General features: G+C 42.1%; 17 protein-coding genes and 1 pseudogene across 28 annotated transcripts; 10 read left to right on the forward strand and 8 right to left on the reverse strand.

The window, feature by feature from the left end:
- The first annotated feature begins 35,637 nt into the window (after positions 1-35,637).
- uqcc1 (ubiquinol-cytochrome c reductase complex assembly factor 1) lies at positions 35,638-44,214 on the forward strand. The gene is made up of 9 exons (XM_008408250.2): positions 35,638-35,861; positions 37,377-37,475; positions 38,215-38,322; positions 39,216-39,288; positions 39,369-39,426; positions 40,136-40,244; positions 41,950-42,027; positions 42,165-42,278; positions 43,653-44,214. Exons 1-9 carry the CDS (start codon positions 35,787-35,789, stop codon positions 43,785-43,787), a joined length of 849 nt encoding a protein of 282 aa, XP_008406472.1. The 5' UTR covers positions 35,638-35,786; the 3' UTR covers positions 43,788-44,214.
- A 14,091-nt stretch (positions 44,215-58,305) lies between these two features.
- On the forward strand, positions 58,306-72,576 carry fam83c (family with sequence similarity 83 member C). The gene is made up of 5 exons (XM_008408262.3): positions 58,306-59,199; positions 63,880-64,047; positions 64,568-64,692; positions 69,759-69,992; positions 71,460-72,576. Exons 1-5 carry the CDS (start codon positions 58,702-58,704, stop codon positions 72,238-72,240), a joined length of 1,806 nt encoding a protein of 601 aa, XP_008406484.2. The 5' UTR covers positions 58,306-58,701; the 3' UTR covers positions 72,241-72,576.
- Positions 72,577-82,549: 9,973 nt separating this feature from the next.
- On the forward strand, positions 82,550-115,133 carry mmp24 (matrix metallopeptidase 24). Of its 3 annotated transcripts, none has more exons than XM_017304793.2 (10): positions 82,550-82,967; positions 94,008-94,156; positions 95,077-95,193; positions 99,465-99,564; positions 99,643-99,847; positions 103,483-103,644; positions 104,663-104,877; positions 107,963-108,101; positions 108,884-109,150; positions 112,956-113,485. In XM_017304793.2, the coding sequence occupies exons 1-10, from the start codon at positions 82,818-82,820 to the stop codon at positions 112,967-112,969; spliced, it is 1,518 nt and encodes a 505-aa protein (XP_017160282.1). In that variant the 5' UTR covers positions 82,550-82,817; the 3' UTR covers positions 112,970-113,485. The 3 variants fall into 3 exon arrangements, with proteins under 3 accessions (XP_017160282.1, XP_017160283.1, XP_008406486.1); XM_017304794.2 differs by lacking the exon at positions 112,956-113,485 and adding an exon at positions 111,194-111,304; XM_008408264.3 differs by lacking the exon at positions 112,956-113,485 and adding an exon at positions 114,597-115,133 and having other exon boundaries at positions 82,552-82,967.
- On the forward strand, positions 111,195-112,949 carry LOC103464276 (E3 ubiquitin-protein ligase TRIM35-like). Its single transcript, XM_008408263.3, has 2 exons — positions 111,195-111,309; positions 111,401-112,949. The coding sequence occupies exon 2, from the start codon at positions 111,418-111,420 to the stop codon at positions 112,798-112,800; it is 1,383 nt and encodes a 460-aa protein (XP_008406485.1). The 5' UTR covers positions 111,195-111,309; positions 111,401-111,417; the 3' UTR covers positions 112,801-112,949.
- A 6,431-nt stretch (positions 115,134-121,564) lies between the features above and the next one.
- On the forward strand, positions 121,565-124,774 carry LOC103464359 (nuclear factor 7, brain-like). The gene has a single exon (XM_008408399.2). The coding sequence runs from the start codon at positions 122,167-122,169 to the stop codon at positions 123,550-123,552; it is 1,386 nt and encodes a 461-aa protein (XP_008406621.2). The 5' UTR covers positions 121,565-122,166; the 3' UTR covers positions 123,553-124,774.
- A 620-nt stretch (positions 124,775-125,394) lies between these two features.
- map1lc3a (microtubule-associated protein 1 light chain 3 alpha) lies at positions 125,395-142,639 on the reverse strand. The gene is made up of 7 exons (XM_008408267.2): positions 142,339-142,639; positions 140,471-140,526; positions 138,706-138,812; positions 133,371-135,785; positions 128,237-128,362; positions 125,624-125,729; positions 125,395-125,554 (listed from the first exon to the last, which is right to left on the reverse strand). Exons 1-4 carry the CDS (start codon positions 142,376-142,378, stop codon positions 135,623-135,625), a joined length of 366 nt encoding a protein of 121 aa, XP_008406489.1. The 5' UTR covers positions 142,379-142,639; the 3' UTR covers positions 125,395-125,554; positions 125,624-125,729; positions 128,237-128,362; positions 133,371-135,622.
- Positions 129,537-134,301, forward strand: eif6 (eukaryotic translation initiation factor 6). 2 transcript variants are annotated; one of them, XM_008408265.2, is made up of 7 exons: positions 129,537-129,601; positions 129,718-129,894; positions 131,098-131,183; positions 131,266-131,441; positions 131,900-132,076; positions 132,153-132,337; positions 133,958-134,301. In XM_008408265.2, the coding sequence occupies exons 2-7, from the start codon at positions 129,788-129,790 to the stop codon at positions 133,965-133,967; spliced, it is 741 nt and encodes a 246-aa protein (XP_008406487.1). In that variant the 5' UTR covers positions 129,537-129,601; positions 129,718-129,787; the 3' UTR covers positions 133,968-134,301. The 2 variants fall into 2 exon arrangements, with proteins under 2 accessions (XP_008406487.1, XP_008406488.1); XM_008408266.2 differs by having other exon boundaries at positions 129,576-129,642.
- A 1,487-nt stretch (positions 142,640-144,126) lies between the features above and the next one.
- LOC103464281 (dynein light chain roadblock-type 1-like) lies at positions 144,127-146,055 on the reverse strand. Its single transcript, XM_008408269.3, has 4 exons — positions 145,899-146,055; positions 145,610-145,685; positions 144,417-144,587; positions 144,127-144,330 (listed from the first exon to the last, which is right to left on the reverse strand). Exons 1-4 carry the CDS (start codon positions 145,899-145,901, stop codon positions 144,287-144,289), a joined length of 294 nt encoding a protein of 97 aa, XP_008406491.1. The 5' UTR covers positions 145,902-146,055; the 3' UTR covers positions 144,127-144,286.
- Positions 146,056-146,980: 925 nt separating this feature from the next.
- Positions 146,981-149,044, reverse strand: LOC103464282 (dynein light chain roadblock-type 1). The gene is made up of 4 exons (XM_008408270.2): positions 148,915-149,044; positions 148,280-148,355; positions 147,828-147,995; positions 146,981-147,480 (listed from the first exon to the last, which is right to left on the reverse strand). Exons 1-4 carry the CDS (start codon positions 148,915-148,917, stop codon positions 147,437-147,439), a joined length of 291 nt encoding a protein of 96 aa, XP_008406492.1. The 5' UTR covers positions 148,918-149,044; the 3' UTR covers positions 146,981-147,436.
- Positions 149,045-150,183: 1,139 nt separating this feature from the next.
- Positions 150,184-170,874, forward strand: ippk (inositol 1,3,4,5,6-pentakisphosphate 2-kinase). The gene is made up of 14 exons (XM_008408271.3): positions 150,184-150,446; positions 156,577-156,636; positions 157,778-157,873; positions 158,560-158,626; positions 159,265-159,383; positions 160,003-160,092; positions 160,725-160,783; positions 160,893-160,965; positions 161,121-161,273; positions 161,352-161,472; positions 163,545-163,680; positions 163,766-163,868; positions 166,888-166,979; positions 168,445-170,874. Exons 1-14 carry the CDS (start codon positions 150,366-150,368, stop codon positions 168,683-168,685), a joined length of 1,491 nt encoding a protein of 496 aa, XP_008406493.1. The 5' UTR covers positions 150,184-150,365; the 3' UTR covers positions 168,686-170,874.
- Positions 164,698-166,565, reverse strand: LOC145551607 (E3 ubiquitin-protein ligase TRIM35-like; annotated as a pseudogene).
- Positions 170,875-173,316: 2,442 nt separating the features above from the next.
- On the reverse strand, positions 173,317-180,785 carry LOC145551608 (E3 ubiquitin-protein ligase TRIM39-like). The gene is made up of 2 exons (XM_081606772.1): positions 180,387-180,785; positions 173,317-174,754 (listed from the first exon to the last, which is right to left on the reverse strand). The coding sequence occupies exons 1-2, from the start codon at positions 180,581-180,583 to the stop codon at positions 173,551-173,553; spliced, it is 1,401 nt and encodes a 466-aa protein (XP_081462898.1). The 5' UTR covers positions 180,584-180,785; the 3' UTR covers positions 173,317-173,550.
- A 2,994-nt stretch (positions 180,786-183,779) lies between these two features.
- LOC145551609 (E3 ubiquitin-protein ligase TRIM39-like) lies at positions 183,780-188,008 on the reverse strand. Its single transcript, XM_081606773.1, has 2 exons — positions 185,520-188,008; positions 183,780-185,428 (listed from the first exon to the last, which is right to left on the reverse strand). The coding sequence occupies exon 2, from the start codon at positions 185,409-185,411 to the stop codon at positions 184,038-184,040; it is 1,374 nt and encodes a 457-aa protein (XP_081462899.1). The 5' UTR covers positions 185,412-185,428; positions 185,520-188,008; the 3' UTR covers positions 183,780-184,037.
- Positions 188,009-189,522: 1,514 nt separating this feature from the next.
- On the forward strand, positions 189,523-197,701 carry LOC103464284 (monoacylglycerol lipase abhd6-B-like). 3 transcript variants are annotated; one of them, XM_008408272.2, is made up of 9 exons: positions 189,523-189,644; positions 190,935-191,068; positions 192,512-192,671; positions 194,445-194,558; positions 195,111-195,243; positions 195,923-196,089; positions 196,175-196,229; positions 196,994-197,094; positions 197,225-197,701. In XM_008408272.2, exons 2-9 carry the CDS (start codon positions 190,950-190,952, stop codon positions 197,381-197,383), a joined length of 1,008 nt encoding a protein of 335 aa, XP_008406494.1. In that variant the 5' UTR covers positions 189,523-189,644; positions 190,935-190,949; the 3' UTR covers positions 197,384-197,701. The 3 variants fall into 3 exon arrangements, with proteins under 3 accessions (XP_008406494.1, XP_081462900.1, XP_017160203.1); XM_081606774.1 differs by lacking the exon at positions 189,523-189,644 and adding an exon at positions 189,671-189,694; XM_017304714.2 differs by lacking the exon at positions 189,523-189,644 and adding an exon at positions 189,701-189,957.
- Positions 197,702-198,088: 387 nt separating this feature from the next.
- Positions 198,089-201,976, forward strand: rpp14 (ribonuclease P/MRP 14 subunit). 3 transcript variants are annotated; one of them, XM_008408279.3, is made up of 6 exons: positions 198,089-198,264; positions 198,993-199,103; positions 199,700-199,784; positions 199,861-199,937; positions 200,019-200,097; positions 201,854-201,976. In XM_008408279.3, the coding sequence occupies exons 2-6, from the start codon at positions 199,012-199,014 to the stop codon at positions 201,908-201,910; spliced, it is 390 nt and encodes a 129-aa protein (XP_008406501.1). In that variant the 5' UTR covers positions 198,089-198,264; positions 198,993-199,011; the 3' UTR covers positions 201,911-201,976. The 3 variants fall into 3 exon arrangements, with proteins under 3 accessions (XP_008406501.1, XP_081462903.1, XP_008406502.1); XM_081606777.1 differs by having other exon boundaries at positions 198,262-198,384; XM_008408280.3 differs by lacking the exon at positions 198,089-198,264 and adding an exon at positions 198,396-198,555.
- Positions 201,917-203,058, forward strand: LOC103464287 (ribonuclease P/MRP 14 subunit). Its single transcript, XM_081606775.1, has one exon. It carries the CDS (start codon positions 201,917-201,919, stop codon positions 202,391-202,393), a length of 477 nt encoding a protein of 158 aa, XP_081462901.1. The 3' UTR covers positions 202,394-203,058.
- Positions 203,059-203,989: 931 nt separating this feature from the next.
- On the reverse strand, positions 203,990-206,237 carry LOC145551611 (E3 ubiquitin-protein ligase TRIM35-like). Its single transcript, XM_081606778.1, has 2 exons — positions 205,746-206,237; positions 203,990-205,654 (listed from the first exon to the last, which is right to left on the reverse strand). The coding sequence occupies exon 2, from the start codon at positions 205,635-205,637 to the stop codon at positions 204,684-204,686; it is 954 nt and encodes a 317-aa protein (XP_081462904.1). The 5' UTR covers positions 205,638-205,654; positions 205,746-206,237; the 3' UTR covers positions 203,990-204,683.
- A 4,261-nt stretch (positions 206,238-210,498) lies between these two features.
- On the reverse strand, positions 210,499-275,001 carry LOC103464285 (plasma membrane calcium-transporting ATPase 1-like). 5 transcript variants are annotated; one of them, XM_017304710.2, is made up of 22 exons: positions 274,612-275,001; positions 274,314-274,542; positions 248,520-248,933; positions 240,808-241,005; positions 240,254-240,511; positions 239,825-239,950; positions 239,610-239,735; positions 236,024-236,059; positions 231,556-231,729; positions 228,753-229,210; positions 228,441-228,682; positions 227,881-228,118; positions 226,652-226,831; positions 226,441-226,528; positions 226,203-226,309; positions 224,322-224,513; positions 221,954-222,167; positions 221,670-221,881; positions 221,025-221,132; positions 219,795-219,977; positions 216,175-216,382; positions 213,313-213,430 (listed from the first exon to the last, which is right to left on the reverse strand). In XM_017304710.2, the coding sequence occupies exons 3-22, from the start codon at positions 248,725-248,727 to the stop codon at positions 213,426-213,428; spliced, it is 3,561 nt and encodes a 1,186-aa protein (XP_017160199.1). In that variant the 5' UTR covers positions 248,728-248,933; positions 274,314-274,542; positions 274,612-275,001; the 3' UTR covers positions 213,313-213,425. The 5 variants fall into 5 exon arrangements, with proteins under 5 accessions (XP_017160201.1, XP_017160202.1, XP_017160199.1 ...); XM_008408277.3 differs by having other exon boundaries at positions 274,314-275,001; XM_017304712.2 differs by lacking the exon at positions 216,175-216,382 and having other exon boundaries at positions 210,499-213,430; positions 274,314-275,001.
- Between the last annotated feature and the right edge of the window lie 10,360 nt (positions 275,002-285,361).

Here is a 285,361-nt window from a genome sequence, read left to right on the forward strand (position 1 = left end):
TCCCAGGTTTCCGGGCAGTTTGTTGCCGATCTGAGGAGAAACTAAACCTGCCTCGCCATGTTCGGTTCTGGTTCTGGGAACGGTGGCTCAGCGTGGTCCATGGATCAGAAACCCGTTCGTGTAAAACAGAACGGTGACCCATATTGGAATTAAAAAACCTGGAAATGTTTGTATTTGATTTGTTGGTGTGTTCTCGTGTTTCCGCCTGTGACAGACTCGTGTTAGAGCGTCTATTTTAGGTTTTTCTTTGGCTTTTGATGTGCAGCAGCTCAGGTTTCTATTTGTCCCTCTGTGTGTCTCAGTCTGGAGGTTTTTCTTCATCCATCTGTGTGAAGGAACACGTCATTGAAGCCGCGTTTTTCTGAACATGAGTTCAGAAAAACGCGGCTCATGTAACCAACACCTGCAGGAGCAGACGGCCACAGCTCAGTGACTGCAGGTCCAGGAAAAGTTTGATTTGACCCAAAATACAAACTATGAGGAGTAGCTTTGACACATGAACTCCTTTGTTCTGTTGTTTTATTGATGAGCTCACTCAGATAACAAAGACTTTGGTTTTATTACAGCAGATCATTGTCAGGCACAGACTCTTCAGGCCAAAAGAGTCTTTTCAAGATGTTTGGCTTTGGAGAACTGAGAACTTCCTCAGGACAGGGTTTAAGACATTTTTTCTTGATTCTGCAATAATCTAATGGATTTTTGTTACAATTAATCCTTTTATTTCAAAGGAACTCCTAAATCTCCTGTCTGATTTACCCTACTCGTCATTTGATCAATAAATATTTATTAATGACCTAAATTCTGTTTTATTCTCCCTGTAGTTTTGAACCAGAACATGTTTTATGTATTTTTTATCTGCACATATTTTGGATGGATAAAAAATTTGAACGTTAAAAGCAGAGACGGATCATAAGAGCGCCATCTAATTCTTTTCTCAGAAATTCAGCCAATGTCAGGTTTTCTTTAAGATCTGAATCAAACAGTCGGATTCTGACCGTCTGAGGAAGAAGTTTGGAAAACAAAGACGTCCACATTCAGAAAATAGAGTAAAATCTGTTGGAACTAAGTCATGACTTTCCCCTAAACGCCGCATACGAAGCCGCTCCCGAGTAGGCGGGGCTTGTTGCTCCAGCGCCTGACTAAGACCCAACGTCTCATCTGATTGGCTGGTAGACGATGAGCGCCAACACTAAATAATGAAAATATCCCATGTAACTGTTTTATCACTGCCATGATTTTTTATGATTTATTGTGTGAACAATTTTATACACACATGATTTTAATTGAAATTCTTACTTAATGGAAACACTAATCACAAAAAAACGTCAGCAGAATATAGACAAATATTTGCACACATTTGTAATGGAGGCACAGCTACTGCATCCAAACAGTTCAGTCTTTGTAAGACATTTCTCCAGAAGACGTGGCTTTTTCATGTGGGCAGCTGCTAATTTAAGTTCAGTTTCATTTTAGAGCAAAGTTTTGTTCTGGTTGTCATCTGTTGAGTTTTAAAAACTTTGTTTAAGGAGACATAAGTCGTTTGATTTCTCTCTGGAAATTTATTTGGAAAATCAGGACCAGTTCCAGGCTGGAAAAGGTCCAGATCTTAATTTTATACCTTAGAATGACGTCAAATGAGACAAAAATGGTTGGTTAGTTCTATAATTGTTTCCTGCCAAAATAGATTCATCACTTGTACATAACCAATAACATGACATAAATATCCTGGACTCTGAGGGTTCTCTCTTCTTTCTGTGCCTGCTGTTTGTGGGCAGAAACAGAAAATCTGACTCTGCTGGTTGTATTTATCTAAACCTCTGAGTCACAGGTCGGCCTGTCGCAATAACTAATACATCAATAAATCACATGATGCATTCAAACAAGCTCAGTAATTTGTTCTTGCATTATTTTGCCATTACCATTATAATACTTGAAAAGGGTTTCAAAACAACAATATTATCTTTTATCGCAATAACTTCTGGGACAATTTATTGTCCGGCAACGTTGGTTATTATGCCAGGCCAATTACAGCTGATTCTCAAAATATTCCAGTAAGAAAAGTATTCATATCCTTCTGAATTGTAATTTTTCTTCCTCACCACACCCTCCCAGTACACGCTGGTGTAAAACTGCCTCTGTGCTGGACGGTGTGTCTGTGAGAGCTGTCCAACCTCCAGCATGGACACCTCTGAAGCAGAACCTCCTCACCAAAGGCGCTTCCAGAAATGGAGACAGTTCACGCCCACGCAGCGTTAGCTTTGGCCCGAACGTCCAGCCTGTCTCCCATTCTTACCCCGTTCATAAACAGTGGTACTCGGACATGAAACCGCCGGGAGCGGCCGCGCCGGGATGCACGCAGTAAAAAAGCTCATAAATAAACGCTCTACATAAATATCACCACAGGGTGGCCTGCAAATATTACGAGAGATTGGTTTCCACTGAAGTAGGACAAGAGGGATATATATATATCTGATATATACTGCTCAAAAAAATAAAGGGAACACTTAAACAACACAATATAACTCCAAGTAAATCAAACTTCTGTGAAATCAAACTGTCCACTTAGGAAGCAACACTGATTGACCCGACGAGGGTCCCCGTTGTCAATCAGTGTTGCTTCCTAAGTGGACAGTTTGATTTCACAGAAGTTTGATTTACTTGGAGTTATATTGTGTTGTTTAAGAGTTCCCTTTATTTTTTTGAGCAGTACGTATAGTTACAGCATATGTGTGTGTGTTTATATGTGCTTGTTTATGTTGTCTATTGAGGACCTTTTCTGTTAAAGTAACCAATCACCTGAGGACAGTTAGGGTAATGGGGACCAAAGTCCTTTTCCAAGGTGATGGAACCTTTTTGTCACATAGGGATTAGATTTCAGTCAAGGTTGAGTTAGACATAAACACAGTTACTAAAAGGGGCAGAAATACGAACCTGTGTGTGTTAAGTCAGGTGTGTATTTCTATGGATTTTTTTGACAACAATCTGCTGAATCCCAGATTTCAGATTATTAATTTTTTTATGATCTCTGTTTTCTGCAGCAGGTGAATGGAGGCAGATCTACTGCAAACATCCACTTTTGCTTTTCAACATCAGCTATAAAATTACTTTAGCTTCTACTGTAATTCGCTAATAGCAGTGCTAATGTTTTATACTTAGTGCACTTAGCTTATCTTAAATTAAGTTTTCTGGATAAATTCTAAACTTTCTATTGAATGTGTCGAAGTTTTTTATTCATACTTTTATTTTGAAGTGGGTGAAAACAGTTTACACAGGAGTTCTGTTTCCTTTACTCATGTTATATTTTTTCTCCCAATAACTTTATTTCAAAGAAGAAACATAGAGCAGCAAAATAAAATACAGGCAGACAGTAGACAACAGGTTGCTAGAAACTTAAATACATGTCTATTAAAGGACTTGTCAGTTATTTCATAATTAAATTGGTATTTCAGGGTTGTAGTCTACTTTCAATGGTTTTAGCATATTTTAAGAATTTTTTGTATGTATTAATAGAGGATATTGAAATCTGGAAATTAGGTTTTGTTGCAGATGTTTAGAGAATATATTTATAAAATATATGTATTTATTTGAATACATTTTCTGTAAATGTTTAAAAAGCTAAAAACATGTAAAAGCTCTGTATTTTTAAGGTCACATGTATAACTAAGTAATTTCCTAATTTTTTTTGCCCAAAAAAATGTTGTGATATCCTTTCACAATATTCTTTTATAACAGAAATCCTAAAATAGATTCTCCTAATGTTCTCCACCCGTGATGCGGTGCAGCAAATGACATTTATTCTCCGCTCAGAATGCATTGTAGTAGAACGACAGACGTACTTAGAGTCATTATGCCATCGAGATGCGTATTAAATCCATTTGAAGGTCATGGAAAAGATGATGCCAGGCACAGAGACTACTATTTATCTGCATGGTTTTGGTTGTCAGGAAATCCACAGTAAACCTGCTAGAGAGGATGTAATAAAGGTTTTATTTTAACCACCTGAATCCAGCTAAGAAAAGCCCAAAATGTTAAAAATGCCTTTTAGCAGACAGAAAAAGTGAGACGCAGCTCAGATCGCTGACGTCGGTGACACGGCCCATAACCTGCTGAGTCACAGGGACGCTCCTGATCAACGTCCTATTTAAAGGACGAGCGTCTCTCCTGTAATTTTCACCTCAATATTCAGGCCCATCTGGAGCGGGGGCAGGCTGTTTATTTCTTCCTCCTTCTCCCTGTTTATGCAGAGCACTGAGGTGTGCAGTCGGACCAAAAGGCCGTGTCCATCATCCAGAGGAGAGGCCGCCGCCATGGAAACACATTAAAAGTGCTCACAGCTACAATACTGCAAACCTGAGGGCATTCAGAGACTCGTGTTTAACAAACTGGATCATGTTCACTCCAAACAAACAGTTCAGTTTGATCTCATCTGAACAGTTCTCACTGTAGTTCCCTGAGTTTTCCACATCTTTTGTACTACTCAGGTTTTTCCTTCAGCAGTGGAGTCTTGTGCATAGATGTAATTGTGGTTGAATTCATTAACTGTAAACCCAAATTTTATTTTATTTTATTTTGCAGTAGGTGGGGCCATTACTGAACAAAATGTCCTTCTGTTATAAATCCTATGAAGTTCCTTCATGGTGAATTCCTGTCGTTTTGTCGCCATTGGCATTCAGCTCGAACCACTAATTTTAAAAAGAAACAGGGAGACTTTTTGTGAAGTTTTCTTTGCTTTTGCAGCCTTGGTCTATCATTTGATTATGTGAAACCTTTTATAGACCATCAGTTTAAAGTTAAAGCAGCTGGTATTGATTTGCACAGAGCAGCAGGGATTTCTCCTAAAAACTGATAGATTTCTGCTGGTTTCTCACATCCTTTTTATTCACATTGTTAATGCTTATTACTCATGTTTTTCCAGTTGTTTACCCTTTATTTACGAACTGTATTTGAGTGTGTGTGGGTGTGTATGTTTTGGATTTACCGTGTTTTCGCACTATAAGGCGCACCTAAAAACCTTCGATTTCCTCAAAAGTCGACAGTGCGCCTTATAACCCATCCATCCATCCATCCATTTTCTTCCGCTTATCCGGGGTCGGGTCGCGGGGGCAGCAGCTTCAGAAGGGAGGCCCAGACTTCCCTCTCCCCAGCCACTTCTTCCAGCTCCTCCGGGGGAATCCCAAGACGTTCCCAGGCCAGCCGAGAGACGTAATCCCTCCAGCGTGTCCTGGGTCTTCCCCGAGGCCTCCTCCCGGTGGGACGTGCCCGGAACACCTCACCAGGGAGGCATCCAGGAGGCATCCTTACCAGATGCCCGAGCCTCAACTGGCTCCTCTCGACGTGGAGGAGCAGCGGCTCTACTCTGAGTCCCTCCCGGATGACCGAGCTTCTCACCCTATCTCTAAGGGAGAGCCCAGCCACCCTGCGGAGGAAACTCATTTCGGCCGCTTGTACCCGTGATCTCGTTCTTTCGGTCATGACCCAAAGCTCATGACCATAGATGAGGGTGGGAACGTAGATCGACCGGTAAATCGAGAGCTTCGCTTTTTGGCTCAGCTCTCTCTTCACCACGACGGACCGGTACAGCGCCCGCTTCACAGTAGACGCTGCCCCAATCCGCCTGTCGATCTCCCGTTCCCTTCTTCCCTCATTCGTGAACAAGATCCCCAGATACTTAAACTCCTCCACTTGAGGCAGGACGACCCCCTTGACCCGGAGAAGGCACTCTACCCTTTTCCGGCTCAAGACCATGGCCTCGGATTTGGAGGCACTGAGCCTCATCCCGGCCGCTTCACACTCGGCTGCGAACCGCTCCAGTGAGAGCTGCAGATCACGTTCCGATGAAGCCAACAGGACCACATCATCCGCAAAAAGCAGAGATGCGATCCTAAGGCCACCAAAACGGATCCCCTCAACACCTCGGCTGCGCCTAGAAATTCTGTCCATAAAAGTAATGAACAGAATCGGTGACAAAGGGCAGCCTTGGCGGAGTCCAACTCTCACCGGAAACGAGCCCGACTTACTGCCGGCAATGCGGACCAGACTCTGACACCGGTCATACAGGGACCTGACAGCCCGTATCAAAGGGCCCGGTACCCCATACTCCCGGAGTACCCCCCACAGGGCCCCCGAGGGACACGGTCGAACGCCTTCTCCAAGTCCACAAAACACATGTAGACTGGTTGGGCGAACTCCCATGCACCCTCCAGGACCCCGCTGAGGGTGTAGAGCTGGTCCAGTGTTCCACGACCAGGACGAAAACCACACTGCTCTTCCTGAATCCGAGGTTCGACTATCCGACGGACCCTCCTCTCCAGGACCCCTGAATAGACCTTACCAGGGAGGCTAAAGAGTGTGATCCCCCTGTAATTGGAGCACACCCTCCGGTCCCCCTTTTTAAACAGGGGGACCACCACCCCAGTCTGCCAGTCCAGGGGAACTGCCCCCGATGTCCATGCGATATTGCAGAGTCGCGTTAGCCAACACAACCCCGCAACATCCAGAGCCTAAAGGAACTCCGGGCGGATCTCATCCACCCCCGGATATAACCCGATGCGCCTTATATATGGACCAATATTGAGTCAGAACAGGTCTAGCAACTACGGTAAGCATCGACATAATATAAGGATAGATGCGTCATGGACCGCTCTCGCCTATTGTCACTGACGAGATTTAGGGCGGCCATCTTGGAACAGTCCACCACTCCACTCAGCATTATGTGTTTAGCAGCACAATGAAGTATCAGCGCATTTAATCGATCATAACACGCTTTTTTGTTATGATGGAAACCATATTCAGACATCTTTCAAAGCTACATTTATAAACAATTGTATTTTTTAAGTATGTTTTTAATACTATGTCTATGGCGGTGGCAGCGTGTCGGTTGGTCTGTGTTACCAGAAAGCAGTTGGGCACAATATCACAACACCAACACCATGAGTGAAACAACGACTGGGGCAGGCTACTATATAAAGTACTGGGGGACCATTTCTTTATTATTACACATCCACATTTGTAGAGAAAGGAACAAATCACATATCGGATCATTACGGGACAGGTGGAAACCGTAACTGTAGCGTCTATTCTATGCGCCTTATATATGAAAAAAGTTTTAAAATAGGCCATTCATTGAAGGTGTGCCTTATAGTGCAGAAAATACGGTACTTATTTCGAGTTATCTTATTGTTGTGTATTTTAAGTTTTCGATGCTACATTTCCTCAAAATTAATAAATAAATTTGCTGAAATTTGTTTTTATTTGTGGTTTTATTTTGGTTGTTGCAAACTTTTGGTGTGATTTAATTTCAGTTCCTCTGTTATGTATTGATGATTGTCTCCAATCTGTCTAAATGCTGCTGATAGTTTTGCATCCATTCCTGACCTTTGACCTTCTAGATAACCATATTTTTAAAATCTTTTTCAGCCAGTGACTTAATTTCCTTGATATTACATTTGTTGTGACTTGGCGCTGAATAAACAAACTGATTAAATAATATTTTATTCCAGGTTAATCATTCTGACTGTAACTGTTGGTCGGTGCGAACACAACGGGCCTGACGTCTGAAGCTGAATGAAAAGTTGCTTTATTGAAGCATTAGTTTCAGGGTGTACATGCTTTATTTACTTTTTACAAACAGATTTATTCGTTTTTTCAGTTTCTGAGCGTTTTTCTGTCTCCGACCCCCAACAGGAAGGTGGAGTGTGTTCTGGGTTGATCAGAACAACACACAGGGAAATTAGCCATGGTTAGTTAGCCGTGTGGTGCTGCCCGTAACGAGTGAAGGTGACGTGTGCGTGCTGACGCTCGGCTTCACCCCCACCCACTGAGGCTGACCCCCGACCTCAAAGTGCTGACGTCCACGCCGCGTGTTGGCGCCCCCTTCTGTTTGTCCCTATGTGTCCCTCCATCTGTCCCAGTGGCTTTACATCCAGACTCCTTCTCTGTGCTGGTTGTGTAACCGGACCCTGAATAAAAGGAAAGCCAGTGTTCTGGTTCTGGTTCCTCCCACATGCGCTCTCTGTTAGCTGACCTTTAACCTCATTAAGGGATTCTTTCTGCGCTTTGTGGCGATAATGCGCCGCAGCTCTTTTGTCTCCCTCTGCAGAGATGTATCGTTCTCCTGCTAATATCATTTGATAATAATGTTTCCCAGCTTTTTGCTGCATGTATCCTGTTCCCTCGTTTTTATAACCCTTAATCCTCCAAACCGCCAGAGACGATACAGGACGCATCAAAGGACCAACTTTAATCTGCAGCTTCATACGGACTCACTTATGTCCCGTCTGAGGAACCCTTCTTGTTCATCTCTGCTGCTAGCAGACAGACAGACACAGCTGAAGGGAAGCAGATCCATCCTTTAGAGTGTCAGAAAACAGCTGATCAAGGCGCAGCTTGAAGGGAAAGTTTAGCTTCACCGCATTCTGGGCTGTTCACCAAAAATGTCTTAAAAGTTTAGCTCAATACGACATCTCTATTGTCTAAACCACAATACCAATCGATTGCAAAGGCAGTGTGGGGAGATTGCACGACGTCAAAAAAAATGGACGCCAGTCTCATTTATCCCGTCACTTGACTGAAGTACAGGGCGACCTCACCAGTTGGGGGCGCTAATGTTTCGTTTAATGTTTCGCAATTATAGCCAGAGTTTGGTGGTAACTAGTTACATCTACTCAATTACATCTACTTGAGCAAATCTTTTGGAAAAAAAAAACACATTTTAGGAGTGTTTTGACGGCGCTGTGCTTTTTACTTTTACTTCAGCAATTTTATTATGAAGTGTCTCTACTCTTACTTGAATACATTTTTTGGATTTTCTACCCACTGAACGAAAAACAAACATGTCTTAAAAATCCACCAGACACAGACACACACCTGCAGTCTTTGTTAAAGTTTCATAAGTGTTTTTTTTAAAGACACTCATTTGGAAAAAAAAAAGAAAAACAATTTTTGCCTGATTTTATTGTTTTGATACCTGTAAGAATTATTGTCATTTTTGTCCTTAAAATATCTAAATTTCCACTCATCCAAACCGTGGATGAGTGGATGTGTGTGGGCCGGAGGAGGGAATGCAACGTTGCTCATTTCTGCGACTTGTTTAGCAACTTTCAGGTCCTTTGGAGTCTTTTTGTCAAACAGAGACTGGTTTCAAATCGAGTGACTTTTTTCTGTTATTGGAGACTTTCATGTCAACAGGTGAGGCAGCAATCGCTCCACAGCAGCTGAACAAGCCGTCACACTGCTAAACCTGAAAATCTTTTTGGTCTATTCTAACGGAAATATCTTAGTACAGTTAAAATAAGACAAAAGTAGCTTTTATTGATGAAAAATTACAGATCATTTCACTTATAACGAAACATTTTTCCCATGTTAAAAGTGTAATTATCTTCCACAAACAGTAAAACAAAAAATCATAGACAGGTAAGTGGAGACGATGATGCAGCTGTAAATACTCAGTTGATTCAGAGTTTGATGCTAAATGTGATGGATGGATGAATAAATTTTTAAGATTAAAGAAAATGTTTTAAAAAATTGGATTCTATTGATTTCTACGTCATATTCAATCTGTAAACGATAAAATCATGAGTTCAGATCCTGGTTGGCTGTAATTCATGGGGGTTTTCAGTCCGTCTTACACAGTTTAGAAATGTTCAATATACTGAACCCCTGCAGTTTTTCTAACATTTATTTCTAATGTTTATTCTAAAACAAATAAACAGAAGCACATACATCATTTTTATGGGTCTAAATCTCACTTTGCCTGTGTTACACGTCACGAGGGATCACCATTAGTGCCAGGACAGGCAGAAATGTTAAACATTAGACCACTGAGGCACCATTACAATAACTTCCTGTGTTTCCAGCCAGGAGTGAAAAGCAGCTAAACCCGAAGCGAGCGGCTACCTCTCGGAGCGTCTGCGGCCGTATCGCCTGTCGGCTGACCTCGGGTGTCGCTCATGCTGGGACTACAACGGAGCGCCAATGTTTTGTTGGGTTTTATTGTGTGAAACCTGAGCCAGGTGGTTAAATACAGAGCGGTGCCATTTTCAACAATGCACTGCCATTATGGGACGAATTACTGCCCAGAAGTCCAAGGACCAGAGTTATATCACTTCCTGAATAAAATGTGCCTGCGTGCCCTTGAGCCTCAGAGTTCAGCTCCGCCAGCGAGGTTTTGATGGATGTTCGTCTTGGAGAGCCGGAGCAGGTCTGGTTCTGGTGGATTGAGGGAAACTCTGGGTGTAAAGGAGCTGGAGGTGAAGAGTTCAGCTGGAGGAGGCAAACCGACGACATGGAGACTGAGTTACTGTAACGGCCGTAACTCAGGCCCAACCGAGTGAACCCAGAAACACAAGCAGGAAGAGCTGCTCCTCATCCAGGCCCGGCCCAAGCCTTTTTGGGGCCCTAAGCATATTTCCAATTGGGGCCCCTCTCATACCAACGTGTCAATAGGCATGTCGCAGTAAGCAATAAGTTAATAAATTAATTAATTGCATGATAAAATAGAGCTCAATTATTTCCATTTGCATGACTTATTGTTTTTCTCTTTCTACCAAGAACTGGATGATAAAAAGTCTGGTGTCTTGGTTTCAAACAGCTTTTGTAAGAACAATTTTGTTTACAGAGATTTAGTTATTGATTTTATTGCTTGTTTTATTTATATAGGATATTTAAAATGTCTTCCAGTTCTAGTGTTAAATGTCCATTGAAATTTAAAGTTCATTGATCTTTCAGAATGTGTTCTTGCCTTACAATACCATGAAAACGGTCTCAAAACAACAATATTATCGTTTATCGCAATAACATCTGGAACAATTTATCGTCCAGTGAAATGAATCGTGACGGCCTACGTGTCAACACCATCTGCTTCATCAAGTCTGAGCTGCTCTACCAGCACGTAGCATACTGGCTATCTGTAGCGTCTTATGATTAGTCTACATCGCACCGATGTTTTCATGGCTGTTGAATTTAACTTCACAGAAGTAGAAAACCAAAAAACAATCATTTGGATTTTGAAATGCAGAGCGGTATTTAAAGTGTGTCATATTATTTTGGCTTTGAAAAATGAACCCCTATATTTTTTCAGGTTAAACAAACAAAATTACTGCTGTTAATTTTTTGCATTACAAACAACGCCCCATAGTTTACCGGCTGTGTTTGAACTCTGAAGCCTTCAGAGTTCAAACACAGCAGAAAAGTGGCGGCTGCAGCGCACACACCAGGGGAGGGAGGTGGTGAAAGTGCAGGAAAACTGTATTTTTTATCTGCACATCTGAGCCGCTGCTACTCGAGGTTTAATCCCAACAAAGGCGACCTTATCCGCTCCTGTCGACAACCCTTCCTCTCCGCTGGCCCCACCGCTGCTGCATAATGTCACATTGTTCAGGCCAGACCTCCAACATCTTACTCAGCTTTTCAGGAACTTGGAGAAAACGTGAATTCAGAGTTGCACCTGCTCCCACTCAGCACTTCTGCATTTTGATATTTAGAGATATTATTATCCTCAAGTTGTTCCATGTGTTTTTCTGACAAAGACCACTTTGTCCTCTGAGCAACCTTTTTTCTTCCTCTGTGGTTTCACTTTGTTTTCAGGCTCAAAGAGTCTAAACTTGGGACTTTTTGTAGCAAGACACATTTTCCAATGTGCAGAAAGACCTGGTCCTGAGTTATTTCCAGAACTTTATCTTCCCATTTGGGTCAGTGGTCCGGATCTGATTGTCCTGACAGATCTGGTTTCCCCTCTCTGTTCCCGTCTCTTCCAGCCGACATGACCCTGAAACTATTTAACAAAAATGCCGTTTTGTGAACAGCAGAAAATGTTCCTGATGTTGATGTGACAAGCCACATGGAGCTGCAGACTTTCCCACAGCAGCCGGTCCCGACCCGGATGTGTCCGCAGCGCAGCAGTGTCTGGTACTGGTAAACAACTGTAATATCTAAGTTCAGAAGAATGCTCATAATAGGGCATTTTACCTGATTGTTGCTGAGCTACTCTGCCAAACACACAGTCATGGCTGCCACTCTGCCAAGCAGCATAAACACGCCGCATACAGATGTTCACGTCTCCGAGGAATTCCCAGGAGACTCCGTGAGGCCTTGCACCTGCTCAGGACAGCGCTCCACATCCTGGACATTAATCATGGCCAGCCTCGCTTCGCTGCTGCCACGGCAACAGAGAAGCCCCAAATAAAACTAAAACAAAGACAGCATGGCAAAAAAATAAACAACAACACAGTTAGAGTAACTCTGAAGCAAAGTAGAGCGAGACAAAAAAACACATGAAGGAAAGAAAATGTAAGAAGCCAGAAAAAAAACTGAAATCTGCTGGTTCAGTCTGAGCTGACAGCTGATAAAAAGGCTCTTAATGTCAAAGTTTATATATAAAAAAAACGTCTCATGATGGGTGAAAGGAAAACCTCTCTCTAGACCTTCATACCTAAAATATGCTGATGACATTGGAGCCGACATATTCCTAACCCTCCAGAGAGAAGACATTCACTAATGGTGCGTCTGGTCAAACTTTATTTTTGTTGTTTGGTGCCGTTTGCTTTCATATTCTGCTTTTTGCCAGCGGACTATAATTTATAATCAAAACCACGCAGGTGATGATCAATACTCTGAACGGGACAAAAAACAAACTAAACATGGAAACAATTTACTGCTGCAAGAAATCCGTCTATGTGCCATCATCGGTGGCTATGCTAACTAGCCTTAGCATTCTCAACACGCTATGCTAGCGACAGCGTAGCAGTGAGAGGGGGGGGGGGGAGATGATCGGCACTAAGACCCGCCTCCTGGCTCTGATTGGTTGTTTCAAGTTTGTTGGTTTGTTTTTCACAGATTGTCTTTCTGACACCAAACTGTCATGGCGACATGAAAGATTGAGCAAATGTTTTTTGTAAAAGTTACATACCGTAAAAGCAGAGCAGAGACTTCAGGTTTGAAAGCTTTGTTCTGGTTTTGGTTTTCTAAATGTTCGGATCTTGAGGCTCTATATTCTCGTCTGTAACACAAAGTTTTTATTAGATGTATTATTTAGTTTGTTTCAAACTAAACTTCATGTTTTGTGTTTCACTGAACTGAATCAACTATGATAAAAATAAGTTGTAGCTATAATATAATAAGATTAATGAAGCACAATATTCTAAATGTCATTTATTTTCTTTATTATTTGCAACTGAAGATTTAAAGCCAAACTGTTTCAGTTTCATTCATTAGTAGATCTGGAATAATGGACATTAATATCAAGAAGAAAAAACTAAGAGATTTGATCCAGCAATATCTTCATATTTTGTATTTTGCCTCATAATGTGTAAAGGCCCAGGATAGTCTGATATAAGATGGATCATCTAATGCATCTTTTAGACATTTTCTGTGGGATTTTCTACGAATTTTGGAAGTTCTTCCCACTTTTCCTGCTCTGAACTTTTGCTTCCAAACGGGGTTTTTGTGGCGGAAAAGATTTCTGTGTTTTGTCGGTAGTTCCTCCTCTGAACCTTCTGAACATCCTGTGTTTTCGTTTCATTTGACTCTGATGGTTTTTGGCATCGGCAGCATCGTGAAACTGGAATGACTGGTTTGGCATTTTGAGGCAAAACTTGGTTCAAACTGCAGCAAATCAGAACCATGACTAATCCTGAGTGAACGGTTCTGTTTGGGTCAGAAACAACTTCTTAAATTTGGAGAAAAAAAACCTCTAAACTGTAGTCTGACGTTGAGTCATGACTTCATGTGACTTTTTACTCAGCAGCTTTTTTCCCTCCATGCCTCAGAGGCTGCAGGTCAGAACAGGGATTTCACCAAACGCGTTTTTCTCAGCAGAGACGTTCCCGTCTTTTGTTTGGCATTTTGGAGAACAGTTGCAGGAACGAGATCCTGTAAACAATCAGCAGAGATTTTAAAATTCTCTGCTGATTTTCAACACCTGAGTGAACCGACACATGACGAAAACAAATCTGAGCTTCAACAGGTTTGGTCGTACGCAGAGGTGGGCAGGAAACCCTAAAAAAGGTCTCAAGTAAGAGTAGAACTACTTAAATATATTTTTACAAAAAGTAAAAGTAAAAATAACTCGAGTAAAAAGTGTTTGCTAAGAGTTTACTCAAGTACTGAGTAATTGTGCATCGATCATGTAATCTTTAAAAATTACATAATCAAACGGACTAAATAAAAAGTTTAGAGAAATTTGAGATATTTTAAAGACCAAAATGAAAATAATTAATGAAAATAACATGAATACAAAATTAGGAAAAAGGAAAAAACATCCAAATAATTTTCATTCAATATAAAATTTTAACAAAAACTGCAGGTGTGTGTCAGTGTTTTTGGTTCAAACGTGTTTTTCACTCAGTGGATAGAAAATCCAGACATTTTACTCACCTAATAGAAATACTTCATAATAAAATTACTAAAGTAAAAGTAAAAAGTACAGTGTACTAAAAATACTTCTACAGTATTTTTTTTTTCAGAAAAGTTACTCAAGTGTAATTGAGTAAATGTAACTAGTTACTTTCCGACTCCACATATAAACCAGTTTGACTCTCCAACACTCAGATGGCAGAAGGAAAATCTCATTAAATCTCTCAGAACCAAACATGAGTTCAGAACAAAAACAAACATGGCCGACTGTTGGGAGAAGCAGCGGTCAAAGTTTGTTGATGTAGCGAACCAGAAAGTCCACTTTTATTTGGTTTTCTGTATTTTGGATTTCCTTTCACATTTCTGTCACTTCCCTTTCTGATCGGTCAAGACCACACTTTTATTTTGGTGGTTCATTTCTGGTTAGCTGCAAGTGAATTTGCATGTTACCTAATTATTTAGCTTGCTATCTAAATGAATGAATAACATCATGAAAATATGTTTCCTTCTCTTAGTCTCAGACTAAATAACCCAAATTAAAGTTTTGAAGGTTTGGTCAAAAAAACTCTAATAATTATCTTTCCATGTGAGCCAGGCATGACTTCCTGTAGCAAATATGTCCGCCGTAGAGATAAGCAGAAGACCTCCATTCAAAAGAGCCCAGTTAGGTGGTTCTGATATCTGCTGATGCTTTTATTTTAAGCTTTTCCAAGAATGTTTTACTGGGAGAAAATCCAGATCTTTGAGGAGGAACAGCCCTGAGGAACGCCTCGGTGTCACCGCGGATAAGTGGAAGACAATAGATGTTGGGACGGATGGTGTCCTCAGCTTTCATCTGATTTAACTGCAGCTTGAAGCTGGAACCACAGTTCTCTCCATCCTGTTTGTGTCTCGCTGTTCTGGGATCAGAAACACTCGCAGCTGTTCCAGCAGTCGACTGGGGCAGATGCGGTTGAGACGTCTTTGATGAATCAGAACCAGAACCAGAACCAGAATCTGATTTCAAAAGGAATCCTCAGTTTCAGTGGAGAGTGAAAACACGCTGAAGGCACGTTTGATCTTCTGCTCCAAACAGATCTGCTTCACCTGGGAGCAGCTGTTTGTTTGAGCAAGTGGAAAACATTCTGATGTTTCTGTTTGTTTTTGTTAACAAGACGCAGAGATGTCTGTTATGATGCGTAGAAGTTAAGTTCATGAGTGTAAGAGTTTCCTGTCTGACTTTATCAGTCTGTCATTGTTGACCCTGAGGTTTCTACAGACTGAAATTTAGCATTACAGTCGTCTGAAGATCTGAACTTTGACTGGACCATTGCACCACTTTGTTTAGTTCCTTTTTCAGCCGTTCTGATGTAAATCTGCTGCTTTGTTTGGGTCATGGTTCTGTTAGAACCCGGCTTCAGCTTGGTCTAAAGCTGGGCTCTGGAAAACGTCTGTCTCCAGAGAAGCTCAGGGTTTACTCTATGTGCTTAAGGCGCTCGGAGACCATCATCCCTCTACCACCGTGCTTGACTCCTGGTGTTTGTGCTGATCTATTGTACTTGGTTCTGTCCAACATGTCAACTCTGCTCCCAGAGAACATTGTCCCAGAAATCTTCCAGTGCATGCAGATGCAGCTTTGCTAAAGTTTGGCTGTTTTTATACCTGGTGATCCGGCAGACTCGGTTCGTCCAAAATGGCAACATTTCTTCCATTTTCAGCTGGTGCGGTTCTCTTTTGCGCTTCACTAATTCAAACTCCTGGCCTGTCGGGGCGCTGCACCAAGAACCACTGAATGAAACAACACACAAACCTCTGAAGACACCGAGCACAACTTCCTTCTTCACCAGATGGAGACAAAAATGAAGTGGCATCAGATTTCAGAGGATTTCTCTTTTGGTCTTCGGTAAAAGACGAACCATTTCTCTCGCTAGATAGAATTTTGAATTTGTTTAGTTGTATTTACCCAGAATGCCCTGAGCTGTAGTCCACTTCCTGCTTTTGAGAGGACTCTAGTCCGCATGGTGTTCACATATTCCTGCAATCTGCACCAGAGTTCACTTCAACCAAACTGAGACGTTGGTTTTTAAGCAAACCAGAGTTTGTTTTTTGGGTTCGTATCAGAGTTCGATTGCGCATTCACACCTCCCCAACTGAACCGGACTTTCAAGACAAATGGACCAGCGTTTGATTAAAGTGGACTAAACGTGGCTGATGTTGCTGCTCTGTGAACATTGATAATGTCCTCCAACTCTGGTCCATCACACCCAAACCGATTAAACTCCTCGTTTTTACAAAGCATCGATGTATTTAACCAGAAGTGCAGCTGCTACTTTACTGACAGTAAGATGCATTTTAGTAAAATCTGAGCCAGAGTTTCCACAGTCGCTGACTGATTATGTTTGAATCAGCAGTGATTCACTGCAGGCTGTGCTCAAAAATCCACCTTCAGGATGATTTCACCGTCGGACATCAGAGTCCTGCTGGAGCGCATCGTTCAGGGAAACAGCTGAATCTAAAACCGAGAGCATCTTCTCCAGATGAGCAGGTGACGTGTCCAGCTTGGGCAGAACCAGAAAGCAGGCCGCCAGCGGCCCGCAGGATGACAGTAAATAAACTGTGTACATGTGTTTGTGTGTGTTCCAGCGTTCGGATCAGGCGTCAGGTTGCGTTAGCACGGAGCCGCGGAGAGAGACGGCAGCTCTGGAGTCTGTCAGATCCATTCAAACCACGACACCAAGATGTAAACTTTCCCTGGGATGTTTGTATCTCAGCTTCGTTTAGGATGAAGAAAGAAGAAGAAAACCTTTGCCGTAATTGTTTCAAGAACTTTCTCGCACATCAGACTCTTGTTTCAGTGAAGATTTCCCCCTGTTGATGTATTTCCATTCCTTCGCTGAACATTTAGGAGAAACTTAAGGCTGCTTTTTGCTCCAGACCAGAATCTAAGAGATGGTTCTTCTGAATGAGCTCCTGCAAAAGTAAAGATTCCTCATTCAGTGCTTTCTTTCTTCTCTCAAACATTTGACCATCTCTGGAAAATATCTGACAGCTAATAAAAACAAAGAAACAGAATAAACTCCTCGGCTGCCTCTGGACACAGTTCTAGCCTGTTGCAGTAAATCTGTTGCAGTAAAACGCCGTGCAAACATGTTCCTTTGGCGGCCATAAATTAACTTTGAGGAAAAACACAGCGTGACTTCTGGAAATCACCAGTGAATATCATAAAATATCTCTGTGTTTGCCTCAGCGGCGTTAGCGTTCCCTGACCGGTGGCTCCCATCACTCCGCTGTCAAATAAAGTCCTAAAGAATCTCCTGAAACGAGTAAACGGCAGTCGCAGCGAGGAGCTCTCTCCTGTGGAAACAGCCTTCGTCATCCCGGTTTCCCACGTCTCTCGGTATTCCCAGGTCTCTCGGGACCGCCGCCCGGAAGCGTCACCGCGTTTGCGTCGGAAGCCTCTGGGAAGCCGAGGCCGTTCATTCGAGCCGAGTGCTGACAGTTTGAGAGGCTCGTTAAGAACCGCTGAGCCGCCATAAAAAGCTCACGTCTCTGTGGTTCAGTCGGGATGTCTTTAATTAATCAGCTATTTTTCTTCCTCTTTTATGTCTGGTTTAATAGAACCAGAAACCTTAATCTGGACCTGAAACGCTCTGGAGAACATTTACTAAATATCTACCAGCCAAATCTTCCGGATTAGGAGGAATAATGTTGTTATTGTGGGAATGATCTCTGGATTCATCTCCAAAACAGAAAGCAGGTTCAATATGTTCAGTGACTGGTTTTAATGGTTTCCATGTTTACTTGCTCCACCAAGAACATGTCGTCAGAAGTGACAGTGGCTCAATTAAATGTTTTAATGGAGATGATTTCAGGGTCTGAAATTAACTAACTGTATTTTAATAAACACTATGCATCAACAAAATAAGCAAGATTATCAATTCCAAAACCCTTTTTTGTGCTAAATTATTGAATAAATAGACATATGAGCTCAACAACAAATATATTAAATTTTTAATATGTTCAACCATCAGATTGGAGCAAAGTGTTAAGTGTTTCAGGAAGTCCTGATCATTCATGGAGCTTCTTTAGAAACGTGGATTGTGGACGCTAACATTAGCATTAGCTGCTGCATGTTTAGCATTGAGATGGTACTTTAGGCTCCGCTAATAGGCTAGCTCCTTTTACAACTTTAACACAACAATAGTATTTTTTAGCGTCCTAATAGGTCGGATTAGAAACAGAAATTAACGCCAAATGGGGCCACAGAAGCAGCGTTTTCATCCATCGCTGTTGTTAGCAGACGATACTTGTGCGTCACATTTAGAGGTGTATCGGAAACACGTGAATACAGAAGACTAAAGTTCCGCCTCAGGAACTTTGTATGTAAAAAAACAACAACAACTTTTTTAACGCATTAAAATCTATGTGATAAATTGAATAGAAACTGAGATTCAGAAAGAGTCCTTAAAGAGACAGAGGTCTAATTTCAAGGTGTTAAATCAGGAAGTAAAATTTTATTTATATTTGACATACATGGCATTTTTAGAACAACCGAATGAAACATAGTTACTTGAATGGAAAACACATAATAATAATAATAATAATAATAATAATAATAATAATAATAATAATAATAATAATAATAATAATAATAATAATAACATAATAGCTTCTTCACTTCACTTCTACTGATTTAAATGCAACAATTTGAAACCTGGATGCAGTGAAGCAATAACTCCGATGACAGAGGTCAGAAGGTCAGAGGTCAATGGGTATGAGGTGGGGTCCATCCTGGAGGTATTACCTCATGTAGAGAGACCAGTTAGCCCAATATTCAGGTTTCCAGACTGGGATTTGAACCCAGCACCTTCAGCAGCGCTACCAGCTAAACATCCAGTTTTACCTTCAGCTCATTTTTATCACGTTTTAATCAACAGGTTGATTCTCACACTAATTAAAACATGAGCGTCCTCCTTCCTGTCTCCTCTTCCTTCTCCTCAGGGCCGGTCCAAGTTCACCTAACTAATCAGTCGCTTAGGGCCCCGGGGCTTGTAAGGGGGCCCCCTATGAGGAGCTGATTTTAATTTTTTTTAGCAATGATTTCTATGTCATTATAATAACAAAAACACACAATTTCATCATAATGTTGTGATTTGTTTTTACAATTATATTATGGACAAAAATAAAGCGGCTGCACAGTGGCGCAGTTGGTAGAGCTGTTGCCTTGCAGCAAGGAGGTTCTGGGTTCGATTCCCGGCCCTGGTCATTCTGCATGGAGTCTCCATGTTCTCCCTGTGCATGGTGGGTTTTCTCCAGGTACTCCGGTTTCCTCCCACACAACAAAAACATGACTGTCAGGTTAATTGGTCTGTCCAAATTGCCCCTAGGTGTGAGTGTGTGTGCATGGTTGTTTGTCCTGTGTGTCTCTGTGTTGCCCTGCGACAGACTGGCGACCTGTCCAGGGTGACCCCGCCTCTCGCCCGGTACGCCAGCTGGAGATGGGCACCAGCAACCCTCCCGACCCCACTAAGGGACAAGGCTGCAGGAAAATGGATGGATGGATGCATAAATTGCTCTTGGGGGCCCCCTGGTGGCCGCGGTAAGTCACACTTCACCGGCAACATCAGCTGCCAGGCACAGACCAGGGGGGAAGATACGTTAGCAAAACAATGTCACAAAAAAGATTTATCTTTCAGGGACAGAGAGAAGAAAGAGGAGGGATAGAAAAAGCTGAGATAAAAGTTTAATGTCTCTTGGTAATGTAATGTTTATCAGATAGATTAGTGGAGCTGCTGAGAGAAACTTAGCTTGATGATGCGACCTTGAACGGTTCAGTTCGACAGCCAGAGTCTTTGTCTCTGTGTGAAACTCAGTTTTAACTTTACATGAGTTGATTCTCCTGTTGGCCTTAAATGGTTCTGTGGGTTTTTAGTTTTAAAACGGCGTGCTTGATAACATTTGATAACAATAATTAAAACTTCTCAGTGTTTGACGTTGTCTACCAAAATGTTTTTACATCAGGCTACATGGCTGCTGCATTCATATATCAATGGCCAAACATTGCTTTGGGCCCCATGGAGGCTGGGGCCGGCCCTGCTCCTCCTCTTCCTCTCTGCTGCTCCTCCTCCGTCATGATGAAGGTAAACTTTCACTCAGGGAAAGAAAAACAGCGGAAAAGCAGCTCCGCCGCAGCTGTCATGATCTCACTGGGTCCTGCTTTCAGGTTAACTTATCTGCAGCCTCTTTATGACTCTCTGCTGTGTGTGTGTGTGTGTGTGTGTGTGTGTGTGTGTGTGTGTGTGTGTGTGTGTGTGTGTGTGTGTGTGTGATTCCATGTGTGTGTGCGTGTGTGCGTGCGTGTGTGTGTGCTTACCCAGCCTAATAAATCCTGACAGGCTCTCGATGGTAACTTGGATGAAGTTTCTCTCACTCTGCTCCTCTCACCGGCTGCCTCACCTTTGACCTCCGCTGAAACCTTCAGAAGCCCAGGAGTCACATGACCCTAACTTGAGATGTATTCATTTGGTTCCAGCAGAAGAAGAGCTGTTTAGTGTGGCCAGCAGCTCTCAGAGGAACAGTGACATCAGTAACGTGTTACTTTTTCCAACTGAGTATTCAGATTACAGCTACTTAATATTTTACTGTGCGCTATTATTTTTGTAATTTTCTGCTCTTCTCCACGTGAACGTCCCCTAGTGGAGGAAGGAGTCACTGCCAGTCGATCCCAGAACAGGTTTACTAGCTGATTGCTGATGTAAACATTAATGCAACGTGAAAAATAATAACTTTTTAACTATTTTCTGACTGGATTTGGATTGATTTTAGGTTTATGACAGCTAATGTGAATTAATATTTATTGCAAACCTTTTTTTTACTTTAAAAATAAACATATAATTCTAGTTCTGCACTGCAGAATAATAATAATAATAATAATAATAATAATAATAATAATAATAATACTCTTCCAACCTCTCAAAATATCCAGCTTCAGAAATACTACATCAATATTTATAAAAGTATTTTGTCATTTTGTGGAGATTTGAAGAAGCTGGTCAGACATGAGCAGGGATGAATGTGACTAATAAAGTAATAATCTAACGTAGTAACTTTAATGTCAAGTAACTGAACTACTTGTTCAAGGAGTAATAATCAGTCATGAGAAATCAAGCAGCTTTTCTGTGGTAGCTGCTGAAGAACCCTGAGCCGATACTTTATTTGTCTCCAGAGTAAAACCAAGTGTTTGTTTCTCCTGTTTGGAGTTGAAAAACCAGATTCTCTTCAGTCAGTTGACTTAATATTCCCTCCAGGTTTCCTCAAATGTTCCTGAACCTTTATGTTAATCTTCTTCTTTGTTCTGGATTCCAGGAACTTTCCAACCAAAGTCCATTCCTCCTTCAGGAAACGCTGTGGAGAACCTGGTGGCTCCCAGGTTTGGACTGGGCCAGACTTCATTTGGTTTCCTACCTTGTAAACTAAAGTATGCAGGACAGAGCAGCTCTGGAGGAACATTTTAATAGATTCCTTTAAGAGCGAGAAGACAAACCAAACATTTTCCTCCCAGAAATCCCGGATCAGCTTGTTTGGGTCTGGAGGACTCTTAAGTTTTAAGCCCAGGTTCATCAGCGCCGCCCGTCATTAAAGCAGGTTTCTTCAACTTTCTGCTCCTTCTAGGTTTCTCTTTCCCACAAACGAGCTGCCGTCCTGCACACAGTGAGCAATGAAGTCATTATCAGCTCCAATAGGTGGCGCCGCGCCCATTTCCACAGCACTGCAGGGAAATGACATGACAGCAAAACAAACGACACCATTAGTCATACTTAACACCACCTGTAAATCAGCCCCCTGTGTGTGTGTGTGTGTGTGTGTGTGTGTGTGTGTGTGTGTGTGTGTGTGTGTGTGCGCGTGTGTGTGTGTGTGTGTGTGTGTTGGGCACTGCTTTAACAGGTTATTTAGCTCCTCCACTCTGAGCTGTGGAAAATCTGAAGCCACAGATGAATGACAACGTTCAGTGAGTGATTATTCAGATAATTCACACGCTGCAGCGGCTTCACATTTTCCACTACAGTTTGAAAGGATCCTGGATGAAGTTCAGACGCACAGAGCAGCTGATTCCTGCTGTCTTTATCTGGATCTGACTTCACTAAGATGATCTCTGGATCAGGGTTATGTTTTCTCCCATCTGTTAACCGTTTAACAACGTTTTAACCAACGCTGCTCTGAGAAGTGGCTCATATAACGAGCTCAGCAGGTGTTGCTAATTGCTGCTGGCTAGTCTGAAGGAGCTTTTAGACTTAACTTGCGTCTAAAAGGCGGGGCTAGGTCCAATCAGGCATTTTGCACAGCTTGTGGTTGCCATGGAGATTAAAGGATTTTAAGAAACAATCAAGGAACACTCCAGATTCGTTTTAGATGAGGGAATAACATTACAACATAAAGTAAAGCTGAAAAAATGTACATTTTACATCATACTGCCCCTTTAAATGATTTTATTGCTGGATCTGGATCGAACGCATCCTGTCTTATGAACCAGCCTGGTTTACACAAAGGCAGAATTCAAGAGAATCCAGTAAATATGGAAGATTTTATTTTATTGTCTTTTCTTCACATGAATCAACTCGTCTTAATGATCTGCACCATTTTTCTGAATGCATCAAACTCACATCAACAAAAGTTAAACCGGTTGAGGTTTGGCTGGATGGGCGGCTTTGATGCTGACCCTCAGCAGCCGCCGGACCTGCAGGAGATCCAACATGGAGCTGCTGAGGCGTAAAGGGTCTGATGGGACTGCCTATGAAAACCAGGCTGTAAAACCGAACCGAACAAGGAGCCTGTGAGCGCAGCAGCAACCGCCTGCAGGTCCACACGCTGCTGGAAAACAGCACCATTGTTTCTGTGTGTGTGTGTGTGTGTGTGTGTGTGTGTGTGTGTGTGTGGGGGGGGGTGTGTGTGTGTGTGCGTGTGTGTGTGTGTGTGTGTGCAGACTGCAGAGTTAACAATGGAGAACCCTGAAGATAATTTGTGCCTGCAGATAAAGCCCAGGCAGTCTGACAGCTGAATAACCAGAGAAGAAGAAGAATGTGTGGGAGCAGGAAGGAAGTGAAGAAACAGCGCCCCTCGCTGTTCTCCCGCCGTCGTTCCTCACAACTTACAGTAAAATCCACCAAATCCGGTTACATTCAGGGTTAAAATAGTTTTGTGGTTTTATTTGTCTAAGTCAGTTAGTTTTGATTAATTTGAGTGTGTGGTTGCTAGATTTTATTAATTGTTATTAAATATTGTTTAGTACTATCTTAGTTTTTATCATTTATTGCAGTTTTAGTTTTACACACTTTGGTTAATTTTTAGGTGCAGAATTTAAACCATCAAATTGTTGCATTGCTTTTCAAAAATGTATTAAATTATCGCCGAACAACAGACTGACTGTTTTCTCCCAATAGGAGGAATAAGATCATAAAAGTTCAGTTCATTCAACTTTAATCCGTTACATCAGTTCCATAAACATCCCTGCATCGTTTTCTGCATGTCTGTTTTTCTCTTGATTCACAAAGCAAATAGCAGAAAATGTTACAAATAAAAGATGAAAGTTCAGCAGGAAAAATTTGCTCCGTTTTTCCACCAAGTTGCAAACATATCAGATCTGTGCAAAAGATTAAAGTTTTAAATGATTCACACAAAAACAAAATGTTATGGTTACAATTTAAAATCATGTCAAAGTGGATGTGGAATAAAGTTTTGACAAATATAATTTTTTTTTAATAAAGAAAACATCTGTGATTCCCTGCATCCCAAAAAAATTCATAATGTGTAAAAAACAAAACTAAAATTTTTCTTTAACTGAAAATGTAATTCTGTTTTGGTTTGCATCAGACTCACCGTCTGCTGTGTTACTTACGTAATTCTTACTCTTTTTAATAATTACATTTATTAATTTCTTTATGCATAGCGCCATCTATTGGAAGATCAATGTCAAACCAAATTAAATTATTGAGAATTTTAACATTTTATGCACATATCCCTGAGGGAGAGGAAGATATTGATCTTCTTTCAGTAAAACCAGTGAATTTAATGGATGTTCATCTGCAGTTTTTACCAAAGTGGATCAGAGCCTCAGGTTCCTAATCGGGTCAGCTACATGTTTCTAATATTTTAGCAATAAATGCAGTTCAAAATCCTTTTACCTGATAAAAACATCCTGCAGTCAACAACTGAGAAACCAGCGACAAACATAATTATCAATACCCATCAATATGTTGGTCAATGTTCCATTTATTATGGTTCAAAAGCAACTCTGAACATTGGACTTTTAAATTAAAAAAATAGTATTGGTTCGCAAACGATAACATTTCTACATGTTTATATTTATAAACCAATGAAGACAACGCCACATCTCTAAAAGAAAAAAAATCACAGCCAGCTTAATTTCAGCCTAATTAACATATTTATGTGCAGAAGTAAAGAAGCTCCTCCCTGTTTCTGGACACGGTGAGTTACAGTCAGGATCCTTTCTGCTGAAAACTGATTACAGCTTCAGTTTAATGCAGCTGGATGTTAATATTCATAGGAACCTTTCTGATTTATGGAGGATCATCCAGAACATCTGTTTTCTTGAGGTTTTCTCTTTCCAACAGCGTCGTCGTCCTGATCAAACAGAAGTAAATATTTTCTCCACAAACGTCCTGATTTCTGTGAGAACCCGAGAGGCGGACGCTCTGGTTAGCTTAGTGGTCTGAGGCTGTTCTCATATTAATGTGTGCATATTTCTGAGCTCTGGGAGTCTATAAAACGGTCTGTGGCGGTTCAGTGGGTGATTATATGTTCACACAAACTTTACATGAGTGAGCTCAGCGCTGCTGTGAGCGACGGAGGCCAACATCAACACGGAGCTGGCTGAACTGATCAACCCTCTGGCTCCTCAGCCGATCCGCCATCAACCCGCCGCTCCGCCCGGCTGAACGCACCGAAAACCCAACGCTCACTTCTCCTCCTCACCTTCAAAAGGTTACTCAAGTACATTTATTTACTTATCTTTATTCTAACAAAAAAACTCACAGGGAGCCAGAGTTAGACAAAAACAAGAATCCAGAACAGAAATCCAGCAGGAAACCTGGGGATGAGAGAGGTGATTAAAGATGAGTGTCATGCTGGTGTTTACACTACAAACCCACATGCAGAACACAACTCAGGATGCAAAGATTAGTTAAAGGGATTCATTGACAAAAAACAAGTTTTCCAGGTAGGTTCTCAAACATCGAAGTGGGACGTTCGGGGAGGAGAAAACAACGGCGCTGCCAGGAGTGGGGCCGCTGGGAATCTGGGCTGGAGGTGGAGGTCGTACTGCGGTGGAGGGCGGACAGGTGGTGGATCTTGACGTTGCGGAGAGAGCGAGCGGACTTCCAGCTTGGATTTCCAGACACTGAGGAGTCTTTTCGTTTCAACGGAGGAAAAGTGAGTGGTGGTCTTGGGCACCAATGGGTAATATATCCACGGCGTCACAAGGGAAACTCAGGACTACAGCCAGACTTGTAGTCACAGGAACAGGTGAAAGAATCCAGACAACAGGTGGCGTTAGATCAATTTCAACAGGAAGCACAACTAGATGGGCTCAGGGTTACCATAACTGGCTAACACTCAAGCGTTGGTATGCCTGCAGTCGCCGTCTTTTGAAGTCCCGCTGACGAGTGGATTGGGAACCGGCGTGGTGGTGACGTCAGCACTCCAGTCCTCCTGTCCTAGCCTCCACGGTGCCATCTGGTGGTGATGGCAAAACAACAACCCCAAACAACCCAGATCCCAACGATGAGAGGTGACTAAAGATGAGGGAGTTGATTAAATATCGGCAGTGTGAACACGAGCAATACGGGGATAAAAATAAAAATTTGTTTTATTGTGAATTAGTTTTGTTTTATGCAATTAGCAACACATTGACAAGTATTGTCAGTATTCCTGGACGCCTCCCTGGTGAGGTGTTCCGGACACGTCCCACCAGGAGGAGGCCTCGGGGAAGACCCAGGACACGCTGGAGGGATTACGTCTCTCGGCTGGCCTGGGAACGCCTTGGGATTCCCCCGGAGGAGCTGGAAGAAGTGGCTGGGGAGAGGGAAGTCTGGGCCTCCCTTCTGAAGCTGCTGCCCCCGCGACCCGACCCCGGATAAGCGGAAGAAAATGGATGGATGGATGGATGACAAGTATTTTAATTCAAAATTGTTCGATTTCCCTGCAATAGAAATGAGAACTGTCTTTGAAAAACCTGAACTGTATTAAACACATTTTAATGATTTGATGGGATTAAGTTTAATTCTGTTTTTGGAGATTTGTGGTTCTGCTTAAAATCAAAGCAAAATAAATAAAAACAAACAAATAAAAAACAAAAACACAGAAAATATTCTACTTAAGATTAAAATTTGTCATTAAAAACCTCTAAATTATAGACATAAACCCTTTGTTTCTGTGTTCATGAGTCTCTTTCAAACTGATGTAAAACTGATTTTTTTCTCCCACACAATCAGTTCATCTCAGTTGTCAGCAAATTGCAGCGTTTCACAATCCTGATGAAATTTAATCTGCAAAACGGCGACGGAAAAAGTTGGGACCAAACGCCAGTTGATGTTTTGAATTCTCCACCTAAAAATTACGCATGAAAAAACTAAAACTATACTATCACTATTAAAAACTAAACTAATGAGGACTAATAAAATCCAGGCAGTCAGTCTGAAGCATTGGTCCAACAAAAGTTACAACTAAATAAAACTTAACTATAATAAAAAAGACAAAAACTCTGATTATGGATAGGTTTCATCTTGTTTTGGACCCGGTTCTCTGAGTTCTGTTAGATCAATTGTGTGGCTGATTTTGACCCGTTTTCAGCTTCTAGTTTACGAACCTTTTCTCCTTCCTGTTTGCTAAAGATCACATCACTGAGCTCAAAGTTTTTCCTTTATGAATAAAGCAGAAGTTTCATGGATGAAATGATGAAATGAATCCTTCAGGCAGATGCTCTGCTTCAAGGTTTACAGGGTCAGGATTGCATTTGGGTTTTTGAACAGAACCAGAAGTGGTTTCAGGTGATGACAAGTTGTTGATGACTTCAGTCCAGCAGGAAGTCCAAACCCGGCGCTCTGCTTCCACCTTCTCTGGTATTTCTCTGTAATCAACCGCTGGCATCGTCTCTCCTTCATATGAAACTCTTTAGCAAAGCAGAAGCCAAGATAAACCAATTCTGATGCTAAAAACCTGATCCTGCTTCTCTCCATTCCTGCATCTTCCTGTGAGCTGCGTTCAGAATATCAAATCAAGCCAAACTGCATTTTTGTTGAAAAATGTTTAAACATTTTAATGCAGGGGTGTCAAACTCCAGTCTTAAAGTCCTGCAGTTTTTAGATGAGCCACAGGTACAAAACCCTGGAATGAAAAGGCTTAATTACCTCCTTCTTGTGTAGAGTCCTGCTAATGAGCTAATTATTGTATCCAGGTGGTGCAGCAGAGGCACATCTTAAAGCTGCAGGGCAGCTTTAGTGGCCGCAGTTTGACACCTGTGTTTTAATGTGCAACTTTAGATGTTGTTCTGTTGTTTGTGTGGAAAATGCTTGCATGCTTTTTGGTGTTGAATCCTGACACATTCGTGGCATTGTTGCTATGGCAACAGGTCTGTGTGTAGCACAGCCAGCACAGAGAGCGAGAAAAAGAAAAGCACCAGTGGCTTCGAGTTATTTTTGGAGGGTTTTTCTGCATCATTTCCTGTGGCGCTCTGCACCAGATTAACAATCTCTACATCTCCTGGTTTCATTCTGTTAACGTAACTGTTCTACTGCGGGACTCTGGCTATGAAGCGTTGTGAGCATGAACAGAACGTGTAAACAATAACATGCAGCGTGTCTACATCATTTATTCAGTACTTTAAGAAACACGTTCCATCAGTATTCTTTCGCTTTGCGAAATACTTTGTTATAAAAGTATTGATCTTTTTCCTGATTTGTCGTCAGAAGCTCTGGTTGTAGTAAATTGAAACGGCAGCAACATAAAGAAGAGAAAAGCTCTTCAGTTGTAGAGCTGTTGTGATTGGCTGAAATCCTCCCAAAAAACAAAACAACAAGCAGCTCTGGTCCCCGGGTGACGGTCGCTGTTTCCGTCCTACGGAGAAAGAACCATCCCTCTGACCTTTTGCTCTAAGTACTTATAGTTTCTTGTATTTGGAAGATAAAACATTCGTATAGGAGGAAATGTTGTCCTCTGACAGTTGCAGTGAGGTTAGACTCTCTGCTCTGCCAAGAAACACTTTAGTGAAACTTCAGCACCGTTTTCACTCCTCCGGCGTTCCTTCAGCTCAAGGCCGCAGCGCTCCCCGTGTGTCTCTCTCATCATACAGATGGAAGCGTTTCCAAGCCGTGCTGTCGACAGATTACCGTCTCTACCTGCTCAAAACCTTCTACTGTTTTCCCAGGCTGGTGTTTTTCTTAGTCAGTTCTCACAAAAGATGAAAACTCAGAGCGGCTGCAGCTGCAGGGCTTATAACCTCGGTGACATAAAGAGTTGATTATGTTGCAGAAGGTGTTGGTGCTTTTTCAAAGCTATGGCTGAGTTTAGAAACGTTTCTGGTACGGCGTAGCAGAGGTACCAGAAACATTAGCTTAATTACTATAGTTTACAGAAGACCAGGAATTTATTTTTAATGAAGTTCAGACTTTAACACGTTCATTTCAGTTAATTGCATCAAAATAATGTGCTAAAAACATATTTATGCACACTTTTCTCAGCTCCCTCATTTCTGTCACACAGATCCTCAAACTTCAGGCTTGAAAGCATCAGAAATGCACAGAAGTTTAAACTTAACAGAACCTTTTGACCTTCAGAACCGCAGGTTTAAACTCTCAGCACAGAAAAGCAGAAACGCAGATGCACATCCCAAATACTTCCATGAAACAAATCCAGTGTTTTGTTCCTCTGGTAGAAAACAAATGATTGAAATGCTAAAAGAGTAGCAGAGAGTGAGGCATGACTACAATCAATCTAGAAAGGGTTTAGATTGTCCACACAAAGTCATCAACTTTATCATCAACATCAGCCTCAGAAAGCTGCTAAAATTGATTTTTCTGTCTGGATCTGAAATCATTCATAGAAACCTGACTGCATTTCCTTCACCGTCTCTGTGACTTTGTCCTTATTAACGAGTAAAAACAAGACCAGAGTGAAATCGACAGCAAAATCTCCCAGCTGTGATCAATGTGGAGATTTTCATCGACCATCAGGTCGTATCAGCGGCAAATGTGTGGAAAATCACCCAATTATCAAACTTAACTAAAAACATCCGCCTGCATGGATGAACGTGGTCAGACTTTTACCAGAGGAGTTAAACCCTTCGGCTGTGGTCAGTGTGGGAAACGCTGCAATGGCTTTGCGGTACGGAAGAGGATCTGTGATGCTGTGGGTTTGTTTTTGCTCTAAAGTTCCTAAAATGAAATCTTCAAACACTCTTAAAATCTGACGACTTCAGGCAGAAATATGAAAATATGTCAATATTCAAACTTCCATCAGAGTCAAATGAAAACGGAAACGTTCATTTAATGTGAGTAATGGTTCCTCATCAGCCGTCGCCTGATGTATTTACTGTTTGTTCCAATCCGAATGTTGATAAACGAACCTAAAGTCGTCTCAAAGTTTGCACTGTTTCCAGATTTAGTGGTTCTGACCTTCAGTTGTGACTTTTCTAGTGAAAAACAGAAACAGACTTCATGAGACCAGAGTCAGTTTAAAGCTTCATGTTCTGTCCTGCATGCTGAACGTCACCGCCTCACTCATTAGCAGGAGGGTATTAAGTTTCATTAAAACAGAAACACACACACACACACACACACACACACACACACACACACACACACACACACACGGTGAGCTGGAGTAAAGCTACAGCTGGAGCAGCTGCAGAAGTTAGATCATCAGTTTGTTCAGCAGGCTGGTACCCCGTCCTGCGTCAGGAGGTGTTAGTAGTAACATTAGTGGGGGGGGGAGAGGGGGGCGGGACGAGCCAGCGGCTGAACGCGAGCGGGGCGTCACCGAGACCCAGAGCTCCAACATGTCACTGGCGCTGTTGATTTAGCCCCACCATGAAAACGCTGAGGAAATCAGGCCGTCTCTGCAGGAGAGTTGCACAGACCTTCCTATCCTCACTTCTTCTCCGGCGTCTCTCACACCTCCTAATATACGACCAACAAGCAGGAGTTTAATGAGCCCAGAGCTTCCCTCAACAGCCGGGGCACGAATCCCAGCACATAAGCAACTAAAAGTTATAGATGGGTTAAAACCATAAATCACTTGGCAAAAAACAGAAAAAGAAATACAAACATGTTTGGACAGATTTTTGGCTTTTTACTGCATCTCATCTGTTTAGTGGTTTAATTTTTTATGCATTTGTTTTCGCTTATTTTTGTTCATGTTTTGTTGTTGGGTTTAAAGTTTATTTTAAGTCCTGTTGATGTCTTTATGCCAGTTTTGGGGAACATCTGCTATCCCTTTTTGTCAGTTTATTTATTGTTCAAGAAACCAAAGTTTAGAAGAGATGATTTGGAACAGGTGAGAGGATTTCAGCCTCAGATGTTCAGAACAACAACCAGTCAGATAAAACATGATTAAACCACAGAAAGAGTCTTCCAGGCCTGAGCTGGACAGTCGTTGTCTGGTCAGTTTAGTTTTGCAGCATTTCAAAAACACGGCGCAGTAAAAGCCACGTCACAGTTGGAACCTGAGCAGCCGAAACACCGAGTTCCTATAAATGAAGCCTGAACCCGCCTGCTCAGCTGAGATGTTTGAATAAAGCTGCCTCCACCAAGCATGGCATCTGATGCAGCTTTCTTACGTTTAAAAACCGTAAGTACCAAAAATGTCATTTTGCAACATTGTTTATTAATGTGTATTTAGATATTTCCTGAACAGTGGGATCATCTTTCAGTATAATACTTTATACTGTTACTCTTTTTTTTACATCGATCTGTTAATCCCCATTCTTTACGCTCCAACATTTTTCTCTTGCTTGTTCCACGTTGCCGAAGTGAAAAAGGAAAGAAGCTGTCAGTGTGATGCTCCTTCAGCCTGGAATCGGCTCCAGTCTGAACTCAAGATGTCAGAACTGGTTTCACTGGACGCATTTCGAGCGATTCTTAAAAACAGGCAACGAGATTCTTTTAAACAGTGTCACTGTTTTTAAATTGTTTTATACTTGTGTATATGTTTAAATCAATCTTGTTTTGTAACCAGGTTGCTGTGCACAGCAGACTTCTGCCCAGGTCCCCCTTGAAAATGAGATCTGGATCTCAATGGGGTTTAACTGGTTAAATAAAGGAAATCCATCCATCCATCCATCCATCCATCCATCCATCCATCCATCCATCCATCCATCCATCCATCCATCCATCCATCCATCCATCCATCCATCCATCCATCCATCCATCCATCCATCCATCCATCCATCCATCCATCCATCCATCCATCCATCCATCCATTTTCTTCCTCTTATCCGGGGTCGGGTCGCGGGGGCAGCATCTTCAGAAGGGAGGCCCAGACTTCCCTCTCCAGCCTCTTCCAGGTCCTCCAGGATTCCCAAGGCGTTCCCAGGCCATAGAGAGACATCGTCCCTCCAGCGTGTCCTGGGTCTCCCCTCCTCCCGGTGGGACCTGAACTCCTCACCAGGGAGGCGTCCAGGAGGCATCCTGACCAGATGCCCGAGCCTCAACTGGCTCCTCTCGACGTGGAGGAGCAGCGGCTCTACTCTGAGTCCCTCCCGGATGACCGAGCTTCTCACCCTATCTCTAAATAAAGGAAATAAAAAAAACAATAATAATAATCATAATGTGGAACAGAAATTCGTCTGCTACAAACCAAGCTAACAGTTTAAACAAGAAGAAACAAAATGGTACCTTTAACTAAAATGATTCAAAATCCTCACCGTGTTTCATTCTTCTGACGTCATTCAAACAGCTCCGTCTTCTTGTCTCACCTGACCCTGTTCTTTCCCTCCCAGTTCTCCCAGTTCATGGGGATGGAGAACCGGTTTTCCTGTGGGCAGAACCGCTGATGCTTCCAGCAGTTTCCACCCTCCATGGTTTCCAGGTTGCACCTGAACGATTTAGCAGTTTCCTTTCTGCTGAGGGTTCATTGGCTCTCCTTCCCTCATCAAACTGCGGAGGAATCGGATGATCTGGAAGCAGCAGTGGTTCAGAAACGGCTCCAAAACTCTTGAATGTCCTTCAGGTTCAGGTGAAAGTTGCAGGTACAACCAGAACATCCGGAGCACAGAAGAAAAACTGAAGACAAAAAGTTCAGCTTGTCATTTTTCCACGTGCCGTAAACCAGCAGGAGCTAAAGATGTGATTTCTGGTGACAGCACTGGGTTTATTTGATGATAGTTGGGTAATAACTAGCTGCATTTACTCAGTTATATTTTCTTCAGTAACTGTTTTTCTACCCACTGGATGAAAAACAAACATGTTTTAACTTAAAATTCACCAGGTTTTAACATAAACCTGCAATTTTTGTTAGTTTTTTATTGAAAGAAACTGATTCAGAAAAATTTTCTCTGTCTTCTGTTTGCTTCTTATATGAATTATTGTTATTTTCATCCTTAAATACCAAAATTTCCACTGAATTTTATACTTTGGTCAATCTGATTGTGTAATTTTTAAAGATTAAACTCTTGATTATTTGATCATTTACTCAGTAATTGACTGACTTTTTACCAAATACTTTTTTACTCTTGAGTAATTTCGTGGACGTTTTACTTTTACTTGAGTTAAAATTTGCTGACGTAGTGCTGCTCTTAAAATGTTTGAGTTCTCTGCATCTGCATGTATTTGATCTGTAAACGTGTTTGTCCTCCGCTTGGCGCCGATGGTTCTGTGAGATCTATGAAAGCTGTGACTGAACCTCTGGCACGTTCCAGGTCCGCTGGGTTTGTTCTCACTTCCTGGGAGGGTTCTTCAATGTCGCACCAAGGTCACCGATGAGGAATGGTGCGTTGAGGGCGAGGTCGCTGCGGGATGAACAACATCTGACTGACTGGCTGCAGAGGAAACGGCAGCCCCGCTCAGTCGCGTCTCATAACTCACAGCCCAGGTCCAACTTCGATCCGACGCCGCTGATCTCATTTCCTCCAGCATGAATGTTCAGACTTTTGGTCCAGAAAGCTCCACTTGACCTTCCAGTTTTCCTTTTCATGCCAGTTTCCTTCCCTGATGACTTTGTGTTTTCTGAGGAATCCTGTCATTCCAAACTGAATGTTCCTCTAAACATGCTGTGTTGATCCTGCTGAGCAGTGACGTTCTGACCTTCCTGACTCTGACATGCTGCCTCCTACACGCAGATGCTTCCAGATGAGAAAAATAAAACCACAAAGTGATGAAGGAGAAGCTTAAACCTTCAGAAAACCTCTGGCTGCTCCTCATCTTCGCTCTGGTTGTGGCAGCAGTGGAGCCGACGGTTGGCCTCCATGTAAAACCTCTGATCAAGTCAATCAATCATTTTTATTGGCCCATTTCAGCCACAGTTAAAAGTGCTTAACATAAACCATCCTGCAGTTAACAGCTGTGAAGCCGGAAACAGGCGTTACATTCAAGTATCATTGTTAAAATCATTAATACACATCAAATATGTTGGACAATATTCCATTTGTTATGGTTCAAAAGCAAACAGGTGGGTTTTAGTCTTTGTTTACAGAAACTCTGAGCTTCAGTTGCTTTACAGCTGAAACACAGTTAGGAAAACGTGTGAAGGTCAGAAACTTTTATTTTTTCTGCATCATTTCCAGTTTAACGGGTCCAGAATGACATAGATGTCCCTGAGTCTACTGGTGTCTTCTTCAGAGGAAAGAACTGCTATATGGAGCTAAATTAGGGCCATAAAGTCTGTTCAAAAGAAAAAAATAAAACACTCTGCTCAGCTTCTTCACCTCTAGGAAATGAAGTCTGGATCAATCTGCTTACCTTCAAACATCCAAGAGAAACTTGTTCTTATTTTGGATGTTTGCTGTTTTAGAAGGTCCATTAAGAGCCTTTCCAACCAGTAACAACATTATAGATCTGTGAAGTGAAGCTAGAACTGGAGTTATAGATGTTCCCGATTTCTAGTTCCTGTTAAAAACATGAGCAGCATGTTGTATGAACTTGAAGCAGTGAAGTGATAATTGATCTCAACCCAGATAATGAGAAATACAATAAATAAAGGTGAGATGATGTAAAAATTTGGATATTTTTAAAAATCTTGTAGAAGAAAACAAAGCTTTAGCAGGAAGTCAAATGTTCATCTTGACAAGTGATTTGTGAGTTTAAAGAATCTGCCAAGACGACAGAAAGAACTCAAAAATGATCTGATCTCCCAAATATTGTAGTTGAGGTGGAAAAAGTTTGAGTTTTTCCAGACAAGACAGTCCAATAATAACTTAAAACTGTTGTGTTTCATGAATGGGCAGATAGATTTGAATTTCATCAGACAAGCAGCAGAAGGAGACATTATATTTCCCAAAAATAGACCCTGGGGACAACATGTATATTTAAAAATAAGACTGGGCCAAGGAAAATCCTTGAGGAACTCCACAAGCGAGAGGTGCTGAATCTCATCTCATTTTTTGAAAATCAACTTTAGATTTCAGTATGAAGCAGATATTTGGTATTATAGTTTGTTGTTGACAGCGAAAGAGCAATTTAAGAGACAGAAAAAAACAACAAACTAAAAAAATGATGAGATGATAATAAGGGTGCTAAAATATTTAGTATGTTTACAACATTCTAGGAAGAATAACATAATAAATCATCGTATTCCGTTTTTATTTATATTTTCCACAACATCAAGTCATTTTTGGAATGGGTGCTCCGCGTTATTTCCAGTGAGTCATGTTCCTCCTTCCAGCTTGATGCAGCTGTAGAAAGTGCTCTAACTCAATGCAACACATTTGTAAATCAAAATGAGCATGCCAATAAATGTTTAACATTTTAGTTGTGAATCATCAGAACTTGTGAGTCATGTATGGAGAGAAGACGCCAAAAGACCCAGAACCCAGGACCGTATTGTTGCATTTGTGTCTCCAGGTGCTCAAAGTGCAGCCCCGTAAATCTGGAATTATTCATAAAAAGTAATTGTGGCACTTTGAGTTTTCCATATTAACTTTCTAAGCAGCAGCTGTGCTGTCTAAATAGTTCACCAGATGTATAAAATTATACAGGAAGTTTAATCCTCACTGAAAGTGGATTATAAATTTATTAGCACAAATAAACTACAAATTACGCCACACCCTCTGCTGTTATTAAACCAAGCGGACCTTTCGTTCGTTCCGCGGCGTTTCAGTCGGACAGTATTCGCTGCCGGATAGATTCCGTTGACATTGCTGGGACAGGTGTTACCCAACCAGAGGGTGTGCTCGCAGGTAGCCGCAGAGAAGCAGCCGGTCCTCCTCGGCCCTCACACCGGTACCTGCTGCAGTCATGTACCGGCGGCCGCTGCAGGTCGCCGCCAGGTGCGCCGTGAGAGCGGCGGCGTCCAGAGGCGCCTGCGCGAAGGTAGGAGCTAAAAGTTAGCTTGTTGCTAACTCCGGAACCAGCTTAAAATGTGGATCATTTAAATCCAGAGAGGCAGAATCTGAGGGGTTCGGTTGGTTCTGATGAGACGAAACAGCAGAGAGGAACGGATGTGTGAGGTTTACAGGATTAAATACCTGATAGGATCATTTATTCTGACTCACCTGCTGATAGATTCAAGTATTCAGTTTATTTTTCTGGTTATTGAAGGTAAACATGAGACAGAAATGTTTCTTCTGGAAATTATTTCTCCTCTAGAGTCTGAAAATGAAAATAACAGGAAGTAAATAAATAGCAGAATTTTTTGTTTTACATTTAAATGTTTTAGTTTTTAAAACTTTTTATTGTTATGTTTGTTGGGGTTTTTGATCCTTTTTATTTTAATTTCCATACAAGTCAGAATATAAAGATATAACATATATAATTTCCATAAGAACAAAAAAAGCATTTTATCAGAAAACTGATGCAAACTTACTTTCTGTGTAAATTGCATTGAAAACGCCCACAATCACAATAATAAGATATTTTTATTAATTTAAGGCATTCATAAATTATATTTTCTTTATAGAAAAGCAAAGTATAATTGTTAAAGGTAATTGTAAGCCTCCATATTTACATGTGAATCAAATAATTTTTTAAGTTTTAAGTTGGTAAATAAACGGTTTTTATGCACATTTTGTACTTTTTTAAATGATCAGTATTTTCTCATGCTGTAAATTTTTCCCTACTTATAATGAAACCTCACTTTTACACCGAGTTCACACTGAAAGATTTAAAATTTTAATGGTCAACATGCTGAGAAATGTGTTATTATTTGGTATGAATCTGGTTTTTAAGCAGCTTCATGACTCAAACTATTTTTCTGATCCAAGTGAGTTTCAGGAACAAATGGCTTCCAGAAGCTTTAGGTTAAAACTAAATTAAATATTTCTGACAAACATTTTGTGAATTTCTAGGTTTTATTGATGTCACCATGACGTTTTCAGTTAAAGTTATTTTAAAAATATTTTTTCTCACTGCTGGTTTGGATGAATTTGGTATTTTTAATTAATTATGGGTTTATTGTTCTGGAAAATGCTGCAGTATTTGAGAGATCCAAACGTGGTGCTGATCGGTGAACATGTAAGCCAGAACACTGTGACCTCTGACCTTCAGAGAAACCTGGTTTTGGGACAACGTAAACATTTCTATAATAAATTGAACTCTGGATATTTATTTTCTGTCATTAATGTTTATTCTCAAAGTTGTAATAACTAATAATAAACTCCTGAATTAAACGGGCATCAATAAAAACACTGAGTTGGGCGGATAAAAAATATATTTTTTAACATTTTTTGCCTTCTTGTCATTCTGCAGAACCATAATAGCTGAATTTTCCGCAGATATTGAACAGCAGCTCTGAAGTTCATCACTAAACAAATGCAGCATATTAACTTTTATGCTGCACATGTATCTGAATTTTAGGAGAAATGGCAAATCTAATTTTTTTCCTCCCAGCTGCTGGAGCAGGATTGGTGTGCGAGAGCTTCGGCCGCCGGCCAGCTGAGCAGATCCAGCTGTTTGACGCAGAGTCGGGTTCTGCACATCAGCACTGAGGTAATGAAGCAACAACGCGCTCATCCAGGCGTCCCTGCAGCGTGCAGGTCGGGTAGCGGATGCAGGTTCACGCTGAGCCACAGTACAGTTTATCTCAGCTTCCTCTGACGCTAACGCAGCTCATGATGATCCAGATGAAGAGGAAATAAAATATTTTGACGATTGTCATCAAGAGATGTTTTTCTAATCGTTAAACTTGCAGAAGCCTTAAAAAAAACATAATTTTATTTACATGAGAAAAGAACAAAATGTTAATATTAATTCTTAAGAAATTAACTCAAACTATGCATCTTATTTTTTAATTAATCACATTTACTTTGTATTTCTGCTGAGTTTGTGAATCAAAACGTTGATCAGTCTTTGCTATAGAAAATCAAATCTTTCCTGGATGTTAGTTTTTTCCTGACATCTTGACCAGCAGAGGTGGGAAAAGTAAGAGCAGAACGACTTCAACTTATTTTTACTCAAGTAAACGTAAAAAGTCCAAGAAATTACTTGAGCGTAAAAAAGTCGACTCAAGTTCTGAGTAACTGATGGAATGATCAACCAATCAATATTTAAAAATTACATAATTTTTTAACATAACATTTTTAAAATGACCTCAAGCTTCTTTCCAAGCCGGAAACACATGAATATTTGCTGAGGTCATTCTCTGTTTTGGTGGACCATATATGGTGAAATGAAATGTTTTCCTTGGAGTCAAACACTTTGATCAGAAGTAATCGATGTGGGTTTGCAGCTCTGCAGCGTGAAGGAGACGCCTCAGCACTCCCAGGAGGAAGTCGGCGCCTTCACCAAACTCATCGAGGCCATGGGCTTCACCGCCCCGCTCAAGTACAACAAATGGGTGAGTTGGAGGGTTTGGATGGTGAAAACGTGTTTATATGTCCTGATCCGTGTCCTTCAGGGTGAGACGTGATGTTGGACCAAAACCGTTTCCTGGTTTAAACTGAAACTACAGAAACTGAAATGTTTGAAATCACTTCAGAACACAAATTCTTACCAAAACTTTTCTCGTGCAAATGTTTTAAAACTCCTAAAAAATACAAAACTAACTTTTCATTAAGATACGGGAGCCTGTTTTAAGTAGAGATGCACCAATCTGCTCTTCTCACGTCGGATATCTGAGGTTTATTAACGGTTAGAACCGAAGCAAACCTGAAAAACAGATTAATTTATGTAAAACATTTCTTGTACAGTACAGTACAGCTCAGTACAGCTCTGACATACACCAGAAACTTCACAAGTTTGGTCAAACATATAAAAACAACGTACATTTTTTCAGTCAGTGCAGTTAGGAGTAAAACAGCAAATGGAAAATAAATGAGAAAGAAACTGAAAGATGTAAAAAATAAACTTTCTTCCAAATGGTTCAGAAAGTGCAATTAGGAGTTCTAAATATAATGTAAATAAATAATAAAGTATGGGAAGCTCAGGGCACAAAGCATAGAATTAGACTGAATAGATGCGCCTGTATGGCTGCAGCACATTCTAGATACAGATCTAGAATGTTTTCAATATTGGATCAGAAACGGATGTTAATTTCAGGTCGTATCGAGTTTTAAGTCAGTTTTTCAGTATTGATTAAAAGGTTCTGGTTCCAGATGTTTCTCTCTTGTAGGGAAAATTGTCTTGTTTTCTACATTTTCTAACTTGTTCTTAGGATTAAATTTTTTGCAGCGAATTAAAACTTTAAGTTTTAGCGTCTCTTTAAAGTTTTGGACTTTTTTGCCTTGACAGAAAATCAAGATCGCCGCGCTGCGCATGTACACGTGTTGCGTGGAGAGAATAAACTACGACGAGTTCTTTGACAGTAAGTCTGAGTCCTACATTTCCCACAATGCAGCAGAAGGATCCAGCTGTTGTAGTAAATCGTGGTTCTGTTTGGTCCAGAATGCTCCCTGCCGGACACTCTGAACTCCTGGTTCCTGGTGGCTCAGCTGCATGTCTGGTGAGTCTGGTCCTGTACGTGTTATTCATTCGTTCAAACAGTTATTTGCTGCGTCGCATCGCAGACGGAGGATGTGAGGAGAGGAAATGGAACTGCTGTGTAAACAATCTTTACCCTTTCAAAATAAGAGCATGAATAAAAAGATCTAAAACCAAAACTTCAACACAGATGATGAACTTTATTCAACTAAAACAGAACTAACAACCAGTAACGTTAAGAATCTATCCAGAAAAATTAACTTGGGGGGTTTTTAAGTGCGCTAAGCATTTTCAAAGTTAGCTAAATTGCTAAGCTAAAAGTTAGCTCTGCTGTTAGCAGAGGTTTCCCACCATTTTATTTTAAAGCTGAACATCAGCTTAGATTGATTTTGGAAGTGATTAGATTTACAGATTTTGTTGTAATGGATGCGGTTTGGACTTTTCCCGCCCTCCAACAGAACCAGTCACAATATCTGTAATAAAAGTTGGAAGTTTTTTTATGGTAATTTGTAATTTAGATGATCTGAATCTAAAACAGTTCAACTGAGCTGCAAGAAGTAGACAGAGGGAGGAACGAGGGAAGGATAACGGCGGTGAGGTGGTTCAGTGCTGCTGGGTTTAAATCCAACTCCTGACTGAAGGTTCATACAAACCATCTAAATCCTCCTGATTGGACCAATTTATTAAAAAAACCGACTTCCTGTCCGTGCTCCCTGCTTGTCGTCTGGCAGGATGTGTTTGGTGCGGATGCGTCAGGAGGGCAGAGAGGGGAAGTTCATGTGCCGTTACATCGTCCACTCCATGTGGGAAGACGTGGAGCAGAGGAGCAAGATCATGGGGGTGAGTCGGGTTTGGTGCCGGTCAGAGGGACGGTGGTCGTTTACATCGATTGGGTAATGAATGCTCAACAGATTACATTTTTAAAAACTTTATTTGGTTATTGTTGAACCGACTCAAGAGTTTTCTTCCAACTTTTGCTGTCGGCATTTTGCGTTTTTATTTTTTCCGGTTAAATATTTTCTCAGTTTGAGTTTTTGTTATTTTGTTTTGGTCACCTATGATGACCTCGGTCGGAAGAAGGTTTTAAAGGAACTCACTGATGTTTGGCAGTTTTCTTTTGATCGGCTCTGCAACTTTAAGCATCCGTGAAGAATCAAAGATCCAAACAAGAGTTGTGTTCTGGAATAAACGTCCCTTATTTTAGTGCCTTGGCTGCAAGCCGTGCCGCTGCATCCTGCAGAGCGACGCAGGTTGTTCATCAGCATAACTTAGCCAACAGACAGGAAGTGCAGCCAGGTCCCAGGAGAGCGCGGCCGGCTGCGGCCGGCTGCGGTCGCCATGGCCACAGAGTCGCTCCTCTATTCTCCGTCAGTGGAGCAGCTCCAGGAAACGTCGCTGGTTGGCATGGAGCGCTGGACTCTGGCTCACAGAGAGACTCCTGCAAGGCCGATTACTGCACAGCAGAAATTACAGGTTTCACTCTGAAAAAGTCAACTCTGTTCAGGAGTCACAACAAAGAATGTTAATGTGGGTCTGCAGGATGTTTCAGGGTCACTTTAGGAAAAACAACTGCAGCTCTGAAAGCCTCAACAAGCGTGAAAAGCTGTTCTAACCGGTGGCTCCACGCTGCTCAAGCAGACCTGGGCCTGACCTGCGTCCAGAAATCTGTCCGCTCCAGTCAAACATCAGCGCCGCTTCCCTGGGGGAGTTGCTGGGTTGGAAGAGACGGGCCGCCTTGGGAGAAAACATTTTACTTGACTGCAATCTGTGGGAATTAATTTCAGCCAGAAACGTTTTTACCTGCATTGATTCCCCAACAGCAGCTCAGTGAGCTAAAGCAACTCAAATATATATTTTTCTTCCTTTTTTGCCCAAATGTGACCCATTTCTGATATTTTTACTCTTCAGAAAACTTGTTCCATCGAAAATTGCAATTCCTACTCCTGGCAATTCTGAATTGATTAAAAACACTCAAAAAGTGATTTTAGACGACTCAATTTATTTGTAAAATTATATTTTGAATAATTTTTAACATTCTTTAGAAATCCTCCAACCGCTAAAATCTGACGTTTCCATCTGGTGAAGAAGGAAGTTGCTCTCAGTGTCTTCAGAGGTTTTTGTGTCGTTTCCTTCAGTGGATCTTGGTGCAGCGCCCCCACAGGCCAGGAGGGGAACAGGTTTTTGAATTAATTTGACTGCAGTGAGAAAGAAAACCGCAACAGCTGGAGATATAAAACTGTTGGAATTCTGGTCCTCAGTCGAGTCCAGATCATCATGAGGTGTGAAAACACCTGATACCTGAACGGCTCCAAGCCGGGCTGGTTGTCGCACTGAAAAGCTTCGGATCAATTAGTCTGAATCCTCTCCTGGGTCCACATGTCTGAACTCAATCCATCCTTTAGTTTTTGCCCTGTTTACCCCTACAGGTTGGCATTTATCATGAATTATGATTATTTATTGTGAAAATGTCCTTATAAGAGTTTTAATGGACCCAGCTCGGTGTTTGTCTGTGCAGAACTGACCTGTGGTTCTGGTTGTGCTGCAGATCGATGCCATCCACCGGAAGGAGGCCATGAAAGCCATGACTGAAACCTTCTACGCTGCCATATTTGGATACGATGAGGTCAGAAGAAAGCAGGAGCTTTTTTTTGGAAAACATGAAACCAGTCCCAGATCTTCGGGTTTTTAGCGCCTGGACAGCGTCCAGACGTTGGTCCTGGTTTGAGGCGAAGACCTGAGAGTGTTTCTGTGTTTCTGCAGGGGATCCTGTCTGATGACTGCGTCCTGGCTGCAGCTCTGTGGAGGAACCTGTTCAACTGTCAGTGTGACGACCCCCAGCAGCTGGAGCTCATGGTGGAGTACGTTCGCAAACAGGTGTGTTGGTTACTCAGAGTCGCACTTCCTGCCACGAATGATCTCAATGTGACGATATCACAGATGATGTTCCACATTTTACTGAATTTTACTTTCACTGTGAAAAAAGTCAACAGAGTAAAAAAGATATTCATTTATGAATTTGTAGAAAATCACACCATACATTTAGTGGATCAGAGAAAATCTAAAATAAATCAGCAAAACTGCACATGAAAATCTGCTGTGGTTCAATAGAACATTAGTTTTAAAAGATGTTAAAAAGTGTTTCTCCCTCCTGTTGTGTCCAGAACTAGAAATCCTGTCCAAGTTCCCCATGACGGCGGTCGTTGGTGCCGTTCTAGTTAGTCTGTGAATTCATGGCAGGTTCTGCTGTTGGTGTAGCTGTTGCACCAAAACCAAACTCTGCTGGTGTCTCATCATCTGGGTTTGGTTCGACAGCTACAACAACCAAAGTTCCTCAAACCACCTGGGGTCCGTCAGCTTTTGGGTCTTTTCCAGTTGTCTTGATGACCTTTGACCAGAGGTCAGGGAAGCTAGATTAGCAGCAGAGGTCCTAAAAAAGGCTCATCTTCTCTGCATCAGTAACGAGCATGACTGTCGTTGGCCTCTAAAACTTTCTCCGTGTTCAGATCTAACTCCAGCTGGCTGAACTGGGGCAGAACTGGTCCGGTTCTACCCAGTTTGCAGCGTCTCCGTTAGAGTCGTTCACACTCTGTTAGCAGCGACGCAGAGCTGCATCGTTTCTCGCTTCATTTCATTCCCGTTCTTCAGATAAATGTGCTGCTGCAGAGTCACGGTCACTCCGCTCCAAAGGTCATTCAGGTGGACATGGCGGTACTGCAGACGCTATGTCCACCTGTCCACTTGTCCGCTGCAGAGGTTTGAGGAGTTGGCCAGGTGTGGCCCTCGCTCGCATAGTGATGTAAATTACTCCATGGTGCAACACGTGGCTTGTTTTACCTGTGAAGTGTGGAGGAGATGCAGAGAGTCTGCTGATGGAGATGAATCTGGCTGGGCGGCTGCAGCAGGACCATTACAGACATGTCTGTTTTTCTGGTCTCTGAGGAAGGTCACTGTAGTGAAACCGGAAGGAAATGACTCGCCTGAAGAACCAACTGGACCTCATGTGGAGGGAAATGAGGTCCAGTGAGATGACTGTAAGGTTGTAGTCGACCATGTTGGGTCATTTTATCTCTGCTTTTCATTTCCAAATCAGTGGTTTCACAGATAAAAAGTGCCTCCTCGTTCCAGTGTGTATTAATGTGATGTAAAACCATTAATCTCTCTGCTGACTCTCCAAGTCATGGGAATTATAGAACAATCATCAAAATGCGTTTTGCTGCTCTGAGGGTAAATGTTCCTCCTGCTCCTCAGATGCAGTTCATCGAAGCTCTGGACGGAGAGGACCTGCTGCTCACAGGAGAGGTGAAGTGGCGCCCCCTGGTGGAGGAGAATGCTCAGAGCATCCTGAAGGTGGTCAGTCCCACGTACAACGACGCGGGGCTGTGACACGAACGCCTCTCCTCTCTGAAACCATGAAACACTTCCTGCTTCTCCTCAGATCAGACTTTAAGCCTCTCCTCCGTCGCTGTAGCTCCTCTTTCTTGCTCCAGGTTTTCTGTAATAATGAAGTTTGTGTGGAGGTTCAGTAAAGCAGCAGAGACAATCGTGGAATAGGATTCAGACACATGCAGGTGTGTCCGTCGTCCTGTCGGGTCTGAGAGCAGCTTCTGTATGCAAACTCACTCTGTTTATATTTCTACTGAATGCGGCTCTGTATTTATAAAGTATTTTTGAATATCTGTGTTTCCTCTGTGTTTAAATAACCTGCTTGTTCCCTCGATGCTCTCAGACCTGAACAGGATGCAAAGCTCAGACTTAAACATCAACAGTAGTTTTAAACAAAAGATGGTTAATACAGTTTTTTCTTCCTCTTGTTCTGATCTTGTTTGCTGTTCACTGGAAGCACCAATCTTTATACATTTATACATCCAGCAGAATAAAACCCAGCTTCTACATCCAGCTCTCCTTTGCAGAACTGACTGGACTGTAAGGAAGCTACTCTGGTTATTATTACCACTGTATCTGGTTTAGGACCAGCTTTAGTATTTGTGTATTTGACTGAAGCGACCTTGTTATGTTGGGCCGAGGCGTTTTCCTTAAGCCGGGTTCTACAGGAGGAAATGTTGGCCCATTTATTTGCTACGTAACTCGGAAGATAAAATCAGGTCAAATCAAAAAGCCAAACTATAATCTGCTTTTTCAGAAACAGTTTCTCAGTGGAAAAACATTTGAAAAACTGAGGACAAACAAATGAAAGACAATCATCCTTATTTCAGAACTTTTAATAGTGATTTAGAAAAGTTTGAGTGTCGCAGTGAAAACATTCTGGTGCAACAGATTCATAACTAAAAACGGATCATACTCTACAGTGTTTGCAACACAAATTGTTTCCAGACTCAAATAATCAAATCATAAAACGGATATAAAGCCCCAGATGATCAGTCAGATCATCTTCAGTTTCAATCTGATCAATACGGTTTATTTGTAGTTTGTGTTCTTCAAACATCAGAGCTCTGAGATTTTCATTGGCAGGATTTTTATTTTGTCCTCAGTGGTGAAGAGAGGAAACATCCTGTCAGCGAAGGTGTGTGTGAGGGTGTGAATGTGTGTGTTAGTGTCCAGATCGAAGAACGACAGCTTTCCTCCGTCATTGTCCAGATTCACTCTGATCCTCTGGATCTTTTTCTGGACCGAGAGAACTGAAAGGAGCTGGTGGGCAAACTGCTGAGTATCAGAGAAGGCGACACCCAACCATCCATCCTTTAGGAATTTCTTCCGCTGGACAGACTCTGCCAACATGCCAAGGATCCAGTCTTCACTGTCTACAACATCCCAGCTGTGGATCCCTGAGTTAAAACCCTCAGAACTGAACCGACAAACAATCAAACCTCTCTGGGTTATCAGGAAGCTGCTGTTCCTCTCCAAACGTCCCACCGGTCAGATCTTCAGACAGGAAGAGTTTTGACCCAGCCGTGTTTGGGTCCAGAACCAGAGGAGCCTGAAGACTGCAGACATACGTCCTCTCCTCTCAACAGACTCTGTTAACTCACCACGCACTTACGACTCCTGCTTTCGCGCCGAACTATCGGCTCTAAGTAATTCTCACACATGATCCTCAGAGCAAAGTTCATGGGTGGATATTCCTTTGATGATTTCCTTCTACAAACTGGACACTCTCTTGCTGGGTTCTGTCTCCACAAGTTCCTCAGACATTCCCGACAGAAGTTGTGGCCACACGACAGACGAACCGGATCCGTAAAGACCCTTCGACAGACTGGACAGTGGACATCCATTTTGTCTCTGAGTGAAGCTGAAAACACAGAAGGTCCAGTCAGTCTCGGCTCCCTCCCTCCTCTACTAACTTCCCTCAAAGTGACTCTGAGTGTTTTGGTCCAACTCACCTTCAGTGTGAGCAGCTTGAAGCAGCAGAGTTGGAGGTTTCCACTTTTCCCTCCTGCAGCTGGACTCAGTCAGTGGAAGCTGCTGGTTTGGCCTGAAGGTGAATCTGATCGACTCTCTGCAGGAACCAACGATCAGAAACTGATTCCTGCTTTGGTTCACTTCTGATTGAGGTTGTGTTTCATTCCAAAGTCCAGAATTCAACCTTTGAGCTGCTATTATAAAACTCACTGATTAACAGGTTTCATTTTTCTCAGATCAGAACAGAACCTGTAATAAAGACAGTAGATGAAACTGTTCTCAGTGCTGCCGTTGTTAAATTCTTGCTTTTTTATTCCAGAACAGTTGGACTCCTCTTCCTCCAAACATGGATTCTTTGTCCCTCAGTTACTTCAACACCATCCTTCATATTTACAAGCAAGAACCACAAGACTACTTGTTGTTTATTGATTTAATCATTTAAAGATTAAACATTTACAGTTTGAAGCTTGATATTAATCTTTAAAGCTTCTGTCAAAGCAGGAAGTTTTCCTCACCACCTTGCATTCTGGTTTATTCCTGTTTGACATGTTGTTCAGAAAACAATCAGTTTCAGCAACAAGCAGATAAATTTAAGTTCCAAACAGTAAATTATCAACCAGACATTAAATTACTTTCTGCTTAAGATTGGATCCAGAAACTGTTTTCATGTGTTTTAAATTCACTTTCTGCTTTGACATGAGTGGAAACACAGACTGTGATTTATTCTGTTTTAGAAGTAAATCTGAGATATTTGGGTTTCTGACCACAGGACAGAAACATGTGGTGAAAACTTCAGTTTCCTAACATTTTCATTTTCAGGTGGAGAGACTCTCCTCTAACGTGAAAAACTGTTCCATCTTTATCCAGCAGGGGGCGCCACAACCCACTGAAAGGATGGTTTGAAGTAATTTAGATTTAAAGCACTTTTAATCTGGAAATAAAATGACACTAATTTGATTTTAGAGCAGAAACTTTCAGAAAATAAAATCCCAATCCTCCAGCGGTGAGGCTCTGCAGATGCTCCAGAGTTTTTTTTTATTATTTGACCCTTTTAAAGCACAGAGACGAGGTTAATGTGTCTCTTTGTTTGACCTCAACACTTAGAAAACTCGCCTTCATCTAATGAAGAAATAATAAAATATGGATGTTATCATTTTTACCATTTGAGATTCAATTAAACCATTTTGCTGCTTCTTGATTGCAACTTTTCCTTCTTTTCCCCTCAGAAGACGACCGGGTCTGTACAGAACCATGTCGTCTGTACGACCCGGTTCTGTACAACAGGAACTTTGTGTTTTTAAGCTCAGTTCCTACCTGATGCTTTCACTTTGTAGAAAAGCTTCATCGGATCTAAATGTGCTCCGGGACCAGAACTGGGTCATAACCAGGCCTGATGAGCAGGATCCCCGGTGACGCTGTGGCTTCTGGGTCACCAAGAGGTCAAACCGTCAGGAGGCTCAGCGGGTCAGAACCTTAAAAGACTCAAATAAAATTAATAAAATGTGTCGCATTGTGACCAATAAATAAATTAAATGATTGTTTTTGTCAAAATGGTTGTTCCTAAAACAGAATATAATAAAAAATACCTTAAAGGATCCAGTTTGTTTAAAATTAGAGATGCTAAATGTAAATTTTAAAGCTAATTTTAATTATAATCAGTAAGAATTACTCAAAAAAATGTGTTTCCTGCTTTTAGCTTTTAAATTGCAGATTATAAAATATATAGTAACCTGACATCTTCAGTTATTTATACCAGGGAATTTTAAAAATGTATTTTTACTGGAATATATGATTATAAAATAACTTTTACAAAATGTTATACCATAAATAATGCCCACTTTGTACCAACGTCAAAATCACAGTGAACATTTCTCCTTTATGATTTAATTATTTAAACATGGATCTTCATCCACTCTATGAAATCTGTGTTTTCATAAATAATGTAACAGAAACTATCTTTGAAGAAATTCAATAATAATTCAATAATAATTATCTGAGATAAAAATCTCAGAGAAAATAAAATGTTTTTGTATCATAAATATAAATTAAGTAAAATTAAACATTAACAGAGAACTATAATTATATTCTGATTTAGTGTGACAAACTAACAAAGTGAAATATAATTATGACGTGGAGGAAAAATTATCAATGGGGATACAAATTTGTAAAGAAAATCTGAAAAGTGTGGTGTGCATTTGTTACTGCTGTTGGAAGATTCTGACATAAAGTTCTGGTTCGGTTCACTTTTCTTTCTCCATTTTGGCTGCATGAGGAAAACCTTCATGTTTCCAAACACTAGAGTTCAGTGATCACTGGGAGTCCTCTCGATTTGGTTCTCGTGTCACTTTTTAAAGTTTCCCTATAGAACGTTGTTTGCTGCTTTAGTTCCTCACAACATTCTGCATTAGTTCCCATGTAAAAAAACTTTATTTGTACAGAACTGACAGTCCTGGACCTGATATTTCAGGTAAAAATACACAAAAACAGTCCGTATATATAACATATTGATGTTTCTGTCATGGAACCATTGAGGCATGAAGGGATTTTCACCTGACATCCATCAGATCAGGATATTTTTACACCTGATGGTCCGGTCGACCCGGTTCTACTGGAACCAGAACTCCATCATCTGCTCCACCTCCAGCTGCTGTGCTTCTCTTTCTCTCTCATCTGAGTCAAACCAGCCTGTTGCCCTCCTGGCCTGTGGGGGCGCTGCACCAAGAACCACTGAAGGAAACGACACAAAAACCTCTGAAGACACTGAGAGCAACTTCCTTCTTCACCAGATTGGAAATAAGATGGAGGATTTTAGCGGTTGGAGGATTTCTCTTTAGGCTAAAGACCAGGAGCCATTTCTGCTGCTAGCGCTAGGCTACCATGTTAGCTTTGGTTGGAATTACCCAGAATGCCCTGTGCCCTGTACACTTCCTGCTATTGGAGCGGTCTCTGGTTCGCTTGGCGTTCACATTCAAACCAAGCCCAGACGGAGATTTGGAGAACCAGAGGTCAGAGGTCGATTAGCGTTCACACCTAACAGACCAGACTTATCTTTTAGATTAAAGCCGACTGAACAGGCCTGGGGGAATCCGGCCTAAATGTTCAGGAGAAAATCTGCTTCCATTTCAGTCTCCTGTCCTCTCTGAACCAAGTCAGTCTGGTTCTGGTTCTGGTTCTGGTTCTATTAAAGTAAGTCATTCCTCTCCACCGTCACCAGATTCTTGCCAGGGAGGAATCACTGCTGCAGAGCGAACGACTCGATTCAAAGAGCTGGGATTCGTTTTTACTGAGGTGACTGGACAGTTCTGGTACTGGTACTGCTGGGAACGGACTGGACCTGTTTGCTTTCTACTCTTCATTCATGAATTAGGGTATATAAATAAAATAGTGACATAGAGGTTGAGACGTATGGAGGTTATTAGTAAATATAACTTATTTGAGTTGGTTCTGTTCCTTCACCGGTCCAAACTGCAGTTCTGTTTCTGGTCTCTATCGTTCAGTCCATCTTTATGGAGCAGCAGAATAATAAAAACTGCAGTTGCTGACATTTCCTGTGAGATTCTGATGCAAACTGAGTCAATCTGTTGAGCTTCAGAACATCAACAAAGGTCTCATTGAGGCGCTGAAGGTCCGTTTTCCAGACCGAAGGTTCTGACACTGGACGGGTTGTAGTGATTATTTTAATTTCAGCCTTTTGGTGAGTCCTGTTCTTGTGTGAGGCGGAACAATGGTGCGGTTTCTCTCTCTCCGTCATGAGCTGGGACCTTTATCTGCCAGCCGGCTTCACACCATCAATGCCGTTCTGTCCGAGTGTTGAAACTGTGGGTGGACAAACCCTGTGAAAGTCTGTCTGCTGCTGCCGTCCTCAGAGACACACAAACCCGTCTCAACACAAATTCACAACATTTTGTGGGAAAATCTCACATCTTCTTTCCTGTTCAGGATCAGATTATTTGTCTTTTTTTACGTTTGTCTTCTGGATCCTTAATAACCAGGCAGCTTGACAGAAAGACTCACAGCTGAAGCTCTAATGGTTTATCAGACCGTATGAGTCAAAGTCTGTCTGTGTGGAAAAAATAAATATCACATTGTTTCTATTTCAGCAGCAGTGGAAGGTCTTTCAGTTCATTTAGGTTCTGTTTTCTCTCTAAACAACGTTTTGGTTTTTATTCAGCCTTTATTTAAAACTCCTGAAGATCACAGTACTTTAAATAAAACTCATTTTCCTGAAGCAAACTGAACCATATTTTGTTTTGGTGAATTATTTCTATCAGGTTGAGGTTTGGACTTTGACTAGACAGTTGCAGCAGATCTGTGTTTGGGATTTTTGACCCGGTTTGGACTCAGATGGACTGAAAGAGGCCATAGTTCATTAAACAAAAGCCCAAATCACCATACCTCCACCACCGTGTTTAGTAGATGTTTGTCCCAGAATTTCATCCAGATGAGCTGCCGCCATTTTGTTTCTAGAAACAAGAGACTTTCTCCTTCCATCCTTCCATACTAGTTCAGAGTCATGACCTTTAACCTTTAATCCACTTTATGCCCTGACGTTGGACTGAATCTGCAGAAAAATCCTTTGTGCTCCTCAGAAACACATTATTTTACTGTTGTAGACAGAAAAAAAAAGAATTTTATATGCAGTTATTCACTACTAAGGCAACAATTTACTGAAAAACATGAAAAACTATCGAAAAAATTAAAAAAGTGAAAATGAAAACTGACTCCGTGTTCTGCCGTTTACATCTGACCTGCTTTGGAAAGGATTCATTCTGATGTGGAGGATTTTTACCAGGTAAAAAACTCAAGATTCACATTTTTCTAAATCTTGAACATTTTCAGCTGAAGGTCTGAATCATGTGTGCAGCTTGAGCCTGATGTGTCAACATGTCAAAATTCATAAATGAAGATGAAAAATAATTTGTAATCTCAGTGAAACCTGGTAATAAAGGCTATTGTAAGGGTAAAGTTTGGTGGAGGGACGACCATTTTGCTTGTGGTTTGTCAGGAGTTCCAGTAAAATTGACTTTTAAATCCTGTAGAAACCCAAGACATTTTGAGAGAATGGCCACGTAGACAGACTTCATGAGTTTTTCTACAATAATAAATATTACAGATTCAAAATATGACACCAGGAACACGAGCAAAGACTTTCTGCAACATCAGCACAAAACAGCAAAACATTCACTAACAGTAGCGTAGGATTAGGCTCTCAAATATTTTCATAATAAAAGTTTTACAGTCTATAATTGTTTTTAGGAATAAAATATTATATAATTCCTAAGATCTGTCTTCCTAATGTTGACCTGCTGCAGATCAGCTGATGTTTGTGCTGTTCCACATCCAACACAACATCTGTCTTCACCTTCATGACTTCACGCATGGTGACGGGTTGTTTACTGAAGGCGTATGCAGGTCACACACACACACACACACACACACACACACACACACACACACACACACACACACACACACACACACACACACACACACACACACACACACACACACAGCCGATTAAATGGTCTGTTTCATTTTTAAACAGAAGCCCAGGTCAAACAGCAACAACTCTTCCTCAGGATGAAGAGTAATATCTGCTGAAGTGAATTATTAATGTGGAGGTGAAAACTTTGACCTTGATTCAGACTCGGGGTCAGAGGTGAAGGTTTAAACAGAGAGGACAGCATGAGCATGTGCAGAGCTTATTATTTTATTATTTACTTTTTAATACTGCAGTATGTCATTTTTACTTAAAAAATGTTTTTTTACATATTTGTTAAAACTGTCACCTCATTTGACAGAAACTGATGATCTATGAACAAACTGATCTTCATCACCTTCTCCCTGAGCTACTATTGTCATCTGAAGAAATACACCAAAATTAACCAATCACAGCTGGGGGGAGGGACTTAATGCTGTCAATCACCCTCATGTTTGCTGCTAAATATACTAATGGCTGAGAAACAACTCATAATTACAGGAAAACTGTTTTATCTGCCATCATCGATGGCTATGCTAACTATGTACTGTAGCACAGAGAAAAGGGAGCGGAACGGGAATGAGTGATTGACGGCGCTAAGACCCGCCTCCTGGCTCTGATTGGTTGTTTCTAGTTAGCACTGGGAGAAGGTAGAGAAGCTTGAATTTATTCAGATGATCTGCCTCATAACAAACTCACAACATGGTGACACTTTTTCAACATTTTCTTTAATTTAATTCAATTAAAATATTTTATTGATCTCAAAGGGAAATTAAATGTAACTCGTATTAATTCAAATTCTTCAAAGAGTTATTCTAGATGTTGAAGACTTTAGCAGGAAAGCTCTCAGGGCTTTGGCATTATTTCAGCTTTCCCAATGTTAATCAGCGCCTTGTTGTAACCTCCCCGTTGCTATGGTTACGCGCCACAGCAAGATAGCAAAGCATGAAAGATATAACCAAGAATCAGTCCAACTGCACAGTGTCCCAAACAATCAGCAACAGTGGACCAAAAATAAAGGAATTGTTTCCCCCACAGAAAACATTTTCTGTTCTGTTTTGACATTTCAGGCATTCCGTACAGAGAAGATGGAGGGGCGGCGGGGGCTGTGTTGAGTGTAAAATGTCTGTGGTTTCTGCACAGATGCACAAATCAAATAATTTCTCTCTGGTTCTCAGCTGAACGTCTCTCCTGTTCCGGCCTCGTTTGCCTGCAGCTGTTTCTGCAGAGTGAAAACATGCTGACGCAGGAAAATCCTGCAGTTTTGATTTCTAGATGAAGTGACAGGAGAATAAAGGAGAATAAAGGAGAATAAAGGAGAATAAGGAAGAATAAAGGAGAATAAGGAAAAGCAGTTCAGAAGCATCACAAACTGACTGAATCACAGACATGAAATGTGGATGTTAAGGTTTGTTTTCTAAAACCATCATCAACCATCTTCAACAACTAATTTAAATTCATGACTGCAACGTTTTCCAGGTCCAGGAAAAGCTTGGAGTAACTCTGGAAGGTCGGGATAAAGTATAAACTTATTAACTTTTTAATACATGGAATAATATCAAAATCAAAACTGTCCATTTGTTCCTATATTTTTCTATAACAAACCTCCAAGGAGACAAACTCATAAAAGAAAGTAAACAATCATTATCAAGCTTTATTGTATTAGTTTAGCAATTGATTTTTATCATTTAGTTTTTATTTACAGAGTGAAAAACACAGTTTCAATATTCCACACATGAATCCCTCTAATTGCAGAGCAGTTGTTAAGATTTGACCTTTAGTTTTATTAAACAAACTGTTTTTTCTTATTTCGTTTGTTTCTTTAAGTTTATGTTAGAAGCAGTTAAATCAATGTAATGTAATAAATATTTAACTCTTGGGATGAAAATAATCGGATGCAGTTATGAGTCACATCGTTTCCCTCTGATGCACATAAACAGGTTTTATGTTGGTTTTATAAGAGTTTCTCTGTCATAACTTGCGTGTTCAGAACAATTACTGTCTCTGATTGGCTTTAATTATCATATATTAGCTGAACTTATTCATAATAAATCATCTTCATCATAGATCAAACGCTCAGATTTGAACTGAATGTTTTTGTTTCTGGCTGGTGAATTTCCTGGTAACTTCTGGTTACATAAATAAACGTGGATCAATTTGAACTAATGACTGAAAAGTGATGTGTCAGCGTTTCCTCAGCCAGCGGGTCGGACCGGTTCTGCTGGGCGCGGCCGCTTCTCACAAAGCTCTGAGGATCATCAACACGTCCATCATCGAGTTTATTAATGCAGCTCAAGTTCTGCTGCCTGAAATACCCGGGCTGCTGGATGAAAGGCGGAAAAACGCGGCTGCTGCTTCAGGTTGCTCTTCTTATTATGCAAATCCAAACACGGTACAAACAAGTAAAGATTAGGGATGCATTAGATGCAATTTCTGAGGTTTGTTATCGGCAGATTCGATAAAAACAGATGAATTTATTTAAAACGTTTCTGTTAAACACAGATAAATGTGCTGAATTATGAACTTATTTGTATTATAACTCTGCACCAGTACAGCTCACTTAAAAACAAGAATATCTTCAGCAGCTCAGTCAAACGTTTAAAAACGACTTTTATTTTTTAAGCCAATGTAAAATAAACTAAAACAATAGGTCGACTTGGTCAAACGTGTAAACATAAACTGTAACAACCTTCTTTCAAATGATCAACGTGCAATTAGGAATTATAAACATAATGCAAAAATAAATAATAAAGCATAGAAATAGACTGAATAGATCTGCCTTTATGAATCTTAACTGAATTATTCCCAATAAAAATATTAATATTGAACTGGAGCATCTCCAGTAAAGACGAGGTGAAAGTCTTCAGGTATTTTTAACTTTATTTCAGTAAAATCTCATAGTCTTTTAGTTTAACACCATTTATTCACAAAGAATCTAAATTTGAGGAATAAATGTTTTCAACTAAACTTCTCTAATTTTGTGTCTGTAACCATGACGATTGAATAAACGTTGCTAAAACATTTTAATCTCTTTTTCGGAGCCGATCACATTCAACTTTAACTGAATAATCCTGGAAATTGTAAAAACTAAAATCAGATTTGCTGTTTTAATGAGGCAGAAAGAAGGAAATGGACAAACGTTAACATGTGGAGTTAAATTCACCGGGTTCAGCTGGATGAAATGAAAACCATCTGCTGGTTGGTTATACAGAGAGGATGACTATATCCATATCTATAATCTATAATCATAAAAGATCAATATGGAGATAAGCAACTGATGCCTAATATTAAGAATGATGGATGTTTTTCTACATGTTTTCCATCTGAACTTGAAGCTAATCTGAAGCTAATCTGAAGCTAACCTGAAGCTAATCTCTGCCTTTGTGCCTCTCAGCCAGGCAGTCAGCTGGATTTAATCCTCATCTCTGTTTCGGTGACTGGGATCCAGTTCATCCAGTCCACCTCTGCTGGGTCCGGAGCAGAAACCAGGCGTTTCCCATCATGCCGTTGTGGTTCTCTTACTGGTTCCATCAGAACATTAAGACCTGTGACCCGTTTCCATCGTCATGGCGACCGACTCTCCTCTAGCATGTGACCAAGATGAACAGGGAGGAAGTCCTGGGTGGTTCCAATCCCAGGTCCGCCATCTTGGATTTTACAGACTGGATGGAGATGAAAGCTGTGACAATCCTCACTGGTTCCAGGAATAACAACATTCTCTTCAATACGGCTCAGGCAATTAGTCAGATTAACATGATTAACCTGATTACTGAAATAATCATCAACTAATTTAGTAATCTAACTGGACAGACCCTGAATTAACGTTTATTTCATTCAAAAGAGGAAATGAATTGTTTATTTGTAGGGTTTTGTTAACATGAAGCCAAAATGGAACGACACATACTGCTGCCCAACCACCTGTGAAGGGAGACAGACAGAACCATGACAGACAGAACCATGACGGACAGAACCATGAGGAACAGAACCATGATGGACAGAACCATGACGGACAGAACCAAGAGGAACAGAACCATGATGGACAGAACCATGACGGACAGAACCAAGAGGAACAGAACCATGATGCACAGAACCAAGAGGAACAGAACCATGATGCACAGAACCAAGACGAACAGAACCAAGATGGACAGAACCAAGAGGAACAGAACCATGATGGACAGAACCAAGAGGAACAGAACCATGATGGACAGAACCAAGAGGAACAGAACCATGATGGACAGAACCAAGAGGAACAGAACCAAGAGGAACAGAACCATGATGGACAGAACCAAGAGGAACAGAACCATGATGGACAGAACCATGATGGACAGAACCAAGATGGACAGAACCATGATGGACAGAACCATGATGGACAGAACCATGATGGACAGAACCAAGATGGACAGAACCATGATGGACAGAACCAAGAGGAACAGAACCATGATGGACAGAACCAAGATGGACAGAACCATGATGGACAGAACCAAGAGGAACAGAACCAAGAGGAACAGAACCATGATGGACAGAACCAAGAGGAACAGAACCATGATGGACAGAACCAAGAGGAACAGAACCAAGAGGAACAGAACCAAGAGGAACAGAACCATGATGGACAGAACCAAGAGGAACAGAACCATGATGGACAGAACCAAGAGGAACAGAACCAAGAGGAACAGAACCAAGAGGAACAGAACCAAGAGGAACAGAACCATGATGGACAGAACCAAGAGGAACAGAACCATGATGGACAGAACCAAGAGGAACAGAACCAAGAGGAACAGAACCATGATGGACAGAACCAAGAGGAACAGAACCATGATGGACAGAACCAAGAGGAACAGAACCATGATGGACAGAACCATGACGGACAGAACCAAGAGGAACAGAACCATGATGCACAGAACCAAGAGGAACAGAACCATGATGGACAGAACCAAGAGGAACAGAACCAAGAGGAACAGAACCATGATGCACAGAACCAAGAGGAACAGAACCATGATGGACAGAACCATCACATAAGCATTAATGAGTGGAGGTGGAGACAAAGACAAGAATGAGTTAAAGCAAAGGTCTAGTCAAAGTCCAAACCTCAACCTGATTGTGGAAGGACCTTCAGGTGAGCTGAAACAAAAGTCTGCAACATTGAAAAGAAGACTGGATCAAAATGGCCGCTGATGTTTATGATCGTTCAATTGGTTAAAATATAAACAATAAAGTTTATTCATTAAGATGTTTAGAAAAACACATTTTACATCTCAATAAGAGCAGATCCTGAATAATCCTGAGTACAGTTGATGTTTGGTGTGAGGAGTCAGAGAAGGAAACTCAAATTGATTGAATGAGGATCCATGATGGTTCCAGTATAACCAGCTTCTGACTGGCCCAGTTTCCCAGCCGGACCTCACAGCTAACGTCAGCTGACCCGCCCGGCCGTTCTGACTCGTGACCCGGACGCTGCATGGAAATCACACTCTGCTTTACCTATTCAAACAGAGCAGGGAGGATGATGTCAGGGAGAGGTGTTTGATTCGGTCACCTGCACCTCCCTGCTGGTAAACACACCGTCACACCTGACCCGATCCCGGATGTTCAGGCCCGATTACGGACACTGTAACCTCGGGGGGGTTCTGCTGCCAAGAGGAAGAAGATGAACATTTCTTCATCAATGGCTGACGCATCTACGGAAATTTCTGCAGAAGGACAAAGGAATGCCATCCTTCATTCCAGGGATGGGTTGAGTCTTCTGGCATCGCTTCCAATTAAAAAGGAAGAATTTGGTTCCGGCCCAGTTCTGGTGTCGGATGACAACTGAAAAGCATCACTGTGATTATTTAGCTACACAACATATTAATATCTGTGCCATAGTTATAGTAGAAACACAAAGTAACTTCCCAAACAGATCTATTTGTGGTTTTCTACTAAGATGTGCAACAGGTAGTCAGAGGATTTCCACACAAAACCCCAAAACAAAAAGATGACACCACAAAAGGTTTGAGTCATACATCACTAGCTCTGCTTTCTGCAGCACAAACTGATGGTTGAATACATTAAAAGACTAAACAAAGTGACATGAAGAGAAAAACGTAACACAAAATTACACGATTCACTACAAAGTTATGTTAAATAACTAATAAAGCACCAACTATTCCGTCTGGATGATGACAAAATAGGAATAAAAACCTGCAAAACCAGAAACAGGCTGATGAAAATGTGTGAAATTAACTGAAATATGACATAAAACAACAAAATAACATCGAATAAAAATGCTCTCCCCGAGGTGTAACTTGTTACATTTACTCTGTTACACATACTTGAGTAATTATTTTGGAATTAAGGACAGCAGTTTAACTACACCATACTTTTGACTTTTGTTGAATAATATTTGTTTATCCACTGATAGCAGCTTCACAGAATAAAGAATCAACATGTTTTTACCATAAAACCACCAGGAACAGACCAACAGTTAAAATCAGAGTGAGACATCTTGTTTCAACAGCAGCTTTGTTGTTCTGATTAATTATTTCCTGATGAGCCGTTTGGGGATCAAGATAATACAGAAAACTATATGAATTAATCACAGGAAGTACTTTACCCTGTTTTATCACCTGCTGTATACTAATTACCTGCTGTGGGATTAATTTAAAAATGTATATGTTGAAAAAAATATTTAGAAAATTACTTCTTGTGAATATGTTTTTATTTGTATTGTTTTTATTAGTTAAATACCAGAATTCAAACTTAATTTTAATTTTTTTCAGTCTGATTACGTAATTTTTAAATATTAAGTCAGATGTTAATTGAGTAATTTCTTGGACGACTTCTTTTGACTTTTAATTGATTAAATATGTCAAACTCTTTAGATTACCTCGGATTTATTTGAACATTTAAATTCAAATAAACTGGGAATGACGAGAAATAAAAACACTCTGACAGTTTACATGAAGTAAAATTAGTATTTTCTTCGATATTTGCTTCATTTTCACCCATTATGGCTTTTAGTTTTTGTTTATTTTTATTTTTTTAATCACCAGCAGCTTTATTTTGAAATCTCTGACCAGACGTGGGCTACTTGTTGTGAGCTGGTTGGCTTGGTAACGGTCGGAGGGGGAGGAGCCTGATGGCGGAGCAGCCAATGAGAGGACAGACTGCAACAGGTGAGCAGAAGACACACACCTGACCCCCGGCTGCTGCAACACAACACCGCGCAGAAGAAGCGGCCGCGGCTCGGAGAGGCGACATCCTGACGGACAGGGCCGGGAACCAGAGAAGCCGGGACCATTTCAGCGCCCCGAACAGAACCAAACTGTCTTTTACTCTCTTTAATCTGGAGGCAGGTCGGTGCGGATTATTGATCAGATTTAATCCGCTTTCTGCTTTAAAAATAGCGGCGATGCTTCAGGACTCCCAGCGCAGCAGCGACTAGTTCCAGGTTCCAGGTCGATAGTCTCCCAGTCCGGCAGCACCATGATCAGCTCCGAGGGCCTGCGGCCGGCCCCCGGCGGCAGGAAGCCGCTGGGGAAGCTCGCTTCCCGGCTGGAGGAGGTGAAGAACCCGTGGAGGGAGGGCTCCAAGCTGGAGCTGAGCCACAACGAGGCGGCGCGGCTGGCCACGGACGCGCTGCTGGAGCACGGGGAGAAGGAGTACCGGCGGGTCCTGGCCGAGGAGCGGGAGCTCAACTTCCTGTCGCCGCTGGAGATCCGCTACATCAGCCAGCATGCCGCCAGCAAGACCTCCGACTCCGACAGCGGCGACCGGGACGACGGGGACGCGGACGCCGTGTCCGAGCTGACCTCCGGGACTTACTTCCCCATGATGTCCGACGACGAGCCGCCGATGCTGGAGCTGGGCTGGCCCGAGACCCCGGTGCGGTTCGGACCGTCGGAGACCCAGATCTACTTCCAGAGGGACAAAACTCACAACATCAAGGACCTGATCCGGTCCATGATCAACAAGGCCAAGAAGGTGAGGAGATCCGGCTTAACTATTTACATTTACTCAATGAAATTTACTCGAGTAACTTTTTGTAAGAAATGTTCCTTTATCAGTATTTTTACTACTTTTTACTTGAGTCACCAGACACTCCTGCAGTTTTTATTAAACTTTCATAAGTTTTAAGCCTAATATTGTTATTTTCTGTTATTTACATGAATTATTGTCATTTTGTCCTTAAAATACCAAATTTTACACTAAACTTCATATATTGGTCCATCTGATAATGTTATTTTTAAATGATTGATAATTTGATCTGTTACTCAGTACTTGAGTACTTTTTACCAAATACTTTTTTTTACTCTTACTGGAGTTATTTATTGGATGCTACTGTTTACTTTAACCTGAGTAAAAATATGTAGAAGTAGTTCTGCTGATATTTGAGTAAAGTTTTGGTTTCCATCTGTGGATCGAACCCTATTGAGATCCTTTATCCCTAAAACAGTTAGTTACAAAAACACAGCATAGTATCAATAACAGCATTAAATAAATCCATTTTTTTTATTTTTTCAATTTCAAACAGGTTTTTAAAAACAATAAGTCATCAGTATGACAGAGAAAATACGTTCACGCATAACCAAGAACAGAATAATAAGCTTAAAACTACGTCTCTGTTTGAAAAGCAATAGGAGCGAAAACCCGTTTAATCCTGTCCATAACTTAAACACTGGCATACAGATATAGCCTATAGATAAATGCAGAAATGTATGTAGTTTGTATTTTCTTTTCATCAAAATGTTTTCATCAAGAAATGCTTGCATATTTTCTGTGTTTTCCTTAAACATGCGTTTTAAGGAAAATGAAAAACAAAGCACCCGTATTTCTGCTTTAATCTTTAATTATGTCAGTATTGTTCCTCCATATATGCTGTGACATAAAAGTGGATCAATAATTTAATCAGCTGCAGATCTGAGAGATTATCTCTGATTAATGATCCGTAGTTTAATCTAATCCGATGATGGATTCGGCTTCAGGTGGGCAGATTTCCTGACCCAGGTTAGAACCAGAACCAGAACCAGAACCAGTCTGCACTCTTCCAGTGAAAACAGACTCTCTTCATTTCCAATTCAAATGTTCCCCCCCCCCCTCTCTCTCTCTCTCTCTCTCTCTGAGGCTGTTGCTCAGCCCAAAATGCTGTGTTTGCGCTGCGTTGTGTTTGCAGACCAGTGGGTCACAGATGGTTTCAGTTCTGTTGCGTCCAGAGTCTCTGACGGCCGCAGAGCTGCAAATATAGAGTCTATGTAGAGCGGCGCTTCTAGATAAGCTCTCCGGTCTGATGACGTCGCGGCGCAGGTAGACATGCTGCCAGAGGAAACTCTGTTTCCTCCAGCTGGCTGCGTTAATTCGTCTCCAGAGCCGACAGGCCCGGGCCGGCCGGCCCTGCCCCCACCTGTTGCCATGTTGGTTCAGCTCTTATTGGGTCCTGAACCAGAGGCCAGCAGCTGAGCCCGGATCAATGACCTCAGTCCAAACTGACCTGGAGAAACACTCAGGAGGTTGAACTTGATGTTGGTTTCTGTCTGAAAAAGCTTTTGTTTATTTTAGATCTTTTCAGTTTTCTTGCGTTTTTGAAGTTTTTTTTTTTAGTTTTAATCAATAAAGTTTATTTGTGTCTCACATTTCAGCAACAAGGAAATTGATTCAAAGTGCTTTTTGTTGTAAAAACACAAAAATAAAAACGCAGTCACCAATTTAAAAACAAACTTTACATTTCGTCAAATACCATCAAAAAATCATCAATGCTCATAAAAAATGTTGTTCAATTTTCCATTGATTGATTATGAATCAAAAGCAGCACCAGCTGGTCTTCAGTCCAGATTTAAAGGTGTTTCAGCTTGTTTGCAGTTTTATAGAAGTTTGTTCCAGATCTGTGATGCATAGAAGCTGAATGCTGCCTCTCCGTGTTTGGTCGGAGAGTTCTGGAAGGTTGATACCTTCCAGCAGATGTTTAACGAGTTTTGTGTTTTATAAACTACCTGAAGGATTTTAAGGCTAATTTGTGCTTTGAAATCCATCTTTGTTGTTTTCCTGCGTCTGAAGTTCCTTCTGCAGGTCAAAGGTCACGTTCCTGAAGCTAGCTTCTCCGTTTGCAGCCGCCTTGCGTGTCTGGATCTCCCAGCAGCTGGTTTTACGGGTTGAACTTGCAGGTTAAAGCTGTGTTAGTAAACCCAGAACCTGAGTCAGACGCCGGTGACTCGGTGGTGTTCAGGTCGTGTTTCTGTGTGACCTTTAACCTCCCTGACTGGTCTCTGTCTGGAGTTGTGAGCTGGTCCCAGATCAGCCTGGTCAGCTGCTCCGCTCGCAGACGCTGTGTTAGTCACTTCCTCTTCCTGCATCCGTAAGCAAAGGAGGTTCATGTGCAGAAATCCTTCAAACTGAGTATCTTCGCTGCTTTTTCAGACAATAAATGAACTTTGACCTCTTCTGAGACGTTCAGCTGCAGTAGGAAGCTGGCTTCAGGTCGGTCTCAGGTCATGATGTTTATTTCAACGACTGTAGAAGAGTTTAAACACTAAACCAGGATTGGTTTGACGCTTTCCTGACGCCTTTTAAAACATAACAATGTTTCCCTGTTAAAGCTTAAAGCAGAAAAGATTTTAAAGGTTTTCACCTCCTTTATGCTTGAAATCGTGTTGCGTTCACTGCTGCTCGGAAATAAAGATTTGTTTCCACGACACATTTTTCTTCTGCAATTCACTGAACAAAATGAGTTGATAAATCTCATAAATTGTTTTTTTTGAAGCTCAGATTAACCTCTTTAAATGAAACACAAACTTTGGAGACGTCACTTTTTGTTTTTATGTTAAATGCAGCAGAAACTTCAGTTGTTTTTAAAGAATCAACTCATAAAACAAACCAGTTTTTATTAATATGGTGAAGTTTATGTAATTTATGAGGTTTATCCACTAATATTAATATTTATCTTCCATTTTAACATCATAAAAATGTCTCTGCTTCAGTGAAACATCCCACAATCCTTTGCTGCATCCCTGTCATGTGACCAGCCCCATGATGAAAGTCGATTGTTTTACTTATGAGACCAATCACTAATAATCAGTGGGGGAAAACTGGGTAAAATAAAATATTACTGAGTTAAAAATGAAACTATTAGTGCTTTTCATGAGGTTTTGTCTCTGAAAATGTGAGAATATTTACCAAAAGGTTTAAAGCTGTAGATTAACGGTGGATGTTTGTTGAATCTTTTTGTTTTTGTTGGTTCCTGTCGGCTCTCTGGCCGCTTCAGGCCGTTTCCTCTCTCTTTGTTTTCTGGGTCTGAAGGAAATAACAAAGCAGAGGTGGGAGTGGGAGTGGGGGGTGGGGGTGTGGGAGGGGGAGGGGGGGGGTAAAGGAGGAAAATCCTCCAGGAAGTGAAATATTCAGCCTGCTGGTTCTGATGGAAGGGAGAATAAATCTTCTGCCTCCAGGTGATCAGAAACGATCGATAATCTCCTGGTTGGTCGTTTCTCAGAGGAACTGATTGTGGTTCTGGTTGACTGGTTGCTGACTGGTTGACTGATTGTTGACTGGTGGTTGACTGGTTGTTGACTGGTGGTTGACTGGTTGTTGACTGGTGGTTGACTGGTTGTTGACTTGTTGACTGGTTGTTGACTGGTTATTGACGCTGTCATCCGAGCTGTTCTCCATGGAAACTGTTGACTGGTTGACTGGTTGCTGACTGGTTGTTGACGCTGTCATCTGAGCTGTGCTCCATGGAAACTGTTGACTGGTTAACTGGTTGCTGACTGGTGGTTGACTGGTTGCTGACTGGTGGTTGACTGGTTGCTGACTGGTGGTTGACTGGTTGCTGACTGGTGGTTGACTGGTTGCTGACTGGTGGTTGACTGGTTGCTGACTGGTGACTGGTTGCTGACGCTGTCATCCGAGCTGTGCTCCATGGAAACTGTTGACTGGTTGACTGGTTGCTGACTGGTGGTTGACTGGTTGCTGACGCTGTCATCCGAGCTGTGCTCCATGGAAACTGTTTTCCCCACAGCGGAGCGGTTTGGCCCCTGGGGGCCCAGAAACCGGCTCATCAGGTTATAACGACATGTTCCTTCATAATATCCAAATATATTTCCCTTGAATTTAGGAGCTCAGAAACGATAAACAGGTTCTAATGAAACACTGGCTGCAGCTTCATTTGCAGATTGTTTTATAAACGCTCTGCTGATATTTAGTTTGGTGAGTAATAAAGTTGGAAACCTGGTGATTCAGATTCTCGTCTCTTTACAGAATAAAACGGGTTTTTTTATCTGAGGGAAGATTTGTTGTAAAAGTTGGAATAATTTGGGTCATGAAAGCAGGAAGTTGAATATTTACCCAGTTTGGACCAAGATTCATCTGTCAGAGCAGATCCAGATCATCAACCCTCCACCACCGTGCTTTACAGTAAATAAGATGGATTTCTGCAAACATTGTGCTGATATTATTATTATTGTTATTATTATTGTAAATATTGTAGTGATAAGAGCGATGATACTCCAGCTCAACGTTAAAACTTTCCTCTGCTCAGTTTTTTGTCTGAAACTGAGTAAAAACGATCTGAAGTTGAAAGTTAATCTCTCTCTGGAGTTTTCTGTGAAGGAAACCTCTGAGGTCCGGATCAGGACCGGCACCATCCGAAACCACGGCTGACTCCCGCTGTCTCTACAGGTCATCGCCGTGGTGATGGACATCTTCACCGACGTGGACCTGATGTGTGACCTGATGGAGGCGTCCAACAAGCGGCGAGTCCCCGTCTACATCCTGCTGGACGAGAAGAACCTGAGCTACTTCACGGACATGTGTGCGGCGCTGGACATTCAGAACTCTCACCTGAATGTGAGTGAAACGGGTCGGCACCTGGTGGTTGCGACCGCTCTCCTGAACCCAGATTGGTCAAACGCAGCTGCGTTCAGGAAGTGATTCTTTTGGAGCCGGCCTTTCACTCATGGTCTCCGTTTTGGGTTTTGCTAACTTGGTTGCTAACGGCCAAGTAAATTGGTGCTTTAGATTATATCTGGGATAAATAAATAAATTAGTGGAAGCTAAGTGTCGTCAAAGTTGGCAAAAACACTAAAGCGCTAAATGAAAAATTTGCTGGAGAAAAGCGGAAGATTTCCCAACACAACTTTTCAGTTATTCTGGTTCTGTTTATTCTGAAAAAACTAATGATGGCCACAAATCATCCACACCCCTGATCCCAGTGCGCTGCACTATTCCGGTGAAGTTTTGTGCTTTTCATTCCAGTTCTCTGCTTCTTTCTTTCCAAACTCCATAAACGCTGCCTCTCTGGTTGATCTTGTTGTCCTGTTTTTACGCTGAGAGCCATTATTTTACGTCCGTGTGTTGGTTTGTGCAGAACATGCGGGTTCGCAGCGTCTGCGGCGACACGTACTGCACCAGAGGCGGGAAGAAGTTCACCGGTCAGGTCCTGGAGAAGTTCATGATCATCGACTGCGAGGAGGTCATCGCCGGCTCCTACAGGTCAGCTGCTCTGTTTACACCCAGAACTTTTTCCAGTTGCCTTTAGTCTCTATGGCAACAAATAAACATGAGATTTAGGAACAATCACACCGGTTATCAGTCAGCCCTCCATTTTTAGCAGGAAAACAGGAAAGTTTGTCTGGAGCTGCTCCGTCCTGCAGCCTGACGTCTGCTTTGCATCTCGCTGATGAGCCGCACTGACACACAGGAAGCCTCAGATGAGTTTGCAAATTCTTGTGGCGAGGCTGATAAAGCCGACGTTGTGCAGCAGAGCCGTTCTCCTGAAGCTGCTGGTGGTTGAAACGGTTCCAGAAATATCCCGGTATCACCTGTAATTACAGCTGGAGATAAGAGAGAGCAACGGTCATCCAGTTTGAGCTCACGGTTTTCCCCTCCTGATCGTCTCTGAGTGAAACTCTGAGGGTTGAAATGCTTCTGCTTTAAATGAAGCAAACGGATGAAATGAACTGAAACAACCTTCAGTGTCGTCGTTGTGACCTGGTAAAGCTGCAGCCATCTTGTCCCGGTCCAGACTTAACAAGAACCCACTCAGAGTTCAGTTACTAAAACTGAATTGGTTCATGTTCATAGTTCCATACCTAAATATCCTGAACCAAGTTCAGGATATTGAACAAGTTCATTTTATGACAGCCTTAAAATAAAACATGTCAGCTAGCATTAGCAACCAGCTGACATCCTCTTCTGTTGCTCACGATCAGACATTTTCAGGTTTTAGTTGTTAGAAAGTTGAGCTAAAGGTTTCGAACCAAGTCGATAATTTTAGCTGGTTGAAGCGTAACGAGGTCGTGTTCCTCTCCTCTAAAATCCAGTTTGTTTAAACACGTTAGCTGACAAAGTCTGCGCTGATAGTTCAGCTAAAATTACCTCCAGAGCAGCGTTGGACGTGACAGAATGTGCTGAACTGTGACTTAATTCGTCTGGCAGTCCCTGCCTGCAGCAGGCTCTGCACCGTAAGCGCTGAAACTTTTTCCCTTTCCGACGGTCTGGATACAAACCTTCAGTTTAAATTATGTTAAAAACAAAGAGGGAGAAGTCGTAGTCCAGATTCTCACAGACGCTGATATGTGACGCAACTCAGATCTTACAGGTTTTCCACAAAATAAGCTAATGTTTGTGGGAAACGTTTCTCGGTTTGGATTTTTCGTTTTCAGTCGGAGCTTCTTTCACGTTAAGCTCATTAAGCATAAAACACCATAAAGCTCTCTGAAGACGCTCATAATCCTGGACGGTGGCGTATTTTTGGTTCAGATGAAGTTTCTGCGTGAAGTTGTGGTTCTAAAAGGAGCCGTTGTGAATGTTCCCAGGCAGAAACGTGGTGTCGGCTCTGCTGTCAGTTACTCATCATCCTCAGCTCAGACTGAGCTCCATTGTCTCCAGGCGTCCGTCCAAACTGTGTTATTGTCTCTTTTGTTGTGTGCAGAGACTTTCCTGCTCACATCGTGAGGACTTGACTTCCTGTCATGGACAAACTGTGCGACCCGGTGAGGAAACGGGTTCGGTTTTAGAGTGCAATCCGGGCTCGGTGCGTAGCGACGTCCCCTGAAGCGATGCCGAGGGCGTCTGAGTGTAAAATAGCCGTGAAGCTGAGACTTTGTTTTTACCAAGCTGTTGTCACAGATCAGCTCAGAGGAAGTGTTGATCATTACTGCTTGTACTTGATGGTGTAATTATAACTCCTGCCACAGCTTGTAAAACCCCAGGCTGTCACTATGAGGGAGCAGAAAGTTTGCTTGGAGTTTGAAGGCGACGGATCTGTGGTGCTGCAGGTCGAGACAGGAACCGATGAGAGTTTATTGGTTCTTTATCGATTCTCATTGAGTTAGGAAATTAACTTTTTAATTCAAAATATGCGCCATGTTGTTTTGATTCTAACTAAATAAAAACTTGCTTAATCAATAAGAATCCCTCTGCATACATTTTAACATGAAATGCAACTTTCTGCACATCCACAGTTTTTGTGTTTTTAGCGTAATAAGCGAACCTGGTCAGAAAATATATTCAGATTTATTGAATATGATTGTAACTGTTAGCGTGAGATGTGGATCATTCATGCAGAATGGCTCTAACATTAATGCAGTAACCAGGATGCCTGTGCTCTAAGCTCCACCCCCTTGAGATTCACCACCACTGCTAAGCAACGGATCAAACTCACTCGTTCAAATCGGTTGCATGCTGAGCGGTTTGAGGATGTTGGAGGCATTTCCTCCTTTTATTGCAATTCACTGAACAAAATGAGTTGATAAATCTCATAAATTGTTTTTTTGAAGCTCAGATTAACCTCTTTAAATGAAACAAACTTTGGAGACGTCACTTTTTGTTTTTATGTTAAATGCAGCAGAAACTTCAGTTGTTTTTAAAGAATCAACTCATAAAACAAACCAGTTTTTATTAAGATGGTGAAGTTTATGTAATTTATGAGGTTTATCCACTAATATTAATATTTATCTTCCATTTTAACATCATAAAAATGTCTCTGCTTCAGTGAAACATCCCACAATCCTTTGCTGCATCCCTGTCACATGACCAGCCCCATGATGAAAATTGATTGTTTTACTAATGAGACCAATCACTAATAATCAGTGGGGGAAAAATGAGTAAAATTACTGAGTTAAAAATGAAACTATTAGTGCTTTTCATGAGGTTTTGTCTCTGAAAATGTGTGAGAATATTTACCAAAAGGTTTAAAGCTGTAGATTAACGGTGGATGTTTGTTGAATCTTTTTGTTTTTGTTGGTTCCTGTCGGTAGTTTTATTGCTATAAAAGGAGGAAATGTGTGAAATATAAACATTTCGTGCAGCGTTCCTGCCGTGACGCCATTTTGGATATTTTCTAAAGCAAAACACGGAGCGCGGAAACCTCACACGTTACGGGAACCGTTAACGATTCGGAACTACTCAGAACCGTTTCTGTTCAGGAACCGGTTCACTGGCTGCAGGTGTGGGTCGGGTCGGGTCGGGTCGGATCAGCTGCTCTGCTGACTCTGGAATGAAGACAACAAACTGTTGAAAACATTTCAGTCAGGTCTCATCTGCACCACACCTTCCTCCAGCTGAGCTTCCTGCAACCCGCAGCTCATCAAATTAGACATCAACTTGCATCAGTTCTAAATGTTTAATAATAAATAGATTAATAAAAACAAAAACAAAGGTTATTTTATCTATATTTTCAGTATGTTTTAGTTAGTTTTATAAATGCACAATGTAGTAGTTCCCCCCATTAATTACAGTTTTTATTTCACAAAATGCTTTGTTATTTTGTTTGTAAACTACAGTAACATCAGTTTCGACTACATGCCAATTTTTCTGCTGCTATTGACTTTAAGGACTTAACATTAACTTCCTGCTCATCTGTCGAAGCCAGGACAGCTGCCATGTTAACGAGAAAATGGTGGTCGTAATGTTTTGCCTGATTGATGTTTATCTGCTGCATGTTTTTTTTTCCTGGGTAAAGATGCAGATTATGATCCCAAGGCGAACAAAAGCAGAATAAAAGGAAAATCCTGAGATTCGTCATTAGTAATTCATCAACATGTTTATTAGCCAATCTGCTAACTGGAAACTTATATAAAATGTTCCAGGAAGTCTTATCATAACTATGCCAAACTTGTTTTATAAGTTTATGGCTCTGTTGATAAAGCAGCAGAGTGAAGCGATGTAAGAGTTTTATGGTCGCGGCGGTTCCTTCTGAGGAACCGTCATGGCGGACGGCGAGTCGCTGCTCAGCAGGTTCCTCAACTTCTCTGTTTATTTTCCTGCCCAGCAAGTTCAGCAACTTTCACATTCACATCTGAGGAAAAAATGATTTCTGCTGTTTCCTATGACTAACAATAATAAAGAAGATAAAGCTTCTGAAACCAGCTGAAGGGTTGGTTTAACAGATGAGAGGGATGCTGCCGACTGAGAGGGAAAACTGCCTGGAAAAGGTTTTATAGACATAAAAAACTCCCCAAATATGATGTTTTACATCATCATTTATTTATTTAATCAGCTGTAAGCGGGACATAATTCTCCGAATACAGAGAGAAATGGCTACATGGCTAAGAAGCTGTCTGGCTAGCTAGCTAGCTCCTGCTGTTAGCCATATAGCTAGCTTCTGCAGTTAGCTATATAGCTAACTATCCCTACTTCTTTTTTAATCTGATTTATTTTAGAGATTTTGATTGCTCTCTTTAAAAACTTGAAGTACATATAATTCAGTATTTTTTTATTCAAATAGAAATGAACTGATTCTATTTTTTTTAAACTGTATTCTTTGGAGAAAAATGCCCTTTTTGCATTTTATTTTATTAAAGATTCAACGTAAATCAAAAGCTAATCATTTCAAAATTCTTAAAATATGTATTCTTGTTTTCTGTTCTAATTTATTATAATTATATAATTTTTATTCTGGTTTAAAACCTAAAGTTTTTCCTGTAATTCAAGCAAATGAACAATTTGAAAAGATAAAAGTAATAAATTTTTTTGGAATTCTCCAATATATTTTACCAATAACCAGTATTCAGTTTACAATTGTTCATATCTACCAGGGATGATGTGGTTTTAATAGTTACATAATCACTTTTCCATTAATCACCTTTATGCTTTCAGGCTGAATTATAATGACATCAGATCCAAAATCTTGATTAATTCTGATGCAACAGAACCGAATTTCCAGATCGAAGGTTTTAAATCTGAGTGTTGAGTGAATGTGTCTGGATGTAATCGGCTGTCGTTGCTCCAGCCAGATGAAGGTCGGCTGGACGCCGAACGAACCGATGAATCACAGCCGTGACTCATCGTCTGCCAGGAAACGGTTAACTCTGGTTATCAGCTGGAGGTGGAGGGAGATCATTTACACCTGATGGATGCTCAGTGCGTTTTATCATTCCTGCACGTATAATTTTATAGTCCTGATGGAACCGACCCGAGTTAATGGCTTCACGCCGGAACCCAACCCTGATTTGTTACCAAAGCAGTCAGACGCTCCTACCTGAGGTCATCTGAGGAAAACGTTTTCATCTTGTAGGTGATGAAACATCCTGACTTCCTGTCGTCTCTCCCTGCAGCTTCACCTGGCTGTCGGCGCAGGTGCACAGCAACATGGTGATGCATTTCTCAGGTTTCATCACCGACAGCTTCGATCGGGAGTTTCGCTGCCTGTACGCCGACTCGCAGATCATCGACAGGTTCAACCCAGAAGACGAAGAGATGCCTTATTATCCGTCGTACCAGACCTACCAGGCCCCTGTGATAGGCCTGGGGCTCGGCGGGCCCCTGGGTCTGGATCTGCACTCCGACAGGTAGGAACCACGTGTCCAACACCATCAAATACATCAAGGAGAATCGTTTTATTAATACATGTTTCCAGAGGTCATGAAAGGTCAACCAGCCTCCAGAATCGGTGTCAGCTGACTTGACTCTGATTGTGCAGCAAAAATATCTGTTTGTGCTGCTTTTGTTTTGAAGATATTAATGAAAGTTTAAAGGTCAGCCAGCCCCCCCACATCACCCAAATCTAATTACATTTTTATTAACATATTTAAAATGATAGCAGCACAAAGAAAAGGTTTTTGCTGCACAAACATTTGACACCAATTTCATTAGATCTGAAGAAGGAGCCAGGGGAACCAGGTCTTGTTGTTCATCTGCAGGGATCTGCTTTTTTATTCTGTTTAATTATTCCAACCACAATCTGAAGCGGAAAAATGTACAGATGATTCACACCGAGCGGGAAGGAAACCTTAAACAGAACAACTTCCTGCTTCATCTCAGTATAAGCTGCATCTTTACCACCTTATTCACAACAGTTTCGTTTTCTGCTCTTCTGTTTGCTCACATAAACTATATTTTAATGTCATCAAACTCTCATGTTTTAGTTGCCAGAAGGCAGAATGAGAATTTCATGAGAGAAATGAAGGATCCATTTGGTCTAAATGTTTAATTACAGAGTTAGGAGTGTAAACGAGCACTAAGCTGTGACTTCGTTCCTCCATTTTCTCTGCACACTGCCACTCCCTGCCTGCAGCAGGTTCTGCAGAGTAGCAACAGGAACGAGAATCTGTTCTCAGGGTTATAGCTGGACTTTCTTAATGGTACCAGAGAGGAGTTGAAACATTAACATGTCAGGAGGACCGGGTCCATAAGACCGAGCTGAAATGTTGGTGATCCGTTTACAGCTGTTGTTCCCAGACTGAGTTTAATGACGGCACGTTTTGCTCAGTTCAGGTTTGTCATGTAAAAACCAGGTCATTCGGTTCAAAGTTCTCCAAAAAGTCAACAAACTAATTCATCTGAGTTTATTTGTGCACGAGGCTGTCGCTTTACGCCAGTCTAACTGACCAAGTTTGAGCTTTTCCACCAAAGTGGGCGGAGCTAAACCTGTTTTATGATTTATCGTTTTTCTCTCTTTCTACCATAAACTGGATGGTAAAGTTTTCAGCCTGGAGTTTTGGTCTCAGTTAAACCTTTTTTTATAACTCATGTTATTTATTTCTGTTGTTTTGTTTATTTATTTTGGATATTTAAGTTGTCTTCCAGTTCCAGTTTTTAAAATTTAAAGTTTGCTGATCTTTGAGAATGTGTTCTTGCACTATATGCATTTAAAATGGTCTCAAAACAACAATATTGTCGTTTTTCACAATAACGTCTGGGCAAAATGAGTTATTGTGACGGGTCTGGTAGTGTATCCGTTTTTAAAGAACCGGGTCGGTACCGGTACCGTCTCTGTTTCTGTTCCTTGTTGATCCCGACTGTCTTTCCTCCTGCAGGCAACGGGACCGGAGTTGCTCTGAAAACTCCAGCAGCCAATCAAGTAACAGCGTTTCCAGCGTTAAGGTTGCTCCGGGAATGACCTCCAACAACGTCTACAAGGTCACTCAGGGTCATGACAAGAAGGAACCCGCCGGCTCGTCTCTGCAAAGCCCAGAGAGGAGAGTCGGTGGGCTGAGGGTGGGAGGCCCGGGAGTCCGTGGTTCTCCCAACGGCGGAACCGGTCACAACCTGATCACCGACCGCCAACTGCCGATCTACGGCCAGCCAACGGGCATCGAGTGGAACAAACCCAGCTCAGCCGAACTCTTGCGGGCAAACATTGGTGGCACTTCCACCAAATTTCAGGGGTTGGGTTTGTACGACCACAAGCCCACCTTGTTTCAAAGTTCTCCAAACACAAACCTGAACCTTAAGATCCAGACGCCGTCGCCCGTCAACGAGCCCAAACTGCCCCCGAAGCAGAGGACGCCCAGCGGCCAGTTCCTCAACATGATGTCCGACAAGCTGCTCTTCTCCTCCAAAGACAAGGAAACCTTCAACTTCCGGCGGTCTCCGTCCCCGCTGAACTCCTCGCCCTGGGGCGGGCCAGAACTCTCCCAGCCAGAGCCGGAGAGCCAGCAGAGCCCGCCGCCGCCGATGTCTCCGCCGGGCCACATGAGCCGCCAGGACCAGAAGCGGATGACGCTGGGCCACAGCAAGCTGGACCTGGTCAACCACTACAACAAGCTGAAGACGAAGCAGGTTTACAGCCGCTTTGAGCTGAAGAGCAAAAACTGAAGGACCGTCTGCGTCCTGCCGCACCGTTCAGACTCAGAGGAGTTTTCTGAACCTTTCTGTTAACGTTTTACTTCTTTATTATCTTCCACAGCAGGAAAACTCACTGAGTCGGCCGTTTTGGCTCTGAGATACTGTTCAGTTTCCCTCCTGAACCGTTTCGCCTCTTCATGGAAATAAGGACCAACTGTTGGTTTCAACAGGGTGTTCAAAGTGCGGCCCAGGGGCCATTTGCAGCCCTCTGAGTGATTTTGTGGCCCCCAACCTCAATCCAAGCATGGACACTTTTTCATCTTGTAGAGCAAGTTTTTAACAAGTTTTTTTTTTTTTTTTTTTTTACAGATACATAACATAAAAATATGAGGTACAAAAAATAGATTCTCTTATATTATCAAGCTTTTTGCATTTGTTTTACCTTTGCAGTAACTAGAAACACAAACATTGATCCACTTTTACCCAAATGCGAAGCATTCGGCCCAAATAGGAAAACAATCAGACTTTAAAAGTCTGAAACTGTCTTATGATGATGCAATAAAGCAAAACCTTCCATGTTTTGTCTCTAAATTATTAATGAACAGATGCGTTTAAAAAAGGCTCCAGAAGTTTGTTTTGAAATACTTTTGCAGCCTCCAAGTGTTGGAAAATGTTTGGACACCAGAGGTTGAAGGAGATTTTTCTGTATTTGGATTATTTTATATGTTTATTCTCTAGAAAAATAATCTGTTAATCATAATTTACTGTTAACTCAGCTCTGGAAACAGGAGGGCGTAGCAACGAGCTAACACTGGATTAACGCTCCAGGAACGCTTTTCTCTAGATGTTGTAAATAAATCTTATGATGATTTCACTGTATAAAGATTTTATTTTAAAACTTATTTTAACTGCCCCTCCTCCAAATGTTACCAGCAACCTGAATTCAAGATATTTTAAAGTCTTGAAATCTTCCAGAAGTCAGGTCATTTAAATGAGTTTGGTTGAAATCGTTACTTATTATGTTTTATTAAAGCAGGATGCACTGTAAAACATTCCACGGTTGAAACCGGCACAAAGAATTATTCTGAGAATAAAGTCATAATATTAGGATTAAGCCATAAATCCCTAAGTTATAACAACACAAAAAACTTTGTAATACAATAATAAAGTTGACAGAATTAAATTTTATAAAAACTCCTAAATGAAAAATAATTAACATTTAAAATGAAAAATGTTGAACATGTTGAGAAGTTACGTTTGGTATCGGTTTTACAAATTAGAAAATAATCTTTTATCACATCAGCATCAAGTTATTGGTGTTTGGAAAGAACCAGCTGGACCTGCTGAGCTGCTTCCATCACATCCTGATAACTTTATCACTTTTTTCTCATAATTTCTCATCTTCATTCTGCTGATTTCATGACTTTATTCCCATAATTAAAAATCCCCAAAGCTCCTCTTCAGTTTGAGGCTGGAAGCTAAGAGGCACAAAGATTCCCAAGTTTATTTTTTATTTTTCTCAAATTATATTTTATTAAATTTCAGCAGCAGCCAATTATCCGTTCCAGCATAAATCTTACTAATTTAACAGGAAGCAAAAACAAATCTAGTAGGTTGCAGCATCAGCGTGTCGCCCTGACACAGAAATAGAAAAATGATTTAAAAAGAAAAAAATATTTACCACAATTAGCAATTGTACCAATTAACTTCATCACCGCACTAGAAGTTGAGAGGTTTTCAAATTGAAGTGTCTGGAGGAGGTTTTTATCGCTCAGCGTCTGTATCCCATAATTCCTTGCTTCTGTCTGTAACACCTGAGGTCGTTCACCTGTAGCGTCTCCATGTTTCCTCCTCCTTTACACAGAAGGAAGCAGGAAGGAAATGAGGAGCTTTCAGTGTCTGAAACAAATCGCTTCTTCAGCTGCATGAAGCTTTCCAGCATCTTCTTTTCCCAACTTACAGAAAAACCCTGTTGGGGCCTCGGAGCGTCGGGATAAGAACCGTTCACTGGCTTCTGAACGAATCCCACTCAGTTTGCTGATTGATCTGGTTATTTTTATTATCATTAACTGTTTTATTTTTATGTGCGCGATGTGGAACCAGAAATCAAACTTATTCTGCAGTTTTCTCGGTTGTGATCATAGTTTCCTGGTAACTTGTGCCTTGATCATCCTGCCTTAAGGTTTACAGCCACGGTTCTGACCAGCTCTGTCTCTGACCGCCCGGTCGGGTCCAGACTCGAGGTTTCCTCCTGGAACCAGCCACCTTTCTGACCAGCTCTGTCTCTGACCGCCCGGTCGGGTCCAGACTCGAGGTTTCCTCCTGGAACCAGCCACGGTTCTGACCAGCTCTGTCTCTGACCGCCCGGTCGGGTCCAGACTCGAGGTTTCCTCCTGGAACCAGCCACCTTTCTGACCAGCTCTGTCTCTGACCGCCCGGTCGGGTCCAGACTCGAGGTTTCCTCCTGGACCCAGCCACGGTTCTGACCAGCTCTGTCTCTGACCGCCCGGTCGGGTCCAGACTCGGCGCAGCAGCACCAGCGGAATGGACCTGACGGTTTCAGGACCTTCTCTCTCCCAGCAGCTCTGCTGTGATGTTGTATAAAACGCTGGTTTCACTGCGTCGCTCCTCAAATCTCCTTTTATATCCAGATTTGTATAAAACTTGTTGAACTGTTTCTACCTGGAAGGATTGAAACATCGTCAGCCGGAACATCAGGGCTTTAACCTCGGCGTCGAGCAATAAGGAATGATGTTGATCATGTTTTGTGTTTGTTTACGACCTTTTTTTTTGTAATTATTGTTTTTTTCTTCCTTTATCAGTTGAAATGTGTCAGAATGTGCAGCCGTCAGTTTACCTGCAGTTTGTCCTGTTTGGCTGAATAATCTGTTTATTGTACATATAGAAAGATTTCTGATTATTTTGTGTTGAACAATTATTATTAATGGAAAAATGTGAACTTTTAGCTTTTGTTAAAGTTGGTTTTCTTTTTTAAGATGAATAAATTTGAATAAAAACAAAAAGCTGATGAGTGTTGGGCTCATTTTTTGCGTCTTTGGACTCCAGTTCTTTGTTCTTCTAGCTTTTGGAGCCACTTCCTGCTCAAACTGACATATTCGGGGTTTTTTATGCAGATCTGCCATGAAACCTGCAGGTTCTGCTGCTGACGGGTTCCAGGTTTTACATTTGGACCCGTCTTTGTCGGTTCTGGTCTCAGTATTCCTCCCCGAACCTCAGAATGTATGTTTTCCTGTCAGGAAGATCAGATCAGGAACAATGAGCAGCGAGTCCCAAAGCTGACGGAACAATGAAACGGGCCGAAACGGGTCAAAGGTTATTACAGCTCTGGGTTTTTTATTTTAGGTTAGTTTTATTTAGTTCTGGCCAGTTTAGTTAGTTTTTAGAGTGTCTGCCAGTTTTTATTAGTTAAATGTTTAGTTATAGTTCAGTTTTTATTAGTTGTTTTCAGAGTTGGATGGCAGTTCGTTACATTTACTTGAGTAACGTTTTGGGGAAAGTTTATTTTTAGGAGTATTTTTACTATGATTTATTTATTTTTTGCCTTATTTTGTTTTGTTATTTTGTCAGTACTATTTGCATTAATTATTTGCATTTTGGTCTTTAAAATACCATCATTTACACATAACATATTTTTGTAATTTTTAAATATTGATTTTAGGATGTTTTGATCAGTTACTTGGGACTAAAGTAGACATTTTACCAAATATTTTCTTACTTTTGAGTAAAATTATGTTGAAGTTGTTCTTTTCTTAATTCCTTCATACCGACGGCTTAACGCCAGAACCCGACCTGAGCTTCAGAACCACAGAGTCCAGATGGAGACTCATGTCTAAATCCAAAGAACTCTGATCAAACGATAAATACATAAAATAATCAAAGATTAAGTAATTTTATTATGAAGTATTTTTATTCTTACTTCAGTAAAACTTCTGTATTTTCTACCCACTGAATAAAACACAAATGTGTTTTAACCAAAAGCTCACCAGACCTGCAGTTTTCATAAACTTTATTTTGAAAAAATAAAAAAAGATTCAGGATTTTTTTTTTTTTTTGCCTTATTTTGTTTTGTTATTTTGTCAGTACTATTAGCATTAATTATTTGCATTTTGGTCTTTAAAATACCATCATTTACACATAGCTTTATATTTTTGTAATTTTTAAATATTGATTTTAGGATGTTTTGATCAGTTACTCGGGACTAAAGTAGACATTTTACCAAATATTTTCTTACTTTGAGCAAAATTATGTTGAAGTTGTTCTTTTCTTAATTGAGTACAATATTCTGATACTTTGTCCACCTCTGGTTATGATAGTTTTTAATAATTTGGTTAATATTTAGGTGCAGAACTCAACAAATATTGAATTGTGATCATTTATAAATCAATTGGGTAATGAATACTTAACAGAAGATGCCACTTACAAAATATATGTTACATTTTTGTTGAACAACCAACTGACTGGGGTTTTCTCTCAGCTTTTTATTATTTATTAAACATTTTGAACAATTGATTCAAAATGATAAGTTCAGTTTTTTTAGACATCAGGAGCTGTCCACGGTGTTTGATTTTCATCAATTTGAAGGTTTTTCTCCCAACATTTGCTGTTGGCATTTGGTGTAACTTTTACCAGTTAAACCAGTTACCAGTTAAATTGCAGTTAGGGCAAATAACTGCAATTTGCCGTTATTTGCCGTAATTTGCCGTGATTTGCCGTTATTTGCCGTAATTTGCCGTGATTTGCCGTAATTTGCCGTGATTTGCCGTAATTTGCCGTTATTTGCCGTAATTTGCCGTGATTTGCCGACAGCTGACGTAAACTGCCTGTGTGGAGACGGGGGGAATTATTTCACATCAGTTTGAAAAGCTAATAAATAAATTCAAAAACACAAAAAAGGATATTGTAACTATAATTCAAGTTAATTTTATGAATGAACAACATAGTTCTGGTTATTATAGTTTTTCCAAACTAATTAAGGTTTTTATTTATTTCTGTGGGTCATTTCTCAGATGGGAAATGTTTGAGTGACAGAAGCAGAAGAGACGCCATCAGCTGAGGTCAGCAGAGTCCTGGTTGCCCCTAGCAACCACAGTCCGGCGCCAACCCAACCAGTTCTGGACAAAGGTAAACCCAGTGGGCGTGTCCCCCTACCTGGGAACCCTCCAGAACCAGAACCAGTAAACACCAGTTTAGATGCTCCGGCAGCATTTCCTCTCGTGCAGCTGGCCGTTATCTGCAGGATGCAGCAGCTTTCCGGCCTCCCGCCTGTTTCTGCTGCGACTTGCAGCCTCTTTGTTCTTCCAGGGATTTGCTGGCCGTTTGTCTCGGAGTGAATGGGTCGACTCCCGGGTCGACTCCCGGGTCGATGCTTGAGTCACCTCATTGTGTTGCCTTGAGTCGAGTGCACAGGTGCAGGCCTGACCTTGTCCAGATTTAGGTTCTGATATTTAAATAATCTGATGATTCAGGAAAGTTGGACTCAAGGATTCTGGGATTTGTTCGAATGGAAGGTCGACTGTGGCTAAAAGCTGATTTTGACTCATTTAAAGGGCCAGTATTATGTTTTCCAGGCACATTTTATAGCATCATCAAGTAGCAATGTTACCTTCAGTTGTTACCCAAATGCTTTAAATATCAAGTATGACATAAAAGAAATGTGAGTTGAAATTGGGCCTCTGTCTCTTTAAGAAGCTCCTGCTCTTTCTGAAGCTCCGCCTTCAGGAAGTCATCCCAACATGGCTCCTCTGTTAACACTTTAACAACGTTACTCTGAGAAGTAGCTCCTATAACGAGCCCAGCAGCTCCACCAGGTGTTTGCTAATCCTGTTTGCTAGTCTGAAGGAGCTGAGTGGGGGAGGAGCTGCACCTTGAAGGCGGGGCTAAGCCCACCCAGGTGTTTTACACAGCTGAATGGTTGCTATTGAGATTAAAGGATTTTAATCTCAGCAGAACCGCCCCTTTAAGAAATCCTGTTAGCAGAGGTTGATATTTATCTGTTGCTTTAGTTTGTATGTTGGACAAACTAAAAACCTTTTTTTGAAATTTGTATTTTTTGTTGCCTATTCATCACCTAATCTGTGTTTAAATAATCGGTTTGTAATACTTTGACCTTTCTGAATTCTGCAACCAAAAACAAAAAGTAAACAATATTAAACTAATGACTAATACAAACAGACAAACTAAAAACAAACAAACATTCATGAAGAACCTCAACTGTTCTTTAAATTTGTGGAACCTGAAAACAGAAAACCTGCAGCTGAAACTGAAACCGGGTTCTGATGGTTTCTGGTACCGGGATCAGTTCTGATTCCAGTTTCAGCCACAAGAGGAGTCATGCCGGTTTCATCCTGCAGTTTCCGTGTTTCCAAACACATTCCTGGTTTTCCGGGATGATTCCTCGGCTTTGTTTGTTGCTCAACGGCTTTTGATCAGAGGGAATTCCTTCATACCGACGGCTTAACGCCAGAACCCGACCTGAGCTTCAGAACCACAGAGTCCAGATGGAGACTCATGTCTAAATCCAAAGAACTCTGATCAAACAATAAATACATGAAATAATCAAAGATTAAACAGATTAAACCAGGAGTTTAAGGGCTGAGAAACTACATCAAACAGACATTTTACTGTTCATTCAGTACAAATAATAAACATTTATAGTTTATATTTTAAACCCAAGTTTTAATATAGTTTTAATATGATTCAATACGTTTGATGTGAACAAACCGTTTAGTGTAAAATGCAATATTTTATGTCTTCTATTAGCCACTTATTACTTATTTAACAATGATATAAGCAAATAAGAAAAACATCTAATGAATCAGAAATATCACGGAAAACATGATTTATTCTTTACTTATCCTCATTTTAATATTAAATTATGAATATCTGTGATTTTATTCCATGTTTGTGGTCTTTTGATCTGTTTTCATTTTCTATGTTGTGGTTAATTAGTTTCTATTTTATTAAATCTATTTTAATTTCACATTAAATACTTTATATTTATTCTGATTTTAGTTTTTATGCTTGTTGTGCCTCTTCATCATCATCTTCCTCAGTTTGTTTCCTTCTGGTTTTTTCTGCAGCAGAAAACTTGGTGCTGAGTGAACAGAATCGGACCGGCGGTCGAGTTGGGACAGAAATAGAAAGCCGGGTTCCCCGCAGGGTGCGGTCCAGCAGGATTGGACCATCTGTGGTTTGGACCTTTGTTGCAGTGGAATAAAGAGATTTAATAAAGGGATCAAAGCTAATCTGGATCAGCTTCAGGCTCAAAACAGAGACGAGTCACCAGGAGAAACAGGACAGAAGGAATAAAAGGTGTGAAATTAATTATTAATCTCCAAAAAGCGACAAAAGAGAAAATCTATTTAAGTTAAAACTCTAACTAAAAACTAAGCTAAAATCCCTCCTCAAATAAAGTTTAATCCTGAATAAATTAAAGAATCCAGTCGATTTTTATTGTGTTTAAAATAAAATCTGACTCAAAAACATCTGAAAAACTTTTCAGATCTGATTTCTCCTGTTTTCTCTTAAAATGAGTCTCTTTAGACTTGATCTGCTTTTTCTTTCCGTTGCATCTCTAAACATGACGCTCAGTGAAAATGGACCGACCCGGTTCTGGTTATCTGGGCTGAGGTTCTGCTGATCTGTCTCTGTAGTTCTGCTGCTTTAGGACAAGCTGGTGACTTCTCCCCACTTCCTTCTCCTACTACTCTCCATTTAGCATTTGTTGCTGTCATTTCATATGTTAGTTTTTTGTTTTCTTTGGTGTTTTTCTCTCCATAGAAGCTACACCTGGTCAGGCATGATGCTGCCATCACCCAATCGTTCTCCCTCTCCTAATACTTTACTTTTTATTAACCCAGACAGTTCTCCTGGATCAGTTTGTCGGCTCCTCTAGTCGGTCGTAGCTGATGGCCGCTCAGACTGAGCTGGGTTCTGGTTCTGGTTCTGTTGGAGGTTTCTTCCTGTTAAAGGAGAGTTTTTCTTCTCTACTGTCGCCACATGCATGCTACGTTTGAGGAAATGTATGGAGCTAAATTGAGGCCATAAAGTTTGTTCAAAAGAAAAATAGAAATTGAAACTTAAAACCTAAGAAAATTTTCTTTTTTTTCAGTTTCAAACTTTTCCAGTTTCACAATAATTTTGCAGTTTCAATCTTTTCTTGAGTTAAATTTTTATTTATTTATCCATTTATTTATTTTTTAACATTTTGGCCCCAGCTTAGCTCCATAGAATGCTGTAAAGTCAATTTACAAGCTTAATCAATACAATCATTTGGACCAGATGGATTTTTTTCATTGAAATGACTTTGTTTTTTTTAGATTGTTGTGAATTGGCGTTATGACCTGAACTGAACTGATGGATGAGTCTGTCCTGGAACAATCTGTGCCAAATGTCAAGCAGAATCTGAGGTTGGGTGTTTTGAAACTCAAAGCTTCAGTAAAGCTCGCCTCATTAATCTTTGGTGCAGAAAACAAAGCAGCAGCGCGTCACACAGCAGCAGAACTTCCTGCCCTGCTCTTTGTGTCCGCAGCTGCTGTCCAGCCTGGATTCCTCACATCCCAGCTGCATGAATCACATCACAGCAGGTCACACCTGAGACAGGTGACCCGTCACCTAGTGAGTCAGTCCACCGGTCCGCAGCAGAGCGGGAAGACTCCACCTGCGTCAGACTGCCGCCATCTGCTGGCTTAGACCTGTAATTACACCCAGATTCTTCTGAGAGGGGAAAGAAACTCCGGACTCAGACAGGAGAATCGTTCAGACAGAACGTTCACTTTACTGATCAATAAGAGAAGATAGAAAAACTTTAATGCAGAAGAAAATCACCTGTGTGGTTCTGATCACCGTTTGGGCCGCCTGGTCGATGTTTAGTTAGATAAAAATCAATCTGAACACCAGAAAGAGTTTTAAAAATGCTCCAAAAAGTTCCTGAATAAAACTTTTAAACAATAAAGAAGCGCAGCAAGAACCCAAACCGCCAGAACCAGAACCAGCTCTGATCGGTTTGCTCTGCTGGATCAGAACAAGGCTGAACTCAGTGGAGCCGACCTGCTCGTTTCACCACAGAGACTCTTAACCCGCCTTATGTATCACCATTTCTGGTTTATAAAAAAAAATACAATAAATAAAATAACAGTGTTTAGCCTGGTGACCCGCCAGGCTTAAAATGCACAAATCAGCTGGAAAACCAACAGCAATCATCACCTGGAGGAGGAATGAAACTCAGAGCAGCTGCCTGTCCTGTCATTTAGCTCCTGTCTTTTTATGGAGGTTTGACCTGTAAGGGTCAGTAATGTGATAAATCCTTCAGAACCTGAACAGTTTGGACCTTTTTCTGGATGATGACATTAAGAGCAGAGCGGCCGCTGAGGCAGGAAATGGAGCCAATGACGGAGCGGTGGACCAGATTCTGACCGATAATCAAATCTGTGTTTCAGACGAGTCTAATGGAGCCACAGCCCACGTCACTGCAGACCGTTTCCCGTCACCTGCCTCTTCCACGGAGGAGATACGGTGCTGCATAATGGATCCGTCCCAGATGACCACTGACTGACCAGAAGGGACAGAAGGGGGCAAAAGAGACGAACTGGAGCAACCGGAGTTTCTGTTACAAAGATCCGGTTCAGAACTGGTTCAGTAAGGTGAATGTTCTGTCTGAACGATTCTCCTGACTGAGTCAGCAGCCAATCAGGCAAAAATAAAAAATAAAATAAAACCTCCATGTTAAAGCAGCCGACGTCCAGAGAGACATTTAGGAATCTGTTCAAAATCACAAATCAGTTCAGAGAATTGAATCTGTTTGGTGTCCAGAACCTTTTTAGAACAGGAATCTGTTCAGTCGGGAATCTGTTCAGTTGGGAATCTGTTCAGTCGGGAATCTGTTCAGTCAGGAATCTGTTCAGTCGGGAATCTGTTCAGTCGGGGATCTGTTCAGTCGGGAATCTGTTCAGTTGGGAATCTGTTCAGTCAGGAATCTGTTCAGTCGGGAATCTGTTCAGTCGGGAATCTGTTCAGTCGGGAATCTGTTCAGTCGGGAATCTGTTCAGTCGGGAATCTGTTCAGTCGGGAATCTGTTCAGTCGGGAATCTGTTCAGTCGGGAATCTGTTCAGAGGGCGGAAACGAGCAGAAAACCTGAACTGAAACTGAAAAACTCCATCAGAAACCAAAAAAACTTTCTGATCCAGAAAACTTGAAACTATCAGGTAATTCCGAGTCTTAATTAATTTAGACTCCTAATCAGCCAATCTGGGTGAAATGACTCTCCAGCCTCTGCAGCGCCCCCTCTGCCGAAGAGGCGCTCCTGCAACAACATCCATCACCTTCCTCCTCCTCCTCCTCCACCTCCTCCTCCTCACTGGTACCCAGAGCGACAAACCTCAGTGCATCAGTGTTTGATTGTAGCCCGAGTCGTGCAGCTGTTCCGCTGCTCCTGAACTGGTGAACCGAACCGAACCGAACCGGGCCAACGCGCCGGGATGGACCCCGAGCTGGAGCCGCGTTTCCTGCTGTGAGGAGCGGAGCAGGAGCCTGGAAAGCCCCGGAGCGAAGCGGAGGAGGTGGCGGGGGGGATCCGGGGGACAGAGCCATGGCGACTGGCGGCGGCGGAGGCGGCGGCGGCGGGGCGGCGCGCAGGCGGAGAGCCGGGATCCCCGGGCTCTGCTGGAAGACCTGCTGCTTCCCGCTCCTGCTCTGCGTGGTGTCGGTGTGCGGGGAGGAGAAGACCTTCATAGTGGAGGTAAGAGGAGGTTTTCTGAAAGCAGAGAACAACAACTGAACTGATCCGGACTCAGAATCGGTTCAGTGCTTTGTTTTCTGACGCTCCAGCGTCAGTAACACCGTCACTAACTAACAGCTTAATTGCTCATTAAGCCTGATTGTTTCCGCCTGTTTGGCAGCTTTAATAAGTCCTTCAGAACCTCTGCTCCCCCCTCCCCCGCCTGCTGCTGCTGCTGCTGCTCTACATTCAGACACATGTTGACCAGGAACAGGCAGGTTAAAGTGAAGCTCCAGTCCAAATATAGCCTCTCCTCCATAATTCATGGATCTGCTCTGAGTCGGGGTGAATGGGGGAAACTGATGGAGATGTTGGTGATCTGGATCGCTGCTGCTGCTGCTGCTGTTTTCCTGTTTTGTTGCTGGAGATGCTTTGATTGAGACAAAGAGAGCGCCCGTGGCAGCGTGGAGTGGAACAAAGGAGGAGATGTTTTCTCCACAGCAGTGTGAGACCAGAGGAGGCGGACAGACTCAGCTCCACCGTGAAAACATCACAAAGTTAGAGAGGCAGCAAACTGTGGAGGGAAAAACTCCTGAGGGATGCTGGAGCAGAAAATCCAAGTCCATCCTGTGCGTGTGTGTGTGTGTGTGTGTGTGTGTGTGTGTGTGTGTGTGTGTGTGTGTGTGTGTGTGTGTGTGTGTGTGTGTGTGGAGGGGTCCCATAAGGGTCTCATCTGGGCTGGAGAGTGGGCCCAGTTATATGGAGGGAATTAAATAGAGACTCTGCTCTCCAATGGGTCAGACTGTTTTCCGGTAGACTCGGTTCAAAACTGCATCATTTGTTCCATTTTCAGCTGCCGTGGCTCAGTTTCTCACTGCTGTGAGTCAAACGACACCATTAAATAAATGTTCCCCTGACCTGTGGGGGCGCTGCACCAAGAAACACTGAAGGAAACAACTGAACACCGAGCGCAACTTCTTTCACCAAATGGAGACAAAAATGTAGCGTCAGAAAGAGGATGCACCGATTTATCGGTGGGGATTTTGTTAATTTAAGTAGATCGGTTGATACGTAGGTGAAGCCGATCTTTTCCCCGATCTTATTTACGTTACGTCTTCTGCTCTCCCATTAGAGGTTTGACTGACAGACTCACCCACCAGGTCATGTCTGCACTTTAGCAGTTATCAGTAGTTACGCCACTGTTACCAGCTCAGCCACTTTCTTGCTATATTTAGCAACATTTCAGACAAAAAAAAAAAATTGGAATCGTAAGGTCAGGCTTTTTAAAGATCAGTAATTGGCGATCTGACAGGAAACAACAATCAGCTTAGCGGTTGGAGGATTTCTCTTTAGTTTTTGGATGAAGACCACGAGTCACTTTCCCAGTTAGCACTAGGCTAACATGTTGGTTTCACTTCCTGCTTTTGGAGCGGTCTCCGGTCCGCTTGGTGTTCACATTCAAATCGAACCAGAGTTCACTTGAACTGAACCCAGACCGAGGTCTGGGCGAACGGAGTTTATTTTCTGGTTCAGCTTCGCATTCACAGCTCCCCAAACAAACTGGACTTTCTAGGCAAACACATTAAAACGGACTGAACAGGGAAACCAACCTTAAATCAGCACCACGTTCCACTGACTGGCATTTTAAAGCTCTTCCCTTTGTGTCCTGTTGCAGCTGCAGGAACGATGCAGAAACGAAACGCTCCTGGGTTCCAGCTCTTTAACTCATCCGGTCATATTTTCAATGTTTGTTTTTCTGTTTGCACAACCTTTCCAAATATTCCTCTCTGGGTTTCGTTAGTCAAAGTCCTACGTACTGCAGTGGAGGCTGTTTACTCATAATATAGATCTATTTAAACCAGATTCTGAGTTTGCACTGATCTCCATTCCTGTCCTAATTTTAGCCTCTTTCTGGGAACTGTGAGGTTTTAATTTATTTCAGACTCAAACACTTAATTCTGCCTGACTATAAACTTTACTAATCTTATTTGAGTTTTATTTGTTCTATTTTATCTCAACTTCATCTAGTTTAATCCATCCATCCATTTTCTTACACCCTAGTGAGGGGTGCTGGTGCAAACATTTCAGGTGAGAGGTCACCTGGACAGGTGACCAGTCTGTCACAGGGCAACACAGAGACAGACAGGACACACAACCATGCACACACACTCACACTCACACACACACACACACACACACTCACACTCACACACACACACACACACACACACACACACACACACACACACACCTAGGGAGAATTTAGAGAAACCAGTTAACCTGACAGTCATGTTTTTGGACTGTGGGAGGAAACCGGAGTACCTGGGGAAAACCCACCATGCACAGGGAGAACATGGAGACTCCATGCAGAAAGACCGAGGCCGGGAATCGAACCCAGGACCTTCTTGCTGCAAGGCAACAGCTCTACCAACTGCGCCACTGTGCAGCCCCATCTAGTTTAATATTTATCGTATATTAATTTATTATTGCATAGCTTGATTTTACTCCATTTGTTTTAGCTTTTTTTTTTTTTTTAGCTTTCCTTAGTTGATCTTTGCTCAGTTTAACTGAGTTTAGTTTAGTCTGTTACTTGGCTGCTTGCACTAATTTAGCTTAGATTGTTATTTAGGCTTAACTTATTTGAACCTTATTTATTTCAGCTCAGTTTAGATCAGATTTACTGATCTTAGCTTCTCTAAGTTTGCAGCAGCTTCACTTAATTTAAGGCTTAGCGTAGCTTCATTTCAATCAATCAATCAAATGTTATTTGTATAGCACATTCCAGCAGCAAGGCATTTCAAAGTGCTTTACATAATTAAAATTAAAACAGCATGTGACGGTGAATAAACAGTCATTTGGGGTTTCTTTGCTCAGATTAGCTTTTCTTGTTTAACTTGGGCCTGTATGATCTTAGTTTAGCTTCTCTTCTCTTAGCTTAGCTTAGCTTAGCTTAGCTTAGCACAGTGCAGGTTCCTGTTCCTTCGGGTCGTCGTTCCTCAAGGCCCGGTATCCTGTACGTTCTGGTTCTCTCCAGTAACAACCTCCTCAGCATGTCAATGTTCTGCTTGGGCCTCTAATGAGCCATCATTTGATGCAGGTGTGTAAAACCAGGGAGAGACTAAAACATGCAGGATGCCGGGCCTCCAGAACCGACTTTGGACTTCCCTGATCTGGAGGATTTTATTAATGACTGCTGCAGGGCTAACATGCTACGGGAAACATCCTGTCCCGTGTTTCTGTGAGGGTGACGTGGCAATAGAAAACGATGCCCAGCTGCAGATTTCTGCTCCATAATGGAGGTAATGGGCTGAAAGTGTGTCTGAGCCCTACGAGCCGGTGTCAGGCGGGTTTCCTCCCTCCCAGGAGGGGAGGCTTCTGGGAAAGATGATGGTTGTAAACACAGCATTAGAGCTGAGAATGGGTTGGAAGTGGGCTGCTGCTGCTGCTGCTGCTGCTGCTGCTGCTGCTTGGTGGGTGGGTGGGTGTGAATTCACGGCCACTTCCAGTCAGCTCTGTCCTGATTAGTCATTGTTGGAGATAAATACACACATTTGTAACGTTTTCAGATTGACAGCCTTGTTGTCGCTCTTCCTCTCTCCAGCCATTGTCTTCGTCACGCCCACACTTGCTTCGCTTTGCTGCTCGCTCGGTGAAGCCGCAGCTGGAACTAACAGGAGCTGTCACTGCGGGTTTGATGATGGTTTTGTTCTGTCTGAAACCAGCCGAACCCGGACCGAGGAGACGGTTGCTATGGAAACATGAGTAAGCGTCTGTAGAGCCATTAAAACGTCACATCCGATGTTTTCAACTAACGATTCAGTTCCCAGCAGCAGAGTTTGTGTAGCGGTCCACAAAACCAGCTTTTATATTCCATTCCCCCTTATAGGCAAGCTAAATATGTAGCTATGAGTTAAACATTAACCTAAATATTTAGTTAGCAAGATAAATATTGACCTAGTTTACTAAATATTTAGGGCTGAGCTAAATGCTTGGTTTGGAAAATAAATATTTAATTTCAAAATTAAATGTTTAGTTGAGTATATAACTAAACATTTGGTGTGTCATTATTTACATTAACAGGATTTTCATCAACGAGATTTTGATTTGCTACACCTCCGTCTTAGCTTGCAGATAAAAGCGATGCTAGCTAAGCTAATGTTGCTAGTAAAGATCACTGATGTTTTTCTATGTATTATACAGAGGTGGGTAGAGAACTCAAACACTGTAACTGAGTAATAGTTGTAATGTACTTATGTTGTTTATCAGTTAGATTGGAACGAAGTGAGAGCTAGTTTTAAGTTTGTGGCTTGTTTCTTGTTGACATAGCAACTGCCTACCAAGATGGCTGTCTGTTTAAGACACATCGTTCTCATGTGTCGTCACATGAGAACGATGTATTGAGCTGAAAAGGAAATCAAATGTTGAGGTAAATGCTAATCCGAACTCTTCAAAGAGTTATTGTAGATGGTGACGGCTGTTGGCAGGAAAGATCTCCTGTAGCAGTTGTTATTTAAATTGTTTGAGTCAATTTAAATCAGACTCAAACAAATGGATGGTCAGAGTTGTCCATAGTTTTCTTGATTTTATGTAAAATAGAGGTTCCACAGAACAGAACCAGGCTTCATTACCAGTTTGTTGAGCCTTTTTAGGTTCCAGGACAGCTGGCTAGGACTTTTCTTCACCGCTAGCGCTAGCTAGCTCAGGTTTACAACCCGGAGAGGGAGGGGCGTGCTGATTGATGGGAGATCTCCAGACTCATCGAGTCTGAGAGCAGCAACCGCATGTTGGATTCCTGCATTTGATTTTGGGCTGAAATTATAATTTTATTCTTCACAGAACCTCAAATTAGACTCAAACACACACACACACACACACACACACACACACACACACACACACACACACACACACACACACACACACACACACACACACACACACACACACACACACACGGTTCTGACCTGCCGCCAAAACACACAGATACATTACTAGCAGCAGATACTCTGCACACAATCTGCAACTGTTATCAATTAATTAGATTTCTGCGATCAGTGTTCTTAGTCCTGAAGCTGCAGAGACGTAGCCAGAGAGGGAAGCATGATGATTCAGGAGGAATCCTGAAGGACAACAGGACAACAACAGGACAGGAGGACAACAGGACAGGAGGACAACAACAGGACAGGAGGACAACAACAGGACAGCAGGAAAAGAACAGGACAGCAGGACAACAGGACAGAGGGACAACAACAGGACAGCAGGACAACAGGACAGGGGGACAACAGGACAGCAGGAAAAGAACAGGACAGCAGGACAACAGGACAGAGGGACAACAACAGGACAGCAGGACAACAACAGGACAGCAGGACAACAGGACAGGGGGACAACAACAGGACAGGAGGACAACAACAGGACAGGGGTACAACAACAGGACAGCAGGACAACAACAGGACAGGAGGACAACAACAGGACAGCAGGACAACAGGACAGGGGGACAACAACAGGACAGCAGGACAACAACAGGACAGCAGGACAACAGGACAGGGGGACAACAACAGGACAGGAGGACAACAACAGGACAGGGGACAACAACAGGACAGCAGGACAACAACAGGACAGGAGGACAACAACAGGACAGCAGGACAACAGGACAGGGGGACAACAACAGGACAGCAGGACAACAACAGGACAGGGGGACAACAACAGGACAGCAGGACAACAACAGGACAGGAGGACAACAACAGGACAGCAGGACAACAGGACAGGGGGACAACAACAGGACAGGAGGACAACAACAGGACAGGAGGACAACAACAGGACAGGGGGACAACAACAGGACAGGAGGACAACAACAGGACAGGGGGACAACAACAGGACAGGAGGACAACAACAGGACAGCAGGACAACAGGACAGGGGGACAACAACAGGACAGGAGGACAACAACAGGACAGGGGGACAACAACAGGACAGGAGGACAACAACAGGACAGCAGGACAACAACAGGACAGGAGGACAACAACAGGTCAGGAGGACAACAACAGGACAGGAGGACAACAACAGGACAGGAGGACAACAACAGGTCAGGAGGACAACAACAGGTCAGGAGGACAACAACAGGACAGGAGGACAACAACAGGACAGCAGGACAACAGGACAGCAGGACAACAACAGGACAGGGGGACAACAACGGGACAGGAGGACAACAACAGGACAGGAGGACAACAACAGGACAGGGGGACAACAACAGGTCAGGAGGACAACAACAGGACAGGAGGACAACAACAGGACAGGAGGACAACAACAGGTCAGGAGGACAACAACAGGACAGGAGGACAACAACAGGACAGGAGGACAACAACAGGACAGCAGGACAACAGGACAGCAGGACAACAACAGGACAGGGGGACAACAACGGGACAGGAGGACAACAGGACAGGGGGACGACAGGAGGACAACAACAGGACAGGAGGACAACAACAGGTCAGGAGGACAACATCAGGGCAGGAGGACAACAACAGGACAGGTGGACAACAGGACAGGAGGACAACAACAGGTTTCAGGACAAACTCTTTAACGACTCGGAGTGAAAATGTCACTTTTCAAAAAGCGACTCTTGTAAACATCAGAAACATTAGCACTAACATGCTAACTACAAAGAAAATACTAGAGAAATGGACGCATCAGTCCTCAGAGAAGACGGCCAGGTTTCACATCAGAACTGGACCGGGACGAGTCTGCTGGACCCAGAGGGGCAGAGAACCAAAAACTGAAGTTAGAGATTTATTTAGGTTATTCAGGAAAAATGTCAGGAAAAATAAATGGTGATAAGTTTCATCTTGTTTTTCATACATTCACAAAAATCACAATTCAAACTAAATATTTGATTCACAAGCTAAATATCTAGTCAACTAGACATTTAGCTTGTGAATTAAATATTTAGTTCCAAAGTTAACATTTAATTTCCAAACTAAATATTTATTTTCCAAATTAAATATTAAGCCTGGTAGCTAAATGTTTAGCTAGCATCCTACACCCCATCTAAATATCTAAATATTTAGGTTGTAACAATAAAATCACACTAAATATTTAGTTAGGAGCTAAATATTTAGCTTTCTAATTTAATATTTTTAAGGTTTTCCCTTTACTGTAAACCACATTATTTTTTTTTAGATTTTATTTTCTATTTTTGTGTGAATTTACTTGCTTTTATTGCTGCTGTGCGGCAATAAAGGAACTTCTATTTCTGAAAACAAATACAGTAAAATATCTGTTGTCCTATTTTATTTTATTTTGATGGATATATGTTTTACATGTAGGAAAAAAATATTTATTAAAAATAATACATTTTTGCTCATAATACAAATGTTTCAAGCGCATTTGCAGGAAATGTGTTCATATTTAGCTTTATTTTAATTAGTTTCAGCTTTAAATGGCTGTTGTTCACATTAATCTGACCTGGACACTGAAAGGTCGTTTTGAGGTGGATCCACTAGAGGAAAGGTTTTAATGCGGCGCCGCTGCATGTGCAGCAGATAACATTTATCTCCGCGGCGGCGTGGAGCGGAGTGCAGATCTGAGCACAGCTCTAATTATAAACGAACGGCAGGCGGAGGAGCAGCGAGCTCCTGAGAGCAGCGCAGGAGGATTAGGTCTGATCGGAGCGGCTGCAGGAACCAGGAACCATTTCACACCAACATGGACATTTAATCATGAAGCTGCTGCGGATCCTCCGGCTGTTTGTCTCACATCTTATCCAAACTACTAATTAAAACAGAAAAATACAAAACAAACACTTTTCCGTTGTTGGGTTCAGCAGCAGGATGTGGTGAGATCTAACTTCCTGTTCACAGAGAAGCCAAAATAAAGAACCATGAAGGGAAAGATGAATGCTGGCCGTTGGCCCCAGTGAGTCCAGTTTAGACGTCACTGGATGTTGAACTGGTTTAAATTGTCTGCCAGGAATAATCTGAAGATGCTCTGATGCAGACCTGAGGTTGGCTTCAACGCTCTGCTCCTGCTCTGATGTTCTGATTCATGGCCGTTTAAAGGAAACATCCCAGAAACACTTGGATGATGGAAACGTTCAGATGTTCCTGATGAGTTCTGGATGAAACGGATGATCCTGATTTCTCTGCAGCTGAGCTGAGAATGAGGCCTGGATGATCAACTGAAGCTTGATGTAGCGGATTCTCACTTTACAAACATCCTGAGAAACTCTGGTTCGCTCCTGATTTAGATTAATCATTTATTAATCATTTATTAATCATTTATTAATCTTTATTAATCATTTATTAATCTTTATTAATCATTTATTAATCTAAATCAGACTCAAACACTTAATTCTGCCGAACTTTAAGGTTCGGATTAATTTAGCTTCATTTGTTAATCCTATATTATTTGAGTTTTATTTTTCAGACATCTTGACCTAATTTAACATTTTAGTGTATATTAATTTATTATTGCTTAGTTTAGCCTGAGCTTTAGGTTTCCTTTGGTGACTTAGCTTAGCTTAGTTTATATTATTTTAGTTTATTTGAACCTTATTTGTTTTGTCTGGATAAGATTTGCTGATCTAAGTTTAGCTTAGCGTCGCGTATATCTGATCTTAGATTAGCATAATTGAGCTTGTCTGATGTTAGCTTATCTGAATGTATAGATCTAGTAAATCAATATTCATCATCATCATCAGGTGTGTTGGTCCAGAACAGCAGCATCCAGATGTGAGCCAGCTGTGCTCCTTATTAAAGCCATGCAATAAACACGTCATATGATCCAGTTTAACAAAATGTAAAGTTTGTTCTCATGATGCCTTTATGACCTTTTATTTTTGTGTTTTTATGATATGAAGCACTTTGAACTGCCTTGTTGCTGAAATAACAAATAAACTGATTGACTGAAAGGAGGAAGATCCACTTCAGAGCTCCTGCTCTGATTTGCTCATCGGTTCTGGTTCTGCCTGGTTCTGAAGGGATTCTGTGTCTCTGATTAATAAAGTGGGCAAACTGTTTGCCATAAAGGCCTGAGAGAGCCGGTTCTGGAGGTTCTCATTGAGACGGTGAGCTGATCGTGTCCTCCGTGACCCGGTCCGTCTGACTGGGAGAACTCTGCTTCATCCAGACTGATTAATCGGATCTCGTCTGATCCCTGGAAGACAAAGTGCAGAAGTCCTGACAGGAAGTGTTGTCGGCGGCGGCCCGAGGATCAGCCCTGGGGGGGGAAACCTGGGCAGCAGGCCGGCGCGGCAGCAGATCAGCTCCATTAATCAGCCGCCACTCGGCTGTTTTCTGTCCTGATTGCTGCGATCGGATCGGGTTTTCCAGCTCGTCGCTCTGCTCTCCTGCTGCCTCATTCAGAAACAGAAAATCATTTCCCACATTTTAAGACCTGGTCTCATCCAGAACCAGGCCGAAACGATAACAAAGGTTGCCGGACGATAAATCGCCCCAGAAGTTATCGGGATAAACGATAATAGTTTGAGACGGTGACGGCACCTAACACTTTCTCACAGACCAATAAACTTTACATTCTGATTAACATTTAACACTGGAAGACATTTTTAATGTCCAAAAGAAATAAAACAGCAGAAACAGCAAATAAAATGAATTATGAAGCCTCTGTAAAAATAAACTTTTATCTGAAACTTTTATCATCCAGTTTAAGAGAAATCCAATAAATTCTGCAAATGGACATTACTAAGCTTGTTTTAATTTATCCTGCAGCATTACCATTCTTTGAAAACCATTAAATCTGATTTAATTCCACATCTGGAAGTGAAACAGACCAGAGTTGTTTTGTGATCTTTTGGTGAAAATATCAGAATCAGCTGTTAAAAAGTGCCGTTTGTGTCGCAACCAGCTGCTGTTGGATCCATCAGATTAAAGTGATTTAGGTTTTTTTCTCAGTTATTTGTGGGTTTAATCAGGTCAGAGACATAAATGTGATTAAAGCAAAGTTTAAAATCTGTTCATTAAAGCTCGTTTGCTGCTGCGCTAATGTGAGCCACAGATTTATTTCATCTGCGCGCTGCTGAATGTTTTCTTTCATTAAACGTTCCTATAAACATGATTATAGCAGCAGAGATGCTGAAGATAAAAAAAAAACCTGATGAAACATTAATAACACGAGTTTCATCAGGGAGAAATTAATGATAAAAACTTTTGAAAATGCTGACAGTTTGTCTCAACAATGAGTTATGTAGAAATACTTGCATGTTTTTGACTTCTACTAAAATTACCACAAAATGTAAGTAAAATATTTAGATGTTTTCTCTCTTTGCAGTTTTTATTTATACAGATTATTCCCATATTTTTAGCTGCAGGATGTTTACATCTATATTTGCAGAGTTACGACCCCATCATAAACTTTTTCTGTTTAAAGTAAAACTGTTAGGTTTTTTTTAGCTGTGATAATAAACGTCGGGCTCGCCTCGTGTTGCTCGGTGCTGGAAACCTGAGGATGTTACTGGTTGGAAGTGAGGAAGAAAACAGGAAGACGCTCCATAACTGGAGCTATCTGTGGATTTAGGATCGATTTGTGGATCCATGAGAATCAGATTTACTCAGAAGGAAAAACTCTTCAGTCGGTTTCTGATCCGAGTTTCTGCAGCAGGAAGAAGATTTTATTGAGGTTTATGGAGATCATAAGATATTAGTTTCTGTGTTCAATTAGAAACATTTTGATAAACCTGCTTGTTTCTCTTCAGACCAGGAAAGTTTAGACTGCTTGTTTCTGTCTCCGTCTGCATGGAGCTCATCATTAAAGGGGCATTTTGTGTTTTCCAGCCACATAGTGACATTTTTTATCCACATCAAGTACAAATGTTACCTTCACTTGTTATAAAAATGCTGCATATATAAAATATGACTTTGAAATGTGACTTTGTATTTACCGCCGTTTGGGCCTCTGTCTCTTTAAAAACGTGTTTGGGTTTTTCCAAACATGTTTCTGTCCATCATGGTCCAACTTGTCTGCTTGCTGGACGTCCCTTCACGTCTCTGGCTTTCTGATGGTTCGTAGTTGACCTTTGAACCCTTTCCCCTCCTTCCTGTCGTGTCTCCCAGACGTGGCTGAAGAACTACGGCTACCTGCTGCCTCATGACGTCAGGACGTCGGACCTGCGGCAGGAGAAGGCCATGCAGTCCGCCGTGGCGGCCATGCAGCGTTTCTACGGGATCCCGGTGACGGGAGTCCTGGACGAAACGACCGTAGAGTGAGTCACGCTGCGTTTCCATGACAAATGGGATCAAATCTCTGTCTATATTCCGCTAATGTAAAAGAATAAAATAAAATTCGCAATTGCGTTTTTTCCATTAAATAAGAAATTAGATAAAAGTGATGCGTGAATGAGAGAATTAATTAAAAATCATGGCAGAGACGGCTGTAAATGTGAAATATATTCATAATTCAACCAATCAGATTCAACTTTTTATGAACTGTGATGCTCAGCGGGCTCTGGTGGAGCCAAATAAAATAAAAATAAAAAAAGCTACAAACCACGAAGAAGACTACTTCCTGTCCTCTTCTTCGTGATTTGTAGCTTTTTTTTTTTTGCACAATGTGCAGCTGGCTCTACGGAGCCCCTAAGGGGTCATGGAGAAAAAAAAAAGGAAATAAATCCCGACTTATTATCTCGAGATCCCGACTTTCGAGATAATAACTCGGGATTTCTTTCCTTTTTTTCTCTCTCTCCATGTCCCCTTAGGGGCTCCGTAGATCCAGCTGCACATTGTGCAAAATAAAATTAAAATAAAATAAAAGCTACAAATCACGAAGAAGAGGACAGGAAGTAGTCTTCTTCGTGGTTTCCGCCAGTAGCAACATGCTGATGTTGATCATGTGACTCGTGACGCCTGAAGATGTATCTTATCCCTGTGCAAAAAACTTTTTATTGAAAATCTTTTTTTGTTGTTTTTGTTTTGTTTTAATTGGCGTGTTTCCATTAAGTGAATTTATTTTTGTAATTTAAGTTTGCGCAGTTCTGTGGTTCCTGAAAGCAGCTACTGATTGTTGCCAGATTTTACTGAAATATTCCTGAAAGCAGCTGCTGATTGTTGCCAGATTTGACTGAAATATTCCGTCCTGTCGTCATTTCCCGTCCCGCGCTGAGCCAAAGCTGCTCCTTGTGTCCAGGTGGATGCGGCGGCCTCGCTGCGGCGTCCCCGACCATCCTCACACCAGCCGGCGCCAGAGGAACAAGCGCTACGCGCTGACGGGGCAGAAATGGAGGGAGAAGAGGATCACCTACAGGTGGCGCAATAAGCAATCAATCAATTCATCCATGATCCATTAAAACGAGTTCAATCATTGAAAAATGTAAAAACTGGAAGACAAAAGTCTTCAGTCTGGTGCTTTGGCCTCAACTAAACATTTTATTGAAAAACAATCTTGTTTACAGAGACTTCATAATTCATTTAATTTGTTGTTTTATTTATTTAAAATGTCTTCCAGCTCCAGTATTAAAAGTTCATTTGAATTTAAGAGAATGTTTTAATAATTTATGGTCTCAAAACAACATTGTTTATCACGATTTATCGTCCAGCAAAATTAGTTATTGTGACAACAACAGTAACAATTCATTATTGTTATTGTGCTGTTAACCAGAGTGTCCCACGGTACCCTGAATGCACCATTCTCTCTGCTGCTGGTTCTCTTCAGAGGCCCTAAAGCAGATTAGGAAACTCCCAGGAGACACTGAACACATCCTGCTCCTCCAGAACCAACATGGCTCCACCAAACTTTAGTAGAAATCTAACCAAAAACAACCTGCAGCTGTTTCCCTGCAGCTTCTCCTTCTAGTTTCGTTACTTAAACGGCATCAACTGGTGAATAAAGCGACCGATGAGTTAAATCCTCTGTGGTGATTTAGCAGAGAGGCAGTGTGCTGGGGAACGAAGCCCGGCCCAGTGGGACCGGCACCGGGCTTTTAGGCAGAACCCATAAATACTCCCATCCACAAAACTCAGAGCCAGAGATGGTTTATGTTAAATAAGCAGTAAACCAGGCTGTACCGCAGAAAGGAAACTGTTAAGACAGATGAATTAATAATTTGCTGCTAGTGCTACGTTTCAAAAGGAAATAATAATAATAGTAATAGTAATAATAATAATAATAGTAATAATAATAATAGTAATAATAATAATAACAATAATAATAGTAATAATAATAGTAATAATAACAATAATAATAATAATAATGATAATAATGATAATAATAATAATAATAATAATAATTATAATAACAATAATAATCATAATAATAATTATAATAATAATAATAGTAATAATAATTATAATAATAATAATAATAATAATAATAATAATAATAATAGTGGTGGGACTTAAATAAAGAGTTTAATCGAGTTAATTACAGCATAATTAATCAAAAAACAAAATATTGGCAAAATAAGCTACATTTTCTGTTAAACAACCTTTTTGCTGCTAAATGAATGAATGAGCATAAGAAATGCATTTTTACTTTTTTATTTTATTTTGCATTATGCATTTTATTTGCATCAAGATGACATTTATTTTGGAAGTTTGTAGGTAGGAACTAATATCAGGGATGTTGGTTCCAGTGGTGCAACTGAGAGAGACGCACCTTCTGGTGACACATGTGGAGGTTGGCGCTTGAAAAAGTAAAGTTAAAATAGTTTAATAATTGCTGAAAAAATGACCTTTTCTGGATAACCGTCCCTTCTTGTTTTGGACTCTGCGTAGTCGGACACCTTTTCGGCAATATTTTTCATACTTTGCTATTTTAGTGGTGATAAGTAACCATAGCAACAGGTTGGTTTACAACAGGGAACAACTGATTAACAAGGCAAAAGCTGAATATAATTTAATTCCCATTAGGGTGAATAAAGTATTTTTTTTTTATTTGAATTCAGCTGTTATCTAAATGTATAAATCTCAAACATGACTTTCAATAAATTTGAATTTTACACCTTGAAGTTGGGCCTCTGTCTCTTTAAGAAGCTCCTGCTTTTTCTGAAGCTCCGCCTTCAGGAAGTCGTCCCAACATGGCTCCTTTATTAACCCTTTAACGACGTTTTCACCAGCGTCGCTCTGAGCAGCAGCTCCTAGAACGAGCTCAGCAGCTCCACCAGCTGTTTGCTAATTCCTGCTGGCTAGTCTGAAGGAGCTGAGTGGAACTGCGTTTTGAAGGCGGAGCTAGGTCCAGCCAGGCATTTTGAGCAGCTGAATGGTTGCCATGGAGATTAAAGGATTTCTCAAACATGCATGAAATAATCAAAGCAACACTCCAGGTCTGTTTTTGATGAGAAAATCAAATTATAACATGATCAAAAAATGCCAAGCTTGATACTGCCCCTTTAAGTTTATTGTTGCCAAGGGGAAATTCCACTCAGATTTTTGCGTAACTAAAACTCTCCAAGGCAACATGATCTGTTATTGGACCGCATCAATCCCACTCCGCCTCGCCCGCACCGTCCCACTCAGAGCTCCATCGGGTTAATGTAAATTACCGCCTCCCCGCGGGACACTGAAGGCATCCCGGCGGCGCTGCCTCCCACTCTGCAGAGTCAGCTCCGGTTACTCTGGGTCTCCTCCTCCTGTTTCGCCTCCCGTCAGTCCAAACGGGCCTGCAGGCTCCGATCATTTCAAATCTGATTGCTCGTCTTCTGAGGCGCCGAAGCCCCGTCTCTTTAAACGACGCTCTGTATGAGGCGTGTGGTGACAGTTTGGCTGCATCGGATCGTTTAGCATACATGAAGTATTTATTCCCACCTGCTGAGTTTTGTTCCAGTTTCTCCTTCCTCCGCCGACTCCCGTGGGAGTGTTTCGGTGCTTGTTCGTCTTGGCGGAGCTGCAGCTGTGCGTTCACCCAGCGACGTTCCCGTAAATCCCTCTTCATGTTCTGGGAAGTCTGAGCGCAGAAAGCAAAACACACAAACGGAGACGAAACGACAGAAAACGTTTCCAGTTGACAACAGAGGCTGAGCGTATGGAGGACCAAAACTGTCAAGGTTTAAAATAAAAGCAGGAATATATATAATTAGTTTTTCCTTTTCTTTATACTTGCGTTTTTGTCAAAAAAAAAAGTGTATATAGAAATATAAAAAGTTGAATGGACATCAAGAGTATATGAGCCAACGTTTAATTATTTGGTGTGAACATGCGAGAAAAAATGTATCCGTAGCATTTTGTAGCTTATTTGTGGTTTTACAGGTGATTTATTTTATTTAATTGTTTTATTTTTATGTTTTTTATGAGCATAAACACTGACTGCTGAACTGCTTGCAAAAGAAAATGTTTTTTCTGTATTTTAGTGCTGAAGTGGAGTAAAAATTCATTTATTTATGTTTCTCTGCATTGATAAAAATCAGGTCTGAAGGGGTTAATTAGATTTACGTGGTTCTGATTGTTTAGTTTGGGTTTTCATCTAAAACATCAGAAATCTGCTGAGCTTCTTCGCCGGACCTTTTCCTGCAGCGTCCTTCCTCTTCCTCTCTTCCTTTCTCTGCCCTCCATCCCTCCATCCGTCTCCTCCTCCAGCCGTTTTGCGCTGAGTTTCTCCAGATCTGCCGGTGAGACGAGCGATAAAAGCCAATAAAAATGGACGGCACGTTTCCTCTCCTGCAATTACTCTGTAACGACCTTTCTGCCTCGTTTATCTGCAGCTGCACATTAACCGAGCTGCAGCTTCAGATGGAAACATCAGCAGATCAGAGAGAAATGATTCAACTCAAAAAACACAGATTGGGATCATAATTGTACCGTCTGCACAGCGGTGGAGCCGAAGCGCTTCAGTTATCTGGTCTGCAGAGTTCTGGCCTGTTTGTATCAGTTTTATAAAACTTTATCTTTTTTCCAAGAGTTTAAAAAAATCATTCATGGTGTGCTGTGGTGGCGCAGGGCTTAAGCACAGTCCACATATGGAGGCCTCAGTCCTCAACGTGGCTGTCGCAGGTTCGATTCCCGGCCTGGCGACCTTTGCCGCATGTCTTCCCCCTCTCTCATTACCCATTTTCCTCTTAACTAACTACCAAATAAAGACACTAGTTTTATTGGCCACTAGAGCCAATAAAACCTTTAAAAAATAATAATAATAAAAATATCATTCATTTAAACTGGTTACAAATTAGAGGTTTGCAGTTTTGGGGGGGAAATAAAAACGGACAAGTTTATCCTTTTATTTTATTTAATCATTTTTTCCTGTTTTAACTCTATTTTTTCCTAAGTGAAAATAGATAATAAGTAGATAGATAAACATTTTATTCACACGTTGGTGTTTTTTATTTTTTTTAGTATTTGTGGGATTTGCTATATTTTTCTGTCTGATACATTTCAATTTAATGTGATATTTTAATGTAATTTAATTTTATTTAAATGTTTAATTTTTGTTTCATTTTAAGTTATCATTTTTTACTTATTTTCTTATTTTGCCAACTAAACTTTGAGCTGATAACTCCGTTAATTTGAGCTTCCTGTCCTCTGATTGGTCCGTTTCCAGGCTGAAGTGTAAGAAAAATACTAAAAATGATTCCCTCTGCCCCCCAGGATATCAAACTACACCCCCAAGGTGGGGGAGAAGGACACGCACCGAGCGATCCGCCAAGCCTTCAACGTGTGGCAGGCTGTCACTCCGCTCTCCTTCCAGGTCGGAAACCGGCAGCTTCTCCTCATCTCCGTTATAAAAATCATTTTTTTTTAATTTTCCTCCCTCTCATCCAATCAGGAGGTCCCAAACTCAGACGTGGAGAGCGACGGGAAAGACGCCGACATCATCATCTTCTTTGCCTCTGGTTTCCATGGCGACAGCTCTCCGTTTGACGGCGAGGGGGGATTCCTGGCCCACGCCTACTTCCCGGGCGCCGGCATCGGAGGAGACACCCACTTCGACTCGGACGAGCCGTGGACGCTGGGAAACGCCAACCATGACGGTGAGCGCCGCCGCCGCCGCCGTCGCCGCCGCCGCCCGGGGTCACAGAGGTCAAACCGGCAGTCAGAATCTATTGCCTGGTTTTTAATTGTTTATTTGAACTGTTTTACATCTTGGAGTCATTTAATGTTTAATTTAAATCAATTTTTAATTTTTATTCTATTTTTATTAAAATGTTCAGTTTGATTTTTGTTTTGTTTTCATATTTTATTTATTTTAATTTAAATGCTTAATTTCTTTTTTGTTTTATTTTAATTATTTATAAATTTTTATGTAAATGTTTCATTTTATTTTATTTTAATTGTCTATTTACTTATTGAAACGGTTCTGAACGGTACTTATTATTGGTTCTGATCAGTTTATTAATGGATCACCTGATTGATTTTTTCCCCTCTGTGGAAGCAGCAAAGTGTTTCGTTTTTCCACCGTGGTCGTGTCTTTTGAACGTTTGAGGTTAGAATTTCATTATTTTTAATCCACTTCTTCTTCAGGTTTCAGAGAAAAACTTAACGGAAACAAAGTTTACAGTTCAAGGTGGCAGCAAACGAAAAACTTTCTCCGAGTTTCCTTCCTCCTGAAGTGTTTGAGACACATTTAAACGTGTTTCTGCTTTCCCTAAAAGCTCTTCAACCTGCAGTGCTCTGTCTGTCTCTATCAAACACACACACACACACACACACACACACACACACACACACACACACGGTGTAATTGAAAGATTAGCGAGCAGATAGCGCAGCGTGATTCATGCTATCCGCTTCAGAAGGACAAACGGGACACATTGTTCACTTAGGATTAAAACTTCATGTTCCCACCTGAGTCTGGTGACGGTTCGTTATTAACCTGCAGGACAAAACTGAGGGCAAAGCAACCCACAGGAACCAGAACCGCAGCAACCAGAACCGCTCTCTTCATGGAGGGACTCACCCCTCCTCTGGTTTGTAGAAACAAATAGAGATTCATTAAGAGGTGCTTACTTTATGCAACCATCAACGAAGACGGTTTAAATTTATTTATTTAATTTAATTGATTTGGTAGATATATTTCACATTTACTGAAAACGTGCCAGAATTAACCAAAAAACTGTTTTTCATCTGTTGTCACTTGACGATGCTCAGTTTATCCTGTTAAAACAAAATAAAGGTTATATAAATAAGGTTAAAATGATTTCACTACACAAATTGTGTCAACAGGTGCAAAAGTTAAATCAATTCAAAACAAAATCAGGAAACTACAACACAATTATAGTTAAATTAAACACAATTTAATAGAAAATGAAAACTAAATAATGTTCAGTCAATAATGTAATTTGATCAGCATGTCCAGACATTTAAGAAAATGACACAAAATCTTGTTTTATTCCATCAAATTAATGGACAGAAAACAATAAAATAAAAATGTTCATGAATTAAAAAACGTTTAAAGTTGCTTCCTTTTTTTTTTATTTGTTCATTAAAGTATTTACAAAATCTGAAAATTAAATCTGTGCAAGCAGCAGAAACATTATTCAAGACGAGGAAAAGTGTGAACACCTTTTCATTTTGTTAGTTTAATCTCCATGGCAACCATTCAGCAGTGCAAAACACCTGGGTGGACTTAGCCCCGCCTACGAGGCTCAGCTCCTCCTTGAACAGGCAAACAGCATTTTTACGTTTGTTTATCGTGAATAAAATTATTATTAAATCTGATTTGACAGTTTCAACAGAAATTATTTTTAAAATTCCGCATTGTTAGTAAAATCGCAAGTTTATTTTGTAAAACCACAATCTTCACTTTTAGATCGTTGTGTTGCCGTGGTGACGACCTGACGCTCCGGTTTGATCGTGAATGTAAACTGGCGCCATGCAAGTAAAACCGAATAGAACTGAAAGTGAAAATGCAGGCTTCAGCAACAGGAAGTGATGCGTTCAAAGGCCTGAGCAGAGCAGAAAGTCGGCGTCCAGGGAGCTGGAGGAGGCTGTAATCTTCAAACGCATCGAGAAGAGCAGAGAATTATGGGCTGTAATTAGGTTCAGGCAGAGTCGAACCAATTAGAGAGCTCATGAAGTGTTTGAGTCTCAGCTCCTCCGTCAGGCGGCTGGAAGTTATTAATTATCTGACAGCAGCTCAGAGTCCAGATTATCGAATCCCACGTGGGTTCAGAACGGGCCGGGCCTCCGGTCTCCTTCAGAACCAGCAGGGCGGGAAGGAAAGAGGCTTCAGATGGAAAATTATCCACCTCTTTACTGTAGTAACTCACACACCAGGATTAAATGCAGCATTTTCTCCGATGTAAAAACCTGCAGTGATGCAGGAGAAGGAGGATTAATTCAATTATATCGGCTCCATCTTTAAAAAATAAAACAATATGGGATATTTCTGGGGGAAACAATCACAGCTCAACAATCATTAACTGTTTATATCAAGTGTGTCAAGTAGTGGGCGGAGCTTAAACCTGTTAAACTTTTGAGTTTAATCTGATTAACAGATTATGTTCTCTGCTCAGATCAGAACATTTTTATTAATGTTTCTCTAATTGAAGAATAATGTCTAAAGTAGAAAAAGGTCAAGTTTGTACTTCTGGTTATGGAAATATGCATCAAGGTGTTTGAATGTTTAGCTAAACTAGATGGAGCGCCGTTTCTAAAGCTGCAAAGTCAAAAATTAACAGAAAGAATTTGGTTTATTTGTCATAATAAGATTTCATCCTTTAAAGTCATATTTCACCACGTTACTCAGTCATTTATGAAAGTCACAGTTTTAAACTAAATATTTAATTAGCAGTGGAAATGGCTCCAATTTAGCTCCGAGCTAAGACAGTAAGTAAATATTCACTCAGCGTAAACTATGTATTTAAACTAAACATTTAGCTAGTTCAGATCTAACTTTTAACTAATATGTAAATTCACTAGTGTGGAAGTGCACTATCAAAATAAAAGAGACTGAATCCTTCAACGCTGATGCGTCTCTGTTTCTGTTTCATTGATGAACATCTGGATTCGGCTCATTCTTTGTTTTCTGTTGAAATGTTGGGCAAGAAAAGAAACAATGATGAAGAGGTGACAGGAAGAAATTCAAAATCAGGAGTTTATAAAGAGGTTTGGAAAACCCAGCTTTTATTTTGGAAGTCCATTTCCTGTTATCAGCAGGTGAATTTAGCATAACTTTTAATCTTTAGCTCATCACCCTCCATTAGCAATGAGCTAAAGGAGGGTGATGTGGGACACCTTACAGATTGTTATTATTATTATTATTATTATTATTATTATTATTATTATTATTATTATTATTATTATTATTATTATTATTATTATTATTATTGTTGTTGTTGTTGTTGTTATTATTGTTATTATTAGTGGAAAATGTGTTAAACTTCCTGTTCAGAGCGCTAACTGCTGCTCAGCAGGATTTTTACATCAAATATAAAGATATTTCTCTTCTCCAGATCCAACATGTTTGGTGTTTCATGAGATCTAAATAATTTATTTTCTCTCAGATTATATATTTAAAGACTCAGTGTGTTCGTTTGGGACTGGTATTACTTCGAAGAGGAGAGTGATAGAAACAGATTTTACTGTGAATTTAACAAACCACCTGCAGATCAGTGGTTCAGTGTGTTGGACGCCATCTTTGATTTTCTGCCGTCTGTCTGTCCAGGTAATGACTTGTTCCTGGTGGCGGTGCATGAACTAGGCCACGCTTTGGGTTTGGAGCACTCCAACGACCCCAGCGCCATCATGGCTCCCTTCTACCAGTACATGGACACGCACAACTTCAAGCTGCCGATGGACGACCTGCAGGGCATCCAGAAAATCTACGGTGAGGAAACACGACACAAGTAGAGAAAGAAAAACTGAACTGGCAGGTCGAAGCAGGATTCTTTGAGGTGTTCATGAACACAACATTTCACTCTGAATCTAAAAGCAAAAACGTGCAAAAGTCAAAACAGCAAACTGTTTGTGTGAATTATTAATGCCGGAGCCCAGAGAGCAGCTGAATTATGGAGAATATTCAGCAGCTGGGCTTCGTTTGAAGGATGAAAACGGATCTGAACCAGCAGCTTCTGCCTGGAAAACGTGTTTACGCCAGAGACACAAAGATGGCCGCCGTCTTCATCAGCTCTGACTCTGATTTCTGTCTGCAAACGAGGAATAATCGCCATGGCGCTGGTGGAAATGTGGGGAAAAACGTATTTATTTAGACACAAAGAGGAGGAAGAGAAAGTGTCTGTAGGGTCAGATTTCCTCTTATTCACTTTAATGATCAGAGCCTGAAAAAAAACTGATTATCACCTTAAAGGTCATGATGCACGGCTGACATTTCAGGGAAACATTGACAGGAAGCGTGAGATCAGCAGCATCTTTTCTCTGCAGCTCAGTGTTTGGTGCCGATACCTGACTGAGTTCCTCTGGTTGTTTCCACCTTTCAGGGAAAAAACACGGCCGGGTTTTTATTCCTCTGTGAAGATGCAGGAGTCAAAGAGCCGTTTGTAGATCAGACGGACTTTATTCAGGCCAGAAACGGCGTTCAGATAATCTGAACAAAGACGTTTCTGCTCAGCACAACCACACAGAAAAAAGAGAGGAAATACATAGACTGAAGGCTGAAACATTAAAGGAACAGCTAGAAAAAATGACTAAAAGGACAGATGGATGGATGGATGGATGGATGGATGGATGGATGGATGGATGGATGGATGGATGGATGGATGGATGGATGGATGGATGGATGGATGGATGGATGGATGGATGGATGGATGGATGGATGGATGGATGGATCCTCTGTGTCAGTAAAGTAACCCCTCGGTCCCTCTCTGTGTTTTTCCTGTCCCACTCAGGGATCCCCACCCCCATGTTGGAACCCACCCGGCCGTTGCCCACGCTTCCCTCCCGACGGACTCACTCCACCTCGGAATACCATCCGGACCGGGTCGCCCGGCCGGGTCGACCGCCCGGCGACCGGCCCGCTCTGCCCGGCAGCGGAAAGCCCAACATCTGCGACGGGAACTTCAACACCGTGGCGTTCTTCAGAAACGAACTGTTCGTTTTCAAAGTGAGCCGAACCGAGAACAGAACGGGCCGGCCCGGTCCTGCTCCCGACCCAGAGAGATAATGATCCAGAACATTAATTATCGGGCCGAGTCACAGGATGAAAGAGATGAAAGGTTAATTAGAGGGAGAGATGGAGGAATGTGGACGCTGACATTTCCACTAATTACACAAAACTAATAGAACTGATAGAACTGATCTGTTAGGAGGGGCTGCGTAGTGGTGGTGGGGCGGCAGAGAGGTCTGCGGTTTGAATCCCAGCCTCACGCCTTCCTGAAGGAGTTTACTCAGCCGCAGAGAGGAGCTGCTGAGCTAAAGCTCTGCTAGTTAAAACTATTCTAATCTAAGCTATACGAGCTGCTGAGGTGAAGCTCTGATAGCTTCTGAACTTTAGTTTGCTAACTGCTAAGCTAAGTTATGCTAGCTCCTGAGCTAATGCTCTGCTAACTGCTCTAAAGCTGCTAGCTCCTGAGCATATGCTCTGCTAGTTCCTGAGCTAATGCTCTGCTAGCTTCTGAGCTAATGCTCTGCTAGTTCCTGAGCTAATACTCTGCTAGCTTCTGAGTTTATGCTCTGCTAGCTTCTGAGCTAATGCTCTGCTAGCTGCTCTAAAGCTGCTAGCTCCTGAGCTTATGCTCTGCTAGTTCCTGAGCTAATGCTCTGCTAGTTTCTGAGCTAATGCTCTGCTAGTTCCAGAGCTAATGCTCTGTTAGCTGCTTTAAAGTTGCTAGCTACTCAGCTAAAGATCTGCTAGCTTCCCAGAGCTAACTATCTGCTAGCTGCTGATATGAAGCTCTGTTCGCTGCTGATGTGGTTGAAACTAAATGACCTACTTTTCATTTTCTCTGAAACATTGATGAGATCCTCCAACATCTCGGCAGCTGACTGTGTCTCACCACATGAGCAATGCAGCAGCTGGTTTACATCAAAACCACAGTTAAAGACTTTTATATTAAGTCTAATGATTATTAATTTATTGTTTTTAATTTCTAATAAGAGAAATATTTTTGCATTCTCTTTGTCTTTCACTGCTCTGCATGTGAGGCAGAGAAATTAAGCTTCAACGTTAAGCTATTCTGTTCTGACTTTTCATTCTTTCTTTTTAAAAGTAGGTCAGAATAGTTCAAGAGTAGTCAGGTGATCATTGTGTCCATCAGAGAGAGACAAAAATATTCTATCTAAGGAAACCTAGCAAAGCATCAAGTCATAAACCTGCAGCACTCTCTCTTCTGGGCCAATAGGGGGCGACAGTGGAGAGGAAATCCTTCTGTTTTCCAGCCACATATTGACAATTTATAGCATTTTATACCTTCAATTGTTATAAAAATGCTACACATCAAATATGAAAGAAATTTCAATTCCAAATTTAATGCCTTGAAATTGGGCTTCTGTTACTTTAAAAACTCCAACTTCTTCAGGAAATCTACCCAACATGGCTCCTCTATTAACCCTTTAACTACATCTTTACCAGCAATTCACTGACAAGTAGCAGTAATGAACTCAGCAGTTCATTTGCTAATTGCTGCTGGCTAGTCTGAAGGAGCTGAGTGCGGGAGGAGCTGCGCCTTGAAGGCGGAGCTACGTCCCCCGAGACATTTTAGCTGAGTAGTTGCCATGGGATTTAAAGGATTTCTCAAACATGTATGAAAGAATGAAGGCGAAACTCCAGGTTTGTTTTTGATAATATTATGTTTGAGAAGAAACAGAAGAACTGAACCAGGATTACTTTCTATGTTATTGGAACGTTAAAGTTAATAGCAGTTAATAGAAATAAACAGTCTGTTTAAATCTACAGATAAACGCTGAAGCATCAGTGAGTAAACAGAGAAATTACAGAGAAATTGCAGAAAATGCATTATTGCAACTGATAGTGTTTAACTCTTGGTGACGGATGGAAGAATAAAAATCCATTCACGTCTCTGATTTTTAAGCTGAATTGTAGAAAAGGTCACAGACTGATCTAGCTCCCCGTCTACCTTCAGGATCACCTGTCACTGAGAGTATTCATCTCCTCTGGCAGCTCACCTGTCCACACCTGTCCTCCATCTGTCAACAACAGGAAGAGACAGGCTGATGCTTCGGCGTGACTTTATTCAAGATAGGAACAGATTAAGGATGAATGTTACATCAGATGTTATAGGAAAACATAGGAATGTGTTCTGACACTCATCTGGTCATGAATTCAACCTCACCAGGAACAAAACATAACTTATAACCTGATTTATTTATCTTCTAAAGAAATTTGTGTTTGAGCATCCAGACATGTGATAACACAATGCCAATCTGGGAAGGGTTCAAAGGTCAGCACCAACATATCTGAAGTTTTCTGCTGAGACAAAGATTATTTCCCAGGTGGAAACATTTTAGTGTGTTCAAACCTCAGGGAAATTACAAAGGAACCCACAGCTCTGCTAACAGTTAGCATGTTAAACGTGCTAACAGTTAGCATGTTAAACGTGCTAACAGTTAGCATGTTAAACGTGCTAACTGGACGCTGCACCAAGAACCACTGAAGAAAACAACTCAAAAACCTTTGAAGACACCGAGCACAACTTCCTTTTACCAAATGGAAACAAAATGGAGGCGTCAGATTTTAGGGGTTGTAGGATTCCTTTTTCACTGTTGGCTAAAGTCCATGAGCCATTTCTCCTGCTAGCACTAGGCTGCTGCGTTTGTTTTGGTTGAATTTACCCAGAATGCCCTTCACTGTTGTCCACTTCCTTTTCATGGAGCAGTCTCTGGTCCACTTGGTGTTCACATATGCATTCAGACCAAACCAGAGTTCACTTCAACCAAACCCAGACCGAGGTTTGGAGGACCAGAGTTAGATTTTTTTGGTTCGATTCACACCAACTGAACCGGACTTTAGATAAACAGACTGGATGTCAATTAAAGCGGACTGAACTGTGCTGGTGTGAAAGAAGCCAGGAAATCCTTCTCTTCTGGGTCCTTCAAAGTGACACAGTTCTGGTTTAATTGAAGATATTTGGTCCGGTTTGTTTGCCGAGCAGCAAACAACTCTCCAGCTACTGTGCTGCTGCAGCTCAGACTGGTGAATGAAGGCTGATGTTTCTGCTTGTTGTCTCCAGGATCGCTGGTTGTGGCGTCTGAAGAACAACAAGGTCCTGGAGGGTTATCCCATAGAGATCGACCAGTTCTGGAAGGGCCTGCCTCCTCGCATCGACGCTGCCTACGAGAGGTCCGACGGAAAGTTCGTCTTCTTCAAAGGTAGGAGAAATTAAACAGGAACCAGGAGATCACTGATGAGCCTGACAAACACTTCCAGTGGTTTTAGTTGCTATGAATTCAGGACATAAAAAGAACCAGAAATATAATGACTTTGATATCCAACATGTTTCAAGTTGTTTAGTAGCTCAATGTTCTTCTTTATTACTTAAATCAATGGATAATTCGGGATTTCCTTTGTCCAATTTTTCAGATCTTTCTTGTTTCTAAAATTATGCTACTTTATCTTTGGAGGATTTGCATGAGATGCCATCTCCCCCTGTACTGTTGACATCATTTCATTTATAATTTAGTTGGTAATTTCACTTATCGCCAGACATTTCCCCATGCTACAGAAACTGGAAAACCCACTTGTTTAGCTTCTGAACCATAATAAATGGAATATTGACCAACATATTCGACGTGGTGATGATTTTGATGATGGTAATGTTCATTTCTGGTTTCTCACTTTTTATGATGTTTAATTTTTGTGTTTTTATGATGTAAAGCATTTTGATTTGCCTTGATTTTGAAATGTGCTATGCAAATAAACGTATACATCAGTATTAAGGAATTATTGACTTAAAATAAGCTCTTATACCTTGCTGAAAACTTATTTGTAAATTAGTTTTGTCTTATTGCAAGTGAACTAAGATGTTTGCACTAGAAACTAGACCAAAAATACTTGGTAAGATTTTGTGTTTGAGTACAGATGCTAGACATTAACATTTAAAAGATTCAATCAAGATAAAAAACGTTGATTTGCCCCTTTGTTTTTATTTCAGGTGATAAGTTCTGGGTGTTTAAGGAGGTGAAGGCCGAGCCGGGTTACCCTCAGAGCCTCATGGAGCTGGGCAGCTTCCTCCCCAAAGACGGCATCGATGCCGCCGTCCGCTGGGAGGTCTTTGGGAAAACCTACTTCTTCAAAGGAAACCAGTACTGGCGCTACAATGAGGAGAAGCGGACGGTGGACCCGGGATACCCGAAGTCCATCAGTGTGTGGGACGGAGTCCCCGACTCTCCCCAGGGAGCCTTCACCACCAGAAAGGGATGTGAGTACCAGCATGATGCCGCTTTTCAATACGTCTAAATGAAACCCGTCAGCTCAGCCATGATGAAGCGTTCTGCAGGACGGAGCCCTGGGTCGGGTTCTGTATCCAAACTAAACCCTAAAGCCAGTTCAACTGAGGCGGTGCGAAGAACATCAAGCATCAGAAAAATAGAGCATCTCCGTCAGCAGAGGGTTGTTGTTTGAGGTAACACAATCAAAGTTTTAATTTAGAAATAAAACGACAAAGCGACAGACTGTTAAAAGATAACGTTCTAAAGTTCTCTCAGAAATGCTTAACAAGGATGCAGTACACACACAGGTTGCAAGAGATTTAATGCAGAAACTTTTTTTAGAAAGTTGTCTTACCGCAGCTATTGTGGGACCACTGTGGCCAACATCATGGAACGGTGGTGGCAGCGGTTCCCGTAATGCCGGTTTGATACCCGCTGCATCCGGCTTTGTCATTGTGACCTTGGATAAAACGCTTCACCTGCCTTGCCTGGTCAGAGGTCACGGTGCGGCCAGTGCAGGACAGTCTGTCCTCTGCCCCAGGGAAGCTGTGGCTACTGCCAGCAGTTTGCTGTGAATGGGTGAATGACTGAATGTGGTGTGAAGCTCTTCATGGTTCTCTGGTCTTGATAAAGCCCCATTTATCATTTCCCTCACTGAGGGATAGGTGAACCGTACCCTTTGTTTTCTGTTGGATGGAGAAAGGACAGTTAAAACCTTCTAAGTGTAGCCTGGGGAACTCATTCATCCATACATGGCCCTGCCCTGCCCTGCCCTGTCCAGCGACCTCTGCTGAGGTTTATGGCTTTTAACAAAAAACATCCAGCTGTTTCATCCATCCGTCCATCATCCCGTATCCCTTTAGGGGTCACCAGGGGTGCTGGTGCCTGGCGGGGGACACCCATCAGGTTCAGCTATGGGGCATTTCTCTTGCCCTGGTCTCAAGACATCATATTGGATCTAAGTGAGCACGATCATCTCACAAGTCGGAAATATAACTTGGTTTAAGGTCTGTCTGAGGTGGAAAAGGTTTGATAAGATGATTTAGTCGTCTCTTTATACGTTTCTGTTATGCTGTGATTGAAGCGATTTGTGTCAAGAGCAGAGTTTGAAGTCAAGATGTCCATTCATATCTGTACCCTGTCTTCTTTTTTATCTTTTCTTCCTTTCAATCAATCAAATTTTATTTGCAAAGCACCTTTTAGCAACAAGGTCTTTCAAAGTGGTGGGCGGGTCTGAATCTGGACACTTTCCTGAGACTATGGAGGAATTCAAAGGTGCTAAACTCATGAATTAAGAGACGATACACAAAACTCCATTCTCTCCGGCTCACCGACAACCAGGAAGACATTTAATGCACATCTGCGGAATCACATATTACATTTTCATCATCTCATTTTCATCGTCTCAGAATCCAAAATGTCTCGTCTTCTGCTTCTGGCTTCGAGCATTTATACCATTTTCAGTCTGCTGTTGTGTATTGGAAACCGTCTGACCAATGGCATTCTGAATCTTGCTTCTGGCTCTGTTTTACATTGAGTGTGTGTTGTAAGTTCCGAGAATTCTGGGCCGACCTCGTGGAAGTTAAATCTGCTCCTTCAGAGGACCATTAGTCAGATTGCTAGTTCTTATCTGTCCAAACAGAGACTCTGGCTGAGTCCCTTGCCTGCCAGGAATGTCTCGTACAACACCTTATTTGGTGTTGAACCAGCACAACATAACACATTCCTTTTCAGTAAAACATATCTTAATGTGAATTAACACAACTTTTAACTATTAACATAATTATATTCCTCAACAAGACCTTCTGTAGATTTTAATTCCTTCCTTCACAAGATTCTCCGAAGTTCTGTTCTCTTTTAAGCAAACAAATATAAAACCTGTTAATTAGTGAGTTTTATAGCAGCTTAAAGTTTAAGATATGAACTTTGTTAGGAAACACGCCTCTGCTAAGGGTGAGGCAGCAGGTTTAAGGTCCATCACCGACACACCTGAACCAAAGCAGGAATCAGTTTCTGATCGTTGGTTCCTGCAGAGAGTCGATCAGATTCACCTTCAGACCAAACTAGCAGCTTCCTCTGACTGAGTCCAGCTGCAGGAGGGAAAAGTGGAAACCTCCAACTCTGCTGCTTCAAGCTGCTCACACTGAAGGTGAGTTGGACCAAAACACTCAGAGTCACTTTGAGGGAAGTTAGTAGAGGAGGGAGGGAGCCGAGACTGACTGGACCTTCTGTGTTTTCAGCTTCACTCAGAGACAAAATGGCTTCCAGGTCAGAGGAGGATCTCTGCTGTCCGGTCTGTAAGGACGTCTTTACGGATCCGGTGGTTCTGTCATGTAGCCACAGCTTCTGTAGGGAGTGTCTGAAGAACTGGTGGAGAGAGGACCTGAAGCAACAGTGTCCAGTTTGTAAGACCACATCATTCACCAAAGATCCTCCTTCTAACCTGGTTCTGAAGAACCTGTGTGAATCATTCCTACAGCAGAGAGACCAGAGAATCCCAAAGGATCTCTGCTCTCTGCACTCTGAGAAACTCAAACTCTTCTGTCTGAACCATCAGCAGCCAGTTTGTCTCGTCTGCAGAGATTCAGAAAAACACTCCAAGCACAGATTCAGACCCATTGATGAAGCTGCTCAGCAACAGAAGAAGAAACTTCAGGAAACTCTGGAGCCTTTAAAGAAGAAGCTGGAGCTGAAGAAGGAAGTTAAAGAGGAGTTTGATCAGACAGCAGAACACATGAAGGTCCAGGCCCGACACACAGAGAGGCAGATTGTTGAGCAGTTTAAGAAGCTTCATCAGTTTCTGGCAGAGGAAGAGGAGGCCAGGCTGGCTGCACTGAGGGAGGAAGAGGAGCAGAAGAGAGGGATGATGAAGGAGAAGATGGAGGCTCTGAGCAGAGAGATAGCAGCTCTTTCAGACACAGTCAGAGCCACAGAGGAGGAGCTGAGAGCTGCAGACGTCTCATTCCTGCACAACTACAAGGCTGCAGTGGAAAGAGTCCAGCGCTGCCCCCTGCTGGAGGATCCACAGCTGCCCTCAGGAGCTCTGATAGACCAGGTCAAACATCTGGGCAACCTGGCCTTCAACATCTGGAGCAACATGAAGGACATGGTGACCTACACTCCTCTGGTTCTGGACCCAAACACGGCTGGGTCAAGACTCTTCCTGTCTGATGATCTGACCAGTGTGACTTCAGGAGATGAACAGCAGCTTCTTGATAATCCAGAGAGGTTTATGTCACGGTCTGTCCTGAGCTCTGAGGGTTTTAACTCAGGAAACCACAGCTGGGATGTTGAGGTTGGAGACAATGAAGACTGGAGACTTGGTGTGTTTGCAGAGTCGGTCCAGAGGAAGGGGAAAATACAGTCTGGATGGCTGGCTATTAGATTCTGTAAAGGTAAATATTCAGCAGATTCTCCACCAGCAGCTCCTAAAGTTATCTTAATGAAAAAGAAACTCCAGAGGATCAGAGTGAATCTGGACTGGGAAAGAGGAAAGCTGACGTTCTCCGATCTGGACACCAACACTCCTGTTCATACCTTCAAGCGCAACTTCACTGACAAGATGTTTCCATACATCGCTACTGCAGATAGGGTACAAATCTTACCGATGAAGATCTCAGCTGTGATGTCCTTAGCATGAAGAGTGAAACCTTTGTAATCAGATTCCAACTCTGTGTTTTTAAACCGGAAAATGGATATAATCTACTCTCACTGATCATCTGGTTGTTTTCAGCTCAGCTTCAGAATCTGTCCAGATGCTACAAACTAAACTCGCCTCTTCTTAACCAAACCCAGATACCCACCAGTAATCCAGCGATGCAGTGGATGAGCACACAGCATGCAGCTACTCAGCCTCCAGAAAAACCCTGATTGGATACCAACACCCCTCCTCTTCACCTGTTTCGCAGGAACAAGAGAATCAACAAGATAAAACTGATGGTTGGATTCCCTCTGCTTTCAACAGCGCTGTTACTGTGACTGTGACTTAGGAACAATTCAGCAGATTAAACCTCGTAAAGCTGAAATGTTATTTCAGATTTACTTTTCTACTTATGTCATTTTGCTAAGAGTTTGTGGGGGGTATTTCTGTGCTTCTGCAGTCAAAGGTTCATGTGTTGAGTTGTTGTTGGGATTGGGTCTGTGTTGGGTTCTGGTACCTGTTGTCTTATCAACACCACATTTGGACCAAAATGTTGATAGCTTGAATAAATTCAAAGATCTGGAGCTGAAGTGATTTTTTTTTTTTTGCTCTGTTACTTTTAAGATTACATGCGAAATTATGTGTATTTTCTTTTAATAATTAAAAAGTTAACAATTGGAAAACATTTTTGGGTATCCTGCCTCTTTAATCACAAGCTGATTATTATCCTTTTGTTGAAGCTGGTATTTGAAGGTACTTTCAGTTGGGAAATGTCAAAATGTAGAAATCCTGCATTGGGTTTTAATGTACTTATCATGCTGAGCAGAGCTTCTCTACACCTGCAGGGAAACGGCTTCCTAACAGCCCCTCAAATATCACAGAAACTGAAATGAAGGCACTAAAATGACATAAAGCCTCAGATCATCTGAATGCAGCAAAATGTTTCAAACTGAAGTTATTCAAACAGATAAGACAAGTTCATGTTCAGAAGATATTTGAGTTTTGGCTTGTTACTTTAACTTGATTCATGTTCTCTAAACCAATGCTGCTCGTCTTTATACCTCTGTTGGTCTGTCGAGTTAAAAAGTCACAAAGATGTTGGGATTTGGGGTCATAGTTCAGGAACACTTGAACTATGTGTTCTTGAACTTGTAAAAACTGAGAGTTTTTACAACTCCCAGTTGTAAAAATCATTCCTTGTTGCCTTGGTTACGAATTTTTGTTTTCACAACCGTGTGAAAACAAAACGCCTCAATGTCCATGAGGGAATAATCATCAAACCAAAGAAATGAAGTCAAAGCAGGTTTATTTATGTTGCACGTTTTAGCAACTGGTCAGTTCAAAGTGCTTCACATGGTTAAAAACATAACACAAAATGGAAACATTACATCACAATGATGGCATAAAGACAAAAGTTGCAATCCAGACCAGAGATAATGAGTCTTCCAGTTGTTAATCATAGGCAGCTAGAGGTTTTTAACCTCGAGTCAGATGAACAAACTGTTCCCTCAAGGACTTCCCAATAACTTTCTGCAAAATTTTGTTAAAATACAATGATTCCTTCATTGTCAGTTTGATCAAATCCGCTGAAACTTTGTAGCTAAATGATCCAGTTTTCACAATTGTCTGGGCTAAATCAGAGCAATGGCTGGCTGAACTGAAACTGACACATCAGACTTGTTCATGTTTACGTCTCAATAGCTTCAATAAATAAGACCTAACCCTGAATTTACCTTCTCTCCGTTTGTGTCATCCATCACCCTCTACCATCCACACCATTATCCCACCTTCCTCAGATCACACCTTCTTCTACAGGGGGAAGGAGTACTGGAAGTTCGACAACCAGAAGCTGACGGTGGAGCCTGGATATCCAAAGTCTATTCTACAAGACTGGATGGGCTGCTACCAGTCCGAGATGGAGCGCTCCGGCAGCAACCGCGGAGACCGGCAGCTGCCTCTTGACGACGTGGACGTCATCGTGACCATCAACGACGTCCCCACCACCGTCAACGCCATCGCCGTGGTGATACCCTGCATCCTGTCGCTCTGCATCCTGGTGCTGATCTACACCATTTTCCAGTTTAAGAGCAAAGGAGCGCAGCAGAACACGATGATGCAGCATTATTACAAATACCCGGTGCAGGAGTGGGTATGACAGGGGACCAGAACCCCAAAGCCGTTGTCACTTTCAGCCAACAGAACTGCACCGAAAGGCGCTGCTAGCTGGAGAGAGAAGATCTGAACTTTGAGACAAAGAGTTTAAAAGAAATTTTCATATTTGGGGTTAAAACCAAACGGGGTTGACAGTAAAATAAAGTCCAGAGTGATGTGGAGCGAATGTCTTCATCTCTTTTTGGACGCTGGAAGTCCTTGCTGGACCAACAACAAACTTGTTTCCTCTCAGTGAAAATAAGAGGCAGAAAACATTTCCCATTTGGAAACTACCTTTGGACTTTACATGAGAACTGCTTCAGTTATAAAGTTAGGTCAAAGTTAAATAAGAAAAAAAAAACATTTAAAACTAAACTTGAAAATAAAAGATAGGTAGAAAGGCCATAACAAAAAATAAACCAACGAGCTCTCTGTGGATCACAGAACTCTGTTTTCAGTTATACTGGGATGGAAAACTGTTTTTATCTCTTTTTTTACTAAACAATATAATACCAACTCACCACAGCTCATATTGTTAACACAAAACTCTTTTTATTTAGTCACACAGTAACAGAATCACTGATTTCTGTAGATGGATTGTTACAGAAGTAGAGAACTGAGTCGTCTGCATATTGAGATACTTCTGTCTGTATAAAGCTGAAGGAAGCTGAGGTTTATAATTATCAGTCTGACAAAAGATACAAGTCTACAATGTTAACAAACTGCTTTTTAGGATTTAATGAAACCTAAAGGTTCCCAAACATCTCCTCTCTGCTGCCATTATTTTACTTATTTACAGTGGGTTTTAATTAAATTTCTTATTTAATGGAAGCACCACAATTACAAAATTGTGATTTTTCAACATTAGCAGAACATGGACAAAGATTTGCGCACATTGGAAAATGTAGCTACTGTGAGTTCTTTCACTCATTCTAAGAGTGAAAGAACAAACGATGCCACAGAGAATTAAAACTTTGTCTTCCCACACATCCAACACAACAGCGTCTGGTCACCAGATAAGGCTGCTGAAGATTGATTGTTAACAGATTCATCACCTTCAGATGCTCCACTTCTCCAAAATCAGCACAACTGCAACTCAACCACTGCAGCAGTAGCAACATCACTTAATCTCACGCTGTGCTATGTTGATGCTTCACTCACATCAGCATGCTGAATTCTTGAAAATAAAAGATTGAAAAGGAATAAAGTAGCCTGCACCTTATAACATAAAATAATGGGACAAACCACAAAAATCATTTTTATTTATTTATTTATTTACTTTTTTATTTATTAAATGTATGTTTCATTTATATATAACACTTTTCTGCATGAGTTTATTTATAAAGCACATTTACAGCAACCTCTGCTGACCAAAATGCTTCACAAAAATTACAACTTTACAGATACACAAACGAAAAAACAAGAAATAAAATTAAGATTGATCAAAATATTAATAAATAATAAAATTGGCAGCATAATACCAAGAAAATAATAATGCAATAATAGAAATAAAAACCAAGACATACTTAATTCCAATTGCAGCAATTTCCCAAAAACTCAAATCAATTAATTATTCATTTTCCCTGTTTTTTTCTACACATCTTCCTGTTTGGTTTTTGGACAGTTTGTTCTCAGTTTCATCTTTACTGGGTTTATTTGGTTTTAAATTTATAAGAGTTGCTGAAGGTTTTTTAAGTGCCAATGCAGGAGTTTGTTATTGATGCATCATTTATTCACACACTGTTGATTTATTCATTCTCCACTGTTTGCTATATGGTTCCTAAAGCTGCAGCTTAATATTAACCTGCCTTTAACCATTAACCATATGGTTTTGGACAAAACCTGCATTTTTGGACAAAAAAGTTAGGGTTGTTTGTCCAAACCTGCGTTTAATTTGTCTTGGGAAACAATAACAATAGTTCCAGATCTGAACTAAAAGAATCATTCCTGCATGTTAAAACCTCAACCAAATCATCAATCATGACACGAAGTTGTTTTCCAGTTTTAACTCACTTCCGATAAAAAAGAAAACTTACTGGCAGGCTTTAATTGATAATACACACATTAGCATCTCTAAAAAAATAAATCATTGCCAGCTAAACAATATGGTAGCTTTCACATTTTTTGTTTTATGTTTTGTGCTTTTTTAGTGATAAATAAGATTACGAATACTTGATGGCATTTGTGCCATTCTGCGTCTGCAAACTTCAGGAGTAATTTGATGACTGAAGCTGATGTGAAGGGAAGCAGCAGTTTTTATGGATCCTGCTGCTGTTTGAACAGGAAGTGAAGGTGCTAGTGTGTTAGCATGTTAGCATGCAAGCGTCATCTCAATGAGAATAATTTTAATTCAAACTTTTGATGCTTTTTTGTGGTTTTCATTTAAAATGTTTGTCAATTTACGTCAGCAGCAGGTGCTTTTTTACATTTAAAATAATTCATTTTGACCGTTTTGATGCTCCAGTTGCAGCTGAGTTTCAGTTTTCAGTTTTGTGTCTTTCTTTCCTGAAATCAGACACTCCCAGGGTGCTCTGGTGTTTTCTAACTCAGCTGGTGTTGCAGAGGCAGCGAATTTCAGAAAAGTAGATTTAAGGCGTTATGTAACGCCGCAGCATCACTGCAGTTTGAACTATAAGGCATGCTTTATTTAAACGCCCAAGCTGTTGATGTAAATGGTGTTACCTCTCTGAGGTGACTCACACTGAGGATAATTGGTCTCCCAGAGAGATTTTAGGAGTTCACTGCTTTCCATTTCTGGTTAAAAATCTCTGCTAAGTAAGTCGCAGTCCAGAACTTTGCTGTTTTCTTTGAGTCATAAAGAGTTTTTACCCCAGAAAATGATCTGGTTCATCCTCCTTCATGAGAGGCTGTTAATCCCTGATCTGTTCCTCTTTCACCAACATCGCCGCTCTGCGGGGATTTCATGTATTCCAGCTTTTCTCAGCCTCTTTCGCTTCAGATCTGCTTAGAGTTCTGCAGAATTGTTTGGACCAAACTAAGAAAAATCTGTTTTTTATTGGAAAAAAATATGCAAGTTTTAGCTTTTGTTTGCTCTCTGGTGGGTTCATATCAAAAATAAATCCAATATTCTAGTGTTGATCATCATTATTGATCCTTTTCAACTCCAAACCCAAAAAGTTACACAGAAGGCAAAATCAAAATGATGAACTATTAAGGAAAATTCAAAATAATTTTATGATAGCACAAGATGAATTACATATTCAAGATGATTTATTGCAGGGATTAAAGTTCCTCACTATAAAATGTATTTATAACACATGATTTAGAATAAATACTTCTATCTTTATTATAACTACTCGGTGTCTTAATTCAATTATTTGTTTTTATTCTGAATATTATATGATTCAGTTTGCCGTAAAAATACTAGAATCATCTTTATTTTGCATTAATTTAGCCAAACTTATTACTACTTATGTGTTGCTTACTGTTATTTTTCTTTTCTATCATCAGACTCAGCTCTTAGCCTGCAGCCGTCAGTCTAACGAATCCCAGCTAGCCTCATTAGCTCTTAGCTTGCTAGAGTTTCCAGTTAATGTTTATAACCTCCAAGGTTTCCAAAGACATTTTTGCCAAAATTAAACAAAACTTGTCCTAAAAATGAAAATGTGTGCAGATATTTACATCAAACTTCAGACATCTGATTTTTTTAGGCAGTTTAAATATTTGCAAGAAAGAAAAAAATCATAATGTCTGGATTATGAACGTATTCTCCAAACTTTGTACAAGCTGCACAAATAGAAACTTACAAAATATTCATACCCCTTGAACTTTTTTCCCACTTTGTTGCATTATGACAGCCACCAACTTTGATTTATTTTGAGGCCCAGACCAACACAAAATGCTCTATAACAGTATACATTAATTCATAGATAAAAATTTGAAAAGTGCGGCTTGCATCTGTTTTCAGTTAATCCTTTGTTGGCAGCAGGTCCAGCTGTACAAGAAAAAAGTCAGACTCTGGTCCCGATTCTTGATCTGGTAGTTTTCCAGTATTCGCCTTACGACGCCTGACGCCTTGAGGGAGCTTCGCTTCTGTTTCTGGTTGTGCAGAAAACTTTTTGCAGGTTTAAACTAAATAATGTGCAGCTTAAATTACAGTGACCTTTAGAGTTGTGAGAGTTAAGATGACACTTTCCATAATGGCTAATAATAATAATAATAAACCTCGTCGAGATTTACAATCTATTTTTAAAGATGGACATGGCAAAATAGCATCACCGGGTTTTTTTTTTTTTTTTTTTTGGGGGGGGGGGGGTAAATAATTGGCTGAAAAAAATATCCATTCATCTGATTCACGTTTTTTTATCTTTAGGCAGAAAATGAAAATATTGGAGTTTGTACATATTTACTGAGATTTACAGAAAAGCAGATTACTGTGTATTTCAGCAAATGTCTGTTTGTGGAAAATAAAGAAAAGTACTTGAAGAAAATGTTCTGTAGTGATTGCATTGTTCATGTAATGGACATAGAGAAAATATGTATAAATGAGATTTTTGTAAGTAGTAGGTGAGCTGTGTGGGTTTTTCAGGAAGAATTGGGCCAAACTGCTGGTTCTGGATGTTTGTACTGGGCAGATAACAGACAGTCCCATGTGACCAGAGTCCAGTCATTTGGACCTCAGTCTCCCGATGTTCTGCAAAGTTCAGCTCTCAAAGCTGAAAGCAAATAGTTCAACACAACAGCAAGCAACTGAAACACTCATTATTTTCTAGATTTTACTCAGTTCATTCAGAGAAAAATATTATTTAATGCAATAAAAGCAAACATGGAAAGACATGAATTTAAAAAAAGGCAGCACAGATGTTGCATGATTTAATTTTAATGAGTTTTAATGGCCTGCCAGGTTGGGCGAGGAACCCGTTATAACTGCTTGCAGGTCTAATTTACTTGAATTTCTTTTCTTTTTGGAAATTGGAGAGTTAAGCTTCGTTTTAATTTTTAGTTTACATGAAATGAAAAAGTTTAATATTTTCAAACAGAATGAGGACAAAATGTAAAAAAGAAAGATGCAAAAAAAGATTTACTTAAAAAACAGATGTTCAAACTGAAAAGAGAATCAATCAATCATTAGTTGAATTATTTTTGAAAACTCCTCCAGAGTCAATTTTCCTGATGAATCCAAGCGAATCTGCCGGAAAACCCAGAGTTGGTTTTTAACTTACCTGTTGTTGCCTTTACTTTTTATTCCTGTCTTTAATTATTGGGACGCAGAAAAACATTTCAGATGTTCAGACTTTTTACTGCTGACTCATCTGAAAGATTTAGAAAAATTCTGTTCTTAACAGAAAAAATATTTTTCTGTAAATAATGTTTGACTTTTGTTTGTTCTTTAATAATGGGTTGATTATAAAATAAAAATTAGCAGAAAAAAAATCAGATCTTGATTTTTGACTCCAAATACTGAAGCATTTTTGAAATTCAGTTTCATCTCAAGTTCTGTAAATACAAAAAATATGTTTTTAAAAATCTTAGTATTATTTCTGTCATTTGCAGCATTTTTCAGATGAACAACCATGTTTCTGTTTCCAGTTTATGGTTTATTTCTGAAGGATTTTATTCTGAAAATTGAAAACGGTTTCTCTCTCCCTTTGAGTTTGTTTGGCACCGGTTCTGTACCAACACCACCATGTTCTAAGAAATGCCAATAAAAGACTTCATCACTTAAAATGAGGGTTTACTGTCTCCTGTGGCTTTGGGTGGCTGGATTTAGCTCCTAAATATGAAATAGTTTTACTTTTTTACCTTAACTGCTGAACTTTAACATATTGTTTCTATATATCTAATCAGTAGGACCACTGTAGTCTTGACTTATTGTAATTAGAAAGAGCAGTTATTGTTATTAAATTCTGACATACACAACGCAAAAGCTACAGCCAACTAAAAACTTTAAAGTTCTATTTAATGTCTTTAAAGGTGATTAAAAGGAAACGATACATTAAAAAAAGTTAAGAAACTTGCGAAAATTCTGATAAAATCATAAAGTAAACGTGTAGTCAAATAAGAAGCAGCGCTGTTTCAGGGTTAGAGGTGACTGTATGTTTTGGTTTTACATCTTGTCTCCACCAGAGGGCGCAGTTGACCCAGTAGCTAGAGATGTGGGGGTGGAGCCAGCAGGTGTGTTCACCTGTAAGCGGTCAGCTGCCGGTCCTTCCATTCGTCGGTGCTGAACCTTGTTCCAAGCCTCTGTGATCCCTCGTGGTTTCCCTCTTCGCTCCCTGGCAGAACCATCGTCCCTCCAGCGTGTCCTGGTCTTCCTGAGTCTCCTCCTGGAGGCGTTCATCCTAACCACATGTTGATCCACCTTAAACTGGCTACTTTCTGTGTGGAAGCAGCAGCTCTAGTCTCTCCTGGATGACCAAGCTTCAATCTGTAAGGGAGAGTCCATCCACCCTGCAGAGGGAACTGCGTTCCCAAACTGTGGCTGGGAACGCATAGAAATAAAGAGCTTTACCTTTCAGCTCAGCTCTCTATTCACCACAACACTCCAGGAAGACGCCGTCTTTTCCCCAGACTAAAAAAATGAAAGTATTTTCTGTATATGAAACTATTATTAGTGGTGTTTTCCACAAATCAAAATTCCTTGAACTATATTGTTTTTTTGGTAACTGAATGGTGGGAACAACTTCTCAGAGGTTCTAAAAGAGTTTATATGTATCAATTTCTGTAGCTTTTTGTTTTATTTTAAATTGTATTGTTTTCATTTACAGGTCAAGCCAACCAGCTCTGGAATGAGACGTCACAAAAAGTAAAAGAAATAGAATGAATGAGAATCAAGTTGACATGGTTCAATCACTTTATACCTCCATCTTTATTACAGATATATTCTGATCAGTGCAAAGAAAAATAAAACCTGTTAATCAGTGAGTTTTATGGCAGCTCAAAGGTTGAATTCTGGACTTTGCATTGAAACACAACTTCAATCAGAAGTGAACCAAAGCAGGAATCAGTTTCTGATCGTTGGTTCCTGCAGAGAGTCGATCAGATTCACCTTCAGACCAAACTAGCAGCTTCCTCTGACTGAGTCCAGCTGCAGAAGGGAAAAGTGTAAACCTCCAACTCTGCTGCTTCAAGCTGCTCACACTGAAGGTGAGTTGGACCAAAACACTCAGAGTCACTTTGAGGGAAGTTAGTAGAGGAGGGAGGGAGCCGAGACTGACTGGACCTTCTGTGTTTTCAGCTTCACTCAGAGACAAAATGGCTTCCAGGACAGAGGAGGATCTCTGCTGTCCGGTCTGTACGGACGTCTTAACGGATCCGGTTGTTCTGTCATGTAGCCACAGCTTCTGTAGGGAGTGTCTGAAGAGCTGGTGGAGAGAGAAACCAGCAAGTGTGTGTCCAGTTTGTAAGAGGAGATCTTCAAGGATGGAACCACCCTGTAATCTGGTTCTGGAGAACCGGTGTCAATCAGTCCTACAGCAGAAAATACAAAAGGTTTCAGAGAGTCACTGTAGTCTGCACTCTGAGAAACTCAAACTCTTCTGTCTGAACCATCAGGAGCCAGTTTGTCTCGTCTGCAGAGATTCAGAAAAACACTCCAACCACAGATTCAGACCCATTGATGAAGCTGCTCAGCAACACAGGGAGAAACTGAAAATTTCTCTGGAGCCTTTAGTGAAGAAGCTGGAGCTGAAGAAGGAAGTTAAAGAGGAGTTTGATCAGACAGCAGAACACATGAAGGTCCAGGCCCGACACACAGAGAGGCAGATTGTTGAGCAGTTTAAGAAGCTTCATCAGTTTCTGGCAAAGGAAGAGGAGGCCAGGCTGGCTGCACTGAGGGAGGAAGAGGAGCAGAAGAGAGGGATGATGAAGGAGAAGATGGAGGCTCTGAGCAGAGAGATAGCAGCTCTTTCAGACACAGTCAGAGCCACAGAGGAGGAGCTGAGAGCTGCAGACGTCTCATTCCTGCACAACTACAAGGCTGCAGTGGAAAGAGTCCAGCGCTGCCCCCTGCTGGAGGATCCACAGCTGCCCTCAGGAGCTCTGATAGACCAGGCCAAACATCTGGGCAACCTGGCCTTCAACATCTGGAGCAACATGAAGGACATGGTGACCTACACTCCTCTGGTTCTGGACCCAAACACAGCAAATCCAAGAATAATCTTGTCTGATGATCTGACTGGTGTGACTGTAGGAGAGGAACAGCAGCTTCCTGATAATCCAGAGAGATTTGATATCTGGTGGTCCGTCCTGGGCTCTGAGGGTTTTAACTCAGGGACCCACAGCTGGGATGTTGATGTTGGAGATGGTAGAGCCTGGATGCTTGGTGTGTTACCACAGTCAGTCCAGAGGAAAGGAGAGATACTGTCTGGACGGTTGGTTATACAGCTCTATAAAGGTAAATACATAGCACGTTCTCCAGCAGCTCCTCTCATAGATCTATCTGTCCAGAAAAGACTCCAGAGGATCAGAGTGCATCTGGACTATGACAGAGGAAAGCTGTTGTTCACTGATTTGGATACTAACACACACATACACATCTTCACACACACCTTCACTGACAGGATGTTTCCATACATCATCACTGCAGGTAAAGTAAAAATTCTGCCGATGAAGATCTCAGTGGTCAAATACAAACTATGATGTTCTCAGCATGAAGAACACAACGTCAAATGAAACCTGATTGGTCAGATTGAAACTCTGACAGCATGCAGGTGTGCTGATCCTGAACAGGTGAGGACAGTGGAGATTTCTGCTGATGGAAACAAACTGAGATCCAAACATCCAGACTGATGGATGAAGTTTTGTTTTCTTAAAACAAGAACTCTGTTTCCGCTCAGCTCTCTAGGTCCCAACTCTGGACTTTGATTAGGCCATTACAACACCTTAATTCTTATCCATCAGAAAAACACTATATTGCCAAAAAGTGACTCACATATAAGCTTCAGTGACATCCCATTCCTGATCCATAGGGTTCAATAAGACGTTGGTCCACCATTTGCAGCTAGAACAGCTTCAGCTCTTCTGGTAAGGTTGTCCACAAGGTTTAGGAGTTTTTATAGGGATTTTTGATCATTCTCTCATTTGTGAGGTCACTTACTGATGTTGGACGAGAAGGCCTGGATCTCAGTCTCCGCGCTAATTCATTCCAAAGGTGTTCTATCGAGTTGAGGTCAGGACTCTTCGAAATTATCACAATACATTTCTGTGATAATTTTCATATTTTTTATTCTTTACCTAAAAATTTAAAGCATTAAAAAAACTGTTACTATAACTATTAAAAACTAGCAAACACACTCTAAAAACTAATTAAAGCCAACTGAAATAGACAAGCAAAAAGTCACAACGAAATAAAACTAAACTACAATGAAGAATCCCAAACTATTATACTACTATAACCCGATTCCCAACAAAGCTTTTCAGTCAGGTTGTGCTCTGTACTTTGACTAGGTCATTGCAACATCTTGATTCTTCTGCCACAGAGATACATTGAACCTGGTGAACCTACATCCCAGTCTCACATTTTCTGCCTCTGACAGATTTTCCTCCAGGATTTAGCTTCATCCATCTTACTACAGCATGATGCTGCCGCTACCATGTTTCACCTTGGGAGTAGTGAGTTCACAGTGATGTTTAATTCTGCATGTAAATCAAACACGATAAATGTAAAAATGAAATGACATCTGGAGAAAATCAGATTTTCCTTGACTAACTTAGAAAGTGTATTTTATATTTGTCAACCAGTACTTACTTTGATGGGTACATTTAAATAATATGCACTCTGCATGTATTTTATGCACATGCATTGCCACTTGTTACATTATGTTTTCTCACATTTGTGTGTTTTTCATGTTGGAAATCTATAAAATCAATAAAAATATTTACAAAAAAGGTTTTCAATTATTTTATTTGTATTTTTATTCATAGTTTTTCCTAATGCAAATAATGTATTGATCCAATGTGAAACCCTCTAAAAACCCCTCAGAAATCCATTATTATCTTTTCATTTCAATCTTTATCATCAGAGCCTCAGTTTAAATCCAGATGAATCAGCTCCACGTCACCAGCTGTTGCATCTTTTCTGCTGAAGCTGCGGAGAAACTGAAGCATTTCAGTGGAAGCAGGGATGAAAAACTCTGCCTTGACCAAAACTTCTCCTTATCATTGATTAAAAAAAAAAGAAAATTTAGCAGCAGCCGTGTTTCTACCTTCAGCCATTAGAGCACCGCAGCAAATGTATAAATTCTGGTTTCAGCTTTTGCAGGATCAAGCCTGATGCAGCGATGAAGGTAATCAGATTAATTTTAGATAAATAACAAGAAGGTGACTCCATGAATCCTCCTCTGTCCAACAGAACCTCAAGTTCTGACCTCATCATGCAACCTCTCTGTTCTTCCTGCAGTAAACTAACATAAACGTAGTATAACATAAACAACGCCTGGATGGTTTTTCAACAGATTTATGATTAAACCTGGGAACTGAAGACCAAATTTCCTCAAGATTTATTTCTTGAATGTTTCATCCATCTTCTTCCAGTAGTCCCAGTCAGCACCAGTTCAATACCAGTTGGTGCACGAGATCATGAAGCACATGTTGTCCACCATCCTGTTTCCCATCCTGCACTGGGGCAGCTCACCTGACGACTCTGAGGAGAAGAACAGCATTAATTCATCAGAAATAAGAGTCTGAATTGTTCACATTTCTGTGTTTTTACCTTCAGAAGATTCAGCTTCCTCAGGCTTCTTATGTTCTTCAGCTCCTCCTCGCTCCTCATCCTCTTTCTCATGACTCTGACCTCCTTCCATCGTCAATTTTAAGACCTGAGCAGAAAACCAGTTAATGCTTGGACTTTTATTATGAAAATCCAGCAGATTGCTACCCCCTACTGGAGCTACTAGTCACACAGGTGTCACAACAAAGTCAAGAGTTTACTTCCTGTTTCCACCAACAGTTTGGTTTCAACTGTCATCCATCCCATAATAAGCTCAATGTAGCTGCCAACACCAATTTTACATAAATTCAAACTGCTTTATTCTGACTGAGAAACAGATTAGAACCTCTATGTAGAATATTTCATTGAAGTTGACTGCTCCGTGTGTGTGTGTGTGTGTGTGTGTGTGTGTGTGTGTGTGTGTGTGTGTGTGTGTGTGTGTGTGTGTGTGTGTGTGTGTGTGTGTGTGTCTGATCTTCATAAGTTACATATACTGGAAAATATTGTGTGTATCTCTGGGTCTCACAATTCACTTTAACATGAAATAAAGGTTAGAGAGATTATAGCCCTCATAAGTCACATAAACCAGACAACGTCCCCATAAATCACATAAAAATCCGATTTGATCAAAATATAATTCTAGCTAAAATCTCAATGGATGAATGTTTTGCTGGGAGAATAGATATAAAATCATTTGATTCTCGGGCCTCTAGAACATTTGGAAAGGCACGTCCCCATTAGTCCTATTTTTGTCATACGTCTTTATGTTTCATGAAAACGCGTATGTGTGTGTGTTTAGGTGTGTGAACCGAGATGGACGGTGGTGATAGACAGGAAGTGGACAAGACGTCCTCTCCTCTCCTGGTTATCAGGTCGTCTCTGATCAGATCGGAGGAAGCAGATGTTCAGGTCACCTTCCTCTTCTCAACACTGTCTCACAGTGGGAGGAAATGCATGCTGGGAAATTAAAATCAGCCCCCCCGAACAGGATTTTTATGCTCTGCTGTTAGCTGTATTTATATTTATGTTAAAGTAGAAAAATCCAGAGAAGGTCACTAATCATTATTTCCAAGTCAAGTCTCTAAATAATCAACATTTTGTCATCAAATCTCCAACATCCAGGTCACCTCTGACCTTTAACCTTCGCTGCAGAATATTCTCTCCTCCTATCACGACGGATTAAACTGAACATCTTTTCTAACTTCAGAATTGCTTCAGTCATGACCTTCATCATCGTCCAGTCTCCTCCTCCTCATTGTCTGATTAGATCAGATCGGTCTAAAAATAACTCTATCCTCTCAGGTCCTGTTGTTGTCTGTCTGTCCTCATCCATCCAGAACCGCAGTATGTCTGAGACCCAGATTCAGCGGCAGGTTGATTCTGCAAAACCACAGATGGCTGCCAGGTTTTGCTAAATGGGCAGTATCATGTAAAATCGACATTTTTAGCTTTAAATTATGTCATAATGTTATCCCTCATCAAAAACATACCCGGAGTGTTGCCTTGATTATTTCATACCCTTAAATCTCCTTTTCAACCATTCAACTGGGCAAAATGCCCAGGTGGACCTAGCCTCGCCTTCGAGGCACAACTCCTCCCACACTCAGCTCCTTCAGACTAGCCAGCAGCAATTAGCAAACACCGAGTGGAAACTAGCATTTGCTGAGCCCATTGTAGGAGCTACTTCTCAGAGCAATGCTGGTGAAAACGTTAAACAAGGAGCCATGTTGTGACAACTTCCTGAAGGTGGAGTTTCAGAAAGAGCAGGAGTTTTTAAAGAGAACCAATTTCAAGGCGTTAAATCACAAAGTCTAATTTCTTTTAAGTCATATTGAGTATATGTATAACAACTGCAGCTAACACAGTAACTTGATTGTGCTATAAAATGGCACTGTGTGGCTGGAAAACACATATACTGAACCTTTAAATATGCGCAGAGGGAAGAGATGAACAAGAAGAACCAGAAACCCCAACAGAAAAACAGGCGAGAGATGAAACAGACCCAAGCCAAGTTGTTCTGATCCGAAAACAAAGTCAGAGTGAGTTTTAGTTTATGAAACAGAGGCATAATTCAGATTAATCATCTGTGAGCAGTAATAATAATATTGATCTGGTGTCAGCAGTGTGCGACAGACTGGCGACCTGTCCAGGGTGACCCCGCCTCTCGCCCGAAACATTCGCTGGAGAGGCACCAGCACCCCTCCTGACCCCACTAGGGACAAGGGTGTGCAGAAAATGGATGAATGGATGGATGGTGACAGCAGTAAATGAACCCCATCCTGTTTGGACCTCCGTATCTCAGCTATCCTTCCATCAGAGCCATCATTCAGAGTCAACCCGGGTCACAGAAACCTGGATTTTACCCAATCCAGTTACTATTCCAATCCAGTTTTTCCACAATCCCAGCGGATTTTTCCAGATTTTCTCCTGAATATGAGCGATGATGGTTCTGACCCGTCAGAAAATCTGGGACGGTTTGCCGGTTGGAATGACCTCTGGACTGCTTTATTCTGAGAAAGTTTATCTGTTCTCTAGTGCGGGTTGTCTCCGCTGCTGCCCCCTACAGGACAGCCGGATGTGGGATATGATCTGGAACAGAAATTAACGTCTTCCCACCTAATCGGCCCTTGGGGGTCCGGGGAGGACCGTGTCTCTGTCTGACGGCGGTTCCGATCAGTTTCCGATGTTTCCAGGCAGACAATCTGCTCCGACGTGTCGGCTGAGAGGACGGCTGCAGAGATCCTAGAGAGTGAAAAGAGGCATTACTCCGAGGCGTATAGATGGTACTAACATCTCTAGGAGTCTGAGCTGTGTTCAGAACCAGATGGACGATTAAGTTATTGCGATAAAGTAATGTTGTTTTGAGACCATTTTCAAGTAATATAATGACATTGTCATAATAAACTTTAAATCCTAGTGATCATTTAACACTGGAACTGGGAGACATTTTAAATATCCAAAATAAATAAACAACAAAAACAAGGAATAAACAAAATTACCCTTAAAACGAAAAGAACAATAAAGTAATCTATTGATTAAATGATTATTACACATCTGTCCCCCCGGTCAGCATTACTAGTCAGAGTGATGCTCTCACGCTCTTCTACTGGTCTTTGTTGCACAGCAGTGACGAACAACAGGGCACCTTACGTCAGTAGAAGAACCCTCTGTGATTGGCTGAGAGCGAGCAGCGTGAAGCTGGTTGCTATGCAGCTTATTAAACAAGAGGAGCCGCTCTGATTGGATTTATGGATTCACTCACTGATTGTTTAGATTAAATTCAGTCTGGAAATGTGAGAGCAACACCTGCTGGAGACAAACACGAGGATAGGAACCAATAAAATAATTTTAAAGTGTGAATCAGTCAGGAACTGCAAAACCAACTGGACAAACAATGACACTTAGCAGCTAAGCATCTGGAAAGTCTGATCTGGGTGTAGTTTGGTTTCCATGGAGACCAATGATGGAGGGATGCATTAGAAGTGTGCAATCTGCATGTTTTGTTATCAACCTGATACAAAGTAAATTAAAAATCAATACATATAGAGTAGTTTTTAACATGACAAACATGCTGACAATGACTTGGTATCGATGTTATTGCTGAAAATGTATATAAAAAATAAATAAAAGTGAAAAATAATATAAGGAATAATTAGAACAATATACATGTTTAAAATAGAATAATTAAAATTACATTACATTTGTAAGTGAAATTAATATATACAAATGAAAAGAAAATATACAAAACACAAGGATTCTTCAGAAACAAATGGGCAAAAATTACTCGCAAAAATAAAAACTAATTAAAAAAGGAGACAAATATAAAAATCTGAACTTTTAAAGAATAAAATAAAGAAGATCTCTGTGTTTTATAACGAGCATACCAAATGTTTGACTCATAGCAAATAAATAGTTCGACGCACCATACGCGCTACGTCACTACGGGAACCCCGAAGCGGAAGTCAACACGTGGGGTTGAAGGTAGGAGCCGTAGAGCTAGTAGCTGGTAGAGCTAGCTAAAGGTTCATGTTAGTTCCCAGAGTGCGTGAGGCTGCTGGATCACCTGATAATAACTTTAATTTCTGTTCCTGTTCAAGAAAAGAACGGTTTTGTTTCTCCCGGAGCTGAACTTTCTCCTCCTCCTTCGTCCTCCTCCGCCTCTTCATCATGGCTGTCAGAGCCTCCTTCGAGAAGAACAACGAGATCGGCTGCTTCGCCAAACTCACCAACACCTACTGCCTCGTGGCCATCGGAGGCTCCGAAAACTTCTACAGGTGGGTCCCCACCTGCCGCGCACGCGCCTCGGTTCTGACAGCAGTCAAACATCTGGGCGAAGCGGGTAATCCCGGAGTTCTGACTGGGAGGCAACAACCGACTTTACCCCACTAGCACCAACCAGCAGCGGTACCAGGTGATCCAGCTGGGCTGAACCAGAGCAAAACCCAGCTCTTCGAGCTGCTGGGTCAGAACCAGACCGGATCAGAACTCCTGCTAACATCCAGAACCTTTGGCCCCGTCCAACACCATGATGACATGCTAGTTAGCCTCATTCATTCAGTTTGTTTACATAGCGTCAATTCATAATAAATGTCATCTCGATGCACTTGAGAGATAGAAGTTAGCATGCATGTGGCGACAGTGGAGAGGAAAAACGGGAAGAAATCTCCAGCAGAACCAGAAAAGTGAACAAGAAGTAGTGAAATGTTAACAGTCCTCCAGGAAGGAATCACAGGCATATCAGAAAAATAACTGAGAGGAAGCAAAGGGTGAACAGTAAATTATGGACATTGGAAAGTAGTAGAAGAAGAAAATGAGAAGCGGTCAGTTTGTCCTCCAGCAGATAAACCATGCAGATGGATCGGGAGAATTGTTTTTCTGGACTGGATCTAAAATTAATCAATTAATTTCACAATAAAATTTAAAAACAATAGTGACAAACTTCTTTAAGTGAAACGGACATATGACTCTTCAAAAACATCCAAACATGAGTTTCAGGCATCTGGTTTTATAAAAAAAGTCTGATTTTTATTGCTAAACTGCAAACAGAAGCTGCATTTAATCATAATTCCTAAGTTTTATTAATATTTATTGATCATCTATTGGAGAAAACGGTAAAAGTAACAATCTTGTTACTTGATTGGACGACACAGAAGCTCCTATTGGCCCAAAGAGCAGCCAATCAGAACATCAGAGATAGCTAGTCATTCAACAATAATTAATGTTTTTGAAAATGTTTTTTTCCATTGAGTATTCACTACTGAATCGGTGTATAATCACAGTAATATACTTTTTGAGTTCTGCACCTAAAAATTAGCCCGAGTATAAAAGAATTAAAACTACTACTATAACTAATAAAAACTAGCAAACACTCTTAAAAACTAATTATAAGTAATTGAATTAGACAGAAAGTCAGAATGAAATGAAACTAAACTACAATGAAAACGCAGAGCTGTTGTAACCCTGGTTTGTGTTTCCAGCGTGTTTGAAGGCGAGCTGTCAGAAACCATCCCCGTGGTTCACGCCTCCATCGCCGGATGCCGGATCATCGGCAGGATGTGTGTCGGTGAGTTGAGCCTCTTCTTCTTCCTCGTTACGGTTCCCTGGTCTGCTAACGAGCCTCTCCTCTTCCTCCTTGTCTTCATCAGGGAACCGCCATGGCCTGCTGGTGCCCAACAACACGACGGACCAGGAGCTGCAGCACATCAGGAACTCCCTGCCGGACGCCGTGCGGATCCAGCGGGTCGAGGAGCGGCTGTCTGCGCTGGGCAACGTGGTGGCCTGCAACGACTACGTGGCGCTGGTCCACCCGGACCTGGACCGGGTGAGAGCCCGTCCTCAGGAGTAGGGCTTGACGATATGACCACAAAACACATCATGATATAAGCCTTTCTTATCAGTTAGGATCAATAATTATTGATTAATTTTGGTTTTAAATATCTGAAATGCTGCCAAAGTGGTGACGTGATCTTTCCTGTTCCACGGTTTTCACTCCACACTGTTGGTTTTTATTTTTAAGCAGTTATGAGGCAAAACATGAAACTGTTGCTGCGCAAGTTACTCAACAGGTTGTTGCTAAGTAATGTTAGTTACGGTTACCTACCAAGATGGTTGTCAGCTACAAAGTTTCCAGTAGTACCATGTCACATGAGAACTATGTATTGAATAATATATCGGACGTATTATCTATCGATGTTGATCATGTTTCTATGGCGATGTATTGATTTTTTTGCCCAGCCCTACTGATGAGTTGCTCCTCCATGTCGTTCTCCTCTGCCTCAGGAAACGGAGGAGATCCTGGCCGACACGCTGAAGGTGGAGGTGTTCCGTCAGACGGTGGCGGAGCAGGTTCTGGTCGGGTCCTACTGTGCCTTCAGCAACCAGGGCGGCCTGGTCCACCCCAAGACGTCCATCGAGGACCAGGATGAGCTGTCGTCCCTGCTGCAGGTCCCCCTGGTGGTGAGTCCCGGTCCGCTGGCCCGGTTCTGGGCTCAGTGGAACCTCAGCTGGTAGTAACAGTGGGTTTGATGTGCAGGCCGGCACAGTGAACCGGGGCAGCGAGGTGATCGCGGCGGGGATGGTGGTCAACGACTGGTGCGCGTTCTGCGGCCTGGACACCACGAGCACGGAGGTGTCCGTCATCGAGAGCGTGTTCCGGCTCAGCGAGGCGGCGCAGGCGTCCGCCATCGCCACCAGCATGAGGGACTCGCTCATCGACAGGTCAGGCCATCCACACTTATCAGATTCTTGTTTTTAATATAGATCAGCTTCGTGTTTCTTTTGTTGCAATAAATCTCAATAAAAACATTGAAGATTATAAAATGTTTAAAATTTTAATCCATTAAAATTTTATATGGAATTCTTAGCATTTTATATTTTCAGTCAACAATACAAAGTTACAACTTCAAAAAGTAGAAATATCCTGTCTTTTTTTATTTTTTATTTTACATACACCAATTATTTGGGTATTATTTGGGATTGAGGATAAAATAAAACACTGGTGTAGTATTTAGACTGGAGTGTCCAGACTTTTTACAACAAGGGTCACAACTCTGACACTAAAAGTAGCTGTTGGCCGCAAATATAAATTAATTTATTTTGATATAAAAAATGCAAAAACAATTCTATTGTTACAAAATATATTTTAAAACCCACTGATCTATAGATAATTTTTATATTCTAGGCTATAAGAATGCAAAACAAATTCCTCTTTCTTTTAAAAACCTTTTATTTGGCTAAGTGTGGCCCAATTCTACTTTTGACTAAATATGTACCATCAAAGTAAAATGAAAGCAAAAATGTGGTTTATAAAACATGAATAGTTTGTGTTGTTGCAGTTTTTCATTTTAGGATTATTCCAATTTATCTGCATTTCTTCAGTTTAATTTGTTTTAAGCATGTCACCATCAGTCTGGTGAAATAAAGCTGTGTTACTCTTGAATTATGGACAAGAATAGCAACGCTATTCTTGAATTAGCTGTGCTATTTCAAAATATCCCTGTCCCTATTTGCTCTTAACTGACCTTTTATAATTAGATTTTGGTAGCTGATGTATAACAGAAGGTAAAAATAAATAAATAAAAATACATTACTTGCTAATACACTAATGTTAATGCTACACTCAAAACAGAAATGTTGATAATTAGCTGACGATCATTTTAATGTTGCACTCAAAAATTATGCTCACTTCTCTACATTTTATCAAACCAAAGAAAAAGCAACACGTCTAACTTACAAATACATAAATACTTACAATTAAGAATATCTTCCCAGGTATGACGTCCGTTTGGAGCAGTTTTCTCCGATTCTTGGTTCCCATGGTTACCAGAGAAGTTTACACCAAAGCTAGTTTGCTGCTAAGAGCTCTCACTCTGTCATTTTTTGTTGCAAAAACAATATGACAGAGTTTGTAACACAGATGTAACACTGTTATTCAATTTCAAATCCAAACTTTACCCATTCTTAGCATAAATTTAGTCATATAACTATGAACTTATATTTTTACTATAAGCCAATTTACATTGGACCAAATGGCAACACAGATAGAATAACACTTTGCACCAATCTGATGGCTGGAGAACTGATTAAAATTTGTTCTCATGTCTATTTAATCAATAATTGAGCGGCAAAGTTTTTGAATTGAAATGCTGCTTATTTTGTTGATTAAAATGCGACCTCCACATGCTGAAACTCTGACCTGCTCCACCTACATCCCAAACAGTCTGGCTAAAGCTGAGAATCTCCTGTTTCCAGACTCAAACAGCCATGTTTTCTACTATAACCAGCTGGATTATGCTGGTTTATTCATATTTAACTCATTGATTTCCTGTTTCCCCTCAGCATGGCGTAAGAAGCTGCCGCCTCAGTTTGCCCCCTTCATGAAGCTCCGCCCCCTAAAGCAGCTGGACCTCATTCAGAAACATCTCTGCCTTTTTTCCAACTTCATTAACCAGATCAGAGACGTTGGAGCCTTCAGTCAGGTGGAGGCCATCTTGATGAGCCATGACTCATTCAGATGAATCGGTCTGCAGGTTTCTGAGCTGCTAATTGAACATGGATTCACTTCCTCATTCTGTCAGCTCTGCAGGAGGAACCAGGAAGTGCAGAAAGATGTGTTTCTGTGAGGAGACAAACTCAATATGTTGGATGTTTTATGTGTAAAATAAAACTGACTGCTCCCTTTTCATCTGACTCCCTTTTATTGCATTTTAATCAAATGTTTTCACTATAAGCTGGTTTGCTCAGATTTTTGGGCTATAAAGTTATTTGGTTTCCTTGCGTGAAGCAAATTTAATTTGAATAAAATTTTCTTTGGAAATTCAAGCAAAAACAGATTCCCGTACTTAATTTTGCGCTAAAATTTAAATTTGCAAATTTCCAGCAAAAATTTGTCTTCATACTAACTCCCACCTGTAGGTGGCAGTATTTCTCTGCTCTTAATCTCCAAGACGGGTCAAATTTGGTGGCTTTTGGCGCCTTCTGCTGACCAAAAGCAGGATCTGTAGCTTTGTGTAAAAATTAAACCTCCAAACATTTCAAAGCTTTGTTTTTATTTACTGGCAAACGCTCTGAGTCAACTCGCAGCAATGCATCTATGTACACCAGCGGAAAACAGCGACACCTGGTGGAAGCCTAAAGAAAAACATGGTGATACAGCTTGATTATATGACGCACACTTTGCTTTACACACATAGGTTAATGTTTTTGGTTTGAAAAAAAAAAAAACATCTAAAAAAAGTCTTTAGTAGTGAAAAGAAAACCATTTATGGCATAAAATCAGTTAACATTTCTATAAAAAAGTGAAAACATGCAGGGTTTGTAGTGCAGAACCAAAGGTTTTCTATAAATTCCTGCTAAAGAAGGCAGAGTGGGAGCAAGTACAAAAAAAGATGATTATTAGAAATAACCTAAAAGAAACGAGCCTCATTTTACTGTTTGATTCATGTGCAAAACAAAAAGCTCATTCAGTTCCTACATTAAACAGGTTTCTCTGTTGAACGTTGTAGTGTTTCTACTGACCAGCAGGAGGCGCCGCCCTCCTCACCTCTAACAGTGGCTCCTCCTCCTCCCTGAAGCTGCAGCGTCACTCTGCTCTGAACACTAAGAACTACGACCGGCCCTGAACTCAGCGCGAGGCTTTCGCTGCTCCTGGGAATCTACGGCACTAAAAGCTGGGATGTTGTGCTTACGGCTGAGTGAGGGCAGAAATATTGCACATCGGGGTCAAAGGTTAAGCTCCATGTTGGCTGTAAATAAAACTAAGAGTTCAATTAAAAGGGGTTGAAATGAGCCGGAGATGCATGTTTAGTGTTTGAGACGACGTCTTTACATTCTCTAACGTGATTGGTCAGTTTGTGTTCTTTCAAAATAAAGAGCTCTCTGCCTGTGTGTGGAGAAACAGCAGAGCGCCCTCTGCTGGCGTCTGCAGCTTGTGTTGAATGAACTGAATAAACTAAAGAGTCTGAAGGTGGAGAGGACATCCCATTCTCCTGTTCCTCTTCCTCCCTAGCAGCCGAAGGTCTCCTGCGAGGCGTACACCATGTAGAGGAAGCCGTCCTCGTCCCGCTCCTGCTCGTAGATCTCAGAGATGGGGGTGGACACGGACACCATGCTGTGCTGGTTGACCAGCAGGAAGAAGGCCTGGGTGGGGTTCAGCTGCAGCCGACGCCTGGCGGGGGGGGGGAGAGGAGGAGGTTGAGCTTCATCACTTTATAACGACGCTAACTTCCTGCAGCTTCACAGCAAACAACCAAACTGAATCAAAACTTTCATTATTTAATGATAAAGCGATTTAGAGGAAGAAGACGCTGAAAATACTGAGCAGGGAGTTGAAAAGTAACTTCATCTGTGACTCGGTAGCAACGTTTCCAACCATCATACAAGTTTTAAAGGGGCAGTATTCTGTGCTTTCCACAGTGGTGGAGAAAGTACTCAAAACATGTACTTAAGTAAAAGTATCACATTAACATTTTACTTAAGTAAAAGTAAAAAAGTACTGGCTTTTAAAAATACTTAAGTATTAAAAGTAAAAGTACTTGCTGAATGCATTACCTAATCGCTAATATCATTAAGTGTGCCGATCGTATTTAATTTTAATACATCAGAAATGTGCCATTTTAATAAACAATACCACAGATTAAATATGTTCTTATTGTGTTTATTCTCTGTAACAGTTTAGACTTTGATATGTGATTCTATGAATCATAATTTCAGGGATGGAAACATTTTGTCTCCTGTCCTAACATAGCATGAACTTCATTAGTGACATTTATATAAAAAGAAATCCAACTGAAAGGGAATGGAAAAAAGGTGTGTGGGGGGAGGGGGGACATGCAACCAAGGAGCCACGTAGCAGAGTTGTAGTCAAGACCACCGAACCCGAGACCTGGTCTTGGTCTCGGGTTCGGCGTTAAATGACAATAAAATTAAGTGTACCTATCAAAATTGGCTCTTAGATTAATCTGGAAGATCCACATTCTCATAAAAACACCTAGATATTAAATACTTAGAGCTGACCAGTATCAATTAAAACTCATTTCATTCTGTTTTGCTGCTGATTGTTGTGCTACAATCCGCAGCAAACTAAGAAACATGGCATTTTTGTTGTGCTACAATCCGCAGAGGTCTCCTGCTATCCCTAGAAAAATAACGCCCTGGGCGGTTGCCCATAATGCTCATGTCAGAAACCACAACTGTCTGCACCATTAAACCATGAAACATAGCAATTAACGGTAAACAACGTTCAACTATGAACACTGTCCAATGGCTCAACAAGCAAGAAGTAACCAAGCAGAAGGAGGTGACTGTTCTCACCCTCCCTCCTGCTGCAATGTTTGCCACCATGACAGGAGACAAAATCAATCACTGAGCATGCTCTGCGTTCATACATTCAACTTTTACTTATTCCGCCATTAAATAAATGTGTGTATGTATATAAACACACATGTATATATATTTTTAGCTACTGCAGTGTACACAAGAACAAAGAACGGCTCTAAGTGAGGCTTCAGTCCTTTAGGACTTAGTAAAGATCCGTCCAGAAGAATCCGATCGTTCCTGAATGTCAAATCACTATATTGCAGACTTTGATCACAGCGTTGTCCCATATATGCGACACCTCAGTCAACACACGATAATTCAGCGCATTAGTGACAACTTTTCTTCATCGCGGATGCAACATATGTATCTCAGTACAGCTAGCTTTGCTAGCATTACGTCCACGGAGCTTATCTTTCTTTAAGCTTTCCTGCAAGTGATGCTAAAAGATGGACCAAGTCCCACCGTCTGTGAAAGTGAAGCGCTGCTGATTTTACATGTCGCCATATTTATGATTTATGCAGCGCTATTATATTACTGACGATTAGACAGACACCTTCTGCCGCTCAGAGGAAACCACTGCGCATGTCTGGGAGATTCGCGTGTGAGTAAAGGTGGAGCCGATGGGTGACAACAGACACTAAGTCACGTTATTGCTTGGATTTTACGGCGCCACCTTAAATCCCTGAATTTCACATTTTAACGGAAAAAAAGCTCAATGCGACTTGGATGCAACGAGTAACGCGAGACTTTTGTAGAAATGTAGTGAAGTAGAAAGTACAGATACTTATTGTAAAATGTAGTGGAGTAAAAGTAGAAAGTATCCATTATTAAATCTACTTAAGTAAAGTACAGATACACGAAAATTGTACTTAAGTACAGTAACAAAGTACTTGTACTTCATTACTTCCCACCACTGGCTTTCCAGGTATCTTATAGAACAATAAAGTAACTATGTTACCTAAAAATGCTGAATACAACAGAAATATTAATAAATATTCTTGATTTAACACCATGAAATTAGACATCTGTCACATATAGAGATGCAACAAATTTGAATTGTTTGACGTTAAACAGATCACAGTTTGAACTTTCAAACAGCTCTAACATGGTAAAAAAAAAAAAAAAAAAACCCATAAAAAGTCAGGTTAGGTTGGTGAGGTGTGAATGCTAAGCTAACTCTGGACCTCCAAACCTCGATCTGGGTTCGGTTGAAGTGAACTCCAACTGCTAAATTCTGACACCTCCATTTTAGTTTCCATTTGAAGAAGGAAGTTGCTCTCAATGTCTCCAGAGGTTTTTGTGTCGTTTCCTTCAATGGTTACTGATGCAGCGCCCCCACAGGCCAAGAGCGGAACAGCTTCTTAGTTTGAAATGTTTGACGGTGCTGTGTGAAAGCAAAAATGTAGCAAATGTTACAATTTTGTCCCCACTCAACTGAGTCAACCGGTCTATCAAGTGTGAAAACCTGCACCATCCATAGAGGGCTTTTAAATCCGTCCGTTGGGTGCCGATTTGTTGGGTCTCCTGACGTCCTCGGTGGCCTAATAAAGCTACATCCTTATTGAGTTTAAGTTGAGTGTCAGACTTTGTTATTGGCGTTTCCTCTAGTTTCCGCTTTGCCATGCCGGAGTTCAGTGTTTTCATCATCAATCTTTAATTTCATTCAGATAAATGAATCCACGTCTGACTAAAACGGTTTCTGTGCATCAGGACAGTGAAAACCAGTTGAGTTTTAATCTCAGCGTTTTGGAGCGGCAGACAATGTTTACCTGATGATCTTCACCAGCTCACTCATGTTGACGTGATCAGGAACCAGGAACTTGGTCTTGTCCAGAACAGGAAGCTGTTTCTCCCCCTTGTACCGCTCGATGATCACCTGCAGGGGGCGAACAGGAGCAGGAAAGATCCTGACAGTTAATCAATCCAGGCAAATATTCACAGCAACTTTAAATAACATACATGATAATAAAAGCTTCTAGTCCGAATTATAGAAGCTGTTTGTGGATTATTAAATCTGTAAATAAGGAAAATGAATAAATAAGGCAAAAAAGAAAAAAGTTTTTGCCAACATGTTTTCACCTTTAAATTGATAGATTTAATCAAATTTATTCTGCGTAATTAACTGAAAACCAAATATGAGGATGACACTTTTTTTCAAATTACTCCTGAACCAAAAGAAGAGACTGGATCGACGGATTTACTTTTTATTCCTCTCCACTGTCACCACATGCACGCTCAGTCAGAGGCACGGCTGTGCAGTCAACGACTCAGTACTCTTATGGGTTCCAGAAGATAGGAACATTTTAATTGTAAAATTAATTAGACTTATAAATAGAATAAATTGGAATTAATGTGCGATTAAATTGCATTTTTTTTCACCTCAAGACATTAGTTATGAATCACCGTTTAAGAAATATACAAATACATTTCTTTTAAAATAAATAATCTAAAACATCCATTAAGATGTGAAAGGCTCTGGCATTTCTGCTGGACTGAACATCAGTACAGTGTAGGACTAATTAAGCAATTAATAATTGGATGGAAAAAAGTCCTTAATAGGACATTTATTCACAGAAAGTGAACCAGATGAAGCTAAACCTGCAACTAGAGGAGTTCTGGATAGAACAGATTTACAGATAATGCCATTTTATCACATAATCAAGTATCTATGTTACCTTCAGTTGTTATAAAAATACCATGTATAATATAAAAAATATGATTTAAAAGAAATTTGATTTCGTAATTTAATACCATGAAATTGGGACTCTGTCTCTTTAAGAAGCTCCTGCTCTTTCAGGAAGTCATCCCAACATGGCTCATTTGTTAACCCTTTAAAGTTTTTACCAGCATTGCTCTGAGCAGCAGCTCCTACAACGAGCTCAGCAGTTTCAACAGCTAAAATGGTTTAAAAAAAAAAAAAGTCAGGTTGGGTTGGTGAGGTGTGAATGCTAAGACAGCATTTACTGTCTCCTAATTGATCCTGGCTAGTCTGAAGGAGCTGCGCCTCAAAGGAGGGGCTAGGTCCAACAGAGCGCTTTGCACAGCTGAATGGTTGCCATGGCGATTAAAGGAGTTCTCAAACATACATGAAAGACTCAAAGCAACGCTCCAGGTTTGTTTTTGGTAAGAAAACAACATAACATGATGTAAAGCTAAAAAAGTTGATTTTACATGACACTGGCCGTTTAAATGCTGAATGTTTTTATTTTTGTGGAGTTTTAGCTTCATTATTGCTCTGATTGTTTTGTTCTTTCAGTAAATGGACTTTTTATAGTCTGTTTGTTTATGCCACTTAACGATTTATTGATTACCAATTTAATTTCAGCTCTACTTATGCTGAAACTAAATTTCAGCATAAGTAAGCTAGGCATTTTCAGCCTAGCTTAAATGTTCAGCGAAAGAGGCGTCTGATTCAGCAGCGTTACTCCCTGCTGCTGAATCAGACGGATGCAAACGGACACTTCAAGGTTCTGTTCTGATTCCGATCAGACGGCCCGATTCAGGATCAATGAGAGAGGTGAGACGGGGACTTACGGGAATCTTGTTGGGATGCTGCTCCCGGATCTGCTGCACCTCTTTGCACCGATCAGCTGTGGATGGAAAAGCAGGAGGGGTCAAACCAAGGTTCTGATCCCAATAAAACCATTAGAAACGTTTCAGTCAGATGAACCAGAACCAGCTGCAGACCCGTCCATGCTGCGTCCTCCTCAGAACTCTTTGAACCAGTCACATAATACTCAATGCCCCATAAACACATCAGGCTTGGATCAAAGTTCAGGAAAACTCTGGAATCTGAATGGGCTCTTTGTTCTGGTTCCACTGCAGCAGATTCAGGGGGGTCGGATCAGAACCATCTGATTAATATCCATCCATCCATCCATTTTCTGCCGCTTATCCGGGGGGTCGGGTCGCGGGGGCAGCATCTTCAGAAGGGAGGCCCAGACTTCCCTCTTCCAGCTCCTCCAAGAACCCTAAGGCGTTCCCAGGCCATAGAGAGACATCGTCCCTCCAGCGTGTCCTGGGTCGTCCCCTCCTCCCAGTGGGACCTGAACACCTCACCAGGGAGGCGTCCAGGAGGCATCCTGACCAGATGCCCGAGCCTCAACTGGCTCCTCTCGACGTGGAGGAGCAGCGGCTCTACTCTGAGTCCCTCCCGGATGACCGAGCTTCTCTCTCTAAGGGAGAGCCCAGCCACCCTGCGGAGGAGGAAACCCATTTCGGCCGCTTGTATCCGGGATTTGGTCGATCATGACCCAAAGCTCATGACCATAGATGAGGGTGGGAACGTAGATCGACCGGTAAATCGAGAGCTTCGCTTTTTGACTCAGCTCTCTCTTCACCATGACGGACCGGTACAACGCAAAGCATTCTGGGAGATGTAGGCAGAGGAACCCTTCCCATTGCTTGATGGGATAAAATCAGGATAAAGTCTGAGTTTATTTTCTAAATGATTAAAACCAGGATGAAAAATAACAAAAACTGGAAAAATAAACCAGGAATTAAACTTAGAAATATTTTTTTTAATTGTTTAAATAAAACTAATAAAACCTGAATTAAGCAAAGAACAAAAAATCTGAATAGAATTGGCATTAAACTAGTTAAACCGTAAATAAAGCGAACACATACATTAAACCGAGCCGTTCTGACCCGACCCGGTCTGTGGACGCTGCCAGGTCCAGTTTTAAACCCAGATAGGATCATTTAATTGTATCCCAGCAGGTAAACAAATCGCCTGGACTCTGGACCGGAACCTGGATCAGCTGTCCGGCCTTCATGTTCCTGTCAGCTGTTAAAAATAACAGATTACCATCCTAAACACAGAAACTGAGGCGGTTCTGCTGGGTTCCCGTTCAAGTCCAACATGATCCTGCAGCTAAAACCAGAGTCTAGCTGACCTTTAAACCCCTGCAATTCCTCCGGTTCTGCTGTTTTCCTCTGGATCAGGCCCATTATGCAATTATAAGAGTCTGGGCTCCTCCCAGTCCAAACTGGGCCCCTCCACCAGAATCAGATTACAACTGAACCACAGAACACGCGTGACGGGATCAAGTGTCAGCACATGTTGTTTTTCCCCTCCCCAGTAAACACTGAGCGGAACCAGTAGTCCAGTTGTTTTAGCCTTGCTGGTTCTGATGGTACCGCTGGGTCCGGGCCTGATGTCACACTGACCCAGATGGCCGTTAGCCTTCAAACCGAACCTTAAAGCACCAGAACCCACATATATCCCCCTGCTTTACGCTTAAAACGCTTCTGGTGGTTCATTTGGACCTCCGGGGGGGCTTTACGCTGCGTCCCCTCTTAGCCTGGAGCCTCCAACGGCCACAGCAACGCATCCCCCCCGGCCTACAGGCACCCACCGCCGGGCTCGGGCCCGCCGGCCGGGCTCCGGGCCGCCGTCTTACCAAAGGTCCTCCGCTGCTTGAAGGGTCTGTCGGACGGCATGGCTGCTGCAGATGGGTCCGAAAGAGGGGGCTGTAGCTCGGTGTCCGCTGCTCTCCGAGGTCCGTCTGCGGATCAGCGGCTGCTCCGGACAAACAAAGCCTGGAAAGCTGTGAGGTCATCAGTGGCTCTTAAAGGGGACGCGCACCTTTTATTCCTGGAGGATGAAGAGAGGTCCAGCTGCTGGCCAAGCCTCTCCTCATCCTCCATAAAGGATGGCTATGCTTTGTGCTATAGCAGATTTTCACGCGGGGCCCTCAACCCAAAACACAGTTCTCATGTGAAGTCGCACGTATGTGAACTTTGTAATTGACAGTTGCTATGACAACAGCCACAAGCTTAGAATTAGCTTTAGCCTCGTGTCTGTCTAACTTATAAACCATACAAGTATACTATAGCTATTACTCAATTACAGTTTTTGAGTACTCTACCCTCCTCTGTGTAATACTAAGATAAATGTCAGTGATATTTACTGTAGTACTTTCTGAACTAGCAAAATTATCTTAGCTAATGTAGCTTTTATCTGCAAGCTAAGACAGATATGTAGCTTATATTCACTTGTTCTGCCAGTCGGCAGAACCTCGGAATCCAGAGTGTGTGAATCCTTTTCAAATACTTTTAAACAGATTGTATAGATTTCAGGCTGCGAAGCTCACTATTTGTGTTCACTAAGTGAACTATGTCGTAGTAGGAAATCGGAGGCAGCTTGACATATTTATCCCTCACATGGGTCGATCGCAGTAGCAGCCATTTTGTTCATGTATCTTTTACTCGCAGATTGGTTAAGTGTCCACATTTTTTCTTTTTGTTGTCTGGAAGCCATGGGTCCGCTATGCTTTGTGCTCTAGCAGAGCACGGAGCTATAATTAGCTATAGCTTAGCTTTAATTCTAACAATCGGTTCAGACTATTTGGAATTACATATAAGATACGTTACATTTTGTTGTTTACATCCGGAAACTTTGTGGATGTGCACAACAGAGGATTCTTTTACTTGCTCTCCATAGATGCACGGCCACTGTAGAACAATCCCATTAACAAAATAAAACCTGGAGATTATTTAGTGCAGCGCGCCACAGCAAAGAGAAAAATAACGCAAAAAAACCTTTGAAGACTGACTGAAAACCACTCTAAATAACAGAAATGCTAGACTGGACTTGTTGCTCCACCATCTCATAGGCTCTTCAACCGACTTACATGTTTATGGCTCCAATTTCTTCCAAAATCTCCAAGTTATGCAGTAAAATATGAGACAGTTTGTGGTGCATATTATAAAACTATTGTCAGATTAATGATATCAATGGCTGTTGAAATATGTCCAGTGATGCATAAATGTATAATGTCCAATTTAATGGATGACCAGTTATCTTTTCTCTATATTTAAAATTGATATTTATAAAATATATGACTAGATGTATTCTTGAGTTGTTACTTGATGTTCCAATATTTATTTTACCCAGAGTTCTTCTACTCCAGAAGTACTGACTGGATACTCCTGAGATGCTCAGCAATCCTTTTTTGTCTGTCTGCCATCTTGGATTTGAGAAACGGATGTTGGCAGTTTATTACAAAAAACCCAATATAAGAGGATTAGAGTCTGAAAAGTTGGTAAATAGAGCAATGTGGATAATGGGCAGCAGTGCTTTTTTATCTTGACCACGCCCCTCACTGTATCTTGGCTCCACCCACTTTGTAGAAATTGTTCTAAATTTGTCTGGTGGCGGGACTTAATTACACTTAAAAAAACAGATCCTCTGGGAGCAAAATTTATTAATCGCTGCAAAGCAAACTAGAACAAGAACCTGGGACAAACAAGATCTACCATCTTTAAAGAAACGTTGAATATTGTTGGTGTAGATGATAAAATACAAACTTTCAATAAAGATTAAAGATTGAGAAAGAAGAAGCAACTTCAGGGTGCAGGCTTCTGGATCGCAACCATGAAATATTCCTTATCTGTGGAGAGAAAAGCCAGAACACGGAGGTTAATTCCACAGATCCGGACCCGGTTCTGATGGCTCAGAATAGCGTCTGGACCTCACCAGCAGTGATGATGATCTCGTTCTTCTCGGTGCGGACCCGCAGGTAGGTGAAGTCGTCCGAGGGATCCATTTCCTGAAGCATCTTCTTGGCCTTCACCAGCAGAGGTTGGATCAGCGCCACGTACTGGACCGTGTTGCGCTGGTCCTCCAGAGTGGACCTGATGGCGATTCCTGGACAGATCAAACACTCAGGTAATCAGATTACACACCATGAAATAACATGGCAACAAAGACCACTACTTATAACATTTTAAATGTAAAAATTGTAACTTTTTTTTGTCAATGTTTTTTAAGAATTTTGAAATTTTTCTGAGAATTCTGGATGTTCTTCTCAGAATTCCAAATTTTGACTCTTTCACCCTGAAGTATAATTCCTCAAAACAAAAAAACAAAAAAAATATATAGATTTTTTAAGGATTCTTATTTTAATCTCAGAATCTTGACTTTTTTTCAGAATTCTAACATTTTTCAGAGTTTAATCTTTTATTTAAAAAAGAAGAAAGAAAGAAAAATTCTGCCTTTTTTTAGAATTCCGACAGATTTCTGCTTTTATTTCTGGATTATTAACTGTTAACTGTTTTTATGTTACATTTTTCTACAAATTCTGGCTTTTTCCCAGAATTCCAACTTTTTCAAAAAGTTGGATTTTTTCTTAAATGGTTTCCCCATTTTTTCCTCAGAATTTTTACTTTGAAAAAGGTTGGAATTCTTCAAAAATCTTATTTCTGCTTTTTCCCCCCACAAGATTTTGACATCACTCAGAATTGCGACTTTTTTTTTCTTTTTTGTCAAACAATTTTTTTTCAGTGAATCATCTTCTGTACCTTTGAACATTCAAAAAGTTTTAGATTTCTGGGTATTAGGTCAGTGTTTTTCAAGTGGGGTGGGGGACTACATATATATTTTTAAACAAAATCCAATCAACTTTGATTTTTTTTCTACAGAATTTTGACTTTAATATCAGAATACTGACATTTTTCAGAGTATTCAGAATTTAAAGGTCTTTTTCAGTGGCCCCAACTATCTTACGTTATAAAGCATTTCAGATTTCTGACTTGAGAAAGTCAGAAATCTGCCTTTTAAATCATTAAATGCAGACCCTTTAATAAAGCATTGAACTAGAAATCTCAAATCACAAGTGATCATGAACTCAGCAGATATAAATAATCATTAATTAAAACCATGAGTTTTACCCTCAGAATTGGCGATGATGACTCCCTCCACTCCTTTTTGAGCCTGGAGCCTCTTCACTATTTCATCAACTTCGGCCTTAAAAATGAGGAACAGGTGGCTTCGTTTAACTCAGAAACCAAAGCAACCCAAACACCGCTGCTCATTAAACTGTTAACCAGCTGCTAGCTTCTCTCTGCTAGCCGCAGTTAGCATCCCACTAACCCCAGAAAATAAAGCATCACATTCAAACGGGAGGCGATAAAACCCTGAATTTTACAAAAAAGAACACAGTGCGGTGTTCTGTCTTACCATTTTAACGTTTAGCTGTAGAAATCGGGAACACAACCGAATCTTCTGACCTTTAACGGAACCGTTACTGACAGGAAACTGTAAGGTTCGATCCCAACGGCTACTTTGGTGCGTTCACAGTCCTGGATGCGAATCAGGAATTATTAACTTCCGTTTGCGATACTGTCAGAAAACTCAATTGATAAACATACGAAAATAGGAGTGGGCATTTATGGTACTGTCTATCATTATTATGGTTATCACGATAATAATTTAAATTTATTTTCAGAATAAATTCCATGATTGTCAACAACTGCCCGCCCCCAAAAAACTGCCCGTACTGTCATGATTGTTAGTTTTATTATTTTCTTCAATGTTTGTTCAGTGAGACCATCCATCCATCTTCTTTACACCCTTGTCCCTTGTGGGGTTGGAGGGTTGCCTATCTCCAGCTAACGTTCCGGGCGAGAGGTGGGGTCACCTGGACAGGTCGCCAGTCTGTCTCAGGGCAACACAGAGACACACAGGACACACAACCATGCACACACACACACACTCACAGCTAGGGAGAATTTGGAGAGGCCAATTAACCTGACAGTCATGTTTTTGGGCTGTGGGAGGAAACCGGAGTACCTGGAGAAAACCCACCATGCACAGGGAAAACATGGAGACTCCATGCAGAAAGACCCCAGTTGCTGCAAGGCAACAGCTCTACCAACTGTGCCACATTAATTAATGTTTAATAAATGTTAAACCTTAATTAATTATAATAGAACTTTCCGTTCACCATAAGCAAGAAACGTTAAAAAAAATCTTTTAGAAAACCACAAGTTATATAAAATAAATTTGTAAAATGTCTGAAATAATTCACAAACGTATCGGTTCATCGATGATCACTTAATTATTTTCATCCTGTTGAACTTTAAGCTCTTAAATCATTGATAAGTCAAATGTTTTCTGGATAAAAGTTTTATTTTCAGATGAGACAAAATGCTTGGGAGGAGTCAAGGTGAAGTACATAGTACCAACTGTCACACATGGTAATGGTAACATTATTCTGTGGGCTGTTTTAGAAATTATTACAAATAATTTGAACCAATAAATTATCATTGCATTTCTCTATTCTTTATTCTGTTGAAAACAACGAACAGAGAAGTGAATGTAGTGCAGCTCACATGTTTAATACTTCAACATGTTTCTGGGACAGAACAATAAATAACCCAAAGTTTGCATCAAACTGAACCTCTGGAGTTCTAGACGTTCTGGTCCAAACTTATGTTTCCTACTTTGTGCACGTCTTCATCAGTGAAATCAACACAAAGACAACAGCAGAGAATCAGGAAAGCTAAGAGACGAGCGATCTGGAATGATCGAAAAAGGAAGTAGAGATCTGGACCATCTCACGTCAGACCGATCCCCAATCGGTTCAATTTCATCCTCCATCAGTTCCTGTCCTTGTAGAACCAACACTAGGGTCTTCTCTTTCAGCAAGCAAACAGAAAACAGTTTGGCCGTTTAAATTCAGACAGGAGATGAAGAGAAGAGGATCAGTAGCAGCTTCAGGCTGAAGGGTTCTGGATGACGATCAGGAAATAGTCTTTATCTGAGGAGAAACAAGACAGGATCAGCGCTCAGAACCGGATCGCCGCGGTGAGGCTGGGAATCTATGGAGGACCAAAACTGCCATGAAAATGTGTATGATAAAGAGTATTATGTATATTTTTGTTTTTCCTTTTGCTTACACTTGATTTTTTATCAAGAAATGTATGTAACAATATATACATTTCTTGTCAAACGCATGTGTAAGGAAAAACAAAAAAAAATCTATATAATCCGGCTTTTATTTTTAAATATGTCAGTTTTGGTCCTCCATACGAATCATCAGATACAGATGTCCAATCATGATTTTCTCCTGAAATCAAAGCACATCTGGAGGAAGGTCTGGCTCACCTGGAGCGATCATAATCTCGTTCTTCTTGGAGCGAACCCGCAGGAAGGTGAGGTCGTTCTGCGGGTCGATGTCTCTCAGGGTGCTCCTGGCCTTCATCACCAGCTGGTGGATCAAGGCCGAGTACTGCACCGTGCTCTGGTTGTCCAGGGTAGACTTGACAGGAATTCCTGGAAGGAACATTTGCAAATCAAACATGTAATTAGATTACAGAGTTGTGCATCCAGTGCAGCATTTTAATAAGTCCAAGTTTGACTGAAATCTTATTCTGAGATCATTTTAACCAGAAAACACAACACCTCAATCAATATGTCAGAGATGTTCACAAAGCATTTCAAAACTGTTATTTAAACTGATTTAAACCATTTGGAAACCTGATAAAGTTTAATATTTATCTCTCTTAAATGTGTAATGTTCTACATTTGTTCTGCATTCTACCTTTAAAGAGTTTTACCTTCAGAGTTAACAATGATGATTCCCTGAACTCCCTTCTGACTCTGGATCCTCTTCAGAGTTTCTTCAACTTCAGCCTGAAAATCAAAAACAGCAGGTGGCTTCATTTAACCCAGAAACCAAAGCAAGTCAAACCCCCTTCTTTCTTCTAAGGGACATCAATAAACACATTGCTGTAATTATACAACAATAACACATATACAATGTATGTTTCTAATTAAAATTAGTAATTAAGCACGTGTGTGTGTGTGTGTGTGTGTGTGTGTGTGTGTGTGTGTGTGTAGAAGAAAAAAAACAAGGAACGGGTAATAAACAAAACTAAAACAATGAAAAAAACAATACAGCTACAAATAACCCTTTCTGATAACATTGCTACTATATATAGAATATAAATATAAACAATAATACTAAGAATAAAACATTCTCAATCATAAACCAAAGTCACTAAGCAGTAAAAACAGTTAAATAATAAGAAATCAACATTTTCTGAATTCAGGCAACGCCCGGCTAGCTTTTATATGCTAGCCATAGTTAGCATCCTGTCAAACCTGCAAATATAAATCAATACATCTCCACAGGTGGCGATAAAACTTGCTGATATTCATATAAGTACTAAATCCGGGTGTTCTATCTTACCATTTCAACGCGTATAGGGGGAAAATTGTGACAGAAACGGATCCTCTTTCAGAACAAAAGCTAACTGGAATTAGCGGAAGTTGTCAGTAACTAGGATAAAACAACTTCCGGTCAACCGTTAAGATTTTTTTTTTCTTTTCTATTTATTCTGTTTTTTTTATGATTATCATCTATTTAAAACATTTAGGGTATACAAACATTGAGCTTTTATGCTTTATTGAGAATGTGTTTGGATGTGACGAAATTAAATAATTCGGGGTTTTTCTTCCAGACAAATCTTAACACAATTGAAAATATTTTGAGAAACCAGTACTCTTCTGAAAATATGTGTAACAGAGAAAAAAGGTTGTGCAGAACACGAAATCCATTTAACACAAAAATGTACAATAAAGTTAGAAAAAAACTATAGAACACATATCTAAAACAAAATAAACAGTTGTTAATATTGATACTCTTATACTCTTAAGTTAAATTATTACCATCTGTGAATTACCATATATGTGAAAATCAAAAAGGAATATAGAGAGAGAGAGACAACGAGAGAGAAGGAAAAACAAAAATATATACATATTTCTTGACGTTTTCTTTTTCTTTTTTATTTTCGCGAATATATAATAATAAATACAAATTATTTATTATTATATATACGCGAAATATATGCATCTGTAAGGAAAAGGATAAACTAAATATATATTTCTGATTTTATTTTTAATTATGTCAGTTGGATCCATTAAATTAAGAAGGTCGCGCGAGAACAGCACGTCGGAAAATGGCAAGAACAGTGGGATAGAAGAGAGAAAGCGAGGTTTTATTATAATGTCCAAAAAATTGGGGAATGTAGAAAAGATAACAGAAGTAAAAGTGAACAAGATGTTATTTCTAGAATTAGGTTTAAAGGATTAAATAGTACTCTTAAGTTAATTAATAAACATAATACAGGTTGTTGTAATTATTGTGGAGAATTAGAAACAGTACAACATATTTTCTTAGAATGCAACAAATATGTATGGGAAATAGAGTTACTACTTAGAGAGTTAAGTAGAAATAAAAATAAGTTATATATTAGAGAGTTGTTTCAGAGATCGTCAGGGGATATAGTTTTTGATAGTATTTTTTATTTTCTTAGAAGAACGGGTATGATGAGGAGGCTATGAGCTTCTGATCCATACTCCAACCTGAAGGTGGCGGTAATGCGCCTTAAAGCTGTTTGCCAACCGCCATTAAAAAATAAAAATAAAAAAAAAAACAGAGGAGGAAGAAGAAGAAGAAGAACAGCACGTCAGAGGCGTGTTCGAAAGGGGGGCCGGGGGTTCTGAGAGGGACGGACTTTGACAGAACACCGGGTGTCAGCCTGTCGGTCCGCCGCTAGCAGCCAGCAGGGTCCGGGCTTTGCACCGTCCTGATTCCTTGTGTGGTGTGTGTCGGGAGTTTGGTCGGCTCTCCGCGGTGTGATGGAACTGGACAGAATGGATGAAAATGACTGGAAATACCACGGAGAAGGAAACAAGAGCCTGGTGGTCTCCCATGTTCAGGTAAATAGGCTAACGATGCTGAAGTTAGCGTCTGATTCGAAGCTGTTTTTAAAGGGCTAGTTCACTATTTAGAGAACCCGAGGCATCCGGTCTACAACCAAATCCAAAGCAACTAGTTTGACCAAAGCTGAGAAAAATACTTTGCATTGATTATAGTTTTATCTAAGCAAAGTTTACTCTCTTAAACTTAATTTTGATTGTTGAAATTTCTATAAATAGTGATTTCAGGGACTTCAGAACTGCCTTAGATCAAACCTAGAACCTCCAAACGTAGACTTGAGTACATCTGGTCTGGGAATAAATATTGTTTATCATTTTTCTACACTGCTTGAGAAGTATGAAATTGCTTTAAATTTGTTTGAGTCTCGAAAAAGAGAATAGTTTTAGATAATTAAATATCTAGGTTTAATTCACCTGACATGAAAAGAAAAATTCAGAATTACTTTAAGTAAATACTCAGTTATTTTCTATATTTCAAACATGAGTTCAGTTATAGTTTAAGTTAACATTGCAGAAGTTTTAATAAACTTGACATTTTCGTCCTTCTGTATGTGCAGCTTTTTCTTTGTTATTATACAAAACTCAGTATTACTAAACTTCATGTTGCATTGACAGACATAAACCCTCCAATTAAAACTTTAATATTCTTGGAAAACTGTATTAAATAGTTGCTTTTGCCTTTTCAGACCCAACACCTGTGGTTCCATCTTGAAAACGCATCCGTGTTGATTCTGGACTCATGTTTCATGAAAACAAACATACTTAAACTTGTCCTTTTATCATATTTCACAAGTAGATCATATGTATTAAAAATGAGATTTTTTTTGACAGATCATCAGTTCTTATGTTTATGTAGGAATGTGCATTAACTGCAGGTTAATTCAGTTCAGGTATTAGCTGTTAAAGTATGCACCAAAAAAGTGTAACGATCTACATACCAAAAACATACATACCTAAATGGGATGAAAATAAAACTTATAATGTTTTATTTTGGTCCTCCAAATAATCTCAAAAGGAAATTCAATCCTGGTTTGATTTTTCTTCAGTATTTCAGATTTTTGAAAGTTTAGGGTCTTTAGAAACTGTGGACTAGCCCTTTAGGGAAGCTTCGAATCGAAAGCTAACTTCACCCTCGTCCGCTGCAACGGTTGAAGCTAGTTAAGTCATATTAACAGCTCCATATAACGAAGTAACAGCACTTTTATGTATTTTATTACATCACAATCTTGTTTAAATGTGTCATCGGGCAGATTTACTTAGAGTTTGACATATTTTAGATTAAAAAACCAAAGTATCGGGGCTGTTGGGAAGCTAACGGACTTAGCATCAGTGTTTACATCAGCTGCTGATGGAAATGATTTAATAGGCCTTCTCTTACTTTTATCTGACATTAAAACCGACATTTATTTCTCAATAGAGTGTTTTTTTATGGTCTGGCTCTTGTGTGTCTGAGCAGTCGAAACCGTCCAGAGACTAACCATGTTGTTGAGCAATAAGTGCAGAAGACTATGAGTCACTTCAGAACTGGACCTGAATCACTGGGAACCGGTTTGGTCCGTCTTCTGTTGTTCAGATGAAGCACCTTATGATGTATTAACGGTCAGAAGGGTTTTAAAGTTACAGACATGTTCTGGGATTAACTGACAGTTCAAGGTGTCTACATTGAAATAAAAATAAAGAAGTGCAGATCCACTGCCTGCTGGTTCTGGCCCGTCTGGTATGGAAGGCGAAGTGTGCCGTTCAGATCCCTCTGTTCCTGTTTTTTTGAACAATGTTTTGCATTCATACACGTTATGTTTAATAACCCATTAAACTCTGTAGTAAAATTGGGCTCGGCAGGAATAATGGTGTTCTTTTTACATTTTTCACATCTTTTGTTTCTGAAGTTCAAACAGGTTGAACCGGATCATCTTTAATCCTGCTCTGGAGTTGATTGATGTCCAACGCTGGTTTCAAACAGACACTGTGGTCCTGCTTCTGTTTTTACTGACAGGAAATATGTTCCTGCTGAAAACCTCTAACCACTGTTGGCTCAAAGAAATGTTAGGGACACGCTCCTGAAAACGTGTTCCTAACCTTCGATATGTTCCCTGTCAAACGCACGTCTGAGGAAAAAAGAAAAACAAAACGTATATATTTCTGCTTTATTTTTAATTATGTCAGCTTTGATCCTGTGACAACAGGATCAAAGCTCCTGACAAAACCTGGAAATTTGAAAGAGTCGCTGTGCTTCCCTCAAGTTTTTGACTTTATAGTTTTCAGACAAACATAACAAAAAAGAATAGACTACAATTATATAAATCTCCTTACCAGTGTAATATCTTAATGGAGCGTTTGGCGTTTATTGTGATACATTTCTTATTATGATAAAAATTTTAATTGTCATAAAATTCAGTTAATTCAGTTAATTTTACTATTTTTTTCACAGTTTATCAATACATTTGAAAATATGATTAATTGCAGTAAATGTGATCAGTTTAGTGTCATACAAAATTATTAAAATTAAATTCATAATATTATTTATGTTCATAAAAATCCATAAATATCACTGCAACTCATATGGGCCACTGAGTTTCATATAACAATGTTGGCAAAATATATATTTGTTAAAAAAAATTAAAATAAAATTCTTTTGCTCTCCTGAACATATTGGCGCCCTGCTGATGTAATCCCTTTCTACCCTGAGGCCCAACTGGACCCAGTGGTCGTCGGGGGAAACGGTCCTGTGTGCTCTGGATGTTTCTCTGCTGCAGCTCGCGCCAGAAAACATCTGAAACATGCAAAGAGTTGTGCCTGAGGACCCGATGGGGGAACGCTGCTCCAACACGATCTGCGTTTCTCACGCTGCTTTGAAACCAGGCGGCCATTTCCGAAACACCGCCGTCGATTGTAGCCACAGACGGACCGCCGGCTGCTTTCGATGAACTCAGACCTGAGGAACCTGACAAATAATATTCTCTGTTTCTGGCCTTAAAAGTCCAGAAATGTCCAAATTAGACCTTAATTTGCATTTAGTTAGCTGTTACATTCATATATATGGAGGATCAAAACTGACATAAGTAAAAATAAAAGCAGAAATATATTTTGTTTCCATATATATACGTTTTCATCACAAAATAAGTATTTTGTTGGTCCTTTTTCTTAAACATGCATTTGTCAAGAAATGTATATAATTTATACATTTCTTGAATGTAAAATATACATTTTATATATATTTCTTGACAAAAACACATTTATTTTATTTTTTTTTGGCATTTATTTTTAATTATGTCAATTTTGGTCCTCCTTTAACCTGGACATTGTTAGAAGTTAATAAAAACACATTAATAAATTAATAATTATAATAAATGCATAAACAGAATTGAAGTTGAAGAGTTAAAAATATGTAGCAAAACATAACAGTAAATGAAAACAATCAATTGAAGAAGTGAAGTTGCAAAGTTTAAAAATATATGTAGCAAAGGATAATAACAAAAATTAGTAAATGAAAACAATAACACTAAAAAAAGAAATAAAGTTATTAAAGTAAAAAAACTGAAATAAAATAAAAACATAAATGAGTACATTAGTTAAAAAAGGGAAAAAAATACATATAACAAAATAAAATGATAATAAAAGGTGAAATAAAAGAAGAAGTGGAGTCGTGAAAGTGGGATGTGAGTCCGTTAGGCCCAGTTCTGAAGTCACCACTAGTTCCTGAGAAAGGAAGTTGGAGCCGGTGGCTTGGTGTGAAACTACGATGATTTTAGCTTCACGTTGGAGAGTTTTTCTGTTTGTTTGTTTTTTACGCCAGGTGAATCTCACCTGGAGTCAGGTTTCTTTAGGCTGCGTTGCTGGTGATTGATGTGAGAACAAAGAGTTCAGGAAGAGAAAGTTTGCGTTCATCTGAATTTACCTGGCTGTCTCTAAACTGACTGTGTTGCTTACTGGTTTCCAGCAGGGTTAAACTGGGATGTTTGTACTGGGAACATTTTCCCAGCAGGTTTCTGGTGGTGTTGAATCCTCATCCACCCCCAAACTGCAGCTCCAGGTTTTCCCATGACACTCGCAGGCGTTGTGAAATCGAGTCTTTGTGTGTAAAAACGGGAGTCCATGTCAAAACCTGCCTGAGGAACAGGCTCTATATGATCCATCACGGCGCTCCGGATGGGATTATATCAGACATTCCTCCTGTTGCTGGTGTTTTTCCACTATGTTTATCTCCAACATTTCACCTTTATAGACCTGACATGATAAACAAATACCAGACCTTTCATCTGCACGGTTACCTTCTGTCATCTTAACAAACTCTGAATAGAAGACAAATACTCTGAATAAACCTAGCCAGCTCTGTGATACTCATGGTTTTTGGTTTCAGAACAGAAGAGATCAACTAGGTAACTCAATTCAAGCTAGCTCTGAGCTAAGCATGAGCGCGAGTATAGAATCATCAATGGGAGGCAAATCCGCCATGGCAACGGGAGAAAAAGAAAAACTTGAAACTGCATATTTTTCAACAATGAAATTTAGTCCTGGACGATTAGTCAGCAACAAGAAATACGGCAATAGAAACATGATCAGCATCCTGGGAGATGTAGGCAGAGACTTTATCCGCTCATCCTCTCTCAGTCAACCAACTCTTTGGTTACCTAGCAACAACTTGTTGAGTAACTTGCGCAGCATCAGTTTCATGTTTATGATTTAGCCTTAAAAAGAAGAGCTGTTTTAAATAAAATAAATGTGTTTTTATGAAGTATTAGTACCAACTTGTTGACTTGGCATCGGTATCAGCGAGTACCTAAACCGAAGCTCTGTTCACATCTGGTTGGTGTTTTCTAAGACTGATGAGGAAGTCAAAGCTGTGATGAAAAGGAACGACATAACTGAGCTGCTAACCTGTCAGTCAAGAATTAGGGCGTTATTGTGTGTTGAGACTTAATTATGTTTTTAAGTCACGCAGGACGCTGTTACCCAGAGGGCAGTTTCTGTTGGAAAAATGCCTAAAACTCTCTGGCTGGGCTGATTCCCTTATGTTTGAAATAAAATATTATAATGGGATTTAAAAAATTGTTCAAATGGTGACAAAGAGCAATAGTAACTTATCGTCTACAGCGGACACCGTCAGTCGACCAGAGTAACTAAACACTGTGGGAGGCTGCTGGACAGTCAGGATCTCGCTGTTAAACTTTATGATTTATTAAGAATAAGTATCTTTATTGTCCACAAATGCTTGTGGAAATTTGCCTTTGGCTTCGCATGGTGGTGAAAAATATTGCAAAATAAAAAGTATCACAAACCAGCAATGGGCACAACGTCACGGTTAACAACTCAGAAACATTATTGCATTTAGGACGAATGAGTTGTTATACATGTTCGTGGTTGCTCTGTTTTGTTTTATAACCCCAAATAGGGGATCATTCAGCCACTCAAAATTGCTGAGCCTTTTTTTTAATATCATTTTGTTGCGTTTTTCAGTAACTGTTAAGTTTCTAATGCTGGTCACAGACAACAAATAAGGGGCAGACATGACTCCTGATAGTCCGGTAGATTCGGTTTGATTTGGGACCAAAGCTGCATCATCTGCTCCAGCTGCTGCGGTTCTCTTTCTCTCTGCTCTGAGTCAAATCAACCGAACGCTTTGAGCAACCTGTTCCCCTCCTTGCAGAGTGGCGTCAGATTTTAGCGGTTGGAGGATTTTTTTTTACCACGACTCATTTCTCCTGCTAGCGCTAGGCTAGCACATTTGTCTTGGTTGTCTTCTCACCCAGAATGCCCTGCACTGTAGTCCACTTCCTGCTTTTGGAGTGGTCTCTGGTCTGCTTGGCCCTATGACCTTGGCCCTATGACCTTTGCCCCCTGACCTTTGTCCCCCTCTCCCAATCCGCTTTCCTATCTGACAGCTGTCAAATAAAGGCCACGAGGGCCGACGGAACCTGAATCAGCCCGGCTCAACATCCAGAAAAAAGACCCAAGCAGAACCAGATCAGGATGGGCTTCTTTCTGCTTCAGGAAGGCTGAAAGATTCTCTGTAGGAACATAAATCTGGTTCAGTGGGTTTAGAAGAACGGTTCTGCTGCTTCAGGACGGTTCTGCTGATGAAAGTCGGACTCTTATGTTTGAATCCTAACTGGACTTCTCTCTGTTCCTGCAGCACTGCAGAGTTTTACGTCTCCTCAAGTATCCAGCAGAAGACTCAGAGAACCCTCCTCAGGTAAAGATGCTGTTTGCTCTTCTGATCAGCAAAAGAACCACTTTGTTCTGGGAGGTTCTGATTTGTTCATGTTGTTCCAAAATGCTAGATCTGTCTCTGTTGTGCAGAATCAGAACAAACTTCTCTGGTTTCCTGTCAGAATCAACAAAATATTTTCGTTAGCTAAAAGTCTCAATCATCAGAGAAAATGTCATTATTTTAATCTGAAGTTTACATACAGAATGATTACTGTTTCTTTAACCAATGAGGGAAAGCCCAGATGATGATGTCACAGCTTTGGAAGCTTCTGATAGGTTAATTGAGACATGTAAGTTATTGGAGACTCACCTCTAGTTTCTAGATGCTTGAAGGAGCCTCATTCTTCTGTTCAAACTATTATTGCAAAGAAAGACATAATGTGAATGTCCAACCATCATACGGGTCCGAAAGAGACGGGTTCTGGTCCAAAATGGGCCACTCGGTGAGTAAGAAGCCATTACTCCAAAAGAAAAAAAAGTCTGCAAATGACCTCCTCTCATGCAAAATTGACCATTTTAATGCAACTTTGCATTTAAATTGTCATTATTTACCAAAAAACACTTCTTGACTAAATTAATAGACATTCATAGTCTTTCATGTTAATAAGATCTTTTATTTGTCATTATGTTTCAGGAACTTAATGAAACTGGAGATGACTTGTTATGCCACTCTTCTGCACATCCCTTGAAATAAAATGACAAAAAGTTTTTACGACAAATAAACGATATGATGAATGCCCTTCCCTGGCTCCCTGGTTCTGACTGTGTTCTGACCCGCGGAACCAGAACATTCAGTTGAAACGGAAACAGTTTTCAGTTCCAGTTTCTCTGCAGCTGCAGTTCAGCGTTTCTTCTTCTTCTCTTGTATTTGCATGAAGCCCGGCGCTGATTTTACTTTCATCAGACCTAATTTCCCTTCATTATCCTTCTCACGTTCTGCCGGGCCCGCCTGGTGTCGGCTGGAGCTCCGTTTGCATGGGCGGCAAACGGATGAGTGAGGTCCCTGGTGGACGGGTGGCTCCGCCCCCTGGTGGACGGGTGGCTCCGCCCCCTGGTGGACGGGTGGCTCCGCCCCCTGGTGGACGGTTTGACGCCAGCGCTGACAGCAGGATGTTGTGTTGCAGACGGCGGAGCAGGCCTTCAGGCAGATCCAGAACATCGTGGACTTCACCTCCAACGTCATGAGCTGCCTGCTGGGGGAAAAGTTCGTCCACAGTGGGGTAATACGCACAATTTTTACAAATCATCAATCATATTTTTTTTAAAAAGACAAAAATCCCTCTAATTTCACAGTGAAAACTGATTTAACTGTCATTATTTTGGAAGAGTCTGACCCAAAAGTTTTCTGTTTGGAGAGACAGAGCAGATCATCTGGCTGGTTATGGTTCAGATCTAGGGGTGTGATCAAGTTGGGGCACAGGGGCCATTTGTGGTCCGTGGGCTGATTTTCTGCGGCCCCTTGTAAGCAGTTAAAGACTGTTTGTGCATATTTGACTCTCCTGAGCCAGGAGGGTCAAATATGCACTATCCATTGTTTTTAGTCTGGTAATATAATACTTTATCCTCCTAATATTACTGTTTCTTCTCCTAAAATTACAACTTTATTATCTTAGATTTATGACTTTATTCTCCTAAAATTATAATTTTATTCTTAAAGTTACGACTTTTCTGGCAATATTATGATTTTACTCTGTTATTTTAAAGATATCTCCTAGTCTTGCCCTAATACTCTGTTGTATTTTTGACCGTTGAGGACTTTCAGCCTGAGTCATTTTGGCTCATATGGTGAAAAGTTTGTACACCCTGATTAGCATCAAGCTGCTCAGTGATGCTGCACATCAGACTTATGATTTGAAGTTCAGTTTGATGTTGTACTTGAAGTGTTATGTCTTCCTTTGGTCGGCAGGAAGTGGTCAGACTGCCGCTGGAGTTCGTTCGACAGTTATCCATCAAGATTCAGCATCAGAGACCAGGTGAGACCAAGGGCGTAGATCCCATCTCATTATTGGGGAGGGGCCATAAACAGGGACATTTTTTAAGAGCAATTTTGGTTGGGTCGGCAAAGTTAAGGTAAAATGTGGTTTAAGTTTTTTGTTCTAGTAAGTAGCAATGAATAACAAAAGTGTTTTTCTCAGTGAACAACCTGCTGAGACCCGTAGAAGTCAAACTAAGATTCAAATGCTGCTTAGATCTGAGTTTGGTTCAGAGTCTCTGATCTAATCTCTGCTACACCTTTACAAAAACTTAAGGCTCTAAATAAAAAGTTTTCATAAGTAACTCCACTTAATAAAATTTCTCGTAAATATTGATTTATTGCAGTGGTTCTCAATACAAGTCATGTGTTATTTAAATTATAACTTAAGTTGCTTTAAACTTTTCTCTTTTTTTTCCATGTTAAAACCTATAAATATGTAGGAATTGAATATTTGGGAAGTATCATAATTTAAACTTAAGGCTCAGCACCAAAGTTTTCTATAAAAATATCCAGTTTTTATTTTGTGGTTTTAAACTCTCCCTGAGTTTACACCTATGGGTGAGACCTCAGAACCCGACGGAGGCCCGTTTGGACCCTTATCAGGACCTGAACCCACACTCTGTGTTTCTGTTCCAGCCTGGCGCTGTGATAAAGTCATGGACATCTACAGCGGCTGCGCTCTGTGTCTGCCCAACCTGACGTCTCCGACCCTTCACCAGCCCACGCCGACCCCGCCCCTCTGCATCGAGATCAAGGTACGACTCGTCGCCATGCTTCCCTCAGAGTGACGCTCTGAGGGAGCGTAAAGAGGAAATATTTAGAGTCAACTAAAGTTACTACAGCTGGAAACCAGCAATCAGCTGACCTCTGACCTGAACCTTCAAACCTAAAGATGGTTCCAAAGTCGGCCTTCTATCGCCTGAAGAGCGTTTCCAGGATCAGAGGACTAAGGTCTCAGCATTAGAGAAACTCATCCATGTGTTTCTCTTGATTACTGCAGCAGGTCTGACCTCCAGCTGCAGCTGATCCAGAAAGATGCAGATTTGTGCTCTATGTTCCTGACTAAAACCAGGAACATAGAGCACATCACCCAGTTCTAAAGTCCTTCCATTGACAGACTTTAAAATACTGCTGGTAGTTTAATAACTGCTGAATGGCTTTAATATCTGCTGCTGTTGGATCAGCCTTCCAGACCTCTCAGGTCTTCTGTTTCTGGTTCTGCTCCATTTGATGTGCACTGCTGATACTTGACTAAATTTAATGTATGTTCTTTTTATGGCTTTGTATTTTTGTGTTTTTGTGATGTAAAGCACTTTGAACTGCCTTGCTGATGAAATGTGCCCTGCAAATAAATTTTATTGATTCTGTTTTCAGCCTAAATGCGGCTTCCTGCCGTCCCCCAAACACGTCAGCAAGGACATCAAGACCAGAGTGTGTCGCTACTGCATGCACCAGCACTACAAGGTAGAGCCTGCAGGACTCACACACACACACACACACACACACACACACACACACACACACACACACACACACTCTGATGTTTGATCCGCCCTGGTCTGTGGTGAATCAACGCCTCTGTTCTGAGACATGCAGAATGCAAAGCTGTATCACTCTGATCTAAAAACAAAAGCTGCTCTGTTTGTTTCTGAGCTGGTTCCTCTGAGGAAAGCTGCAGAAGAAAGTAAACATGTTCCTCCTGTCGGCTGGAGAACATCCTCAGATTGTCTCTCTTTCTGCTCTGATGGACAGGAAATCCTCCTGACTGAAGTCAGACAGGTTTTACTGCGTCTTCCTCATTAAACCACAAGAGCTGTGCTGAAGGAAAGCTGACATCTAGTGGTGAAGATGCAAATAACAACCAGCCGAGCATCAGAACATTTTAAAGGTTTATTAGAGTTAAAAACAAAAGAAGAAGTAATTATCCACTTATCAGAGTTCTGAATAAATGAAAAACTAAAAGATGTCCAGGAACCCTGGAGAGATGTTTCAGCTAAAGAGCGGAGCAGAACCAGGTCTCTGGACCACTTGGACCAGTTAGAGTTCTGTTCTGGTTTCTCACCAGCAGCTCTGCTGATTCTGTCTCACCTGCGCAGGTGGCCAACGGGAAGTGGAAGAGACACAGCCTGTACTGTCCCCTGGACCTGTTCTCAGGGTGAGTTCACTGACGATGCATTCGCTGTCCCATGGGTTGTCAGAGAACCGTCCCGTCTTTTTGTTCTGCATTCTGTCGCAGTCTGATTTCTTCTTCTTCTTCTGTGCAGAAACAGACAGAGAATGCACTTCGCCATCAGACACCTGATAGAAGAACCTCAGAATAACCTCAAAGTATTTAAGGTATGAAGCCAAACTTTGGTTCTCTGATGTTCCTGGTCCTTCGTGTTTTAATAAATGATGTTTTTAAACTGTTTTCTTCTCTTGTTGCCAGCTAACTTTGCTGATTGTGTTTTGTTTGTATTCCAACCGGACTAACAGCTGGTTCTGGGTTTCAGGGTGGTCAGTGTATCTACAGCAGTAAGGAGGGCAGCGACGAGTCGCCCGACACAAATTCTCTGCTGCACCACCTCAGACCTTACTTCCTGCGTGGAAACAACCGCGTCAACGGTCACATGACCACCAAAGCCGTCCTGAACGACTTCATACAGGTGAAGCAGCGGTCCAGTACGGCTCTGCCTGAAGCTGCTGGTGTCAGTCAGCGCTAACGGCTGGTTTTGTGTCTGAAGGTCCTGGGGAACGCCCTGCTGAGCGCTGCAGGAGGAGACGGAGGTCAGGTGACCGACAGGACAGGAGAGGGGCGGAGCTTCTGCGAGGCCAGTCTGTTTAACAGGGAGCGGATTCGCCACGGTCAGTTTGTTCTCAAACATCATCAGAACTTAAAGCTGCAGAATGTAACATTTATATTTGTTTTTTTTTACGTATTTGTTAAATTTATCTCCTTCACCTCCCTACTTACCATCTGAACAAATGCACTAAAAACAACCAATCAGAGCCGAGAGGCGGGACTTAGCGTTGTCAATCATCCTCAAGAAACAATTTACTGGTACAGGAAAATTGTTTATCCACCGTCATCGGTGGCTATGCTAACTAGTCCTTAGCATTCACAACAGGCTATGCTAGCTGCAGAGAATGAGCAGCGCTACACAAGATTGTGATTGACAGCCTAAGACTGTCAGTCAGAGTCTCCAGGCTCTGATTGGTTGTTTCTAGTAGCACTGGGAGAACTGGGATTAGGCAGTGGAGCTTTATCACAGATTATCCAGATTATCTGTTTCATACCAAAATGTCACAATAAATTAGTAAAAAAATTTTTTTTTTATAAAAGTTACAGACTTTAGACATAATCAATATGATCACAAGATAAAATCAACATTGATCAAACCAACAGTTAACATTGGTTGATGCATACATTTCAGAAATGCCTTATGGGTCAGCGTTGCTATGGCAATATGTGGAGGCACCTGTTATTCTTCACCTCTGGTCTTCTGTCAGATTATTGCAGAGCAAACCTCAGCATTACCCCAAACGATCTGCAAGACATGCAGCTCAGACTGGAGATGTGTGTGTTTACATCGACTGGCATTTTGAGTTACCATGGTGACGTAAACAGCCAAAATGAATGAATTTAGCCTGGCAACGAGGCAATCATCAGGGCTTTGCTGTGTCATCTTGCTTTCACCTAGAAACAAAGTTTAACTTTTTATTTGTAGAGAAATCTGTGATCTGTTCAAAGGTGAAGGTGAATTTTCTTCACCTGCTGTGGTTTTTTCCAAATTTAACATTAAAGCAACACAAACGTACCTGTTAGAATGGAAACAACAGAGTGGAAGAAGACCACTGGGGAACCCAGATTTTTAACACACAGTAATAGTTATGTTAAGTAATTTATTATTAATGAAATAATTCATGGAGTTAGTTTCTTTAGTTAATTGGGGCACCATCAGAGTACCTGGAATCATTAGGTAAACATGCTAGTCTCTCATGAAGGAATAAATGTGACTCTTCTGGACGAACCTCCTCACAGAAACCACAATAAACCATTCACTGAGAGTTTATTAGCTAAATAACTCAACTTTACACCAATAATGCAATTTAACTACTAAGAAAAATACAAATATTGAATAAGTGGAGGATCAAAACAAATGAATGAACAACATATGAGGAAACAAAATGGAATACTGGAAAACAGCTTCAAGACTGAGAAACCAAAAACGCAGAAAATCAGGACTTTTGAAATAAGACCTAAACATACTCAACAAAAGTATTTATGTTTAACAAGCACATTATTGTCGAATTAGGACATAAAGTTCTGCTGGAACTGAGTGATGGAAGTTAGTCTTTTTAACATTTTTAAAATAAAAACCTCAACATTTGGTAGTTACTATTGGAAGGTCAGCATCTGTTCAGTTTCCCCAGATGAGAATCAACAGGAACACAGGTAGATGGTGACTTTGTGTTGATTTCTGTCATGTAAACATCTTATTATTAATAAGTTATTAATAAAATTTACAAATAAACACAGACAAACATTCATATGCCGGTGACCTTTGACCCACACCAGATGGTGTAACAGACAGAAGGATTTAATTAAAAGGCTGCATGACACAAAACTAACTATTTGGTCGTTTTTATGGAACAGAAACTCATAACCTAAGTGTTACTGGAAGCTCTTAAATAATTTTAAGTTCAAACCTGATCCACATTGGGACTAGCTCAGCTACAAAACCTTTGGTTCCGGTCCGAGACGTTTGAAACAGGAGTTTAGTTCAGGTTTTAGTTTTGGTTCTGCAGCATCTTCCAGGTCCTGATGTTACAGATAAAACAGAGGAGCAGAATTCCTGATGAAGTTCTCTGGAACCGGACCTGAAACCAGAACCATTTCCAGGTTGATTTAACGAACCCGTCTCTCTGTGATGCAGGATCTCAAGGTTTACCCACCAACAACATTTTGTCCAGAATCCTTCAGACTCAGATGTTGGACTCGTTGGACATCGAAGGACTTTATCCTCTGTACTGCCGAGTGGAGCAACACCTGCAGGACTTCCCCAAGGACAGGTAGAACCCGGCCAACCAGAACCAGAAGGAAAACCTGTCCCTGCAGGTAGACCTGGACTCTGACGTCTCTGTCTGTCTGCATCAGGACCGGCCTCCAGATAGACGGACCGTACGACCAGAACTTCTTGGAGAAAGTGCAGAAATGTTCGATGGAGGACGACGGCTCTGTGGAGTACGCTGCTGCCAAGGTCACATGGTTTCCAGTTCTCCCAGTAACACAGACACACTGGAACAGTTTATTCTTTATTTTCACTCTTGAAAATTCCAGTTTTGCTCTTTAAACAAAAATAAACAACAGTGTCATTTAACAGAAACTAAACCCAGGACGTTTCCATGGTGATGGGCAGCAGGGATGACGTCAGACAGAAACGCTTTGATGCTGAACAGATTTTAAGTGTCAAACACTCCAGCACTAACAGTTTTATCGTCCAGATCAATCATTTCTATAGACTTTCTCCAAACCAGGAGAAACTAAAGATCTACTGAGATGATGGAATGAAAACCTCTGAGTTTCCTCTGCAGTGTTTATTGATCAATAAGGTTTTATTAAGCTCAGCGCAGTGAAGGAATATTGTAATCATAGTGTTTATTATGATCAAAGTCAAATAAACTGGGCTTTTTTTTAGGCCTTAACATAATTGAAAACTCACCAAACATGACGGTCGCATCAGGCCTGTGCGAAATAAAAACTGCTCAACAGCGCCACATGGCAACATTCAAAACACCGTGGGCATTGACCTTACTTTATTGTAGAGGCATGAACATCGCAGCACTTCTACAATTACATACAGAGAAGTCTCCGACAGCCATGATTTACACCCAACAGAGAGAAAATACTGCAGATTATCCTGTTTCACCTGTTTGTGATCTAAGATTGAAACTATATTCACTAACTGCTGATAACCAAACATAATGTCTGCCTCCAGGAAGTTTTCGCCAATGCTTCGACCTTCAAGACCCGACCCGTCTTGAAGGTTGGGTTTCAGCCAAACTTTTAAGACGTGCTGCTGGACTCGCATTGAGTCTATTTGTACGATTTGTCAAATGCGCCCCCTGGTGGACGGGAGCGGGAGAGCGTTTATGATGAGGCTGCTGGCAGCTTTAATTTGAACTTTTGTTCTTCATACTGAGAACATCAGAGCTGCTGTTTCATCACTGAGATATTCACTGTCAGGATTTTTACTATATTATCAGTGGCGATGAATGGAAACATCTCATCAGTGAAGGTGTGTATGTGTGTGTTGGTGTCCAGATCAGAGGACGACAGCTTTCCTCCATCCCAGTCCAGATTCACTCTGACCCTGTGGAGTCTTTTCTGGACACAAAGGAATATGAGAGGAGCTGGTGGAGAACATGCTGAGTATTTACTTTCATATAATCCGATACCCATCCAGCCAGACGCTCTGTCTCCCTTTCTTTGGACAGACTCTGCTGACACACCGAGTTCCCAGTATTCACTGTCTCCAACCTCAACATCCCAGCTGTGGTTCCCTGAGTTAAAACCCTCAGAGCTCAGGACGGACCACCACAAGTCATTAAATCTCTCTGGATTTTCAGGAAGCTGCTGTTCCTCTCCATAAATCAAACCGGTCAGATCCTCAGACAGATGGAGTTCTGGACCAGTCATGTTTGGGTCCAGAACCAGAGGAGTGTAGGTCACCATGTCCTTCATGTTGCTCCAGATGTTTAAAGGCCAGGTTGCCCAGATGTTTGGCCTGGTCTATCAGAGCTCCTGAGGGCAGCTGTGGATCCTCCAGCAGGGGGCAGCGCTGGACTCTTTCCACTGCAGCCTTGTAGTTGTGCAGGAATGAGACGTCTGCAGCTCTCAGCTCCTCCTCTGTGGCTCTGACTGTGTCTGAAAGAGCTGCTATCTCTCTGCTCAGAGCCTCCATCTTCTCCTTCATCATCCCTCTCTTCTGCTCCTCTTCCTCCCTCAGTGCAGCCAGCCTGGCCTCCTCTTCCTCTGCCAGAAACTGATGAAGCTTCTTAAACTGCTCAACAATCTGCCTCTCTGTGTGTCGGGCCTGGACCTTCATGTGTTCTGCTGTCTGATCAAACTCCTCTTTAACTTCCTTCTTCAGCTCCAGCTTCTTCTTTAAAGGCTCCAGAGTTTCCTGAAGTTTCTTCTTCTGTTGCTGAGCAGCTTCATCAGTGGGTCTGAATCTGTGCTTGGAGTGTTTTTCTGAATCTCTGCAGACGAGACAAACTGGCTGCTGATGGTCCAGACAGAAGAGTTTGAGTTTCTCAGAGTGCAGAGAGCAGAGATCCTCTGGAGCATTTTGGATTTTCTGCTGTAGGAATGATTCACACAGGTTCTTCAGAGCTGGATTTAAAGTCAGTTCCTCTCTTGAAGATCTCCTCTTACAAACTGGACACTCTCTTGCTGGTTCCTTTCTCCACCAGTTCTTCAGACACTCCCTACAGAAGCTGTGGCTACATGACAGAACCACCGGATCCGTAAAGACGTCCTTACAGACCGGACAGCAGAGATCCTCCTCTGACCTGGAAGCCATTTTGTCTCTGAGTGAAGCTGAAAACACAGAAGGTCCAGTCAGTCTCGGCTCCCTCCCTCCTCTACTAACTTCCCTCAAAGTGACTCTGAGTGTTTTGGTCCAACTCACCTTCAGTGTGAGCAGCTTGAAGCAGCAGAGTCTCTCTGCAGGAACCAAAAGTCACAAACTGCTTCTTGCTTTGGTTCAGGTGTGTCTGGTAGGCGGAGCTTAAACCTGATGAATTTGCTGTTTCTTGCGTTTGAGTCGTGCTTCACTCCAGAGTCCAGAATTCAGCCTTTGATCAGAACAGAACCTGTAATAAAGATGGTAGAATAAACTGATTTAACTTTGTCATCTTGATTCTCATTCAGGAAGAATCAGCTGACCTCGGCAAAGTTCACATCTAAAGTAAAAAAAACATTTCCTGCTTAAGGTTCTGTTTAGCTTTTGGATCGGTGGCCGGTTTTAGTTTCTGATGAATAACTGATGACACCATCAACCTGCTGTTCAGTCTTGTAATAATTAGTAAGAACCAATTAGTTTTATGTCCTAGTTGATAAAATAACTTCGTCCCGTTTGTAAGTCATCAGTGCTGAGATCTGCTCTCTCTGCTCCTGAAGTAAAACTGGATACAGTTAAAGTTATTCTCAGATTTTCTGTTGCTTTTCAGTCAATTTTAGTTTAGTTCTGTTTTTGTTTTTTTCTCTCTGTGCAGGTCCATCAGTACCGGATCGCCATGACAGCTAAGGACTGCTCCATCATGGTTACGCTGGTTCCCAGTGGTGAGGAAGAGGACGATGATGAAGAGTAAGACCTTAGTCTGTCCGTTAAATCAGAGCCGAGGCCTTTAGTCTGCAGCCTGGATGTTCGCTGATTTATCCGTTCTAATGATGGAGATTGACCTGAATGATGATTTTCATTCAGGGAATGAACAGGAACTTCTGTCCAACCCAGCTGGTCTTTTGCTGCTGGTCTATCAATAGTTTGGTTGATCAACAATACACAAAATTCACGGTTCTGTTCAGTGCTTTAGTGTCACGATTCAATTTTTTTTTTTTTCAACGTACAATTTATTGAAATTAATTAAACATTTATTTAACCCCAGAAGTGCAGTTTGTAAATTAAATGTTGGTGAAACGGCAAATAAGTCTCTGATTCTACTTTTGTCTTGTTATGTAAGGTAGGAACTCGCAGCATGTTTTATGCAACAGAAAAGGTTTTCACGGAGCGATCACCCGGTCCATTTCTTTTCCCCTCTCTGAATCGTGCACTGATGTCTGTCTAAATGACTGGGATCAAGTCTGCTTGTCGTTAATCTTTGTCTGGTTCTACTTGTTTTCACACCTGGTGATGTCGGCTTAAATGTACAGTCATATTCTTTGTGTTCCTACCGATGTAGTCAAGCGTTGTGCTTTTGTCCACAGCTTGGCATGAAAGCTAAAGTTATTCCAAACAGCAGATCTGAATGATGATGTTGGAGGAGCTTCGATATCGAGTATAGTAGAGGCAGTAGCCGTGTTGCGGCTAGCTAGCCTGTCACTAGTCTGAATGCTCAGTGGATCTGCGCTCGATAATGCAGCCTTGGTGGAGAAGTCGAACGCAGAGCGCGTCTTCTTGATCAAATAATTTTAAAAAATCTGCATAGTGCTTACCGAACCAAGAGCGTTGCACTGAACGGTTCATAACAGATATTGTTGCACCCCAAGTTAACACATTTATATTTATTTTTATATAGACCCGTTGCAGAACCGGGTCTATATAATAACAAGGGAGATGGAAGTCAGTTATGCTAGCTTGACTCTGACCACCTTAACGTATGAATGTGCTGTGAATTCAGCGTGTTTCGGTCGAGTTAAACAAAACAAAAAAAACACACACTCAGACCGATCATCAGTAGAGCAGGTGTTTAAATGAGCTAATCAACCACCGCTGTGATAGTTTAGCCACCACAGAGATCTCTTATTAACAATCGCAAAATAAACATCGAGCCTGGATGGAAACATAAAACTGCAACGGACTTTGTTTGGGTGGTTTTGGGGTTGTTTTCAGTTACTATGACAACGTGTGTTTTTGTACCGTAGCAGAAAAAGAAAAATGCTAATTATTTTGAGTTCTTCTTCAGGGCTTTTCTGCGTTACTTTTCCCTTGCTGTGGCGCGCTGCACTAAATTATTAATTTCTGCATTTCCAGGTTTCATTTAGTTAACACCGCGTTGTGGTAGCTATGGACGGCATGTTAAAGCATCGTCATTAACCCTCCTCTTCCTCCACAGCCTCTCCTCCCAGAAGCGTCTCAGGGACTTCAGACCTCAGGCCTTCTCCTCCTCCGTCTCCGTCCTGGACCTGGACCCCAAGCCGCTGGACAGCGTCCCCCGCCAGCTGCGCCTGGACCAGAAGATCGTCTCCTGTTACCTGAGGACAGGCGGTACCTTGCCCAACGGCTCCCTGCCGCCGCTGCCCAGCATCCTGGCGGCGGAGAGGGAGGAGCGGGCGCTTCTCTTCCAGGCCGTATGAACGGACCGGTTCTGAGGTCAAGAGGTCACCGCCCATATAGCAGTCCGAACAGAACCCAGCGCCGGTTCTGTTTTACTTCACCACAAACTCGCAGCTTCACTCTGACCTCTCCTGAAGCTGTTGTCATAGCAACGGGCTCTGATGCTCTGAGGTCATCATCATCAAACACTGTCAGCAGGCGTCTGCTGAAACGCTTTAAAAGGTCAAATTAAAGGGTCGGTTGACCCCGACCAGAAGCAGCAGAACCTCCTGGATCAGTTGGTTCTGGTCTCTGTATCCGGGCTAAAACAGAGCTGGGACAGAACCTCTGATGTTTCCACTGATAGCAGGAAGTGATTTACTGTCAGGCAGCAACCGGACAGCCTTTTATTGGGTCCAGCTTCGGGTTGAGCCAGAACCTCCCAGCGTCTGAGGAGAAGGGCTTTGGTTCTGTTTGTGCCATACCGGACTGGACAGCTCACTGGGGTCAGAACAGATTTCAGTGTGGATGTTAAACAGCAGCATTCAAAGATTCTGATCCGGTCCCGGTTCTTTCCTCTGATCCGGTTCCTTCCTCTCTCTGTTCTGGTTCTGCAGTTCTTCCTGCAGGTCTTCCAGATGGTTCTTTTGGACTTTGGCTGATATTCAGTTCAACAGAGAAACAGAACCTGGAGGATCTTAGGGAGGTTCTGGAGAACCGCTGATCCAAACAGAGAAGAAGTAGTGAGGAAATGAGGACTGGTCCGATTTCTGGACTGAAAGCTGCTCCAGAGTCCAACCGGACCCCTTCAGAATCGTTCTAGAACTCAGAGCGTTCGGCTGACCTGAACTCTGCTACGAAGGTCCGATCTGACCTCTGACCTGCTGCTTTCTGTGCCAAACATGGCTGGTGCTGGTTCTGGAGGACGATGATGGTGCGTTTGTTGAGGAAGCTAACTCTGTTACAGGCTGCGTTCCCCTGCAGCCCGACCCGTTCAGCAGGTCTGGACCGATTCTGCTGGACCGGCCGGCAGCGGTTTCTCTGAAACCGCTGACCTTTGACCTCGGTTCCTGTCGAAGGCACTCTCCTTTGGCCAATCAGTAGCAGCATGTGCTCACTGGAACCGCTCAGTGACTTGTCTGAACGCCGCCGCAGACTGGAAACGTTCCAGTTCAACTGGGAGGATTTTCAGCTTACCAGTAAAATGTTGATGAAGTCGATTTGTTTGATGATGAAACTGAGACGCTTCAAAGGTTTTCAAACTCCTGTGAACGTATGCACTTCCTGTGAGGCGAAAGCCGACTTTATTCACCTTTAATGTGACGTTTATCCTGAAAAATTCACCTGGAAAAACAAACTTAGTGGGGAAAACAAAAGCAATAAATCTGTAGTAACCCGGTCAGGTTTCTGGTCCAGTTCAGGTGAATCTGATGAACCTGAAATAAAGTTAAGCTGGGATCTTCCTCACATCTGCTCATGTTCCTCAGGATCAGATGGTTTAAAGGTATCAGTCAGGAGAAGGGCACATTACACTGATCTGCTAGAAAGCTGAAGGATTTTATTTTCCATCGTCTCTGAGAGACCAAACATCCAGTCAGAACGTTTGATTAACGATTTCATGGGAGGAAAACTGTTAGATTGAGGTGTGAAGACTTATCCGTGCAGGTTCTTGTTTTTTCAGGATAAATGTTGCGTTAAATGTTTTCAGAACTTTCGCCGCTCACAGGGGTGTGAAAACTTTACAGCTCTGCTTATAGAAAAGATGATTATTTCTGAAAACTAACAAACGACAGCAAAGGGAACATTCAGGTTGCTTAAAATAAATGTTCAAAATAAATGACTTATGAACAGTTTTAGTGAGATTTGTATGTTAAGAAATTAAAAAATATTTTTAACTTCCAGAAAAGGAGATAAAAATGTGAAATCAGAGGATTTTTAGTTACACTTAGCTTCAGTTTTCTGTTTAAATTGTTAAAGATCTGAGCTGGAACCTGATTGGCCGGCTGCCTGAGCGCCTCCATTCGCTGAGGGTCATAGGTCATCAGCTCTGTGATTCCTGCAGACTGGAAATCAAAGCAACAGAAACTCTGGGGATGTAAAGGCCAAACAGCTGTCTGGTGTTTTCTACTGAAATCGTTTTATTTTTGTAGATTTGGACCAACAAGCTCCGCTGGTTCTGCAGTCACAGTCACGCTCTTTGTATCAGAATAAACATTTGTACCGAACCGAACCGAACCCTGGTCTGTCTGTTCCCTGTGTGTTTGTCTGGTTCACGATCAGCACCGCCCCCTGCAGGCCGACTGGGGAACTGCTTCACTAATGTCAAATATTCAGATTTCTACTTAAAATTATTTATTTAAGATGAGCTGAAAAACATTAAATTTCTTTAAATTCCCCAACTGGGGGCAGCCAACAGCAGGAAGAGGTAAAAAATGGCTACCAACTCTAAAAATAATATAAAAAATTTGATGTCGTTTGTACAGAACCACCTTTTTATTCCTAGTTTTACGTTGAGACAAAAACTTAAAAAGTTAGCAAAATATTAAAACAGACACAGTTTGCAATCTCATGAGAAGAAAAATAGATCTGAGAACATTAATACTTTTGATCTCATTCTGATTTGGAAGTCTAATAAATGGAAGAAAAAAAATTGTCTATATTTAAAAAATATTTGTGATTTCTTCATAAGTTTTAGCCAAAGTTGTTTCAGAGCCTTTATTGGAGGCAGGTTCGTGGAATCTGATTGGTTTCCTGAGGACAGGTGTCTTTTCTCCAGGTGATTAGTTGAAACCAGTGCAATTAATCCAGGAGGGCTTCTAATAGACAGTCAATGAAACCCAGAATTGAGCTGTTTTCCCTCCCGGTCGACCCGGTTCTGCTGGAACCAGAACATCTGCTCCAACTCCAGCTGGTGTGGCTCTGAGTCAAACCAACCTGTTCCCCTCCTGGCCTGTGGGGGCGCTGCACCAAGAACCACTGAAGGAAACGACACAAAAACCTCAGAAGACACTGAGAGCAACTTCCTTCTTCACCAGATGGAAACAAGATGGAGGATTTTAGCGGCTGGAGGATTTCTCTTTAGGCTAAAGACCAGGAGCCATTTCTGCTGCTAGCGCTAGGCTAACATGTTAGCTTTGGTTGGATTTACCCAGAATGCCCTGCAGTGTAGTCAATATGTAGGTATGTCATCAAGGGGTATTATAGTGATATTTACTAAGCTGAATCTCTTCTTCTAAACTAGTTACCAAATCCTTGGCGGCCATTTTTCTTTCAGATCATAACTTTCAACCATGAACTTCAGATTCCAACATTCTAGTAATACCTGAACCTTTAAAGCATGAAAACAAACAACTGCTTCAATTAGCACAAAAAACCCAAAGACAAAAAGATTTACAGCAGCAGGATCCTTCTCAGTTACATAAATTGTCTATGATAAACAACTTATAAAAGTTTTCATCTCATCTTTCCAGTCAGCAAACAGAAACTTGTTTAACAAATTGAAGGTCACGTACCAAACAAAAACTCCCAGATGCAAGGCTTTGTGATTATAAAACAAAGAAATAAATGATTTATTAAAACTAAAAACAAGCAACAGGTCCAGATCTAACAATGCAAGAATGCTTAAAGCCCCCAAACCTCTAAAAATCTGCAAACATCACTCAAAAAACTCTTGATGTTAGTGGTCTAAGCGTTTATAAATGTGATTAACATTTATAAATATACCTTATACAGTATAAGGAGGGATTACAGGGAAATACAAGAAAATGAGTTTCAGAGCAGAGGGAGTGGTTTGCTTGAAGTTTTGAATTTTGCATCTAAAAATTAAGTAAGGAAAAACTAAAACTTCTACTATAACCAATAAAAACTACATATTTATCTCATAAAAACTACACTAAATATTTAGTTAATAAAAACCAGCAAACTCTTTCTAAAAACTAAATAAAATTGACTGAATTAAACAAAAAGTCAGAACAAAATAAAACCCCAAATTACTAGAACCCTGCAAAATGTTGATGCTTCGTTCTGCTTGCAGTTTCTCTCCGTTGTCTCTCACTTCCAAACGTCTTTTGGATGCTTGTTGTGGAAATCTCCTGCATCCCAAATGTTCATTCTCTCTATGGCCTCTACTTGTTGCGACCTGAAGCAGATGTATCCAGACAGGCTGAAGACCAGCGTGAAGTTGGCCCCCCCACCTTCTTCAAATCAGACAAAATGGGTGTCAATCAACTCGGCTACGTTTATGCTGGTTTGTGCAGCATAAACGCAGCACAAATGAAAAAAATTTCATTTGTGCTACTTTGGCTTTGAAGATATTAATGAAAGTGTAAAGGTCAAAAGGTCAACCAGCCCTCCCAGTTTTATGAAATAAAACAAAATTGGTGTAAAATGTTTGTGCTACGTTTGTGTAGCAAAAATTTTCGTTTGTGCCGCTATCATTTTAAAGACGGAAAGAAAAATGTTTCTTTATATCTTTAAAAATGTTCTTCAGGCATCATCAGAGGTCAACCACTCCCCTGGCCCTGCTCACATTTAAATGATGGCGACACAAACAAAAAATGTTGCTGCACAAACCAGCACAAACGTAGCACAAACATCTGATACCAATTTTGTCTGATTTGAAGAAGGTGGGGGGGGGGGGGGGCACCACCTTCTTCAAGGTGGTGCCTTGGGCACCCTCCCTAATAAGGGAGGCTGAAGGACACCTCCAGCCTCCAGCAATAAGGGAAAGACGGTTGACCTTTGACCCTTCACCTTCCTTCAGCAACAAAGCTGGTAGTGGCCTGCTGCTTCTACATTTCCACACCTTGGATTCATAACACAGATGAAGTCAGTTTAGATTAGTTTTCAGGTTGTTCTCTTACTTCCTCTTGTTTGGAAATTCACCAGGCTCTGTCAACGTTTCTCATCAGAGCTGCTGTTTGGTCACTGAGATCTTCATCAGTAGAATTTTAAATTGACTCCAAGTGAAGAAGAATGGAAACATCTTGTCAGTGAAGGTGTGTGTGAAGGTGTGTATGTGTGTGTTGGTGTCCAGATCAGTGAACATCAGCTTTCCTCCATCCCAGTCCAGATTCACTCGAATCCTCTGGAGTTTCTTCTGGACTGATAGATCTGTTGGATGAGCTGGTGGAGAACTTGCTGAGTATTTACTACCAAAGAACTGTATAGCTAGTCGACCAGATTCTATGTTGCCCTTCCTCTGGACAGACTCTGCTAACACACCAAGGGCCCACCCTCTACTGTCTCCAACATCAACATCCCAGCTGTGGTTCCCTGAGTTAAAACCCTCAGAGCTCAGGATGGACCACAGTGATCTGAATCTCTCTGGATTTTCAGGAAACTTCTGTCTGTCTCCTAAAGTCACGCTAGTCAGATCGTCAGACAGGATTATTCTTGGATGAGCCGTGTTTGGGTCCAGAACCAGAGGAGTGTAGGTCACCATGTCCTTCATGTTGCTCCAGATGTTGAAGGCCAGGTTGCCCAGATGTTTGGCCTGGTCTATCAGAGCTCCTGAGGGCAGCTGTGGATCCTCCAGCAGGGGGCAGCGCTGGACTCTTTCCACTGCAGCCTTGTAGTTGTGCAGGAATGAGACGTCTGCAGCTCTCAGCTCCTCCTCTGTGGCTCTGACTGTGTCTGAAAGAGCTGCTATCTCTCTGCTCAGAGCCTCCATCTTCTCCTTCATCATCCCTCTCTTCTGCTCCTCTTCCTCCCTCAGTGCAGCCAGCCTGGCCTCCTCTTCCTCTGCCAGAAACTGATGAAGCTTCTTAAACTGCTCAACAATCTGCCTCTCTGTGTGTCGGGCCTGGACCTTCATGTGTTCTGCTGTCTGATCAAACTCCTCTTTAACTTCCTTCTTCAGCTCCAGCTTCTTCTTTAAAGGCTCCAGAGTTTCCTGAAGTTTCTTCTTCTGTTGCTGAGCAGCTTCATCAGTGGGTCTGAATCTGTGCTTGGAGTGTTTTTCTGAATCTCTGCAGACGAGACAAACTGGCTGCTGATGGTCCAGACAGAAGAGTTTGAGTTTCTCAGAGTGCAGAGAGCAGAGACCCTCTGGAGCATTTTGGATTTTCTGCTGTAGGAATGATTCACACAGGTTCTTCAGAACCAGGTTACTGTCATAATGTGAAGTACCAGGACTCGAAGGCAAGCAACAACTACAGACACCAAACTCAGTTTAACAGATTTATTGTATAATGGGGGGGAAGGATGGAGAGGTGTGGACCAGCGGCAGCAGGGGGGAACCAGACCAGAGGAGGAACTGAGGAATGGGTGAGTGGTTAGACAGAGGAATAATGACAGGAGTGAAGGCGTGACCTGGTGAAGGCTTACGGTTAGAGGGTTCAGATGAGCGGAGGAGGGTACAGCAGTTGGGGCAGTGAGGGGGTTTCCAGGTGGAGGAGTTCCAGCAGGTAACTCAGGGTGGACAGGCAGCAGGGTGGTGGTTGTGGAGGAATCCAGGAGCTAGGCCGAGCAAAACAGCGAGGATCAGGTGGTCCAGGTGGATCAGACTCTCAGAGAGAGGTCAGAGCTGGTTCTAGGAGGAAGGAAGAGATGGAAGAGGCGTCAGGAACAAGTAAAACACTTGAGACACAGCACTAAGAGCTAGAGTGTACCACTGTAGAAGCGGAACCATCTGGCATCTTCTTCTGGGAAGCCACTCCTATTTAAGGCCCTTGCTGATTGGAGATGATGAGCACCAGCTGGATCCCATCAGCCTGCCACCCTGAGAAAGTAGAGAAAACACTCCCCTGCAGAACCCAACAGTACCCCCCCCTCAACGGACGCCTCCTGGCGGCCGACCTGAAGAAGACGCAGCGGAATGTTCAAAAGAAGATATAAGGGATCGGTCCAGTATAAAGGACCGTGGGACCCAGGACCGCTCCTCTGGGCCATATCCCTCCCAGTCAACCAGATATTGCCTACCCCGCCCACGAGGACGCACATCCACAATGCGACGGACGGAGTAGGCCGGGTGACCATCAATGACCCGGGCGGGTGGAGGGGGCTTGGAAGGAGGGCACAAAGGACTTGAGAGGTAGGGCTTGATCTGGGACACATGAAACACTGGATGGACACGGAGATGAGAAGGCAACTTAAGACGGACTGCAGATGGGCTAATGATGGATTCAACAATGAATGGACCCAGAAACCTGGGAGATAACTTGCGGGAACATGATTTTAGTGGAAAATTTTTAGATGATAGCCAAACTCTTTGGCCAGGTGAGAAAATGGGGGCAGGAACTCTTTTCCTATCTGCGAGACGCTTATTTTGGGCAGACGTTCTTTGAAGTGCAGACTTAGTCTGGTTCCAAATACGCTGACAGTTCTGTATGTGATGCCTGACTGACGGGATGACCATGTCTGGGAAGGACTCAGGTAGAAGGGATGGCTGAAACCCTTGCGAGGCCTCAAATGGTGATAAACCAGATGCGGAAGAGATGTGCGCGTTATGGGCGTACTCCACCCATGGTAAATAGACACTCCATGAGGTGGGATTGGAAGCACATAAACAGCGCAGGGTGTTCTCTAGTTCTTGGTTAAGGCGCTCGCACTGTCCATTGGTTTGTGGATGGAACCCTGAAGACAAGCAAGGCCGAGCACCGAGCACAGAACAGAAGTCCCGCCAGACCTGAGAAGTAAATTGGGGCCCCCTATCAGAGACAATCTCTGTGGGAATGCCATGAAGGCGAAAAACATGGCGAAAAAGAAGTTTGGCGGTCTCGGCGGCTGATGGGAGTTTGGTGAGGGCAACCAGATGACAAGCCTTAGAAAAACGATCGATAATAGTGAGGATGACACTCTTCTGTTTGGATGTGGGGAGACCAGTGACAAAATCTAGAGAAATGTGGGACCAGGGACGGCTAGGAATGGACAGTGGTTGTAGGAGACCAGAAGGTGGGCGGTGTGAGGTCTTGTTTCTAGCACAAGTGGAGCAGGCAGACACATATTCAATGACATCTTTATTAAGGGAAGGCCACCAAAAGTATCGACGAAGAAAGCCGATAGTACGGCTTATACCAGGATGGCCAGAGAAACCTGATGAGTGTGCCCACTGGATGGCACGAGCTCGGATGGGGGTCGGGACATACTGGCGGTTAGGGGGACCCTTACCTGGGTCTGGATCACTGGTTAAGGCCTCCTGGATGGCCCTTTCCAAATCCCAGGTGAGAGACCCAATGGTGCAGGTGGCTGGGAGGATGGCTCCAGAGGCCTCGGAAGGGTCATCTGGGGAGTGGAGTCTGGAGAGGGAATCTGGCTTAGTGTTCTTAGAACCAGGGCGGTAGGTGATGTTGAAGTTGAAGCGGGAGAAAAAGAGGGACCAACGATACTGCCGTGGGTTCAGGCGTTTAGCAGACTGCAGATACAACAGATTCTTATGGTCCGTCCAGATGATGACCGGGAGCTCTGTACCCTCAAGCCAGTGTCTCCACTCCTCAAGGGCCAGCTTTATGGCCAGAAGCTCTCGGTCACCAATGTCATACCTGCTCTCTGTGGTGGTAAACTTCTTTGAGAAAAAGGCACACGGATGGAGCTTGCCGTCTCTGGAGGAACGCTGGGACAGAATGGCCCCCACACCAGTCTCAGATGCATCAACTTCAACTGTGAATTGAGCAGAAGGGTCAGGGTGAATAAGGATTGGAGCATCCACAAACCTTCTTTTTAGCTCATCAAAAGCCAGATTAGCCTCCGGGGTCCATCTGAAAAGTTGCTTGGTGGAGGTCAGAGTAGTGAGAGGAGTTGCGATGACACTGAAGTTCCGGATAAAACGGCGGTAAAAGTTAGCAAACCCTAGAAAGCGCTGAAGTTGCTTTCTGGAGTTCGGAACAGGCCACTCCTCTATCGCTTTGATCTTAGCCGGGTCCGTCTTCACCTGTCCACCCTCAAATACATAGCCGAGGAAGGTTATGGATGGAACGTGGAATTGACACTTCTCAGCCTTGATGAAGAGCCGGTTCTCCAACAACCTTTGGAGGACCAACCTGACATGCTTGCGGTGTTCATCCAGGCTGTTGGAAAAGATGAGAATATCGTCAAGGTAGACAAAAACAAAAACATTGAGAAAGTCCCGAAGAACATCATTAACCAGGTTCTGGAAAGTGGCGGGGGCGTTGCAAAGACCAAAGGGCATGACTAAGTATTCGAAGTGACCAATATGGGTCTTGAATGCAGTTTTCCATTCGTCGCCCTCTCGAATGCGAATGAGGTGGTAGGCATTGCGCAGGTCGAGCTTAGAGAAGATGGAGGCTTGGTGAACTGGTTCAAAAACTGAGGACAAGAGAGGGAGAGAATATTTATTCTTTACAGTGATTTGGTTGAGTCCTCTATAGTCGATACATGGCCGGAGAGTCTTATCTTTTTTAGACACAAAAAAGAATCCTGCACCGAGGGGGGAAGAGGAGTGACGAATGAGACCTGCTTTAAGTGAGTCATTTATGTACTGTTCCATAGTCAGTCTCTCCTGCTTGGAGATATTAAACAAACGGCTGGAAGGAAGTGGGGCTCCAGGAAGAAGGTCTATACAGCAGTCATAGGGGCGATGAGGCGGTAGAGATTGGGCGAGATCTTTACTGAATACCCGGTGGAGGTCATGGTATTCTTTAGGGACCTGAGTTAGATCAGGTTTGCACATAGGCTGGGGTAGTTCTGAAGGTGGAGATGGCTTAGCAGACTGCAGGCAATGGTTGAGACAAAAAGGACTCCATGAGTCAATGCGAGCATCGGCCCAGTTAATGTGGGGGTTGTGTTTGCAGAGCCAGGGAAACCCAAGGACCAAAGGAGTACCCTTAGTGGGAAACACAAAGCATTGAATGAGCTCTTGGTGATTGCCAGAGACAAGGAGAGAAACTGGGTCGGTTTGGTGGGTAATATTGGCCATAGGACTACCATCCAAGGCAGCCACCTGGAGAGGAGAGGGTAATGCATGGACAGGAATCTGATATTGGGCAACTAGATCAGGGTGTATGAGATTTTGCTCAGATCCTGAGTCAACCAAGGCTTGGAATGGGTAGGAATCATGCTGGGTAGTGAGAACAGCAGGAAGACTTAGCCGGAGGTAATCATTCTCTTTAAATCTGCCCGCCAGGACCCCCAGACCTACTGGCGGGCCAGGGCTTTTGGGCGAACCGGACAGGAGGAGATGAAATGTTGAGGGGAGCCGCAGTAAAGACAACAACCTGAGGATAAACGGCGCTGCCGTTCCTCTGAACTTAGCCGGGCTCGGCCTAACTGCATGGGTTCTGGCGAGTTCTGGATTGGAGGACTGGGCGAGTCAGGACTGGGAGAACCCCTCCTAATAGGCGGCAGAGATGGCCGGGTATTTGAGGACCGGGATCTATCTCTAATTCTGTTATCAATCTTGATGGCCAGGTTAATTAGCTCGTCAAGAGAGTCAGGTTCATCTCGGCATGCCAGCTCATCCTTCAATTTGTCATTCAGGGCATGTTGGAAAGCTCCTTTAAGAGCTGGTTCATTCCAACCTGATTCAGCTCCAAGAGTGCGAAAATCAATGGCAAAATCAGCCACTGATCTATTTCCTTGTCTTAAATTCCATATTCTTTTTGAGGCAGCTTCCTCACCAAGCTTGGGACAAAATGTTTGTTTGAAGAGCTCGATAAATTCCTCATAGGAATAATATACGAGGTTCTCTTCATCTACTACTGTCTCGGCCCATCTAAGTGCTCGATCTCTTAGTAACCCAACAATAAAAGAAATCTTGCTGGCGTCATCGGGAAATGAGCGTGGGGACCGGCGAAAAGCTAATGCACATTGAAGCAGAAAACCCTTGCTTTTCTCTAGCTCACCTGAGTAGTGTTCAGGAGTGGGCGTGTTGACTTCACGGCACAGGGGTGGTGCAGAAGCAGCTGACGTAGTGGATGGAGTGGGGACTGGAACGGGAGCCGGAGCAGGAGCTGGAGCGGGGGTGGCTGAAGGAGACCTGTTCTGTAAAGTCTGGATCTGATTAGCCATTTGATGAAGATACTGAAGTATGGAGTTCTGCTGATGCATCACAACATTAATTGTAGCATCGTGCCTGCCCAAAAGGACCCCCTGTTCGGAAAGTGCGGTCCGTAGTTGTGCTGCAGAGTCCGAATGGCCAGATGGTTCTGTCATAATGTGAAGTACCAGGACTCGAAGGCAAGCAACAACTACAGACACCAAACTCAGTTTAACAGATTTATTGTATAATGGGGGGGAAGGATGGAGAGGTGTGGACCAGCGGCAGCAGGGGGGAACCAGACCAGAGGAGGAACTGAGGAATGGGTGAGTGGTTAGACAGAGGAATAATGACAGGAGTGAAGGCGTGACCTGGTGAAGGCTTACGGTTAGAGGGTTCAGATGAGCGGAGGAGGGTACAGCAGTTGGGGCAGTGAGGGGGTTTCCAGGTGGAGGAGTTCCAGCAGGTAACTCAGGGTGGACAGGCAGCAGGGTGGTGGTTGTGGAGGAATCCAGGAGCTAGGCCGAGCAAAACAGCGAGGATCAGGTGGTCCAGGTGGATCAGACTCTCAGAGAGAGGTCAGAGCTGGTTCTAGGAGGAAGGAAGAGATGGAAGAGGCGTCAGGAACAAGTAAAACACTTGAGACACAGCACTAAGAGCTAGAGTGTACCACTGTAGAAGCGGAACCATCTGGCATCTTCTTCTGGGAAGCCACTCCTATTTAAGGCCCTTGCTGATTGGAGATGATGAGCACCAGCTGGATCCCATCAGCCTGCCACCCTGAGAAAGTAGAGAAAACACTCCCCTGCAGAACCCAACAGTTACAGGGTGGTTCCATCTTTGAAGATCTCCTCTTACAAACTGGACACTCTCTTGCTGGTTTCTTTCTCCACCAGTTCTTCAGACACTCCCTACAGAAGCTGTGGCTACATAACAGAACCACCGGATCCGTAAAGATGTCGGTACAGACCGGACAGCAGAGATCCTCCTCTGACCTGGAAGCCATTTTGTCTCTGAGTGAAGCTGAAAACACAGAAGGTCCAGTCAGTCTCGGCTCCCTCCCTCCTCTACTAACTTCCCTCAAAGTGACTCTGAGTGTTTTGGTCCAACTCACCTTCAGTGTGAGCAGCTTGAAGCAGCAGAGTTGGAGGTTTCCACTTTTCCCTCCTGCAGCTGGACTCAGTCAGAGGAAGCTGCTAGTTTGGTCTGAAGGTGAATCTGATCGACTCTGTTTGAACCTACCGTTGCAAACTGCTTCCTGTTTTATTTCAGCTGTCAGGTGGTGAGCAGAGCTTAAACTGGTTATTCATGTTTTACCTGTAAAGTACGTTTGTTTCATTTGATAACACTGGAGCCACAGTGGGACTTTCAACCTTCCTCTTGTGTTGGCTTCCAATGGTCTCATCACAGTTAAGACTAACAACAAATGACATTGTAATGTGATACACATTTAAAATTTTGATCATTACTGTCATGACATATTTGTGACCGATGATTTTGTAAATGTCAAGTTGTCATAACAGACTTTGTCTGGGCTAATGTCACATAACAGACATTCTGAATAATGTCACGTTTACATTAAAAGTGTCATTTACCTAATGGCGCTTGAAGACAACAGTCAAATATTCATGAAGTCTTATTCTGTTTATGACAGTGTCATGTCAATCTTATGCACAGCCCCTCAAATAAAGTGTAACTGATAGAATTTCTAGGCTCATAACTTTCTCCATGAAAGTTATCAGAATCAGTGACAAAAGGCACCGATTCAGCTAATCGGTGCCTTCATATGTTCTAAGGGCTGCTCCATCATGGTTACACTGGTTCCCAGTGGTGAGGAAGAGGACAATGATGATTAATTAGACCTTGATCTGTTTGTTAAAACAGAGCTGAGGCCTTTAGTCTGTAGGTTGTTCACTCATTTATTAATTATAATGATGGAGATTGACCTGAATAAAATGTTGTGCTACAACAGTGTTTCTCCACCCTGGTCCTCACTGCCCCCCTGCTCTGCATGTTTTAGATGAGCCTCTATTCCAGAACAGCTGATTCAAATGATTGCATGACCATCAAGTCCTGCAGAAGCCTTTTAATCACCCAGAGATACAGTTCGGTGTTTGGCAGAAAGGAAACACCTAAAACATGCGGGACAGGGGGCCGTGAGGACCAGGGTGGAGAAACACTGTGCTACAAAAAAAGAATAAAAATGAGCGACTGCTGAGGGAAAATATAAATAAAAACAGTAATTTAGATCAAAATCACCAAGTCTGGGCCCCACCTGATTATCATGAAAAGAATATCCAAACAGTTCAGTCTCAGTAATTGTCTGGTAAGGTTTATGTTACAAAATTATAGATGAAGGTTTAAGTCCAACACGGATGTTCCTTGAACAGCCAGAAACTAAACATGTTTGGACTAAACACAAACAACTTCTGTCCAGCTTCTGTAGCCGAGGATCAGACCGCCAAGTTCTTACAGTTCTTGTATTTCCTTTAACTGCCACATGAGGTCAGTATCTCTTCAGATTCCCCAGATGAAGATCAACAGTTAGGAACGCAGACTGATGACAGGGCCGTGCAGAGGCCACTAAGGGGCTCAACAACAAAAAGGCCCATCTAACCGTATTTTAGGACAGAATATTAACAGCCTCTCAGCTTTCAGAGTTTAATAAACAATCATAAATTACAAAAATGTGACATATACAATCAAAGCTAAGGAACATCTCCATATAGAGCACAACATTATGCCTATGCAAGATATTTTATTAGTCATTTCTTTCTGCAGGTCTATTTTGTTATAGGAAAGTTTTACAATATTCAAACCCGCAATTTAGCAAGATATGTAAATCAGAGCTGGACCACCAGACATATTTAGTCTTTACATAATTACACTATTAAAAATATAAACAAGGGCTCAATGCAACCTTTTAGTGACTGTAATCTATAAAACACAGATCTGCCTGTTTGCTGCAGTGGAGATGAAGACGGTCAGGACAGCAGAGCTGCAGCAAACTTTAACTGGAACTGCAGAAAAAAACAAAAATTTAATTGTTAATGTCACCATGAGAAAAGCTACTGAGTTCTGCTTTAAAAAAAACTTAAAAAAAATTTTAAATCCAACATTTTTGACTCATGAAGTGAATTTTCTTTTTAGCAAAACAAACTTATTTGCGCTTGTCATGAATCTTTTCTTGTTGTTCTAAGTTTTTGTTTGTGACTCAAAGTTTTGCTTGTGATTCTCACATGACGTCGTGAGCAGAGACTAAAACCACAACAACAGATTTATGATGTGTGCAAATAAATGTTTATGTTTGGTAAAAATTAGTTAATTAAAAAAAAAGTATTTTAAACAAAACTTTTTTTTAAAGGAATCATTCCAAAAGTTTTGATTACAATTTTCTTTTACTTAACTGAAGTTAGTTTTTTTTTTCCATTGAATAATTTGGAAACAAATTTAACTTCACACTCTGCGAACCAGAAACTAAACTTAAAGTCTGGGTTGAGTTTTTCCCTTCATTAATGTCACTTTTATTACATTCATTATATCCATCATGGTAATTCAGGGTGAGTTATTTTAATTCTAAATTAATATCCTTGTTGGATCTAAGCCTTCAAGATACATTGACCTAAGAGAGAGCTCTCTTTTTACAGTTCTCGTCAAATGTGATAAAAAAATATTGGATCCCTGACGGCATGTTCTGCCTCCCACCTGGGCTCCGTGTTGGTCCAGGCCAATGGCCTGTTGCAACCTCTACCCTAACTCTAGCTTCCTTCCCTGATGTGACGTCACAAATATGTGACAATTGTGGGAGGAACTGTCTGATTTCTAAATCAACACCAGACTGAGTTACTGTTGGTGTTAATTTAGAAATCAACACTGGACTGGATTGCTTTTTATTTAACTCTTTGGAACTCTTTAGGGAAACTAACACTCATGTTGTTGAATTAACACTGTATTTTTAACATACAACACTTGCACTGAAAATCTAACACTTTTGAATTTGCTGTGTAGACTCTGACGTCTCTGTCTGCATCAGGACCGGCCTCCAGATAGACGGAGCGTACGACCAGAACTTCCTGGAGAAAGTGCAGAAATGTTCGATGGAGGACGACGGCTCTGCTCTGTGGAGGACGCTGCTGCTGGTTTCCATTTCTCCCAGTAACACAGACACACTGGAACAGTTTACTCTTTATTTTCACTCTTGAAGCCAAATTCCAGCTTTGGCTTTTTAAACAAAAATAAAACAACAGTGTCATTTAACAGGAACTAAATATCACCATTGATGCTTCCATGAACAGAGACACAGTTATCGATGCTGATCAGAAACAGAAAGGTTTCATCCAAATAAAGATCTGCTGAGATGTCCTCAACTAAACATAAAAACCTCTCAGTTTTCATTCATCAGACTGATTGGCTCAATAAGGTTCATTTGGATTTTGTGCTCTTCATGCTGAGAATATCAGTCACTGTGTGATCACTGAGATTTTCTTTAGCAGGATTTTACCTGCACTGGTGAAGAATGGAAACATCTTTCCAGTGAAGGTGTTTGTGAAGGTGTGTATGTGTGTGTTAGTGTCCAGATCAGTGAATGACAGTGTTCCTCTGCTACAGTCCAGATTCACTCGGATCCTCTGGAGTTTCTTCTGGACTGACAGGTATATTAAAGGAGCTGGTGGGAAATCTGCTGTGTATTTATGATCATACAACTGTAAAAACAACCATCCAGACTGTACGTTTCCTTTCCTGTGGACTGACGGTGTAGAAACACCAATTCTCCAGAAAGAACGATCTTCAACCTCAACATCCCAGCTGTGGTTTCCTGAGTCAAAACCCTGAGAGCTTAAGACAGAACCCCAGTAATTAAACCGCTCTGGGTTATCAGGAAGCTGCTGTAGTTGTCTAAAAGTAAAACTGGACAGATCTTCAGAGAAATGGAGGTGTGGATGAGCTGTGTTTGGGTCCAGAACCAGAGGAGTGTAGGTCACCATGTCCTTCATGTTGCTCCAGATGTTGAAGGCCAGGTTGCCCAGATGTTTGGCCTGGTCTATCAGAGCTCCTGAGGGCAGCTGTGGATCCTCCAGCAGGGGGCAGCGCTGGACTCTTTCCACTGCAGCCTTGTAGTTGTGCAGGAATGAGACGTCTGCAGCTCTCAGCTCCTCCTCTGTGGCTCTGACTGTGTCTGAAAGAGCTGCTATCTCTCTGCTCAGAGCCTCCATCTTCTCCTTCATCATCCCTCTCTTCTGCTCCTCTTCCTCCCTCAGTGCAGCCAGCCTGGCCTCCTCTTCCTCTGCCAGAAACTGATGAAGCTTCTTAAACTGCTCAACAATCTGCCTCTCTGTGTGTCGGGCCTGGACCTTCATGTGTTCTGCTGTCTGATCAAACTCCTCTTTAACTTCCTTCTTCAGCTCCAGCTTCTTCTTTAAAGGCTCCAGAGTTTCCTGAAGTTTCTTCTTCTGTTGCTGAGCAGCTTCATCAGTGGGTCTGAATCTGTGCTTGGAGTGTTTTTCTGAATCTCTGCAGACGAGACAAACTGGCTGCTGATGGTCCAGACAGAAGAGTTTGAGTTTCTCAGAGTGCAGAGAGCAGAGACCCTCTGGAGCATTTTGGATTTTCTGCTGTAGGAATGATTCACACAGGTTCTTCAGAACCAGACTTAAAGGTGGTTCATCTCTTGAAGATCTCCTCTTACAAACTGGACACTCTCTTGCTGGTTTCTCTCTCCACCAGCTCTTCAGACACTCCCTACAGAAGCTGTGGCTACATGACAGAACCACCGGATCCGTAAAGACGTTCGTACAGACCGGACAGCAGAGATCCTCCTCTGACCTGGAAGCCATTTTGTCTCTGAGCGAAGCTGAAAACACAGAAGGTCCAGTCAGTCTCGGCTCCCTCCCTCCTCTACTAACTTCCCCCAAAGTGACTCTGAGTGTTTTGGTCCAACTCACCTTCAGTGTGAGCAGCTTGAAGCAGCAGAGTTGGAGGTTTCCACTTTTCCCTCCTGCAGCTGGACTCAGTCAGAGGAAGCTGCTGGTTTGGTCTGAAGGTGAATCTGATCGACTCTGAAAGGACGAAGAATCAAACTGCTTCCTGTTTTATTTCAGCTCCAACTGAGGTGTGTTTTCATTCCAAAGTCCAAATTTAACCTCTGGGCTGCTATAAAACTCACTGATTAACAGGTTTTATTTTTCTCTGCTCAGATCAGAACCTGTAATAAAGATGACAGAATAAACCTCAGTCCTCAGTGCTGCCATCTTCTTCCTCTGTTCTCTTCCTACAGACTGCTGTTCTTCATCCTTTGTAAGCTTTAATATCAACCCAAATATTTAGAAGCAAGAATCGCAAGACAATCCTTGTAGTTTACTGGTTTATTCAGAGCTAAAGATTATATACCTACAGTTTAGATTAACCTACATTAAAACTGGTAAAGATCAGCGTGGTGGTGGGTTTTATGAAGATCTGCCTGTTGACAGAAGTGTGTTGAGACCCAGGACAAACAGTGGAGCTTCACCGTCACAGACCAGAGCAACAATTTTTTGAACTAAGCTCCTAACTCCATACTCTGAGAGACCAGAACTTGCTCAGCTCTCCATCCAGCAGGTGCTGAGATTCCTAAACATGCTGAGTTTGACCCTGATCAGGATCTATTGGCTATTAGCTGAAGGAAGACTCAACTTGTTTCTAACATCTGAGTGCCTCACCTCACGTCCTCAGCTTTGTACCATTCTTGGCCCTTTGTTACGTCTTTACTAACCCAACTTTCATTAGTCTGCAGTCCAGCTGGTTTGGCCTTTGACTTAACGAGCAATAATTCTTCCTTTTCTTGTTTATTTCATTAAAATATTTTACTGTGATGAGCTTGTTCAAGCCTTTTATTCATATAATACCTAAATGTCATCTCTTATGATCCCAATGACAACCTGAATCTTCAGGTGTCGAGTGTCTCTGGGTCTACAGGTCATGGACACCTCTGTTTCGGTGTCTAGTTGGATTCTTCTTCCACCTTTGTGTAGATCTTGTCCCCCTCCCAGCAGGCATTTCTACCTAAAAATGCCTGCTGGAGTCGTTTCGTCATCATCTGACATGAGAACCTCTCTCTCTCCGACAGTTAGACACAAAGGTGAAAGCCTTGGATGGCCTTCTTCTTTAGGCCACCCTTTCCTTCTGTGGGCCTGGAAAAGGGCCCACGGAGGCTCTGACATCCTCTGGAGTTGCAGGCGGATTTGCCAAATCCAGTAAATTTGGAGATCCAGTAGGTGACAAACGCCCCCATTTCTGACACCTACCAGGGACAACACATGCTGCTACAAACAGAGCATTCAGAGCGAGGTGTTTTTACAACATAAGGGTCTAGGAGACTCTCAGTTCACCTTAGTTTCATTTGAACATAAAGCTTCATCTGAGCTCCGTCTCAGATCCTATGGTTGGATGGCTAAATGCTTTAAATTTAAATGATATATCTCACAGTTTTTTCTCTGCTTATTGGAGATTATTTCTGAGACTTGTTTCTAGTCAAATTCTGCATAGATAATATTGTGGCAAAGCTAAGAGCGCTCACACTGTCCTTTTTCTTTGTTGCCACTAATCACTCACTAGATTCATTCCACATATTCCCATTTGACATGTTCTATTAATTTTCATCGATAAACAGACTAACTTGGGTTCCAAACTTTAAATCATCATCCAGATTTAAGTTTCTTTCTGTTTAAGAGTCGCTCCAAAGACTCTTTTTATTCCAGAAAAACATGTTTTACATTTCTTTTCTGGTTTGACAGCAGTGGAAGGACAGACTGATTCATCCATCCATCCATGCTTTTACGCCCTTATCCCATTGGGGTGGGGAGGGATGCTGGTGCCCATCCAGGTGTCAACAGGTGAGAGGCGGGGTCACCCTGGACAGATCGCCAGTGCATCCTGCAGACTGATTCATTTTAAACCTTTGAGATATTTGGGTTTCTGACCTCAGAACCTGATCATATTTGTTCTGCAGGTTAGAGAGGCTTTCCTCTAACATCCCATCATCTCTAGTAGTCTTGTGGGTCCCTTGATAGTATTTCTGATTTGTGACACCGAGTTTGGCAGCGCCCCCTGCTGTACGGGCATACAAGTACTACCCACAAGACACTAAACTGCGCTGCAGTGTGGCTTTAAGAAAAGGTTTTGTGACTCGCGTCAGTCGTATCGTATTAACTTGCGTCTGTGCTAATGAAAAATATTTAAAAATGTGTTTGTGTGAAGATGTTGACCAGTGTTTTAATTAGTTTTTCTCACTGGACTGAGGAATCTGTGAAGGCGAGGCATTATTTTCTTTTGAAAATCTGATATATCGTCATCTTTAAGGAGTTTCACTCTTAGCGTTTATTTGTATTTCTTTCGTTTATTTACTTCAGTGCAGCTCAAAGTTTTTGACAAATTCTGTAACTTTCTGAGTTCTTCTAAATCTGCTCCTTAGTTGCATTTTTTCGGGCTTGCTGCTGCCTCTAGTGGCGTGGGGGTGGTAACACAACATCACTAAATAAGAATACCATATAGTCTTCATTATTTATTATTAATTTTTCATTTTCGTAAGGAGGTGGAGCTAATTAAATGACCTAAACAAGACCTGAAAGTGGCTCCGGTTTCACTCGTTGGCCAACCTGTTGAAACTGTCAAATTTTAAATACTTTTGGTCATTCCTGGTCAGTCAGCTCAGCTTTGCTCAAAACACTGGCTATATTTTTAAGAAATGTTTTCAGAAACTCTATTTTTTAAGTGATATAGAAGTTGCCAACTAGAGGTTGTGTCCAAGATAATGTTGAGTGTTTTAAGTTTTCATCTCCTCGGCTTTGGACTAACAGAGAAACTTTTAAGAATATTTTCAATTGTGGGTGAAATAGCAGGTAAATAGCAGGTGAAACCAAAAACTGTTTGCTGACAGAACATCAGAGACAGCAAGGAATATTTTAGCAGAGAGCTTCCATCTTCTTTAGTCATCAGTGTGAAACTCTGAGCTCATGAAGTGTAGAAAAGTCATTTACTGACGGTGCAATAATTATTCTTAACCAAACTAAATAACATTTACCCATAGCATGCTAAGTGTATTACTATTGTGATTCTATGAATGTGTTTTATTTTATCTTTTTAGAGTTGAAGGAAAATGTCCACCTTGGTATATTAAATAATTTAATCTTATTTTTTCCTATATATAAAACTCTATCAACAAAAAGTCCCAGAATAATATATGGTACCGTAAAAGCAAAAATGTGAATCTTTACTTAAATCTGTTTAACAATCCTGGTTGTAACATTATTCTTCTGTGAATCTAATTCATTTGTTCGTTATTGACTTTCGCTCAATTAAGTTTCTTACATTGTTTCTGACATAGTTGATCATGTTGCCTTTCATGTCTCCTTATTTCTTTTATTCCTCCTATAATTGATGGAGACATTTATAAGGTCTTGTTTATGTCATTTAATTAACTCTACATCCTTAAGAAAATGATAAAATATAGTGTTTTATAAAATAACTTATTTTTTACGGTGACATTAATGCCGGAATTAATAAGTAATACAGACTTTGTGCTACTGTCATTTAGTGATGTATTTATTTTAGTTGTGTTTAAATCGTATATTTTTAAGACTAAAATGACACATAGAGAGAAAAGATATATAAAAAAACCCTTCTTGGAAGTATTTCTATTATGCGCAGCACAAATTAGCTGATGGTTCGATCGTGCAGTGACGCTTATGAACATGAATACGGTGACACCTGTCACTCCATGTCCATGTTGCAAATAAATCACACATTTGTAAAAGCGAGTAATCGATCAGTACTCACGCAGTTACGATAACCCATTTAGACAGTTTGGCAGGGTGCTTAGTTTGCTTATGCCTTGGGCCGGCCCGGGGTGGAAGTAACTTCCTGAGAAAATCTCTGTTTTTATCTCAAACGGAGTCCCGCTACATTTCCCACGGTCCGTGAACGCACCACGGTCGTTTCTCTTTAAGTGCGGATGAAAGGCTGAGCAACGATTGTGTAATTTGGGTGAAAGAGAAGAGAGGAGCGGGAGGAGTGAAGCAGGAGGCGCTGGACAGGTTCGGTTCGGTTCGGTTCTGTCTCTTCTTCTGCTGGTGTTTCTGTTCAGGTGTTATTCGGACGGGTTCGCAGGTTTTCCGTCCTGGTTTTATGTAACCGACGTTGTTCACCGGTTTTCCTCTTCGGTAGAAAATTATTAATGAGTCTGGAAGTTGTTAAAATCAGAGGGACGTTTTCTTATATGCTGCTGATGATAATCTGTCCGCTGTAATAATCCAGAATATCCTCCATCTTCACTGCAAACTTTCACAGCCGGGTTTTTTTTTTTAGTATTTCGGTTTTATCCCCGCCCACTTTGATCTACTGGTTGAGGTAAGCTGCTCAGAAGTTCACATACGCCGGCAGCATTTCTCTTACTTCCGTTCTGATGGATATTTTTCCTGGATCTTTTCTTTCATTGGTGGTTTTTGGTTGGGTGATAATATTGATTTTCTGACAAATCATAACAGAAACAAACCAGCTGATCCTGATCAGAACCTGGTTTCTGATTGTCCGTCCAGAACCTCCACTAGTTCCTGTTGAGTCCATCTTGGGTTCTGGATCATTATTTTCAAATGTTGAATTTTGTCCCATGTTCTGGTCCCACACCATCATCGCTCCACCTCCGTGTTTCAGGGGAGAAGTGGTGACCTTACCGACCCTCTAGTTGGTTAATGTGGGCCACTAGTTTGTGAATTAGTTTGTTAATTCACCCCCAGTCGGCTGCTTTTAACATTTATCATGATTATAGTAGCTTCAGTTTCTGAATGCTTCACAGGATGATGAAAAGTAAAAACCATTGAATAAGAAAAACAGTTTAGAAACGGCATTATGACAACAACACCAGCAGAAAGCACTAAAATAACATGAAATATGTGAACAAAACATGTTCTAAAATATTGGTAACCTCAATAAAGAGGCACAAAAAGTAATCAAAGAAAAATATCCCAACATTTCTTTTTTTGTTCACTTTACAAAGAAACCCTTTAGTAAACTGTTTCTGTCACAATAATCAATAAATTAATTAATCACATGATAGATTAAAACAAGCTCAATAATTTTTATTTGCATAATTTATTTTTTCTTTCTTTCTACCAAAAACTGGATGATAAAGTCTTCAGCATAATGTTTTGGTCTCAATTAACCTTTTTTTAAGGACATAATTATCGTTTCTCATGCTAACGTCTGGACAGTTTATTGTCCAGCGACATTTTTTACTGCGACAGGCCGAACTGCAGCTGGAGTTCAGTTTTCACTGATAAAATCCGGGAGGAAAAAAGGATCTGATCAGATGTTTGGTTGTTTTCAAGGCGTCTGCAGCAGTGATGGAGCTAACGTGGGCTAAAACCTTAGCGCTAACAGGAGGAGTTCTGCTTGTTCCTGTTTTCGCCGTCGTTGCGTCCTTCTTGTTCTGGCCCGGCCTGCTGCTGAAGGCCTACAACTGGTAAACACACACACAACGCGCCGCCTCCATTAATGGCTGATGAGTCACTGAATGACCTTTCACCTCAACATGTTGGTCCTGTACAGTCAGCACTTCTTCATACGTTCTGGTTTAAAACTCATTTTCATTCTGGGCCGTATCAAGATAGTGAATGTATTGATGAAACCCATTAACAAATTACAAACATGTAAATAAATACCTGTCTCTGCATTATACTTATAAAAGTTAAATAGTATCGAATATCTTTTTACATTGATATAATCTGGCACAATGCAGAAAAATCTGCATTTCTTTCATTGCTAAGATGGTATCAATCAAAGAGTCAGGAGGGCCGCAGAATGAGCTGTGACGGGCCAGATTTGGCCCCAGGGCCTTTAGTTTGACTCGTGTTCTCAGAACCGTTGATGGAAATTTCTGCTATAAACCGTTTACTGCCATGAAGCGATGAGTGTCGTAACCTTCATGCTGGGTTTTGGTTTCTAACTGCGTCATTCTTCTCTTTTTACAAAGACACTTTCTGATCCAGGAATATTCAGCTGCTTGATTGTTTTTGCAATGAATTATGAAAGCAGACTGTTTACTGATAAACAGCTCGTCTCCATGGCTGCAGGATCCTCACCAACGACCAGATCAGGGCCGGTCCAAGTCTTTTTGGGGCCCAGAGCAGATTTTCATTTGGGCCGCCTGCCCCCACACCAGCATGTCAACACCAGATGCTTTAGCTAAGCTACCAACCCTCGTTAGCATCATTTCAGGGCTCTTCTGTAAAATAAATCTTTGATCTGAATGAGTCTTATCCTGGTTAAATAAAAGTTGAAGAAGAATTGGCTTAAAATGTACCAACGTTAATATGACTGTTCATTTTCACCTTATTGGAGCAGCAAAAAAAAGAATACATTTTGAAATGCGGAGTGGTATTTAAGTGCGCCATATTACTTTAATTATTATTATAAATAATGTAAATAATTAGTTATTTAAATTATTTAAGTAAAATGAGCTGAAAAACATCAAATTTCTATCAATTCCCCACCGGGGGGCAGCCAAGAGCAGGAAGAGATGAAAAAATGGCTATAAAAATAATATAAAAAATATTTTTTCTGTTTTAATAGCATGTTTTTTAAATACATTTATTTTATCATGTTAGCTTTTTGCTCTTGAGGGCAAAAATTCAATTAAATTCCCAATTCAATGCGAGTTAAGCTTGGGGCCTCAACACCACCCCCTGGTGGCCAGTTTAACTCACATTGAATTGGGACGGCTTGGTCCAGACGGTGGCACCATGTTCTGGTCCCGAACAAAACGACAGCTAACATCCAAAAACAAAACATTCTGGACTGGAAAACTGTGGATCAGAACCAGATTAGAGCAAAGCCTGACGCTCTGGATCCAGAGGTCAGAGGTCGGTTCTGGGTTGCTGGTTCTAACCCGCTGCTCTCCTGTCAGGTACAATCGCCGCTCGCAGGGCATGGTGGTCCGTTACTCCCACAGCGGAACTTACCGCTTCTGTTATAGCGCCCGCGGGACACCAGGGGGCGCCACGCCGTCGCTGCTGCTGCTGCACGGGTTCACCGCCTCCAAGGACATGTGGCTGCCTGTCGTCATGGTAACACACACACACACACACACACACACACTACTTCACATCGTTAAGGTCCCAACTAAGCATTTCAGTCAAGTTGAGATCTGAACTTTGACTAAGCCACTTTTCCAGTCATGTTGTTGTTGATGAACTGCTGTGTTTCGGTTCTTGTCATGTTCCCGACCCGGTTCTCCAGAACCAGCAGGTTCTGTTGCTGCAGAACAAGCTCAAACAGAAAGGATAAGAAGGAATATTGGAACAGATTTTTTCAGGTTTTCCTGCTTCTAACGAACGACGACGCCTGTAACTTTAGTCATGAGACCTCAACTCACCTCAACTGACCTCAACTGACCTCAACTCACCTCAACTGACCTCAACTCACCTCGACTGACCTCAACTCACCTCGACTGACCTCAACTCACCTCAACTCACCTCAACTGACCTCAACTGACCTCAACTCACCTCAACTCACCTCAACTGACCTCAACTCACCTCGACTGACCTCGACTCACCTCGACTCACCTCGACTGACCTCAGCTGACCTCAGCTGACCTCAACTGACCTCACCTCAACTCACCTCAACTCACCTCGACTGACCTCAGCTGACCTCAACTGACCTCAGCTCAGCTCAGCTCAGCTCCACGACACGGAATCTAAAAAGCAAGAAAATCCCCATTGAATTGATTAATTAGCATTTTATTGCATTAGACTCGTGTTTGATTCAACAGAAAACTGTAACTCTGATCTTTGGTCCAGAGCCTCTGAGGTTTCCGTACTTCTGGACCAGGTTCACTCTGGATCCAGTTGGGACGGCCATGTTTGTGGGTCCAGTTCATCGTTGAGAGCGGCGAACGTTGCGTCGTCTTTCTGGAAGGAAATTTGATGTTGTTTGTACAGAACCACCTTTTTATTCCTAGTTTTACGTAAAGAAAGAGACAAAAACTTAAAAAGTTTTCAAAATATTAAAACAGACAGTTTGCCATCTCATGAGAAGAAAAATAGATCTGAAAACATTATTAATACTTTTGATCTCATTCTGATTTGGAAGTCGAATGAATGGAAAAAACGACTAAGCTCAGCATTTTTAAAATTGTCTATATTTAAAAAATATTTGAGATTTCTTCATAAGTTTTAGCCAAAGTTGTTGTTGGAGGCAGGTTGGTGGAATCTGATTGGTTGCCTGAGGACAGGTGTCTTTTCTCCAGGTGATTAGTTGAAACCAGTGCAATTAATCCAGGAGGGCTTCTAATAGACAGTCAGTGAAACCCAGAATTGAGCTGTTTTCCCTCCCGGTCGACCCGGTTCTGCTGGAACCAGAACATCTGCTCCACCTCCAGCTGCTCTGAGTCAAACCAACCTGTTCCCCTCCTGGCCTGTGGGGGCGCTGCACCAAGAACCACTGAAGGAAACGACACAAAAACCTCTGAAGACACTGAGATCAACTTCCTTCTTCACCAGATGGAAACAAGATGGAGGATTTTAGCGGTTGGAGGATTTCTCTTTAGGCTAAAGACCAGGAGCCATTTCTGCTGCTAGCGCTAGGCTAACATGTTAGCTTTGGTTGGATTTACCCAGAATGCCCTGCAGTGAAGTTCACTTCCTGCTTTTGCATTCAAACCAAACCAGACTTCCTAGTTTCACAACTTTAATTTCAACCCACAGTTTCTACGTTCCGTCAGTTTTTGCTCAATAAACTGGTTGCAACATAAATTCTGATTTATTTAATGATTTATTTGCTTCAATTTAAGGTAATAGAAGGATCAGAACATTATTGTTACGTTTGCGTTTTGCTTCCAGTACCTCCCCAGAAACCTGCATGTGGTCTGTTTGGACATGCCTGGACATGAGGGGACGAGTCGGACCGGGGCAGAAGATTACAGCATCCAGGGTCAGGCCAGGCGAGTCCATCAGGTCGGTGCAAACGCTTCCATCCGCCTGCAGATAGAAACATAAAAATCATTTTCACCACTCAAAGCGCTTTACACTGGAGTCACATTCACACACCAATGCACAGATTGGTGGGCAGTTTGGGGTTGGGTGCCATCAACCTGTGGCAGGAGGAAGCTGGAATCGAACCTACAACCTTCCAATCACAAAACGACCTTACCCAGTATTACATTGTTCAACAACAATGTAATACATTTTTGAAAATAGTATCTTCTGTTGATAATTCATTACCCAACATAATCAGAATACTTTGAATTCTGCCCCTAAAAATGATCCAAAGTATAAAATAACTAACTACTATAAACAGGAAGCTACAGCTGAAGATTTAAATAAAAATAACTAATAGAAACTAGTTAACAAACTCTAAAAACTGATTAAAACTAACTGAATTAAACAGTCACAATAAAACTGAACTATAATGAAAACCCAGAGTTGTTGTTATAACTCTGGTTTCTACGTCATGAACCTCCATCAGCATGTTGAAAATGGCCGCCCGTCTGTTTTGTGTCTGCTCAGTTCGTCCGCAGCGTCGGTCTGGATAAGTCGCCGTTCCACCTGGCCGGCACCTCCATGGGCGGGAACGTGGCGGGCGTCTACGCCGGTCTTTACCCGGCTGACGTCTGCAGCCTCACCTTGGTGTGTCCAGCAGGTAAATCTGCAGCTTTCTTCAGGTTTCACTGCCTGTAAACCTCCAAGGAAGGGGTGTCCAAAGTGTGGCGCCTGGGCCGTTTGTGGCCCTTGCAGTGATTTTGTGTGGCTCCCAACTGCAAATCAAGAATGATACGAATTTGGCCGTTCCTTCACAGGTCCAGATGGAAACCAGCTTTTATCTAATTTATTAAACTTGGATAAATAAAGCAAGAGTTTGAAAGAAAGTAACTCAAATCTTTGGTAACATGTTACTTGAATTGGTGGACATAAGAAGCGTTTAATAGTTTTATCACGAAGAGTCATTGTGTAAATAATGAAACTTTTAATGCTACTTTGCACTAAACGTGTCAATATTTACTGAATGGCAGCAGGACTGAACATTCCTGTTATGTCAGTTTTCACTCAAATTAAAAGCTATCAAATCTTTTTTTTATATAAAAGAATGAATTTGTTCATTCAAGCCCATAGAATCGTAAAACTCAACGAAATTTATTTTAATACAGAAAATATGTACAATTATTTGCAAGTTTTGGATCTTCAATGAATAACAACCTTTTCCACAAAAAACATCAAAATCAGAAAATCAAAACATTTCTATTTTTCCGGCTTCAGAAACGTTGGGTGTTTTAATTTTGCGTCGCTGCCGGTGCTTTCTGCTCCTCCTCGCCTCCCTGCAGGTCTGGTTTACCCCACAGACTCCAGCTTCGTCGCCCTTCTGAAGCAGCTGGACCTGGAGAAGCCCATCGCGCCCAGCAAACCCATCCCGCTCATCCCCACCTCTATGCAGGAGCTGGAGGCCATGCTGAAGCTGTGCTGCTACAAACCGCCCAAAATCCCCCACCAGGTACGGCGCTGAGCCCTCCAGGCTTCCGTCCGCTCCGCGGCGCGGCGCGGCGCTAACAGACATGTTGCTCTGATTCCTCCTGCAGTTCCTCCGGGGCCTCCTGGCCAACAGGATCCCAAACAACGACTTCTACAGAGAAGGTCAGTCTTCTTGTTTTCACTCCCCATCAGATTTAAATAAAATAAAGACACAAGTTGCTAAAGTGTTTTATTTTTCATTCCAAGACCAAAGTTGTTCATTAAAATGTATTTATGTGAGATTTGTTGGCAGAAATGTGAAAAATGAGGCTGAACTTTTAGCAGAGGCGGGCAAAGTTCCCAAATATTTTACTCAAGTAAAAGCAAAAAGTAGCTGTCAAATTACTCGAGAGTAAAAAAGTATTTGGCTAAAAGCACAGAGTAACTGATCAATCATTTAATATTTCAAAATCATCAAACAGTCCAAAATATAAAGTTTTGGAATTTTTTACAATCAAAATCTCTGATTTTTGTGATGCTACTTAATATTTGGAAATATTTTCTAAATCTGCATGCAGAAAAAACAACAAGCAGACAGATTGTGCACAAACATCTTTATTCTTTAAAAAACTTCAAAAACTGAAGTGAGCCTGAGGCAGAAGTGTAATAGAGGAAATACTGCCACCTGCAGGTGGACGTCAGCATCACAAACTCAATGTTTTTAACTATTTTGGGGGGGAAAATTTGCAGTAAACTCACAACTATGTTACTGGGAAAAATATGCAAAAGATCACAAATTATGAGACAAATGACCGATTTGCTGGTTTTGTGTCGTAGAACAAGTTGTAAACTAATCCTGGTGCCATTACATCAGACAGTCAGTTTCTGATTTTGTTTTGTTTCTGTTTCCTCTGTTGGTTTAATCTGTGTAAATACTATTTATTTAGTGTTCTTGGCGATCGTTGAAGAGAAGTCTCGGTACTTGCTGCAGGAACACCTGAATCTGATCACAGCGCCCCTGCAGGTCATCTGGGGGAAGAACGACCAGGTAAAAAATAATACAATAAATAAATAAATAAAACATATTTTCAGAAATCAGAACATCAAAAACATTTGATTCTGGACTCAGTTAGACTTTGAATTTAAGCAAATCTCTACAAATGCCCCCACTTTCCCAGGTCCTGGATGTTTCTGGAGCCACGGTGATCCAGAAGGCGCTTCCTCACTGCCAGGTGGATTTGCTGGACAACTGCGGTCACACCATTGCCTTGGAGAGGCCGCGGAAATTTGCTAACCTTATGCTGGACTTCCACAATAAAGCAAAGAAACAAGCCTGAGCAGTGGAGGAGCGAAAACTAGAACTTACTGCACTTATTTTAACTGATAGATGAGTTTCAACTTGTTAGCAAAAAAATCATTCCATGGGAGGAATTTGACTAATTTTTCATCTGAAAAATAGTTTCTTTTTTCCCCCTTTTTTTGTAGGGAAGAAATTATTTTAATTTGAGACAAAAAACCAGAACTGAGGGCAAATTCTGATTCCTGACTAATTTTCATTCCTTTTGTAAACTAAAAATATTGATGAATGAGTTAACAGAATGATTTTGCACAAATATTTCCCAAGGGTTGAAAAATTAAATAAAGAAAGAAAACTGGGTTTTAATTTTTTTTTTGCGTGCGGTAACATCATTTGGCCACTGGAGGGCAGCATCCTCCACCGTTTTAACAGCTCTGTCAAAGAGTAAACAAACTATCCAAGATGTTTCAGTCCATGCATTTTTCCCCAGACTCCATATACTATTGGATACAGCGCAACAGACAAAGAATATTCTGATAAATTTTGAATGTAAGTATTTTATAACATACCGAACAAAATTTTGCTTTTTACTTTTTAAAATATATTAAAACAACTTATAGAAGAACATAGAAAACGTATCTGAGCAAGAATGTACTGTATTTTTTATATAAATGTCCCAGATCTTAATTTTAGCTCTGGTCAACATAACACAGTTAATTTAGATTCAAAATGCTCCAAGAATATCCACGTTAAGTTTGCTGTTTGAGGAAAAATTCGCGATTAAAAAGAACAAGATCGGTTCCTGTGACGGAGTGAGACCTCCTGTTCACAGAGAATTATGAGGCAGGTGCGCATGCGTCGATGACTTTGATGGCGGCAGGGTAAACACGCTGCAGTTATCTTTCCACGGACATGTAGACGGTGAGTGAAAACAGTTATGGTGTTCCGTCAGAGTTCAGGAGATCCTGATCCGATCCAGAGATGTTCTAGCGGCCTGGAGCTCCACGCTGCTCCGCCCTGACCTCCTCCTGGGGTTGGAAGGTGTGACCCCAGTCTGTCGGTGTTTCAGATCTGTCGGTGGTCCAGTCTGAGTAGGACGCTACTTTAGATTCTCCAGACGACCGTTAATCCGTTTTACAGCTAAAAATCAAAATGTCCTCATTTATTTTATTTATTTCAAACTACATACCCTACGTTTTATTTGGAATAAAGGTATGTAATGGAATACATTTTCAGTCTTGATGTAATTTTTTAAATGATTTTGTTTCTGTAGTTATGAACCTTTTAATTTTCTGAACTTTATTTTCCGGCTCGTCGTTTGTTTTTATCATGTCCAGCGATTTGCCCAAAAGATTTTTATAAATATAGTTGTTCAAAAATGAGCTTCTATTAGCTTGAATGCTAACAGACTTGATTAAAATGTTCCTCTTTTTTCACTGTTCTGGTTCTGTTGAGTCCAATTAATGATCCAGACCTTCAAAACCTTCGAATACATTTCTGTAAATAAAAACCTTCTAACCATTCATTAATACTAAAACTCCTTGTGCAGGAAAACCTGTTAATACAGGAGCTGTGGTGTGTTCACTGACTGTAGGAAAAAAATGTAAATAATTGCACCCTTCAGGTTTCTGATTTATTCCTTTCTTCAGAGTTTCCAGTCTGCAGAAAATGAGAGCGGGCGCCGAGGAGGCAGAATCTTCTGGGTACCAACGGGTCGTACTGAAGAACGCTTCGCCGCATCAATACCTCAAAGTCCGTCTGTAAGTTTTGGCTGTGTAGACCAGTGTTTGCCAAAGTGGGGGCCGCGGGCCACCGGAGGGCTCAAGAAAGTTGAAAGGAAGATAAGAAAAATAATTAAAAAGATTTTTTTTTAAAAAACAGAATCCCAGATATGTCTTTATTTTAAGTTCATCATGTTTGCTTTTTGTTAATCCTTTTTTTTCTTAAAATAATTAATCAAGCTAGAATAGCAGCAAGAAGTGGAAAAGTTTCTGTCAAGACAAAATCCATGAGAACTGTTGGAATAAAATACAATTTGATGTGATTAATATAAAATACATATTTTCTTATCAAAAGAGAAGATTGTGAGGAAAAATGGTGATAAGATATGATCTGATAATAAAAGTTTCTGCTGCAAAACTCCTTGGTGGCCTAAAATCAGACGATGTTAGCATTTAAGCTAAATTAATATAATGATTATTGAACAGTGAATAAAAAAAGTTGATGTCTGTTTACATATCTTGTAGTATTGTCTGTGGGTTTGCTAAGGAGGTCAGAGGTCGAAGCTTTTTGGGAATGTTTGTGAACCCTGTGCGCAGGATCTGTTTGCCCGCGTTAAGTCCGATCTCCCCCCCAGGGTGCTGGAGGATGAGTCGGCCAGAGTGAGCGCCATCGACCTGAAGACCTTCATCACTTCCTGTCTGAGGAGTTTGTTCGGAGAGGTGGGATCCTCACGGTTCTGCCCGGCCACTCGGGTCCGGACCTTTCCTCTGATAACTCTGTGCTGGTGTTCTTCAGGTCGGAGCGGCGCTGAATGTGGACGTGCTGAAGTATGATGAGGAGACGCTGACCGCTCTGCTGCGTGTTCCCAGCAGGTACCGGTCCGAAGCCGGCTCCGCCCGCCGAACCTGCAGCCGGTTTGGGTTTTTATTTCTATCTTCTGGGTTCTGTTTCAGGGGTTTGGTGAAGCTGTGGAGCTCCCTCACCCTGCAGGGGTTCTACCAGAACCGGGTCTGCGCCTTCAGAGTTCTGCAGGTCAGCACATCTCATTCATCAGTGCTTTTCAAATTTAAAGGGGCAGTATCATGTTAAATTAACTTTTTTTTTTAGTTTTCCATCATGTTGTAGCATTACATACGTAGCATACCTAACCTTTAATCTCCATGGCAACAATTCAGCTATTCAAAACATCTGGTTGGTCGTAGCCCCGCCTTCTAGACTCATCTCCTCCCCCACTCAGCTCCTTCAGACTAGCCAGCAGCAATTAGCAAACATCTGCTGAGCTCCTTATAGGAGCTACTTCCCAGAGCGACGCTGGTAAAAACATTAAAGGGTTAACAGAGGAGCCATGTTGGGATGACTTCCTGAAGGAGGAGCTTCAGAAAGAGCAGGAGCTTCTTAAAGAGACAGAAGCCCAATTTCAAGGCGCTAAAATACAAACTTTAATGATGGACTTTAGTCAACATCGGTGGATGTTTGTGGTCCCACTTTCCATTAACATTCAACAAAAATAACAAGAAAAGTAAATATGACTAACAACAGACTGTGTGCTGTGACAAACGGTTTCCAGTTTAAGAAGATTTAAAAAAAATCTTCCCCTAGAAGAATTAAAATGTCCAAAATGATCCATCTTGATGCTGATTGTCTGATCATGTTTCCACCTTGATGCTGATTGGCTGATTATGTTTCCATCTTGATGCTGATTGGCTGATCATGTTTCCACCTTGATGCTGATTGGCTGATCATGTTTCCACCTTGATGCTGATTGGCTGATCATGTTTCCACCTTGATGCTGATCATGTGATGAAGGTGCTTCCTGCAGCTCTAGACTTTTGCTGCGTTCTTGGCAAACGTTGTGGCTCCTATCAGCAGGGGAAACCTTGCTGCCCCGCCCATCGCCGGGCGAACAGGAAGCCGGTTCAGAACCACTTTCAGCTCAAAAAGTCGGTTTGTTCTCGACTCCAGAGCAGAAATGGAGCCAAACTGCTGAAGGAACAACATGGATCCGTGATCTGGACCGGACTCTGCTGCAGAACCTAAACTCAGGTTCTGATGTGAGCGGTTCCAGCTGAAATTTTAATTTATTTCTTTATTTATCTTTATCCGACTTATTTTGCTTTATTTGTAGAAAGAAGTTTAAATGTTTATTCTTAACATTTAAACTCATAATTATGGGTGAAAAATAACCAAAACAATTTAACTAAAAACAAATTCTGACCAACATGCAGTTTGCTAAAAGTTTTAGTTTGATATAATTTTATTTGAGCAATTAAAAATGTTTATAATGGATTTTATTTAATAACCCAACATAAAGTTATGTTTATTATTATAAGGGAAAACATTTATTTCCATCATTCAAACTTATAATAATTAAAAAGTAACAGAGTAATTTAGCCAAACAGAAAACCTGACCTGCATCATGAACATTTGCTAACAGTTTTAACTTGATGTGATTTTATTTGAGTAAAAATAACAGAACTACCATGAAAGCCATAAAGTTTTTCAGTTTCTTCTAGGTGAGGGAATTTTCTAATTTTGTTCTTTTATTCGTACAGCTACCTTCAAGGTTATTATTTATGTTTACAGTATTATTTAACAATCTTTTCATTAATAACTTTATTTGTTCGCTGTATTTAAAAACATTTATTTATTCAAGTTTCTTTAATTTCTGTTAAGTGTTTAATTCATTTTAATATCTATTTTTGCTGTTATATTTCTGTTGATTAAAACTACAACTCGCTTGAATAGAAATAAACTTCATTTGCTGACTCTGACCTCATGGTGCGTTCAGGTGTCTCCGTTCCTTCTGGCGCTGACGGGAAACAGCCGCGACCTGCAGCTGGACTGAAGCGGGATGACGTCAGCCTGGACGCCGCTCTGCGTCAGGCTCCGCCCTTTCCGCCTCCCGTTGGCCCCGCCCCTCGGACGTCGCCTCCACGTCGGCCAGCGCGCCTCCATCACCAAAGCGTTCTCGGCGCGCGACGTGGAGCTGTTCGCCGAGCTAACGGGCGACACCAACCCGCTCCACGTCGACCCGGCCTACGCCAGCACCACGTCCTTCGAGGCGCCCATCGTCCACGGCGTCCTCATCAACGGCCTGATGTCGGCGGTGCTCGGCACCCGGATGCCCGGACCCGGCTGCGTCTTCCTGTACCAGGAGATCCGCTTCCCGGCACCGCTCTTCGTCGGCGAGGAGGTTCTGGCCGAGGCGGAAGTGCGTAAAATCAAGATGTCGTTCGCCTTCATCGCGGTGACGTGCTCCGCCAAGGACAAGGTGGTGATGGAGGGGGAGGTGATGGTGATGATGCCCGAGAAGCGGCAGCAGGAGTGATGAAGATGATGGCGGTTAAATCCGGGTCCCTGACGGCGTTTCTGTCAAGTTTAAGTTTATTAAAGTGTTCTGTACGGAGGCCCCTGAGGGACATTCGGGAATGTTTTTTTCTTTTGCGTTTCCTCGCAATAAATTAGCAAACACATCCTGGTTATTCTGTACACAATCACAGTTTAATAAGTTAATTTAAAAGTTCACACGCCTTTAAAGAGCCTCAGTAAAAAAAACTTTATACATTCTTCACTCTGTGGTGTAAAAATCTTATTGAAAATCAATCTATTAATTGCGTTTTCATGTTTGTGTAAGACTGAGATGGGAAACAGTAATTTATTAAAGGACAATCAAAACTCGATTGACTTTATTAAACCATGAAAATAACAAAAAAAAAACTCCAGACAGTATTTTTCTTCTAAACTTTACAGGAGATATAAAACTTCAGGTATCACACCAACAGATGATGGAAAATCCTTACAACAGACTTTCAGGATCCAAGATGTCGCCTGGACCGACTGGTACATTACTGCCTGAGAACGCAAAAGAAAAACCCCTCCGTGTCCCCTACAGGCTTCCGTAGATTAGAGATGACGTTTGATCTCGGGTTTGTTATGTTAATGCAGTCAGTTTTGTTTTTCATTCAATAAAAAAAGTGATATTTTCAAATTAAACGAGTCTTTTTTACTTTGTTGATGTAAATCAGTTATTAGGTGAAGGTTTAGCTCACATTTTCCTAAATTGATGTTTTCCCTCCAATTATTTAAAAACCTATTTTCAGATCATCTTTGTGTGATATTTTGATGATATGAAACCTTTTAATTGGGCAAGAAAGAGTTGGCTCTACTTTCAGCTCAGCCAGGTAAAAATCAATCCATCATATTTTGGCTTATTTTTCTCTAAAACATCCGAAGTCCATTGATTAAATGTCAAATTAAGGTTACCTTGTCGTTCTCCACTTAAAGTTCAAGAAGTATTTTATATTTTGCTATGTTTTATGCCTGTTTATTTAAATTATCTAAAATATTTTCAGTGACGGGCTGCACAGTGGTGCAGTTGGTAGAGCTGCTGCCTTGCAGCAAGAAGGTTCTGGGTTAGATTCCCGGCCCCGGTCTTTCTGCATGGAGTCTCCATGTTCTCCCTGTGCATGGTGGGTTTTCTCCAGGTACTCCGGTTTCCTCCCATAGTCCAAAAACATGACTGTCAGGTTAATTGGTCTCTCCAAATTGCCCCTAGGTGTGTGTGTGTGTGTGCATGGTAGTGTGTCCTGTGTGTCTCTGTGTTGCCCTGTGACAGACTGGTGACCTGTCCAGGTGACCCCGCCTCTCGCCCGGAACGTTAGCTGGAGAGGCAGCAGCACCTCCTGACCCACTGAGGGACAAGGGTGTCAAGAAGATGGATGGATTTTCAGTGACTAAAAAGTCCCTTCAGACATATTATGAATGAATATGCTTATTAATCCAACCTCCATCCAACCATTTCTAACACTCTTGTCCCTGGTGGGTCAGGAGGTGCTGCTGCCTCTCCAGCGAAGGTTTCGGGCGAGAAGTGGGGTCACCTGGACAGGTCACCAGTCTGTCACAGACTTTATTAATCCCACAGGGAAAAATAAAGTATATTCATTTATAAAAATGTTTTCTTAACAGGACTGGTAGAAGAGTTAACAGATAAATGAATTAAGTATCTGATCTGATCTGAGCTGAACAGATGACACAGTTAATGGCCAAAGGGAAGAAAATCAGAACTTCATGACAAACATCTGACAAAGTGATGTACTGGAAGAGTCCATCAGATGGCGCTCCAACCTTGGAAATGGGTCTCTGGATGTTTGAATCTCAGTTCGTTTCCATCAGCAGAGCTTTCAACGTTCATGAAAACAAGCAGATGATCATCTCTGCTGAGTTTCATCAGAGCTGCTGTTTGCTGACTGAGACCTTCATCGGTAACATTTCTCCTTTATCCATAGTGGTGATGGAAGGAAACATCTTCTCTGAAGGAGTGTATGTGTGTTAGTATCCAGATCTGAGAACGTCAGTTTTACTCTGTCCCCGTCCAGATTCACTTCGATCCTCTGGAGTTTCTTCTTTAATGAAAGAACTGGGGGAGCAGCTGGTGGAGATGCTGCTGAGTATTTACCTTCAAAAACCCAGATACGCAAAAATCCAGACTGTAAGTTTCCCTTCCTCTGGACAGACTCTCTAACACACCAAGAGACCAATGTGAACTGTGTCCAACATCAACATCCCAGCTGTGGGTCCCTGAGTTAAAACCCTCAGAGCTCAGGACAGACCACCAGATATCAAACAGCTGCTGTTCCTCTCCTCCCATTGGTCAGATCATCAGACAGGAAGAGTCTTGACCCAGCCGTGTTTGGGTCCAGAACCAGAGGAGTGTAGGTCACCATGTCCTTCATGTTGCTCCAGATGTTGAAGGCCAGGTTGCCCAGATGTTTGGCCTGGTCTATCAGAGCTCCTGAGGGCAGCTGTGGATCCTCCAGCAGGGGGCAGCGCTGGACTCTTTCCACTGCAGCCTTGTAGTTGTGCAGGAATGAGACGTCTGCAGCTCTCAGCTCCTCCTCTGTGGCTCTGACTGTGTCTGAAAGAGCTGCTATCTCTCTGCTCAGAGCCTCCATCTTCTCCTTCATCATCCCTCTCTTCTGCTCCTCTTCCTCCCTCAGTGCAGCCAGCCTGGCCTCCTCTTCCTCTGCCAGAAACTGATGAAGCTTCTTAAACTGCTCAACAATCTGCCTCTCTGTGTGTCGGGCCTGGACCTTCATGTGTTCTGCTGTCTGATCAAACTCCTCTTTAACTTCCTTCTTCAGCTCCAGCTTCTTCTTTAAAGGCTCCAGAGTTTCCTGAAGTTTCTTCTTCTGTTGCTGAGCAGCTTCATCAGTGGGTCTGAATCTGTGCTTGGAGTGTTTTTCGGAATCTCTGCAGACGAGACAAACTGGCTGCTGATGGTTCAGACAGAAGAGTTTGAGTTTCTCAGAGTGCAGAGAGCAGAGACCCTCTGGAGCATTTTGGATTTTCTGCTGTAGGAATGATTCACACAGGTTCTTCAGAACCAGATTACAGGGTGGTTCCATCTTTGAAGATCTCCTCTTACAAACTGGACACTCTCTTGCTGGTTTCTCTCTCCACCAGCTCTTCAGACACTCCCTACAGAAGCTGTGGCTACATGACAGAACCACCGGATCCGTAAAGACGTCCTGACAGACCGGACAGCAGAGATCCTCCTCTGACCTGGAAGCCATTTTGTCTCTGAGCGAAGCTGAAAACACAGAAGGTCCAGTCAGTCTCGGCTCCCTCCCTCCTCTACTAACTTCCCTCAAAGTGACTCTGAGTGTTTTGGTCCAACTCACCTTCAGTGTGAGCAGCTTGAAGCAGCAGAGTTGGAGGTTTCCACTTTTCCCTCCTGCAGCTGGACTCAGTCAGAGGAAGCTGCTGGTTTGGTCTGAAGGTGAATCTGATCGACTCTCTGCAGGACTTTCTGGCACTGGGCGATCCATGAGCTCCAAGGGCTCCTGGCGACAAATGACCTGGGCAGTCCAGGAAGGCCTGACGACGACGGACCCAGGAGCTTGTAGCTGCAGACACTGAGCCTACTGTCCATTATTGGCTTTAAGAGCTTTTCGCTCTGGGAGTCTGTGTCTGCAGCCTCATTCTGACTCTGTTCATGGCTCCACTTCCAGGGAACTTCCTGCATTGATCCAGCCAACGGGTCAGTACTGCAGTCAGCTCGTTCTGAAACTCCTTAGTGTGTGATGACAGGGCAGCAGAGGAAGCTCCTTTCAGCTGCCTGAAGGGACAGTCTGTAACAACACTGTTGTTTATCTCCGCTAGAACTCGGAGTGTTGCTATGAGCAGAAATGAGGTCCAGAGGTCACCTGTTGACCTGTGGGGAGGGTCACCAGCATTCCTTGTGACCCCACTAGGGATAAGCATGTATGATGATGGATGGATGTCATTCTCACTCATCTTCAGGCCATGGAAGACATGGTGACCGGATTGAGGAGATCCTTAAAGTGCTCCTTTCACTGCCCAACGATATCCTCAGATTGGGTCTGCGGTTCCCCTCCTCACACACTGGGATGAGCCCCGTTTCTTCTTTCTGAGTTTCTGAATTGTTTTCCAGAAGTTCCTTGATGCCAGCTTAAAGTCTCTTTTCATAGCCTGTCTGAATTCCTCCCAGGCCCTAGTTTTTGTTCCCCAACAGAACAAAGTGCTTCCAGCCTCCTGGTACTTGTCAAGCCCTAAAAGCCTCTTTCAGCCTCACGGCTTCCATCACCACTGTGTCAACTAGCAAATCCTGTGGTTTTGACCACAAAAGGCATTAAAAACCTTCAGGCCACAGCTTCTGGAAGCCGCATCCGCAGTGACAAGTCATGAGCATGGTCCACACAGATTCCATCTTCCCACTCTCCCTTCAGGAAAGAGACAGATTCTGCAGCAGACATTCCAGCCGTTGGATTCACCAGGTCTGTCTGGCAGCTTCCCCTGCCACCATGTTTAACTCACCACCAGAAGATTGCACACTCTGCCTTCACCAGAGTATCCAAGACATAACCCTGCAGGTCTGATACGACTGATTAATCATTCAGAAGTGTTCTTGCTCATACATGGTGTTTGCTCTGGACATTCAGTGCTTCTCATAGATGTCCAACAACAAAACCAATGCTCAGCCATCCTTCCCACTCAGACCCCTGTGAAGTCCACCGGGAGACTCTAAGGTCAGGTGATCTGAACTGCTGTTGGGTTCATTGTCAGAGACAACAGGAATCTTTGCAAAGGTTCCTGTTTGCTACATGTGATTATATTTAGCAAACAAGAAACTTGCTCACTGGAACAAATCTCCAACACCGAGACGCAGTCAGGGGCTTGTGAGTATTCCCAACGCTCCAATTTACATGACAGGATGAAGCAGGAATTGAACCTTCAACCTTCAAACGACTGCTCTACCCTCTTGAGAGACAGTCGCAGTAATGACCTTCCATACAGAAAATGTTTTCAGTTTTAACCAAAATCCAGTCTGCTTAGAGAAGCTTTAAATATCCTGGATTTTAACCGACATATTCACACCGGAGAATAAAAACCGTTTGAAACAGTGAAGCTTCAGCTCTGAACCAACTATAAGGTTTATTTTAATTAGAAGGGAACAAAGTGGGAAGCAAACAGAGTCCAACAAAAATGAAATGTTTGAAGAAACCTCATTTAACCTGAATTAAATCAAATCCAACAGGCCCAACGAGTAAAGCAGGAAGGGAAGGAGGACGGACGGATGGATGGCAGTAACTTTTTTTACCCGATTCAGCCATCAGGTACTGAGCTGCAAACCTGCAGAACTGCAGGTCCAAACCATGGTTCTGGAGAACTGGGTGACTCAGCATTTATTCATCACAAAGAAACTAAAAACTCTGTTTTATCTTTAAAAGAACCACAAACCCACAGTTTTATTTCAAATTTCAATGGCTTTATTTTTTTATGTATATAGATTTGTATATATTTATATATATATATATTTATGTAACAACTTGTTCTCAGTTGCTTGATTATCATCTTTTGTTCAAACGACATGACACTAAGACCAGGGCATTCCACACGATCATATCTTACAAAAGAGAAAAGAAAAACCAGGAGTGTGTGCACACACACACGCGCATCCATCAGAGTGTGTGTGTCGCGCTTCTGTCTGCACGGAAAACCGAAGGTCACAGGACCAATGAGAGGAGCGGACAGGGAGGAAGAGGAGGAGGAAGCAGGTGGAGAACGGGACTATTCTGTTGCATAGATCGAAGCAAACAGGAGGACAAGAGACAAACGGACTGGATGAGTCACACACACACACACACACACGCACACACACACGCGTGGGGAAGCACAGGACGTTTTGGTCCAAATCTAAACCGAGGCTCAGAACCAGAACTGAGCGCCAACACTGAGGTGTCTGCAGCAGCCGGTGGCAGCCAGGTGGTGGCGCTGCAGATCTGGAGCTGCTGCTGTGAACCAGATGAGTTTTAAATGAAATACAATGTGAGTCGTTATCAAGCAGTAAATACAGGCTTTTATTCTGAAAAACATTTTTCAAACATTTCTGACTGCATCAGCTTTTGTTTACTTAATAACAATATTTCTAATAATAATAATAATAATTTCATTGGCCTCTTAAATTTGAGCTGAAATGGATTCCTTGGAATATTTCATTTTTCCCTCTCAGCGTCAGACGGACGTCGGGAAGCTGCAGAGGAGGAAAAACATCCACGCAAAAAAATAAAAACAACAACAAAAAACCTAAATGTTCCAGACAGTCCGGATGTCTGACATGTTTTACAGCTTCAGACTGGTTCCTGTCAATCTGGTGTCACACCGGATCCAGGGGCGTCTCAGAATCTGGTGCGACACCTGAACCGGGTCGGATACCCCGGCTGGATGGAACCATCCAACAACCGGAGAGAAAAAGAAACGTTTTGGACAAATCTTGAAGACGCGTTAATACGTAAAGCAGCAGATAATTTTTCAGAAACTGAATTTCTGACGTCAGATTTGAACTTTTGGAGCTTGTGGACGACAAATTGCTGATGGGAAAGTTTGGATTCTGATCCAGAGATTGGAGGTTTAGTTTTTCAGATCAATTGATGCGATTGGTGAGAGCGAGCGATGAGTTCAGGGACCTGAGTGCTGAGATGGGAATGATGGGAACAGAAAGATGAGATTCCAGGTTTGCTCAGTGTTTTCTCCTCTCAGTGTAACGGAGACTGACTGACTGTGTGTGTGTGTGTGTGTGTGTGTGTGTGTGTGTGTGTGTGTGTGTGTGTGTGTGTGTGTGTGTGTGTGAGTGGAGTCAACAGTTGGGATGTGTCATTCCGTACTAAAACATGCAGAACACAGAACATTGAACACGGATACTGAACAGCCGCTGATTCTTTTTTCTGGGTTTTGTTGGGTTTTTTCTGGCTACACAGAACACGACGGAACCAATCGCACCAGGTCGGACATATTGCTTTAAACCACCAAAGTCTGTATATATGTCATGCATGCCACATAGATGATATCATGTTTATACAAAAATAACACCAACGCCTATAACTGGCTATCATAGTAATTACAGAAACTAAAACTTTCAGTCTTTTTTGCAACAAAGTTCAAACAGAGAACCGGATTTCTGCCTTCATATTTAAATCTGATATATATTCGTACATATCGGAGATAAATACACACGGAATGTAAATGTGGCTTCCAGCTGTGATGTTCCAGTTCGTTTTGCAGACGATGAGCAGGTCGTAACGGAAGAAGTTCCTACACGATGGAAAACAAAGTTCTGCTGCTGCTGCTGCAGGGGCGTCCGGGATGAGGTCAGAGCAGCCGGACGCCCCGCGGAGCCACTGAGGCTACGGCAAGAGCAGAGGGACAATCCTGAACCAGGCCGAGGGAGGGGAGGGGGGAGAGAAGATGGAAACGACTTTGGCAGAACAATCTTAAAGCTATGCTGGGTGATGATTGGCTGATTGGCCGCTCTCCCACTTCCTGGTTCGCCTCATTCGTTATGGGACATTATTTACACATGCGCCACCTGCTGGTCAGGGGCAGGAGTTCAGCAGGAAGAGGAAGTGACGTCAGAGAGCTTGAACAGTCCCGCCCTCTCCACAGTAGGTTGAAAGTCAGATGGAGCGCAGCGGCACCTTGTGTCCCGCTCCAGGCTCCAGAACCAGGTGCCGGACTGGAAAACGACTCAGCTCTAACTGCTGCAGTCAGATTTTACAGGATGGATAAGTCCGGGTTCTGGCAGAGCCTCTGGACCTGGGCCAACCCGGTTCTACCGGCACTAAGCTCAGGTTTTTGCTGGAATTCTGTTCTCAGGTCTGTCTGGACCTGGTTAAAAGTCTCCGTGTTGAAACGGACCAGAGACCAAACTGAGTGTTTGAGACGAGGCTGAAATGTGGATGGGTCTAAACACCAACCTCAGGAGTTGGTTATCGTAGGCCCGGTTCTGACCCAGAGTCCCACAGAGGTTGCAAACGGATGACTGACCCAACCGGCACCGAGCTCTGGATGAAGGGTGGAGCCTGGAGCCGGACACAACATGATCCAGTGAACAAACAAACCCAGAAGTTGGAGGAATAACGATACATTCCTGTTTAATGTTGGACTCAAACCAAGTCAGAACCGTTACAACAAAGAAACCAAACTGGAGCCAGAGGGGCTGATGGGAAGTGAACAGCCAACAGGAAGTAAACAAGTCACTGCAGGTTTGGGAGCCCTAACGTCAGGTGACTCGGACGCCACACGTGGCAGAACATTGGGAGCTGTAAAAACAGAGTCCACGGCAGATTCCTATCATTCAGGTTCTGAACGCTCACCAAACTCCTCAGCCTGTACACAGATTCATACATCTGCAAAATATTAAAAAGTACTCAATATAAAAATACAGAAGAATTGTAAAAAATGAACAAAACATTGAATTTTATATGAACACCATGCAAGAAAGGTTTCCTACTCAGTTAAACAGTAAGATTGAGGAGAGGAACAGATGAGGGGGGTCAAACCGCTTCTCATGTAAACATCGGAGAGGTCCTTCAAACACGGTTCGGCAGTGACACGGAAGAGTTTCTCCTCGCTTTTTGGTCGTGTTTGGAGGGCAGGGTGGGGCCTCTGGAATAATGATGGAAAACAACATCCTAGAAAATATGGCTCTGAGTACTTAGAAAAAGCTCGTCGAGGGGAAAAGATTAACCAAGTCATGGAAAATATGGCAGTAGTAGCACATCGCCTCCGTCAGGAGAGGCCGACGGCTGTTTGAAGGGATCGGACGCGCCGCTGCGGGAAGCGGCGGGGACACAGTGGATTCAACTCTACAGGCCGACTGGTGACATCATCAGTCTCCTATAAACCTCAGCGTGGCCTCCACACTGACGCCTGTCCAACACAGCAGGGCGGAGCGGTGTCGCCGGGGTAACGGTGATGGTGATGAGCAGACGCTGGCTCCGCTGCTGGCCGTGTGATGTCACTGACAGCTCTTCGAAAATCAGACAAACGAGGGAAGCGAAGCGACGGCAGACGACTCGGGAGCGCTCAGCGGGGAGCGCCTGGCGGAGAACGATCTAGGAAAGCCCAGTGCGATCGATCTGGGAGCGCCTGATGGCAAACAACCCAGGAGCGCCTGGCAACAAGCGATCCAGAAGCGCCCAGTGGAGAGCAATCCGGAGCGCCTGATGACAAATGACCCAAGAGCGCCCAGTCAGGGAACGCCTGGGGGTGAGCAACCCAGGAGCTCTAGAAGTGCCCATTGGCCGAAGATGCAGGAGCACCTGGTGGCAGAAAACCCAGGACTTTCTGGCACTGGGCGATCCATGAGCTCCAAGGGCTCCTGGCGACAAATGACCTGGGCAGTCCAGGAAGGCCTGACAACGAGGGACCCAGGAGCTTGTAGCTGCAGACACTGAGCCTACTGTCCATTACTGGCTTTAAGAGCTTTTCGCTCTGGGAGTCTGTGTCTGCAGCCTCATTCTGACTCTGTTCATGGCTCCACTTCCAGGGAACTTCCTGCATTGATCCAGCCAACGGATCAGTACTGCAGTCAGCTCGTTCTGAAACTCCTTAGTGTGTGATGACAGGGCAGCAGAGGAAGCTCCTTTCAGCTGCCTGAGGGGGCGGGGCTTCTGTGATGGCGAGGTGGAGCTTCAGCCAGGCCTCCATCACGCAGAGCAGGAAAAGTGGGCTCCATGTTTGAGTCGGGCCAAACTCTAAACACGCTGGTGTTTGAAATTAGCTCAGATTTTTTTCCGTGATTTTTAAAGGGGGGGTATTATGTAAAATTTTGAGCTGTACATCAGGTTATATGATGTTATTCCTTCATCAAAAACATACCTGGAGTGTTGGTGCCTTGATTCTTTCATGCATGTTTGAGAAATCCTTTAATCTGCATGGCAACCACCATGGGTGAAGAAGTGTGTAGTTTAACTGAGCGCTGCTTTCTCCACGCAGAGCAGCAGTCTCCAAGTGGAAAGTGTCAGAAAGAGCTTCTAAAAGTGACAGAGTCCCAATTTCAAGGCGTTAAATGGTAAAGAAATTTATTTTAAGTCATGTTTGATATAGACAGCATTTTTATAACTGAAGGTACAATAGTTACTTGATTGTGCTATAAAATGGCACTTTGTGCCTGGAAAATACATAATACTACCCCTTTAAGTTTAACCTGATCCGGTGCAGCTCAGATGGGCCGATCGGCGCCGGCGTCCCCGTCAGAGGGGAGCGAAACGAAACGGTTAGTGTTTAATGCGATGGTAGTGATCAACATGTTGCGGCGAAACAGCAGAAGATCTGCAGGATCCTTCAGGTTCTCCAACGTGGGACAGACAGGAAGATCATGGAGCTCTGAACAGAGACGCGTCCACACAGCTGGACTCAGCCATCATGCGACTCAACAGGAAATCAAAACATGCATCAGGTTAAGACAGACGCTGCGGATAAACCGGCGCAGGGGGAAACAGAACCCGGCTCAGACGGGACGAGGTCGGAGAGCGGGTCGTCTCTGGATGCTGCCGTGTTGGGAAGCGAACAAACTGTCTTCCCACGATGCACTGCAGCATGCAGAGGTGAAAAAGGAAGATTTCTATAAGTGAACTGAGGGAGTCTAAACGAGAAGCAGATGTTCCTGGTGAGGAGGCTTCGCCCCCAGCTGATGGGATGGAGGCGATGGAGGAACAAACTGAACAACATCACAGTCAGGATGGAGACGGCGTGGGGCGAGGATGTGTGCTGATGAGAGGGTGAGTCATGATGCCCCTCCTCAGAGCAACAACCCAGCTGGTGGAGGTGATGAAGAGGAGGGGAGGGAGGAGGAGCTCCTTGCTGCCAGGTGCTTCTCCTTCGCCAAGGATCAGTGGAGATAGTTGATCGCGTCGCTGTTCTCCTCAATGATGCTGTACCGAGGCGCCTCCTCCTCAGAATGCGGCAAAAACTCGGGATGGGCCATGAAATTATGGATGGAGCTACGGGAATGTGGACTCTCCACCTCGAAGATGGAACTACGGAACGCGTTCACCACCTTAATCTGAAACAGACAGAGAGGACACGTCAGGAGCAGGAAGATGAACAACAACAACACTGATTCTAACAGGCAGCGGGGCTGATGGGACATTCATAGGGCTTGGGGGGGGGATGCATCCGGATCTGGACAGGGAGATGCAAAACCACAAATCACAACAATTACAACGAAGGAACGATGACTGCAAACTTTGGAGAAAAACCAAGAAAGATTCTTAAACACAAGCGGACCAAAAATGCTCGTCATGATGTTGGATGCAGCTGAATACACACGCACACACGCGCACAGGCCGACCATCTAGGCATCATGCAGTTATTCCTAACACCCCATCAAACCATGGAGGATGCTCCAGCCCGCCTTCCGCATGAACGACCCGATCTCCATCACTGCTGTAGAACCAGCACAACTGCTACTACCACATCACAGCAACAACTGAGTCAAAGTGTCACCTCATCTCATGCAACACTAAGGAAACGCTCCATCTACACTCGTAAAGATTCATTCATAAAAGTTAAACTGACGACATGACCTACTTTCTGATCAGTTTATAATAATCATCACTGAAGGGCTTTAATAGAATGTTGAAGCTTTATTCTCAGAAATCTGCTTTTCTTTACTTATGGAAAAGAAGGAATAAAAGAGCTGAAATTGCAAAAACATTACAGCACTCCATTCTGATGCAGTAGGATAGTTCACACCCTCGATCCCAGCACACACTATTCCAACCCAGAGATCATTAAACTCACCTTCTGTTCCTCACTTTTACACCCGTTACTGTTTTCCAACACGCCACCAGTTCCTCACTGCTCCTCAGTGATGCAGCGCTTTCTTTTTAAAAACTACAGACTTCTCCATGAATTCAACGTAAAGACTCCCAGTTAGCAACTAGGTGGTCCAAGCCAGAAAAACCAGAACAAAGTCACTTTGACCAGTTCTGGACTGGGTTTTCAGACTTCCTGCAGTTTAAGGCTTTGTCCACATGTAAACATTATCTGGAAAAACTAATACATCTTTGTGCATTTTGGCCTTTCGTCCCCATGAAAACTCAGTTTAATATCAGTAAAAAACAATTATTTATAAAAACTCTGATCAAAATGGAGATTTGAGAAAACTCTTTTTAAATAAACACAAAAAGAAATTTAATATCCCAAACGTTACAGCCTATGATGAATAATGCACCGATCTCTACTGGCTGTCTGTCAAACTTACTTTCCCAATCATCATCCTTTTGTGTTTCATTAACTTTATGTTCTAATACGCAATTTAAAAGTAGTTCAACCTGCACATCTGTCCACACTGATGATCGCCACGTTTAATTCCTAACAGGAAGTGGAGTTCATTTTGAAGCAATCCGATTGGCTGACACATTGCTCCACGCTGCCCCCTATTGGTCTGGGATGTTAAAACAACACTCAGAGCGGATTTGTGTGAGTTAATGCAGATGAAAACTTCTCTGGAACAAAAAACAATGCGGAGAAGATATTTGCTTCCATAAAGATCGGCTCCCTGTGGACAAGGCTTAAATTTCCCTCTGGGATGAAAACGTGCGGCGCTCCCTGATCCTCAACAGGATCATCCACTTTACCACAAACCGGGACGGGAGGCTCAGGTATATCCTGACTAATATCCGGTTCTTTTTCAGGTCAAAGAACTCTGAACAGTCACACTTCCACCTGAACTGGTGTTAGATTCCTCGTACAGGTCAGACCGTAAACTTCACTCCTGAAGCCTGTATCCTGTTGGTTACCGTGACAACCGGAGCCTCAGAACCAGAAACCAGGACTCAGTCAGAGGAGGTTGCGCCCCTGCGGGTCACGAAGCCATGTCAACCGTCAGGGTCACTGGGAGCCTTCGGATAACACAACCCAACATAATCCTGCTCTGTCCTCTGGAGGCCTTTCCTCTGATGAGGCGGCTGCTGCCGATCACCCTGATTTATACGCACCAGCTCACACTCTCCATTATAATTAATAACCTGCAGTTCAAAGCTGAACCACAGGAGAGCTGCAGCTGAGCACGCACACGCACGCACACACACACACACACACACACACACACACACACACACACACACACACACACACACACACACACACACACACACACACACACACACACACACACACACACACACAGTTTAGACACTCCTGGATGTTAAACCATGAGAGACTTGCGGAGCCCGAAGGATTTAAACCCATAAAATGATCTTGGTAACCAGGCTGCTGCCTCTGAGCAGCGGATTTATGGATCGTTTAGCCTGCAGGGCGACCAATCAGAAGCCTTCTTCTCTTCTGTTTCCAACTCCACGGCTGCAAGTCTCACCAGGTCTTTACACGAGTTCACAGGTCAAACGTCCAGAGCATGCAGGAGGAACGGCTGAGAGCAAGCTGAAACTGAAAGAGATGAAGATGAAGCAGAGGAGGCTGTCTGCATGTTCTCTGACCCTTCTACACCTGGACTCCTGACCTCTGACCCCTGGAGGGATGCTATCATCTCCTCCAGTACTCTCAGTCTTTCTGGATGGTTTCCTCCTGCGGAGCAGCTACTTCTTCGCCTTGCTGGTTCTGGTTTGACTGGGGCTCAGTTCGAGATCTTTGTTCAGAACTAAAACTCTCCTGACCTCCTGTCTAGTTTGTGATCAGACGAGGACATGCAGACACCTGCCGAGGACAGACGCAGTTTCATGCAGATTAAACAGAGTCCAGCCTGGATGAGGCGCCGTGTGAGCTGGCCTCCAGTCACACACTCACTGCCTGCGGCGGAGGAGGAAGCAGCAGCAGGGGGCGGAGCCCCAGCCGAGTTGGTGAGAGAGGAGGAGGAGCTAAGCCCTACGTGGGTGGGGCTAGAGAGAGTTTTGGCGGCAGTGGCGTCATTGTGCTGGCTGACGACGGACGGCTGGCGGCGCAGGGCACCGGGCACCGCCGCCTGGCCCGTCTGGAAGGTATAGACCACATCCATCTGGGGGAGGACAGCCACAGTTAGACAGCAGAGACAGAGCGAGAGGACAGCAGGACGGGGACACGTTCACAGAGGGATTAGAGAGGACAGAGTTAAACAAAGGCAGATCTGAACAGAGTTAGGAGGTCAGTGGAAAGGTTCCTTCAGGCTCCAGAAATCCACCAGAACTACGTCTGAAAACGGATCCGCTGGATTTCTGTCCATCAGCAGAAAACAAACCCTCTCCTTTTCTGACATAAGAGCCGCAGATTTCTATGTATTTCACTGACATTTTATGATCTGATGGATGATTTTCAGACTATTGAATATAATCTGTAAAGTGTGTTTCTCATTTTTATTCAGCTCTCTGTATTTTGATGCATTTTAAACAACAAATTCCCTTCAGAAGCTGCTTAATGTTGGTCTGCATCAGAGAATTGAAGATGGATGGAGTTAAATCAGGACAATCCTGGTAGCAAACCTTTTAGAGGCTGCGGAAGACATGACACTGGGGTGGAGCAGAACCCTGTGGCCTAGTCAAAGTCCATTTCTAAATTGAGCTGAGAATTTGAAAGTTGATGTTCTGCTCCCAATCTGAGCTGGAGATGTTTAAACTTGGACGTGACAAACCTGCAGCCTGCAGCAGACGGTTGAGCTTTTGGCTAACTTTAGCACTCTTAGTTTCCCCTAAATTTATTTTTCTGAAAATTATTTAAAAGCAATAATTAATTTGGCTGTTTCGTAAACTTGCGGTTGAATAAAGTTCAACATCTGTGTTGAAGTTTTGGTTCTCAACTGTATTCTGAAATATTCTTTAAATAGCTAGACGTTTATATTCACGCTCTTATTTTGAAGTGTGTGAAGACTATTTACACATCAGTAATGTTTCCTCTCCTCACATAACGACGTTTATTTATTATCTACAGTTTAAAATCTACCTATGTCCTGCATGCTTATTGTGTTCAATACGGCTAAACTAGCAGCAGAGTTAGAAAAAGTAAACTTCTGTAAAACTGAAACTTTTAGAGGAAAATCTGATCAAAGAATCACTTCCTGAAGAGCAAACCGAACAGGAAGGTGTGTAATGGCAGATTTGATCCAGTCGAGGGCGATATAACACATGGGGGTATTAAGATGGTTGAATTTAGTGCTTTAGAATTAGTGGAACTAACGTTTGTGATTAGCGGATGGCATAGCTAACTTTTTACCGATGCTCACCGCTGGATAAAACATTGAAATTCACTCTGTTAACCTGAGCATCTGATTTGTTCTTCATTAAAGAAAAACGTTTTATGTTTTCGCTAGAAATCAGAAAATGAATCGGGCCGGAAACCAGGACAAAGTTGTGCTTTGGTTCCCTCCAGGACAAACACCACAGTCCTGGCCGATGCGTGAAGAAACAGAACCATGAGGGAGAAACAAAGATGGAGGCAGAGAGAAGAGGAAGTCATGGAGGAACCGTTGTGATTTAGAGACGCGTTCATCCGAGGGACGGAAGCGGAGCTGGATGAATGGAGAGCGCTCAGAGGAACGCAGGCAGCAGAAAGAGGAGAAATGTCATTTGGAATGACTGATAAAGTCTCAGCGGTGAGGTGCTGCTTGTACCAATTATTCCCCCTCTGTGTTTGACTGCTGAGACGTCAAGCGGAGCAGCGCCGCCCCGCCGGATTAGGGAGGAGGGCGAGACGAAGAGGAGCACAGAGAGATAAGAAGCTAATTAGCTCGCCTCCCCGTCCTGCCGTCCTCCTGTCCCAGCAGGACGATCGTTCTGATACACGACAACAAGAGGGAAACGGCTTCCTCATTTCTCAGGTGAGTGCTTCGACTGGATCTCTTCTCTCTGAAACATTCGGACCCGTTGGGCTCCTGGTGCCGATCGGATCCTCCTCAGTGGAAGACCAGACAGACCGTCTTAGCTTATCCTGGGCTAGCGCTGTAGTTAGACTGCTGTTGGACATAATCCACTTCTCCTCACTCTGCTACTTTCTCCTACTGCTCTCCATTGATGGATAATCTACAGCTGCTGCCGTTAGCGCTGTTCTTTCTAGCGTTTCTGGTTCTAGAATCCAGACTAACCAGTTAGTCGATTCCTAACTGGTTAGCTTTCCGAAAGCCCAGTTAGAACCACATGATTAGAAGCGTAGAGAGCAGGAAGACATTTTAGCTACAATGATTTGGCTATATTTCTGCAAACAGAAGCCCTGCCATCACCTCATTAACTAATAAACCAGTGCTGTTTTGTTTTCTAATGCTAATCTGTCATCGTCCTGTTGAAGACGGCAGTTTTACTGTTTTTGGAGCATGCTGTGTTTTTATTGGTCGCTGTTCCCCATGAGCCCGCCTCCAGCTCCCGATAAGAGCAGTTATTCGTTCTGGTGCTGAGTAACTGGAAAAGGCTCCTGTGTCTTTAAGAGGCACTGATGGAAAACAGAAACAGCTTTGAGTTTCTGGTTCTGTTGCAGGGAGTGGTTCCTCCCCACTGCTACCATGTGCTTGCTCAGGAGGCTGGGCTGTTTCAAAGGTGCTGGGCTTAATATGACTGATCCGGTTTTACCAACCAGCTTATTAAACTGGATCTGACTGGCTACAATTCAGATCCATAGGTACTGACTTTTATTAGTGTTTAGTAGATTCTATTATTATTGTTTTTATGTTATTTGTTGGTGATGTGTGTAACAGAGTCTCTTTTAAATGAGTCTCAAGAGATTCAACTGTGTAAATAAACAATTAATAAAAATAAAAACAAAACAATCGGGATTGATATAGGAGTTTAAATGTTTTGACGCGATTGGACGGATCTTAATTGATCGTCTCCAGTTAATTAATGCAGAAATGAATAAGCAGCAGTGATAATTTACTCACTGAGCTGCTTCTGCTTACCTAGAAAACTACAAACTGTGTTTTTGTGTGTGTGTGTGTGTGTGTGTGTGTGTGTGTGTGTGTGTGTGTGTTGGATGCTGCTACTGGACGTGGGTGTTAGCATCAAGGCTAATGAAGCCAACAGGGACAGAATGGACCGACTGGACATGTTGCTGCTCAGTGTGTGTTGATCCTGTAGGAGGATCTCTCACACACACACACACGCACACACACACGCACACACACAGTCTCCAGCCTGGTTTCCATGCCAATGAGTGTAAGAGTTGCACTAACTAGAGGATAAATGGTCCTGTGGTCTGTCAGAACTGGTAACCAGTTGCAGTCCTGACTGGTTTTAGCTGGAGTTTCTGTGGGTGTCAGCGGGTCGCCTGCTGCTTTAATTGGAGGTTTTAATGAAGAGGTTCTGGGCTGCGGATCTGCAGCAGAGTGTGAAATTAACAGAACCTCGGTCTTGTCGCTGACGACAGGAGACACTGTGAAGCCGACACGCTGCCCAGTTCAGCAGAGCTTTGATGTGAGTAAAACCAGTTTGAACCGGGACGGCTAGCGGTACCTGGGTCTGGATCCGGTTGAGCCCTCGGAACCAGAGGATCTGGCCTCGCCGCAGCTCCATCTCTGCGTGGTCGATCTCGTCCGTGTCCTCCGTCAGCTCCTCCTTGTGGATCTCCTCCTTGGTGATGCCGTGGCCCGCTTCCTTCAGGAACTTCAGGTGGTGGGTCGGGATGGCCGAGATCAGCTGAGGACAGGAGAACCGGCTTACTTCCCGCTTTCCAGAACATCCTGCCAGTCTGGACTGGTTTAGCCTGGCTCCACCAGCAGTGGAGGAGTTTCAACATTTAGTTTGCAGATTGAATAATTCTAGTTTCTATGTTTGCTGTTGGTGATAAATTGTCACTTAAGTTATTGCAATAAACGATAATATAATATAATATAATATAATATAATATAATATAATATAATATAATATAATATAATAATGCAAGAATGGATTCTCTAAGATCAATAAATGTAAAATTTTAGTGAACATTTAACACTGGAACTGCAGGACATTTTAAACATCCATTTAGCATTTTGTTTATAATTTATCATGACGTGTTTAACAGAATTTAGATTTATCACTATGACAGTAAATCCCAATTAATGGTTTTTAAAACTCTAAAAGTGTCTGCATCATTAGAATTGTTAATTTTTCTATTTTCTAAATTTTTTGTTAATGAGAGTATAAATATCCCTAAATTTGAACATGTGATTAATACAGTTACTATGTGCAGTTTAGTGACAGAAATCACATTTATTTATCTAACTGGTGTCCTACATATATTTTTCTAGATTAGTAATTGTTGAGCTCTGACTAAAGTTGCTTAAAAAGTTAGTAATAAGTGGTTTTTATTGTCACCTTTATATTTATTACAATAGTACCACAAAATAAAACTAAGTCCACATTTCCCACCTTTATCTAAAATAAACATAACAGAAACAACAAAAAAACAAAATTGTCTAGTTGAGACCAAAACACCAAACTGAAGACTTTAGTCACTCAGTTTTTGGTGAAAAGAGAGAAACATTTAATAAATAAATAATGCAAATGTAAATCATTGCGTTTGCTTTAATTATAATGTGATTAATTGATTTATTGCAAATCTGTTTGTTTGGGTCCAACCAGCTGCGGCTCCTTCTCCCTCGCAACTCGTAAACAGGAGCTCATTGCCATGCCGATGGTTGCTACGGCAACGTGGCAGCGGCACAAAGCTCCCCTGCAGCCAGGTGTGTGGGTGGAACTCACCTGTCCCCACAGCAGCTCGCCCATGCCCACGAAGACGCACCACAGCCACTGGTCGATGGTGAGCGGCGCGCAGGAGAACGGCTTCCCTCCGAACTGAACGATGATGATCTGAGCAGGACAGGAAGAAACGGACCGTTTGTTATGCTTTCCCCACCAGCTGTTTGTCCTGATCACCACCTGAGTGTGGGTCAGATCCTTCCTTTTCCATTTCCCACCTGGACACAGATCTGGAATACAACAGCTACCAGACAGCATTCAGCAGCTTCAAAAGCATCAGAATGTGCTTTGGACATATTCTAGTTATTTATAAGTTTATAAGTCTTTTTTGTCTATAGACTTTAGTTAAATGATTTTCTCTGTCACTTTAATATATTTTGTATTATTTTGTATTATATACTGCTCAAAAAAATAAAGGGAACACTTCAGTGTTCACTTAAATGTAAAAGTATTCCCTTTATTTTTTTGAGCAGTGTATTTTGTACCTTTCTGTTTATATTTTGGGGTTTAGTTTGAATGTGAGAATCGAGAACATCTAATTTTCTCTTTTTCTTCATAGAAACTTAAAAGCAGTTGAACAAATAAAAAAAATGAAATAAAAATAATGTTTGGACCCAGATTTTGGAAGCAATATGATGATGATGGTACCTGCAGGGCGAAGGTGCCCAGGACCACGCTGCAGAAGATGGGGTTCTTGTACACGCCCTCGAACACGTTCCTCTCGCCGTGGATCTTCCTGGCGTTGATCTCATTGAAGAGCTGCATCATCACGAACACGTTGAAGACGATGGTGTAGTGTTCAGACGGCGGGGAGTGCAGCGGAGCGTTGCGGCCGTTGTCGATGTCGAAGAACTTTTCCCCTGAGAAACGACCAGAAGCTGTAGCTACAACATGCACGCTGTTAGCATTATCTAGCATTGAGCTAAGCTCACCTGCAAACAGCAGAGTGAAGATGATGATGAGCTGGAACACGGCGTGGCCCAGAATGTTCTTCATCATGGTCCGGGAGATGAGGGGCTTGTCGCGGCCGTAGGGTTTGCGTAGCAGCAGCGACTCGGTGGGCGGCTCGGTGGCCAGGGCGAGGGACGCCAGCGTGTCCATGATGAGGTTGACCCACAGCATCTGCACGGCCTTCAGAGGGGAGTCCTGCAGCGTGGAGCGCACGTTAGCTCTGAGGTCAACAATAACATGACTTTTAAAGCCGTCCTCTGGGTTTACAGTTAAAACCATGTCTGTCACCATGGTAACTGACGACAAAGTCTCACCATCTTGCTACTTTTAGGCTCAAATAAATGTTTTCACATGGCGCCGTTTCACATCTTTCCTCCAACACAAATAAATTCCCTTATTAGCGATTAGCATCTGAATCCTCTGTAGCTTCACTATCTGATTAAAGGAAATGCAAGTTGTGATGTGGCAAAAGGTAAAAGGTCACGATTTGATTAATCCAGTCATAATAAGCAATAAACCAATTTATTGCATGATAACTTATAACAAACTTCCATTTGGATGATTTATTGTTTTCCTCTTTTCTGTCTTTCTACCAAAACTCTCCAGTCTGGTGTTTCGGTCTCAACTAGTCTTTTTTTGAAGGATAATTTGGTTTTCAGACACTTCATAATTCATTTTATTTGTTGTTTTGTTTATTTATTTTGGATATTTAAAATGTCTTCCAGCTCCAGTGTAAAATGATCATCAGAATTTAAAGTTTATTGATCTTTGCATTATTTTGCCATTTCTATTAGGTAACTTGAAAATTCTTTCAAAGTAACATTATTATAAATTGCAATAACTTCTGGGAAAGTCTGTCACAGACTAAATTTAGCTATTGTGCTAGGCCAAGATCATAAAATCAGGTTAAAACAACCTGATGTTTATCTTTTAAATAACAGTAGAAGAAGAGATAAAATCCTTTTATGAGTGTGACTCGCTGCAGGCTGGAGGCCATGTTGGTGCAGAGGGCGTGTGTTCACGGCGAGGCTGTCACTATCTGGTCACATTATTTTACTTCGTTAACACCCCCCACCTCCAGATTGTTCAACACAGACCGACTCTAATGATGCGTGTCAACATGCCGGTGGCTCAACACGCACCAAGCGCCGCCGCCGCCGCTGATGCTGCTGATGGGGGAAAATCCGAGCCTGCTGAGTTCCTGTTTTATTTCAGGACCGCGGATGTGACGGGTTGCCATGGTTTCAGGCTGAATCCCGGCCTGGCTGATGCTGCCGGTGCTGCAGAGCGGTTAGTTATCACTGTGCCAGCTGTGAGCTTCTTAATTAACACACAGCCTCCAGATGTTCTGCTCTGCCGCGGTTCAGGAGTTCAGCTTCCTGGTCGCATCACTTCCTGACACCATGAAGACGACCAGAAACTATCATCTTCTTCAACGCTTCAGTCAGAGCCCTCTTCCAAGGAAATCACACGATTCAATCAATAAGCGACAAATTCACTAATGTGTTGATTAGCATCTGATTAGCTGGCTGGAGCCACATGCAGACATATTTTTATTAAATCAGTTCAAACTAAAGTAGTTTAGGGTTTTTCATTATCGTTTAGTTTATTTACTTTGGATCAACATTATTAGCTTTTTCTTCTTTTGCTCTTTCCTTTGGTTTGTGATTTTGTTTTTATTTCCTTTTAAACCCTCTAAAGCACTCTGTACAGACTTGTTGCTGAAAATGTGCTATATAAATAAAATTACCTTTAGTTTAATTTTGTTGAGTTTTTGTCTAATTCAGTTTTAGAGAGTTTGACAGTTTTTATTAGTTAAATATTGCTTAGCTGTAGTTTAGTTTTTATTAGTTATAGCAGTAGTTTTAGTTTTTTCATACATAATTAAATTTTTTCTTTAATTTTCAGGAGCAGAATTCACCGAAAGATTGTGATTATGTTAAGGAGTTAACATCGACTGGATAATGAACACTCAGCAGAAAGTTTTGGTGTTGCTATTTTACGGATTTCTGTAAAAGCCGTAATTTGCCGACATCTGACGCAAACTGCTTGTGCGGGGAAAAAAATCAGTTTCACATCAGTTTGAAAAAAAGGCTATTACATGTAGAAATTCAGAATGCTTTAGTTTTATATATGCACAATATAAAATCCCATTCAGTTGTAGTTTTCCCCCATTAATTGCCGTTTTTATTTATTTCAGTTAATGAAAATGTTTAAGTGAACTATAATAACCTCGGTTCTATACTCAGTATCAACCTGAAACTGATTTATGACTCTGGTTTGTACCAGTGGGTCAGAAACCTGCGGCCATCATATTTCGGCCTGGAGGGGGCGGAGGCGGACGGTCACCTGGGTGATGCAGGCGCCGGTGAAGGCCACGATCACGGCCACCACGTTGACAGTCAGCTGGAACTGCAGGAACTTGGAGATGCTGTCGTAGACATTCCTGCCCCACATAACGGCCTTCACGATGCTGGTGAAGTTATCGTCGGTCAGGATGATGTCGGAGGCCTCCTTAGCCACGTCGGTACCGGCGATGCCCTGCAGGTGACACGCAGGATGAGCTGCACATCTCTGTAGGATGCTAAGAGCCCACAAAGCGATGAAAACAGGAAGGAGCTTTAACGAAGACATCCTGGCAGAGGACGGGTCAGCAGAGGTCTCCCTCTGATTGCTTGGACCTGTGATTTCATTCATTTGGTCTCAACTCAAAGCCACACGACCACAGATGAGGGTAGGAACGTAGATCGACAGTCCGTGGTACCCCAAGCTGACCCCCACGGGGTTCCCATGGCTCAATGCCTTCTCTAAGTCCACAAAGCAAATGTAGACTGGATGGGCGAACCTTGGAGACTATTGTTGAAATTTTACCGCTGATGCCTGTTGACGAATTTTAAACACATAGCTGGAGTCATAAAGGCAGTCCTTCGCTGCCATCTGCTGGTCAGTGTTATTATGAGTCCCTTCAGGATTTTTTATGAATACTGATTTTGTGGCACCTTTTCCAAAAAGCTGCAAATCTTTTAGCCTTTATATTTGTCATAACAGGATTTTACAAAAAAGTTTAAATTCTTGCACATAACTTTCCCTTTTCTTGTCTTTTCTTATCAGGTTATAATCTCTCCTTACCTGAGAAAACCCTGCATCATCACCATCATCATCATCCTCACCGTCCTGCTGCTGGCCTCTGGTCTAATGTCTCCTCCCTGACTCTTTGCTCTTCTAGTGTGACAATAAAAATTTATTTTAAATATGTGATAAGAAACAGTGAGAACAACTTCTGAAGAGAAATAAAAGCTGGTCAGGAGTAATCCTGGTATTAACTAGGTTATAAGGGATGTAAAATAGGTGAGGTCAGCATTATAATATTCTCGTTAACTAGATTTATTTTATATACTGGATTAGCTCATCATTTAGCTAACATTATCTGAATATAACATTATCTGAATGCAACAGCATTAATCAACTTTCAGGGCTTGTTTGGAAGAAAACTGAAAGTTCTTGTCGCCTTTCTGCTCTGGTTAATTGCTGAACATGACGCAGACGCTTCGTGCAGCAAACTCTCCTCAGTTATCAGATCCACAGGTGTAACCGCCGTCAGCTTAGGATGCGTTAAAAGACGGCTCAGAAAATCACCTTTCCACGCCATAACAACTGATGAAACACCTGGAACAGCTGAAAGAGTTCAGAGGTCATGTCCCATTTGTGCTCTGTGTTTGTTTAAACAGCAGAAGCAAATCCTGCAGCACTTTTAAAAACAGTTTAGCGTCACACCTGCTTTCATCTTATAGGTTCGCCTTTCAGGAGATGTGAAACAGGAAGTTAAATCAGGGGGCTGCAGGGATTGGTCAAAAATTCAGCCGAGTTGCAGTGATTGGTCAGAAAAGAAGGAAATCCTGAAAATGATCTGATTGCTCAGATTTGTAGAAAAATTGCAAAATTTATGAATGATGAGTGAATTTGCATTACAGGTTGTTTTAACTTTGGGTCAGAACATCACAGATAAAGTCTGGATGGACCAACAGCTCTGTGAAGCTTAAGGAGTTAATCTGGTGTGAATGTGTTGTAACTCATGAATCCCAGGAATCTCTGATCTGATCTGAAGGAGGAGGAGGAGGAACTCTGCAGGGAGGAGCCTCCATGAATCCAAGACGCTGTTCATTTTCCTTTTTAGTTACCGAAGCGGAGAAACTCCAGCTGGGATTGAGACGATGTGAAGGAAACGGTTACCATGGCAAAGCCGACATCGGCTTTCTTGAGGGCAGGGCCATCGTTGGTGCCGTCTCCCGTCACGGCCACCACCTGTCGGGTTTCTCCCACCGTGCTGTCGATGATTCCTGACACAGAGGAGCAGAAAGTGAGGAGGAGCCCCTGAGGAGGAGGAGGAGGAGGAGGAGGAGGAGGAGGAGGAGGAGGAGGAGTAGGAGAAGGAGGAGGAGGAGGAGGAGGAAGAGGAGGAGCAGCTCACCTTTAACCAGGGTGTGTTTATCCGTCGGCGATGAACGCGCCAAAACCCGAAGTTTGGGCCAGACTTTGTCCAGACGCTCCTGTTCAACCTTAAAACCAGATTATGGATATAAATAACAGTAATAATGGTAATTTAATGGCATGTTGTAGTTTATTACGGACACATAAAGTTTTGTTTTAACAGACATTCAGTGATCTCTGAGTGTTTTTACCTCTCCCTTGTCGTTCCTGATCTGCGTGTTGAACTCTTTGCCCTCCATACAGAGGAACTCCTCTCCTGGCAGCAGGATGCCACACTTGGTGGCGATGGCGCGGGCCGTGTTGATGTTGTCCCCGGTTACCATGCGCACAGTGATTCCCGCCCGCTGGCACTTAGCGATAGCTGCGGGTACCTGGAGGGTTGGAGCAACATGCTGTTAGAGGAAGTGAAGCTTCTCCACCCTGATGCTGAAATATGCATAAATATATACAAATATAGACACGTTGCAGGGGGACGACACGTCCCAGCTCCATGCTGGAGGACAGAAAACTGCTTGCTGACAACGCCTAGCATTGGTTTTAGCTGTTAAGATGTCAACATAACACGTTAATCTAAAATGTATTTGTGATATATAAAAGTAAAAGGGACACAGTGCTTTGCTACGAATTGTCAACACTGCGACAACTAAATAAAAAGGTCAGGAAAAGATTTTAATAAAAAAAGGGCGAGAGAAGAAGGTCAGTTACGCTAGCTTGACTTTGACAACCCTAGCATGTAAACGAGCTCCAGAATTCTGCGTATTTAGCTTCAGTTAAAAGCGACCCGCACACCAGCTCTCTAACAGGTCATCAGTAGAGCAGATGTTTAAATGAGCTAATCAGCCACGGCTGTGTTCAGACGATCACCAGCCTGAAAACATAAAACTGGAACCCACTGAATGTTCTGTTCTTTGAGTGGGAAATGTTTGCATGGCTTCTGGTGTTGAATCCTGATACGTTAGTGGCGTTGTTATTGGTCAGTTGCTATGGCAACAGGTCTGTGTAACATAGCAAAGCAGAGATCAGGAAAAAAGAAGACAAGAGGCGTTGAGTTGCTCTTCACCGTTATTTCTGCGTTACTTTTCCCTTTGCTGTGGTGAACTGAACCTAATTAATAACTCCTTCCTCTTCAGGCTTCGTTTAGTTAACAGGACTGTTCTACATGAAAGAATCAGATTTTACCTGCAGCATTGTGCGCATGTGAGAAATTTCCAGATGTAAACTGTAGCAAGCTAGCAAAGTAGCCTGCCATTTATCCGTGTATTAAAGTGTTTTTAGCAACTACATAGCTGCAGTCTCAACTGCCTCCAGAACGGAACAAAGATGTCCGGGCGCAAATAACTTTTGCTAGACAGAAAAATCTGCCTCGTTACTTCAGAAGCAGCTTGTGCTGCTTTAAAAGAGAACCGAACCAGGGGAGTACCTCGGGTCTGACGGGGTCCTCGATGCCCACCACGGCGATGCAGGTCAGCTCGTTCAGGATGTCGTTCTCGTTGTCCCAGTTGGGTTCCCCGGCCTCGGCAGGGAAGTCCCGGTACGCCACGCAGATGGTCCGCAGTCCGTCGCACGCCATCGGCTCGATCACCTTCGTCACCATCTCGTCTCGGTCTTTGGTCTTGAATACACGGGGCTGACCCTTGACGTCTAGAATCCGGGAGCACCTGGCGAGGAGCAGAGAGAGAATGTTCAGCCAGCATGTCTCCACCCAACTGGTGAGCCGAGTGTTTCGTCTGTCTGGACAGAGAAACGAAACGCTCCGCCGGCCGCCGCTGAGCGTTTCGTTTCTCTGTCCAAACGCTGCTGAGAGTTTTGTTTTTCCCTCAGCTGCTGTCAAACTTTTAGTTTCTCTCCTATGTTTCGTTTCTCTGCTGGTGTCAAGCTGCTGAGCATTTTGTTTCTACACCTGCCAGCCACCGAGCATTTTATTTCTGAGTGTTTGCTTCTGCAATCTTCCATTTAGATGGGAATTTGTTACATGCTTACTTCCTCAGGACGATCTCCGACGCTCCTTTGCTGTACATCCGGAAGCCTCCATCAGCGTTCTGCAGCACCGTGCTCATGGACTTGCGGGAGGAGTTGAACGTGTAAACCTTGTACATCTTTTCCTCTGGGATCTCGTCTCTGATTGGCTGGTAGTCCCTCTTCAGTTCCAGAACCAGGCCCAGCAGGGCGCACTCCGTCTTGTTGCCGACGTGGCGCGGGAGGCCGCCTTCCTTCTCTGGAGGCTGAAACAATAAAACGTCAAACACCTGCTCTGCTCCGCGTCTGGTTGCCGTTCTAGAGATGGCGCCTCACCAGGATCTTGGTGGTGTAGGCGGAGTTGACGGAGATGCTGTTGACCAGCGTGTCCAGCGTTCCCGGGTTGATGGCATCGGGTTCCGGGACTGTCCTGTAGTGCGTGTCTCCGACGAACGCCTGCACCACGGTCATGCGGTTCATGGTCAGCGTGCCAGTCTTGTCTGAGCAGATGGCCGTGGCGTTGCCCATTGTCTCGCAGGCGTCCAGGTGGCGCACCAGGTTGTTGTCCTTCATCATCTTCTTGACAGAATAGGCCAGAGAGATGGTGACGGCGAGCGGCAGCCCCTCGGGAACCGCCACCACCAGAACCGTCACGCCGATGATGAAGAACTTGACAAAGTACTGGATGTAGATGGGCGTGCACTCGGCCATCCAGGTGCGGCCCTGGATGGCGAACGTGTGGATGACGAAGTAGAGGATGAGGATGATGACGGTGAGGGCGGACATGAACAGACCTGGGGGAGGAAACAGAACCAGAACATGTTATCAGTGCCGGTACCATCCCAGGTTCTTCTGAACATTCACATCTTTATCAGGTTTTTAAGAGGAATTAATTAAGACGTAATCGATGATAAGTGGATTCTCAAGTTTTCTGATCCATCATATTTATTTGTTTACATTAATCAGTCCCTCCAAGATTTCACAATTCTTTAAATTTTTAAGGAATTTAAAGAATTCTTAAAAAATTCTTTAAAGAATTCTTTAAATAATTGTTTAATTATTTAAAGAATAATTAAAAAATTATTTTTTAAATAATTAAAATTAAAATTATTCTTTAAATAATTAAAGAATAATTAAATTGTTCTTTAATTAAATTAAAGAGTAATTAATTCTTTAATTTAATTAAAGAATTAAATTAAAGAATAATTAATTCTTTAATTTAATTAAAGAATTAAATTAAAGAATTTAATTCTTTAAATTCTTTAATTTAAAGAATTTAAAGATTTTGCTGTGCTACTTGAGAAATATTTGCAATATTCCACCTTTATTAAAGCTCTCATCAAAAACCCATATTTAAAAGAAAAGAAGAAAAACAACCAGCAGACAAATTGAACACAACCGTTTTAAAGAACTAAAATCAGAGTTTCCTCCAGTGTTTTATAAGCCTGGCGGGCTGCAGGCTTTCTTTCCCCCCCCGCCAGGCTTTCTTTTTACCCAAAGAATATTTACTTAAACATACATATATGTTGAATCATAATGTTAATTTCAGATATCTCTTTTAATTTATTTACTTTTAAATGTGACCAGAGATCCACTGGCTGGTTAGGATTTAACTGAAATACCAAAAATCTATATTTATTTTAAATGTATTTCAGTGTGTCTGCCTTTTTAAGTTGGTGTCCAAGTATTGTCAAGAGTGTCTTCCAATAACATAATTATTGCGTCATACTTTTACATTTCCTGTCAACTTTTAATATTTTTTAATATAGACACAGCTGGTGGATCGCTCTGGCGCCCCCTAGCATCAGGCTCAGCAAGTGAAATATCTCAGCTTTGTTACTCACCTCATCGATCACTATAACAGTTATAGTGATCAGTTATAGTGATCAGTTATAGTGATCGATGTGGTGTTATAAGTTATAGTAAAACTTATCAGATCAGGTTGAGGCAGAAGTAAGAACTACTTCTTTTTGCATGAATTTCTGAACTGAATGAACTGATTGATAAAGCTTTGTGAATCTGATCAACACTACATGAGTTCAGACAGTTTGATCTTCTGCAGCTCATGTTCCTGTTGGGGCGACAACAGGAACAGAAATGATTTTAGTCCAGATTTGCCCTGTATGTTCAGAACTGAAGATAAAACTGAACATTAAATTCTATGTTTCTGATTCTGAAGCATCCTGGCGACTCGTCCATCGTCCTGCGACCCAAATGTTTCAGTCATGTAACGGTGCATTAGGGTCAATTGAAACGAGACAGAAAACACCTTCAATTTCAGGATGAATCCTGTTCCCAATAGAGAATCCATCTAATAAAACTAAGTGCATTTTGACCCCCAAGCTCAGCAACCAATCAGCTTCTCCGCTGAGCCGTTAAAGGAACAGTCCCACATTCGTGGCTGCTATAATAACCCCACAAACACAGATAATGCTCTTGAGAAACATTCCCACTTGTAATGATTTCTTTAGGACACTACTCACATAAAGAAGTGTGACTTCTATTGCTAAAGGGCATTTAGTCATATTTTCAAATTTATTAAAACACCTATATTGAAGAAACAGTGGAGAAAAATAGTACACTGCAAAAACACGCTATATTACCAAGTAGTTCTTGAGCAAATTTCTAGGTAAACTTGAATTAAGACAAAACTAATTTAAAGGGAGCTTATCATAAAGATATAAAAGGTATATATATAAAATATAAAAGTAAATAATTCCTTACTATTGGTGAAAAAGAACTAGTTCCTTTGGCAGATTATTTCACTTATAACGCGGGGAAATTATCTTGTTATGAGTAAATGTATATGCCAATGGAACTGTTACTTATTTACCAACATTAAGGAATTATTCACTAAACACAAACTCCTATGTCTTCCTGAAAGATATTTGTAAATTAGTTTTGACTCATTTCAAGTGTACTAATATATTTGCACTAGAAATGAGACTAAAAATAGTCATAGTCTCTGTTTTTGCAGTGTAAAATGACAAAACAGTTTTAGGAGGTTTTGATTTTTTAAGTGTCATTTTTCTATTGTGACAGTAATGAATCCAAATCTTATTATGATAATAAATTTATTGTGATAAATGCCCAGTGTGTGTGTGTTGTGGGTGCGTGCGTGTGTGTGTGCACTCCTCACCAGCCTTGCCGATCTGGACCGCCAGCCGGGTCAGCTTGCCCTGCAGAACAGACTTCTCCTTCTTGGTCACGTTGACCTTCTTGACCTGCTTCACCTCCTCCTTCTCCTCCGACTCGGTGGCCTCCTCGCTCTTCAGCGGCTGGATCTCCAGCGCGATGCCGTCTTGGGTCTTGGCTGGTCGGGGGGCGGGGAGGGATTTCAGGGGAAAACACGGTGAATGACGGATGCGGAGAAGATGAGATGAAAACAAAAGTAGGTTTAATTCCATGAAGGAAAGCAGGAAAATAAATTGATGAGTTGAAATGAAAGAGAAAGGAGGAAAGGAGAGGAGGGAGCAGAGGAGAGAAGAGAACGTTCAGTCCGGGCTGGAGGAACACGACGGAGACCCATCCACACGTCCTGCAGCGGCTCTGACCGCGGCCGCGCTGCAACAGGCTGCATTTCCATAAACAAACTTCAGATTTGCATCCTGCTGCATCAGCCGGGAGCCCCTCTGCAGCTGGACGCGATCATCTGTAACCGGGTCGCCGTGGGCAACCGTCTCCACACAACAGCTCTGTGTTGCAAATGCTTTCACAACACCAAACTTTCTCACTTTTGGTTTCTTTGAATCGGGAGGTTCAGTGGGATTTTATGTGACAGATTAACAAAAAGCAGTGAAGTGGAAGTATAATACAAATTTGAAAAGTGCGGAGTGCATTCAGCCCCCTTCTTTCTGATAAACTTCAAAACTGAAACTAAGATCCAAGGCTTTGGATGTGCAGAGGTGAGCGATGTAGACTGGAAGCTTTATCATGATATTTTGTTGTATTATTTTGATAAGGAAAGTAACAATAAGAAATATTTGCTACTTTTTTTCAGAGAACCGTACAGCTATGACCTTCAGATACACAAAAACACACAAACACTGCTGTTGAAATGCATATTTTTAGGACACCAGTCATGTGTCAAATGTATTGATATTTATTGATACTCTCATTGAACAAGCACTGCAGAAATGAGTAACATTAACAATTCCGACAGTTTTGGGGGATTTTCAATATCAATAATAATTTATTCTGACAATAACAAGTCTAATTTCTTATTATAGTAAAAATGTATCATGATAAATGATAAACAATACGATAAAGCCCCAATCTGAAGTCAAAACACAGGCACACCACACTTTTCAGATTTCTGCTGATCAAAACACATCCACACTGAACTTTGTGTTGGTCTGTCACAGAAAAAGCATCAAGTTCAGAGGTGTGAAAACTTTCCGGGTCACCTGGGGGTTTGTTTACCAAACCTCTCTGGGTCACAGCTGACCTCTGACCTCCTGCTGAAGCACTGCTCTGACCTGGCTGACGCTGACACCTTCAGGAAAGGTGGGACATTTTAAGGTTTTATCAGAGTAAAGACGATTATTGGTTCATATCTGATCAGTTCTTGTGTTTCATGAGGAATAAAAAAAATCAAAACAATGAAAACAAAAACAGATGAAACCGTTAATGAAGACCTGCCTGGTTGGACATCAGAGGAGAATCCCAACCTGCAGCAGGAGCTTCTGATAATTAATCCCACAGACATCATCATCATCATCATCATCATCACAGCACATGTAACATTCCAGATGTGGGAATGAGTCGTGTGTCAAACCAGGAAGCCGTGGAGCTTTATGCACATGGTCCACTCTGACAACAAGCCACAACACTGGACTAACAGGACGGACCCACGACAGAACCAGGAACAGGCGCAGCAAGGCACCATGGGAAAACGCACGGCGGTCAGAGGAGGAGGCGTGTCTGACGGGGGGGAAGCGACTCCACAAACCAGATGAACTCAAAGGATCACCCCGAACAAAATGGAGGAACGACAGCGATGCAGAACAGCAAGGAGGAGGAAGAGGAGGAGGAAGAAGAGAAGGGGAAAGAGGAAGAGTGAATGAGTGAGGACACGCCCACCTGGAAGTGGGGATGAGAGCAGAACCAATGCTACAGAGGTCCAGCAACACTGGAAGGGTGCAACTCCCACAGACAGGTCCACTTCAGACCAGAACGAGAACGAGGAACCAGGTCAGACCGGACCGGAGCTGTTCCCGTGCTGCTGGGATCAGTGAACCCAGAACTCCTCAGAACCCGTTGCCAGGATGACGGTGAGATCAGAGCTGATGATGCGTGAGTTCCTGCGGCATGTCTGCAGCAGATGCTGCGACGGCAGGAGGCCGGCAGCAGGGCGGCGCCGCAGAGGAAGCCGGACATGTGTTGGATCGCATGGAAGATGGAGGACAGTTGGCGCGTTCTGGACAACGACCCGATGACATCATCACCGCATGCTGTCAGACAGGAATAGGAGCACGGAGCCTCAACCCAGACCTGATCAATTTATCGTTTCAGAATTAGTTTTTATCGTTTTGTTTGATCTAAAGTGGTTCAGACGATAGAGAGCCAAACGTTTCCATGTCGACGACATGCAGCTCTGTGGAACCAGTCTCAGGTCCACTAGACGCCACTGTTACTGGTTCTGCTGCTGCTAAATGGCTTGGAGCTGAAACACTTTGAGTTCCTGGTCTGTAGGAACCATGCAGAGTGATCTGCTGACTCTGCACTCTGGAGCCAGAACCAAACAGGGTGAGGCAGCGTTTAGTTTCTCTGCCTGAAGGCCTGAGATGTTCAGAACCTGCTGGTTCCTGTAAATCAGAACTGAAAACGTGTTTTAATGTAGAATCAGACTGATAAATGGTTTGTTGGACCTGATCAAACACTGAAACTGGACACCGGGACTAGCGCCGTGTTTTAACATTTGTTTTTAATGTGTTGGGTCACTTTAAGGCAAAGCTGCAAGATTGTAGTTATTCTTCTAAAATCCAGCCTCTTGCTTTACGCTTCGCTTCGTCCAGCAGGTCTGGACTGACTGACTGCTGCCGGAGGCGTGGCCTCTGGCGAACTAAAAAACAACGGGATCTGATTTTACCCAAGCTAACGTTGGGCCGGTGTTAGGTCAACCAGGAAGGAAGCTACGCTAATGAAGCTAGGTGAAAACTGCTGGAGCAGCGCCACAACATTTACCCAGGAATAAATATGTTAGACATTCCTCTTTTTCTGCCTTTCATTTAATTTTAGCTTAATCCAGGAACCAAACACCAACCCTGAGCATTAAAGGCTCATCATCCTAACAGGAAGGGTCACAGAAGCTGCTCCTCCATGTCTCTGACCATTTTACATGAAACCAGTAAAAGTAACAACATCAAAACGATTGGCTGATAAGAGGTTACTTTTATTTGTATCCAACAGTTTCCTGGTGAAACCTGTCATTGACTAAAACTGCAGTAACTTTTGTAACCAATATTGTTTTTTACATATTTGTTGAAACGGTTTCCATGTTGTGACAGTTGGTGTAAGACAGATAAAGTCAAGCTCCTCTGCCTTCTTCCGGTGCTAACTAGGAACAACCAGTCTGTCAATCACAATCTTGTGGGGCGCTGCTCATCCTTCATCCCCCGCCTCCCTTTGCTCTCTGCTACTATACAGCTTTTCCCCATCAGCAGATCATGTTGTGAGTGCTAATGCTAGTCAGCATAGCCACCAATGATGGTGGAAAAGCAGATTTCCGCTAACAGTGATTTGTTTCTCCACCATTAGCACATTTAGCAGTGAGTACATGAGGTTGATTGATAGCGCCAAGCTCTTCCTTCTGGCTGTTTTTGGTCAAAAGTAGCTCAGGAAGGAAGTGGAGGAGGTCAATGTTTTCCCAGATTATCTGACTCATAAACTAAATCGACATGGAGACAGTTTTAACAAAAAGATAAAAAACATATTTTTATAAAAGTTGCATCTGCAGCTTTCAGTCCCTGATGCTGATCCGGTCCGCTCTTTAGCCCCACTGCTGCACGGAGGGTCAGCGGTCATAACCAACTTTACCATCATTATTATTATTCTGATGATGAAGATGAATCTTAAAGCTCTTGTTTCATCAGGACTTTATGTTATGTTTTGACATTTATCACATGAGTGAGAGCAGCTGGAGGAGGTTTCCCTCCATGCTGAGCAGATGCTGTACCACCTGCTGGTGGCGGCTGATTGATTAACATTTATCATTTTTGTTTATGACAGAAATCGCTCTGATCCGCACCAACTCAGGTGATCCGGTCCGAACCGTCGGCCCACTACAGAAAACATTACTGATTCTCTATCGCACAGGTTTCCCTGCTGCCTCCTTTAGAAACAAGCTTTTAGTACATTCCCACCGCTGTGGTGGTTACCACAGCAACAGTGGCCGTTACAGGTGAGAGTTGCACCCTTGGACAGGTAAAGCGAAGCGAGAGATCGTCCCCTCTAGACAGCAGAGAGACAAATGGGTTGGAGACTCCCGTCCTGCTGCTGCTGGGAGGGAGGAGCAGTGAGGATGAGGATGAGGAGGAGTGTGGGGGGACAGGTGGATGAATGGAGGGGGGAGAGGAGGGAGAGAGGTGGATGGATGGAGGGGTTACCTTTGTTGCGATTTTCGGGGGGTCCTTGTTTTTTACCTGTTCGGACAGAGAGAGAGGGCGGAGTGCTGATAAGATGGCTCAAAGGAAAGATCAAATCAAGCTGAGGGAGAACAAAATTCAAACTGATCAAACCCACAGGTGTGTGTGTGTGTATGTGTGTGTGTGCGTGCGTGCGTGTGTGCTGTGGGCGGAAATGGACGCATCAGAGGAGAGAGACGCCGACATCCAGCAGTAAACAACTGGCATTGGAGTTGGTTCTGGTTCCAGGTCAGAGCTACTTGATATCAGAACTCTCTGTTCTGTTTCGCCAGGTTTCTGCAACCTGACGGCCATTTTTATCCTTAGTTCTGCTAAATAAAACTATTTTACAGCCGCAAATGTTACATCAATTTTTGAAAAACAAATTCACCACGTGGAATTTGTTGTCATTTTATAATTAGGAGAATTTTAAAACTATTTTTAGGTATAAAGATAAAGAAAATTAATATTTTCTAATTTATATTTTAGAAAAAATATGCTAAACATGCAGTTTCCAACCTTATGACAACAGAACTAGTTCTAATAAATATTAGAACTAGTTTTAATAGTTCTAATATTAAAACTAGCTTAATATTCAGTAGAATGATTCAGAAGAATCATTCTGCAGTGGGATTTTACTGCAATTATTCCATGAAAAAACAGATAAACCACCAAGACCTGCATTGGCTACTATATTTTAAAGAATCTGTGGTTTATGTATTGTTAGCCAAAGTTAAGAGCTAATGGGAAAGGTCCAAAGAGTCTTTTGTGCGTCAGGTTTCAGAGCCCTGAACTAATGTGAGAAATGAGCAGAAAAAAGGCTGATCAGAAGAGCCAGAGTGAGATCGCTGGTGTTTTTATTGTGAAGGGAGGTTCAGTCTCAGGGTGTTTCTAAGAAATGAGAGGATGTGACCCGACATGAATGAACCTGTGACTGGTGCAGCTAGACGATGCACGTTATTGTTTGTATGCGCACAACGCTGCAGAGCAAAAAGGCGACTCATTAATTTGCCATCATAGAGGCGCTGCCGCGGTAGAACAATTTACAATAAACCTGGAGACTTAGATATTATTAATTCAGTGCAGAAAAGGGAAAATAACTCAGAAAAATTCTTGAACTCAAAACCACTCATATTCTCCTTTTTTTCTCGCCCTCTGTTCTCTCCCACACATCCGTTGCCACAGCAACAGACTGACAACAACTCCACTAGTGTATCAAGATTCAACACTAAAATACACGCAAACATTTCCCACACAAAGAACAGAACATTCAGTCCTTTACTGTTTAATGTTTCCAGGCTTGATGTTTATTTTGTGATTATTAATAAGTGTTTGTATGAACATTAGCGGTGGTTGATTAGCTACCACTGCTATTAGCTAAGCTAACACAGTGGTGGTTGAATAGCTAATTCAAACATCTGCTGTACTGATGATCTGCCAGACTCGGTGTCTGGGTTGCCTTATTTTTAACTGAACTGAAACAGAGTTCTGCAGTCTATCTGCATGTTAAGGATGTCAAAGTCAAGCTAGCATAACTGACCTACTTCCCTCTCTCTTACTATTTTTTATCTAGATGAAACTTTTTCCTGACCTTGTTATCTAGTTGTCATAGTGCTGACGATTAGTAGCAAAGCACTGCGTCCCCTTTTCTTTTATATATCACAAATACATTTAGGATTTAGCGCGTTATGTTGACACCTTGAAGCTAAAAATCAAGCTAGTCATTGTCAGTGAACAGTTTTTTGACCTCCAGCAGGAGGCTGGGGGTCTCCTGCCTCCTGGGAGGGTGGGCTCTTCAACGGGTCTATGAGGTCTGCTTTGTGCTTGTTGTCGTCAGGATCGGCAGCCCGGTCTGGATCAGACTCAGACCGGAACCAGAATGCAGTTCTCTCTCTGCTGAGCGTCCGTTCGGCCTGACAAACTCAAACCTCAGCTGGTAAAAGAAACGACCAGAAGGGACAAACTGAGGAGGTGAGGAAAGGGGATTCAGCGTGATCACGAGCGGATCGGAGCCGGCCCGGTTGGAGACCAATCTGGGACTCTTTAAACTGACTGAGCAGCAGCTCGGTTCAGTCTCCAGAAAGCAGCAGGAATAAATGAGACCATGACGTGGAGCAGAGGAGGCTGTCCGGAACAAAGCAAATATCCACGTCTCCTCTGGACAGTAAACCCAGAAACTCAGCATGAACAGCCACAGAGAGGCCCTTTATGTTTTTCAAAGTAGAGAAATGATTTGAGATTCTCTTTGAACAGGTCTTTAGGAGAACCTGACTGAATTCTTCTTCAAGACCAGGGATGCTTTCTAAAGCAGCAGGACACTGACTGAAGGACTGCCGACCCTAACTGGATAAAACAGGAAGTGAGGACGAAGAGCCACCTCTCAATACACAGACCATCTCTGGAGAAACCCAGCATCAGTGATGACCTTAAAAGAAGGAAAAACATGAAACTGAGGGAGAAAGACTGTTGATGCCCCAGCTCATCGGGGGATCAACAGTTTGTTGTGATAAAGTCGATCAGCAGCTCTGATGTCTACAAACCTCAACTAGGAGACGTTTTTCATCTGCGTCTGAACTAAATGAAGGAGAGTATCTGACTGCAGCTAAGGCTGCAGCATTCACACCATCCCTGTTCAGTCAGCTTTAATCCAACTCCTGTCCATTTTACTAGAAAGTCCAGTTGGTTTGGGTCAGTGTGAGCGCACAATCCAACTCTGATGTTGACCAAAGAAGTGAACTCTGATCCGCCTACAAACCTTGGTCTCGGTTTGTTGAAATGAACTCTGGTGCAGCTTGAATAAGGTGGACTGGAGACCACTCCAAAAGCAAGAAGTAGACTACAGCTCAATGCATTCTGGGTAAATACAACGAAAACAAAGATGATAGGCCAGCAGGAGAAATGGCTCATGGTCTTTAATCAAAGAAAACAGAGAAATCCTCCAAACGCTAAAATCTGACATTAATCCATTCTTGTTTACATTTCATAAAGAAGGAAGTTCTTTATGAAATGTCTTCTTCAGAGGTTTTCTTGTTGCAGTTTCGGCCCCCAGTCGAATCAAGTCTATCAGGTATTAAGCAGCCTGAACCTCCTGTGCTTCCGCCATGTGTCAAGCATGAGCTGAGACTGACTTTTTAAAGCACGAAGGGAAACATGGTTTAAACAGAATAAACGTTTCTGGCTGAACTTCTACAGCTCAGCCGTTCTGATGAAAACATGGAACTGAATATGTGGAGACAAGTGAGGCCTGCATAAATCCAGTCTGGCTCATCAACAGTTTCATCCCAGCTGCTGAGAGCTGATGGCTGAAACTAACGTCCAGTTTGTTTGACTGAAAGGTTCTGTAAAAGTTCTGTCTCCAGACTCCACATCTCTCTGATCTCATTTATTCGCTGATGCTTGGAGACGACAGTTGGACCCCTCAACGTCTCTCCTGAAGGACAGCAGGAACCCCTCCCACCAACACAAGCTCAGTGGAACCGCTCAGAACCTGTCGGATCGAGAATCCAGACCTCCAGCCGACCTATGACCTTCCACATCACACCTCTTGTGCTTCCTGTCTGAGTCTCACCTTTTTTGACTTTCTTCTCGTCGTCGTGCTCACCGGAGCCCAGCAGGGTGAAGATGATGCCGGTCTGAGAGTTGAGGCCGACGGCCGACACCACCATCCTGCCCGAGCCTTCCATCACATGAGTCCCTGCGGACCGGTTCAGAACCGGGTCGTTATTCTGGCCGTGATCCTGCTTTCTACTGATCAGCAGATGAAAGCGGACCAGAACCACTCACCGGACAGCAGCATGGGGTCTTTGTCCAGGGACTTCCGGACCTGATCCGACTCTCCGGTCAGAGAGCTCTCATCCAGCTTCAGGTCGTTGCCTTGGATGAGGATGCCGTCGGCGGGAAGCAGGTCTCCTGCAGGAGGGGTCAGAGGTCAGGGCTGCAGCTTGCCAAGAAAACTTATTGTAATAATTTTGATTCAGTAACTTTGAAAGAGTTGAGAAAGTTGCTTTACATGTCTTTGATCATTGTGTTATATTTAGTTTTTCATTTTAATCAACTGGTATGTAGGGAGAGGTTTGGTGAATTAGCCACAGCTAATAAACAATGTGATGAAGACATCTATGTTTCTTGCATTTATCCCTATTAAAGACTAAATAAAACCAACTCAAATAAAAATAAATCATTTATTGAGAATAATCATTATGAGCCACTCACCGTACTTGATCTGAGCGATGTCTCCCACCACGATCTCGGCCACGGGGATCTGGATCACCTGGCCCTTGCGGATGACGGTGAACTTCTGCTCCTGCTCGATGCGGCTCTGGAGGCCGCGGAACTGCTTCTCCTTGGACCAATCGTTGAAGGCCGTGACCAGAACCACGATAATGACAGAGAACAAGATGGCGGCGCCCTCAATCCAGCCGGCCTGCGCCTCTCCCTCGTCCTCCACGCCGCCCCCAGCCTGGCCACACGCTGACAACCAACGAACAACCAATGAACTTGTTTCCATGGAGACAACCTCCAGGTTCTCCTTTATCTTGGTAACAACAGGTTCTAAGAGCTTATTTTTGTTCATTCTGATTAGAAATAGCTAATATCTTTGCTTGCTTTCTGAAGGCAACATCCACAGTACAGTGGCTGCTGATGCAGAGTGACGTCAACTGTTAACCTTATAAGTTAAAATCAGTCACAGTAATAACTTTAATAACAATCTAGCTAATGATACCACTAATATAATCAAGCAGAATTTGATCAGAGTGTAGTCAGACCTTCAGCATTGCCCCCTGGTGGATGGTAGAAGGACAGGCCCAGGGAGATGATGGCGGCAATCTCCAGGATGATCAGTGTGACGTCCTGCAGCGCCTCCCACACCAGCTGCAGGAACGTCTTGGACTTCTTGGGAGGGATGAAGTTCTTCCCGAATGCAGTGTGGCGCTTTTCTAGATCGGCCGGGTTTCCAGACAGACCTGCAGAAACAAACAGCGCAGACATTAGTTCTGATGATTCTGGACAACTGCTGCAGTCTAATCAGGATGGATTCTCCGCAAGTTGGCTCGGAGGTGGGGCTCTAGCGGGACGGAGACGGATCTCTAGCGGGACGGAGACGGATCTCTAGCGGGACGCAGGACGGAGACGGATCTCTAGCGGGACGCAGGACGGAGACGGATCTCTAGCGGGACGGAGACGGATCTCTAGCGGGACGAAGACGGATCTCTAGCGGGACGGAGACGGATCTCTAGCGGGACGCAGGACGGAGACGGATCTCTAGCGGGACGCAGGACGGAGACGGATCTCTAGCGGGACGCAGGACGGAGACGGATCTCTAGCGGGACGGAGACGGATCTCTAGCGGGACGAAGACGGATCTCTAGCGGGACGGAGACGGATCTCTAACAGGACTGAGACGGATCTCTAACAGGACTGAGTCGGATCTCTAACGGGACGGAGACGGATCTCTAACGGGACGGAGACGGATCTCTAACGGGACGGAGACGGATCTCTAGCGGGACGGAGACGGATCTCTAGCGGGACGGAGACGGTTCTCTAGCGGGACGGAGACGGATCTCTAGCGGCACGGAGACGTATCTCTAGCGGGACGGAGACAGATCTCTAGCGGGACAGAGACGGTTCTCTAGCGGGACGGAGACGGATCTCTAGCGGGACGGAGACGGATCTCTAGCGGGAACGGTTTGCCCAGAAAGCAGACTAATCTAATTAATCTAATTCTCCTGTCTCTGGAGTCGTCCCCCTCGTGTTCTGGACCTGTTCACGGAGCAGAGATGAACCACCTCAGCTGACCCGGACCGGATCGGCCAGGCCTCTGCTGGACACTCCATCTGCTGGACCTCCAGAGCCAATAATCAGCACCTACTGGGCGGTCCTGGCCCGGTTCCTGGTCAGGCCGGCTCTCTGCTGCTAACAGCAACAATCGGATCTCAGAGTGGGTCAGAGAACCTGCAGAAAAAGAGGTCCATTCCTAATGGTTCCTCCACCAAATTCTGGGCCCAGAACCTCCCTGACCATGCAGATGGAAACTTTAGAGATGGTTCAGAGTCTGGAGATCCGATGAGGTCGAAGATGGTTCAGACAAGGTTTCCTGACTTTAACCATTAAAATACACTCCATGAACCTAAATGACGGCGCCGGGTCCAATCCGTACCCGGGTTCTGCACCCAAACTGTTGTTGCTAAACTGCTGCTCTTCAGGTTCTTCTCAGTACTTCAGGTTCAGACAAGAAATCTGGAGATAAACTGATAAAAATGATCCTATCTGTCTTTTGTTAATAGATTATCATCAATTTCCTCGAATTCCTCTTTAATTATAATGAACTGGAAGCTAATGGAGACTTGAGCTCTGGGTTACTGCATTCTGGGAAAAGATGAAAACAGCAGAAGCTAAACCATGAAGGGCTCATTCTATATGATTATTGCGTTGCAGTGAGAGCAGATCAGCCTGGCTAGCCTGCAGCCTGCTGCTGAACAGCCCGACATGCTGCTGCAGATCTGAACTATGACGGCTTTACAGGCCAGGAACATTTCCAAATAATCCAGGGAAACCTTCTTTAAGACAGATGGCTGGCAGTGCACAACAACAGGTGGGGGAGGGTTGGTGCTACAATATTCTATGAGGCAACCAGCTGCTGGAAACTAATCTGCTCTATCAGGAGAATAAACTGAAACTTCAAGTTTTTAAACCTCGGTTTAAAGTTGAACCCCAGACACGGTAGAACCCGGGTCTGGGAACTCCAGACCCGGGTTCTACTGTGTCTACATCAGGTCAGATCAAAGTTTACACGGTAAAACACAAAATCTTACCAAGTATTTTTGGTCAAGTTTTTAGTGCAAATATCTTAGCAAACTTGAAGTAAGACAAAAATAACTTACAAGTAACTTTTACCAATACATAGAGGTTTGTTTTAAGTAAATAATTCCTGAATATTGATAAAAAAGTTCTAGTTCCTTTGGCAAATTATTTAACTTATAACAAAACATTTTTCCCATGTTATAAGTTAACTTATGTGCCAATAGAACAAGGACATTTTTATAAACAAGCCTCTATGCTGAAAGTTACTTTTAAGTTAGTTTGTCTTATTTCAAGTGTAATATTTGCACGAGAAACTAGACCAAGATTACTTGGTAATATTTTGCGTTTTTACCGTGTATTTATAGAAAGTGCTTCACAATAATTACAACGTTGTAGATAAATAAATGATCAATTAAAAGATAAAATAAAAAATATATAATAAAATTGGCAGTAAAATACCAACAAAAAATAATGAATAAAAACCAAAGCTTACTTTATTTCAGTAATTTCCCAAAACCTGAATCAATTAAGTACTCATTCTTTCCCCCCTTTTTAACTGGTGTTAGAAACAATGAGTTTTCGGTCTGAACTTGCAGGGTTGCAGTCTGGATGCTGCCACAGACAAAGCTGTCACCTCTAGACTCTAACCTGGTTTCAGCCAACAGGAGCTGGTCGTCTGACCTCAGCGCTCTGGGAGGGTGGAGGGCAGATAAGAAAACTTAAAACAGGGAGCCAGACAAAGGTGTGCAGAACGGGGCTAATAGACGGGCTGCAGCGTTTTTCACGCTCTGCAGTCGCTGCTATAAACTCTGGTCAAACCCTAAATACACAGAATTGCAATAATCTGAAAGTGATGTAATAAATGTGTGGATAGATCTCTCAAATTCAGGCTGAGGAGGATAAGATTTTATCTTGGCACGGGTTCTCTGCTGGAAGAAACTGGCTTGGATAAGAGCGCTAATATGATTAGCAAATTTAGACAGAGGATCAACAATCCCACCCAGATTTTTCATTTTATTTATTGTTTCTGTTGTTTTCTCTTTAATCTGGGATGCTTAAGTGTTAAATGTTCAATAGAATTTAAAGTTTATTAATCTTTGACAATCTGTTCTTGTATTATTTTGCTATTACCATAATATTACTTGAAAAGGCTCTCATAACACCAATGTTACTGTTTATTGCAATAACTTCTGGGACAAATTATCACCCAGTAGAATATGTTATCGTGACAGACCTGGTTCTGAGCCATCGAAGCGGTTCTGTAGTGTCGGACCAGAACCAGAACCCAGAGAGGATGTGGGAGGTGAATCTGGTCAGGTGATGTTTGATCATCATCAGTTTATCGATCGTGTTGCTGCAGCAGCTCAGCAGCATCGGGTTCGTCACCGACAGTCCAGCTCCCGTCTGAAGGGAGGCTGTAATGAGGCTGGCAGGACGGATTTTAAAAATATCCCAGCAGCTGTCAGAGCGTTGCTGATCAATGTTCAGAGCCGGTTTGATCATCTGAGGATGAAAGCTGCTGTCACTGAGCAGCACAACCAGCTTCACACAACCTCCTCTGCCTCCTGTTCCCGCTCCAGGTTCTGGTTCTGGTTCTGACAGCCGCTCAGCGTCCCACAGGAGACCAACATCTCAGCCCTGAGCTGAAGCTGCAGCAGCCAGAGACGCACCAATAAGATATTATTGTCTGTTTCAGGTGTCAGTGAAGGTGTTCTTGATCCATGAGGGCTAATCTATTCTGTATTATTCTATGCTTTGTGCTCTGAGCGACGCCGTAGCTTATTATCTATTCTAAATTATATTTATTACTCCTAATTGTACTTTCTGAACCATTTGAAAAAAGGTTTGTTTCCGTTTTATTTTTACAGTTTGACCAAGTTAGTCAAACTATTGTCTTAGTCTTATTTGTTACACTGGCTTTTATTCTCCTAATTAACTGAACAAATCGAAGTTGTTTCTACATGTTTGACCACGCCGATGAAGCTGTTGGTGTATTTCAGCAGTTCTGGTGCAGAGTTATAAATAAATTAGTAACTCACTACATTTATGTTTGTGTTTAGAAAAAGAAACATTTAAAGTCAATGCAGCTGTTTTACTGTAACGGATTGGAATCAGTCGATATCAAACATCACAAATCGGCACAGAGGGTGAAAACAACGGATCCAAGACAGCGATGGGTTACTGGTCCGACTCTGCCGGGTCGGCCTCTCCTGTCCCGGTACCGACTTTTACTTTTCAGTAAAGTCAGAGAGTACGAAACATTAAAAGTGAGCTCGACTTCTACTGGAAAAGATGGTTAATCATTCTGTAACCATCCTGGGTTTTTTAGCTGTTTTATTTTTGCATAGTTTTAGTTTTCTTAAGGTTTCCATTTGCTTTTTGAAATGTTAAAATGCTAATTTTTTATTTTTTTTGCTCCTGACTCAGTCAAATGTATTTTTAACATTTTAATTGTTCATGTTGCAGAAATTACAATCTGTGGCATTTTTCACGAGGTGAAACTGCTTTTTAGAAGGTTTGAATCTAATTATTAGTGAGAGGAAAAATCTCAACATTTTGGTGAATTTTTACTCAATAACCGGGTCAGAATCAATTCTGCTGCCACTGGAACTCCCACTCAGGAACCAGGGGAACGAAGGTCATTAACCAACTATGAACAAACTACTTAAAGAAACATAATTTCCATGCCCGTAAAACACCGGACCGGTTCAGCCCAATCTGAGACTTTTCAAGCTGAACTGTTTTCAGATAAAACTGATAAAGAACCATCAGGTGACCAGCAGAACCCAGCAGAACCAGCCTCCTGGACTCTGATGTCAGTCATGAAGAACCGGATCAAGCCATGAAATGATCTGGGTCACTTCCTGTCCTGCAGTAAAAGAGTGGATTTCTGACCCAACAGCCGATCCTCAGCATCTACACTGAAATATCTATGATTAGTCCTGCTCAGCATTTATCCATTGATCAGTTTCCATGGGAACCAGCTGGTCTCCATGGAGATGAGGCCATGCTGCTGCCGGTCAGACCTGCAGCTGTCACTGAACCCGGGGTTCTGCTGAGAGCTTCTGAGGAGTCAGTATCTGATTTGCAGTCAATGACTCTGAGCAAAGCTGATTTAATCATTTAAAACTAGCTTAAAACGTCGTCATGGAAACAGTAACGCATGATAAAAATACTTATCTCTGAAAAAAAAAATCCTTATTAATTTTTACTCAGCTTTATTTTTCCATGAGTCATTGTAAACATGTGATGCATGCAGTAATGAGTCGTGAGCATATTTTGTTACATTTAAACATAAACTGCTGTCCTTAAAGGTACTTTGCAATTTTAAATAAATCATCTCTTATTTCTCCTCCTTTAATTTTGTTTTTGAGATAAAGGATCATTTTGGCTTTCATGGGCTCTTGGTTTTTAATTGTTGAATCATTTTTAATCATTTTTTACCTTTCTTTTAGATTATTTAGATGATGATACGTTTACTTTTTAAATGTCTGACCCACACTGATCTGCTGGGTGTGTCCAACCTCTCCAGCTGAAGGTTATTGAGGTCGAATACAGTTTGATGAAGAGAGTCATCTGTCACATGTAAGACATTTACTACTAGTATCCTCCCTGTAGAACCCCATCCTCCGTGTAACATAGCCATCCTATTAAAGCTGCTCTCTGGTGCAAAAACAAGAATTTGGTTTGTTTTCCTGAACATACTGAAGCGCCTCAGTGCCAACTGTGATGCTAACTGCAATGCTAACGCTAATGCTAACTCTATGAGTTTATGAAAAACAGCCAACATGTCTGGATCTGGAGTGTTTGCTGCTCAAAATCAACTGTTTGCTCTCCAACATGTCAAACATCTGCAGACGTTCATCATGAAAGATGAAACTTCTTCTCTGACAGCTTCAGACGTGCCGGATCAGACATGCTGAGATGAAAGCTGCGCTGCTAACAGAGACAACAGCAACCAGCAGAAATCTTCTCACCTGAGTGACACCACAGCCAGCGTTCCTTTGTCCTAAAATAGCAGCTTATTTATAGAAGCCATCTTTAAAGCCTGTCACCATGAAACGGTTCCTGCTGGCTGTTTCTCAACATGCTGAAGGTTCAGTCCAACACAGAACGGGCTCACAGGCAGAACCCGGACCCAAAGTGGGTTAGAACCCGGCTCTCTGAGGGGACATAGTGGACCAACCAGGGACACCGACCAGACCAGAGACATCTGCAGCTCCCACATTCATGTAATCTGATTATTTCACTTTTAGATTCAGCGATGTTTAAATATGTTTTTGTAAGGTAAAAACAGAAAAATAATGAAAATCTGAATATTTCTGTATTTCTGCAGAAAATACAGAAATACAGAAATATATACCTAAATCACAACAACCTTCATAATTGTGTGGTTTTATAACATTTAAGTGATTAAATGTTATAAACATTTGATTCTGTTGGAACAACTCGAAAAAAATCCAGTACAGCTCTGATGAAGCAGGAACTGAGTCATCAAGGCCGTTTATATAGGAGGTCAAAGGTTAGGCCCATAATTATTCATACTCCTGGCAGCTCTGTTTATGTGAGGACTCTTCTGACTGAATCAAAAGAAACGGGGAAAAGCAGCTGTAAGGATGACTGGAGAGGTCAGAGGTCAGATTCAACCCCAACACCTTCCCTGAGGGACATTTCCTACCAGTGGGCGCAGATGATCCGTTCTGACCTGGTTTCGTTTGTTCTGAAGCTTAAGCCCCGCCCCCTCCAGTATCGGCAAAGCAAATCTAATGAAGCTTCTGTCATTAAAGGAGTAACTTCGACTGTCCTCTGATTACTAAATGGAGCAGAGCAACGATCGGTGGAGCCATTAGGGGAACGGGCTGGAACTAATTTCAATCCTGGAATGGACCCATGGAAACACACGCACACACACGCACGCACGCACGCACTCTCTCACACACACACACACACACACACACACACACACACACACACACACACACACACACACACACACACACACAGAGAGAGAGAGAGAGACAAACAGAGGGATCAAAGGCTGAAGGAGGGAGGAGTAAACAGCAACATGTCGGCCATTTTCTAGTCTGACACAATCTGGTGTTCTGGGGTCGGGTCCGTTTCCTCTGAACATGTCAGAATATCTCGGAGCTTGGTGAGTTGGTACCGATCCGTTTCTGAACCAGAACCATGGGCGGTTCTGCTGGTCGTTAAACCGGACCTGCAGGTCAGCAGAACGCTGCTGCTCTCCAGGTCCGGTTCTGTCATCGCCTCCCTTCCCGGCTCACGCCAGCAGCAGACCCACCCACAAGTAGAACTGGTCCGGGTCCAGAACAAAGAGGACCAATCAGAACCAACCTGAGTTCTACTCCTCTGCTGAGTTACAGGAGAAGGTCAGTTTATTTGGTTATGAAATTATCAAGAAGCTACTGGTTGCTAGGATATGCCAACATCCCATAATAATCCATTTTACTATGAAGCTACATGTTGCTAGGAGACGCTAACATCCCATAATAATCTAGTCCTGCTTTCCCAGTGAACCAGTCTGGAGTCAAAATGGTTCAGCTTCCTGTTTCATCACATCAGACAGAAACTAGAACCAGGACTCAAGTCTCAGACCACGACTTCCAGTCCGGCCTCTGGATCCAGCCCACAGAACCGGTTCTGTTTCTGGTTCCTACCTTCAATGGGTGAGGTCTTGAGCTTGCGGCAGATGTTCTGCACGTCTCCGTGACCTTCCTGGATCTTTCCGACAGCCTCGGCGCTCCGCAGCTCCATCAGGCCCTTCAGCTCCTGCATGCTGATTCCGAAGTCGCCGTCATGGCCGCCGTCATGGCCGCCCTCGGCCAACGAGTTCCCCGGAGGGTGGTCGGCTGTGTTGTTGGCCATGTCGTTGCCGCTGGCGCTCCTCCTCTGTCTGGGCTGGCTGACGGGTTCTGGGTGCGGTCGGTTCTGGCGGGTCGCGGTTCTGGACCGTTAGGTCTTCTCCCCTCTGGAGGCGGCTGCAGGAGACGAACGCTGAGCTTAGATCCAGGCGTGGACGAGCATGCTCCCTCTGATCACCATGGAAACCAGGAAGTAAACATGTTGCCACTCTGCAGAGAAACAGGAACAGATTTAGAATCCCAAACAGCAGCAGAGATCAGAACTCACTACAGACCCAGAACCATCCAATCAGATCCTCCAGAAAAGCCTCTGTTGGGTTTCCAGAGATCAGTGTGACGTCAGCACACAGAGCCGCCATCTTATTTGTGTTTGTATTATTTTCCACTGAATTCAGGTCGACTCAGAACAAATGATTGCAACAAAAGCCAGTTTTTTGAAATATTTGTAATTTATTTTTAATGAAAAAATTTGATTATCACAGAACAAACTGGATGATATTTATCACCACTACAATCATCAATCCAGTCATTCTGACTTTAAATCATCAAAGCAATATTGAGTTTTTGGTAACACTATTTGAAGGGGGTGAATAAAACATAAACATGACATAACACATGTCATGAACATGAATAAGCCTTCAGGAATATTTATGACTGTTGCCATAAAGCGTCATTCGGTAAATTATGACACTTTTAATACAAAGTTGACATTATTCAAAATGTCTTTTATGACAACTTGACATTAACCAAGAAATAATTACCGTTTAAACTTGACCTTTAATAACATAGTTACCTAATTTTTAAAGTGTAATCAGTAATACGTTTATAACAAATTTATATAAATAATGATATAAATTTATATCAGTATGAAAGTGTCATGTCAGTCTTATTCACCCCCCTTCAAATAAAGTGTTACCGAGTTTTTTCCTTCTGTAATGATAAAAACATATTTGAGTCATTTCTCAGCTGAATTGGCTGTTTTTGTTGCCACGGAAACAGCAGCAACAGTTGACTAGAGCCACATCGTCCCCATGCTGGCTGGTTTCACTTCTTCCTCCTGTTGGTAAGGATTTTATTCTCACCACAGATGTTTGAACTTCTTACACTAGTAAGTCGCCTCCACGTCACGTGCTGCGCTCAGCTACAGATCTGAGCATAGCACCGTCTATATACCCACACAAACAAACACACACACACCCACACACACCCATGTCAGTCCAAAGGTGACATCTATGTTTGGCCATGAGGGACACACCCAGTCATTCCTGATGGACTACAAAGCAGAAAGCAAAGCTGCAATTATCAGCTGGATCTACGAATACAAATAGGCAGCAGATCAGAAGACAATGAGAGACATGTCACAGGGACAAGGTCATTACATCAGCAGCGACGGGGAGGAGCTTCCTGTGCTGCATCAGGTTAGCTTAGAGACACTGAGAACAGAAACAAAGTGTTAGGAGACAACCGCCGAACTGTGGACGTACGTCCACTGAGAACAGGCTCATATCAGAGGAGCTGATGATCCGTTCCTGACGATCTGGTCCTGGTTTTATATGGGTCCCAGGAAAGCGGCAGGGCAGCAGGGGGATTCTGGGAAATTTTTAGTTTCCTCAGTAACAGAGTATTGTATTAATGTATTAATGATTCCTCTAATATTAGAAACATCAGCCGGTTCTGACTGTTTCTGAGACATTCTGCCCAGAATCATTGAGTCTGAGCATCAGTTTGCGTAGTATAGACACGTTGCAGTGTGGCGTCATGCGCACAAAATCCCCAAAAAACTTCTCACCAACGGTGATCATCATTGGTTTTAGCTGTCAAGTTGTCAACATAACACGGTAAATCTTAAATTTATACGTAATTTCAACACTTCAACAACTGGACACTGAGGTCAGTGAAAAGTTTTAATTGAATTGAGGGAGATGGAAGCAGATGAGTTACGCTAGTAGCTTGACTTTGACAACCTTACCATGGATGTGCTGCAGAATTCGATGTGTTTCAGTTCAGTTAAAAAAAGGCAGCCCACACACAGATTGTCAGTAGAGCAGGCGATTAAGTGAGCTAATCTACCACTGCTGTGTTCAGGTGATCACTCAATAATAATCACAAAATAAACATAAAGACAGAAAGCATGAAACTGTCCATGACAGCTGTAGACATGTCTGGTGTGATGCAGAGCCTAACGTTTTCCTGGATCAGCCACTGATGGGAACGAGACGATCTGAAATGTAAAAATCCCACGTGATGGGAATCTGTGAACGCATCAGCGACCTCAGTGTGAACATGATGAGGTGTTTAAGTTCAGGTATAGAGCTCACTCAGCGGTTTGTTCAGGCTGCTGGCAAGTGACGAGAGCGGGATGTTCAGCAGATAACAGGAAGGCTGAATTCATTACGTGTTAGTTTTCAGACCTGCATTCTCTAAAGTATTCACAACCAGGGGGTAGCTTTAGCTAAGGTAGCCGCATGCTAAGCTGCTAACAGATGCTAGGCTGTTTTACACTGACTGCCATGTTCCTGATGCAAATCACTCATGAACACTCACAACTGGAGAGACAAGAGGAAATATTTAATATTCGTTATGTTCTTAGAGCTGCTGCTGTTATAGATCATAAAGCTTGGCACCAGCAGGTTTGTTGGGTTTAAACTTTGAGGTCAAAGGGCAAACATGGGTGTCACATTGAGATTAGAAATCTGTAAGCAGGTCAAAGATTAAGAACAGAAATAATTCAGACTATTTTTTTAAAGTTGCTCTGTCAGCAACAGAGAGAAGCTTCTTTCAGCCAATCAGGTGGGATCTGGTAGAAAGGGGGCGGGGCTTCACTGCTAACTGTTAAAAACATCCAAATGAATCTGAATGAAAATGTTGTGTTTTCTAAGCTGGACTGACAGAAATCACAACAGTCTGGTCCTGATCTTCCTCTTCCTCCTCCCTGCTCTGAGCCTCTGCAGACACACCTGCTCTGCATACTAAAGGAGCAGCCTGCACCACCCTTCTCAACACACGCATGCACGCACAGACACGCACACAATGCAAACTCTGGTAACACTCTCCACTTGAAGAGGAACTTCTCTTCCTGCGTCAGAGTCAAACACACACTCTCACACACACTCCGTCCCCCTGTGACTCCATGCAGACGTTTCCTCATGCAGAGAGCGGCTGCACAGCGGGATTGGCCAAGACAAATGTGTGTGTGTGAGACACACAAACACGCGCGCGCGCCCACACACACACACACACACACACACACACACACACACACACACACTCCAGTTCCTGGGGCGGAGGAGGCGGCAGGAATGCAGGGGACCACACCCATATCTGCAGTCACATGACCTGAGAGGAAGAAGGAAATCCCCACACTGCAGAGAGATGACGAAGAGGAGCAGGCTCACACACACACACACACACACAGCTGCAGGTTTCTGCATTCAGAGCATGCTCTGAGCCAACCTGCAGCTCTTCAGTCTGATGAAGCTCAGCTGCAGAGGCAACTCATCCACCTGACCGGATGCAGATGGGCTGCGTTCAGCCTGCAGTTATCCACATCAGCGTCCTGACTGGACTCAGATTTGATTTTTATAACTGGAAGACACTTTAAATATCCAAAATAAATAAGCAAAACAGCAGAAACAACAAATAAAATAAATTATGAAGTTATGAAGAAAACTGTCCTTCAAAAGCGGGCAAGTTGAGACCAAAACACCGGACTGAGGAGTTTTATCATCCAGTTTAGAAAGAGAGAAAAGAGATTATTGAACTCGTTTTAATTTATCACATGATTAATTTATTGATTGCTTATTGCAACAGGCCTAGTCAGAGGTCAACGGTTCTCCAGGAAGTCTATCAGCTGCTGGACAGAGCGCATCAATAAATAAGGTCCAGTAGCCTGAACAGAACCGGCTTCAAGAACCAACACAGAGAAATGAAGAGAAATCAGAGCAGAGATGAGATTAGAGGGTTTCCTCCAGGTTCCCTTTCAACCAGAACCAGAACCAGCTGCAGATTCTGTGTGAACAGAGAACCTTCCCCTGTATATGAGTGAAGTAGGAGTTTATGGTTGAACCTTGGAGGACAAATACCTGACATCATCCCCAGGTGTAACATATTTTCATCAGGACTCAGTCAGGCTGCTTAATGAATGCATATGTCAACGCCAAGCGGACCAAAGCAGGAAGTGGACTACAACACAGGGCATTCTGGGTCTTCAGGCAAAGACAAAACAGAAATCCTCCAATCACTAAAATCTGAAGCCACTCCATTTCTGTTTACATGTTGTTGCTCTCAGTGTCTTCAGGGGTTTTTGTGTCGTTTCCTTCAATGGTTCTTGGTGCAGCGCCCCCACAGGCCAGGAGGAGAACAGGTTGCTTAAAGGGTTTGGTTGGTTTGACTCAGAGCAGAGAGAGAGAGAACACCACATTAGCTGGAGATGGAGCAGATGATGAAGTTTTTAACCAAATCTAGCCGACTATCAGAGGGAAACATCCGGAGACTGGAGCAGCTCTTCACTTCTTTACGCTGCTCTAACCATCAACTGTCTCCATAAATAACTCCAAGGAGCCCGAATAAAGGGATTAATAACAGTTAACATTTACTGCCAGTTTTCTACGACATGAACCTTGATCTGGTTATTACTTACTACATGATCCTGGCTGATGAGTTTCAACACAGAAACTCCAGAATCAACTTTCAATTTTCTCCAACTAAAGCGTTCCATCAGATCCAGAAGGTTCTGGTTATGTTGGGTCTAGTTCACGGTTTAACCAGATCCCCAGGAGGTTCTGCTCTCATCTGAACCTGTTGGCTGCAGACACAGCCTGCTGACTCATCACCCCCACCTGGAGGAGTTCCTGTGGGAAAACGATGAGTCAGCAGACCGGTCCGGATCAGAACCTCATGGTGTTTTCAGGAGGAACCTCAGAACCAAACTGAACTGTGATTAAACGGACCAGGCCCTGGAGCAGCCTCCATCTGGACTAACCCAGTCAGCACCAGTTAAACCAGTTTGTTAAGAAATGGTCAACTGGGCACATGCCCGTGTCCTCTGCTGCACCCTGCAGAACCAACAGAACCACAGAACCGGATGGATCGGACAGACTGAATGATGCTACATTACTTTCCCTCCAGGTTCTAATTCTGCTTCCTGGATCCGTCCAGCGGTTTGAGGCTGAAACACGAGTCAAACATGGCGCTAAGAAATCTGATTCATCGTTTTACAAATTCCACTGTTTCCATTAATTTTTCTGAACTCCATTTTAACCATATTTAACAACCCAAAAATCATGATATTATGATGTGAAAGAAAAAAAAATCAACAAATCAAAAACCAGAGATAATTTTTATGTTATTCTGTTTCTCAGCAGAAGGCTTCTGACAAAATGTCCAGAAAAGTTTTCTCCTGTTTCATAACTGAACTTTACCCAAATAAATAAATACATTCCAGTTATTTATTTTTGTGTGCCATGTCCATGTGTAGAACTAAATCAGATCCAATAGTTTTCACAGTGACTTTTACGTCGTTGAGGTAAGACATGCGTCATAATTCTGCAGCAGACGAAGCCAGACATTAAATCTGGAAGTAAAAATGTCTGACAATGATAATTATGAGCCGATGAAAGCAGTCTGAGTCAGTGAATGCATCACATCCAGCCCCACGGCTCCACCTTCTCTCCACATGCTGCAGTCAATGCTAATCCAGCTGATTATCAGTTACTACTGATACCCAACAGTTAAGCTAACACTGTTTGGTTGTAGCCGTCTCTCTGGTTACGTTACAGGGACAGAAGCACAGCCAGCTATAATTAGACGTGCAACACACACATTAGAGAGGTAACACACTCTGGCGACCTGCAGTAGACCTACGGGTCTACTGGAGCACTGGGAGACCTGGAGAGCTTCTTGTTCTGGAGGAGGCAGCAGACTCTGTTTCTGCTGCTTATCAGAGGAAATGTTAGAGCAGTAATCAGTTTTAGCTAAAGCTACACAGCTAGCTGACCAGCAGAGGGAACAGCAGGCTGACCAGAGGAAGACCAACCGGACTGCAGAGGACAATCCCCCGTCCCAAAGCCAGGGTTTGTCTGACCTGGTCCAGACATCAGCGCTGCACAACAACAAAACACACCAAGAGCTTGTAGAAACCAGCGTCAGAAGCAAATGTGAAGAAAACCTGCAGAAAACGTTAAAACCAGCCAGCAAGGCTTCGCTGACCCAGCAGGCTCAGTTATGATTTTATTTTTTCTTGGGATCCATTTTTTTCTCTTTGTGGTTGTTGATTCTACTGATTAAAACAGAGATTCCAATATGGTGTAAAAAATATCTGCAAAAAATCTGTAAATATCTAAATATATTTACAGAATTTTTTATCTGTAAAAAGTTCTAGATTGTGTATTAGTGACAATGTGCCTGATCTATCCAGTCTAATTCTACACTTTGTGCTCTGAGCACTGTCATGCTTTATTTATATTATATTTAAAAGAATTTTCCTAATTGCACTTTATGAACCATTTGAAAGAAGGTTTGATGCAGTTTGGTTTTACATGTTTTTGATTTAGTTTTATTTATTTTGGCTATTTTACTCCTAATTGCACAGACTGAACTAATGAAAGTTGTGTTGATTTTAAATCGAGCTTTTATATTGGTGTGTGTAATTGTACTGTACTTTGTAACTCAGTACATTTATGTCTGTTTAAAAACAGAAACATTTTAAGTCAGTTCAGGAGTATTTTTCTCCGATACTATAACCTCAGATATCGGTGGTTAAAAAAGTGGATCGGTGCATCCCTAAGTTAAAGGCGTTTGCAGTCAGATCTCCGTGAGAACGATTCTGACTCCAGGCTGGTGATGGAGCAAACACCTCCTAACCATCAGAACCAGTAAACCCACTAACCATCGGATCTGAGACATTTCCAGTTTGGACATCAGCTGTCTGAAAAGTGGACTCAGCAGAAAAGTTTTGAAACCAAACTTTCTTGTTGCTGCTCAGGAAGGAGAGGAATTAAAATCACATTCATGGTTGCCATAGTTACAGGAACAAAGCTTCATCCTGAACGTAAACACTTCAGATCTCTCTTCACTCTCATACTAAACATCCACAGACCCATTTAATAAAGTTCATTAATCTCAGTAGCTCCATCATATGGAACATTCTGCAGATTAAACAGCCTGGTCTCTTAATTATGATCATTTTCTACAAACAGCCAATTGAAACTCCACATTTAAAATGAGAATATTACATTAGAACAATAAAAAATTTTTTTTTTAAAGCAGAAATAAGGGCTTAGTAATAAAAGTATGTTTAATACCAGAATAAAGGTTTTTATTTTAAAAGGAAACCTGATAAACGGGACATATATTGTAGTTTATTACATATGACTGTATATTTTATATAATGAAAACTCTTTCAGCCATGAAATTCAGGCTTATGAACCTCCATTCATGTGACATTTATGTTAATCTAGTATTCTCTGACATTCCTGACCAGACAGAACAGTTCTGGTTCTGGTTGAGTCCTAATCATCCATATATTCACATATTTCAGTTATTAGATTCCTCCTTCACCTTTCCTGACACTTTGGTTTGTGAAAACAACATTCTGTCCCTCAGCAAGTTCATTTTAAATGTATTACATGCGTCCCTATACAGTACAAGAGCTAAATTATAATCAGAAAACTTTGTTTATTAAATAACTAAGCCTGCATAGCGACACGGTCAGGGTGTGATTTATGAATAAATATTAAGCTGCAGCTGCTGACTGCTCCTCTATATCTGGCTGCCTCATGTGATCAGAAATACTTTCTGGCTTTAGTTTTTAAAAAGCCATGACTGTGATATTTATCATTAAACTTCACTCACTTTTTAAAAAAAGGAAAAAACTAAATGAAACTAGCTTAGACTCAATTTGATGACAGAATGGGATGAGCACAGGGTAACAAATCTTTACGTTTTATTTTCTTTTTGGAGTACTTTCTGTGAACAGTATGAATTGCGTAGTTTTCTACTTTTATGAACAATTTTATGTATATTGTCCTCTAAGAGCTAAAGTCTGGTTCAAAGCCTCTTTTCATATTTTTATGCTGCTGTGCATGGTCACTGTTAAATAAACTAGATCCACACGTACATGTTAATGTTTGGTTTCAGGTTCTGCATGAGGTTAAAATCCGTCACCAGCCGTCTGCTGTGATGTCTGACATCATGTCTATGCACTTTTGTTTTCATATCCTAGATTTCAGCCAACATATTCCACGAAGTATGAACAAATAATTCATCACTACTCTGACCTATCCAACCATTTTTAATAACCTTTGAGTTTATTCCAACCAGGCACTCTGTCCATGAGAGAAAACAGGATTTTATTTTTAGATTTTTATCAGACAATGCTGTAATTTAAAGAATCTGTTGCATATTTAATTTCCCCATTATCACAGGACACAGCAAAGCACAAAAATCTCATTCATACTTATATATGTGGCCTTAAGTTTAATTTTGGCTTATATCAAACTAAAGCTTGGTATATTAAAAAGAATGTAGATAATGCAATATAATTTATTAAATATAAAAGCAGTGAAATGTAATGTACTATAACACAAAAGTGAAAGTATTTGAATAATCATTAGAATAAACACTAAAATAATTTAGATGTAAACCAAGAAGGCGTTCTTTGGTTTTCTTAAAAAAAAAATGAATCAGCAAATTCTGAAGATTTTTCATTTGACCCCTCGAGCTTATTTCATGAATCTGCAGACAGGAAATCCTTCTCGCATCATGTGTACCGAAAGTGTAGTTAGATCTGGTCATTATTTACTGATTAGCTGATTAATAACTGGATGCAAAAGGTTATTAAAATGAGATTTATTTTACAGAATGAAAGCTAAAGCTGCCACTAAAGGAGAACAGAACAGATTTACATACAAAGAACATTTTTGATCTTTAGTGGAAAATATTTATATTTTTGTATGATTTTGATTTAATTATTGCTCAGACTGTTCTTTCAGCGAACTGAAATCTGTATACTTCAGTTAATGATTACATTGGTTATTAAATGAGTTGATTATTTCAGTTCATCACAATCATTCTTTCTCATTCTTAGCAACGGGCAGGACAGGAAATTGGTGAAAATGAGAAAACGTAAAAGTCTAAATCACATACAGCTTCTGTCTGAGCTGCTGCCTTTTCATATTCCTGAATCATTTTTTGTTTTAGGAGCAACAGAAGCTCCAAGAGGAATTCTGTGTTTGAATTTCGAAACTAAATAAAGTTTTAAATCCTCCACCCAGATCCTGGTAATCCCAACCAGCTGCTCTGATTCTCCTCCTCATCAGCAGCGAAGTGACCCTCACACCATCAGCCTCTTGCAGCCCTCAGCAGCACATTACTCAGTCTCAGATGACTGTTGGTGGAGCATCTTGTGACTGAGAGCAGAGCGGAAAAAAAGCCTCACAGTCTGCTGTTTGTTGGGCTGAGGACCAGTGGGACAATGTGTCAGCCTGAATCCCAGGAATGTTTGGTGTCAGAGAGCGCAGAACATGTGAACGCACAAAACACAAGCTGCCATTGATATGGCTGAGTGGGAGGGGTGCAGGCTGTGTGACAGGCGCATTCACAGGAGGAATGTGATCTACGAAGGTGACAAAGGAAACATGTTTGTCTCTCTCACAGCCAGACAAACGGAGCTGCAGGAACCCACTGGGCGCAGAACTGAATTCACAGGTCGAGTTCAGGTCAAAATAATAAATAAATAAACATAACGGCGTGTCTCAATAGCTTAGAATGAAGACCGAACGGGTTTCTGAGGAACTGCACACTGGAACCGATTCATGATCAATTTCCAGCAACAGACAGGCAGCAGGTCATGTTACTGCAATAATCGATTCAGATTCACATCGCAGCATCCTGCATCTGAAACTAATGAAAGTTCTCCAACTTTATTCACACATGCTCAGCTGAGCGGCAGAACGAAAACAAGTCATGATCCGAGTTATTAAGCAGCCATGTTCCTGATCCGCAGCAGACTGCGAGTCAGACAGGAAGGAATCGGCACCATCAGCTCATCATGGCATCTACTGGTGGCCACACTGAGCCTTATATGCTCATGTTTTGCTTAACGCTTTAGCTTTTTGCTAACTGTCCACACTTAGCTTCAACTAAATTAATTATCCAGATAAATTCTAAAGTGCTAATTTTCTTGGCTGTTCTGAAAACTTTCATTTGAATAAATTCAACATCTGTGTTGAAGTTTTAGTTATCGACTCTTCAGAATTCACCAAGTAGTTAGACGTCTATATTCATGCTCTTATTTTGAAGTGGGAGAAGACAGTTTATTCAGCAGTTCCGCTTCCTGTCCTCAAAGTCTAATATTTTCCTCCAAGAAACTTTGATCACATCTCTAATAAACAACAAACAAACAAATGAGGTTTTCAGAGGAATACAAGAATAACATGAGCGACAAAAACATGCAAAAATTAACATGTTTTTAGAGAACCTCCTCACATCCGTCTGGTGAGCATAAACATTGTGAACTTCAGTGCTTTAGCATTAGCTTCTGCTAACTACCATGTTTGTTTAGCAATTAGCATTAGCTTCTGCTAACTACCAGGTTGGTGTAGCATTTTAGCTGAACTAATAATCAGGTTTTCAGGGTTTTAGTTAGCAGTGCCCATCGCCGATGGCAACGATCTGAAGAGAGGATTTAATTCAGTACGTTTTGGTTAATTTTCTATTAACCTATTAAAGTTTTCTCTTTTATACATTAAACCTAACAATGGACGAACTTCACAAGAACAAGTAAATATTTAATTTGGTGAAGATGCCAAAAGTATGAAAAGGGCTCAACAAGTGAAAATGACGTTATTTATATAGTTTCTCCCTGGTAACACGTTAGAAAACCAGAAACTGATGATAGGAAGGACGTCAGAGAAAAAGTAGAAACATGCAGAAAGTTCAGGAGGAAGTGATTAGAGGTGTTTGGGTTTGGATGTCTGAATCAGAAACAAGTTCAGGAGAAAAACAGCAACTCTGCAGATAGAAACCAAAACAGCTGAGATTCACAAACAGAATCACGTTCTGAAGCTTCTGAAAGCAGAAACAAGACAACACACATGCACACACACACACACACACACACACACACACACACACGCACGCACACACACACACACGCACACACACACACACACACACACACGCAAACACACACACACACACACACACACGCACACACACACACACACACACACACACACACACGCACACACACACACACACACACACACACACACACACACACACGCACGCATACACACACCCACACACACACACGCATACACACACACGCACACACACGCATACACACACACACACGCACGCACACACACACACACGCACGCACACACACACACACACACACACACACACACACACACACACACGCACACACGCACACACACACACACACACACACACACACAACCGCAGTGGGAAATGTTCCACACACTCATACTAACAGAGAGTGAAACACACCCTGTTCTGTTTTTCCTGTTCAACTCTGAGCCTCTTGAGTTTCTCTGAGCTGCTGATCTGTCCCAGCTGAGACCGGACCAGAACACCGGACCGGACCAGCACACCGGACCGGACCAGAACACCGGACCGGACCGGACCAGAGGAGCTGGGATGTTTCCTACCAGCGGCTCCGGTTCCTCTCCCTCTCTGCTCCTGTCCCGGAGCCTCTCTTGCAGCGCGTTCGGATCAGAACCAGCGTCGGCACTGATGGATGACTGCGTCCTGATTGGACTCGGTCATCGTGTCCAAACGCAGCCACGCCCTGACTCCAACACAAACACTGCATTCCTCTGACCCGTTCCCACTGCACTGTCTGCTCTACGGGACCGGGACTGGGACCGGGTCCAGAACCAGACCTGGAGGGGCCCGGAGCCGCCAGCAGCACAGTCCCTGCCGGTTGCACCTGTGGTCACCATGACAACAAGCTGACAGGAAGATAGAAGCAAACCGCAGCAGGAAGGCTGTGCAGGGTTGGCGATCTGAACAGGAACCAGAACCGAGTGTCAGCAGGGTTCCCCAGCTGACCCGACCCGACCCGACCGGCTCGTCTCGTGACTCTTCCCAGCCACATGATCACAGGAACAGCCCAGCGGCACAAACGCACAGACTCACGCTTCATGGCGAAAACCGGGTCAGAAACATCACAAAGATCTGGACAGGATCCTGAACAGAACCAGAATCAGAATTATTTCTGGAACATTGATCAGTGCATTCAACATTCTGCAGCAAAAATAAAGAGACTCTTTAACATCCTTTACTGAAACATCTGGACTTTATTGCAAATTTGTAGAAATCCGAACAATCTGCGCCACCAGCAGCTGATGATTAATAAGTACATACTCCACAGAGAAAGTACTCCCAGTCCAAAATCCAGAACTCGACCCAACAGAGCCCAAACATCCATCAGAGACTGGAGACTCTCATCAGAATATCGGACTGGACTTAAATGGTTCTGATTGGATCAGCTGATCTGCGTCTCAAATGGTAAAATTGTTCTGAATAAAGAAGTGACTCAGCAGAACCATAATGGTTTATACAGAACAAATGACCCAGTCACATGACTACCACCAGAACTTTCCGGACCAGAACCAAAGTGGGTCGGACTGCAGCTGAGCTCCATGTAGACTACAGTAGAAAGTGACCTCTGGTCCAACCACAGGGGAACCAGGCAGCGACAGCATCATGCTGAGTCATTGTTAGATTTACAATCACACTGAAGCCCATTGGATCAGAACCAAATCGGATCTTGAAAGACAAGAAGCTGCCAGATGTTTGAATTAAGTTCAGCCCAGCATGTAGGTTTCAGCTCTTATTGTGACGTGTGAAGGAAGTTGTGTCTCAGTGTCAGTTGTCCTGAGTGTAAACGGACCATCAGGTCCGGTTCTGATGGTTCAGGCTGGTACGCTAAGCTGCCCTCCTGACCTCAGCACACATTTTCTTAGCAGTTAGCTTACATAGCATTAGCATTAGCAGCTACAGAGGTCTGGAGAGAACAGAAAGACGATGTTTCTCCTCGCGGTTCAGTTTGGACCAGAAACCAGAATCAGAATCAACTCGTTCCCAGCAGAACATCTGTCCTGCTACGACCCGTTTCTGTAAAAACTAAACCATGGAAGGTAACCAGAGTCCAGCCCATTTCTGTCTGAGCCATGTCTGGTTTTGTTCCAGCATGAACCTCAGTCTGAGGAACGGAACCAGGAAGTTAAATTCAACCCAAACCACAAACACCTGCTGGCTGCCCAAGGAGCAGGAAGTGAACCCGACCAGAGGAAACCACCCAGGTTCCTGTTGGCTCCATTACCAGACCTCCATCCTCCCTCCATCACCAGGACCGATCATTAGAATGAACAAGCAGATCAGCTGTAGAGGAAACGACTGGACTCTACTCCGTCTCTAATCTCTGCTCCTCTCTCTCTTTATCAGCTGTTAACATGCTGCGCAGGAATGCCCAGTAAGCTGCCTGACTAAAAATACACACAGACAGATAGAGGACCCCCGACTCTGTCCTGGAGGCGTTAAAGTGGCAGAATTATGTGTTTTCCAGACACATAGAATCATTTTATAGCACAACTGTGTTACCTTCAGTTGTTAGAAAGTTCTTTGAGATAAGAAATTTGACTTCACAATGTAACACCTTAAAACAGGGCCTCTGTCTCTTTAAGAAGCTCCTGCTGTTTTTGAAACCACGCATTCAGGAAGTCGTCACAACATGGCTCCTCTATTAACCCTTTAACAACGTTTTTACCAGCGTTACTTTGAGAAGTAGCTCAAATGAGCTATAATGAGCTCAGCAGCTCCATCGGGTGTTCGCTAAATGTTGCTGGCTAGTCTGAAGGAGTTGAGTGTGGGAGGACTGCTTAGTGAGGCAGACGCTTGAAAACTGCAGCTCCGAGGAGGGGCTGCGCCTCAAAGGCGGGGCTAGGTCCAACAAAGCGTTTTACACAGCTGACTGGTTGCCATGGAGATCAAAGGATTCTCAAACCTGCATGAAAGAATCAAAGCAACACTCTGGGGATTAACATTATAACATGATGCAAAGTTCAACAACCATACTTTACGTAATACTACCCCGTCGAAGAACAGTAGTCCTCCGGTCTGTTAGACCAGAGGACTACTGTCTCGTGTCCTCAGGTCCAACAGAATTGCCAGCAGGAACCAGGTCCAGTCTGGTTGGTTCCTCTGGGTTCCAACATGGCGGCAGCTCTAAGCTCAGTGATGTGAGAAGCTCTTCTAGAGTCAGAGGAGATGCTGTACCAATCAGAGAACATCTTCACTGCATGGAAGAACTGAAGATGTTTTTATCTTTAATACAAGCAGAAAGCCAGAATCTGAAAGCTGGTTTTAATAATAAATAACTTCTCAGTGAGAGGCGGTTTAAACCCACACAGAAACATCTTCAGAAGATTCAATATTTTTTATTTAACAGAATACAGCAAGGTGAGATTTTAACAATGAGCAGCTGTGAATTCTGACAACTTCCCTATTAAGCTGCTTCTGACCTCTGACCTCAGAATGAGCCTGAAGAGCTCAGGATGATGAGACAGAGGGAGCAGAAAATGGGTCGTTTTCCATCTTCACACAGACAAGCTTAACAAGCTTCATTTCAGGAAACGTGTCTCCATGCTGGAGAAGAGCTGCAGTCAGAACCAGAACCACAAACCCGTCAGACATGTTCACAGCAGCCATCAGCACCTCTCTGCACCCATAATTAACATGCTAAAGGTAGCAGCTCCATGAGGTGACAAACGGTAGTTAAAGTTAGAGCGCTGACAAAAGGAGAGTGAGTCTGTAGCAAAGAGGAGAAACGTCCTTCCTTTCTAAAGGATGAAGATCTGGAGAAGCTTCAGCTGCTGGATTTACCTAAACATTCACTAAATGCTCAGAAATCTCTAGACATCTGCTAGGCTAGCATGAAGCTCTCTAAACATGTAGTATGAAACCTGCTAGCTTAGCATGAAACTTATTAGTCTAGCATGAAACTTGCTAGCCTGGCATGAAGCTCTCTAATCAACTAGCATGAAACCTGCTAGCCTAGCATGAAGCTTTCTAATCAACTAGAATGAAACCTGGTAGCCTAGCGTGAAACCTGCCAGCCTAGCATGAAGCTCTCTAATCACCTAGCATGAAACCTGCTAGCCTAGCATGAAGCTTTCTAATCAACTAGAATGAAACCTGGTAGCCTAGCGTGAAACCTGCTAGCCTAGCATGAAGCTCTCTAATCACCTAGCATGAAACCTGCTACCCTAGCATGAAGCTCTCTAATCACCTAGCATGAAACCTGCTAGCCTAGCATGAAGCTCTCTAATCAACTAGCATGAAACCTGCTAGCCTAGCATGAAGCTCTCTAATCACCTAGCATGAAACCTGCTAGCCTAGCATGAAGCTCTCTAATCACCTAGCATGAAACCTGCTAGCCTAGCATGAAGCTCTCTAATCACCTAGCATGAAACCTGCTAGCCTAGCGTGAAGCTCCAGTCACTGGTTCTGTCAAGCCTTCACACTGACACTCTGGTTTCTTCATTTTTTCATATTTTAGTTTCTAAACACATTTGAAAAGTTTAAACAATTTAGTCAATAGATCCATTGAAGACCTCAGAAGATTTCCTAGAAAGGTTTTTTTTTTTCTGCACATTTATGTTATACAAATACCAAAGTACTGCATTACAAACCTATTTTATAACTGCACTAGTGCAGTACACTTAAACACACCGACAGCTTAACAAGTAAACACATCTAAAATCAACTTTAATTTGTTCAGTTGGTGCAGTTAGCAGTAGAACAGTCAATGCAAAAATAAACTGCAACAAACCTATCAAATGGTTCAGCAAGTGCAATTAGAAATTCTAAATATAATGTAAAATAAATAATAAATCATGATTTGCTCAGAGAACAAAGCATAGAATTAGACTGAATAGATAGGATGTATTGTCACTGATACGCGGTCTAGAATTTTTTTCAATATGGGGACCGATGCAGATATTAATATGAGCCTCAGCGTCCATCTGTCTGCAGGTGATGAAAACGCTGCAGGATGTGCTGTTGCTGCAACATCGCTGTGGTGAAATCTCTGTTTGCAACGGTAGAGTGTGAAACTCCTGCAGCAGCGAAACACGCCAACCTTGGCCCAGACGGCCGACCTCTTGTTCCGGGTCAGACCTCTGGTTCCGGGTCAGACCTCTGGTTCCGGGTCAGACCTCTGGTTCCGGGTCAGATCTCTGGTTCCGGGTGGGACGGATCCAGTTCACGCCTTTGCTTCTGGAATTATTGTTGAAGCAGCAGCAGGATCTTCTTGTGATGATGAGATTAATGATCAAATGCTACAGATTTACTGGTCGATAATCAATAATGATTCCATTAAACCAGAAAGTGTCCAGCGGAGACAGCATTGGCAGGCAGTGTCTTACCCAGAGAAAAACAGAACTAACTGATGAGTTTTTGCCGACCGCCTCATGAAAACTTTCAGCCAATGATGATAATAATAATAATTTCTGCTCAGTGTGATTCAGGACCGTCATTCATTTAATGAAGGCTCTGTGCACCCCACCCCCACCCGCTGCTGCAGGCCGGCATGCTGCCTGTGCCCGCAGTCTGCCAATGTTTGTTAGCCTCTAATAAAACCCAAACGAGAAAACAAATGTGATTATGGCTGAATTGAATCTTTAAGCAACTGATTTAGAAGCAAAGTTACTGGGAAACGATGAAAGCTGAAGCTGATTAGATCAACGACTTGATCTAATGAGACGGCACGACTAACCTCCACACACACACACACACACACACACACACACACACACACACACACACACGTACACACACAGACACACTACCACCCACTGAACACCTGCCAACACACACACGGCCGTTATGTAAGTGTACGTCAGGAGGACGAATTCAGATGGTTCAGTTACAATCATCCATCCAGCTGGACATCAGCTGGGGGACAGGTCCAGAACCAGAACCAGAATCATTCACAACGAGACACATTGTCTTAAAACAACAATGTTATTGTGTATCACAATTCATTATTTATAAGCCTGGCGGGCTGCCAGGTTTTACTTGGCCCCCACCAGGCTAACAATCCTTAGTTTATTTATTTTAGTGTTTTTTTATTTTTTGCCTTTTTAAGACTATATATATGGTATTTAGGTATTGTTAATAATGTCTTCCAATGACACAACAGGTGATATTTTAAAAATTTCCTGTCAACTTTAAACATTTTTTAAGTCAAAAACACAGCGGGCCATTGGATGACTGTCCTAGCACTGTTAACAGCGGGCTTAGCTAGTTTTCTGGGAGAAACCCTGTGATTACCTCGATAATTTATCATCCAGACCTGGCTGTATGTAATCATATCATCATGTGTAATGGAACAGAGCCAGCAGTTCTGGTGGCGGCGGCCCATTTCTACCATGGGACTGGTGGGAAGAGTCAGTGGGTGAGTGTGGAGCCCAGCTGGCAGAGCAACAAGCAGGGGAGCCCCGTTCCGCCATGAAATAATGATGAAGGCCAAGCGCTCCATCACAGGGCTCTGCAGAGCTTCCCCATCTTAAATATAGCTGCAGCGTTGCATTAATAATTAATGCTAACTAGCATGAGAGGCAGAGTGCTGCTGGATGCAGCTCAGGGCCGGGATTCCTTCCTCCCTCTCTGGGGCTTCAGGAAACAGGCGGCCTTCACGTTCCACCATGTTTAAACACACTCTGCCACCGTTTCAGTCCAAACAGGAAACACTGACACACTGACCGGGTTTCCATACTCATTCTGAAGGATTACTTCAGAAAAGGCAAAACTCAACATTTTTACTCTTGCTTGAGTTGGCTTTTCTTTAAAATAAAGCGTTAACGCACTGAGGGTAGATGGAAACAGATGTGGTAATTAGGTCCTGGTGTAGCGAACATTCACATCCACTCCTGCCTTACCAGAGCAACAGAACTCCGTCTCTGCTCCGTGCTAGTTTCAACCTCTACTTCCTGTTTATTGCCGCCATGTGCAGCATCTGATGACATCACGCTCTGGTCAGCCTGGTTGATTCACTCTGAGCCAGAAAATGGACAAATGCCCAAGTTGAACTTTGGGGGGGTTTTTTCCAACATTTTAAAAGTTGCAAAAAAAAGGAAACATAACAGCAGTAAAATGACCACGTGCTATATTTATCACAATCAGTGAAGTGACTCTCTTCTCATGCAAAAGAATAAAAATCATTAAAATTAAACAACTTGTTGCTAAAAAGAGAGAGAAAGAGAGCAGCTGCATCACTTCCTGTCCAACAGCGTGAACTTTAATATCTATTCCTTACCGTTTGGAAAAATTATTGAGGTCACTTCCTGTTTCTGTTCAGGACATTATTTTCATAATTATCCAGATTAAAATGTCTACTTTTTTCATGTTAAATATTGCAACTCATCAAACAATAAACAACTTAATATTTAGGGGCATCTCTAAACTTTTTGCCATCTGTTAAATTTAGATCACTTTAATTTTAAGTTGTATAATCCTGGTAGATCTACAGTAATCTAAACTGGATCCTCATTTTAAACAGTTTAAGATGCAGAAATATTTCCACAGGTCCCAAGTCGAGGTAAAGAGGGCAGGAAAATAACGCGTTTTATCTTTGTGTGTGGTTCTTATCAATGGGCTGGACTCAAAGATAAAGAAAGTAAATCATGGAAGAAAGTCTGGAAGTCAACCATTGTTCCAGTTTCTTTACTTCAGATTGTAAACCACAAACTGACTGCACCTTTAGGCATTTTATCAGGTCACCACGTCTAATTCAAACTTTAATCACTAACTGAGCTCTGCAAATTTCACTCCTTTTACAGAGAAAAGACACTGATCATGAAAGTGATCAAAGTCCCAGCAGGTCAAAGGTCAGTGGAGCCTCTGAAGGAATCAGGTCAGACTGATCATCAGTAGCTTCCAACAGACAGAGGAAATAATATCTAAATGTTCAAGCATCATTTTAAGCTTCCTTCTTCACAAAATGTTAAAAACATGGCGTGGCGACAGATTTTAGCGGTTAGAAGATTCACTTCTGACTTTGGTTAAAGACCAGGAGCCATTTCTCCAGCTAGTGCTAGGCTATCACAGTTGATTTGGACTTATTTACCCAGAATGCTCTGCGCTGTAGACCATTTCCTGCTTTTGGAGCAGTCTTCAGTCCGCATGGTGTTCATAACCGAACCAGCGTTCACTTCAACCGAACCCAGACCGACATTTGTAGGCGGACCAGAGTTCAGTTTTTTGGTCCGCATCAGAGTTCAATTAGCATTCACAACTCCCCAACTGAACCGGACCAATGGACTGGAGTTGAGTAAAGAGTAAAGAGTTGATTAAACAGGGCTGGTGGGAACGATGCAGCCTGAACCAGACTGGAGGAACATCACCAGAACCGTCATATGGACTCAGGATACTCATGACTATTAGAAAAAGCTAAATGACTGGAAGCGAGTGAGTTAAGCTGTCAGTAGGTGAGCTGGTGAAGTGTTGATTCTTGGTTTCAGACCATCTGGAGCGTCTAACAGAGCAGCTGCAGACCACAGGGAAACATGAATAGACCTGAGCGTCCAGCGGGACATTAAGAGGACAGAGACATCGAGTCAGCACATGTCACTTCCTGTGCTCCTCGTCAGCAGCAGCAGCTTCTGTCTGCAGGTAAACATGACTCAGCTTTTCCTTCCTGAGGATCAGCTACGTACCTCCAGACTCTCAATAGTCAAGTTTCCATCAATATTTTGAATGATAGGCAAAATTCTAAACAACTTCCTCAATTTAAAAAGAGAAGTATTTTTCTCATGTGATGTGGTTTTTGGCTTTTCCAAAAAAGAGTTAATCCAATAATATTTGTTTGATAAGTTCTGACAAAGAATACTTTCCCAGCCCCTGGTGTGTCCGTGCCTTACCAGAGGCACCAAACTCTGAGAAAGTCCAAACCTCCAGGATGGGAGGATTGTAGCCAACAGAGAGGAACTGAAAGCTGGGGTGGGAGGAACGCTGAGAGTGAGCAACTACTACTTCCTGTTTATTCCAGCCATGCGTAGCGCCAACTTCTGATGACATCACGTTCTACGTTGTCTGGCTGATTCACTCCAAACCAGCAGATGGAAACACGACTAACTCACATTTTCCTTTGTTTCCCTTATGTGACATTTCAAAAGTTTCCTTAAAATTCTCATGACAACTGGATGGAAACAAAGATTAATGCTTCAGCAGCCCATCTTCATCACTGATGATGACCAACTCAGCATGTAGAGCAGCTGTTACATTACAGCTCAATCTGATATGAACCAGGCAGTTCAGATATTATTATTGTTCCAGCTGACTCTCATCTTCATCACTCCTCTTCATTTTCTCCCATCAGTCTCTGTTTGATGTGGAAATAGAAAGTAATGGAAATATTGAGATGTAAATCATTAACGGGTCAGCTGACCCAAGTTCTTCACATTCAGAACCAGCTATCGGTTCTCCTGACTGTCTCCCTGTATCCTGATGTTAACGGCACTAACTCAGCTCTGATTGGTCGAGTCTGATTTAATTTTAAATAAAATTAAAAACAGACTGAATCTCTCTGCTTTGGGTTCATAAACAGCCCAGATAATGAGAACGCCATCCAGCTTCTAGGAAAAAGATCTATGTTTCCACCCCGACAGGAAAGTTTGACTGAAAAGTTGCTTCTGATTAACATTTCTCCTGGAACAACTCTGGCTGGCGAGCGTGACACAAATCATGAGTTTTCACCCAAAAACAATCCGATCTGTTCCACTGATGTGGAGCTAAACAGTTTTCAAAATATCTGCAGTCTGAAAGGTCATGTCACATTTTATCTTTTACATCATTGATATGAGAAGTGACATAATTCTGACGGTAAATTTGATCATCTTTCTTCGTCTGGTTCTGACCTGGTGACCATGCTGTCTGCTCTGAACAAGCGGCCATCTTTACTGCCGTAAACTGCAGGGTGACGGCTACGTTCTTCTTCTGCGCATTGTTTTGGGATCAGAAACTGTTTACATGGAAGTCTGAATGCAGTCGGGTTTAAATAGAAAGAACGAATATGCAGAAAATTTTTAAAAATAAAACAGATTTTAAAAAAATAAAAATAAAAGAACTTTGTAACAACTTGATCCCTTCATAAACAAAAAGTGTCAGCTACAGAGAGCCTGAAGGGACAATAATTAAAGATTTAGCTGACTGCAGTGCAGACTGTTCTCAGTTCGGCATCAATATTCAGATTTCCCTCAGCTTGTGAAGTGAAAACACTGAAAGCTGAAATAAACCAACAGAATATGAAGTCATAATAAGCTGATTTGGTTTATTGTCAGAATCTTTTTCCATGTCTGAATGGAAAGTCAAAGGGTGAAACTGGTTAAACATTCGTCTCATTACGCAGCAACCACTCTAAATCATTCTGGTTAATTATTTACACACAGCTGGAGTCGAACCATGCAGACTGCCCAGCTCCGTCTGGTTCCACCCAACTGGACCAGAACTGGACCCAGAAAGAAACTTTATTTCTGATTATGTATTATGCATTTTCTTTGAATGTGCAGTAAAGAGTCGAGTAAACTATAAAATTCATGCCAAATGGTGTTTATGACGTCAGACATCTGTTTTACTTTTCAGGTTAAAGTGATTTTTGCAGCAGCAGCTTAATGTGACATGTTCAGCATGGAGGAAATGACTTCATCGCTCATCACAGATGGAGGCGGACGCGATGAAGAGGAGATGTTTTTAATTTTGCAAGCACAGATAAAGAAATTAAAAGAAGATTTCTTCCAACTGGCCACCGCATCAGTCGAGGCTCCCACGCTATAGTAATGATGGATTCACTGCCGGATACGACCGGCTACCAGAACCGCTCCTCACCACTCCAGCCAACACTACAGTTGGATATTGATCCGAACTGATCAGTGGAGGAGAATCACTGCAACCTGGAACCAACTAATCCTGTAAAATCTGCTGTTTTCAGACGAAACTAAAGATTTCAGATGTACTGTCAGATGATTAAACGACTAGTCAGGATGGTGTTGGTACGGTTTGTTAATGATGGAAACTACGGCCCGGTTTGAACCTGAAACTGGTCCCAGCACCAGAGGAGATCAATCAGCTCTGGTTAGCATTTAGGCCAGCTAGCCTGGAGCTAACGCCACAAAATGGCACACAACTTTAGAGAGATGCATTCTGAGCAACATGGACCTGCAGGACAGACAAACAGCAGAGAGGACTTTATGAACTGGAGAACCAGAATCAGGTTTGACTGACAGACCAGTCCACCAGGTCATCTCTACACATTCACAGTTAATAATGACCCAACTGTGACCAACTCAGCTACTTTCTTCTTGCTATATTTAGCAACATTTCAGACAAAAAAAAAAAAAAGGCGTTGGTTAAAATTGGAATCGGCAGATTAGGCTTTTTAAAGATCGATCGCAAAACTGAAACCAGTCCACTCCGATAAATAAACAAATAAATTACAAATATTTTTAAAACTTTTTTCCAATCATGCTTTCTGGGAGTTGAGCTGCACTCAAAATCTAAGTACAAACTGTAATCCAAGATGGCGGCCTGATGTCGCTCTGAACTGTGGTGAAAAATAATAAATAAACTCTGATTTTCCAGAATTTAATCTTCATAAACAGCAAATTCCATTAATGGCTAAAATCAATTTATTGCACAGCCATAGTGGATATTAAAAAATATTAATTGATGCAGTTATCATTTAAATTGAAACTGATGATTAATTTTTTAATCATGTTTGTAATTAAGTCACAACAAATTCCTGGGCTGTAGCTTGAAGTGGGTGTGGCCACCCCAGCAAACTCCCAGCATGCAGCTGGCAGGAAGGATTCGTTCCACATCCTTCAGCAGCCCAGAGCATCACACCACCACCACCAGGCTTCACTGTCGGCATGAGGATTCTCCTAAACCTTAGTTTTCTACCAAATTCACCAGATAAACTCTTCCTCTTCCGTCAGTCCCAGAATATTTCCCATAAGTATTTTGGTGGTTAATCAAATTTAAAAAAGGAGCATTCTACAGATTTATCATTTACCCACTTAAACGTTTTTATACAATTATAAATATATTAAAAGACGAAAATAAAAAATTATTCAACTTTTTTTCAAAATAAGAAAGTAAACATTGATAACACTTTACTTGATAGGGTGTGCATACATGACACTGTGATAAACATGATATAACATCTGTCATGAACATGAAGGAGTCTTTATGAATGTCTATGACTGTTGTCATGAAGTGTCATTCGGTAAATAATGACACTTTTAATGGAACTTTGCTCTAAAAGTTGCATTAAAAATGACAACTTTGTATTAAAGTTTCATTATTTACAAAATAATACACAAAGTTGGCATTTTTAATGGACTGTTAATGCAATTTTAGAGCAACTTTGTACCGAATGACACTGAAGGAGTAATAAAGTCATAATCATGACGGATGTTACGTCATGTTTATGACAGTGTCATGTCAGTATTATGCACACACAGTCAAAAGTGTTACTTAAACATTTCATCATTCCTTGATCATTTGTAGCAAAGAATGCATTTGCAGTTAAAAAAATCATTTTAACATCAACATGTGGAAAACTCCAGCAGAAAGTGCTTTCTGCTGGTCCAAACATCAATGCAGTGCAGGACTGATCCGATTATTGTACTGAATAATCGATTAATAACTGGATACGACAAGGTGATTAAAAGCAGGCTGGTCACAATAAGCAATAAATCAGTTAATCACATGATTCAGTCATTCATCAATTCATTTTATTTGTTGTTTCTGTTGTTTTGGATATTTAAAATGTCTTCCAGATGCAGTGTTAAATGTTTATTGGAATTTAAATGATCTTTGATAATGTGTTCTTGAATTACTATGTCATTACTGTTATATTGCTTGAAAATGGTTTCAAAACAAAGACATTATTTTTAATCATGATTACTTCAAGAACAAAATGTATCATTACAGTCATAATAATTAATAGATTTTTTTATAGAATATGAAACCAGGTGAAGCTTCATCTTTAACACAATAAATATATATTTTTGTACAGTATTTGGTTAATTACTACTCTGAGTGTGTTAATAGAGTCTGTGTACTCCAGTTAACGATTAATCGATTATTCAATTAGGTGATTGTTTGAACCGTCTCAGCTCTTCTCGTCTCAGTTGTCTTATTTGCCTGATACAGGTTGAAATTGTTGCTTTCCAACCTGCAGATATTAACATTCAGGGAGCCAACATGGAGAAATTCCTCAGCAAACAACCAGGAAACTATGAAAATGAACTCCAGTTCTACTTCACATTTCAAATAAATATTCAAATCTGATTCAAATGCGCATCATTTCCATTCCTCTCTGCAGCCTGCGTGTCTGTCGGGGGGTGAAGCTGCAGCAATGCCCTCCTTGGAGGTCACAAGCCGAGGAGGAGTCACGCAGCCGAGATGCGGGATCCCCCTCCTTCCTAACGCAATAAGGCGGGACACACCCAGTCGGAGAGGAGGGGAGGAGGAGGGAGGAAAGAGAGGAGAGAGCCTCATCCACCCATCCAGGCGGATGACGTAAGGACGGCTCTTTATGCGCTAAAGCCCCGTTAATTAGAAGAAATGCACTCGGTGAGGATTTTTCCACCTCCATCGCAGGAGCCTGATGTTGGGGGGGAACCACTCCGACCAGCCCGAGGAGCTGAGCCAGCGTGATACCACAGATCCACCCGGGCAGTCCCCAGAGCAACCAGTGGCACCGGGAGAAACCAGAGACTCCCGCAAACTGGTTCCAGACCCTCAGAAAAAAAAAAAAAAAAAAAAAAAAAACACCCGCAGCGCCATCCACACACTGCGCCACTTTTAAACACATTCCCCGCAAACCCAGCGCCGTTCGGCTCAGTTAACACCCCCAACCAGGTTACTGGGAACCAGCTTCCCCAGTTCGGCCGGTCTGTGGGACACAGAAACATCCTGGGTGAAATAGAAAAGCAACTTTAGCCGCTGATCCAGCCAGTCTCATGGAAAGTGGCCACTTAATGGAAGTTTGATGAATAATAACATGATAATAAAACCAACTCGACGGGTTATAACGGCATCCGCCTCGCGGTGCGGGTAAACCGGGAAATCACGGGCTTTAACGGCCGATTCAGCCCATTTCCGAGCGCAAAAAAACGGGCAGCAGGTCTCCGTGGAGCTCTGACTGCGGACCGAGGAGGCACGTACCGCCGCTGCTGTACCCGAGCTAACCGTCCGGAACACGGAGCCGCGGGGGGAAAACGAGCCGCGGTGTTTCCACAGCTGGAGCCGGGATCGACGTGAAAGTGGATCTTAGTGGGTTCGCCACGGCTTCACACCTGTGGATAACCGAGGCGGATAATAAGGAGGAAAAACAGCCGGAGTGTCCGTTTACTGGCGCAAACAGCCTCGACAATTAGCTATTTTTAAAAAAAACAGGTTTTAGAGAACAAAACAGAACATTCAACATGTCGGATCCGCGTCTTCCAGCCACAAGTGGACATAAAGTTTAACTGCGCAGGAATTAGACGGTACCTTCAACAGGCGAGTTCTGGTCCAAATCACGTCCTGCTACTGAGTCCGAACCGCGGGTCAGCGTCCTTACTGGGGCTGGTCCATCTCCCAACAGTGCTCCGCGGTGGAACAACCTCCGAGCGGCGGGGAGGAAGAAGAGGAGGAGGAGGAAGGGGTGGGGGGACCTCCAACTGGTCTTCGTCCCGACGTTGAAACCAGTTCCTTCTGCAGCGAAGACCAGACTCTGGTCCTGGGGGCGAAAACGAACCGAATCCAGAAAAGAATCGATAAGGAGGGGCTGAAAAAAAAAAAAAGTCACCTCCCCACTCCTGGCGCTTCAGTTCCGGTAAATGGAGCCCGTTCGCGGCGGTTCTGTTGGGTTTCGGACTCGGTGGGTTCCGACAACGTCTACATCCAGAAAGAGACCTGGGAAAACTGCCGGAGCGACGTCTGCCGCACGAGCCGCGAGAGGCGGGGCCAGATCGGGATCACCCTGCCCGCTTTTTAAGGTGGCTCCTGGAGTTAATTAGATCAAGAAACAGAAACCAGGGGCCCGGACCGAACCGAACCGAAGCACATCTGGGCCGGGACAGCAAGTCCAGGCTGGGGGGAAGCGAAACTAGTCCACATCCAGGGAGTTTAACCAGTTATGGGAGAGGAGTCAAACCCCCAGTTGACCTGCTCACCTTAACCGCGCTAACCTTTAATTTAAGGTGCAGGAGGGTTGCAGCCTCTGGCCCTGTTTCTGTTTGTTTTGAAGGTGGGGAAGGTTGGCTGGGTTGATGTAAATGGTTCACAGTTTGGCCGTGGTGCATTTTGGGATCAATCTCTCTCTCTGTCTTTCTCTTTCTCTCTCTCTCTCTCTCTTTTTTTGATTGCATCAAGTCTTTTGAACTAAATTTAGCATCGCCAGAAGTCGGTCAGTGTCAGATCTATACTAGAGTGGAGCCATACTTTCTCTAAGTTTTATTTTATTTTTGTATTGTAGTTTCTCAAGTCTGCCTGAAAAAAGATTTTGTTTTGATTTGCTCTCAAATTTTATTTTCTTGCACTTTTTTTTTTAAACAATCCACAGAAATGTGTTGTTTTTATAGTTTTCTGGGTGATTGCAGATTACTGATCTTCAAAAACCAATTCAGATTTTGGCAGATATTACTTTTTTGTCTGAAATGTCACTAAATGTAGCAAGACATGACTTGGTAGGCCGGTCTCTGATTTTTTTTTAGATGTTTGGCGAAGTAGATAAGCTTGGGGAATAAGATCAGCTTCACGTGTCAGTATCAGCCGATAAATTAGCGCAGATAAATTTGTTCACCCTTAGTAAAGTATTTTGTAGACACCTTTAAACTTAAATCCTTGTCCCAGGTTTTAATAAAAAAATTATTGAAATGAAAAAACTGGAAAAATGCTTGAAGGTCAAAAGTTTGATGACATTTCAAACCTAAATAATGAAAAAGAATCGATATCTTTTTCATTATATCTGATATACTTATTATCAGATCGTTACCAAAATGTGTGGTATGGCACAGCTCTGCTGAAATCACCTCACCCAGCTTGGTTGCTATTGGTTGCTATTTTTTACCCTTCCTTTTATATTTTTCATTTTCTACCATCCCTCTCCTTGGGCTGCCACCTTATCGTGGTGGAGGGGTTCGAGTGTCCAATGATCCTAGGAGCTATGCTGTCTGGGGCTTTATGCCCCTGGTAGGGTCACCCAAGGCAGACAGGTCCTAGGTGAGGAACCAGACAAAGCGCAGCCTGAAGACCCCTATGATGAATACAAACTTTGGACTTAGTTTTCCCTCGCCTGGACGCGGGTCACCGGGGCTTCACTCTGGAGCCAGGCCTGGAGGTGGGGCACGATGGAGAGCGCCTGGTGGCCGGGCTTTTACCCATGGAGCCCGGCCGGGCTCAGCCCGAAGAGGAGACATGGGTCCCCCTTCCGATGGGCTCACCACCTGTCGGAGGGGCCAAAGGGGTCGGGTGCATTGTGCTATGGGCGGCAGCCGAGGGAGGGGACCCTGGCGGTCTGATCCTCGGCTGCAGAAGCTCTTGGGACGTGGAACGTCACCTCCCTGGTGAGGTGTTCCGGGCACGTCCCACCGGGAGGAGGCCTCGGGGAAGACCCAGGACACGCTGGAGGGACGATGTCTCTCAGCTGGCCTGGGAACGCCTTGGAATTCCCCCGGAGGAGCTGGAAGAAGTGGCTGGGGAGGGAAGTCTGGGCCTCCCTTCTGAAGCTGCTGCCCCCGCGACCCGACCCCGGATAAGCGGAAGAAAATGGATGGATGGATTTTCTACCATCATCAAACTTTCAAACCTGCTCCTACATTATTACACTTAAACATCCTTTGGAACACAGTTTGTTGTTTGTTAAACAAGAATTTTACGAATGAAAACACAACAATATCATTAAACAGCCTCATCTGTTCAACATGGAGTTATGGAAAATGATGTCATCAGAGATGGAGGCGGATCGTGATGAAATTAGTTCGTTTTTTTTTTTTTTACACTCTGCAGGCATAGAAAATGGATAAATAAATTAAAAGAATATTTCTTCCAACTGGCCGTTCCATCAGTTGTGGCTCCCACGCTATGCTAATGATGGAGAGGCAGAGAGCTGCAACGTCGGTTCACTGCTGGGCAATAACAGGAGAGATGATGAATCTGGTGTTTCCTCTGCTGGTTCAGCTGCACCAACAGCAGGAAATCGTTCCTATGTATTTAGATTCTCTTTGTTTTTTAAATGGAAAACCTTTATTGTTTGAAAGTTTTGTTCACAGAAGGAAGATTTTAATCTTTTTCGGTGAAGGAGGAACAATCTCTGCTGACATCAGTCACTCCTCCTCTGACTGCAGCATCACACCTGCTCCTGCCTGATAAATGAGATCTAGCCTGAGCATCAGAAAGTGGAGCAATGCAACCTTCCAAGTGGAAGGTTGCATTGGAGCTGCAACCCAAACTAAACTCTGCTTAGGGTCTCAAATGGCCCTGAACGCCTTCATGGTGTGGGTTCCCCTCACCATGAAGACCCTGAGTGAATCTGACTGATGTCACTGCAGCTCCACCAGCAGAACCACCAGCAGAACCACCAGCAGTGTTTAAATGAAATACTTTAAAGTGCCAGTATTATGTAAAACTGACTTTTTTGAGCTTTCCATCATGTTATAAAGTTATTCCCTCATTAAAAACATACCTAGAGTGTTGCCTTGAGTATTTCATGCATGTCTGAGAAATCCTTTAATCTCCATGGCAACCATTCGGCTGTGCAAAATGCCTGGATGGACCTAGCTCTGCCTTCGAGACGCAGCTCCTCCCCCACTCAGCTCCTTCAGACTAGCCAACAGCAATTAGCTCCTATTGATCTTATTATAGGAGCTACTTCTCAGAGCAACGCTGGAGAACGTTGTTAAAGGGTTAATAGAGGAGCCATGTTGAGTTTTTAAAGAGACTGACACCCAATTTCAAGGCATTAAATTAGGAAATATTTCTATTAAGCAATATTTGATATATAAATCACTTTTATATCAACTAATTTTAACGTAGTTTATTATGTTATGAAATGGCACTATATGCCTGGAAAACACATAATACTGCCTTCTTATAAAATTTTAAAGTGTGAGTGTGGCCCAAGATATAATTTCTGGATTGAAAAGATGAAATTACCAGTGCCCCATGTTTTTGTAATTTTGCCTATTAATCACATTTCCCCCAGACACACACATTTCTCTCCTCTCTGTCGGTTTCGGCCCTGCCCTGGAGACGGGACGGCTAACCATCCAGGTAACAAACCAAACCAGAGGATTTGAATCCTAAACCTCAGATGCAAAGGTCAAAATTTCACTTGTTTCATTTCAGTCTAGACAGAGCAACCTTACCCGCTTCCTCTGCTATGGCTGCCACCAGCTGCCAGGACAATGCTTAAAATGGAGCTCTGAGAAAAAAATTAAAAATAAACAAATTAAAATGCATCTCATATATCAGCAGTGTCCAAATGTTTTGCCATTTGACTAAAAAATGTAAAGCTGAGAGCATTTGAGAGCCACTTTTTTCTATTAAAATTGAAAAGCAATATTACTTAATAATGTATTTATTTATTTTCCCTGTCATAAATGTGGTTACTAAAATTTGCTAAAATAATCCCTGATGACTTCTAATTTACTCGTGCCTGTTTTATTGCAAATGCAGTAGAGCGGTTACCTCTTTATATTAAACATTTCTTTTAAAAGCCTAAACAAGGCCAAATAAGCTGGATAACATTATAATTCATATTCTACTAAAAGCACCTTTAATGAAGTTCTGTTCAGTAAAAGTATTTTAACTGATATGATTTTCAGAGTATTTTAATATGTAAATAATATCAACAGACATCTTGTTATCCTGTTCTCAGGGCTTTTAGTTGATGTCATTAATCTTAACTCTCTAAGAATAATTTCACTGGCTACAAGCAGAAGTATAGATTATTCTTCTCACTGCTTCATCATGAAGCTACATGCAGGTTTGTACTCAGATGTTCTGGAGGATAAAGGAGGATTTCATTACTTTATTATGAAGAAATTGTAATTTATTGCTTTATAAATTCTATTTATCAATAGAATTATTTGCAATGTTTACATTTGAGTTGCAAATTTTACTATAAAGAGCAAATTTTAGTATAACAATTTCTACGTTTCTGAGTACAGTTGATTTCATCAGCACATCAGCAGAAAAGTCAGGGGTTTCCCACGTTTATAAATACATAATTAACATAAGGTAAGTTTCTGCATTTTAAGAAATGTAAGGTAATTTTGTCATTTTATTAATCATAAGAGTTCCATAAAATGAACTTAAAATGCATCCTTGTTTTGGATAAATTTTTTTCTGTGTTTTTCATCTACTGATTGTTTCGTAGATCTTCACTGATACACACTGATGTTCTTCTTTTTCATCAGCAGTTTCAAATTTAGCAAACAATTTTATTTGGACAATCTGTTTTTTAATGAAAGATGCAATCAAAGACAAACGTAGTTTAGTTTTTAATCCATCCTGACATTCAGTATTTCAGGATTTCCTGTTTTCAGTTCCTCAGTTTGGACTTGTTGGGCTTTTATCAGCAACACGCTGCCTGGAGATGACATGGATTATTCTGCTGATCAAAGAGAAAGTGATAAATGTTTTAACTTCAGGCTCAAGAGTTTGATGAGTGGGCTGCTGTTGCTGCAGATCCTCTGCTGCGTCGGTGACTGCAGCCTGCAGCATCATCGCTCCAACACACTGTTGTCACAACAGGCCGGTGTGTGTAATGTCAATACGAGGAGAGGAGAGTCGACCAGGTAAACATCATCATGTGCAGCTAGAACATCGACAGGATCAAAGGCCGTCTCTAACCATGAAAAACGCCACTCTTATTCCTTGACTTGCAGTAAAGCAGAGTTGATTTAATGTTTTATGTTTTAATGCTCTCTGTAGTGGGGACTGAAGAACAGACTCTCAATATGCCTTCTTATCGCGTTTAAAGGGGCAGTATTATATAAATGTGACTGTTTTGAGCCTGACATCATGTTATGAAGTTATTCCCTCATCAAAAACGTACGTGGAGCGCTGCCTTGATTCTTTTATGTGTGTGTGTGTGTGTGTGAGAGAAATCCTATAATCTCCATGGTAACCACCTGGGTGGACCTAGCCCCACATTTCAGATGCAGCTCCTCCCCCACTCAGCTCCTTCAAACTAGCCAACAACAATTAGCAAACACCAATACCCGAACTTGAATCGGGACCAATACAGATATTAGTATCAGATCAGTGCATCTCTAATAGGATTATTTAAAAAATAGACAAAATATGCCCATGTATTAGTTTATTAAGGACGATTTATAACAAGTGAAAATGAAAATAAAACTGTGCAAACAATAGATGTACTAATACCAGCAGGGAAGTATACACAGGTGAAACCAGAACCAGAACCAGGGTCACTGCGAGTTGACCAGCACAAAAAGCTCAAATTAACACAGAATCAACTGAACCAGCTGGAAAAAGATACAGAGATGAGGGCTAAAATCTGTTTTCCAAGGCGGGGGACCCGACATGTGACCCGACATGTGACCCAAACTCTTTCCAAAGGTTGAGTCGTCGCTGGACTTTCCTCAAATACTGAGGAGGAGAAATATCCTGAGAGACTGAGCTCAGGGTAAAGAGTCACCTCTCCATCTGTTCATGGCTGCACAGACAGCAGGAGTTCACACACACACACACACACACACGCACACACACACACACACACACACACACACACACACACAGGGGAATGTTTCCGTCACTTCAGAGGACATCAGCACCATTTCCTGTCAGTTTCAAGGAGAAACGCTGTAAACAAAGGCACTGCTTTCAGTCCCTGGGCAAAGCGAGCCAACGCTGAAATCTAACAGATAATATTAGGAAAACTTTGTTTTGTTTTTTTCCTCCCCAAAGCAAGACGGGGACAAGGACACTCTCACCAGAAAACAAAGAGAGCGTGAGTACTGTAGATATTTGAAGGATTTAGTCTCAAATGTCCATGAATCCTTAGACCCAACAGGCTTGTTTCCTGTTTGCACACCATTGATTTTTCCTGGTAAATCATCTGCTTCAGTTCCAGCTCTGAGTCAAGCTTTTCCAGCCGCAGAAGATGATGTTACCACACATTATGCATCTCTTATTAGCGGCTTCGTTAAAGGGACGTGTTGGAGGGGGAAGCAGCGCTGCAGCGGGCCGCTGACGGATCTGCTTGTCTGCAGAGTAATGGTGTCGTTCATCACGGGGTGACGCGTTATTGGTGCTTCTGCCCTGCGGACCGATTCCAGCTGCTGCTCTCAGTCAAGGAGCAGATGTGGGGAAGGGAGTCTGTCTGCAGCGGCCACTGGGCCACAGGCCGGACAGAACAGGACGACACACACATTTCAATCTGCCTGGGTAAAAGGACTTCTACAGGTGGCATTCTCCCACTTTCACCACGGAGCTAAATACCTGCAAATTTAAGGAAATATGGAAGACTTTCATGCAATTTTGGAAAGTAACCAAGCTGAATTATAAATAAGATTAATATTAATTCATATAACTAATACTTTTAGTAAGAGAGCGACACTTTACCTAGTCATTGGACTTGAATGATGAAGCTTTATTTTATCTGTATATTTATATATGAATTTATTTACCTTTATGCATTTGCACTTTTTAAAAAAGAAAAAGGAAACATATGAGACATAGACAGTATGTATAAATATATGGATAACATACATTCGTATTTTTTTCTATTTTTTTAATATGTATATTTTCTTTTTTTAGCTGAATTTTATTTTCTGTCATTTTAATTTTATTTTGTACCCTGAGTGTTGATTTTTGGGTAGAGGATCTTCAACCCTCAGTAAATATGTTATTAAATAAAATTTTTCATTTGGATAGCAGCACAAATGAACATTTTTGCTGCACAAATGTTTGACACCAATTTTGTTAGATTTGGGTAATATGGGGGAGCTGATTGACCTTTTGACCTTTAAACTTTCATTAATATCCTCAAATGAAGAACAGCACAGACAAACATTTTTGCTCCCCAAACTTTTGACACCAATTTTGTTAGATTTGAAGAAGGTGAGGAACCGACTTCACTCAGGCCTCTGGATCTGTGATCACAGGATCCAGTTTGATTCATCTAAACTTGGACTACAGAACCCCCCCAATGGACTACATTAACAGTGAGTCTATGTGTTGATGTTGAAGAAGCTGATAATGCAGTTTGGATAAGTGCTGAAGACGGTTTTATGGTAATTAATGTGGTTCTGGAAACATCAGTGAAAGGTTTCCTGAAAACTTGAGCCTCCTCTGAGGGGCAGGACTGGACTGGATTGGATCAGGCTGGATTGGATCGGACTGGATTGGATTGGATGCTGGCTGGAGGCTTCCAGTGGGCAGTCTCAGTGAAAAACCCAGCGGCAGCTCTGATTGGACGTGTAGTCCCTCATTGGCGTTCCTGCCAGAAGAGGCTCTGTTTTCCTGAGAAAGTTTTCAGCATTAATTTTGATTAGGAAGTGGAGTTTGTGATTGAGATCCAGCAGGCTTATGTAAGGCGGTGACTTCCTGGGGTCAGGTTCCACCTACACCGCAGCGGGCTGACAACACGCCGCGCTGAGACACATACTCCAGCTGGAAACATAAATCTCTCCATATATGCACTGACAAGGGTGACTGGATGTTGTATCCATGGCTACCTTCTCACGTAATCTGTATTATTTTTATCACAAAAGCCTTTCTGTTTTTCCTCCCGAGCCTCCTGCTAACATGATGCTGGTATATAGTCGCTGCTATATGAAGACGAACCGGAGCTTCCCATTGTCTCCGAACCGGAGGATGGAGGAATCAGGGGAGGATTTTAATGAGAAGAGACAAGCAGAGCTTCTCTGTTTTCACTGCATTTCTTCTCGCTTAATGAAACTGAACACCTCATCCTGCAGATCCGACTGCGGGTTTCTCTCAATGAGTTCCTCTGCAGTAAACAAGAACTGTGACTAGACAGTTAGGGGTGCGTTCACACAAGCCCTGTTTAGCGTGCTTTAATCAAACTTTAGTTCATTAGTTTAGAAAGTTCGGTTAGTTTTGGGATGTGAGAATGTGGAAACAAACTCTGATGTACCTCTGGTCCACCTAAAAACCTGAACTCTGGTTCTGTTTGAATGAGTCTGTGAATGCAAGCGGACCGGAGACCGCTCCAAAAGCAGGAAGCAGACTACAGCGCACAGCATTCTGGGTAAACACAACCTAAACAAACGAGTGAAATCAGTCATGTTCAAGGGAAATCCTACAACCGCTGAAATCTGACGCCACTCCATTTTTTATTACGTTTTGCAAAGAAGGAAGTTGCCCTAAGTTTCTTCTTTGAAGGGTTTTGTGGCAGTTATTCTTGGTGTAGCGCCCCCACAGGTGAGGAGGGGAACAAGTTATTTCAATCAATCAATCAATCAATCAATCAATCAATCAATCAATCAATCAATCAATCAAATCATATTTAGAAAGCACTCTTCATACTAAAAGCAGCTCAAAATGCTGTACAGATCAATACAAACAAACAAAAACTAGAGGAGGTTCATAAGATATTATCAGCAAGATCAGATGGTGCAAGACCATTAAGACATTTAAAAACCAGTAAAAGAAACTTAAAATCACTCCTCAGACGTACTGGGAGCCAGTGCAATGATTTTAAAACAGGTGTGGTGTGAGCCGGCCTTCTGGGCCTGGTTAACACTCGAGCAGCAGAGTTTAGTAACAGCTGGAGGCTGTGCTGACTTTTTTCAGTGAGACCAGAAAGCAGCATTACAGAATCTATATGGCTGGAAATAAAAGCATTAAAGTCTCAGTATTAGAGAACAGGGAAAACTTTGGCTACATTTTTTTAGATGATAAAATCCTGTTTCAACTATTTTAATATGTGGAATAAAAGTGAGCTCAGAGTTGAGAAGACTGACTTCAAAACAAGTCGGAGGCTCAGGCTTCTGACTTGTTTTGAAGGTTTAAAAGACGCAGTTTGTTATTTTTTTAATTATAATTTCTTTCTGATTCTCTGGTTCAATTATTAAAATTCTGTTTGGTCCTGGTTGAGCTGGTGAAAGTTCTGTGCCATCCAGTTTTAATGCCTGAAATGCGATTAAAAAGTGCAGTGATTGGTTGGGGGTCGTCCCGAGACAACGAGATGTATAACTGAGTGTCATCAGCATAACTGTGGAAGCTGATTCCATGGTTCCTGATGACTCCACCAAACGGCAACATGCATAAATGACATGCTGCAAATGGTTGGTTTGACTCAGTTCAGTGAGAAAAAGATCCAGAGCAGCTGGAAATGGAACAAATTGATCAGTTTTGGTTCCAAATTAAATCGATTCTACCAGACTATCATGTGTGAATGCATCCTCAAAATCATCTGCCATCAGTAGTCATACTCTCTACAGCTGAGACCAGATACTTACATACACTGTAAACCTCACTGGCACTAAATCAGACTAAACTGCTTCCTCAGTGGAGGACCTGACCATGGGACTGTACACTCAGATTAAAAGTAATGTGCAGCTGAGTAAGCTAATTTAGAGTAAACGGTTGTACAATCTCTACCTCCTGCTTGCTATTGATTCAACCATCAAACTACATCAAAATGATCTGAAACTGAAAGTAACAGAAGTACAAATGAAAAGATTTCAGAGTTCTTACTGCTCTTTATTCACACCATTTTGAAGGATCACAGAAAAGCCTTACTGCTTGGAGGGAAAACAGGCCATCATCCATGATTTTAAACAGGAAACACTGGACTTATTGGTTCTGCTGAGAGGGATGAGGTGAAAGAAAGATGGAGGCAGTAGGTGGGAAAAAGATTATTATAAATGAAAGGCTCTGCTTCAGGAAACAAACAGGAAGTGTGTGAGCAGATTTAATGCACCAGATGCAGTTTTGTGTCTGACCTTGATGAAACGAGAAAGGGCGTCTGTCCATATAAATCTGAAGGATTTATGGAGACCTCTGGAAAATGAAGAGGACGTCCAAGACGGCAACAGGTCCATGCTGGAACCCGGACATAAACCGGCTCACTGGATCATAAATCAGGCTGTCTGGTTTCGTTCTGCCTCTCTTCAGAGACCAGAAACTCTCTTCCTTCTTCAGCTGATCAGAACCGACCCGTTTGCAATGTTCTCCCGCCGATACCGCGGGTTATCTGGTCTGAGCAGCTCAATCAGAGACCAGAATTAAGCAGAAGAGGAAGGAGATGGATGAAAAATGATGAATTTTTACTAAAAATCTAAAACTTTAATCCAGGAAACAGAGACTAGGGGCAACAATCAGAGGATCAGATGAACATCTAAAGTGGAGATTTGATCCCAGGGAGAACATTGGTTTAATTTTTAACTCCAAGTTTTGTTAAAAAAAACCAAAAAAGGCAACTCAGATAGCCAACTTTAACATCAAACTCATTAGGCCTCTTATCTTAGTCTGACCTCAAGTGCATGATTTTATCACACACTGAATATTGCTTCACATCATGCTCATTTGCTTGTTCTACTACATTAAAACTTATTAAA

Source organism: Poecilia reticulata, chromosome 5, assembly GCF_904066995.2.
Source record: "Poecilia reticulata chromosome 5, P_reticulata-male-v2, whole genome shotgun sequence".
Taxonomy (NCBI): Eukaryota; Metazoa; Chordata; class Actinopteri; order Cyprinodontiformes; family Poeciliidae; genus Poecilia; species Poecilia reticulata.

Bases quoted from the DNA above. Each gene is read 5' to 3' on its own strand.
- LOC103464276 (XM_008408263.3), top strand. From the start codon at position 111,418: ATGGCTTCCAGGTCAGAGGAGGATCTCTGCTGTCCGGTCTGTAAGGAC.
- uqcc1 (XM_008408250.2), top strand. From the start codon at position 35,787: ATGTACCGGCGGCCGCTGCAGGTCGCCGCCAGGTGCGCCGTGAGAGCG. The intron at 37,476-38,214 runs GTAATGAAGCAA...GTGGGTTTGCAG, and splicing joins TTCTGCACATCAGCACTGAG to CTCTGCAGCGTGAAGGAGAC. The intron at 38,323-39,215 runs GTGAGTTGGAGG...TTGCCTTGACAG, and splicing joins CGCTCAAGTACAACAAATGG to AAAATCAAGATCGCCGCGCT.
- ippk (XM_008408271.3), top strand. From the start codon at position 150,366: ATGGAACTGGACAGAATGGATGAAAATGACTGGAAATACCACGGAGAA. The intron at 159,384-160,002 runs GTACGACTCGTC...TTCTGTTTTCAG, and splicing joins CCCTCTGCATCGAGATCAAG to CCTAAATGCGGCTTCCTGCC. The intron at 163,681-163,765 runs GTAGAACCCGGC...TGTCTGCATCAG, and splicing joins CAGGACTTCCCCAAGGACAG to GACCGGCCTCCAGATAGACG.
- rpp14 (XM_008408279.3), top strand. From the start codon at position 199,012: ATGAGAGCGGGCGCCGAGGAGGCAGAATCTTCTGGGTACCAACGGGTC. The intron at 199,785-199,860 runs GTGGGATCCTCA...GGTGTTCTTCAG, and splicing joins TGAGGAGTTTGTTCGGAGAG to GTCGGAGCGGCGCTGAATGT. The intron at 199,938-200,018 runs GTACCGGTCCGA...GTTCTGTTTCAG, and splicing joins CTGCTGCGTGTTCCCAGCAG to GGGTTTGGTGAAGCTGTGGA.
- LOC145551608 (XM_081606772.1), bottom strand. From the start codon at position 180,583: ATGGCTTCCAGGTCAGAGGAGGATCTCTGCTGTCCGGTCTGTACCGAC. The intron at 174,755-180,386 runs GCAGGGGAGTGT...ACATTATGACAG, and splicing joins CCCTGTAACTGTTGGGTTCT to TAACCTGGTTCTGAAGAACC.
- eif6 (XM_008408265.2), top strand. From the start codon at position 129,788: ATGGCTGTCAGAGCCTCCTTCGAGAAGAACAACGAGATCGGCTGCTTC. The intron at 131,184-131,265 runs GTGAGTTGAGCC...TGTCTTCATCAG, and splicing joins CATCGGCAGGATGTGTGTCG to GGAACCGCCATGGCCTGCTG. The intron at 131,442-131,899 runs GTGAGAGCCCGT...CCTCTGCCTCAG, and splicing joins TCCACCCGGACCTGGACCGG to GAAACGGAGGAGATCCTGGC.
- LOC103464284 (XM_008408272.2), top strand. From the start codon at position 190,950: ATGGAGCTAACGTGGGCTAAAACCTTAGCGCTAACAGGAGGAGTTCTG. The intron at 194,559-195,110 runs GTCGGTGCAAAC...GTGTCTGCTCAG, and splicing joins AGGCCAGGCGAGTCCATCAG to TTCGTCCGCAGCGTCGGTCT. The intron at 196,230-196,993 runs GTCAGTCTTCTT...CTATTTATTTAG, and splicing joins CAACGACTTCTACAGAGAAG to TGTTCTTGGCGATCGTTGAA.
- LOC145551611 (XM_081606778.1), bottom strand. From the start codon at position 205,637: ATGGCTTCCAGGTCAGAGGAGGATCTCTGCTGTCCGGTCTGTCAGGAC.
- mmp24 (XM_008408264.3), top strand. From the start codon at position 82,818: ATGGCGACTGGCGGCGGCGGAGGCGGCGGCGGCGGGGCGGCGCGCAGG. The intron at 94,157-95,076 runs GTGAGTCACGCT...CCTTGTGTCCAG, and splicing joins CTGGACGAAACGACCGTAGA to GTGGATGCGGCGGCCTCGCT. The intron at 99,848-103,482 runs GTGAGCGCCGCC...CTGTCTGTCCAG, and splicing joins GGGAAACGCCAACCATGACG to GTAATGACTTGTTCCTGGTG.
- map1lc3a (XM_008408267.2), bottom strand. From the start codon at position 142,378: ATGCCGTCCGACAGACCCTTCAAGCAGCGGAGGACCTTTG. The intron at 138,813-140,470 runs GTAAGTCCCCGT...CGCCCCCTGCAG, and splicing joins AGCATCCCAACAAGATTCCC to GTGATCATCGAGCGGTACAA. The intron at 135,786-138,705 runs GTAAACATTGTC...CCCCCCCGCCAG, and splicing joins GAGCTGGTGAAGATCATCAG to GCGTCGGCTGCAGCTGAACC.
- LOC103464282 (XM_008408270.2), bottom strand. The intron at 147,996-148,279 runs GTAAAACTCTTT...TGTTCCTTCCAG, and splicing joins CATCATTGTTAACTCTGAAG to GAATTCCTGTCAAGTCTACC. The intron at 147,481-147,827 runs GTGAGCCAGACC...GTTTCTCCTCAG, and splicing joins CGAGATTATGATCGCTCCAG to ATAAAGACTATTTCCTGATC.
- LOC103464359 (XM_008408399.2), top strand. From the start codon at position 122,167: ATGGCTTCCAGGACAGAGGAGGATCTCTGCTGTCCGGTCTGTACGGAC.
- LOC145551609 (XM_081606773.1), bottom strand. From the start codon at position 185,411: ATGGCTTCCAGGTCAGAGGAGGATCTCTGCTGTCCGGTCTGTACGAAC.
- LOC103464287 (XM_081606775.1), top strand. From the start codon at position 201,917: ATGACGTCAGCCTGGACGCCGCTCTGCGTCAGGCTCCGCCCTTTCCGC.
- LOC103464285 (XM_017304710.2), bottom strand. From the start codon at position 248,727: ATGGCCAACAACACAGCCGACCACCCTCCGGGGAACTCGTTGGCCGAG. The intron at 240,512-240,807 runs GTCTGACTACAC...GTTGGTTGTCAG, and splicing joins ACCAGGGGGCAATGCTGAAG to CGTGTGGCCAGGCTGGGGGC. The intron at 216,383-219,794 runs GTACCGCTAGCC...GTCCTCCCCCAG, and splicing joins TCAACCGGATCCAGACCCAG to ATGGATGTGGTCTATACCTT.
- fam83c (XM_008408262.3), top strand. From the start codon at position 58,702: ATGATCAGCTCCGAGGGCCTGCGGCCGGCCCCCGGCGGCAGGAAGCCG. The intron at 59,200-63,879 runs GTGAGGAGATCC...CTGTCTCTACAG, and splicing joins TGATCAACAAGGCCAAGAAG to GTCATCGCCGTGGTGATGGA. The intron at 64,048-64,567 runs GTGAGTGAAACG...TGGTTTGTGCAG, and splicing joins TTCAGAACTCTCACCTGAAT to AACATGCGGGTTCGCAGCGT.
- LOC103464281 (XM_008408269.3), bottom strand. The intron at 144,588-145,609 runs GTAAAACTCATG...TGATCTGTCCAG, and splicing joins CATCATCGCCAATTCTGAGG to GAATCGCCATCAGGTCCACT. The intron at 144,331-144,416 runs GTGAGGTCCAGA...TTCTCTCCACAG, and splicing joins CGAGATCATCATCACTGCTG to ATAAGGAATATTTCATGGTT.